This window comes from Hypanus sabinus, chromosome 1 (assembly GCF_030144855.1).
Source record: "Hypanus sabinus isolate sHypSab1 chromosome 1, sHypSab1.hap1, whole genome shotgun sequence".
Taxonomy (NCBI): Eukaryota; Metazoa; Chordata; class Chondrichthyes; order Myliobatiformes; family Dasyatidae; genus Hypanus; species Hypanus sabinus.
Window position 1 is genome coordinate 132,914,996 of NC_082706.1, and position 248,852 is coordinate 133,163,847.

A 248,852-nucleotide genomic window follows, 5' to 3' on the forward strand; every position below is an offset into this window, starting at 1 on the left:
TCTTAGTTGTTCCTGAATCTGCATGTGTGAATCCTGAGGCTTCTGGACCTTCTTCCTGATGGCAGCAGCAAAACAAGAGCATGACCTGGGAGGTTAGGGTCTGTGATGATGGATACTGCTTTCTTGTGACAATGCTACATGTAAATGTGCTAAATAGTGGGGAGGGCTTTACCTGTGATGGACTAATTGTAGGAATTTCCATTCAAGGGCATTGGCTGTGACGCAGCAGTACTCTCCACCACACAGCTATAGAAGTTTGTCAAAGTTTTACATGTCATGCCGTATCTTCGCAAAGTCCTATGGAAGTAGAGGCACTGCAGTGCTTCCTTCATAATTGCACTTACGTGCTGGGCCCAGGACAGTTCCTGAGAAATTATAACACTGAAATATGTGCCATTCATATACTTTTATGTTTAACCTTTAATGAAGTACTTAAACAAACAAGGATGCATACTGTATATCAAACAACATATTTGCTATATTGCTCAAACATTACTTAAGTATTAAATAGATACTGTAACATTTTTGCCAATGAATCCTTCACTGCCAGAATACTGGTAAAACTGCATAAATGAAACTATTATTAATTCTGAATATGCCTTATTCAGCATTCACGTTCTCTGATTTGTTGACAGTACTTATTTTCACAGCTGAAATGGGTAAATTGGTTTATTAATGTCACAGGTAATGAGATACACATTTTGCTTCCATCCATACTGATTATTTCATGACATCAGTATATCGAGGTAATGTATGGGAAAAGTGAAACATGCATGCACAATCACACTGTTGCAGTTACAGAGGAAGTGCAATGGAGGCAAGCAAAAAGGTGCAAAGCCTCTACTTTCTCAGGAGACTAAAGAAATTTTATATGCATACATTAACCCTTACCAATTTTTATCAATCCACCATAGAAAACATTCTTTCTGGCTTGGTGTGGCAACTACTTAGTACATGATTGCAAAAAACTGCAGAGCTGTGGACATTGCTCAGCACAATTTGGAAACCAGCCTCCCCTCTTTCTCATAGTCTCGATCAGCAAAATCAAAGACCCCACCCACCCTGGACATTATCTCTTCTCCCTTCTTCCATTGGACAAAAGATACAAAAGCTTGAAAGTACTTATCACTGGCTCAAGGACAGCTCCTTCCCTACTATAACAAGATTATTAAAAGGTTCGCCGATTCAATAAAATGTAAACTTGACCTCATAATCTACTTTGTTATGATCTTGCACTTTACTGTTCACCTGCTCTGCACTTTCTCTATGGCTGTTACACTTTATTCTGCATTGTTCTTGTTTTACTTTGTTCTATCTCAATACGCTGCATGGTGAATTGAACTGTATGAATGGTATGAAATGCAAATTTTTAACTGTATCTCAGTACTTGTGACAAAAATAAACCAATGCCAATAACAATGATGAGGTCTATGTGAGGTCAAGCGTCAACCTTATCGTCCAAGAGGTTCATTCTTATAACAGGGTGATAGAAACTGTCCTTTATCTTCTGCCTGTAGGAAGGAGCTTAGCTGGAGAAGAGAGGATGGGTCTTCGATAATGCTGGCTACTTTCTGAGGCAGTGAGTTATGTAGGCAGAGTCCACGGAGCGGAGACTGGTTTCCAAGATGTGCTGAACTATGGTAAAGCCAATGAAAAGTTCTTAGTTAGTTAGATTCTATTGCTGTTGCCTAGTTGTTTGATGGCACAAATATTGGTGGTTGGGTGTTGTATTCAACGATGCCAGGAAACCTGCACGGGGGAATTTTTAAAGTGGAAAAGCCATTGAACTGGGGCAGATCCACTCCCTCGACCTCAGAGGTCTGGGTCCAGTGCTACAAGTACTCATCACAACTGGGGTCTTCCTGGGTTTGCAGTAGTGGACCGTGACCTCTCCTGTGCCTCACCATACCGTTTGTTCTCCACAAAGTGGTTCAGGACTGCCTTCCTGGCTGTTGGATCTCACTGTCGGTCTCATGCACCCAGTCCACCAGAGGTGACTTTGCATTCTAGGACAGACATGTCCCTTTCTCACTGGGGTTTGAGGCCCTCCCACTATCTTCACCTGGTTTAACTCACCTGTCGAAGCGATGTATTGGTGGCTGGCCACTGTGGTGTGCAAGCAGCTGCTTGGAGCCACAGGTGAGAGCTGAGTGGGGAACAAAGGTGAATTGAGCCACCCAAAATGGACACGGCAAGCTCCTTCACTAGAGGTGCTACCCCTTCCTGGACACCCATACACCCCACCACAAATATTACCTGCTACTTATCAGCCTATGCCTGAAAGTTGTTGAAGTCTTTCTGCATGCAGACTTTGCGGCTTTGTTTGCTGATGTGTTGTAAATGGAACTGAACATTGTACAACTGTCGGCGGCCATCACCACTTCTTAGCTTATGATATAAGGAATATGATTGATTAAACAATTGTAGACAGTGGGCCAAAGAACTCCTGCCATAATATTCTGAGGACGGAATGAATGACATGCAGTGAAGAGAGCCATCTTGATTTGTGAGAAAAATGACTCCAACAAACTGTGTATCTTCCTTTTGATGCCTAGTGCCCCTTGATTTTACAATCAGTTAAATGCTGCTTTGTTGTGAGGGGCTGTCACTCTCACTTCACTTTTAGGATTCTGTTCTTTGACCAAAGTTTGGATTAAGGTTGTGTTAAAGTCTTGGGTGGAGGGATCCTGGTAGAACTCAAACTGAGCACTGATGAATAGATCATTGATGAGTAAGTACTGCTTTATCATACCCTTAATGACCCCTTTCCTCACTTTGCTGATGAATTAGAGTCAATTTATTGGGCCATGAACAGGGCATACCTGATAATTTCCCAACATGCCAAGTTGATACCACTACTGTAACAATACCAGAATAGCTTGGTTAGCGATGCAGCTGGTTCTGGAGTGCAAATCTTTAGTCCAATAGCTGGTTTGAAAGTAATCATCACATGTTTAAATATAAAAGAACAGAAACCACTGTGGTCTGCTTGACATCCCACATGCTTAATTTGTCACTGTCAGAAAAATACCCTTTTATATTTAAGCAACTTAGACAGGAGAGCTCTTGGTGATATTGATTCTGGTGCTTTTGTGATTTAGAAGTTCAGGAGTCAAGAATGACGCATAAAACTTGCTGCTTGTGGCTGTTTCATTAAGCATTACAAGAACAAAAAATGAACAAAGAAAAAGCAGAGAACAAAGAAATTGTGGTAATCTCATACAAAAATTAGCTGACTAAAAAGATAAGAACATTCCAGAGATTAAAATTAACCTACAAAATACCAAGCAACCTACAGAATATCTAAGAAGCTTCTAGAAAATTTCAGAAGCAGCTGTATTAGTGGAAAATTCACTGAATGTTTCGTATAAAGGTTAGTATATTTAAATACAAGCAAGCATAGGAAATTTAAACTACAAGAAAAATAATAATTCTATACCTAATCCAATAGTGAAAACAGTTATTCTCTCTGCAGGTTGATCCATCAAAATACTGTGTTCGGCCGGTACAGGTAGGCACCTCCCAGTTTCCACCCAGCTAACAAGAGTCACCTGCCACTCATTTCTAACTCATCACCAGGAGCAGATTTAAATTCAGCTCATATCCCCCATACTTGTTCACTCAGTTGAATCAACCAGCCTCCAGTTACTTTGTTGTGTTAATTATCTATTCTCTCTTGATTTGTGGCCCCACAAGGATTATTATTTTGCAGGTTATTATTAAAGTGGTCACTCACTCTTAAACCGTCTCTGCTGCTCTGTGTTTGTACCAAGCCTCCTCTACATATCAAGCTTTAGTCTGAACGAATATACAGGAACTGCATGCTTTTAGACTGCTTTTCATTGTTGATTTCAGGGAAAAAAATAAAATTCAATAAGTAGGAAAATATTTAAGATAGCATCCCAATTGTTTCCAAGTTACTTTACAGTTCAAAATACGCAAGTGCCATTTTTGATGTGTTGGCATCTCATACCCAGGAAACTCAGAATTCAACACTAACGAAAAATCGACATGACCATTGTGGAAGTCTGGTGCTTATTTATTCAAATAAATGTAATTATTTGATGAAAGAAGACAAAAGTACAGGCAGTACAGAGAAACTTCAGGTCATAGAAGAACATTCGCCTGTGAGATAAGCTGCACGAGGTTTAAGAAGAGCTCTTTGTCTTTCAGGACTTTTAGGTGGGCTTCAGTCATTGCAAGTACTCACTTGTGGGAGAGGTACTGCAAGTTTTAAAAGAGTTGGAGCCTTGTGAGACTTTTCAGTGGACTTCAAACATAACGATCTATTAAGCATTTGGCAAAGGCCATGAAACAGAAGCAAGGATTAAGTGGAGTGGCCATTTTGGGAGTGGCCAATGTGACAAATATTCACAAAAAGCTACCATTTATGTGTGGATGCAGTAAGAATTCTAAAACGTTGACCAAAGAGCACAAAGAACAATTGCTGGGATCACAAACAAGAAAAAATCTGTAGATGCTGGAAATCGGAGCAACACACACAAAATGCTGGAGGAATTCAACAGGCCAGGCAGCACCTATGGAAAAAAAAGTATAGTTGATGTTTTGGCCTGAAATGTTGACTGTACTTTTTTTTTCCGTAGAGGCTGTCTGGTCTGCTGAGTTCCTTCAGCATTTTGTGTGTAATTGCTGGGATCAAATATGTGGGGAAGGGTGACCAAGGTAATGTCTGTGCAGACCTGAGCATATCATGCCTGAGGCAATGGCCATGTGATGGGTCAGCCTGGAAAAAGGATTGACCCAGGTAGGAATGGAGAGAAGTGTCCAGGGTATAAATGAATGATCACACTGGTGGTGAGGGCTCCTGGATTTGGGCTCACCACAGGATGGGTCGTGACTGACACTGTGGACTGATAGGAACAGGGCACTTCAGTGAAGTGGGCTCAGGCATGCTTCCAAGAGAAGTACCACTTCTTGTAACTTTGCAATAAAGTGTATTGCGTGTAGCATTGTGTGTGCAAGGCTATTTCTGTACGATCTGTAAACAGTACTTATCTTTTGGCACAACAGTGGGCCAGTGTTAGAGTGGTCAGGCTTTGGCTCACTTAGGTGAGGAGAGATGAAGGTTATAGAGCCGGAGATTAGTAAGTTTTTTTTATTAGTACATAGCTAATGCAATGAGAAGGGATCCAGTGTTAATGGCATGTTCTTTGTGTGAGATGTGGGAACTCTAGGAGACTTCCAATCTCTCTGATAACTCCATCTGTGAGAGATGCATTGATCTGCAGTTCGTTGCAATTTGCATTCGGGAACTGGAAATGAAGCTGTATGATCTTAGGCTCATATGGGAGAATGAGGAGGTATAGTAAGAGCTACAGGGAGGAGTAACTTCTAAGGTGCAGGAGGCAGGTAGATGGGAGAGTAAAAGGGAGTAGGCGGCCAGTGTATGATGGTGTTCCCCTCAAGCTGCATTGACCATATCTGCGGCACTGAGTATGGCACTGTGACTCAGAAGAGAAGGGAGGAGAAGAGGAGCGCAGTAGTGATAGGGAATTCCATAGTTAGAGGAGCAAAAAGAAGATTCTGTGGGTGTGAAAGAGTCACCAATTGGTATATTGCCTCCCAGGCGCCAGGGTCAGGGAAGTCTTGGATCAGGTCCACTGTATTCAAAAGGGGAGGGTGAATAGATTAAAGTTGTGGTACATATTGGTATTAATGACAGAGGTAAGAAAGGGGTCTTGAAGAGAGAATATAGGGAGTTAAGTAGAAAGCTGAAAATCAAGACCTGAAAGGTAATAATTACTGGATTGCTGCCTGTGCTTGTACCTGTGTCAGTGAGGATAAGAATAGTATGAGTCAGCAGATGAAAGCATGGCTGAGGAATTCGTGCAGGAACAGGGTGCAGTGCTGGATTGACTAGTTTTTGATATATATGTATATTAATGATGAGGCCGTAGGTGGCATGATTAAAACATTTGTGGATGGCACTAAAATTTGTGGTGTGATGTACAGTGAAGAAGGTTGTGGAAGGTTTCAATAGGATTTAAATCAACTGGGATAGTGGACAAAGGAATGGAAAATAGAATTTATCTTAAACAAGTGCAAAATGTAATTCATTTTAGGAAGTTAAACCAGGCACAGACATAAGCAGGGTATCAAAGGGTCCAGGGGAGTGATGTAGAATTGAAAATCCTGGTGGTGTAAATTACATGCTTCCCTGAAAGTGGTGATATTCATGGACAAGGTGGTGAAGAAGGCTTAAGGTACACTTCCTTTCATCGGATGGGGCATTGAGTAAAAGAGTTGGGATGTCGTATTACAACTGTACAAAACATTGGTGAAGGTTGACCTGACAATAGACCATAAGATATAGAACCAGAAGTAGGCCATTTGGTCCATCGAATCTGCTCTGTCATTCAATCATGGGCTGATCCAATTCCTCCTGTCATCTCCACTCCCCTGCTTTCACCCCATACCCTTTGATGCCCTGGCTAATCAAGTACCTATTTATCTCTGCCTTAAATGCACCCAATGGCTTGGCCACAGTTGCTCATGGCAACAAATTCCACAGATTTACCACCCTCTGACTAAAGTAATTTCTCCGCGTCTCTGTTCTAAATGGAAGTCCTTCAATCCTGAAGTCATACCCTCTTGTCCTAGACTCCACTACCATGGGAAATAACTTTGCCAAATCTAATCTGTTCAGGCCTTTTATCATTCGGAATGTTTCTATGAGATCACCCCTCATTCTTCTGAACTCCAGGAAATACAGCCCAAGGGCTGCCAGACCTTTCTCATATGGTAACCCTTTCATTCCTGGAATCATTCTTGTGAATCTTCTCTGAACCCTCTCTGATGTCAGTATATCATTTCTAAAATAAGGATCCCAAAACTGCACACAATACTCCAAATGTGATCTCATGAGTGCCCTGTAGAGCCTCAACATCACATCGCTGCTCTTATAATCTATGCCTCTAGATATGAATGCCAACATTGCATTCGCCTTCTTCACCACTGACTCAACTTGGAGATTAACCTTTTTAGTATATCCTGCACAAGACTCCCAAGTCCCTTTGCATCTCTGCATTTTTAATTCTCTCCCCATCTAAATAATAGTCTGCCTGTCTATTTCTTCCACCAAAGTGCATGACCATACACTTTCATTTCATTTGCCACTTCTTTGCCCATTCCCCTAAACTATCTAATTCTTTCTGCAGGCTCTCTGTTTCCTCAACACTACCCGCTCCTCCACCTATCTTTGGACCTTTGGCAAATTTAGCCACAAATCCTTTAATTCCATAGTCCAAACCATTCACATACCTTTGTACATTGTAGAAAGCAGTGGTCCCAACACCGACCCCTGTGGAACTCCACTCATAATCGGCAGCCAGCCAGAATAGGATCCCTTTATTCCCACTCTCTGTTTTCTGCTGATCAGCCAATGCTCCACCCACACTTGTAACTCTCCTGTAATTCCATGGGCTCTTATCTTGCTAAGCCACCTTATGTGCAGCATCTTGTCAAAGGCCTTCTGAAAATCCAAGTACAGTACTTCTACTGTATCTGCTTTGTCTACCCTGCTTGAAATTTCCTCAAAAAATTGCAGTAGGTTTGTCAGGCAGGATTTCCTTTCAGGAAACCATGCTGGCTTTGGCCCTTCTTGCCACGTGCCTCCAGGCACTCCATAATCTCATCCCTAACAACTGATTCCAACAACTTCACAATCACTGATATCAGGCTATCAGGTCTATAGTTTCCTTTCTGCTGCCTCCCACCCTTCTTAAATAGCAGAGTAACATTCGCAATTTTCCAGTCATCTGGTACAATGCCAGAATCTATTGATTCTCGAAAGATCATTGTTAATGCCTCCACAGTCTCTGCACCTATTTCCTTCAGAACCTGAGGGTGCATTCCATCAGATCCAGGAGATTTATCCACACTCAGACCATTAAGCTTCCTGAGCACCTTCTCAGTCGTAATTTTTACTGCACAAACTTCACTTCCCTGACACTTGAATGTCCAGTATACTGCAGATGTCTTCTACTGTGAAGACTGATGCAGAATATACATTCAGTTCATCTGCTCTCTCTGTGTCTCTCATTACAATATTTCCAGCGTCATTTTCTATTGGTCCTATATCTAACCTCAACTCTTTTACCCTTTATATACTTTAAGAAAGCTTTTAGTGTCTTCTTTGATATTAGTCACCAGCTTCCTATCATAATTCATCTTTTCCTTCCTGATGAGCTTCTTAGTTTCCCTCTGCAAGTTTTTAAAAGCTTCCCAATCCTCTGTTTTCCAACTGGCTTTGGCTTTCTTGTATGCCTCTCTTGTGCTTTTACTTTGGCTCTGACTTCATTTGTCAGCCACGCCAGCATCAATTCCATTTGAAAATTTCTTCCTATTTGGTATATATCTGTCTTGCACATCCCTTATTTTTCGCAGAAATTCCAGCCATTGCTGCTCTGCTGTCCTTCCTGCTGGTGTCCCTTTCCAGTCAACTTTGGCCAGTTCCCCTCTCATGCCATTGTAATTTCTTTTATTCCACTGAAATACCGACACATTGGAATTTAGTTTCTCCTTCACAAATTTCAAAGTGAACTCGATCATATTGTGATCTCTGTTCCCTGGGGATTCCTTAACCATACGCTCTCTTATCACCTCTGGATCATTGCACAACACCCAATCCAGCACAGCTGATCCTCTAGTGGGCTCAACAACAAGCTGTTCTGAAAAGCCATCCCTTAGACATTCTACAAATTCTCTCTCTTGAGGCCCAGAACTGGCCTGGTTTTCCCAGTCCACTTTCACGTTAAAATCCCCAATGATTATCATGACATTGCCCTTCTGACACACCTTTGCTATCTCCTGCTGTAATTTGTAATCCACATCCCAACTGCTGTTTGGAGGCCTGAATATAACTGCCATTAGGGTCCTTTTACTCTTGCCACTTCTTAACTCAGACTATGGAGACTCTACACCTTCCAATCCTATGTCATCCCTTTCAAATGATTTAATATTATTTCTTATAAACAGGGGCACACCATCCCCTCTGCCTACTAACCTATCGTTCTGAAACATGTTCTGCTCCTAATGGCAGCCATCCTTTAGCCAAGTTTCAGAGATAGCCACAATGTCATACTTGCCAGTCTGTAGCTGAATTTCAAGATTGTCCATTTTATTTCTTATGCTGCATGCATAACACTTTTGGTCCAGTATTTGTTGCTTTCTGTTTTAACTGCACCATGCCTCCATTGCCCTGTAACTCACCCCACTGGCTGTGATTATCCCTCATCTCCTGCCTGTCACTTCTATCATCTCTGTTGCACGCTATCTCTGATTTATTTCTGTTTTCCCCTTCCTCAGCCTTATCACTCTGGTTCCCATCCCACTACTGTGTCCATTTCACGTCCCCGTACTAAAGGAAGGATGTCATTAAGCTTGAAGGTGTAGAAAACATTCATAAGGATGTTGTCATGTCTGGAGGGATTGAATTATAAGGAGAGACTGGGTAGGCTGGGAATGTTTTACCTTGAGTGAAAGGAGCTAAAGGGTGATCTTGTAGAGGTATATACAGTAAAATCATTGGGGGCATAATTAAGTTGGATGGTTACAGTCCTTTTCCCACAGGAGTCCAGAACTAGATGGGCATGTTTAAGGTGAGAGGGGGAAAAAAACTAAAGGGAGCAACTTTTAGAAACGGAATGTGGAGAGAAAATGTAACAAGCTACCAGAGGTTCAAATTGCCAAAATTGAAATGTTTAAAAGACATTTGGACAGGCTCACATATAGGAAATGTTTAAAGAGATATGAGGCAAGTGTAGGCAAATAGGACAAGCTCAGGATGGCACCTTTGATGGCATGGACAAACGGGGCAGAAGGGCCTATTTCTATGCAATATAACTCTCACTTTTAATAGTGTATAGGGTGCATAGTCAGCCAGCAGACATTTTGATAATATACTTAATTGTTTACACAGAACAAAATATTGAAAGAAATTGTGTGGGCAGTTAACAAAGTATTTCACAAAGCTGTCACATAATTGTTCAATGTGTAAAAGACCGCATTGTGAGCACTGAATACACTGCAGTAGACTGGAAGAAATGCACCTGAAAGGATTGTTTGGGTCTCTGGGTGGTGGAAAGGGAAGATGTAAAGTTGTAGTTGTTGCACTTTCTAGGGTTGCATGGGAGTGTGGCATAAGAAGTGAAGTGGCTGGTGAATGTACAAGACCAGATCAGTGAGTTGTAAAGGGAATAGTCACTTCTGAATGCTGGAAGGGAAGGGAGGCAAAGTTAAAAGAAATGTTCTGGGGGGAATCTCATCAATAACAGAAATTTTGCCACAGTTCTGACCTGCATTTCATGGTTTGAATGCATCCAATTACCTGACGTGATAAAGGGTTTTGAGCCAAAATGTTGACACCTTCTTCCCTGCCACAGATGCTGCTCAACCTTTTGAGTTCCTCAAGCAAATTGTTGCTCCAGTTTCCTGTGTTGGCATTTTCTGGTGTCACTTATATTTGTTTTCTCGCTTTCTAACTGTTCTCGTTAAAACATCGATTAAACATCTTTATCGACACTCTGGCCTCATCATGTCAGAGATTTACATTTGCCCAGTGACAGCTTGACCAAATTTATGGAATACTGGAAAATTAAAACAAAACATAAAGTTAATAGGCTTTTATTCTTGAAGGTAAAGGAGACTGAGAGGTAATCTTATAGAGATGTATCATAACATAAGGGCATAGATAGAGTGAATATTTTCAGTATTTTTCGCAGTTTCAGTATCAAAAATTAGGGAACATTGATTTAAGGTGAAACTGGAAAGTTTTGAAGAACTTGAGGAGCAACATTTTTTTTTACACAAAGGGGGTATCTATGTAGAATCAGCTGCCAGCGTAAGCGGTTGATGCAAGTATAATAACTTTTAGACAGATAGGTATGTACATGGATCGGAAAGCTATAGGTAACGTGCCAAATGCGGGCGAATGGAACCAGATTAGATGGGGCAATCTTGATCTATTTTTAAGATCCGAGGATGACGCCCCCTACGAACCTGTGACTAATTAATCCACCGTCCCAATGACTTGCACGTCACTGGTGATGGCATCGGAGCACGGGCCAGTCCCCGTATCTCATTTTGAAAGTGAGCGGCCGAGTGTAGGTTGTTCCGGGAGATCACGCTTCCGCGTCCAGCCCCGCCCACACACCCTCGCTGCTCGGGGAGGGGGCAAGGGCACGGCGCACGCGCACGCGCGGGTGTCCAATGTCCGCGGAGTCGCGTCGCTGATAGTCGAAGAGTTTCGTGACCTCAAGAGGAGTGGGGGGGGGGGAGGGGGTAAAAGAAAAGTTTCCCTGGAGTAGAAGGAAAAGAAATAAAACTCAGCACAGAGAAAGCACCGCGGAATTCCTCTCCATCAAATCTACGCCGGCTTACCGATATGGAAAAGAAATTTGCAGAGATAGACGAGGAAAGCCGCTGGCCTCAGTCTTATTTGGTAAGTTGGTGTGTGAGGGGAAAGTGAAACCGGGCCCAGGCTGTTCAACTTTCTGTCAAACGCTGCCGGCGTCGGTCAAGCCAGCAGCAGGTCCGGCTCTTTCTGCTCGTTAGACGGAACCGGGGCCTGGCTGGAGGCACGAGCGTCCCGCCGCAGTGCGCCTGCGTGTCGTTAAGCCGTTTACTCTTTATTTGCTTGCCGATGATTAATTTGGATTTAAAGGGGAGGCGAGGCCGTGACTGCCTATGGTTGTAATTTGCTTCTGGAAACTACAGACGCTGGAACATAGAACAAACTGCTCGGCCAGTCGAACAGCGTCTGGGATGGGGGAACGGAGAAGGAGTTACAACTCCAATACAGGGCTCGGAAGCGAACCGGTGACCTTCTCCCCCCATCATCCGCTGAAGCAGCCCTCGCAGATTTTTTGTTGTAGACAAGTTCGGCCGTCTGCAAGTTTCACTGTGTGTGACCTTCACTTGCGTCTTTGTATTTAAGCACTCAGAGCCAAAGCTGTCCGCAAAGGGAGCAATATTGTACCCATCTCTGTAGTTTATAGGCGATTTTTGCCTTATAAAAAAATACTAAAGTAGTAGGCCAGGCAGCATCTGTGAAGAAAAGTTAATGTCTAAGCTTCAGAGACTTAAGTTCTAACAATGGGTCCTGATATGAAACGTTACCGGTTTCTTTTGAGGGTGCTGCTCGACCAATTTGAGTATTACCATAATTTTCTGTTTTTATTTTAGATTTACAGAATCTGCAGATATGTATACACACGAATGTTTGTGTTTTTGCAGTGCAGTTAAGGTAGTTACTATTTCAGTTGATTGAGTTTATGTAATTTTGTATTTTTATGTCATAAGGTATGTTTGTGGATACTGTTCTTCTGAAGCAAATGACAATACAGGGCATTTCTGAAAGGTTGCACTTCAATCAATAGAGGGAGATTACTGCCTTAGTACATCTGCACAGACTTAATGCAATCCTTTATCTGTTTTGTCTACCAGTCCCTGGGAACCTGTGTCCTGGTTGTGACTCACCTTGCATTCCTTCACATTGTTCCAGTACTTGTGGGTGCAGACAACTTCGGGATTTTCCATCTTCATTCAGTTATCTTAAACAATGCTGCCTTTTCTTACTTCCTTAAATAAGACAAGATTAACAGTGTTATGTGTGTCTTGTGACTGACAGTGTGACAAGACAATTTTCTCATCATCTCAGAATTCTGTTGTTTGGTTTTTGTTCTATACCATTCTTGTACAATGGTGGTCTGATAAGGGCATATTAACGTAGCAGAATTTGCCCATTGAGGGTGTGCTCCCATTCTATCATGGCTGATTTATTATCCCCCTCAGCCCTCATTCTCTTGCCTTCTCCCCATGACCTTTGACACCCTTAATAATACAAGATGAAATAAGCTAGTGTCGTGGAACAGAACAAAGTGAGAAACACCTACAACAGCCTGTACATTACAACAAGGCCTTTTACACAAGGGTCTTTTTTTTAAAATTTAGTGATACTGCATTGTAACAGGCTCTTCCAAGCCAATGAACTCTCATTGACCAATTAACCTACTAACTTTTGGAATGTGGGAGTAAACTGGAGCACCGGGAGGAAACTCGCAGTCAAGGAGGGAATGCACAAACTCCTTACAGACTGGTGGGAGTTAAATCTGGTGCTGTAATATTGCCACACTAACTGCTATGCTACCACGTCTTGTTTTTGCAGGTTTTCCTTTGTTTCATCATTTTGTATGGCAGCATGATAGCTTGGGGGGAAGCACAATCCTGTCACAGCATCAGCGATCAGGGTTCAAATCCCATAAGGAGTTTGCATGTTTTCCCCACGATTATGCAGGCCTCCTCTCAGTCCAAAGATGAGCCAGTTAGGATTAGTAAGTTGTGGGCATGTTATGTTGGCGCTGTAAGCATGGTGGCACTTGTAGTCTCCCTTCACATATTCAGATGGTGTTGCTCTTTGGCATATTTCACAGTATGTTTTGATATTTTGAGGATAAAGCTAATTCTTGTGCAATTTATATTCTGTGTTGTATCACGTAGGTGAAGTTTAAGCTTTTTATTCTAGCTGTATCTTGCTGTGCTTGTGCATGTGACAATAAACTTTACTTCATAAACCTGATAAAACGAAACCTGTGTACATTCAATACTTGCTTACAGAACCGTTAGGGGAAATGGTATATCATACAACTTCCCTCAAAAAAATTTCTTTCAAGTCTTCCGTCCCAGAACAATCTGTCACGCAGGCCCAGAATACATGCATCATGTACTTGCAATCTGACAAGTAGTTTCTCCCGTGAAGGGAGTGTTCAAAGCAAGAGGCATAGTATGGATAGAGGGAGGTGTGAGATTTACAAATAATATTGAGGACAGCTTCTTCACGTAAAAGGTGGTGTGTATTTGGAATGAGGTGCCAGGAATAATGCTTTGTGGCTGTCTCATCAATATTTAAAATCCAGCTAGATATATCCATTGATAGAGGTTTGGAGGGTTATGGGCCAAATGTGTACAACTGGGACTGGCTATCTTGGCCAAACAGTCAGCATGGATGAAATGAGTCAAAAGGTCTATTTCAGTGCTGCATGACTTTGACGATGCCCAAGTACTGAATTACATCAGAGGTGGTGCGTCCATCATAAAAGACTCTTGCCAACTGGGATATGCCTTCTTAGCATTACTGCCATCGGGGAGGAGGTACAGACGCTTAAGGTCCACACTTACTGTTTTAAGAACATCTAGCATATGCGATCAGGTTTTCTGTGCTGTCAAGTTTCTGAATGGTCCATGAACAGTGCTATTCCTCTTTCACACGCCATATATATTTTTATTGTAACATAGCAGTTTTTAATGTCTTGCACTGTACTGCTGCCACAATACAAATGTAACAACAACATGTGTCAGTGATACCTGTTGAATATTGAATGGCTTGGATCGAGTGGATGTGGAGAAGGTGTTTCCTTTAGTGGGGCAGCAAAGGACTAAAGATCAGAGACCCTGGGTACAGGGCTGTCCATTTTAAACAGATAAGGGAGAATTTCTTTTGTCAGAGGTTGGTGAATCTGTGGACTTTGTTGCCTCAGGCAGCTGTGGAGGCCAGGTCATTGAGTATATGTAAAGCGGAGGTTGATAGATTCTTGATTAGAAAGGGTGTTAAAGGTTATGGGGAGAAGGCAGGAGAATTGAGTTGTGAGGGATAGTAAATCAGCAATGTGGAATGGTATAGCAGACTTGATGGGCCAAATGGTCCAATGCTTCAAGGTTTTACGATAAACATGATTGTGGGGACCACTGACCAAGGACTGGCTAGTTGTGCTGTAATATTTTCTGTCTTTGCAGATGCTGGGCATTTCTAGGCACTCTGTTTCAAGTTTCACCAACTACTTTGACCTGCCTTTCATAGTTTTAACACATTCGTTTGTTTTATCATTCTCTAACTGCCCTCATTTAAGCTGTAAACATCAGGATCATCTGAAAAATGACCTAATGTCACTTTACCAATGAAATTGCCTTATACTATCTATTCTTCCCCACCCTCTTTGCAATTTAGCTCTAAATTGTTTGCTCAAATTTCTAATCCTGGCAGAGGGTGATTGACTTGAAAGATTAAACTAATTTCTCTTTCCACGCTTCTTGCCTGACAGTGTTCTCTTGATTTCAGATATCAAGCATTTGCAATTTATCTAAACTTTCAATTCATTTCTTTTCCTGGCTGACCTGTTTTGTTCCATTTGAGATTATGACCATACCTCACACACCATTTGATTTTTATCTTGATGTCTTTCATCCTATCATAACTTTGTAAATGAAATGCACAGCTGAGCTTTATTACTTCCAGATGAGATTTCATTAGTTTTCCTAGCTGTTCACTCTTTAGTTTTCTATGAAATTCATGGAAAATTCAACCTACCTTTTCTTTACACCAGGTAAACTTCACTTGCCCATCATCCTTATTTATCTGAACTGTATTTGAATCTATACTTTAAGTCATTCATCATTTTGTACTTGTTAGGCTGTACCCTAAATTTATGTTCCTTTTAGTTTGGCCTTCTGTGTATTGGTCTCGGAGCAATGCTTTTCAAATCTTTAAGGATAATGAAAAGTTTCATTCTATCCCTGCTCATTTCCTTCCAGATAGCATCAATTTCTTTGGTTATACTTGTGAAGCAATTTAAGCTGTTTTCTACAGTAATTTGATTATCTTGCAATTATATAGATGCAGGTTAATGCCCTTACTATGGTAAATTAATTTCTAAAAGCACTTAAAAATTAATAACCAGAGGATCATAGTCTTCTCTCAAGATGATGTTACCTTTGATGCTACTATTCATCCACCATGATTGTATTTTTTCTGATCTTGCCTGTCCTCATCCATCATTTCTTTTTCTGAATTTGTTGTGTAGTATTCTTAAATGCATTTAGAGCAGGCCTTTTGTCCAGTCAAGCAATTTCATCACTCAATCAGATCATAGCTGATTTATTAACTAATTTCATCAGCCCTCTTTCCGTATCTCTTAAAATATTTGATGATTAACATTTCTATCAGTCTCCAATTTAAAATTAGGAATTGACTTTGCATGAATTGTTGCCAGTGAAAGAAACTTCCAATTAATGTAATCTGTTCATAAAAATAGTGTTTTAACAATAATTCATTGGAGGTTTTTGGTACTTGCTGTTTGGATTGATATTTTTAAAAGAATCTAGAATGACTGCAATTGTAGGCATGCCATCCAAAAGTACACTTCTGTGCAGTTGCTGATTTGACCTGCATTTGTATGTTTTGGAAAAATAATTGGCAGCTTATGAGTGTTTCTTTTGTTCATTGAGCATATTACTTGGTTATGAAATGGTAGTGGATGTTTATGTCATGGTATGTGAGGTTCATGGAGTAGTAGACTGTTCCCTATACATGCAGACATGATCTTCCCCACTCCTGGTAGTATCTACAGGAGATGCATCTTTCATCAAAGATGCCTACCATCTGGGCCTTGCCATACTTTTGTAGCTATCATCAGACAGGAGTCTGAAATCCATCCAGCAAGTTCACAAACAGCTACTGTCCTTCAATTATTTGGTTCTTGAACCAACCAGCAAAACCCTAATTGTGACTGCCTAATCCATGACCATTTTGACTATCTTGCACTAAGATGGATTTTTTCTGTTCTAATGTGTTCTTTAAAAAAAATGCATAATATTTTTGTCAGTGATTTCTTGTGAATGCTGCTTATATAATGGTATGTGCCTGTGATGCTGCTGCAGATATTTTTCATTTCACCTGTGCATACATGTACTGTGCATATGACAGTAAACTCAATATTGACATTGATTTAGCCAGGCTTGGTGAGTATTGGTAGAATTAACCAGTGCAAGACCACTGAAATACTGTAGATCCACAGCTCCTGTCAAATCAGTAAACATGCTTGATAGTCCCAGATACAGATAATTTAAGTCTTGCTTTCTGAACCTGACCATGCTTACGGTTGTTTGAATTGGATTTGGAGATGTGATGTTGCTGACTTTGCACCTTGAAGATGGGCAGTGCACCTGTATCTGAACTGCATGGGTTCTTTCCCTGAACTGCCTTTGACAGAAGGCAAAATTGGGACTGGTTATTGTCTTCTGTCAGAACAGTCACTGATTTAAAGTTTTTAAATGTATCTGACATTAAAAGTTCAAAGTTCGGAGTACATACATGTCACCACATGCAACCCTTAGATTCTTTTTCTGCAGGCGCACTTGGCAAATCTATAGAACAGTAATTGTAAACATCAGGAACTGTAAGCTGTAAACAAGCTGTGCAAATGCAGATATAACTAAATAGCAAGCATGAAATAACAATATAATAGAGTCCTTAAATGAGTATAGTTATCCTTTTTTCCAAGAGCCTGATGGTTGAAGAGGTAGTAACTGTTCTTGAACCTGCTTGTGCGCGTCCTGTGGCTCTTGTACCTTCTACCTGATGGCAGCAGTGAGAGAAGAGCATGGCCTGGGTGGTGAGGATCTTTGATGGATGTTCCTTTTCTATGGCAATGTTTCATGTACCGGTAAATGTGCTCATTGGTTGGGAGAGTTTTATCCACTACCTTTTGGAGAATCTCCAAAGGCATATTTAATGTCAGAGAAATGAATACAATATATATCTTATGCTTCTCTTCACAACCATCCATGAAAACGGAGGAATGCCCCAAAGAATGACAGTTAATGTTAGAACCCCAAAGCTCCCCCCCTCGCATGTAAGCAGCAACAAAACAATGATCCCCCAAAGCATTGCCCCCCCCCCCCAACAGAGCACTCAAGCGTGCAGCAAAGCATCAATAAAGACACAGACTTGGAGTACCACAACGAATACTTGTTCACCCGGTAATTTGACATACTACAGGTGCCCTCTCTCTCTCCCTAATAAGGGAAAAAAGAGGTCTCCATTTCACAGTGAGAGTGGAGACATAACAAACAACTTGCTGATTTACGATGTTAAAAGTCCGTTGTGTCGCTTTTTCCGAGCTCTGACTCTCTACTTAAAGTCATTGGTATTCCCATACAAGGTCATAATACAGCTAGTCATCACATCTAAAGATGCTTGCCAATGACATGCCAAATGTCCACAGATTCCGAAGGAAGTAGAGGCACTATTGTGCTTTCTTTACAATAATATTTATGAGATGGGTCCAGGATTGGTCCAGTGAGATAGTGACACCCAGAAATTTAACATCATTGACCATCTCCTCCTCTGATCCTTGAATGATTACTGGCTCATGGACTTCTGGTTTCCCTCTCCTGAATTCTACATCTGTTCCTTCAGTGAGTGAGAGCTATGCTGATTCATCATCCCCTTTGATACAGCCCACAACAGTGGTGTCGTCAGCAAACTTGTATATGATGTTTGAACTATATTTAACCGCACATTTACAGTGTAAAGCGAGTAGGATAGGGGGTTAAGTACACATCCCTGCGGTGTCCCTGTGCTGATGGAGCTTGTGGAGGAGATATTTATGCCAATCTGAACTGACTGGGGTCTACAAATGTGGAAATCCAGGATCCAGTTGCACAAGGGGGTTGAGCTGTAATCGATAAAGACATCTTGATGTATGCATCTTTGCTGTTCTGTTGCTTCAGTAGATGGATTGGAGCAGATCCAAGTCACCACTCTGACAGGAGCTGATAGGCTTCAACACTAAACTCTCAAAACACTTCATCATTGTGGATATAAGTGCCACAGGGCGTTAGTCATTTAGACAAGTTACCATGCTCTTTCTGGGCACTGGTAGGATTGAAGCATGCTTGAAGTGGATGGGTGCCAAACACTGTCAGAGCAAGAGGTTGAAAATATCCAACAATAAATCAGCCAGTTGGTTGGTACAGGTCTTCAGTACTAGGCCAGGTACTCTGGCCGGATTGGATACTTTCCTTGGATTCATTCTCTTGAAGGTAACCTGCCCATCATCTTTAGATATTGACGCCAAAGGATCATCAGGAGACATGGTTCCTCCCTGTTCTGGTGGTCAAAGCAAATATAGAACGCGTTGAGCTTATTTGGAAGTGAAGCTCTGCCATCCTCTATTTTGCAAGATTTAGCTATGTAGGAGGTTATGGCATTCAAACCCTGCCACAGCTGTCAAGCATCCCTCATTGACTTTAGTCTAGTCTGGAATCTCCACTTCACCTGAGAGATGGCTTTCCAGAGATCATATCTGCACCTCTTGTAGCATTCTTGATATTCAGTCAAGAATGCTTCTGATGTGGCTCTCGGTGGGTTATGTAGGGCAGTTTAAATGTTTGTTTAGTTACAGCAGTTTTTGCTAATTCTTTAGTTTTCATGGGAATTAAAAATTGTGCAGACTCCAGATACTCAGAAATGAAACTGAACAGTTACAGGAAACTGGAGACTGTTCTCTGGTACAAAAAAATAGAAGAGTTACGTGACAAATAACTACATGAATGAATGATGAGTATTAGGGAAGGGCTTTCAGGCAGGTTAAGAGTAGGCACAAATATTGTAGCATATGGAATAAATTAAAGATAGAGCATAGCCATTTAGAAGTGCATGTAATTAATTTAGTGCAGGTGTAGGACCAAAAGATATTGGAGCAGAATTAGGCCATTTAGCCATCAAATTTGCTCTGCCATATCATCGTGGCTGATCCAATTTTACTGTCAGTCTCAATTTACCTTCTCTTCAAATCCTTTCATGCTCTGACCAATCAAGAATGTATCATCCTCTGCTTTAAATATACATAAAAACTTAGCCTCCATTGCTGCCTGTGTCAAAGAAATCCATAGATTCACCACTTTCTGGCTAAAGAATTTCCTCCTCAAATCCATTCTAAAAGGATACCCCTCTATTCTGAGACTATCCTCTGGTCATAAACTCTCCCACCATAGGAAACATCTTTTCCATATCCACTCTATTGAGGCTACTATTCGATAGGTTTCAATGAAGTCACCCCTCATTCTTCAGAATTGTAGAGAATACAGGCCCAGAGCCATCGAACATTGATCATATGACAACCCATTCAATCCTAGAATCATTTTCGTGACCCTCCTTTACACGCTTTCCAGTTTTAGTGCATCCTTTCTTGGATAAAGGGCCCAAAACTGCTCACAATACTATGTGAAGCCTTAACAGTGCTTTATAATGTATCAACATTTTATCCTTGCTTTTATGTTCTAGTTCTTTTAAAATGAATGCTAATATTGCATTTGCTTTTCTTATCACAGACTTGACCTGCAAATGAACCTTTAGGGAATCCTGCACAAGGACTCTGAAGTCTCTTTTACCCTTCAGTTTTTTGTATATTCTCTCCATTTAGAAAATAGGCAGTCCTTTCATTTCTTTTATCAAAGAGCATGATGATACACTTCTCGAGACTGTATTCCATCTGCTTTTTCTTTGCCCATTCTCATAATTGGTCAAAGTCCTTCTGTAGCCTCCCTTCTTCCTCAACTTGCCACACCACCTATCTTCATATTGTCTGCAAGCTTTGCAACAAAACCATCGATTTCATCAGCCAAATCATTGACATGTAATGTGAAAAGAATTGGTCCCAACACTATTTGTGAAACACCGGTAGTCATCGGCAGCCAACCAGAAAAGGCTCCCTTGACTTGCACTCTTTGCATCCTGCCACTACTTTATCCATGCTAGAATCTTTCCTGTAATACCATGGACTCATAGCTTGTTAAGCAGCCATGTGTGGCACCTTGCTGAAGGCTTTCTGAAAATCCAAGTACACAACATCTGCTGATACTCCTTTGTCAATCCTGCTTGTTATTTCTTCAAAGAATTCCAACAGATTTGTCAGGCTAGTGAGCAAGGCTACTAAGATACCTGTGATAACTCTGAACGAATTACAAGCTTCTGTAACTGAGATGGGAGAGACTACATACAACAGCTTTTACCTAGGTGCTTAACCAGTCACAGCTTTATGGGAGAGTGGCAAACAAAAAGCCACTGCTGGAAAAAATGCTCACATGAAGTCTCAGTTACAGTTTGCCAGAAGGCATGTGGGAGACTAAAGTCAGCTGAAAGAAGGTTTTATAGAGGTTTTTGGTTATCAGACTAAATGCTATGTTTGGTGTAAATGAAACATTGCACATCATCAAAAACACACCATACCTACCCTGGAGCATGGTGGTGGCTGCATCATGCTGTCGGGATGCTTCACTGCAGCAGGTCCTGGAAGGCTTGTGAAGGTAGAGGGTAAAATAAATGCAGCAAACTAGAGGGAAATCCTGAAGGAAAACCTGATGCAGTCTGCAAGAGAACTGTGACTTGGGAGAGGACTTGTATTCCAGCAAGACAATGACCCCAAGTACAAAGCCAATGCTACACAGGAATGGCTTAAAAACAACAGAGTTAATGTCCTGGAGTGACCAAGTCAGAGTCCAGACCTCAATCCAAGTGAGAATTTGTGGTTGGACTTGAAGAAGGGCTGTTCACTCATGTTCCCCATGCAATCTTGAGCAGTTTAGTAAAGAAGAATGAGGAAAATATCCAGTGTCCAGGTGTGCAGAGCTGAAAGGGACCTATCTACACAGACTCAAGGCTGTAATTGTTGCCAAAGGTGCATCTCCGAAATACTGACTTGAAGTGGGTGAATACATATGCAATCAATTATTTTGTGTTTTACATTTGTAATGAATTTAGATAATTTTGTAGAGAACTTTTCATTTTGACATGAAGAATCTTTTTCTGTTGATCAGTGTCAAAAAAGCCGATTCAAATCCACTGTGATTCAGTGTTGTAAAGTAATAAAACATGAAGACTTCCAATGGGGTTGAATAGTTTTATAGGCACAACAATTTATTTCTAATTTTGAAATGTTCCTCCAACAGTAGCTAGTTTCGATTTCATTAAATGGTCTCAACTGTGAATGGCTTGTTTAATTTTGGAGTGTTGTAGAATAAAACTAATATGATCAAGGTGTTGGAAAACTATATTGTGATTCAATGCAGACTCCTCAGGTGAAATGCCAAAAGATTATACTGTAAAGTTTTGTTAATGTGGCCTTTTTTAAGACTTTGGCAGGATCAGACTATAAGATTTTCTAGACTATTATGCATTACTCCTATTAAAAATCTCACAAAATAGCATAATCTGTTTTTCCAGTGAACTTGTTAAGTTTAAAGGGAAAAGGAATACTGGTGAATTTTTAAGGCAGTGGGAGTATTTTGAGTTTCAGCTTATTGAATCAAACAGAAACAAAATCACTGTGCACTCTGGTTCCAACTAATACGTTGCATGTTCCTGACTAAGGAACCTTTTATTCAATGTCTACAAAACCAAGGAACTGATTTTTGACTTGGGAGGAGATCCATTAGCCAGTCCTCATCAGGGGATTAGAGCTGGAGTGGGTCAGCAACTTTAAATTCCTCTGTACAGTTGGCCCTGCTTATCAGCGAGGGATTGGTTCTGGGACCCCTTGTGGATACCAAAATTTGCCGATGCTCAAGTCCCTTATTCAACCTGTCTCAATGCGGTGGACCCAACGGAACCCCAGACCTTATTTAACCTGTGTCAGTGCGGTGGACATTAGGACCTGGTGGCAGAACTCTAAATCCGTAGTGTTTCTGTTCACGAAAATAATCATGATCACAGTTGAAAATAAAGTGGGAAATAATAAAGTGATCGGAAAGAGGTGAAACGTCATTGGAAAAGCTTTGGGCTACGTCGGTCAATGATCAGAACAATTTTAAAGGATAAAGTGAGAAAAGCTCTGCCCCAATGAAAGCTACAATTATTACTAAGCAACGCAGTGGTTTAATTATTGGGTTTTGGGTTTTTGATCCTCCACAACAATCTGGCATGGTGGAGAGTGCACTTGTGAATGATCTGTCACTCAGTCGAACTCGGGAACTTACGTTCACGAGCCCGGCGCTGAAACGTACGTTCTTAAGTGTTTTATATACATAGAAAGGTAAAATATATACTATATACTAAGGCAAATGCTTGACTAACTGACGATAAGTAATACTGGATGTACCTGTTCCGACTTACTTAGTAAGAGAACTTGCGATTTTTTTCAATCCCGATCCACGATAACCCACGCACATCCTCCCATATACTTTAAATCATCTCTAGATTATTTACAGTACCTAATGCTATGTAAAATAGTTGTTACACTGCATTGTTTAGGGAATAATGACAAGAAAAAAATGTCTGTACACGCTCGAAGAACAAGTGCTGGAAGAGCAATTCTAGGTTTTCTCGATTCACGGTTGGTTGAATTCGCACATGTGGAATTCTCGGATAAGGAGGGTCGAATGTATTATCATTTCAGAGGATCTGCCCTAGGTCCAGCACACAAGAGCTATAGAGTGCTTCTACTTTCTCAGAAGATTGTGAAGATTCAGCATGTCATCTAAAGCTTTGACAAACTTCTGTAGATTTGTGTGGAGAATATATTGAGTGGCTGCATCACAGTCTAGTATAGAAATACCAATGCCCTTGAACGAAAAATCCTGCAATAAGTAGTGAATATGGCCCAGTCCATCACAGGTAAAACCCTCTCACTATGGAGGAAAGCAGCACCCATCATCAGGGACTCCCACCTCCTAGGTCATGCACTCTTCTTGCTGCTGCATGTCCTGGAGAAGGTACAGGAACATCAGGACTCACACCACCAGATTCACACTCCTCTACCATTATGCTGTTGACACAGTGGGGTTAACTCCATTTGCCCCATCACTGAACTGTTCCCACAACCTATGCACTGTACTTTCTTCTCATGTTTTTGATATTTGTTGCTTATTTATTAATAATTCTTTTATTTGTATTTGCACAGTTGTCTTTGCACACTTGAAAATTCAATTAATTTTTTTTAATAGGTTACAGAAAGAAAAAAAATTATCAACCCTCCCCCCCCCCCCCCCCCAACAAACCCCTATAGGGAAAAAAAAGAAAGCAAAAAGAAAGAAAGAATGAATGCCTGGATGTCGGAAGATCCCCACATGCATCATGGAGTTCATAATAGCTTTAATATGTATATTTCTTTCTTTCCCCAGATAACCAATAATTTTATCTTCGGAGCACCTATATATTTAATCCTATTTTTTGTAAATAAGGGTGCCAAATTTTCAGAAATATTTCATATTTATCTCTTAAATTATAAGTAATTTTTTCAAGTGGAATGCAGCTAAAAATTTCATTCTTCCAACAATCTATACTTAAGTATGAATCTGATTTCCAAGTAACTGCAATAGCCTTTTTGGCTACTGCCAATGCAATTTTTATGAATTCTTTTTGATATTTATTCAATTTGGATTTCGATTTTATCCCTTCAATATTGCCTAGTAAAAATAATGTTGGATTATGTGGAAGTTGTATTCCAATAACTTGTTCCAGTAAAACTCTTAAATTTGTCCAAAAAGGTTGAATTTTAAAACAAGACCAAGTAGAGTGTAAAAAAAGTACCAATTTCTTGATTACATCGAAAACATTGATCAGTTAAATTTGAGTTTAATCTATTTATTTTTTGTGGTGTAATATATATTTGACGTAAAAAGTTATATTGTACTAATCTTCGTTGAACATTTATTGTTTTTGTCATACTGTCAAGGCATAATCTTGACCAACTTGTTTCATCAATTTTAATATTCAAATCAGTTTCCCATTTTTGTCTTGACTTATGAATTCCTTGTTTAATTGCCTGTTTTTGAATCAAATTATACATACCAGAAATAATTTTTAAAATTTTTCTTTTATGAATTAAAGTTTCTATTTCATTAGGTTTCGGCAATAACATTGTTTGACCCAGTTTATCTCTTAAATAAGCCCTTAATTGGAAATAACAAAAAAGAGTGTTATTTGATATTTTATATTTATTCTTTAAATGGTCAAATGATATTAATATACCTCCTTCAAAACAGTCTCCTATATATCTAATCCCTTTATGAAACCAGTTATATAAAAGTTGATTATCCATTGTAAAAGGGGTAAGTTTATTTTGAATTAAAAGTCTCTTTGCTAATAAAGATTTCTTTATCTCATCATCAACATCTATCTTATTCCATAAATCAATCAAATGTTTTAGTATAGGAGATTCTTTCTTTTCCCGTATCCATTTAGATTCCCATTTGTATATAAAATCTTCTGATATATTTTCTCCTATTTTGTCTTAATTCTATTCTAATCCATGCTGGTTTATCTTCATCAAAAAAAGATGCAATAAATCTAAGTTGATTTGCTTTGTAATAATTCTTAAAATTTGGTAATTGTAACCCTCCTAGGTCAAATTTCCATGTCAATTTTTCCAACGATATTCTTGACATCTTACCTTTCCAAAGGAATTTCCTCACACATTTATTTAACTCTTGAAAAAATTTCTGTGGTAATTGTATTGGTAGTGTTTGGAATAAATATTGTAATCCGGGGAATATATTCATTTTTACAACATTGACTCTACCTATTAATGTTATTGGTAACATCATCCATTTATCAAGATCCTCTTGATTTTTTTTAATAATGGCAAATAATTTAATTTATATAAATTCTTTATATCATTATCAACTCTTATACCTAAATACTTTATACCATTTATCGGCCATCTAAATTGAGTTAGTAATCGACATTGACTATAATCTCCTTTAGTAAGGGGTGGAATTTCACTTTTATCCCAATTTATTTTGTACCCTGATATTTTCCCATATTCTTCCAATCTAGAAGATAATTTACGCAATGAATGCAATGGGTTAGTTAGATAAATCAGAACATTAGCAGCAAATAAGTTAATCTTGTATTCCTCCTGATTAACTCTGAAACCCATAATATCTGAGTCAGTTCTAATTAATTCAGCTAATGAATGGTTCTATCGCCAACACAAATAAAGCAGGTGATAATGGACAATCTTGTCTAGTTGACCTTGTTAACTGAAATGATGTTGAAATTTGGCCATTTGTCACCACTTTAGCTTTGGGGTTAGTATTTAAGGTTTTAATCCATTTTATAAAAGATACTCCTAATCCATATTTTTCCAATACCTTAAATAAAAAATCCCATTCTAATCTATCAAATGCTTTTCTGCATCCAAAGCAACTGCCACACTCATTTCTTCCCTCTTTTGTGCCAAATGAATTATGCTAAGTAACTGAGTTACATTATCTGCCGATTGTCTATTTTTAATAAATCCTGTTTGGTTCATCTGTATTAATTTAGGTAAGTATTTAGATAATCTATTAGATAAAATCTTTGCTATTATTTTATAGTCCGTGTTCAACAAAGAAATAGATCTATATGATGGCTTTAAAAGATCTGTCTTTTTTTGGCAATGCTATTAAAATAGCTGTCGACAAAGATTCAGGAAGTTTATGCGTTCTTTCCGCTTGGTGTATTAGCTCCATAAAAAGAGGAATTAATAAATCTTTAAACTTTTTGTAAAATTCAGGCGGAAAACCATCTTCTCCTGGAGATTTATTACTCTGAAGTGATCCTGGAGCTTCTTCGACCTCTTTTAATGTAAAAGGCACATCTAATCCTTCCTGTTCTTCTGAATTCAATTTTGGGAGAGTTATTTGTGATTTAAAAAAAAAACCTTTATCTCAACAATATCATTTTGTGATTCTGATTGATACAGTTCAGAATAAAATTTTTTAAAAGTCATTGATTTCAAAAGGTTTGTAAGTAATTTTATTTACACATGTTCTAATTGCATTTATCGTTTTGGAAGCCTGGTCTGTTTTTAACTGCCAAGCAAGAATCTTGTGTGATCTTTCACCTAGTTCATAATATCTCTGTTTAGTTCTCATAATTACTTTTTCTGTTCAGTATGTCTGAAGTGTATTATATTGTAGCTTCTTATTAACAAGTTGTCTTTTTTTTTCTGTCATATCTTTGAGATTCTTTTTCTAATTTTGTAATCTCTTTTTCCAATTGATCTATTTATACCATATATTCCTTCTTAATTTTAGAAGTATAACTTAGTATCTGGCCTCTCAAATATGCCTTCATCGCTTCCCATAATATAAAGTTATCATCAACTGAATGTGAGTTTATATCTAAAAAAAACAATCTGTTTTTTCATAAAATCACAAAAATCTTGACGTTTTAATAATATTGAATTAAATCTCCATCTGTAAATCGATTCCTCCTTATCCATCATTATCATTGTCATTATCAAGGGGGAATAATCTGACAATATTCTTGCTTTATATTCCATATTTTTCACTCTGCTTTGAATATTCGCTGATAGTAGGAAAAAATCTATCCTTGAATAAATTTTATGTCTCTTTGAATAAAATGAATAATCTCTTTCTCGGGTTAATTCTTCTCCATATAGCAATCAAATTTAAATCTTTCATCAATGATAGTTAATTTTGCTACTTCTGGTTTTGTAACAACCTTTGTTGACCTATCTAAAACTGGGTTTAGACAAGTTAGTCTCCACCTATTAATATTTTATCATGTGCGTCAGCCAAATTAAAAAAAAGCCTCTTGTATAAATTGTACATCGTTTTCATTTGGTGTATAAACATTCATAAGAGTCCATAGTTGTGAAAAGATTTGACAGTGTATAATTACATATCTTCCCGCAGAATCAATTAATATATTTTATATTTTAATTGGTAAAGTTTTGTTGACCAAAATTGCAACTCCCCTTGCTTTTGAATTAAATGAAGCTGCTATAACATTTCTAACCCAATCTCTATTTAATTTCTGATGTTCTATCTCTGTTAAATGTGTTTCTTGTATAAAAGCTATGTCTGTTTTCATTTTCTTAATGTATGTTAAAATTCTTCTTCTTTTCACCGGTCCATTAAGCCCATTAACATTAAAACTTTAAAAATTCAGTAAATTAGTCATTATTTTTAACGGGGTTACTTCAGTCTATAATAATACATAATATTTCAACTCTCATAGTACCTTGGGGAATTATTTTAAAATTCTCCATGTAGCTATGTGTCTCCCCTCCAATCATCCAGGCAAAGAAAGAAAGATGAAAGAAAAATAGATTATAAAGAAAAAAAATCCCTGCTAATGTTGTGAATGAAAAAAAAACACAACATTACCCCCCCCCCCCCGTTGTGCGGGTCATGGCAAACACCATGATTACACACGTGAATCCCGTAGTGATTGATCCGAAGTTCCCCCAGCTCCCCCGTAACATGAAAAAAGTATATATAAGAGAAGAAAAAATAATATCACTACTCTCGATTAATATTTCTCAAATTTTTACCTTTCTCCCCAGTATCGTATAATTAAAAATATATTTATATATTCTTCTGTCCTTCATGTCCCATCAACTCACTTCAGTGTCCCCGTCTTCATCTTTAATCTGTTTCACTTTTAAATCTTTACTGTGTCTAGCAAATATTTGGGAGTTCTTGTGCAAACTCCTCTGCATCCCGGTGATCAGTAAAAAATCATCTTTTTCCGTCATCCAAAAAAATTGTCAGTGTTGCTGGGTGGCGCAATATAAATTTATAACCCTTTTCCCATAAAACTTTTTTCACTGGGTTAAATTCCTTCTTTCTCTTCAAAAGGTCATAACTCATATCAGGATAGAAAAGAACTGCTTTCCCTTCTATCATCAATGGCTCATTTCTCTTTCTGGCACATTGGGCAGCTGCCTTCAGGATCTTTTCTTTATCTTGATATCTTAAGCATTTTATCAAGATTGGTCGTGGGTTTTGATCAGGTTGAGGTTTTGGTCTGAAGGCTCTGTGGACCCTTTCGATTTCAATCAACTGGGTTCCCTCTTCCATTTCCAAATTTTCCAGGATCCGTTTTTGAAAAAATTTTATTGGATCCTCTCCCTCTATTCCTTCTTTAAGACCAACAATTTTATTATTTCATCTACTAAAATTTTCAAGTACGTCTATTTTTTCCAACAGTTTTTTTCTTTCTGATGTCCAGGCAAGAATATTATCTTCCATTTTATTCACTCTATCAATAGTGTCTCCCATTATTTCTTCCAGTTTTTTGACATGTCCATTTTCTCTTGTTTTTTTCACCATTTTATCAAACATAGACATATTTTTAATATCATCTTTTATTATTTTTAATGTTTTTAATTCATGCATTATTTGTGCCAAAGCTTCTCTTATGTCTCCAGAATATCTTCCACCTCCAACCTCTTCCTGTTGTTCTTCTTTTACCTCCTCATCTTCATCTGTATGTTCCAGAGAATCCGAATCCTCCTCGGGTTCATTTTCACTTCCACTTACAATTGTAGCTGGGATTTGTAGTTCAAATTGCTCATGTTTGCGCATGCCCTTTCCTGCGCGCACACACAGTTCCTGTTGTTCCTTCTTGGAGACTGTTGATGTTGCTGCCGATTTCTGTTCTCTATCGCCGGAGGTAAGATGCACTTGAGTCCGAGGCTTCTTCATGGTGGCCAGCCCAGCTTGTATTGTCTTCAAAGTAGAAGTTTTCTGCTTTGTCTGTTTAGGAGGCATATCTAAGGAAAATCCTGAGTAGTTCAGACGTAGTTTTTAGAAAATATTTACTTAATTTTCTTCACTTAAACATTAATTTATTAGTTTTATTATGGGAGAGCTGGATTTCTACGTCTCGATCCTACGTCATCACGTGACATCTGGTTGTCTGCCTTTAACATCTGGTTGTCCCCTTTGCACACTGGTTGTCTGCCCTCTTGGGTGCAATCTTTTCAGCGATTGAATTATGGTTATTCAATTAATTGATATGCCCACAAACAAACAAATCTCAGGATTGTATATGGTGATGTACAAGTCGTTGTCGTCGTCATCATCATCATCATCAGGTGCTGTGCCCAGTTGAGCTTTGACTGCCATAGCCCACATACTCCTCTTTTGGGTCAAGTGGATCAATTCATTGGTATTCATTTCCAGTTCTCTGGCTGCTGTCTCCATCATCATTTGTCTTTGCCTTCCTCTTGCTTTCTTCCCTTCAATCTTTCCCATAATTACCGTGCATTCTAACTCCTCTTTCCTAATCACATGTCCTGTGAAGTTACCTTGCCTTTTCATGATCTTGTACATTATTTTTCTTTTTTCTTCTGTTCATGACATCCTAATTAGATATTCATTTTGTCCATGATATTATTTGCATCCTCCTCAAGAACCACATCTCTGCTGCTTCAATTCATTTCCTCATGTTACTAGATATTGTTCAACATTCTGAGCCATATAACATCTGTATATTACTGAAACTCTCATGAATCTGTTTGTCTGTGACCTCCAATTAGCACAAATGGTGCATTACAGTGGCACTATTTTTGGCTAAGTCGACTTAAAATATGCTAATTTACAGAATGCAGGCAAAGTTCAGAGTTATATATTCATAAAAAATTGTTCAATCCCCAAAATCAACTGCTCCGTTTTCACCTGAGAGCCGATCTGCCATCATGGAAATCGGGACGCAGCACCAAGATGTATGTGCACGACCAGCCTCAGCAGCGACACCAACCGGAGCAAAGGGACAGGGTAGGGCAGCTCTATTTTGAGTGGTCACATATCACCATCTGCATGTGCAGGATTGGGACAGATCTAACTGCCACTCGTCAATAAGAGATCATTAAATCTTACTGTAATGATGTACTTCTCTTTCAATACTTTTATTAGTTTCTGCATAAAGGAATATAGAGTACAAAACGATATAAGTAAAAAAAAGTACAAAACACATTGTATTGAAAATCCAGTTACAATCACAAAACCCTATATTCATAAAAATTAAATTGTAATATTGAAATATAACTATTTTTATACAGGGAAAATAAATCTAAATCCACTACCAAAGTCAGAGCTGTTAGGAAAAGCAAGAAAAAGGGGAAAACACCCTTATCATATAATTAAAATATATTATTAGCCTCCATCTGTACTTTTACAGCAAATCAAAGGTCGCGAAAATAACTCAAAAATGGTCCCCACAATGTATAAAAGTTTTGACTAGATTCAAGAACTGAACATCGGATCATCTCTAAATTTAAGCACAACAAAACATCCTCTAACCCGTAATGACATACTTTGAGACAGCCATAAAACCCTTTGCTGCAGTCAAAAGACAACGCTGACTATAATCACATCCATTTAGGAGAGCGCCAACCACATCATCAAGAATAAGCAGCTTTGTTTGGTATTACTGCTTCATATCTTCCATCCAGCATTAGGGTAAAAAAAAATGGTCGGCCTAATTATGCCACATGGAAAGAGAGGGGGGACATTATGGTCAAGAGATACGCCAAACGTTGTCAGGAAGTGGCAAGGAGAGTGAGAGGACAAGAATCGGATGAGGCCAGGGCCTCACGACTCCAGGATCAAAGAGACAGGACAAAAAAGATGAGAGAAGAAGAGACAGAGGAGGAGAGGCATGCACGTCTCCAGAATGAAAGGAGCAGAGAAATGCACGTCTCCAAGATCAGAGACAAACAACAAACAGCTGAAGAGATAGTGCATGAAAGGACTGTGTGTCTCCAAAATGACAACAAGAAGCACAAGGGTGGCATATCAACCAGAAATGTTGCTATCAGAAGTGTCCTTCATTAAACGAGGAGGAGCTATATTTGCTTTGCTTCGCGTCTTTCTTCATCAATAAACTGGTTTCTCTTCAATTTCCAAAACAAAGCAATAACAGTAGCTTTCAGGAAAATTTAGTGTTCATTCTGGTCACACTGCACTACCTTTCTCTCAAAGGGTGTCCCAACAGGTCACCCTGTTATCTGGTAACTGGATAAACGTAAGATTTCAGTACTCTGAGGTGGGTTGTCATGCCTAGTTTAGTGTTGGTCAGTATACTCTTCATTCTCATAATGGTGTCTTTTGCCATCCCTATTCTTCTTTTGATGTCCATGTAGCACCTGCCATCTGATGTCACCCAACTTCCTATGCAGCAGAAGTTCAGTACTTGTTCTCTTCCCCATTTATTCTCAGCCTACAGATAAGATTCTCCTTCTTCCTGGATAGCACCATACATTCTGTCTTTTTGCAATTGATAGACCCATTTTTGCATTTTCTTTTCAACTACTGTATCAATTATGTTTTGTAGTTCTTCCTCCGTACTTGCAATTAGCACAGTGTCATCCGCATATATGAAATTATTGATGTTTTCATCGCCAACTTTGATTCCCAAGATGTCTTTTAGTTTTTGTAATATTGTTTCACTGTACACATTAAACAAATCAGGGGAGACAACACACCTTTGTCTAACTCCTCTCGTAAACTGACTCACTTCTCTATCTATTCTTACAGCTGCAGTTTGTTCCCAGTATAGATTTCTGATTAGGCAGCGGTCTTTTGAATCTAGACCTAGAGTTTCCTGTAATATTTCAAATAACTTATTGTGCTTCACTTTATCAAATGCTTTTGTATAGTCGATAAAACAAACAAATCTTTTTGCACTTGAATAGCTCGTTCTGATAGTATTCTTAACATCAATATTGCATTTCTTGTTCCTTTGTCTTTCACAAAACCACATTGCTCTTTACCTATTTCTGCTTGTATCTTACTTTTAGCTCTTGTCATCAAAATTCTTAGAAGTATCTTGGTGATATGACTCATTAAACTTCTGGTCCTATGTAATTCACATTCTATTGCTCCAGGTTTCTTATGAAGAGTGATAAATACTGATTTTTTCATCTCTTCTGGTATTATTCCATTCTCATAAATGTCATTGATTAAATCAGTAAGTTTTTCCAATTCCATAATCTTCAAGGATGATAATTTGTTCTAATATTAATTCATCAGGACCTGCTACCCTTCCTTCCTTCATCTTATTTATTGCATTATGAACTCCAGATTTTGAAATACTTGGACCTTCAATATTCTTAATTTTTGATTTTTCGTCTCGATCATCTTTAAACAATTCTTGAATATACTCAGTCCATCTGTTCATAATCTCATCTTTTTCCATGATAATGGTACCATCCTTTGCTTTCAAACATCCACCTGAAGAACAGACGAGCTTTTTACCAGTGATGTTCTTGATTTGTTGATACAACCTTTCTGGATCAATAATAGGGATTATTTCTACTTGCTCACATTCCTGGTTTAACCATTCTTCTTTGGCATTTTGACATAAGCTTTTAACTTTTTTTATCCAAGGACTTATATTCTATAGGATTTGCTTTCTCTGTCTTTCTTCCGTTAGATTTTTGATTTCATCTGTCATCCATTTATTCTTTGTGCCTTTTTCTTTTTTAGGAATCACCGAGTTTGCTGATTCTACCAAGGCATCCTTTAGAGAGTTAAACTTCATTTCTACATGATTGCTATCATCTTCAACAGATTCTATTTCTAGACTATGAAATCTATTCCTTACTTCAATTGTAAATTTTTGTCTTAAGTTTTCTTCTTTAATTGTGAGTAGTCAAGGGATTGTTCAGGTTTTTGCTTCTTTAGTTTTACTTTTACATGACATATTACTGGGTTATGGTGACTATTACAGTCTGCACCTGGATATGTTTTGCATTGAGTCACCGAATTTCTAAATCTTTGGTTTATAGTAATAAAGTCAATTTGATTTCTGGTATTATCACCTGGACTTTTCCAGGTCCACAAGCGTCTTGCATGGTTTTTAAAGTAGGTATTCATAATGACCTGATTATTCATCTTGCACCATTCTACCCATTTCTCACCTCTTTCATTTCTTTCCCCTAGTCCAAATTTTCCAATGGTATTTCCATCAGCACCTTTTCCTACTTTAGCATTTAGATCTCCCATGACAATAACAATATCTTGAGATTTGCATCCATTCTTTGCTTGTTCAAGCTCTTCATAGAATTTATCTGTATCCTCATTTGTTCCATCTGTTGTTGGTGCATATATCTGTATAATTGCTAAATTAATGGTTGTCCTCTGAATCTAACAAATAGCACTCTTTCTGATGTTGCCCAGTGTCCTAATAACACTTTTTGCCATGTTTTCATCCATAAGAATTCCTACTCCATTAGTATGGGATGTTCCACAAGAATAAATTAGTGTTTTATTTCTGTTTTGACATGTTGTATGATAAATGTATTGTACAACAAAAGCGCCAAGAGGATCTTCAAGACAATTCTGAAGATGATTTGCTCGATAGGGTTGATTCTGGGTTGATCCCCGACCGTCATCAAGCTACTACTCATAAAATTCAAGTAACACAGAAGAAAATTATTGCAGGAAGATTGGACATACAAGTACTTTGAAAATAAATTTATGTTGAACTTTGAGGTATTTTGAGCCCTGTCCATATACCCAGATTGCATTCTGGCACCTTCCCTTCCCCCCCCCACCCCCCCCATCACACTTTCAGTCTGGATTAATGGGGAGCTAGCTAATGAATCACTGGAATTTCAAAACAATCAGATACTGGATTATTTGAGTTTCAGTGTAATTTGTATGAATTCAGTAGAGATCTAAAAGATGCATTGTTTGTACACTGAGTTTCATCTGCCATTGTTAATAATTTTTGCTTTTGATTGTAGGAAATTCGAAATGAGTCCCAGGACTTTCCCTATAAAGTAGCTAAGTATCCAGAAAATCAGAATCGAAACAGATACAGGGATGTCAGCCCTTGTAAGTTGTTACGTAAATTTTTTCTTACTAATGTTAATAGTAATACTGCCATCTGATCGCCTGTTTGTGTTTTAGTGTATGCAAGTGAAAAAATAGTACACTTTTTAATGTGAAGTAGCAGAACTGGACTGCTGCAGGATTCAGAGATGTACCTTTCTACTATTTTAAGAACTACAATAATTTATTATCCATTTCAAATTCTGTGCAAATTTATAATGGAAATTGCAAATGTTTACTTATCCTGTTACAAACACATCATTCTGCTAGTGCTACACAGCAATGTGTTGTTCAAAGAGTTGGGTTACATGAGAAGCTTCAGTTTTAGTATGGAAATGGGAAATTAAAATGGCAAAACTTGTCAGGTAGTTGATGCAGGATGCTATGTTATTATCAATTGTTCCTCATTCTGCAAATATTCTTGAATGTTAATTAATAGGTATGTAATTGAAACTCTAGACAATGTTACACTGAGGTTTGTTCTGTCCCAGTTGGATGTAAGAGGGTTTGGCTACAATTTGAGCAAGAACAAGGAAACTCTCATCAAGTGTAATATTTATCCTTTAACTCGTTATTTATATTTTTTGTGTGGCATATTTGCATAAGTTGTTACCTACATGACAAGTAGTTTGTAATTATTTGTTTAATTAGCACTGAAGCATTTGTGATGTTGTAAGTTCATGAGAGGTAGGATATAAATACTTTCTTTCATTTGGATGTTCCTGAACATTGTTGGGGAGATCATGAGCTGTCTGTGGTTTTATAGAAGGAAATTGGTGTTGGGAAAACTTATTAGTCTTTGAGAATGTAGTTATAGTAGACAAGTGGGAACCAGTAGATGAATTTCTGGAAGGAAGAATAACATTGGAATATTGTTTTAAGTGCAGTGGTAGCTCAGAATCCTGCAGTATGGAGGTATCTGGGCAGCCTACATAAAACAAGGTTAGTATACTGGTACAGCAAATTATTCTGGAAGGCAAATAGAATATTGGGCTTCATTTCAGGGGTTTCCAGTATTAAAAAATAGAACTCTGTACAGCGTTGATGAAACTGCATCTGTAGTATGATAAAGCATTTTGGTCTCCCTAATTTAAGTATCGATATATTTTCATTAGAAGCAACTTGAAGGATGTTCATTAGGTTGATACCTGGGCTGGAGAGGCTTGCTTGTGAACAATAATAGGTCATTTTCAGCCTTTTTACATTATTCATGACATTCAGTAGAAAGGAAGGTAATAATTTAGAAGCAATTGATTTTCAGGAGGTTTCAGTGAATAAATGCTGTTTCCCAAGATCCATAATTTCAGCAGAAGGGTGTCAACTATTTAAATGAAAGGTGAAGATTTTTTTTCTTTGAGCTCATGGGCCATATGATACGTGACTGTCTTAGGTCTTTGAGAAAAGTCAAAATTTAGGGGAACCAAAAGTTCAGGGGAACAGACAGGAAAATGGAGATGGGGCAAAGCTCAGATCAGTCATCTTACAGAACCGTAGACAGGCTCAAACACCTGTACCATACTGTATTGATCCCAAAGGAAGTTACAGAGTCTCAGTAGCATTACAAGTGCACAGATATACAAATGTTAGAAGAGAAGTAAGAAAGAATTTTTTAAAAAGTTACCTCAATTTGCTTAACAGGTAGGGGTTATCACTCTCCAACTATCGGTTGACTCATTAGAGAGCCTAATGGCTGAGGGTAAGAATGATCTTGTATAGTTCTTTTTGGAGTAGTGCAGTTGTCTTAGTCTATTGCTACAAGTGCTCCTCTGTTCAGCCAAAGTGGCATGCAGAGGGTGATAAACCTCCTCCAGAATTACCATTATTTTTTAAGATCCTTTGTTCCATCACAGCCTCCAGTGCATCCAGTTTGATTCTTATAACAGAGCCAGCCTTTCTAATCAGCTTATTGAGCCTGTTGGCATCACCTGTGTTGATGCCATTGCCCCGGCACACCACCACATTATACAGGTAGAACAGACAAGTAGAACATGTGAAGGAGAGGCCTCTGTACTCCAAAGGACCTCAATCTCCTCAGGAAGTAGAGGCTACTCTGGCCCTTCTTATACACACCCTCTGTATTGTTGCTCCACTTATCTTTCATCAGGTGCACCCTGGGTACTTGAAGATCATCACCATCTCCTTTGTCTTGTTAATGTTGAGCTGCAGGTAATTCAGCTTGAACCATTTGATCAAATCCTCCCATCCTCCCTTTATATACCCAACTATTGTTGAGTCATCAGAGAATGTCTGCAGGTAACATGATTCAGTGTTGTATCTAAAGTTTGAGGTATACAGGGTAAATAGGAAGGGAGTCAATACAGTCTCTTGTGGGGTCCCAGTGCTGCTTATAACCATGTCTGACACACAGCTCTTGAACTGCACAAACTGATCTACTAGTCAGGTAATCCATTATCCAGGATACAATGGAAATATCCTGCATTGAATAGAGCTTTTTCCCCAGCAATGAGGGCTGTATTGCATGGAAGAAATAACAAAAAACTTGATACTCACATGTGGGTATTACTGACAAAACAATTGTTTATTGTCCATCTGTAACTGCCTTTTCCGGGAAGGTGCAATTAACAATTGTACACAGTTGAAATCACTTGTGGCAGATTTCATTTTCTTACAAAGTTTTGGGTGAACCAGCAAGTTTCTTAAGATGATCTGGTAGCTTTGACAATTCTTTTTAGTGATACTAAAAAGAATCTTCTTATTATAGATTTAATTCATTACTTGAACTGTAATTCTCGTGCTGCAGTGTGATTTGTGTCTCGCAACTGTTGTGGTATTAGTCTGTAGCTCAACCACAATGTTGCTGCAACAATCTGAGAATTCTTGGTCCTTTTGGGGTATGTCAGCAATACTAAGGGATGTTTACAACCCTTATGAGTATCTAACAATAGAACCCAGTAAGATTTTTCTTAAAGCTTATACTGTACATGTCTCAGAATCAGAATCAGGTTTATTAGCACTGGCATGTGACGTGAAATTTGTTAACTTAGCAGCAGTTCAATGCAATATATAATCTAGCAGAGAGAAAAAATATAAATAAAACATAATAAATATGTAAATCATTTACATATATTGAATACATTTTTAAAAAGTGCAAAAACAGAAGTACTGTATATTAAAAAAAAATAAAGTGAGGTAGTGTCTAAAGTTTCAGTGTCCATTTAGGAATCGAATGGCAGAGGGGGAAGAAGCTGTTCCTGAATCGCTGAGTGTGTCTTCAGGCTTCTGTACTTCCTACCCAATGGTAACAGTGAGAAAAGGGCTCTTGGGGTTAAATGTGTAGTTCTGTGGTTCAGAAGAATTTCATATCTACACAGACATGAAATTTTTAAGTGCCTGTTTTGTTGTTTAATTTTTGGAGCTGACTACTTCCTGGCCAAAGTGAAATGGAGTTGGGAACTGTCAGCCTCGGTCATCTCCACTCCAAAATAAAGATCACATCAGTTTTGTTCTGTATGAGAGCACTGATGTTACTGCATGCTTGGAGGCTGAGCTATAAACTATTGTCAGTTCATTCACTAATATATGTAAAAAGGACAGGCCTCACACTAGACATCTGACAGTCCATCACCAACCTAATGCTATCATAGAACACCACACCTGAACAATTGATATTTAACATGTAATCGTGATCTAAGTGGATTATTTCAATAAAGGTAGACGTCAATGTTAACCACCAGTTCCAATATGCTAACAAAATCATTAGCAGAAAAGTGATGAATCAAGATCTTCAAAGTTCAAAGTAAGTTTCTTATCTGAGTGAGTGAGTGTGTGTGTGTGTGTGACCATATACAACCCTGAGATTCATTTTCTTGCAGATATAATCAATTCTTAATAGAATCAATGAAAGACTGCAACTTGGGCATTCAGTGTGCAAAAGACAACAAACTGCAAATATAAAAGGAAATAAATAATAATAATAATAAAAATAAAAAAGAAATAAGCAATAAATATCAAGAACATGAGTTGAAGATTCCTTGAAAGTCAGTACATAGATTCTGGGAGTATTTTAATGATGGGGCAAGTGAAATTGAGTGAAGTTGAATGAAATTATCCTTCTTGGTTCAAGAGCATGATGGTTGAGAGGTAATAACTGTTCCTAAGCCTGGTGGTATTGGTTCTGAGGCTCCTGTATCACCTTCTTGTTGGTAGCAGTGAGAAGAGAGTTTGTCCTGGGTGGTCAGGATCAAATGATTCTTTCATATGAGAACACTTCATGTGGATGTGCTCAGTGTTGCGGAGGGTTTTATCCGTGATGGACTGGCATATCCATTACTTTTTGTAGGATTTTCCATTCAGCGGCTGTGATATAGGGAGTCAATATGCTCCACCACACACTTTGTCAAAGTTTTAGGTGTCACGCTGAATTTTGACAAACTGTTGGAAGTAACCGTGTTGCTGTACTTCATAATTGCACTTGCGACCTGGGCCCAGGACAGGTCCTCCAAAATGATAACACTGAGGAATTTAAAGTTGTTGACCATCTCCATTTCTGATCCTCTGATGCAGACTGGCTCATGGACCTCTGATTTCCTCTTCCTGAAGTCAATAATTGGCTCTTTGGTTTTGCTGACATTATTTAAGAGGTTGTTGTTATGGCACCAACCTTGTTGAATTTGGCATTGGAGCTGTGTTTAGCCACACAGTTACAAGTGTAAAGTGGGTAGAGCAGGGGGCTAAGCACACAGCCCTGTGCACCTGTACTAATGGAGATTGTGGAGGAGATATTGTTGCCATACTGAACTGATTGGGATCTGTAAGTGAGGAAACTGTGGATCCAGTTGCGCAAGGAGGTGTTGAGGCCAAGGTCTTGAAGCTCAGTGATTAGTTTTGAGGGGATGATGGTATTGAATGCTGAGCTGTAGTTGATAAAGAGTGTCTTGATTTGTGCATCTTTGCTGTCCAGATATTCCAGGGTTGAGTGAAGAGCCAATGCAGTGGGATTTGCTGTGGACCTGTTGTGCTGTTAGGCAAATTTGATTGGTCTAATTTGCTTCTCAGACAGGAGTTAATATGGTTCGTTGCCAACTTCTCAAAACACTGCATCATGTAAGTGCTACTGGACGATAGTCATTGAGGCAGGTTACCATGGTTTTCTTAGGCACCGGTATAAGTGAAGTCTGGTTGAAGCAGGTAGGTACCACAGACTACCTAATCAAGAGGTTAAAGATTTCAGTGAGCACTCCAGCCAGTTGAACAGCACAGATCTATAGTACTTGGCCTCATACCCTATGCTTTACAAGGGTTTACTCTCCTGAAGGTTGCTCACACGTTGGCGTCAGAGATTGAAATCCCAGGGTGCTGCTGGAGTTTGTGATAGCTCTTCAATGTTTTAACAGTTAAATCTAGCATAGAAGGTACTGAGCTCATCTGGAGTGAAATGAAACCCTGTTGTCACCTATGTTGCTTTATTTCACTTCATATAAGGTGATAGCATTTAAGCCTTGCCGCAAATCTCATGCATCCTTCATTGATTCAAGTTTGTTTGGAATTTCCACTTCACCCGTAAGATGACTTTCTGGAGATCGGACCTGGACCTTTTGTAACTTTTTTCGTCACCAGACTTGAATGCCTCTGACCTAGCCCCAAGTAGATTGTGGATCTCATGGTTCATCCAGGGCTTCTGGTTGGTGAAGACCAAATGATTTTGTGAGGACCGAGTCATCTACAAATAAAGTCCACTACGAGCACGGTTTATTCATTCATATTCACATATTGAGATTTTGAACAAGGCCTGTTCTACCAACTTAAAGCAATCCTGTCGCCCCCACTCTGGCTCCCACGACCACCTCTTTGTTGTAATCTCTGGAGCTTTGCTCTTCAGCCTCTACCTCTACAGGTAGAAGGACAGACAAGCAATCAGATTTACTGAAATGCAGTCTGGGCATTCTTTATCTTAGTATAAAAGTGGTCTAATATGTTGGGACTTCTGGTGCTACAGGTTATATGTTGATTGTAATTGGGAAGAGAGTTCTTAAAAAAAAAAGCCTGATTATGACTTTGATTTGAAATAATGCTTAGGGGTGGACTGTTTCTTGTTTGGTGATAGCACCCATGCAGTATCTTAAGCACTTGAATATAGTCGGCATCTGGTGGTATGTAAAATGCAGTCTGGATTATGGAGGTGATCTCCCTGGATAAATAGAATAGATAGTATTTCACCATTAGACGTTCCAAGTCAGGGGAACATGAGTTCATCAAAACCGCCGCATTGGAGCACCACTGAGAGTTTATAAAGAAGCACATACTTCCAGCTTTTGCCTTTTTCGAATCAGCTGTTAGGTCCATCCTGTGAATTGAGAAGTCTCTGGGTTTGGTCACTGTGTCTTGTGTGCTGGGAGTAGGCCATGTCTTGGTTACAGTTAGAGCACACCAATCTCTTATTTCCCTCTGATCAGCCATCTTACCCTCAGGTCCTCTTTGTTCTTCATTGACTGCTCATTTGCCAAGATGCTGGATAGAAGGGATCTCATTCCTCTGTATTTCAGCCTGGTTTGGAGTACTCTCGCCCCCTCCTCTCTTCCCTCCCCCCCCCCCCCAATCCCACGCCTCACTTCTGGCTACTTAAAGTTGCTGTACCTGCTTGCTTGAAAGTTAAGCTTGCCAAGGCCTTCAGAAGATTGTGAAATCTGTAGTTTATAAAGTCAGTTTAAAAGTATATTGCTTAAAAGGAAATTACATACTGAAGATTGCAGTGAGAGTAATTCAAAGAGGTATATTTAGAAGTATTGTATGTAGCCTGCAGAAGGTTGCTGTTGTTCACTGGCGCCATCTTGCACCACCAAAATCCAGCATCAAGTTTTTGGTGTATCAAATTGCCAAAATTCCTGCCCAATATCGAGTTAGAGACATGACCCTTGTAGTCGATATGACAATGCACCTGGCAAGTGCTGAAAGAATCACAGACTTGGTTCATTGGTCATTTTTTGTTTGGTTATACTGATACCTTGCTTAGTTTGCTTTATGTTCCCAGGAACGTGTTCATGGAATTAGTGCTTAAAGGGGTTGTGATAGCAACTTTTAGATGTATTACAAAACCACTGTGCTGAGAATCTGGAATAACTGCAGCCATGAATCAATCCCTGGTTCAGTATGGAAAGTGTGCCTGTTAAGGGTGGTGTTGGTCAGACAAAGGAGAACAGTGTGGCCTTGCAGAGTTGAGATGGGCATGTAGAACTATAGGGTGCACTTGGACAGCACTCATTGAGCTTGTTACTATAGAGCAGTCCTCAGACTGCGGTGCGGTGCGCAGTTCAACAGAGTGGTGGCAACAGATTTTATCATGTCCAACTGAGAATTGAGGAATTTATAAAGTGCCAGCTGAGTGTTTCATTGTGGTAATGCACATCTCAAGCAAATGTCTTTTTAAGTGTATGTACCTTGTGAATGTTCTGACACTAGGACCAATAATGCTACAAAGAATTGGGAGTCTACAGGGTAATGCTAAATAGAGCATTGATGTGTTGTTTAACATCTTATTTTGGACATAGGTTCCAGTTACTGAACTGACAAACCAGTGAACAAAATGTATTCAAACAGCATTTTGAATAATCCAGCAAGTTTAAGTAGCTCTAGCATTTATAGATGTAAAGTATTGCCTTTAAAAAAGGCTTTTTAAGTTTTTGGATAGAAGAGCATGCCATGCACAATATCTTCAGAGATTTTTCTATGCATAAATAATAGCATTGTATTTTTGCTTGTTATTTGGTTTCACAATTGGAAATGAGAGAAGAAGAATCCACTACCCAGGCCATGCTCCCTTCTCACTACTGCCACCAGGAAGAAGGTAAAGATGTCTCAGGACCCACACCCCCAGGTTCAGGAACAGTTATTATCCCTCAGCCATCAGGCTTTTGAACCAGAGGGGATAACTTCACTCAACTTCACTCGCCTTATCACTGAACTGTTCCAACAACCTTGATTCACTTTCAAGGACTCTTCATCTCACGTTCTTGATATTTATTGCTTATTTATTGTTTTTTTTTCTTCTGTATTTGCCCAGTTTGTCTTTTTCACATTGGATGCTTGTCTGTCCTGTTGGGTGAGGTCTTTCATTTATTTCTATTATGTTTTTTTGAAGTTACTTAGTATGCCTGCAAGAAAACAAATCTCAGGGTTGTATATGGTGACAAGGTGTACTTTGATAATAAATTTACTTTGCATTTTGAAGAATCTGCTGCATTGCAGTGCTGCTTAATGACTTGAGGAATATTTCTTGTTCTAACAAATCTTGTTCTTTCTGAAGGCTCATCAGTCCCATGGCTGATTTAAATATTTGCTTGTTGGAATTTTTCAAACTAGGTTTTTTTTGTTTGTTCCATTGATGCTGCCTTCAAGCCTGGTGATGGAACAGCTCTCAGAGCAGACAGGACAAACCTCATGAGGGCAAAGTCCACCTGTGCACAAACAATCAACGACACTTTTTCAATAATGATCCCCAGTGTACATGGCTGTATCAGTGATGCCTCACTCCCCAGCACTAAACAACTTTCAATTCTCCCCCTCCCCCATTCAGGTGAGCACCCACAGTCTGTAACAGCAGCACTCTGCAGAGGGTCAGCCCCCTCTGAGGCTGCTGGGCTGGAGAGCATCACGGGTGGAATATTCAGGGAGCATGCACACCTGCTTACTGATGTCTTCTAGGACATTGTTAACACTTCTCTCATTAAGGCTGATGTCTCCACATGCTTCAAATCAGCCACCATCACTATACCATCAAACTCTGCAACTTCAAAACTAAACAACTACCTCCTAGTGGCACTGATGCCAATCATCATGAAATGCTTAGAATGGCTGGTAATGTCACATATCAGAAACTCCATCCCTGCCACACTAGACATTCACTAATATGTTTACTGACAGAACTGCTCTATGACACATACCATGGCATCTGTCATGCACCAGGCCCTGACACTCCTAGAAAACCTTGACACTGGTGGTCTTATGACAATGATTCAGCTTAGAAGAGGTGAAAGACTCAGTGTGCTATCAGGTAAATAAACTCCGTCAATGCCAACAGGACAAAGGAGATGGATATTGACTTCAAGAGAACTTGCACCACTCACCCCTCTTTACATTGGAGGCACAGCAGTGGAAACTGCGAGCATTTTCAAAATCTTGGGAGTGCACATCTTTGTTGCACAACCTCTCATGGTCTCAGAACACAACCTACACAATCAAGAAAACTCACCAATGCCTCTCATTTATGAGGAAGCCAGAGAGAGCTGGACAATGCACAACAGTACTCACAACCTTCTCCAGATGCACAGTAGAGAGCATCCTAGTATCCTGCATCACTGCATGGCATGGAAGCTGGACTGTGGTGGACAGGAAGGCTTTACTATGGGTCAACAAAACTGTGCAACACATCAGTAACATGAGCCTACCTGCATGTATACAGAAAAATGCCAGAAAAAGACCATCAATATCATGAAAGATTCAGTCCACCCTGCTATTGGCATTTGTCCCAGCAAGGATGTGTAGTAGCCATGTCAGGACCAGCAGAGTCAAAAGCAAGTTACTTCCCTCAAGCAGTAAGGCTGGTCAACTCCTCTACTCACTAACCCACTCCACCACAATCCCCACCACCCCTATTTTATCATTTCTTGTCAGTCACCTTATATACAGACACTCCACTGCCTAGTGTCACTTTATGTACATGTAATCAATCTATGTATATAAGCTATCTTATGTATTGTTGTTTTTATTTTTGTGTTCTTTATCTTGTACATTTTTTATATGCTGCATCAGATCCAGAGTAAATAGTTATTTTGTTCTCTTTTACAGTGTGTGCTGGAAATGACACTGAACAATTTTGAATGTTGAATCTTGTGCTGTGGTGCACTGTTTTTTATGAACTCAAAAATGCATTTTAGTTAACATATTGTTGACATTATCAGAACAGCACAGGAACAGGTCGTTCAGCCTTTGATTCATGTTAAGCTAATGACATCACATGGTCTATATCACTCCATTTTCTGTGTATTCATCTGCCTATTTACGAGCTGTTTAAGTCCCTTTATCAAATCCGTTATGAAAAATGGCAAAAGGTAATCTAAAATGCTTTTCCATGCTGTCTGTTCATATGGCACAAGCCACTTTCTGCAAGCACCTTCTGCTATATGGGAATTTTGGTCTTGGCTGCATTATCAACTTACAACCTGTGGTAACCTGGGGAGAACCTGCAACTTGACTAACAGTGCTTTCAACTAATTACTTACCAGATCAATAATTTGCCTTCAGTTCAATGAGCTTCAATGTTTGTCTATGGTCTTGATAAAGAATTGCATCAAATAACTTCTGGAAGTTCTGAATCATACTTTGATACTCTCCTGACTACACTGCACATAGTTTGATAGCATTATGAGATTCATTTTTTGCAGCAGTCATTGGGCCAACTGTGCTTGGGAATTCTGCGAAAAGCAGAAGCTAAGGTGTAATTAGGAAACTTGTAACATCAGCCTAAACTCTTGCCAATCAAATTGTCTGAAGCCAGCAATTAACTCAGTGTAAGTGCTGAAAGAATCACAGACTTGGTTCATTGGTCATATTTTGCACTGTAATTTGAGGAGCACTGTGTAGAACATAAAACTACAGCGGAGGAATAGGCCATTTGGCCAGTGATGTCTGTGCCAAGCATGATATGATATCAAACTAATTCCTTCTGCTGCACATGATGCATATTCCTCCATTCCCTGTATATTTATGAATCTATCTTGCACTTGCATGAGAATGTAGAAATTGTTTGAAATGTAATTTGACTATCAATACATCTAGGCCATATATCCAAATCTAGATCGATACTTCATGCATCTAAGTGATCTGTCAAAATAGATGCCTTCATGTTTAAAGAATCATCTTGTAACTTGATCCACATGGTACACAAGTAAAGCCATTGATCTCAATGCACATAATTGTTAGGCTTCTGTATGAATATAAGAGAGTACGATGAAACAAAATACAAATAGCACAAGTTTGGGATGTGCATAATATTTTCCTTGAGGAATTTGAAAATTGTGCCTCTATTTTAAATTGATTGATTGAGCCAGAAGTGCCATTGATTTTGCCAGAAGAGAGAACTCTAATATAAAGGTTATTCTAAAAAAAATTCTGTCAATTGTAATTTTAAAAAATAAAGTCAAATAGTTTATCATTTGTGTTACCTCCCTGTCAGATTTCAAGTTGCAGATGTGCAACATTGTACTTAATTAAACTGAAGTCTGGTGTTATATTTTGTAACTCCAGAAACGATTGGAAGAAAAACACAGAGGCCTGGGATCTTGTCTTAATCTTTCTTTAGTAAGGCACTCACAAGCGGTTTGGTGGCATAATGATGTATACCATGCACGTACTACTTGCATATAATCCTCAATGAAATTATGTTAACAAAGAAAGAAAGCTGAATGAAACAATACATTTACAATCTTAATTGTATGGCTGAAATTTTAAATAAACTACACCCTGTGTAGCTGTGAACTCCAACTCAATATGGAATGCACGCAACTCAAATATGTAATTTATTGCTCTCTGGAACTCAGCATCTGTATAAAAGAGTACAGTTGACGTTTTGGGTCAAGACCCTTTAGCAGGACTGGAGAAAAAGGTGATAGGTGAAACCAAGGTGTGGGGGAAGAAGGGGTTGAAGTGAAGAGCTGGGAAGTTGATTGGTGAAAGAGATACAGGGCTGGAAAAGGGGGGGCATAAGAGGACAGAAGGCCATTGGGGGGACGTGTGCCAGAGGAAGGTGATGGGCAGTCAAGGAGATAAGGTGAGAGAGGGAAAAGGGGTTGAGGAGTGGTGAATGGGGGTGGGGTGGTGTCCATAACCAGAAGTTAGAGAAATCAATGTTCATGCCATTGGGTTGGAGGCTACCCAGACAGAATGTAAGGTGTTATTCCTCCAACATGAGTGTAGCCTCATCATGACAGTAGAGGAAGCCATGGATAGACACATTGAAATGGGAATGGGAAGTAGAATTAAAATGGGTGGCCACTGGGAGATCTCACTTTTTCTGGCAGATGGAGTGTAGCTGCCCAGTGAAGCAGTCTCCCAATCTATGTTGGGTCTCACCAATATACAGGAGGCCATACCGGCAGCATCGGACACAGTATATGTGGCCAAAAAGTTCTATTTTAACTTCATCAGTCCACAGGACTTGTTTCCAAAACGCATCAGGCTTGTTTAGATGTTCCTTTGCAAACTTCTGACACTGAATTTTGGCTGCAATGAGCAAAGATATGTTTGGAGAAAAAAGGGTGCAGAATTTCATGAAAAGCACCTTTCCAACTGTTAAGCATAGGGGTGGACCGATCATGCTTTGCGCTTGTGTTGCAGCCAGTGGCATGGTGAACATTTCACTGGTAGAAGGAAGAATGAATTCAATTAAATACCAGCAAATTCTGGAAGCAAGCATCACACTGTCTGTAAAAACAAAAAGCTGAAGATGAAGAGGATGGCTTGTACAACAGGATAATGATCCTAAACACACCTCAAAATCCACAATGGGCTACCTCAAGAGGCACAAGCTGAAGGTTTTGCCATGGCCCTCACAGTCCCCCAACCTGAATATCATCAAAAATCTGTGGATAGACCTCAGGAGAGCAGTGCATACAAGACGGCCCAAAGAATCTCACAGAACTAGAAGCCTCTTACAAGGAAGAATGGGTGAAAATCCTCTTTAGCTGGCTACAGAAAACATTTACAAACTGCTGATTGCCAAAGGGGATGTTACTAAGTACTGACCGTGCAGAGTGTCCAAGCTTTTGCTTGGGACCCTTTTCCTTTTTTTGTTATTTTGAAACTGTAAAAGATGGAAATGAAAACGTAATCTTACTTAAAATCTTAAAGAAATGTGGCATTTTTAACTTTATGCCTTTTGGAAATCAGGTCATCTTTTACTCGCTTAGCTATTCAGAGTAACAGAAATTTTGACCAGGGTTGCCCAAACTTTTGCGTCCGTGAGAGAGAGAGTGTGTGTGTGTGTGTGTGTAGAATGTCTGCTGTCTGTAAGTTGTATGGTTTCTTCTTGATGGCATGGGTTAACTTGGGGGTTGCTGGGTGGTGCAACTTGAAGGACCAGAAGGGCTTATTCTATGCTGTATAATTTGCATACTCCCCGTACACTATATAATAAAACTACTATATAGACATCCACAGAATAGTAAGTTTTAAATAGTCCCATTTCAGACTAAAGATTTAATAGCTATGGAGGATATATTACTCTTGTGGAATAGCATCTTTCCTGACAAAGGAGGGGTCACTCTGGCAGATGAGACTTGTGGCTATGAAACAATCTTGTGTTCTGTGGCTTGTGCCATAGGGCTTGTAGGAATTAACTCTAGGACTGCAGGAAGTGATTTTGACAGCTCTGAACTTTCTTTTCAAACAATTGACTCTGCTCTCCTGAATGTATCGTCCTGAGATGACATCACTTTTGATCTCCTCTTTAGTCCCTTGTCAGGAGTGCTTGTGAAACAATGAACTTTGTTGTTTGAGAAGCCATCAATATGTCTCAGCTGTTTCTTCTGCATACTTTTGAGATTGGGTTTGTGGAGATCCAAGCATGAGCACATGGATGACACAGGAGCAGCACAGTTGTTGGTTGTGGATTGTGTTGCATTGCGATATGCAAGGAGAAAATTGGCGAGCTTCTGATTTAGTGTCAGTGTAGTGTGTTCTGCTGACGTTGCTCCAGGGCGTTCTTTACACTCTGGGCAAACCTATCTTAATAGTACAGTGCAGATGTAAAGTGTCTTAATCCATTCTGTTTTCAGGAATGACTGAAACTGTTCCACAACAAAATGTGGTCCATTCTCACTAAGCATCTGGAACACCAGTCCTTGAGAAGAGGCTTCTTAGTGGAAGCTATTGGGAGCACTTCTGGCCAATTTGTAGCTGCATCCATTGCTACCAAAAAATTTGTATCCACGAATGGTCCGGCAAAATCCACATGAATCCTCTGCCAGGGTAATGCAGGTCATTCCTAGGGAAGGGGAGGCGCTTCTCTTAGCATCTTCTGAATGTCTTGGCATCCCAAATAGAGCTGCCGACTGTGTGATCTGGCAAGCTACTCAATCTGATGATCTATCCCAGGCCAACACACTTCAAGCCGATGTTTTTATTTTGACCACGCCTAGACATCCAGCCTTTAGGTTCTCCAATACTTTACTCTCAGCTTGGATGGTAGAATACTTCTTAATCCCTACATAAGGCGACTCCCATCAAGGGCAAGTTCATCCAGTGTTAGTAAAAGTGATGGAACTGGGATTTCTGCTGCACATTCTAGCCATTGTGAGTAGCCGTATAGACCTGAGACAGTATGGGGTCTTTTCTGGTGTCCTTTTTGATAATCTCTGCCATAATAGGGAGACTTTCGATATGCATTCGGGTGAATACATCAAAAGGACTACCCTCTTTGTTCATTTTTCAGTTATTATCTTTCCAAGGGTAAATGGAACAATTCATCAGCATTTCCATGCTTAATTGTCCTCTTGAATTTGTTCTTGTAATAGTGTCCTCCAAGAAACACAGCCCATCTCTGCTGCTGTTGTTAGTGGCTCATCCTTCATTGGATTGAAAATGGACGTGATTAGTTGGTGATCAGTTATGAAGGTTAAGTCTCTTCCATACAGATACTGGTTGAAATGTTTTACACCCCAAACCAGACTCAAGGTCTGTCTGTCAATCTGTGTGTAATTTTTCTCTGCAGTGGTGTTGGAATGTGATTCAAAGATGGGGTGTTCACTTCCTGCACTCAAAACATGACATGATTGCACCTTTTCCATAAGGCAAAGCGTAGCAGGCAAGCAGCTGATGCTATTTGATCCGCATACACTGAGCAAAGAAACTCCACAGTGATCTCCTAGAGCTTGGGCTATTTGGCAACTAAAAGCCATCCTTGTCTACCTTTTGATGAGATGTAATTCCAACTGAAGTATTTTTCTAATAATACACACAAATTTCTGAAGGAACTCTTCAAGCCTTGCAGCATCTATGGCAAAGAGCAAACAGTTGATGTTTTGGGTCAAGGCCCTTCATGAGGACTGGGGTGGGGGGGAAGAGACATCAACAGTCAGAGTAAGAAGGTGGAGGGAAGAGATGAAGTACAAGGCAGTAGATAATGGGTGAAACCAGGAGATGGGGAGGGGTGAATTAAAGAGCTGGGAAGCTGATTGGTAAAAGAGATCAAGGGCTGGAGAAGGGGAAATCTGATAGGAGAGGACAGGTAAGTATTTTCCTGTTTGCCTTGATGTAAAAGAGAGACTCCCATTTGGGAGTTGATTGATTGTGAGTTAGTGAACTATTATTTTACCATACCTTTTGTACTGGACATACTACTTTGTATATTTCAATTTGTGACTATAAAGAACAGCTTGGCTGGAGAGTAACTAATTTTGAAGTGCAGCCTTCACTTTGTTTTTTCTGGCTTTTGCTGCAACCAGTGCTTTTCATATTTTATTATCATTTGGAGTCAATTTAATTGACTCAAGACTGGCTTCTTGATTGTCTACACCACTTCTCAGTTGTACTTTGGTTCTGGTAGATTATTCTCACAGGTACCAATATACAGTGAAAGGCTTGTCTCGCATCATGTTTAGGCAGATCAAATCATTACGCAGCACATTGAGCTTTAATAAAGTAAAATAATAACAATGCAGAATAAAGTGTAAAAGCTACCAAAAGAATGCAGAGGAGGTAAAGGTAAAGTGCAAGATCATAAAGAGGTGGATTTGGAGGCCTAGTATATAATTGGCCTGTTTAAGAGTCTGATAACAGTGGGAAAGAAGCTGTCTTTGAGCTGTACATGCTTTCAGGCTTTTATATTGCTACCTGATGGGAGAGGAGAGAATATCCAAGGTGGGTGAGATCTTTGTTTATTGGAGCTAAGCATTTCTCCATTCCATTTGCTAATGTTGGCTGACCATTCCGATTGTATTCTGGCTGATATTCCATCAGGAAGTATCCATAAAAAAAAATACATAAACTTGCTACCTACTGGCCATAGTTGTGTAGCAATTAGTATAATACTTAACAGCAACAGTGCTGTATGTGGGTTTTTTTGTATGTTCTCTCTGTTCAGGTAGATGGAGCTCGTCAACCTGGGAAGGCAGTCCACCTAAGAGAGGGAAAACTCCGAATTCAAACCTCTGCTGCCTTGTGGCCATACCCATTCATGGGAAAGGCTTTGGGAGTAAACCCTGAGGACAAATCCAGCAGTCTTAGGTCCCTAAGGCAGTCTGACATTGGGCATCTCCTGCGACGACACAGTTGCCAAGCTGTATTGGCCTTTGGCCCTTCCCTAGGGCAACATCGGTGTCATGGAGAGGGGAGACTTGCAGTAAGGGCAACTGCCGGTCTTCCATACAACCTAGCCCAGGCCTGCACCCTGGAGAGGACAGTCTAGTAGACTTTTCAGGTGCAGATCCATGGTCTTGTGAGACTAACAGAAAACACCATCGCTCTGTGACCGTCTAGATTGCCTCCAGATACTCTGGTTTCCTCCCACATTCAAAGACCTACAGTTGAGGTGAATGAGTTGTAGATATGCTATGTTGGTGCTTAAAATGTTTGACACTTGTGGGCTGCCCCCCCAGCAAAATTCTCAGACTGGGTTGGTCATAAGTACAAACAACACATTTCACTGTATGTTTTGATGTGCATGTGATAAATAAAGCTAATCTTTAATCTCCTTCACTAAGAATGAGAGAGGCGTAGATGGAGTCCATAGAGGGGAGGCTGGTTCCCGTGATATGCTGAGCTATATCCACAACTTTATGCAATTTCTCGTAGTCAACCACAGAGCAATTGCTGTGCCAAGCCTTTTTGCATCCAGACAATGCTTTCTGTGATGCATTGATTAAAAATTCGTAAGTGTTGATGGGGACATGCTAAATTTCTTTAGCCTCTTAAGGAAGTAGACGCATTGATGAGTTTTGTTGGCCAAGACATCAATGTAGTTGGACCTGGGCAGGCTATTGGTGATGTTCACACCCAGATATCTGTGGCTCTCAACCCTCTCAATTTCAACCCCGTTGATGTCGACAGGAACATGTGCACCAGTGCCCTTTCTGAAGCCGTGGATCTGCTCTCTTGTTGACATTGAGGGGCTAAGCACATCTTCAGCACCATATTCAAGTTTGCTGACAGGCCAAATCACAGGTAATGACAAATCAGCATACAGAAGGGAAATTGAAAATCTGGCTGAGTGATGCCACAACAATAGCTGAATGTCAGCAAGACCAAGAAGCTGATTGTTGACTTCAGGAGGAGGAAACCAGAGGTCCATGAGTCAGTCCTCATTGGAGGATCAGAGATGGAGAGGGTCAGCAACTTTAAATTCCTTTAAGTTCCTTGGAGAACCTGTCCTGCGTCCAGCATGTAACTGCAATTACAAGGAAAACACTACAGCGCCTCTGTTTCCTTTGGAGTTTGCAAAGATTTGGCAAGACATTTAAAACTTTAATAAACTTCTATAGATGTGAAGTGAGGAGTATATTGACTGGCTGTATCACAGCCTGGTGTGGAAACACCTATGCTTTTGAATAGAAAATCCTATAAAAAGTGGATACAGCCCAGTCCATCATGGGTAAAGCCCTTCCCAAGTTTCTGCGTTGTCACAGGAAAGCAGTATCCATCATCAAGGGTCACCACCATCCAGGGCATGCTCCCTTCTCACTGCTGCGCTCAGGATGAAGGTACAGGAGCTTCTAGATTCATACGATCAAGTTCGGGAACAATTCAACTTGTGTCATCATTGAAATGTTCAATGACCAATGGACTCATTTTCAAGGATTCTTCATCTCATGTTCTAGATATCTATTGCTTATTTAATCATTATCATTTCTTGCTTTTTTGTATATGCACAAAAGCTGTCTTTTGCATACTAGGTAAACACCCAAGTTGGTGTGGTCTCTCCTTGATTCTACTATAACTATTATTCTATTATGGATTTATTGGGTTCTGTGTGGTGACATGTACTGGTTGCATTTTGATAAGTTTACTTTGAACTTTGAAGGTGGTTATCACTAAGTTCTGTATCTCTGTACTCTGTCTCATCGTTATTTGAGATCTGGCTCCTTATAGTGATATCCTCTGTAAACTTTTAGATGGAGTTAGAGCAGAACCTGGCCACAGGGAGTGTACAGGGAGTAGAATAATTGTGGTGGATGTGTTACTGACTACCCTTACTAATTAGTGTGTTGGATAATTCAGTCTTGTCTGTATCACTCAGCTACTGTGCTTTCCCTGGTGAATATTCTTGGGGCTTCCCTTTTTTGTTAGTTGCTTAAATATCCACCACCATAACTGATGTCCAATGCAAGTTAGAGCAACAGCACTTTGTATTCTGCCTGGATGCTTTATGACCCAGTGATATGAACATTTCAATTCTCCAGTTTCAGGTAGCCTTCAACCTCTGTTTTCTCTCCCTTCCTCCATTGCCACACTATTCTCTTTTTCCTTACAATCCTTCTCCATTCCACCCATTTCATCCCCCTTCTCCCAGCTACTTTCACCTACCCTATCCACATACTTGGGCTCTTTGCTTTCCCTGCCCACCACCCCCCCCCCCCCACATCTGCTCCTCCTTCCATATTGCTTTCACCTCATCCCTACAAATTTCCATTCTTTCTTAATGCAGGTGACTATGACATCTATGTACCTTGACATTATTTAAGAGTACTTTGGGGGTGGTGGTGTAGTGAAATAAAGAGTCTTGTATTTCTTTTGCTCTTGGAGATGAACCTGGAGTTATGGGTATTTAATATGATAAATAAAGCAAATATAGGCAAGTAATATGTAAATCCTGCTTCCTATGACAATTGTAATTTAAATAGTGAAACTGTTGTTATGCCAGCAGGGACTTTCCACAGTGACTCACATAGTTAAAAAGAACAGTAATGAAAGTAATGGCAATTTCACTATTAATAAAATTGAATCATGTAGTGGTAAAACATAGAAGCAGGGCCTTCAGCATGCCCTGTGCACACTGACTATGAAATGCCCATCTAACATATTTTCTGTAGCCTTTTATGCCTTCGTGATTAAAGCACACCTTTAGGTATTTAAATGTTATGGGGTTTTCGGCCTCCTCCACCACTCACACCAGTTACAAAGTCCAACCACCAATTTGAATGAAAAAGATGTAATTTGCAGACTCACTAAACAGCCCACCTACATTTCTGTCCATATTGTCACTGATCCCCGTGGAACATAACTGGTCACTGATCTCCAGTCAGTCCTACCCTCTAACTTCTATGGCTAATCATGTTTTAAATCCTATCTACAAAGTCCTTGTGATCCCATGTGTCTTAATCTTCTGGATCCACCTACCATGAGGAACCTTGTTGAATATTTTATTAAAGTTCACGTGGATCTTTACTGCCCAACCTTCATGATTCATTTCTGTCACCTTTTCAAAAGGAGAGATGTTTACATGATGTATCTCTACAAAACCATGTTGATTAAGGCTAAGATGAGGGAATTCTCAAAGGGATCAGAAGTGAGAGAGTAAGCAATTTCAAGTTCCTGGGTGTCATTTAGATATCTGATGGATAGGGGAATCAAGGGATATGGGGACAAGGCAGGGTCTGGGTATTGATAGTGAATGATCAGCCATGATCTCAGAATGGTGGTGCAGACTCGAGGGGCCGAATGGTCTACTTCTGCACCTATTGTCTATAATATCTCTGAGGACCTAATCTGGTCCCAACATATCCATGCAGCCATAACGAAGGCAAGACAGCAGCTATATTTCATTATGAGTTTGAGGAGATTTGGTATGTCAACTAAAATTTCTACAGATATACCATAGAAAATATTCTTACAGGCTGCATTGCTGTCTGGTCTGGAGGTGGGCTACTGCACAGGATCTTAACAAGCTACTGAAAATTATAAAATTAGTCAGCTCCATCATGGGTACTAGCCTCTGTAGTATCCAAGACAACTTTAAGGAAGGATGCCTCAGAAATGTGGCATCCATTATTAAGGAACCTTATCACCCAGGACATGCCCTCTTCTCATTGCTACCGTCAGGAAGGAGGTATACACTCAGTAATTCAGGAACAGCTTCTTCTCTGCCATCTGATTTATGAATGACCATTGAACCCATGAACACCACCTCACTACTTTATTTCTGCTTTTGCACTAATTTAACGATTAGATATACATTTATATTTGCTGTAATTCAGGATTTTTTTCTATATTATCATATATTGCATTGTACTGGCTGCAAAGTTAACAAATTTCATGATACACACCAAAGATATTAAATCGGATTCTGGTTACTTTATGTACTTCGACTGATAAAGCCGAGTGTCCTGCATGTTGCTTTTGTCACTATCTTCTACACTGCTACCGTGAGATTTTTTTTTAACTTATCAAGGTCCCTCAGCTTTTCAGTTCCCCTTAGGGCTGAACTATTCATTGGGTACATACTACCTTATTAACTTCCCAAATTTAACTTGACAACTTTGTTTTAATAATTCACTTCTGATTATTTCCAATTTTCCAGTGTTCTATTTTCTTGTGCCATTAAGACTACGATCGCTTTATTAGATGGACTCTTCTTTGCTCCAAAATTAAATGATTGTATTAAATACATTTTTTAAGGTTTATCATTTTTTTACGATCTAGGGAAGAAATCTGAAATGAAATGTAAATGTTTGGGTGGTGTTATGATTCTTTCAACTATAAAATGAATAAAGCTAGAAATCCAGTAAACAACTGTAGTAACTGAGATTGCTGATACTTCTGTTATGGTTACAAAGATGGGCAATAGACCAAGTATGTGGCAAGTTTTTCTTGCAACACTTAAGTTTTTGTGTTGGGAGCAGGGACTTGGGAGTACAAGAGTGTATTTTATTGAAAGCAGTGGTGAAGAAGGCATTTGGCATGCTGGGCTTCATGAGCCTGAGCACTGAGTTTAGAAGTTAAGATGTGTTGCATTTTTACAAGTTGTTGGTGAGACTACACTTGGAGTATTGCATACAGTTTTGGCCACCCTGCTTTTGGACATTATCAAGCTAGAAAGTGGGCAGAAGAGATTTGAGGATGCTGTCAGGCGAGTTACAGGAAAGGTTGGCCACGTTGGGTTGTTACTCTGTGGAGTGCAAGCGAATGAGAGGTGACTTCACAAAAGATAATAAAATCAAGTGTATGGATAAGGAAACTGATGGTCTTTTCTCCATTGTTGGGGAGTCCAAAACTAGAGGACACAGATACAAGGAAAGTAGAGAGATGTAAGAGACCTTGGAGGTAACTTCTTTACGTTGAAGGTTGTGAGTACTTGTAAAGAGCTGCTGAAGGAAGTGGTCCAGGCTGGTACAATTGCAATAATCAAGAGGCATTTGGGTCGGTACATGGAAAAGTACGGCTTGGAGGGTTGCAGGATTGCAGTGAGGATGCTGTAGTCAGTGTGACCAGTTGGACCAAAGTGTCTGTTTCTATGCTGTATTACTCTGACTCTGGTTTTCTTTTCAGCACGGAGGATGCAAAATAAATGATTTGGAGAAAAAAACAGTATTTAAATAAACTTTTGGAGAATATTATAGTGGTCTGTAGCCCCTGCGGTTAGAAAGAGGGGAAATTCATATTAGGAAACTGGGAAATGTCAGCCTAATTAAATCCATCTTTCCCTCCCCCCCCACTCTTGGCTTTCTGCAGGGATCGCTCACTACGCGACTCCCTTGTCCATTCATGCCCCCCATCCCTCCCCACCGACCTCCCTCCAGGCACTTATCCCTGCAAACGGAAGAAGTGCTACACCTGTCCCCACACTTCTTCCCTCACCACCATCCTAGGCCCCAGACAGTCCTTTCAGGTGAGGCACCACTTCACCTGCGAGTCAACTGGGGTGATATACAGTATCTGGTGCTCCCAATGTGGCCATTTATACATAAGGGAGACCCGCCTCAGACTGGGAGACCGTTTCGCCGAACACCGGCGCTCAACCCTCCAGCAGTGGCTGGATCTCCCTGTGGCCACACACTTCAATTCCACAGACCGCTCCCACTCCGATATGTCTGTCCATGGCCTCTACCGTCAAGATGAGGCCACACACAGGTTGATGGAGCAATACCTTATCTCCCGCCTAGGTAGCCTCCTACCTGCCAGCATGAACTCACAGACCTCCGTTGATACCCCCTGCCCCACCCCTTACCCCATCCCTATCTATAATTTTAGTCTGGTTCTCTTTCTCTTTTCCCCCCTCACTATAATCCGCCAGCCCTACCTTTTTTTCTCTTTTATTTCCCATAATTCTCCACCTTCCCCCTAGCCCATTTCCCTCCAGCCTATCTCTTCCCAGTTCTCTACTTCATCCCAACCCCCACTTCTTTATCCCCCCTCGACCATTCCATGTTACTTCACTCCTGATGGAGGGTTTCGGCCCGAAACGTCGTCACTACCTCCTCCCATAGATGCTGTCTGGCCTGCTGAGTTCTGCCAGCATTTTGTATTTTTATTTATTTCCAGCATCTGCAGATTCACTCGTGTTGCCTTTAAATAAAGACTGTTTTATTTTGATTCATAAAAGAAGTGGGTACAGATAACTTCACAGAAATGTTAGACTCTTTGTTCCTTAACAAAGGCAATGCACTAAAGAAAATTCACATCTGTAAGAAAATAGTACTGGAGAAATTAGTGGCAAGAGATGTGCCTGAATTTGCATTACAGGATATTAAAAAGATAGCTAGCCTTTGAAATAATGACTGCATTGCAATTTTTCTAATTCTATGGCTTATTAAAATACATCTGGCATATTGGAGGATGGCAAATGTAACCCCATCTTCTTTTGAAAATGGGAAACTGAAGACTATTTAGTCTTATCACAAACAAGAGAAAATCTGGAGATGCTGGAAATCTAAGCCACGGGCACAAAATGCTGGAGGAACTTGGCAGATCAGGTAGCATATATAGAAAAAAGTGCAGTCAACATTTTGGACTGAAACCCCTTGGCAGGACTGGAGGAAAAAAGCTGAGGAGGAGATTTAAAAGGTGGGGGGAGGGGAGAAAGAAACAGAAGGTGATAGATGAAACCTGAAAGGGGAGGAGTGAAGAACCAGGGAGTTGATTGGTGAAGGAGACAGAAGGCCATGGAAGAAAGAAGTGGGAAAGAGCATGGGACAGAGGTGATGGGCAGGCAAGAAGATAAGGTGGGAGAGGGAAAGGGGGATGAGAAATAGTAAAGGGGGGTGGGGGGCATTACGGGAAGTTTGAGAAATCGATGTTTGTGCCATCAGGTTGGAAGCTACCCAAATGGAATATAAGGTGTTGTTCCTCCAAACTAAATGTGGCTTCATCACAACAGTGGAGGAGACGCAGACCATCGAGAGACATATGAGAGTGGGACTAGGAAATGAAATTAAAATGGGTGGCCGCTGGGAGATCCTGCTTTTTCTGGCAGATGGAGCATAGATGCTTGGTGAAGTAGTCTCACTGTTACGGGAGGCCACACCGGGAGCACTGGACACAGTATATGACCCCAGCAAACTCCCGGGTACCTCACCTGGAGGGACTTTTTAGGGCCCTGAATGGTAGTGAAGAAGATGGTGTAGGGAACAGGTGTAGCACTTTTTCCGCTTGCAAGGATAAGTTCCAGGAGGGAGGTCAGTGGGGAGGGACTAATGAAGGGAGTCATGTAAGGAGCGATTCCTGTGAAAGCTGAAAGTGGGGGTAGGGAAAGATGTGCTTGGTGGTGAGATCCCTGGAGATGGAGGAAGTTTTGGAGAATTATGTGCTGGATGTGGAGGCTGGTGGGGTGGTAGGTGAAAATAAGGAACCCTTTCCCTGCTAGGGTGGCGTGAAGATGGGTTGAGAGCAGACGTGAGTGAAATGGAAGAGATGAAGTTGAGGACAGCGTTGATGGTGGAAGAACAGAAGTCCCTTCCTTTGAAAAAGGAGGACATCTCCTTTGTTCTAAAATGAAAAGCCTCATCCTGAGAACAGATGCGGTGGAGACAGAGGAATTGAGAGAAGGGGTGGCATTTTTACAAGTAACAGGGTGAGAAGAGGTATAATCTAGGTAGCTATGAGAGTCCTTGGGTTTATAATAGACATCAAGTAAAAAGCTGTTTCAAGAGATTGAGACAGTGAGATAGAGACTATTTGTCTTATTTACTAAATTGAGAAAATGAGAAGAGATCTAATGGAATTCTGTTACAGTTAGACATTTTGAATGTGAGGAAGATGTGTCGAATAAAGAATCACAGATTCATGTGAGAAGCAAGAGGTTTTAAGAGATGAAGTTCACCTGTTATGTGGTAAACATGTGGAATTCTCTATCAGGATGTCTGTTGAGACCAATTTTCTAATTACTATTAAGAAAGATAAATTTCCAGATACAAGTGGTATGTATGAAGGGTATTGAAAGGGAAAATAGGCCATGATCCTATGGAATGTTACAGTAGTATCCAAAGGCCAACTGGCCTGCTCTGTTCATATTTTCTTTGTTTTCAAAGCAGTTGCTGCAGATGATTTAAGAACTGCCTGATGGTCAGGACTATACACAGTCCTCAGTGAGAATAGCCACAGGATATGTACTTGATTTAGTGATGATTAAATGCATTAAATGTTTTGACTAACAATTTTTAAGTTATTCAAGTTCATGAATGTGTTGTCTAGCCATGAAACAGTTAAATATGTGTTCATGTGTAGGTTGCATCAGGAACTATTCATAGTTTTACATTAGTTCGTTTTTCTGAAGGAGTGATGTCATCTTTCCGAGAACACTAGAGCTTCAATTTACCAGAAAGTGTAGAACTTTTCCTGTTGACATCTGCAATGTAACCTTTGTAAACATGATTATGGAAATTTTATTGGTCTCTGTTAAAAAAAATAGGCTGAATTTATTTGGAAACTATGGATTATTTATGTCACTAGTATATTGCTGTTTCATGAATAAAAACAACCTTCTTGTTTAGTAAACAGTGCTTAATAATTTTGTATTGTGCATTTAGTTTTTTAAAATAGGAAAACTTCCCTTTAAACTCTTAGTTTTGTAAGTATGTTCAAAATAAAGTGAAAAAAAATATTACTTTTTTTTGCTGATGTGGAAGTTAGCATAAGCATTCTGTATTATGTAAATTCATTGAAAATCCCGTTTAAAAAAAAATAATTGTGAAAGAGTAGTCAGGTAATTATTCAAAATGAATTTAAGTTCAAGGAACTTGTTTACAGTGACCAATCATTTTTGACTTTGGGTAGAAAGGTTCAATCTTTCTGTTTTCAACTTCATTTTGATTTTTTTTTATTTTGCAAGGAAGTATGTAATACAAAATGTATTTTATTAGTTGCTTTTGTTAATTATAAGGTCTTCTTTTGAGCTCCTATGTGTAATTGTTAATCATTGTGCACTCCATTGGTCTATTCAAGTCTGTGTCCTAACAAATTTTGGGACTTCCGCCAAATTAATTTTTCAGTTTTTATTCTAGTGGGATTGCTGATTTTGTGTTCAGACTTGTTCTGTTTTCAAAATATTTTCAGTCAGGATTGTGTGTGTGTTTGGACAGATCCAGATGTTTGGAATAGGAAGTTAGCTTTTGGGGTTTTGGGATGTGTTTTTAAGGGTGATACAGAATTCTGATAAATATGTACTTGCTGAAGCAGGACCTGAATGCAGAAGAGTTATTGATGATGCATCCTACTTGCAAGTTCAAACTCATTTATGGACTCTATTCAAGATTTCATGATTTTCCTATTGTCTATGCTGAAACTTTAATGCAGTTATCCAGGAGTGTTGTACGTTAAAAGCTCCACTTTCCAGTTTAGTTGGATGTATTTAACTAGTGTTTATTGTTCACATTGTGATTTTGTTGGGTAGCAGTGCAATTTAAAAAAAAATAATCCCTGATAGTAAAGCATACGTTTATTGTGAAATAGCTTTTCTCCTTTGAATAACAGGAGAAAATCTTGCAGTTTGTCAATAGCATCTGCAAGTGTGAGATAACTCTTATATTCCAATTTGTAGAAACTATCAAGTTGAGTGCATTTTAGTTGGGGATATATGTTGAGGACTCCTGAATGATGGAGTGATTATGTCACTTGGCTCATTAACTGTAGCCAATCAAACATCCTTGGATTGATGTTGAATGGAATGCTTGTCTCTTAATATGTAAATTGGATCTTGTGATGTGCACAGCATATAGTTTATCATTTTAGGATTGCACCTCTGTGGTTTCTGCTGTATTAACTGACAATATCAAAAAGGATGCAGAGTAGTTTTTGTGTACAATGGACTCCGGTTAGTTGGGACATCGATTAATGGGGACAACAGCTTTTTGGGACAATGCTTAACAAAAACTAATGGTGAAAATAGCCCAGATTCGCTCAGCTTATTTGGGACACTATGCTGCTTAATTGGGACAGGAAGCTTGCCGAACAGTTTCTAACTGGTGTCAGTCATGTCCGCCTGTGTTCAAAAAGCAGTGATTGTCACTGATGGTTGGCGAGAAATAAGCAGTCAAGAAATAAGCAATAAGACATTTTGGGACTGTTTTGCTTACTATGGTTTCAAGCATTGAGGCTTGGAGATGCCAGAGACAGCTGGGAGTGAAAATGAAAATTTAAATTAGGAGCTCCAAAGAATTTGAAGGTATTGCCAATCACCTTCAATGTTACAATGAAGATGTGGAGGATTCGTTCTTTGAAAACATTGTATAAAGGCGGTCCAATATCATCTGCACTAGATGTCTGTGCTGATTTTTTTAAATTTACAGTCAACCAAAAGAACATGGCAGTGTACACTGGATGAATTCCTCCATCAATAATTACTGCGAAGTAATACACAGCTTTATAGTACTGTAGTAGTATTAGTAATGTTCTAATTTGTTCTGTATTTCATTTAATTACATAATTTGTTACTCAGTTAAACACTAGTTTATCATTTTTAAACTTTTAAAACTATTTTCATGAAACTTTGCTTAATTGAGCCTAAATGTCCTGGTCCCAATGTTCCAATTAACTGGAATTCACAGTACCTTGACATCACTGAGGCAGTGAAAGGGTGCTCACTTAAGCTGCTGGATTTCTTCAGCCAATCCAATATTGTGGCTGCCAGAGCTTACATTGGGAAGTACCTTGGGAGGTCTAATTTTGCTTATCAACCCACTGGCTTAATACTACTACCAAATGGGTCAGACTTTTGGAACAATCAAGCTAGAGTCAGGAGTGGGATTGGTAGCCATTTAGTCTGTCTGAGGAATTTTAACTTGTGATAAGTTCATGTAAATGTTTTATTTCCAATTCCTTATTGTTGAATTAATCAGAACTAAACATTTTCCTATTTTAGACAGCTTGTTTTAAGAACCCATAGATATTATCCAAAACTGGAATAGGTATATTCTGAATGAAGCCGTTGATATGAGATTGGTTTTATTTACCTCCATTTGCTGCCTGTTGAGAAAAGAATTTTTCAATTCATTAGTTGATCCAGATTCCTGATCCATCAAGTATTTCTAAGTTTTAATAATATCAACAGTAATATTCAGTAGAAAATAACATGGTCCACAATGTTAATTTTGGTTTGACATCTATTAATTTTGTTTTACTTTTTAATTGTAGTTGACCACAGCCGTGTTAAACTTCAGAAAGCAGATAATGATTATATCAATGCAAGTCTAATTAGCATGGACGAGGCCCAGAGAAACTACATTTTAACCCAGGTAGGTAGACACAGATAAGCCACAGAGTGTCTGTTGTCTGGTGTGATTGAGAATATTGAATTTTTTGCTGTTGGATTATGTGTGGGGTGGTTGAACTGTGTTCATACAAATTATGTAACCTGTACCCCAAATGAACAGGCAAAATACAACGTTACTTGTAAGATCATAATGCCAAACAAGCTTTTGCCTGTAGCAGATCTTCATGCCCTGCTTGGGCAGGATATTTAATTTGTAGTATTTATGTGTGGGGAGATTGGCTTCACTTTTCAAGTTTCAAACATTGCAAACGCGCTGTTCCTGAAATTTGGTTATTTTTCATGATCACAAATGCTTGACTGAGATCTTCGCAACCCCATCAATTTGTCTTTTCACTTCGGTTAAAGTAATTAGTTCAAATTGGAGTACTACAGGCTGTCTCTGGGTATGAATGAGTTCAATTCCTGAGTCTGTAAGTCGGATTTGCACATAAGTCGGAACAGGTACACCCAATATTATTTAGCATTAGTTAGTCAATCGTTTATATTTTACCTTTCTATGTATATAAAAACACTTAAGAAACTTATGTATTCCAATAGTTAAACCACTGCATTGCTTAGTAATAATTGTAGCTTTCATTGGGGAAGGGCCTTTCACATGCTCCATTATTCTCACTTCATCCTTCACCTGTATCCTTTAAAGTTGCTCCGATAATGACCGACTGTAGCCTAACGCTTTTCCAATGACCGATGGCGTTTCACCTCTTTCGAATCGGTTTATTATTTCCACTTTATTTTCAATCGCGATCATTTTCCGTCAATGGAACAGAAAACTGCGGATTTTATGTTCTATCACTGTGCAGCAGTGAACTGTCTGGCCTATCAGAGTTCTCTTCAGGAACTAGTTGACTTGATCAGCATTTCTGATCTGACTATTGTTCATGATAATACTTAATTTAAAAAAAATACAGCGTCAGCCGCGGGAAGTGGGTCGCTCCTGGTCCTAAACTCAGCCCGCACTGAGACAGGTTAAATGGGGCAGTGCTGACTGGAAAAGGGGGATCAGGGTGAATCTTGCTTAGAAATATTTAAGCCAAATACAAAGTTACACACTCAACACAGTGTAAACAACAACGACTTAAAATGGCAGATGGTGTCATAATCCAACTTAAAATGGCGGACGGTGTTCTCCTCCCTCCGTTTGTAAGTACGAGTTGTCCATAAGTCGGATGTTCATAACTCGGGGACTGCCTGTATTTCATTGCATTTAATAAAGGGCACTTTTCTGTTTTTCGATTTGTCTCTGTGCTTTTTATTATGTTTTTGCTGGAATGCATAATTTGGCTTTACTGCAGTTTGAAGATGGTAATTAATGCCCTTGAGGTGATGGCGATCCACCTTGAACTAATGTGTAGACAACAAAAAAAGATGAGGTAGTATTGTGAATGGTGGAGAAGAGAATGATAGATTACTGAGTACATTTAGATAGATTGAATAGATGCTGTTTATTTTGGAGAAGTGAGTGGTGATGCATTTTTAGAAAAATTGAGAAGAAGCAATATAGAATAAAGAATACTATGCTAAAATCACTGAAGGATTAGTGGTATCTGGGGTATGATTACATACACAGATTACACGGAATACACAGCCTGCTCTTTATGTCAAACCAGACCACCGAGACTATTTATGCTCCACTCAAGCCACCTTCCTTTCTTCACCAAAGTGTATCAGAACATCCAAATGTGAGTGTACTTAAAATCATTAGAAGTAGCAGGGTGGATTGAGAAAACTTAATAAGGCAGAGCTAGTAACTAAAGTTGTCAATAGAGCTGTTCATGATAAATTCAGTTTTTTATAATAAAGAAGTGAGGCATTTGAGAGTGTCCAGAAGGATGGTATATGTAATAGATTTAGGAGGTAGGGACTGTTTTCTTTGGTGATAAAATAAGTGACTTGATCAAAGTACACAAAGTAATGAGGTGACTAAGATACTGATTAAGAAGTAAGAGACACTTTTTCTTTTGGAGCAGCTGGTGACCAGAGATCATAGAAGGAAAACATTGGCCATTCCCAGGTTATGAAAGCCTGACTTATAGGCACCCTTTACATTTGAATAAGTTTCTATAATAGTAAGTTCAAAAGTTTGATGTATTTGAGCAACAGAACTAATTTCCTTTCTAATTCTGATTCTCTCTCCACTTTTAGTAATTGCTCTTTCTTATTAATCTGATTTTTCTGATGCCATATATTAAAATACTGTGGAGATGTGGTTACCATATAGTGATATTTTTGGTCCATTTTCCAATTTGAGGATAAAATTAATGGACGTCTGTAAAAACAGAAGCCATTTGTTATTGAGAAAGACCTGTTAAAGGGAAGACAATTGAGTGATTAGAGAAAAGATTCCCTCTGATTTGAGCATAGAAAGTGCTAGATGCAAATATAGTAATGGCAGGTTGCATTGCAGCTTTTGAGAGAGAATTGTATAGATGAATGATGGTAAAGAAATATAGAATTGGTTAGTTCAAGAGCTAGCACAGATATAATGGGGCCCAGTAACCACCACTTGTGCGATAACCATCCCATAATTCTGATTTATTTGTTTAGCCATTCTGTGTCATTGGTTGAAAGGATGAACGATTTGTGTAGTGAGTAGTGTGCCTTTCAGATGGAGTGCTTTATCTCTGTGTGGTGTTGAGGCGCTTGATGAACACAGCTCCAGAAACACTCAAGGCAAATAGAGTACATTTGTTTCATACTCCTGACTTTTTGATAGATATTAGAAAGGCTTTGGTCATCAAGAGGGGAATCATTCATTGCAATACACCCAATACCTGACTGACTTATCATAGAAAGTCAAATTAGAGTTGGTTAGAGGCTGTCAGGTTAGTAATTGTTTCCTTTATTCCATTATGTGGTAATTGATGCTTGGTTGTACGTGAGGTTTTGATGTATAGCTATTTCATTTGTTGATGAGTTCAAAATGGAAGTAAATGTGTGTGAAGATCCTCTACTCCTGATGTTGAAAGGAGTATCATTGAAGCAGTGAATTGGTTGGGTTTACCACACTGCCCTGAGATACTTACGAATAACTTCTCATTTCTGAAATTCAGCTCTTTGTTTCCAAGTTTAAATCAAGGTTGTGAAAATGTTTGTTGATGCAGTCCTGGCGAAACACAAGGCCATAGGAGATGGGAGCAGAATTATGCCACTTGGCCCATCGAATCTGCTCCGCCATTTCATCATGGCTGATCCATTTTTCCTCTCAGCCCCAATCTCTTGCATCCTTCCCCTCCCCCATATCCTTTTATAACATGATCAATAAAGAATATAACATATACTAAACATTAATGGATAATTTATTGGCAATTTAAAAGCTTCTTAAAAACACTTTCAATGATACCCTGCATCACTTTGTTGCTGGACTGAACAGTAATTATCTGGATTGGATTCTTTTTGACATGGTGTACCTTAAAAATTTCCCACTTGGTTGCATGGTTGCTGGTTTTCAAGTTGTACTGGATCAGTTTGGCTGGATGTGCAATTGCTTGTGGTATAGGCATGTTCAGTTTTATAGCTTGGATATTGTCTATTCCCACCACTTTTAGTGTACCAGCAATTTGGTTATTACTGACATATGGATGGAATTATATTGGCTGAAGCTAGTTTTATGTGATGATGGGGATCTGTAAAGTAAGTTGAAATAGATCATTCATTCAGAATGAAGCTGCCAATACTTCGCTGTCCACTTTAGCAATCATACAAAGTCATGCTCTTATTGAAGAGTCACTTTTCCTCTTCCTATTACCCGTGCAGTTGTCTTTCGCCATTTTTGGGAAAACTGCAGAGCTTTGTGTTCAGTTGGCTCAGGGAATACATTTCCTTGCTAGATTGGTTTTTCTTGTTTTGGTATGCCTCTCTTGCAGCTTCATGGCTGGTTCATCAGTGTAAATGTTGCCTTGAATTTTGATGGGCCTGGGTTTGAACCTCTCCTTGGTGCTGTATGTGTGAAGTTTGCACGTCCTCTCTTTGACTGCAAAGGTTTCTGGTTGCTCCAGTTTGCTTGTAGGCTTATGAGCCACTTAATGTTGATAAATAGTGTTGAAAAGCATATGGAGGAAAATTAGTCTACAGAGAAGGAGGGAGCATGGGAGGTTTCTTTTCTCAAGTTTGTTTAGCTGCCACGGATCTTCGATGCTAAAGATTCCAACAGTACAGTACTGGCAGCACATGTCCTAGTGGACATAATTTACATCAAAATCATCCTACTGGTCAACTGACTGGTGTGTTCACTGGGCTGTTTGACCTCTCGCTTCAGCACTGTGTGGTACCCACCTGCTTCAAGCAGGATTCAATTATACCAGTGCCCAAGAAGAGCTTGTTGACCTGCATCAATGACTATTGCCCAGTAATACTTACATCTACAGCGATGAAGTGTTTTGAAAGATTGATGATGAAACATATCAACTACTGCCTGAGAAATGACTTGGATATTCTCCAATATGCCTACCCCAGCAGCAGCTCTATAGCAAATGCAATTTCATTGGCTGGTCACTCAACCCTGGAACATGTGGGCAGCAAAGATGCAAACATCAGGATGCTCTTCATCAACTACAGCTCAGTATTTGATACCATCGCCACCTCAAAATTAATCAGTAAGCTTCAAGACTTTGGTCTTAATACCTCCTTGCTCAAAATTTTATCATTTTTGTTTTTGCCCCGCTGTTGGTTGCTGAACATGAACGCAACTGAGCGCTGGTCGGTCAGCAAGGTGAACCTTCTGCCAGCGAGATAGTGCCTCCAGTGCCTAATAGCTTCCCCTATGGCCTGGGCTTCTTCCTCCACCGCGGAGTGCTGAATTTCAGGGCCCTGAAGGGTACGAGAGAAGAATGCTACCGGCCTTCCTGCCTGATTGAGGGTAGCAGCCAGCGCGAAGTCGGAGGCGTCACTCTCTACTTGGAAGGGAATGGTCTCATTCACCCCATGCATCGTTGCTTTGGCAATGTCCCCTTTAATGCGGCTGAAGGCTGCGCGAGCCTCGGCAGAGAGGGGAAATGTGGTGGACTTGACCAGGGGGCGGGCCTTGTCTGCGTAATGGGGGACCCATTAGGCGTAATAGGAAAAGAAGCCCAGGCATCATTTGAGGGCTCTGAGGGTGGTGGGGAAAGGGAGTTCCAATAGGGGGCGCATACGGTCAGGGTCAGGGCCAAGACATACCCAAGGATAGCAAGTCGGGTGGTTCCGAACACACAGTTGTCCCTATTATAGGTGAGGTTAAGAGCTTTGGCCGCTTGGAAAAATCGTTGGCGGTTGATGTCGTGATCCTGCCAGTCGTGACTGTAGATGGTGATGTTATCCAAATATGGGAACGTGGCCTTCAGTTGGCACAGGTCCACCATCCGGTCCATTTCCCTCTGGAAGACAGAGACACCATTTGTGACACCAAAGTGGACGCGCAGGAAGTGATAGAGTCTGCTGCCCGCCTCGAAGACAGTGTACGGGCGGTCCTCCGGGCAGATGGGGAGCTGATGGTAAGCGGATTTCAGGTCTATGGTCGAGTACACCTTGTACTGGGCTATCTGACTCTATCTGCGATGCAGGGTAGTGGGTATGCGTCAAGCTGCGTGAACCTATTGATGGTCTGGCTATAGTCCACGACCATCCTATTTTTCTGCCCAGTCCGAACAATGACCACCTGGGCCCTCCAAAGACTTGTGCTTGGCTCAATGATCCCCTCCCTGAGCAGCCGCTGCACCTCCGACTTAATGAAGGCCCTGTCCCCTGCACTGTACCTCCTGCTTTTGGTTGCCACAGGTTTACAGTTGGGGGTCAGGTTGGGGAACAGCGGTGGGGGAGGGATCTTGAGGGTGGAGAGGCTGCAAGTGGTGTCAGTAGCGCGCCGTTGGCATGGTGTTGGGTGGGATGTGCGGGTCGGTGTGTGTGGTCAGTAACGGGGTATATAATGAAGTCCCACAAAACTGAGGATTTCAGACAGTGATTGGTGGGAGGGGCCCATCATACTCCATTGTCACACTTTTCAGGTGGCTCTGGAAGTCCAGCCGCAATAGCACAGGGGCACACAGTTGAGGCATGACCAGTAACGCAAAGTTCCGATATTCTGTGCCCTGCACCACCAATGTCGCTACACAACCCCCCACCCCCCCGGATGTCTGCAGAATGCGATCCAGAAGCCTTGGTGACCCTCAGGCTTACCGGCTGTGTCACGAGTCCGCAGCATTACAGTGTCCAGGTGAATAAAGCTCTCAGTGCTGCCCATGTCAAACGGGTAGCTAGTCCTGTGCCCCTCCGCCATGTTGTCCTTCATTGACCTTGCGAGCTGGTGTGGAGTGCTTTGGTCGAGGGTTACAGAGGCCAGCGTTGAATCGCCATCTTGGTGCCTGGTAAGCACCCGTGGGTCAGAGGCGGGGCGAGGTGGCGCTGACAAAGATGGCCGCCCCCATGCCTCGCATGAGGCGGGCAGGCAAGGATGGCGGCGACCAAGATGGCCACCCCCAAGCCTCGCACAAGGCAGGCAGGCAAGATGGCAGCGACCAAGATGGCCACCCCCATGCCTCGCACAAGGCGCTGCTCGACTCTGCTCGTGGTTTAAACTTACAGGCCTTGGCGAAGTGGCCCTTCCTTCCGCAGCTGGAGCAGGTAGCTTTTCGGGCCGGGCAGCTTTTCGAGTCCGCAGAATTAACACTGCGTGGACTTGCGACTGGCAGGAGCCGTGGTCGATTGCAGAGAGTTCACTGACTCGCGAGTAGCAGCGGCTGTGGTCAATTCGCCGGAGGGTTGTGGGGAGTTCACGGAGTCGCGATTGGCAGCAGCCGAGGTCGATTCGCCGGTGGGTGGCGGGGTCTGCAGCATCCATGGAACAGGTGGGAGATCGCACGGCTGGACAGTGTCAGCGTTGTGCAGAGCAGCCTCCAGTGTATCAGCCAGCTCAATCGCTGAACGTAAGGAAAGATCGGCGTTTTCCAGCAGCCGCTGGCGCACGTACACTGACCTGATCCCCGTAACGAAGGCGTCTTGTAGCAGGAGCACTGCATGCTGTTCCGCCATCAGTCTCCTGCAGTCGCAGGCCTGCACGAGTGTCTGTAGGGCCTGGACAAACTCAGTGCTCGACTCTCCGGCATTTGCAGACCCCAGTCAGTTAGCATTGGCAACAACATCTCCTTCACGATCTCCATTAGTACTGGTATACCACAAGGCTGTGAGCTTAGACCTCTGCGCTACCCACTTTACACTTATGACTGTGTGGCTAAACACAGCTCCAAGTTCACTGACTGTTGTAAGCCGAATCAAAGGTGGTGACAAATCAACATATTGAAAACTGGCTCAGTGATGCCACAGCAACAACCTCTTGCACAATGTCTGTAAGACCAAGGAGCTGATTATTGACTTCAGGAGGTGGAAACCAAAGGTCCTTGAGCCAGTCCTCATTGAAGGGACAGAGGTGGAGAGTGTCAGCAACTTTATTATTTTGGAGGGTTTGTTCTTGGCCTAGCACATGTGCAATTATAAAGAAAGCACAGGAGTGCCTCTACTTCCTGGTGAGCTTTTACAGATTTGGCATGACATCTAAAAATATGACAAACTTCTATGGATGTGTTGTGGAGAATATATTGACTGGCTACATCACAGCCTGATATGAAAACAACAATGCCCTTAAATGAAAGATTCTACAAGAAGTAGTGGATATGTCTCAGTCCATCATGAGTAAAGCCTTCCCAACAATTTAGCAGACCTACATGAAACACTTTTGCAGCAAAACCACATCCATCATCAGGGACACCTATCATCCAGGACATATTCTCTTCTAGCTGCTGCCATTAGAAAGAAATTACAAGAGCCTCAGGGCTTGCACCACCAGTTTCAGGAACAGTTATTATTCCTCAACCTTCAGGCTCTTGAACCAAAGGGGATAACTTCACTCAATCTCACTTGTCCCATCATTGAGATGTTCCAGCAATCAATGGACTCACTTTCAAAGACTCTCCATCTCAAGTTCTCGATATTGCTGATTTATTTATTATTATTACTACGACCTTTTGTATTTGCACAATTGTCTACAGTACTCTAGTTTGGATGGTCTTTCTTTGATTCTGTTATGGTTATTGTTCTATAGGTTTACTGAGCATGCTCGCAAGAAAATTAATCTCAGAGTTATTTATGGTGACATATATGTACTTTAATAATAAAATTTACTCTGACATACATTGTGAATTTTGTTGTTTTGTGGCAGCTGGCACAATGGCACAAGATTTTGTGGCAATGTGATTTCATGACCACTCCCAAGACTGGTTTTGTTTTAATTTCCAGCTGATTTGATTAACTGAATTCAAGTCCCACAACTGTCATAGTAGGATATAGACTTGCTTCTTGGAATATTTAATCTGGGCATCTGGGCATTCATCCAGTAATTTAACCACTGTGTCAAAACTTTAACTAATATACCTAATATAAAGCAGTTCTCTGAAGATGTATGCAGGAGATCAAATTAGTTGAAAGAAAGGAAACCCACCTGGACCAAGACCTGTTTTGAAATAGGTTGCAAGTATTTTGCAGCATTGCCTGGTTCTGTTGTTAAATGTGTGTGTCAGTGATTTGGGTTTAGGACTAGAGATGTTTGTGTTCAAATCATAAATGATCTAAAAAAATAAATATAGGCAAGATCCGAGGAAGTCGCAAGGAAATACTGTAATGTGGTCATACAGGCACGGTGATGACAAATGGAATTAGAGGTTAGTAATTCTGTAGTAATTTTACTTCATTATAAAAACAGTGCAGAATTTTACAAGGCATTTAAAAAAAATTTTAAAACATAGGATTAGTGTCAGTGGTTGGTTGATAGTTATCATGGAGCTAAAAGTCTGCTACGGTGCTATGTGAGCTGCCTTAATGACTATCACCTAGTAGCACTCACATCTACAATGATGAAATGCTTTGAGAGGTTGGTCATGACTAGACTAAACTCCTGCCTCAGCAAGGACCTGGACCCATTGCAATTTGCCTATTGCCACAATAGGTCAACAGCAGATACAATCTCAGTGGCTCTTCACAGGGCTTTAGACCATCTGGATAACACAAACACCTATGTCAGGATGCTTTTCATCGACTATAGCTCAGCATTTAATACCATCATTCCCACAGTCCTGATTGAGAAGTTACAGAACCTGGGCTTCTGTACCACCACCTCCTGTAATTGAACCTTTGACTTCTCAACTGGAAGACCACAATCTCTGCATATTGGTGATAGCATCTCCTTGGTGGCGATCAACACTGGTGTACCTTAGGGGTGTGTGTTCAGCCCACTGCTCTACTCTCTATATATGCATGACTGCGTGGGTAGGCATAACTCAAATACCATCTATAAATTTGCTGATGATGCAACCATTGTTGGTAGACTCTCAGATGGTGACGAGAGGGCGTACAGGAGTGAGATGTATCGGCTAGTAGAGTGGTGTTGCAACAACAACCTTGCACTCAACATCAGTAAGACAAAAGAGCTGATTGTGGACTTCAGGAAGGGTAAGACGGAGGAACACATACCAATCCTCATAGAGGGATCAGAAGTGGAGAGAGTGAGCAGTTTCAAGTTCCTGAGTGTCAAGATCTCTGAGGATCTAACCTGGTCCCAACATATTGATGCAGTTATAAAGAAGGCAAAACAGCGACTATACTTCATTTGGAGTTTGAAGAGATTGGTATGCCAACAGATACACTCAATAACTTCTATAGATGTACCGTGGAGAACATTCTGACAAGCTGCATCACTGTCTGTTATGGGGATGGGGTCTACTGAACGGGACTGAAAGAAGCTGCAGAGGGTTGTAAATTTAGTCGGCTCCATCTTGGAGCTTACAAAATACCTAGGGCATCTTCAAAGAGTGATCTCAGAAAGGCAGTGCCCATTATTAAGGATCTCCAGCACCCAGGGCATGCCATTTTCTCACTGTTACCATCAGGTAGGAGATAGAGAAGCCTGAAGGCACACACTGAGCAATTCAGAAACAGCAGCTTCCCCTCTGCCATCTGATTCCTAAATGGACATTGAACTCTTGAACACTACCTCACTTTTTTAATATATATTCTGATTTTTGCAGATTTTTAATCTATATATGTATACTGTAATTGATTTTTTTTTGTTCTATATTTTTTGCATTGAACTGCTGCTGCTAAGTTAACAAGTTTCACAAAACGTGCAGGTGATAATAAACCTGGTTCTGATATGTCAGTCTTTAAAGGCACTTTAGCCCTTCTTACATTTCATTTTATTTAGCCAGTTCATAGTTCAGTTCCATGCTATTTTCCTGCACTGACTCCATACCCCTTCATTTCCTGGTGTCTAAAAATCTATCAACTTTTTAAAAAAGTTTTATTTGGGGAAGAACAAGAGATCTGATACAAAAGTTGAGGTGCTATTTGATAAATTATTATTGAAGCACAGTAGTGGAGTATTGAGGCAATGTAGAAAACCTGATGTGAAGAAATATAAATGCACTAATTCTCTTCAAAGAAGTATTGAAGTTTATTTTTATGTCATGCCTTATTCATGGACCTTAAATGTGCAGAATTCTGCACAACAATAATATGTTAAGTGTGTGGCTTGCAATGGCAATGGGAGAAGACTGCATGCTTGCCACACAATAAAACTTTCATGTGTTAATTGTCCAGTATTAAAGTGAAGATTTTCTCCTTATCGGGTTACATTACCAATTAACTAAACTTTGCAATCATTTTTGAAGTTTTCTGCTTGAAGGTGGCCTTGAAACCAAATTATATTTACTTTCCATTTTTTAAATATAAATTTCCTTATGGAAAATAAATAGAAGAATTGGAATAAATGAAGCCCGAAGAAGAATTACAGATGTTAGTTTTGATTCCTCATTCTCTGGATGTGGTTTACTGAAGCATGACAATATCTTTTTTGAGCTGAAGCAATCTGAATTGTTTCTATAATGCTTTCTTCTTTAAAAAGAACTGAAGTGAGGTCCTAAGGGTGTCGATCCATTAACTTACTCCAAGGCTGTGTGTATCTGCATCTTGTGTGAAGGTCAGATTGACTTATACATACTGCCAAGCTGGTACTCTAACCAGACTGTCTTGCTGAAAATGGCAACTAGTCGTATTACACTTTGCCATTTTTGTCTGTGTGTGTGTCAGAGAGAAATGCAGACTCCCTGATGAATAACAGATGAGGGTATCAAGTTTTACAAAATAGAAGATCTGGCATTTTATTGTAGTTCTATTTGGAGTTAGTTAATTTCAACTATGAAGCCATTTAAGTTAATTTCAGCTATGAAACCATTTGAAGCATTACAGTGGACAATTACAGTGTTAGCAGGACAATGAAGGGAAAATTCAATGGAGGTTTCCATCCTCATGTTATTCTGTGACACAATCCCATTTGTGAATGTATGTTTTACAGAGATCAAGTTGACAGCGATAGTCTGTGCCTTTACATAACTGACCTTTTCATAGCCATTTGCAACAGTTAAAAGGTGAGCAGCTTTCATTGTACCGCAGTTCAATAAGACAAGACACAGAACAAAAGAAAAAAAGTGAAACAGTTACCAAATAAATTCCCATAATTATATTGGAGCTTGTTTAAATTTCAAGTTTGAAGTTGTTATAACCTTGATATCCCTGAGCACTTGATTTGAAAGTATTAAAAATGTCCATTTTCATTTCATTCCTTCTCCTATCTCTAATATTTCTTGGTTTCTTGGTAAATTTATTGAATTTTACACAGCAAGGCCAAAGTTTTGGTAGTTTGAGTGACTTCTTAGATTAATTCAGGTCTTAGTGACTGTATTGAAACTGAAGAAACCTGCCATCCACAGGATTGATCTTGTCAGGACTGGGATTTGAACTGCATTTGACAGGTTAATACTGCATCAATAAGTAACTTGAATTGACCTTCACTGTCTTTGATTTGTTGGTAACTTTAAGGACACTGTAACATTGTTACGATATAAAAGTATTACAACTTGTATTTTGAGATGCTTCCGCTCTGGTATTAACACTGACAGTTTTAATGTGGTTATCATTTTTAGCACTGCTGATTAGCTCTAGAGAGCAGAGTAGCAATTTTTTTAAATTTAAAAATGTGTTAGACAACAGGCGATTTCTTAAGTTTTCTCTGAATAGAAAGTCATATTTTGTCAGACTTTTACAATCTTCAGAAGTTCTTTGTATTATCAATTTGTTCCACTACATTAAAAAAGTTGCCTGTAGCCTGTGGTGCAGTAGGGTTGTTAAATTGGACTTGCATGTTATTTTGATTAGTATTGTGTTATATTACATGTAATGTATAATATATTAATATTTATGAGTAGCTGAACAGATTGATTACTTTAAATATAATTTGCTGCCTAAAACCAGGCTCCTCTTGAATAAATAGTTATCATACTGCTGCAAGTGCTGTTAAATAAATGTTTCTGAAGCATCAATTTCAAGGGCATTGCTGATCCAAGTTATTTGTAGTTTCAAAGTTTCTTTACAGGTATGAGTATTTTGTCAAAGAAACAAGGAGCAGTTCATTTTTCAGATTAAACTTGCATCATGTATGGGAATTAATTATGCAAATAAAATTAAATTTTTGCTGTTCCCAAGTTTTTAAGAAGGGAAGGGGGAATAATTAGCTGAGGTATACAAAACTGAGATGCACAGAGGCCCTTTTTCCCTTAGCAAAGAGGTCACTAGCTTTTAGGGCATCATTTTAAATTAATTGGTAAATTATATAGAGACTTAAGAACAAGAGGTTGTCACCTGACCTTTCAGCCTGCTCTGCTTTTCATTAAGATCATGGCTGAGCTTCTAACTTACTGCTATTATCCTGCTCTATCCTATATCCCATTATTCCTTAAAATCCTGAATTGTATTTATGTTTTGAATGGAATCTATAACAATCCTCAGAATGAATACTAAAAATTCCACACTCACTAAGTGAAGACATTTCTCCTCCGCTGTGGAAAGCGGCCAGTGAAGGAGTGGAGATTTGAGGCTTTGACTTGAGAGGCTTCGACGAGAAGAGGCAGAGGACGAGCTTGTTCCCAGTTGGTCTTTACAATGACTCCTGAGACGGTGATGTGCCTCTCCTGTGAGATGTGGCAGTCTTGGGGGAACTCCCCTCTCCCGCAGAGTCACACCTGCCAGAAGTGCTTGTGGCTGGGCGATCTGGAAGACCGTGTGAGGAATCTGGAGCAGCAGCTGGATGACCTTCGACTCAAGGGAGAATGAGGCGGTCATAGATGAGAGCTACAGGGAGGTAGTCACACCCAGGCTGCCAGAAGCAGGTTGTTGGGTGACAGTCCGAGGGGGGAAAGCGAAGGAGAGTAGACAGGTAGTGCAGAGCACCCCTGTGGCCATTCCCCTGAATAACAAGTTTACCATCCTGGATGCTGTTGGTGGGAACAACCGACCATGTGTGAGCCATGGTGGCAGGGCCTCTGGCGCTGAGTCTGACCCTGTGGTGCAGAAGGATGGGATGGAGAAGAGGAGAGCTGTCGTCATTGGAGACTCTATAGTCAGGGGAGCAGACAGGAGATCTTATGGAAGTGAGAAGGAAACCCACATGGTTTGTTGCCTCTCGGGTGCCAGGGTCCGGGATGTCTCTGACTGGGTGCATGACATCCTGGTACAAGAGGGAAAGCAACCAGAAGTCGTGATACATGTCGGGACCAACGACATAGGCAGGAAGAGGGATGAATGAGGTCCTGAAGTGTGAGTTTCGGGAACTAGGCAGAAGGCTGAAGAACAGGACCTCAAGGGTAGCGTTCTCAGGATTGTTGCCAGTACTACATGATAGCGATGGTAAGAATTGGAGGAGATGGCAGTTGAATGCGTGGCTGACGGGTTGGTGCAGGGGGCAGGGTTTTAGATTTTTGGACCATTGGGATATCATCTGGGCAAGGTGGGACCTGTACAGTTTGGATGAGTTGCACCTGAAATCAAGGGGGAGCAATATCCTTGCTGGTAGGTTTGCTAGCATGGTTCGGGAGGGTTTAAACTAATTTGCAAGGGGGATGAGACCTGGAACGATAGAGCAGTGAAAGAAGTGCATGGAGTAAAGCCAGATCTAACGTATAGATAGGCTTTGAGGAAAGAGCAGCAGAATAAAGAGTATAAAGGTAGTAAGGTAGAAGGGCTAAAGTGTGTGTACTTCAATGCAAGAAGCATCAGGAACAAAGGTGATGAACTGAGAGCTTGGATACGTGCATGGAATTATGATGTAGTAGCCATTACGGAGTCTTGGCTGGCACCAGGGCAAGAACGGATTCTCAATATTCCTGGATTTCAGTGCTTTAAAAGGGATAGAGAGGGGGGAAAAGGGGAGGAGGGGTGGCATTACTGGTCAGGGATACTATTACAGCTGCAGAAAGGGTGGGTAATGTAGCAGTATCCTCTTTTGAGTCAGTATGGGTGGAAGTCAGGAACAGGAAGGGAGCTGGGGGTATTCTGTAGGCCCCCTGTAAGCAGCAGAGATACCGAGAGGCAGATTTTGGAAAGGTGCAGAAATAACAGGGTTGTTATCATGGGTGACTTTAACTTCCCTAATATAGAATGGCACCTGTTTAGTTCCAAGGGTTTAGCTGGGGCAGAGTTTGTTAAGTGTGTCCAGGATGGTTTCCTGTCACAATATGTTGACAGACCGACTAAGGGGAAATGCCATACTAGATCTAGTATTAGGTAACAAACTGGGTCAGGTCACAGATCTGTCAGTGGGTAAGCATCTGGGAGACAGTGATCACCGCTCCCTGACCTTCAGCATTATCATGGAAAAGGATAGAATCAGAGAGGATAGGAAAATTTTTTATTGGGGAAGGGCAAATTATGAGGCTATAAGGCTAGAACTTGCAGGTGTGAATGGGGATCATGTTTTTGCAGGGAAATGTACTATGGACATGTGGTCAATGTTTAAGGATCTCTTGCAGGATGTTAGTGATAAATTTCTCCCGTTGAGGAAGATAAAGAATGGTAGGGTGAAGGAACCATGGGTGACAAGTGAAGTGGAAAATCTAGTCAGGTGGAAGAAGACAGCATAAATGAGGTTTAGGAAGCAAGGATCAGATGGGTCTATTGAGGAATATAGGGTAGCAAGAAAGGAGCTTAAGAAGAGGCTGAGAAGAGCAAGAAAGGGGCATGAGAAGGCCTTGGCGAGTAGGGTAAAGGAAAACCCTGAGGCATTCTTCCATTATGTGAAGAGCAAAAGGATGACAGGAGTGAAGGTAGGACCGATTAGAGATTAAAGTGGGAAGATGTGCCTGGGGGCTGTGGAAATGAGTGAGGTCCTCAATGAATACTTCTCTTCAGTATTCACCAATGAGAGGGAACTTGATGACGGTGAGGACAATATGAGTGAGGTTGATGCTCTGGAGCATGTTGATATTAAGAGAGAGGAGGTGTTGGAGTTGTTAAAATACATTAGGACAGTTAAGTCCCCGGGGCCTGATGGAATATTCCCCAGGCTGCTCCACAAGGCAAGGGAAGAGATTGCTGAACCTCTGGCTAGGATCCTCGTTGTCCACAGGAATGGTACCGGAGGATTGGAGGGAGGCAAATGTTGTCCCCATCTTCAAAAAAGGTAGTAGGGATAGTCTGGGTAATTATAGACCAATGAGCCTTACGTCTGTGGTGGGAAAGCTGTTGGACAAGATTCTTAGAGATAGGATCTATGGGCATTTAGAGAATCACGGTCTGATCAGGGACAGTCAGCATGGTTTTGTGAAGGGCAGATCGTGCCTAACAAGCCTGACAGAATTCTTTGAGGAGGTGACCAGGCATATAGGTGAGGGTAGTGCAGTGGACGTGATCTGCATGGATTTTAGTAAGGCATTTGACAAGGTTCCACACGGTAGGCTTATTCAGAAAGTCAGAAGGCATGGGATCCAGGGAAGTTTGGCCAGATGGATTCAGAATTGGCTTGCCTGTCGAAGGCAGAGGGTCATGGTGGAGGGAGTACATTCAGATTGGAGGGTTGTGACTAGTGGTATCCCGCAAGGATCTGTTCTGGGACTTCTACTTTTTGTGATTTTTATTAACGACCTAGATGTGGCGTTAGAAGGGTGAGTTGGCAAGTTTGCAGGTAACACAAAGGTTGGTGGTGGTGTAGATAGTATAGAGGATTTTCAAAAGATTGCAGAGAGACATTGAAAGGATGCAGAAGAGGGCTGAGAAGTAGCAGATGGAGTTCAACCCGGAGAAGTGTGAGGTGGTACACTTTGGAAGGACAAACTCCAAGGCAGAGAATAAAGTAAATGGCAGGATACTTGATAGTGTGGAGGAGCAGAGGGATCTGGGGGTACATGTCCACAGATCCCTGAAAGTTGCCTCACAGGTAGATAGGGTAGTTATGGGGTGTTAGCTTTCATAAGTCGAGGGATAGAGTTTAAGAGACGCGATGTTACGATGCAGCTCTAGTTAGGCCACATTTGGAGTACTGTGTCCGGTTCTGGTCACCTCAGTATAGGAAGGATGTGGAAGCATTGGAAAGGGTACAGAGGAGATTTACCAGGATGCTGCCTGGTTTAGAGAGTATGGATTATGATCAGAGATTAAGGGAGCTAGGGCTTTACTCTTTGGAGAGAAGGAGGATGAGAGGAGACATGATAGAGGTGTACAAGATATTAAGAGGACCGCCAGCACCTCTTCCCCAGGGCACCACTGCTCAATACAAGAGGACATGGTTTTAAGGTAAGGGGAGGGAAGTTAATGGGGGATATTAGAGGAAGGTTTTTCACTCAGAGAGTGGTTGGTGCGTGGAATGCACTGCCTGAGTCAGTGGTGGAGGCAGATACACTAGTGAAGTTTAAGAGACTACTAGACAGGTATATGGAGGAATTTAAGGTAGGGGGTTATATGGGAGGCAGGGTTTGAGGATCGGCACAACATTGTGGGCCGAAGGGCCTGTTCTGTTCTGTTCTATAATTGTAGCAGATTTGCCCTTTATTCTAAGTTTGTTATCTTCTGTTTCTCACCCCCCCCCCCCCGCCCACTGAGAGGAAGTTACGTTCCAGCATTCACATTGCAAAACAAGTTCATCTCGTTTCTTTGAAAATTGAAGGACTCACTATATGACAATCCTACTGCTAGGATTAAAATCAATGGATATTTATCAAATAGTCTTACCCTAGAAAGGGGCACGAGACAGGGTTGTGCATGGTCACCACTACTCTTCGCATTATATCTGGAACCATTAGCTCAATACATCAGACAAAATGAAGATATCAGGGGAATTACTATTAAAGGGACAGAGCATAAATTGTCTTGTTATGCGGATGACATGTTGATCTATCTAGGGCAACCAACATACTCTTTACCTAAATTGATGCAATCCTTGGAACAATATGATCAATTATCAGGATACAAGATCAACATAGATAAAACCCAATTACTTTCATATCACTATAGCCCACCAAGAGAAATTGAAAGTCGATACCCCTGGGCATGGCATACATAGTCTTTCAAATATTTGGGCATCATTATGCCAAAAGATTTGGCAAAATTATCAGAATGTAATTATCAGCCTTTATATAAAAAAATTAAGGAAGATGTGGCAAGATGGAGCCTGATTCCGTTTTTCAGTCTCAGTTCAAGGATTGAGTCTATTAAGATGAATATACTGTCCAGACTGTTATCTCTTTTTCAGACCCTACCAATAGAGATTAATCAAAGTCAATTCAATTAATGGAACAAGATGCTCTGAAGGTATATTTGGCAGTGTAAAAGGCCTAGAGTTCATCTCAAAACTTTGCAATTAGCAAAGGAAAAGGAGGGATGGGGCTTGCCTTCTCTTAGAGATTATTATTTTGCAGCACAGTTGAGAGCTGTGATATGTTGGTGCAACCCATCATATGACACTCAATGGAAAAACACTGAGGAGCGGGTACTTCCCATCCCCATACAAGCAATTTTGTCTGATAACAACCTGCAAAGGTACATAAATACTATTGATAACCCATGGGTGAAATTGACTCTTAAAATATGGAAAACTACTATAAAAGAATATAATCTAGAGGGAGATATTGCAATTCTTAAATGGTGTGCATATGACTCTGATTTTACACCAAATAAATTGGATGCTAGATTTAAGGATTGGACAGCTAAAGGAATAACAGTTCTTTGCAACATGATGAAAGAAGGAACACTGTTCAGTTTTGAAATGCTTAAAGAGAAACACTTATTAGAAAAAGAAGATTTTTAAGGTATTTACAGATGTGACAATATGTTAATAAGACTCTTAAAAATGTAAGCAAGGCAAATGCATGCTTGATAGAGCTCTTTAGAAAAGCATATAATTCAGATAATGGTAGTAGAATCATTTCAAGCATGTATAAGGGGTTGTCAAATCTTAAAACACTTTGGACTTCATACATTAAAACAAAATGGGAGAAGGAAGGAGGGATAATTATATCTGAGGAAGAATGGACAACAATATGGAGATATCAATGGAAGTGTACCAGTTCACAGAAATGGAGGGAGTTTGGATGGAAAAACTTGATAAGATATTTTATTAACCCTCTTAGAAATCCCATTATGATAGTAACTTCCCTGTTTGCTGGAGAAATTGTGGAAATCAAAATGCAAATCATTATCATATTTTTTGGGACTGCCCTGTTATCAAAGACTATTGGAGGGGGGTACACAATGCCCTACAAGACATCTTTAAATGTGAAATACCCTTAGAGAGTAAGACAATATATTATGGATATATACCTCAAGAATGGATGAACAGAGATAAATATTTAATGAATATACTGTTGGTGGCTGGTAAAAAGACTCTTACTAGGAAATGGTTATCACAGGAGAGCCCAACTTTAAATACATGGATGGAAATTACAATGGACATTTACAAAATGGAGAAGATAACAGCATCTGTTAATCATAAGCTGGAACAATTTGATTTATACTGGGAAAAATGGTTTAACTACATAATGCCTCATAGGCCTGATTTTATTCTCACAAATCAATGGATCTGTTGTAAAAAAAAAATCACTCCCTACTTGTACATAGTTCTTTCCTTTTGCTTGTTTTTTCTTTCCACTCTTCTATAAGTGAATACCTCAGATAAATACTTTGTGGAGATTTTGTGATATATATGATTATATGATATATATGTACAATGTCTGAAATACATCTTATGGAAATGTTTGTTTGATGAACTTCAATAAAAAAATAAATTACAAAAAAAAGTGAAGGACTACTGTACCGAAACCCACATTATATGGCAAACCTGCCTTCCTAAAAACTTGTCTGGTGAATATCTTCATTATCCTTTATTAAATTCACATGATGACATCTATATCTGTTTGTAGATAAGAGGGCCAAAACTTCCTATTATACTCTCAGATGCAATTTTCCCAAGCCCTAAATAATGGCAGTAAAATGTTTTTATTCCTCGACTCAAACCTTTTTGCTATAGAAAACAATATTCTTGTGCTCCTAATTTTTGCTATACTTGTATGCTGATTTCAGTGACTCATGTACAAGATCCTTTTGAATAATTCTCAGTTCCTTAATGTGTTTAAAACTACCATGTTCTCTGGCAAAGTTCATGATTTTCATTGTTCCATCTTATAGCTTACTCAATTTGGCTTCAAGACAATGTTCACAGGGAGAGCATAATTCGTTTCCTTGCATGTTTGGATTCCAGCTGGGGGGGTGGTGATTGAGAAATAACTGATACCAATTTAAAGGAACACACACGAAATGCTGGAAAAACTCGGCAGGTCAGGCAACATATATGGAAATGAATAAGCAGTTGACGTTTTGGGCTGAGGCCCTCTTTCAAGACTGGAAAGGAAGGAGGAAGACACCAGAATAAAAAGTTGGTGGGAGGGGAAGGAATTCAGCTAGAATGTGATAGGTGAAGACAGGTGGGTAGGAAAAATAAAGGGCTTGAGAGGAAGGACTAAAAGGAATATTTGAAAGAAGAATTTAAAACTAAAGAAGTATTTTAAAATCTAATGTTTGACACCAGCTTTCTCCTTGTTATTGTTTGACAGGTGGTCTTTCCTTGTTACTGTTTTTGTTGGAGTAACAGAAGAAGCAGGTTTTGCCTGTGGAAATGTGTTTTCAAATGTACTCAAAAATAAAAGAAATAAAAATGCCTGAAAGATTTTATCATTTAAAATTAAAACTTCCAAAAAGTAACTGAAAACATTTCTATTGAACTAATATAATTTATTTTTCTACCATATACTCTATTCTGTTACAGGAAGCTGAAAATGCTAGAATCTGGTGCAAATCACAAAATGCTGGAGAAACTCACCAGGTCAGGCCACATCTATGGAGGGAACTGGACAATAATGCTTTGGGTCAAGGTCCTTCATCTGTTGACTGTTCACCTGATCTGCTGAGTTCTTTCAGCAAGTTGTGTGTTGTTCTGTTACAACCTTATTACTGCAGCAATTGCCAAATTTTGTAGCCAACGTGGATAGAAGCTGAAAGCACCCTTTGTTACTGTGCTGAAACTTTCAATTTCTGTTAATTGGTGCTTCAGTAAAATTTTGAAGTATTTACTGTGACTGGAAATTGAAAACTCCACCACCAGGTAAGGACAATGCATCATACTTTTAAAAAATAATCTCAATTCCATTGTCTGTGTTCTTTTAACAGGGTCCGCTTCCCAATTCATGTGGACATTTCTGGCAAATGGCCTGGGAACAAAGAAGTAGAGCAATTGTGATGCTCAATCGTGTCATTGAAAAGGGATCAGTAAGTGAAAGATAAATTAATATTTGTAATTTAATTTAATATAACTAGCAACTTGCTGTTTCCATTTGTATGATAGTGTGAATAGGAGAATTTTAGTCTACCATCCTGCTTAGATGAACAGGTTAATTGGTGTATGAGGCTGTTCAGGTTGACTGGAAGTAGGCAGAGAGTGAGAATAAAGGGGGCCAGTTGTGGTTGGCTGCTGGTGACTAGTAATGTTCTGCAAGGTCCGGTTTTGGGACTGCTTTTCAAGTTATCTGTCAGTGGTTTGAATGACAGAAGTATGGCTCTGTGGCCAAGTTTGCAGACATAATAAAGATAGGTGGAGGGAAAGGTAATGTTGAGGAAGCAGAGATTCTGCAGGAGGACTTGGACAGAGTGGGCAAATCAGCAAAGAAGTGGCAAATTGCATGTAGTGTAGGGAAGTGTATGGCCGTGCACTTTGATAGAAGGAATAAAGACATAGGCTAGTTTCTAAATGGGGAGGAAATCTAAAAATCAGAGGTACAAAGGGACTTGCAGGTTGAGTTGGTGGTAAAGAAGGCAAATGCAATGTTAGCATTCATTTTGTGAGGACTAGAATATAAAAACAAGGATGTTATGCTGAGGCTTTATAAGGCATTGGTTAGACCACCCTTGGAGTATGGTGAGCAGTTTTGAGCCCTTTATTTAAGAAAAGATGTACTGGTATTGGAAGAAGGTCCAGGAAAAGTTCAGGAGAATGATTTCGGGAATGAAAGGGTTAAAGTATGTGGAGTGTTTGATGGTCTGCACTGTTACTCACTGGAGTTTTAAAGAGTGGTGGGGGGGGGGGGAGATCTCATTGAAATCTATCAAATGTTGAAAGCCCTAGATAGAGTGGATGTGAGAGGATAAGTAGGTGAGTCTATGGCCAGAGGGTACAGCCTCAGAATCGAGTGACATCCATTTAGAGCGGATATGAGCAGGAATTTCTTTAGCCAGAGGGTGTGAAGTTGTGTAACTCACTACCAGGAATGGCTGCAGAAGCCAGTTCATTGAGTATATTTAAAGGGCAGGTTAATAGGTTCTTGGTTCGTCAGGGTGTCAAAGGTTATGGGAAGAAGACAGAAGGGTTGAAATGCATAATAAATTAGTTATGATAGAATGGTGGAGTAGACTTGATGAGCTGAGAGGCCTAATTCTGCTCCTATGTCTTATGGTCTTATGGTGTTATACATGATAACACTTTCTTTTTCAACATTGTTTAGGAAGCTTTTATAATCTATTTATTTGTTTGCTGCAACTTTATTCTCATTGTGTACTTTTTCTCTTTTAATCTGCTTTCCTTGCTAAAACTGAACTGTTCCCAATGCTCACGTTTGTTGCTTTGTCTAGCAATCGAGTATAACTTTAGATATTATACCATCTTTAATTTTTGTTATCTATAGTTGTAATTGATTCATTTTGCCCTTCTTTTGCCCTTAACAGTCACATACTTAGAGATACTGATTGCAAGTTTCAGCTGTAAATCCTACTGTATTCCTCAGGCACAAGTTAGTCAAATGACTAGTCCCCCTCGAGACACCTCTTTACATAACCTTTCAAGTGAACAGAGCATGGGTGGGGCTTGATCCTGATTGATCACCATTTATTCTTTTGGTTTTACACCAAAACTATTGCAGTTCCTGCACTCTTTATTTACTGTCAGCCATTGACTATCTAATGCCACAATTATGAATGAAGCTCTCCAATTGCTTCAGATCCCATACAACAGAATTTTTAGTGACCATTTATTCATTGCACAATATTCGGTCTAGGAGAGTCTGTTCTCTGCTCATCTGCTGAACAAATTGATCCAAAAAGCTAAACAAAATCACGTCAGTAGTAATACTGCTCAGAAGTTCTTCAACGTTGTTTCAGACTCAACATTAATTTAAACAATTTCTTCTGCCTGTACATGATCCATATTCTTCCATATTCATGGGTCCATGTAAAATCCTTTTAAACACTACAATTGTATCTGGTTCCACTGCTACCCCTGGCAGCCAACTCCTGTCTATTCAGTTATGATTTTATAGATTATTATTATTTAGGTTGCTATCATTCAATATAACTGTTTTACCCTTTCTACATACATCTTTAATTTCTAGTGTTACCATATGTTCTCCATTATGGCTTAGGAAGTCTGTAGACAATTGTCAATATCTCTGGTCCTTTTGCACCACTGAGCTCCATCCAGACTCATTACACTTTATTTTATGAACTAATGTTTCTGACTAATCCTTTAATTAGCCATCCATTTCCTCCTTTTCCATTTTGCATGTGCTTCCTAACTATTTAATGTCCTTGGATATTCAACTCTAGCTTTGATTATCCTGCAACCATGTCTCTATAATGAAAATCATATTTTGTTTGTTGCTCTCTGTTCACCTTATTATGTTTGCTTTTTTGAGTTTTTAAAGTTTTTAAGCATTCAATCACTTCACAGGATTGTTCCATTGAAATCCATTATCTTGTTGCAGATATCAAAAAACCTACTGACAAATTTATACTTATGGACTTTGTGGGGCATTTTTGCCCTATATCAAATACAACATTGCTCCTAATAAGGGCCTCAGCCCGAAATTTTTTTATTCCTTTCCATAGTGCTGCTTGACCTGCTGAGTTCTTCCAGCAATACATGTTGTCCTCCATTAATGCACAGACTTTTTTTAAATAAAAGTTTGTCTTGAACATACATTGGGCAGAACCATAGATTGGGAATCTAGGTTTTTTGAAGTTTTATGTGACAAAGTAGTGAAGCTTCTTAATCAAAATACTAGTAGAAATGTTCCTGCTTGTCCAGATAACAGCTTTGCTTATTAAGGGAAATGCTTGTAAGGCAATCTAGACTTCAGTCAGATAAATACCAGTGAAAATGTTGCCAAATGATGGAGTAGGAGACGATAAGAGAATTATTTGTTTCCTATTTTTTTTGAAAATTTTAGCAATGCTGAAGCAAGTAATCAGCTGCTCAACATAACTTGTTTTCATAAATTGTATATTGAAAAATATTTATGTGAAAGCACATAACTACAGTTGACTTCCTACAATCACTCAGTAAATGTATTTCCTGCAATATGGTTCCACAGGGATCCACCTGAGTGTTTACCTCACTCCTTTGATCAGTTTTTATTTCTGACTCAAAATAATACATTTTTCAGCTATTCGTACTGTACCCTTAACAAAATTTCTTTCAGATGCATTAATGATTTTTAAGTATATTGTATGTTGTTATTCTAAAGTTTGGTTATGTAGAGTTTCTCCAAACTTAGAGAATTAGGGCTATCACTTAATTATTGGAAAGAGAGTGGCATGACCTTCCTGATAACTCGTCCCATGAGATAGCACTAAAACTTAAAAGTGTAGGCATTGTAATTAAATTTATCTTCTGCTATCAGTGTTAATGTGCAACAAGCAGCACACAATATTACACAGATCTGTCTCTATTTAAGATTGGATAACATTGTTAATGAATTTGATATTTTTCTTCCCTGTGGAACTGACAAGCAAAATATTGAATACAAATGGACTTCATCTAAATTCAATCTCATTAATGTAGCTGTACCATAATAACTTTGTAGCTTTTGAAATGAGTGATTTATTGGAAAGTGGAACTTAAATATAATCTTTTGCATTGCAGGTAAAATGTGAAAAGTATTGGCCAAGCACGAAAGATGAAACAATGTCATATGAAGATACTGGGTTCACTCTAAGATTGTTGTGCGACGATGTAAAATCATACTACACTGTGCGGCAGTTGGAATTGCAGAGAACCTCTGTAAGGAGATTTTTAACTGAAGTGATATTTTAAGGGTCTGATTTCATAGAATCATAAAACCTACAGCATGGAAACAAGCTATTTGACTCAATTCCTCCTCACTGACCAGTGGGCACCTTTCACTATCAATTCCTTGCCTGGTACTTGCCAAAATGCTGTCAGTGACCCAACTTCAACTACTCTGGTAGGCAATTCATTTGAGATGCTGACCACTCTCTAGATGAGCAAGTTTTTATAAATTTAAACCATAATATCCCCACTTCATTGCCCTGATTAATAAAAATTAGTGCTCTAATATGCCTCCCTAACTTGATATCGATCTCTTTTGCCACCTGCAAGGATTTGTGGATTTGTATGCCAAGGTCTCTTTGTCTCTTGGTACCCTCCAAAATCCTATCATTCATTAGTGTATTTCCTACCCTCAAGTACTCCCAAAGATGCCATTTGTCTGGCTTAACTACCATCTACCCATTTCACCAACATGTTTGTATTGCTCAGCAGCCTAAAGCCTGCTGCTGCCACCTGTAAGAAGTATCTTCTTCCCATGTATGCATGGGTTTCCTCCGGGTGCAATGGTTTCACCTCACAGTTCAAAGACATACTGGTTGGTAGGTTAATTGGTCACTGTACATTATTTTGTGATTGGGCTAGGATTAAATTGTGGGATTGCTGGGCAGTGTTGCTCAAAGAGCTGGATGGGCCTACTTTGCGCTGTATCTTAATAAATAAAAACTATTGTAGTGCTTACTCAAACAAACCAAAACCACTTGGAGACTAAGTCGGGTTGATCCTGTATCATACACTATCTAATCCAGTAACAAAGTTTCTCAGTCGAAGAATATGATCAACCTTTTATTAAGAAACTGGCAAAACAATCTTGAAACAAATTAAAAACTAATGAAACTGACATTAGCAGTGTAACAAAATAAAGTCTTAGCCTATGACTTAAGCCAAGCAATCTTGAATGTATTCAAGAATATTCAAATATAGTTAAGCAATATTAAGCATAATTAAGCAGTCAACAAAGAAGATACCACCCCTAGTTCACTCCTTAGCTCTAAACTAGACTGACCCCAAAGACATAGCATGAATACATAACTAAACTCTTGACATCTGCCATGCTGCAACCCACGTGACTAACTACCATAATGAACATAATAAACATACAACACAAAATATAATATAGATAGAAAATAGATAAATGGCTCCAACATCCTAGCCCTTAATTATTATAATAATTACAACTGCATACTGATAAATATCAGGAGACATGAAATCTTAAGTCATACATACAAATATCCTCTTTCTTCTTCCAGACAAGTCATCTTGGCTAGAGGTTATGAGCACTTAGCCCAGTACAGAGTGACCTTTACCACTACTGTCTGAGAAGACAGATTAATGAAGTTTTCAAAGCTGTAGCTCCTCAAACCTCTGCCTTCTGTAGAAGACCAATTTTGGTTAAAGGCCAATCCAAACAGCTAGTCTTGGTCATGATCCTCTTTTGTGTGGAAAGTCTAGAATGATTCTTCCCATGATCTATGAGTTTCAAGGCGCAGTACCGTTAGCAGTAAGCACAATATTTTCTGGGAGGAAATTGTGTCTTGCACTTGACCATTTCTGACATTCTTGCAGCTGTGTTAAATACCCCTTGAGCCACTGTTTCCAAAACAAGTTTGACAGATGGGCAAGTTTCCATCTATGATGAATATAAACGTCTTCCTTTTGGAACACTCTTGGTGGTAAGTATGTGAGGTCTTTAGAAGCAACAGATGGTTGCTGTTAACACTTCCAAATCATTGGGATTGGATGATGTTTTAGTACTCAGATGACCATTGATAATAGCCTGTACTTCACAAAGAACTGTGTGAAGATCCACTTCATCAAGGTTCTTCACCTTCATGGTAGAATTGAGAACCTTTCTTACTGACGTGATCAGACTCTCCAATGTTCCTCATAATGTGACCCAGCCAGGAGGCAGGGTGTTAAAGATCCACTTCATTTCTTTCTGAAGAAGTACATTTCTTGATGTGAATGATTCCACTTCTCAATGGCTTCTCTCAAATCATGCTCAACTCTAACAAAGTTTGTCGCATTATCAGAGAGTAGTTCATGAACCTGTCCTTGTCTTGCTATAAAGCATTGGAAGTGCATTAACAAAAGAATCTGTGTCCAAAGAAGATGCCACTTCAATATGAATAGGTTGTATAGCTAGACAAATAAATATAACCTCGTATCTCTTCACTGTACTCCTGCTTTTCACTTGAAAAGGTCCAAAGTAGTCTACTCCTACACGTGTGAACAACGGTTCATCTGGAGAGACCTTGTCCAGAGGTAGATCTGCCATGTGTTGATGTCCTGGAATTGAATGCAACTGTCAACAAACAACACACTTAGACAAGATTCTTCGTCTAGCTGTACTTGCACTGGGACTACAATATTTTTGGGAAAACCTTGATAACGAGTGCTGATGGTCACTATATCCCACTTATTTATGTACATTCCTCAGAGTGATGTCTGAGATATGAAGAACTTTTGCCAGTTACATCAGGATGTTTAAACTCTTCAGACATGGCCACCCTACCAAGCCATCCACCAACTCTCAAGTAGTTCAAGTACATCTTCAAGGACTGGATTGAGCTTGAAAATATGGCTGTTTCTTTTCACACCTTCTACCCTTTGCAAACTAAAGAAATCATCTGGAAATCTTTCTTTGGAAAAAACCAACAATCTCCATTTCAGCCTTTCTGAGCTCCTTCACTGAGAGACAATCTTAGCCAATCTGACCTTCCTCCACCTCTCTCCCCAAATAATACTCTTATTGTTCTTCTTCCAAGTCAGACTGAGATTGAACAATATTCAGTTGCTTCCTCTTTCAAATAAGAAATAAGAACAGGTTCTTAAATCTAAGAATCTAGGTCATTGTCTTCCTCAAGTGGGTCCAAGACAAGAAGTGATGGATTATGTGTTACCGCTTCCAACACCTCTCCAATCTGCATGACATTCATTGTTGCAATCCCTTTGACTTCTGGATCTTCTAGCAGAAATTCTCCAAAACAGTCTGGATTCACAGGTCATTTGCTTTCAGGCTAAAGGAAATATTGAGATCCTGACACCCATGCCTTATTCTTCAGAAAGACCTTCATCCTTCAACCCTCCAGAGGCCATATCTGCTCAGTTGCTTGAAGTGCTTACACACCTACTTTGAGATGCTTGTGAGAACTTAAGAGTTCCTGAAACTGTAGCAATGAAGATTTGGAACCTGGAACTTGCCTTCTTGATATACTTCAGCAAAGTAGTGGTATCAGTCCAAAAAACTGAATCACGAAGTTGCAGGTGCAACTCCTTCCTCCACAGTATGTCCAGAGGGCTTACCTTTGTAATAATAGTGAGTTTCGTACAAGAGATGGAAACTGACTTTGATGGATCTGTTATAGATTTTCCCATGACAAAAATACTGTGTACCTGAAAATACGTGTCATGCAACATTAGGTAGGTCGCTGCTCCGCAGCCATCTTCTCTTGTGTCTGTAAAGTGGTGTAACAGTGCAACAGTAACTTCTCCAAAATCCAGGAGTTTCAAACACCTATCTTGAAGTCTCCCATTTGGCAGAGTTCTTCCAGCCAGTTTGTCCACTCATGAGCAACTGATAATGTTGGTATAGCATCATCCCAGTCAAGCGCTTTCTTGTAGAATATTGTTAGCAGAAAACACCAACATTCCCAAGGTTCCCAAGGTATCATAGATGGAACTAACTGTGAAGAGGATTCCCCCTACTAGTAAGCAGTCTATCTGATCTTGGGCTTGAAAGTATCAGAGTGAATATACCATTGCACACTCAGTAGCCTCTACATCAAAGGATTATCTTGACTGTAAAGAAAAAAACTGTAGTCTTGAAGAGCCCTCATACCTTCCGATTTGGTAGATGGCCAAGAAAGAGCCTTTTGCTGGTTCAGTGTTCTGTTCATTTTCAGAACGTTCCTGTAGTAAAGGTTTGACCTTTAGATATCCTTCCTCCAAGTTAACAGGCTGGCAACTTCTGACAACCTCTGAGGCGACCTCCAGTGTACTGTTCAAGGGAGTAGAGGCAGTCACCTTATGTGTCAGTCTTGCCTTCGACACTATTCTTAAAAGCCCTCATGAATGCATAATATTGCGATGGATTGCCATCAAAGGTTTGAATCTCTTTTAGGCAGAGATGCAATGCATTGCTGTGGTACAAATAAGGTTGTTATATCATTTTGCTTCCTTATGACATCCATCGTACAATTCAGACCTCTATCGTCTGAAAAATGAGTGTTTTCATATTGTTAAGTTAATGTCCCCAAAAGCACCTTGAGTTGTTGGATATGACTTTGGATCAGAGTGCCTTCTTAGTGCCGGTTGAGAGTGTACACCCTGAACTACCTGTTGTGATCCTAACTCTTGGCTCATAAACATTTGAGGAGCAAATGTACCCATTGAGTGTGTTGGGTTTTCTCTGTGCCATATCAACCTAGGAAGACACACCATAAAGCTGTCCTACTGAAGCACCTTTAACACCCACAGCACTTGAAGCCTTTAGCACTTTAGCTTAAGATCCTTCTTCGTATCTGCTCCTTTTCTTTTCCAAAGCTGTTCTTCCATCTGCTCTTGTTCTTCCAATGCATGTATATTTGTTGCTGTGTGAATAATGCAGTTAAACCTGCCTCCATTTTAATGCATGCCAAAGAGATATCAGACACATCGGATGTTCTGCTGGCAACATAACTTGCAGTACACACATTTGAAGCGCTGTCAACTGGGTGTATATCATCCTGTGGATCCTCAACTTTATACATAGTCAAAACACGTGTTAGACTTTGAGAAGCCTTTTTGCTTGTTTCAGCAACATAACCTTCAACATCGCATATTTGTTTCAGCAATTTGCTATGACTATTAACAAGAATCTCATTATTTGCAGATCTTTCAACTTGCTTATCACTATGGAATAGAAATGAAAGAAAACCCATAATGTTGCTTAGCAACAACTTCATGGAGAATGTGCAAGTCTTTAATGTGAGACTCCACTTGAGACATTTTCTGATCCTCACATAAGACTTGTAATTTTATGGTATTAAACCTTTAATTTTGCTCACAATTTTCTTAAATTCCTTTTGAGAACTATTGATTCTGTTTGCTAAAAATTTCTCAGTAAGTTTAACTTCTCTTTTAACCCCGACTTCAAGGTCACTGATTTCAGCTCCATTCATGTTGGTTTTTCAGCTGCGCATACCAGACCAAACAAAATGCTTTCAATTCAAGTGTTGGCAACCAGAATATTTAAGCATTTCAATAGATCCATTCTTCTGCTCCATCCCTGTAGCCACATAGTCATCTAATCTGTGTCTATTCTTGTGTTTACTAGTTTATGGCACTAGAAGCAATTATCTTTCAGGTCCTGCTCTTTAAACGGCTATTTAGTTCTTTATGCTCATATTACAGGGCCTTATCCTTTCTACTAAGTGATTGATACCTCTGGCTATTCACCTTATTTAGATTGTCTTGCAGCAAGTTCACGACATCCTTAACCCTAGCACCATGGAGACAAATACAAGTGTACTTGTTATCAAGGGGGATAACTACAGAGTCTCCTGCACTGTCTGACTGGTATTCTTGATGGTCGCTCATGTCCTCTCTTTCTGTACCCCCTGGGTCAGCCATAGTACAACTGATTAGTGTCCTATCAGACCTGAACCTATTTTAGAGTGTCAAAGTAACATCATGGCCTAATAGCATAATATTTATTATTACACAGCATTGGGACCTTAGTTGGGCAGTAATTATGTTTTGTTCAGCAGCTAGAGACTTTGATATTGGTACATAGCCAAAAAGCATCCATTTCCAATTCAGATTGTACTTTTCCAGAAAACGTTCAGTTTCTCTGGTTTTAATTTTGACCCTCCTAGAGCCTTGAATCTGAATAGATTTTTGGATATGATTAATTACAGACGCTGTTCCATTCAGATTTCTGCAAATTCGTGATCTATTTGAAGCCACTCCTGTTTTTGTTTGTTGCAAGTAACTGGTCTGTTTTCAAGTAAGGTCCTGAAAATGTGTCAGTTATAGGAATTTCACTGATAATTGGCGAGAGAACACTGATAATCTGATATCTTACTCTTTGGCAAACCCTGATAGATTGACATTTGACTCATTGGGTGTTGTTTCCCCATGTTTCCTTTAAACTCACTGGTGCCCTGGTTTCTAAGCGCATTTAATCTCAGAGATTTCTTGAAAGTTATTGTTCTGTGTATTTTTACTTAAAGTATATTGTAAGTGTGTTGGGGTATTCATAGGGGAATAACGTGCAGTAGTTCTGCATGACTATACTGCTGAGCAGAGTGTTTTACTGTGCCAAGAATTATATTTTTTTTTAAAGTAGCAAAAGGAGATTTAATAAGTGAGTTGTTAATTGTTGACAAGTTGTGTTTGGTTTTGGTTTATTATTGTCAATCTACCAAGATTGAATAGCTTGCATACTGTTTATACAAATCAAATCATTACACAGTGCACGGAACTGGAATAAGGTAAAATAGTAACAATGCGGAATAAAGTCTCAAAGCTACTGATAAAGTGCAAGATCATACAAGGTAGATTGTGAGACCAAGAGTCCATCTTTATTATGTAGATGGATCATTTAATAGTCTTATAACAGTTGGTTAGAAGCTGTCCTTGAGTGTCGTCATGTGTGTTCTCATTTTTTGTATCTTCTACCCAATGGGAGAGGGGAGAAAAAGGGCATCTGGTCTGGGTGGTGTCTTTGATTATGATGGATGCTTTAGTGAGACAGCAAGGAGCATAGACAGTCCGTAGAGAGGAGTCTGGTTCCTGTGATGTGCTGAGATGTGTCCACAATTCTGCAGTGTCTTGTGGTCACATGCAGAGTACTTGCCAATTGAAGCAATGATGCATCCAGATAGGATACTTCCTATGGCGCATCGTTAAAAATTAAGGAACTTTAAGCTTCTCGATTCTCTACTTCAGCACCATTGATGTAGACAGAAGCATGTGAACCATTTCCCTTTCTGAAGTCAGTGACTAGCTCTTTTGTTCACACTGAGGGAAAGGTTGCAGTCATGACATCATGTAGCTAAGTTCACTTTTTATTTTACTGTACTCTGACTCATCATTATTTGAGATGTGGCCTACGACAGTGGTATCAGTAAACTTACCAACAGAATTAGAGCAGAGTCTAGCCAAGCAGTCATGAGTGTATGGGGGCTGAGGATGCTTAGAATAATCATGGCAGAGGTGTTGCTGACTATCCTTACTGATTGCAGTCTGTTGATCAGAAAGTCTGAATCTTTAAGTTAGAAACTTAAAGGTTGGGTAATGGGTTTCAGGATAGAAGTGCTGGCCGGTGGTGTAGTGGCATCCACACCGGACTTTGAGGCAAGTGGTCCCAGATTTGAATCCGGCTGGCTCCTTGCACATTTTCCATCTGTGCTAGGCTGACTGTCAAGCTAGCAACTCGATGACAAATGCTAAAGAAATGGCAAGGTTGCCACCTGATGTACCAGAAGGCGCATCTTTAGCATTTTGCTTCCAAGTCAATATTATAATACAATGGATTCTGGTGAATTGAGCCTCAGTTAATCCGGGCAGCCACTTATTTGTGACAACTCTTATAAAAACAAAAACTAAATGCCCAGGATTCCCTTTGTTTAATTGGCCCTTAACTGGGGCAGGAGGCTTTTGCTGAACTGTTTCTAACTAGCATCAGTTAGACACCACACCATGCTTGAAACAAACCGTTTTTAAATAGCATTAGTTGTATGTGTTTGTGTTCAAAAAGCAGTGATTTTTGTCACTGATAGTTGGTGACAAACTAGCAATAAGACAATTCATTGCTGTTTCAAGCGTTCAGGCTTGGAGATGCCAGAAATGACCAGGAGTGAAAATGAAACTATTTCACTTCCTCAACAAATTAGGAACTACAGAGAATTTGAATGTATTGACACTCATTGAGTGTTATAGTGAAATGAATGTTTGGAGGATGCAAACGTCAAAAGCATTGTATGAAGACAGTTCACTATCTGCACTAGGTGTCTGCGCTGATTTTGTTCATTTACAGTCAGCTTAAAGAACACAGCTGTGTACTCTGGATGAATTTCTTTGATAAATATTATGAACTAATACACAGTTTTATAGTACTGTAGTGATATTGGTAGTGTTCTAAATTGTTCTGTAATTAATTTAAATACATAACCTGTTAATTAGTTAAACATGAGTTTGTCTTTTTTTTAATATATCTTTTTAACTATTTCAGTGGAAGTTTGGCTAATTGGGGCAAAATGTATTGGTCCCATTGTGCCCTAGTTAACTAGAATCCTCTGTATGGGATTGGAATAAATTTTTATAAATTGATTTTTGTTTCTACGCTGTTGGTTTCAGAAGCTCATTTAATGGGATGTAGGAAGTCTTAAGTTGTATTTGTTTTCCTGGAAGTTAGAACTTTGTAAATTTATATCTTAAATTGAAACTTTTAGGTAATGGTCCTGAAGAAACTTCTATAGTTTGAGATTTTTCTTTTATTCTTGACTTCAGTTTTTATTTTGGAAGTTTAAAGGTGTTAAACCACATATTTGGAAATGTTTTATCTACATTCTATTTTTCAATGTTACTACCGATTTATCTGTGTTTCTTGTTCTTTTTGTACCACTAGACTGGAGAAACCAGAGAAATCTACCATTTCCATTACACCACTTGGCCTGACTTTGGAGTACCTGAATCCCCTGCTTCATTCCTTAATTTTTTGTTCAAAGTAAGGGAGTCTGGCTGCTTGAACTCAGATTGTGGACCTACTGTTGTTCACTGCAGTGCAGGCATTGGAAGATCTGGTACTTTCTCTTTGGTTGATACATGCCTTGTTTTGGTGAGTGGTCATAAAGTTAAATAGTTACTGAAAGTAGCACCTGGTTGCCTCACACTGAAATATCATTTTATATCCTATTATTTTTGCATGTCATGTAAAATTAAGATTGAGTAATATTCAGGCCAATTCAATAAATAGTTGAATCATAATAAAAGGTTTGGGTGTGGGGGGGGGGGCAAGTTTTTTCATTTTGACTTTATAGTCTGATAAATAGTTGATTTCATTGACAATTCATCTGCTATCATGACCTTTTTAATGCAGATTACTTACTGTACAAACATCAGTATTAATCATATAATAGTTCCTTTTAATGCTCCTTTGCTGTGTAGACAGGTTGCTTTTCCATTCCCTGTCCCTTTCCATGCAGAACCCAAGTAATGGTGGAAACTTGAATGTGGTTTGCCAAGAAAAGCAACTCTATACTCTATACTTTGTAGGTGCCTGTAATGATTATGGTTACTGTGCAGATGAACACATGCAAATTTTGTTTTTAAACCTGTCAGCTGAGGAGGATATATTTCTTGCAGATGGAAAAACGCAAAGATCCATCTTCTGTGGACATCAGAGAAGTACTGTTAGAAATGAGGAAATACCGGATGGGACTCATACAGACCCCAGATCAGTTGAGATTTTCATACATGGCAGTTATAGAGGGAGCAAAATATATCATGGGAGACTCATCAGTGCAGGTAAAAGCTGTTTATTCTCCTCCGTGATATTTCTGACTAATTGATAGACCATTTGTCATAAAGTTTGACAGTACAGAATCACACCCTATCCTATGTCACCTATCACCAAACCAGTTTTGGATGCAATTACACAGCTTGCCATGGATCTCATGTTCCTTAATCTTCTGAACCAGCCAAACTGCAGAGTCTTGTTAAATGCCTTTACTAAATCATTATCAATGGGTACCTACTCTGTCTTTTTCAATATTAGTTAGCTCCTCGAAAGAACTTGATCAAATTAGTGAAGGAGGATTTCCCCTGTACAAAGCTATGCTAACAATCCATTATCAACTTCCACTTTTCCAAAAGTACATCAATCTATCCCATAAGATTTTCTTCAATAATTTTCCTACAACTGAGAAGTTTCACTAGCCTGTAGCTGCCTGGCTTATTCCTGCTGCCCTTTAATAAAGAAACAACTTTTGCTATCATCTGGTCTTCTGACAGCTCATCTGAAGCTAAGGAAAGTGTAAAAAAATATTTGTCATAGCTCCAGCAATTTTCCTCCCCGGCTTTTCAGAGCAGCCTGAGTTAGACCACAAGACATAGAGGCTGAATTAGACTGTTTGGCCCATTGAGTCTGTTCCGTCATTTGATCATGGCTGATCCATTTCCCCCTCAACCCCAATCTCCTTCCTTCTCCCCCTATCCTTTAATGCCTGACCAATCAAGAGCATCAACTTCTGCATTAAATACACCCAATGACCTGTGCTCCATAGCCGCCTCTGTCAATGAATACCACAGAATCACTGCTCCCAGCTAAAGAAATCCCTCCTAATCTCTGTTCTAAGTGAACGTCCCTCTATTTTGTGATTATGCCTCTGATCCTAGGCTCCCCTCTATTGGAAACATCCTCTACATATCCACTCTATATAGGCCTTTAAACATTCAGTAGGTTTAAAGGTTTAAATGAGATTTCTGCACCCCCCCCCCCCCCCACCATCATTATTCTTAATTCCAGTGAATACTGGTCCAGAGTCATCAAAGTTTCCTCATGTGATAAGCTTTTCATTCTTGGAATTATTTTCATGAACCTCGTTTGAACCCTCTCCAATGTCAGCATATCCTTTCTTAGTTAAGGAGCCCAGAACTGCTCTCAGTACTCACTAGTGCTTTATAAAGCCTCAGCGTTACATCCTTGCTTTTATATTTCAGTTCTCTTGAAATTAATACTAACATTGCAGTTCTGTACCTCACCACCAACTTAACCTGCAAGTTAACCTTTAGGAAATCCTTCAAAAGGACTCATAAGTCCCTTTGCTCCACAGATTTTGAATTTTCTCTCTGTTTAAAAAATAGTCTATGCTTTTATTCCTTCTCCAAAAGTACATGACCTTGCATTTCCTGACGTGTTCCTTCTGCTACTTCTTTGCCCATTCTCCTAATCAGTCTAAGACCTCCTGCAGCCTGCCACCTTCCTCAACACTACCCGCCCCCCCCACCTATCTTCTATCATTCACAAACTTGGCCACAGAGCCATCAGTTCCAACATCCAGATCATTGACAGTGATCTCAACACAGACGACTGCAGAACACTACTAGTCACTGGCAGCCAATCAAAAAGGCTCCCTCTTCCCCACTCTTTGCCTCCTGCCAATCAGCCAGTGCGCTCTCCATGCTGGTATCTTTCTTGTAATACCATGGGCCTTTATTCTAAGCAGCCTCATCTGCAGCACCTTGTCAAAGGCCTTCTGAAAATCTAAGTACACAAAATCCACCAATTCTTCTTTGCCCGTTCTGCTTATTATTTCCTTAAAGAATTCCAATAGATTTGTCAGACAAGATTTTCCCTTAGTGGAAACCATGCCAACTTCAGCTTATTTTACCATTGCCTCCAAGTGCCCTGAAACCCTGTCTTCCGCAGTGAAGACTGACGCAAAATACTTACTATATATCATCCACCATTTCTTTGTCCTTCTTTACTACCTCTCCAGCGTCATTTTCCAGTGGTCCAATATCTACTCTTAGCTCTCTTTTACTCTTTGTATACCTGAAAAAAACTTTTTGTACAGGTGTTCCCCCGTTTTTCGAACATTTGCTTTACGACACCTCGCTGTTACAAAAGACCTACATTAGTTACCTGTTTTCATTTACAGAAGATGTTTTCACTGTTATGAAAAAAGGCAGCGCGTGCCCCAAGCAGCCAAACTCCTCCCCTGGAACTGCATTCCAGCTGGCATTGCTTAAACACTTGCCTCTGAGCATCTGTGTTTTATTCCGATTTATTTTGTGCATCCATTAGCAAGTTGAGTTCTAAGGTATCGGAAAAGCCTAAAAGAGCTCGTAAGGGTGTTACACTTAGCGTAAAACTAGACATAATTAAGCGTTTCAATCGTGGTGAACAAAGTTAGGACAAAGTAAGTTTGGCTTACTTTGACGAAGATGATGTTGAAGAGGTTTTGGCATCCCATGACCAACAACTGATAGATGAAGAGCTGACGCAATTGGAAGAGGAAAGGATAACAATTGAAATTGAAAGCAGTAGCGAACGGACCAAAAGTGAAGTTGTCCAGAAACTCAACATGAAGCAACTGCGTGAGATTTTTGCTGCAATGCTGACAATTGACAATGCTGTAATGATGGCAGAAAAGTACGACTTTAATTTTGAAAGGGTACGTAGGTTTAGGGCATATTTGCAGGATGGTTTGAGTGCTTACAAAGAACTGTATGATAGGAAAATGCGCGAGGCTAAGCAGTCAAGCATACTGTCGTTTTTCAAGCCTTCCACATCAGCCACAGCAGACGACGAACCTCAACCTTCGACATCAAGGCAGGCAGACGTAGAATACGGAAGCAGACGACAATGAGATGACACCCCAGTCTCCCACCATCCCAACCTCTGACAACTCAGCCTAACACACCATTATTAATGTGCTTGCTGTCTTTCCAATTCCAGTAAGTGATACTACACTGTACATACATTATTTCTACTTTATTATTATTTGTGTATTTTTATGTGTTATTTGGTATGACTTGGCAGCTTCATAGCTTAAAGGTTGCCGGAGAGAAGGCTTCTGCGAGAGCACTTGTGCTGAATGTTTCTGCCGAGAGCGCTTGCGCCAAATGTTTCTGACGCGAGTGCTGCCGAGAGCGCTTGTGTGAGATTTTCACTATGGTAGACAGTGCTGCAATGATTGCAGAAAAGTATTTCTGCTTTATATAGGCTGTGTATTTATCATATCATTCCTGCTTTTACTATATGTTACTGTTATTTTAGGTTTTATGTGTTACTTGGCATGATTCGGTAAGTTATTTTTTGGGTCTGCAAACGCTCACAAATTTTTCCCGTATAAATGAATGGTAATTGATTTTTCACTTTACGACATTCTGGCTTACGAACCGTTTCATAGGAACACTCTAGCTTTGGATGGTGGGGGAAACCTGTATCCTCTTGATATTATTAGCTAGTGTACCTTCAAATTTCATCTTTTCACTCCTTATGTTTTTTTTAGTTGATGAGCGTTCCCAGACCCAAAAAATAACCTACCATATCATACCAAATAACACTAACGTATGGTAAAAGCAGGAATGATACCAACTAAAAGAGACCACTTTGCTGCTAGCAGAACCAATAATAACATCGGCAGCTTTCAAAATTCATTCTCTCTGCGTGTAAATAGCACGAATGGTGAACGCAGGCAAGTTCAACGCAGGCACGATGTCTTTATTTCATTCACCATGATCAATACGTATAATTATGTCCAGTTTTCTGATAAGCGTAATACCTTTACGAGCTCTCTTAGGCTTTTCTGATACCTTAAGACACAGCTTGCTAACGGATGCACAAAATAAATGGAGATGAAGCACGGATGCACACAGGCACAGTTCAAAGCTATGGCGATTTGATGCTGAGTGTAGTTCCCAGGGAAGGAGCTTGGTGGCACCACTCTTGCTGCTTGGGGCATGCTATACAGTAACAGTTGCCTCTATTACAGTAACAGCTCACTGCAAAACAAATGCTGAACGCTATTTTCGCTTTTCGTCTTTTTTCATAAAAGCAAAAATCCTCTTCGGATTTCTTTCGGTTAGTGAAAACAGGTACTAATGTACGTCTTTCATAAAAGCAAAATGGCATAAAGAAAACTTACAAAAAGTGGGGGATACCTGTATTTTTTTGCTCTATTATATGCCCTTTTTGCTTTTATGTTGACTGCAGAATCGAAAAGGGTAACAAATACAGTACTCTATATTGTCTCAATTCACGCAGTACAAGAAATAAGTGGATGATTGTGTTGCACTATCGTAGATTGTCAGGTACGATGTTGTGGCAATCACTGAATTGTGGCTGAAGGATGGTTGTAGTTGGGAGCTGAGTGTCCAAGGTTACACGTTGTATTGGAGGGACAAGAAAGTAGGCAGAGGGAGTGGAGTGGCTCTGCTGTTAAAGAATAGCATCAATTCAGCAGAAAGGTGAGCCATAGGATCAGAAGACGATGAATCCTTGTTAGGAATTGAAAGGGTAAAAGGACCCTGATGCGGAGCACAGATTACAACAGGAAATAGAAAAGGCGTATCAAAAAGCCAATGCTATGAAAGTCATAGGAGATTTTAACATAGAAGTTAATTGAGAAAATCAGGTTGGAAATGGATCTCAAGAGAGTGAATTTGGTGAATGCTTACAAGATGGCTTTTTTGAACAGTTTGTTGTTGACCCTACTAGGGGATCACCTATGCTGGATTGGATGTTATGCAATGAATTGTAGGTGATTAGGGAGCTAAAGGTAAACGAACCCTTAGAAGGCAGTGATCAAAATAATACTAAGTTTATCTTGAAACTAGATAAAGAGAAAGTAAAGTGTTGTAGCAGTATTTCAGTGGTAGAGCATATTACAATTGTATGAGAGAGGAGTTGGCCAAAATAAATTGGTAGGAGATGCCGGCAGGGAGGACAGCAGAGCAACAATGATGTGAGTTTCTGTTAAAAAAAAAATGAGTAAGGTGCAAGATAGAGTATCCCAAGAACAAAGAAATATTCAAATGGAACGACAGTATAACTGTGGCTGACAAGGAAAGTCAAAGCTAATGTAAAAGCAAAAGACAGGGCATAAAACAAAACAAAAATTAGCAGCAAGATAGAGGATTGTGAAGCTTTTAAAAACGTACAGAAAGCAACTAAAAGAATCATTAGGAGGAAATAGATGAAATATGAAAGCAAGCTCGCAAACCATATTAAAGTGAATAGCAAAAGCTTGCAAGTATGTTTTTTTTAAAAAAGAGACGAGAGTCGATATAGGCTGTCTAGAAGATGAGGCCAGAGAAATTATAATGGGGGACCAGGAGATGGTTGATGAAATAAATGAGTATTTTGCATCAGTCTTCACTGTGGAAGACACTAGCAGTGTGCCAGATGTTGAAGGGTGTGAGGGAAGAGAAGTGAGTGCAGTTGCTATCACAAGTGCTCAAAAAGCTGAAAGACCTAAGGATACATAAGTTACCTAGACCAGATGAACTACACCCTTGGGCTCTGAAAAAGGTAGCGGTAGAGATTGCATTAGTAATGATCTTTCAAAACTCATTGAACTCTGGCATGGTGCCAGAGGACTGGAAAATTGAAAATGTCAGTCCACTCTTTAAGAAAGGAGGAAGGCAGCAGAAAGGAAATTATAGATCAGTTAGCCTGAACTCAGTGTTTGGGAAGATGTTGGAGTCAGTTGTTAAGGATGAGGTTATGGAGTACTTGGAGACACAGGACAAGATAGGACATGGTCAGTATGGTTTCCTTAAGGGAAAATCTTGCCTGATGAACCTGTTGGAATTCTTTGAGGGGATTACAAGTAGGAGAGATAAAGGGGATGTAGTGGATGTTGTATATTTGGACTTCCAGAAGGCCTTTGACAAGGTGCCACACATGAGGCTGCTTACCAAGTTAAGAACCCATGGTGTTACAGGAAAGGTACTGGCATGGTTAATGCATTGGCTGATTGGTAGGAGGCAGCGAGTGTGAATAAAAGGATTCTTTTCTGGTTGGCTGCCAGTGACTGGTGGTGTTCCACAGGGTTCGTTGTTGGGACTGCTTTTTATGCTGTGTATCAATACACGCCTTTGTTGTCAAGTTTCCAGATGATATGAAGATTGTTGAAGGGGCAGGTGGTGTTGAGGAAACAGGGAAGTGGCAAAAGGAATTAGACAGATTAGGAGAATGGGCAAGAGAGTGGCAAATGAAATACACTGTTGGAAAATGCGTGGTCATACACTTTGATTGTAGAAATAAATATGCAGGCTGTTTTCTTAATAGGAAGAAAATCCGTAAGTCGGAGGTGCAAGTGAACTTGGGGGTCCTTGTGCAGAACACCGTAAAAGTTAACTTGGTGGTAGAGTCAGTGGTGTGGAAGGCAAATGTAATGTTAGCATTCATTTCAAGTGGTCTAGAGTACAAGAGCAGAGATGTGTTGCTGAGGCTTTATAAGGCACTGTTGAGGCCTCACCTTGAGCATTGTGAACAGTTTTGGGCTCCTCATCCAAAAAAGATGTGCTGGCATTGGAGAGAGTTCAGAGGAGTTACACAAGGATGATTCTGGGAAGGAAAGGGTTATCATATGAGGAATGTTTGATGGCTCTGGGTTTATACTTGCTGGAATTTAGGGGGTGAGGGGGATCTCATTGAGACTTTTCAAATGTTGAAAGGCCTAGATAGAGTAGATGTGGAAAGGATGTTTCCCATGGTGGGGAAGACTAGAACTAGAGACGAGGGCACTACCTCAGGATAGAGGGGTGTCCATTTAAAACAGAAATATAGAGAAATTTCTTTAAGCAGAGGGTGGTGAATTTCTGGAATTTATTGCCACAGGCAGCTGTGGAGGCCAGGTTGTTGGGTGTATTTAAGGTAAAGATTGATAGGTTCTTGACTGGACATACCATTAAAGGTTACAGGGAGAAGACCAGGGGAGTGGGGCTAAGGAGGGTAAAAAGAATTAGCCACAATTGAATGGTGGAGCAGACTCGATTGGCCAAAAAGCCTAATTCTGCTCCCATGTCTTATGGTCTTTTTTGAAGTAGTGTTCATGGGTTCATGTCCATTCAGAAATCTGATGGCAGGGGGGAAGAAGCTATTCGTGAAATGTGTGTGTCTTCAGACTCTCTCACCTCATTTGGTAGCAATGAGAAGAGGCCATGTCCTGGGTGATGGGGTTACTTAATGATGGATGCAGCCTTTTGAAGGCTACAACTTCCTGCAGCTTTTTCCAGTCCTGCACAGGCCCCTCTGTACCAAACTCTCCATGGTACATCTGTAGAAATTTGTGCAAAATGTTGACACCCGGGAACTTGAAACTGCTCACCCTTTTCATTGCTGATCCCTTGATGAGTCCTGGTGTCTGTTCCCTTGACTTCCCCCTCCCTGAAGTCCGCAATCAATTCCTTGGCCTTACTAATGTTGAATGCAAGGTTGTTGTTTCGATACCAGTCAACCAGCTGAGCTGTCTCACTCCTGTACACCTCTTTCATAACCATCTGAAACTCTGTCAGTAGTTATTTCAGTTAATTCATAATGGCGTTTGAACTGTGTTTAGCTACACAGAAATGGGCTTACAGGGAGTGGAACAGTAGGCTAAGCACGCATCCTTGAGGTGCACCAGTGTTGATTGTCAGTGAGGAGGAGATGTTATTTCTACTTTGCTCTGGCAAGGTTTGCAGGCTTTTACTTTTTACAAGGCAAATTCTTAACATCATGAATGTCTGTGGTGCTTCATTCTCAGATAGCTCAACATCTTTTATCAGAATTCCAGATGGTGATGAGGAGGTGTACAGAATTGAGATCGACCATTTGGTTGAGTGCTGTCACAACAGTAACCTTCCACTCATCATAAGATCAAGGAATTGATTGTAGATTCAGGAAGAAGTCAAAGGAACATACACCAGTCCTCATTGACGGATCAGCTGTAGGAAGGGTGAACAATTTCAAGTTCCTGGGTGTCAGCCTCACTGAAGATCTATCTTGGCCCAACATATCGGTGCAATAACAAAGAAAGTACGGCAGCGACTATATTTCATTAGGAGTTTGAGGATATTTGGTATGTCACCAAAGACTTTCGCCAGTTTCTATAGATGTACCATGGAGAACGTTGTAGCTGGTTGCATCACCACCTGGTGTGGAGGGGCTATTGTTCAGGATTGAAAAAGTTGCAAACTTAGCTGAGTTCTGTCATGGGCACTAGCCTCACTATTACCAAGGACATCTTCAAAAGGTGGCATGCATCATCAAGAATCCCTATCACCCAGGACATGCCCTCTTCTCATTGCTACCATCAGGGTGAAGGTATAGGAGCCTGAAGACACACACTCAACGTTTAAGAAACAGCCTCTTCCCCAACTCCCACCATCAGACAGACAGACATACTTTATTGATCCCGAGGGAAACTTGGTTTCATTACAGCCGCGCCAACCAAGAATAGTATAGAAGTATAGCAATATAAAACCCATAAATAATTAAATAATAAGTTAATCATGCCAAGTGGAAATAAGTCCAGGACCAACCTATTGGCTCAGGGTGTCTGACACTCCGAGGGAGGAGTTGTAAAGTTTGATAAACTTTATCAAACTACAAATTTCTGAATGGACACTGAACCCATGTACATGACCTACTTTTTGTGCTTTTTTGCAGTAATTTAAATTATGTGCAAAAATGTAAGTCTTAATGTAATTTAGTTTTATTTTGCAATGTATTCCACTGTATTGTTGCCAGTGATATTAAACCTCATTCTAATTCTGAAATGCTTGCTGTTGTCTGAGTGAGGGATTGTCAAAACCTTTGTAAGATGAAAAGGTTTTTTAAGATTTGCTTTTTTACTTTGAGGCTTAGCAAGTTGTTTCTATGCTCATCTGATGGAACAAACAATGATTTTTTTTTGCCTGTGAACAGAAAAGATGGAAAGAGCTTTCCAATGAAGACCAGGATCCTATACCAGGCAATGCTTCTCCACCACCCCAGCCTCCAAAACGAGCCCTTCCACGACATAATGAGAATAGGGCGCCTCATTTGTCAGTAGATGAAGCAACTGATGCAGCAAACAACATTTCCACAGAAGAAAATTCTGTACAAGAAAAAGAGATCAAAGCAAAGTATGTGAAGTGAGTCTTTTTTTTTAAATTTTTTTTTAAAGTGTTACCCTGTTCTTTCTGTACATGTTTTGTATCTTAGGCTCTGAACTTCTGGAACTCCTTTATGGCTTGAGAGGTTTTATGTGTGGTTTTTGTGCTGACTCTTGTTTCAATTAACTGTCTTCTATGTCTTATAACTTCCCATCTTATGCAGATATAACTGACAATAACTTGAGAAATTATAATTTGGACCTGATCCTCTTTTTGTAATTCTATAGATTAATGCAAGTAATACCTAATTTCTTTTTTAGAATCCATCTTTCCTATCAAGTGTCGATTTATTTTTTTGCTTGGGAAAATGAGGTATTCTATAACATCAAAAGAGTATTTTTAATTTCCACTGTCTAATGCATGGAAAATGGAAATACTGTTTACTATGCTGGCGTGACCATTTTTATTTCATTGAATGCAGCTTTTGAAGAAATAGTGCTATAGACCTTTTGTGTTTTACTGTGCTGTTATTTGTATATTGAATCAATGTCAGCTTATTTAGGTATTAATGATATGGTATAACATTAAAACTTAGAGTAAGGGAGGCTACTGATTATGGAAATCAATTTTCACAAGTTTTTAGAAAAAGTAAGTTTGCAAGTGAATTTTAAATTCTTCCCTGAAACCACTAGAATTATGTTTGTTATTGTTTCATCAATAAGTTAAACTGTTCTGGAATGACTAATCATATCTATATGAAGAAGACCTGATAATTGATTTATTTTAAAGATTTTTTAAGGGAATATGCTTCTGAAGGGTTAATCAATTTATCAATTATGATATATTTTATGTCATTGAAACACAGCTTTGCTGCATTAGAACTTTCTTTTCTTAGTACCTGTTATGTTTCTTTCCTATCAGATGTTGTATCATCTTTGGGTTTCCTGGAACTCCACAGATATTGCTTTGAGCTGGTAACTAGGAAATGTATGATTAGCCTTGGGTATTAAGACTTTGATATGCACCATATTGCAGTTGCAGAGTAGCAGGCTGCCTTTTCAATGTTCCAACTTAACCATGATCAGGGAGTTGGTCATAAAATTGTTGCAACAAAGGAGCTCATTGAGTCATTTTGTGGAGCAGTCAAATTGGTCCTAGTCACATGCTTTTCATAGTACTGCAAATTAATGTCTCTTGTGCTTATCATGGGTGTCCATGTCACGGTAAGTCTGTGGCTGTATATTGTACCCTTTGTTTTGTGTATTAAAAAACTGCATTCAACTTTTTTCTTAAATTCTATATGTGATTGTATACCCTCACTATCACTTTCTTGTTTGCTTTCCAGTAATATTCGTAAGCGACATCGTGAGGATAGGATAGCAAGTACAGCGCAGAAAGTACAGCGAATGAAACAGAAGCTTAATGAAACCGAGGTGAAACGAAAAAGGTGGTTATATTGGAAACCTATTCTCATTAACATTGCTGCAGTTACTACTCTTGCAGTTGGAGCTATTGTTTGCTGCTCTATGTATTTTCAGTGATCAGTTTGTAACTTCATTTAATGGCACATGGTAGCATATTGCATCTGAGATTTCAGATGCTGAGGAATGATATTTCCCTGCACAAGAACTTTGTTTTTCAGGATTGACAAAGAAAAAATGCAGTAGGGTGGAGCTGTTTGGTTTTACTCAAAATTTGCAATATAGAATCTCAGGTTCTTGTACCGTCAGATATTTGAATAAACAAAACCACCAGACACAAAAATTCTGTTGTAAATAAATTATCAGATCTGTACTACAATAAACATTTGGTTAAAAGTTGTGATTCCATTAAAAGTAGTTGTTCTCCTGTTCTTGAGATGTCCAAAAGGATATTTATATTTTATTCTGTTTCGCCTGGGAGCCTGGGCATTATGAAAAGCACATTTATTTTGGTAGGAAGGTTTAAATATCCATGTCCATAAATATTAAACCAACAAGGAGTGGAAGCCAACCTCTTTGCATGGCTTGGGTTCTACTTTACTGGTTTAGCCAACTGATGTCCTGCATTTTTACATTTTTTCCCCCTTTTTTATCTTATCAGCATATTTAAAACATATTTGCTTGGATTAAAGAGGTCACTTAAAAAGTTAATTATTTTGGGTTAAATATTTTTTCCATTTTGTTGTTTATTGGCCAGTACGTAGAATTCAGTTATTCTTTTGGCAAAGAGATCTGGAAGCCTTTTCAAAATTCAGTTTTAAGCAGTCTGAGTATTGTTGATTATCATTGTGAATGTCTAAAATACTAGTTAATTCCTTAACCCATAGAGGTTTCCAAAAAAAACAGTGCCGTTCTTTATTTTCTGTTGCCAGATTTTTTATTTTCATACTCCTATGATGTATATTTCTCAAATTTTACTTTAAAATTTTCAGTTCAATTTCTTGCATAGTTTACCAGGATATCTTTAAAGATAAATCATGCCTTTAATAAACCAAAGTACTCATTCCATGTATAGAGATTGATATGTAAATAGACATCCAAAGTTGCTTCTGTGGGTTAAAGAGTTGAGAAGTGTTTCTAGTTAGTGCTGGTTAATGATGTGATTATCCTGAAATGAAATGATTATTCTTGTGTTTTGGGCAGGAAGGAGTAACCTGTTGGAAATAGCATCAGATGACACTTAAAATTTGTTACAGCTTTACATTCCAGAAAGACCAGCCGAATAAAATCTGCTTTTAATTAGTATCATTGTACATCTGTGTTGGAGATGATGCATCATACTATAAGATAAAGATTCTTGTAAGCTATGTCAGAACCTAATGATGTAAATTATGTCCAATCTACAGTGTACTGTTATATTATTGAATCACGGCCACTTGGTATGATTAGTGAGCTTTGTAAATAGATCATCAATTTAGTGATGGAAATCAGGCATATGACAATTTATTATTTATTAATGTGTCCTTGCATTTCTGAATGTTTATGCATGCCTTCAAATGAGAAAATTCTGATCCTTGATCCAGTTTTCTCTCCGAACCCAAGGCGGGGTGGGGGCAGAAAGGTGCACTAATGGTAGGGAAGAGGATCTATGCCTCAAATAATACACTGATGCTGAAAATAGCTTGGATCAAACTCATAAACAGGATATATTGCATTAAGAATATCCTGCAGTGTTCTCTGCATTGAAGCCAAGTATTTTACACCTCCATTTCGTGAATGTGACAGGAGATATATTAGTGGGCAATACTTGATTTTCATGTATTCAGTAATCAATCATTTCTTTCTTGTTCATGACTCAGGATAAAATCTCTTTAACAGAGCTTGAAGCTGATGTACTTTATATCAGACATGTGATTGCTAGTTTATTACTTAATCAGCCAGTGGCTAGAATTCTTAGAAACTTGCACCCAGCACTTACCCTGTTGGTTTGAGCCTAGAGCTCTTATCTACAATAAAAGCGAAGTTACTGGGAATAACATTAGTGACGTGTATTTGATGTGAAATGTCACAGTTCATTTCTTTTGTTAGATATGTTCCCAGTTCTTAAAGTTTGGAAGATTTGCTTCCTTAACTCGCACTTATTCTGTTTAAAAAGAAATTCGAGCCTAGTAGTTACTGGGATGATCATGAGAAGGCCAGTATTGGAAAGTTTAAATGAAAGTGTAATCTTGGGATATTTTTAACTCTGAAGATAACTGTTGGAGAAGTTCCAGGTATATATTGTAGGTTAAATAGAGCATAGTATAGGTATGTGGCCTGAAAGAAAAAGAAATGACACTGTAGCTCAAGGTTGCCCAAAGTAAATTGGGCATATTGCCTGTAAGTTCTTCCCTCGTGTAATTTATTGTCGATCTAATGAGGGTGAAGTTGATGTAACTCATTTGAATTGAAGATTTATTACTGAAAGTGTAAAATTTCTCAAAATTGAATTAAAATCTTATTTACGAAGAGAAAAATGCTATTTCAAAATACTCTAAACTTAACTCTTTAATGAGCTTGGCTGCTGTTTTTTTATGATATAATGATAAATATAGGGTTATAAGTAAATAAGAGTTCAAATAATTGACTTAATGAGATTTGGCATGAAAACATTGTGTCTGTGTCATAATGTTACATTAAATTATCTAGTTTAATAAACACTGCAGATTAATCTGAATTTTCAAAAAAATACAAAAAGACAAGTAGAAGAGTTTGCAGTTTTCAGAGTTATCACAGTTTTATCTTTTTTGTTTTCTCTCATGTATTCCTATATTTTAACTGAATGATATACCGATAGGAAGGTAGAGACTTTACATGTATATGCTTTCATTTACAAGCTCAGGACCTTCCAAAACCCCTACAGATATGAAGTAATCCATGTGTTCTTGTTTACTAAATTTTTAAAAAAAAGTTTGATCTTTGTAATGAGATTCTTTTGAGATAGTTCCTTTTTATCACTGGAATCTTGAATGTTAAAATATGCATTTTGGTTCATTGGTACATGTAATGAGGTACAGTAAAAAACTTTCTGTCCATGCTATCCATACAGATCAATTCCCTTACAACAGTGTTTTTGGGTAGTACAAGGTAAAGCAATGATGCAGAATAAAGTGTTACAGTGACAAAGTGTAGTTCAGGTAGACAAAAAGGTCCCAAGGTCATAACTAGGTGAATTTTGGAGTCAATAATCCATCTTATTGTACTTGGGGACCATTCAGGAAATATCCAACAGGAGCCTTTAATAGCTTTAAAGATGTTAAGAAATGTAATTATCAGTTATCATGAAGGGGAGAAATGGAGATTGTTTATTAGTTGATACGTCGAATTAATATATTGAATTGTTAGATTGACCAACAAAAAAAGGCATAATTTGCATGTTGAGGTAAGTTTTTCCCACTATAATTTACATACATATTTTCACCAAGGCTGCCAGTTTATATTGTTAAACATTGATTAAAATATGATCCACAATAATATGTCATACCACTGGACAAAAAGTTTGTAAAACATAATTTTAAGATGTAGACTTTAATTCCAGTTTGCAACAATATAAGATTGAATTCAAATCTGTATAGAATTATGTTTCTTCTCATAACTCCATGTAATAAAACACCACATGAAAAGCAAAATATTTCTCTTCAACTGCAAGTCCAACCTGAGGAAAGATGAAGAAAATTAAAACTTTTAAATCACATTTAAGTAAAGGGCGCACTTTTTAATTTTAAGTACGATCATGTTCCTAATATATTTTGGAATTACACTTACTAAATAATTTATGTTAACCCTTTACCTTTCAAGTTGATGAATAATTAAAAGCTTAGATTTCTTGCGCAACTGAATTAATTCATATCCCCTTTAGAAATCATTTTGCATACCTTGGACATGAGAACTTTAAAAACCTTTAATATGGTTAATGCCAGGAATGTTCTCATGCAAAAAGTAATTCTCTCATCTAATGCCTAAAGCTCATTGGGGCATTGCAGATGCATTCAACAAACCTTCGGAAACTCCGATGGACAAGACTTTTTGGAAGGATAGGCTTCATGGGCTTTTTTATCCCATCCTGTCTTTTGATTCAAGAGATCTTGTTCTGGCTTCTGTCAAGTCATTATATTGGCTTAATTAACTGACTCAGTCAATATCTGTGTTTAAGTATATCCCCTTCATGGTGTATAAGAATGGGAACTGGCAGAAAATAGATTAATGCAAATATTCTGGATTGACTTTACTGTGAAACAAAGTAATTGAATATCTTCAGGTGCACTAATTTACTGTTTCTCCCAAATTTATTATTTAAGCATAATCAATTAATAAGATGTACACTATTACAAAAGGTTATTAAAATTATTTGAAAATTGTAGTTTATCTCATTTATTAAATCATTCCTTTACATCAGGATCCTTATTTGTATTCATCTCATTGCATTGTGACCCTATGATGAAAGGGAATGCTGATTATGGTTCTGTATTTGCCAGATTTCCACAGTCTGGCTAAATCAACTGATTGCAACATAATTGAATAAAGCAGTTAGCATGAATTGAGAATAAATTTGAGCTGCTACAAATTGTGAACCATATGCTAACAATTAATACAACTGTTCTTTCAAGCTATCTGTATGTCAAGTTACATAAGCCAGCTATTTTACTCAGAGATCATCTGAAAGAATTTGAAATCAATAACTTGTTATCCAGAGACCAGGATTTTTTTTCCCATTGGTTTCTTAATTGCACTGCCTGTGAAGTACTTATTAATGTGTCGATAAAGTGGAACTGTTGCATTGAGTAAATGTTTTATGTTCTGTATTGTATGTCATAGGCTAAAGACTGTCTGACTGCTAACTCCACACAACAGATGCCACATTCTGCACCTATTTTTATCAACCGTGGAAAATAAGAAAAATACCACTCAAGAATAGTGAGGTCTGCTGTTCAGGAGACCTCACATGTAACTGTTTACAGCGTAAACTACTAGATGCAGGAGACAAAACACAAACCTGACCCCACAAGACTTCTGCAGAGGGTGGACTTCATGTATTATCACATGTTTTATAATGCTTATAGTCTGCGCCTTGCAAAAACAAAAGTTTTAAAAAAGCTTTGTACTTTAGTCATTTCACTGTGTTGTATTTTTATACCTTTTGATCTGCATTAAATGTTCTGAAAGAATAAAATAAAGGTGGCTGGTTTTTTTGGAATCTTAAGTTTGATCCATAATTAATATGATTATCTCAGGTTATCTTTTAAATCATATTAATAATGAGCGTACCTAAGTACATAAATTAGTTTTATTTTCCTGCAGTTAGTTTCCCTTATGAAGGCAATTGTATATAGAAATTTTTAAATCCTATTGGTAATTGCTTGAATTGTTATAATCTTTGTTGTCAGTGCTCCCCCAAAGATATTAGGTGGCATGGTAACACCAGCGATCTGGGTTCAGTTCCTGCTGCAGCCTGTAAGGAAATTGTGTGTGCTCTCTGTGACTGCATGGGTTTTCTCCAGCTGCTCCGGTTTCCTCCCACAGTCCAAAGACGTACTGGTTGATAGGTTAATTGTTCAATCTAAGTTGTCCTGTGATTAGGCTAGCATTAAATTGGGTAATTGCTGGTCAGTGTGGCTCAAAGGGTTTGGAAGGGCCAGTTCCACGCTGTATTTCAATAATGAAAAAATATTTGCTAGAGCAATAAAGGCTATGGGCCCACTATGAGAGTAAAGGGTGATTTGGATGTGATGAGAATGCTGAAAGTTGACAGGCTTGGAGTTGTAGTTGCTGAGTTCCCAAATGAATTCATGAATTAGGAGTTGTAAAGCAGAAAAATGGACCCTTTATTCAACTGTGACCACCAATACTAAACCTGAAACAGTGGAGGGGTAGCTGGTCCAATAGCAGAAATTAAAGCAGACTGCTCTATCCTAATGTATTTCCAGGCAATTTTTCCATCACATTCTTAGAGTGGAAATGATGGTGGGGAGGGTTTGTGATTGTGAGCCATCTGTTGTAGAATACTTTGTCTCTGTAGGTTCCTTGATTGAATTGGAGTTTGTAGGGTTTATAACCACTATAGTAGTCTGCATATCATGGCAATAAACTTCATCTTTCCTGCTCCCTATTACCATCACCTTCACAGCCATGTAATCTAGAATACAAAAAGTAATTGGAGAAACACACCAAAATTTGTGGCTACCTATTAGATACAATCAAGATCCCTCCTGATGATCATAAATGTATTATTGAAAAATACATCTCTGAACTGGTGAAGGTGCTGGAATGCTTGCAATGATTAACTTTGTTTGTCTCATACATCAAGTCATCCAGTGAAATGTCATTTTTGGAACAACGGTTAACACATCCACAAGGATGGCTGGGACAAGGGTAAGTGTCACTATGCTTCCTGTGCCAATGTAGCATGCCTACACTTTACTAACCCTAACGTGCACAGTTTGTCTTTGGAATGCAGGAGCAAACTGGAGCACCCATGTGGTCATGAGGAGAATGGATGATCTTCTTGGACAGCTAAATAGGAGTTGAGCCTGGATTACTTGTACTCCTAATTACAAACTAATTCCTAAACTCCTGCCGAGTTATCTTATATAACATTATATCTATAACCTGGATTAAGGTTTAATTGGATTTTGTACTGAATTTTGAAAGCAAGATTATTGGTGAGTCCTGTTCTTTGATGTTAAACAGAATCAATATCACTGACTTGTCACAAGATTTGTTGTAGAGCAATACATTAAAATATTATAACTTACAATAAGATGTATATAATTAAATAATTAGTGCAGAAAGACCAAAAATACTGAGGTTCATAGGTTTGTGTTTTGTCCGTTCAGAAATCTGATGGCAGAGGGGAAAAAGCTGTGCTTCATTGAGTGTATCTTCAGGCTCCTGTGTCTCCTCTCTGATGGTAGTAATAAGAAGAGAGCACGTCCTGTGGTTACTAATAATGGATGCTGCTTTTTTTTTTGAGGCAGCACCTGTTAAAGATGACCTTAATTCTGGGGAGGCTGATGCCTGTGAGAAATCTGGCTGAATTTGCAATCTGCTACAGCTTTTTTCCAGTTCTGTGCAGTGGCCCCTCCATACCACATGGTGATACAACCAATCAGAATACTTGGCACAGTGAAACAGTACGTCTGCAGAAATTTATTAAGAGTCTTTGGTAACATGTCAAATCTTCCAATGAAAAACAGCTGTTGATGTGCCTTGTTCATAATTGCATTAATATTGTTAGACCCAGGACAGATCTTCAGGGATATTGATACCCAGGAACTTGAAACTGCTCATCCTTTCTGAAATCTACAATCAATTCCTTGGTTTTCCTGATGGTGAGTGCAAGGTGGTTGTTGCATCACCACTCAACCTGCAGATCTATCTGGCACCTGTATGCTTCCTTGTCACCATCTGCCAACAACAGTTGTGTGTGCCATCAGTAAATTTATAGATAATGTTTGAGCTGTGCCTGGCCACAAGGTCATGAGTGTAGAGAAAGTAGAGCAGTGGGTTAAGCACACATCTATGAGGTGTGCTCATGTTGATTATCAGCAAGGAGGAAGTATTACAATTCTGCACTGAGTGTGGTCTTTCAATGAGGAGGTCAAGGATTCAGTTACAGGGGGAGGTTTTGAAGCTTATTTTGCAGGTTTTGAGGTTCCGAAGAGTATAAAGACCAAAAAATTACAAGGAATTTATGCAGCCTAGAAGAGCATGATGAGTTAATTTTAACTTTTTCTGAAAGTAATGAAAGAGTAAAATGGACTTCAGTGGTCAGCTGCCAACCGTAAAACCACATTTCATTGAAAGAAGATATATGAACTAACCAAACCTTGTACTATTTCTTGGGTATTCATTCAAAAGTAGCAGTCCTTCCAAATGAATGTGAATTTAATTGACAGAATATTCAGTTGGCTTTCTCTTGCAACACTGATAACAAAGTGCTGTAATTCTCTATTTAAACTGGAGAATCATCTTCAAATACTTTTGACCTAGTTGTTAAAAACAGTTGTGTAAATTTTTTTAATACTGATGATTCCCAAAAGTCAGTAGGCATATTTTGCAGGGAGGGGGAAACAGTACAAACAAAATAAACATTTTTTTAAAACAACCAAGTTTGTAGACTACCATTTTTTTTCTATACTTCCCTGGTGCAACACAGTACATCTTGGTATGTGACTGGTTTGGTTCACAGGCTCTGCAGCTGAAACATTAGATCTGGGATTGGTTAAACAAACGGGTAATGCGATGTTAACTTTTATTTCAGGAGTAGAGTATAAAAGCAAGGATGTAATGTTGAGACTTTATAAAGCCTCTCAGTGTATTGTGAGCAGTTTGGGCCCCCTTAGAAAGGATGTCCTGAAACTGGAGAGAGTTCAAAGGAGGTTCATGAAAATTATTCCAGGATTGAATGGCTTCTCATATAGAAACATAGAAAACCTACACACAATACAGGCCCTTTGGCCCACAATGTTGTGCTGAACATGTACAGTGTTTGATGGCTCTAGGCCTGTATTTACTATAATACAGAAGTGGAGTGGGGTGGGGGGTGATCTAATTGAAACCTATTGAGTGGTGAAAGATCTTGATAGAGTGGATGTGGAGAGGATGTTTCCTATGTATGAGAGTTTAAGACCAGAGGATATAGCCTCAGACTAGAGGGGCATTCAATTAGAACGGAGGTGAAGAATTTCTTTGGAGAGTGGCGAATCTGTGGAATTTGTTGCTACAGACAGCTGTGGAGGCCAAATCTTTATGTATATTTAAGGCACAGGTTGATAGCTTCTTGATTTGTTAGGGCATGAAGGGATATGGGGAGAAGGCAGGAGATGGTGGCTGAGGATAGTTGGATCAACCATAAACAAATGGCAGACCAGACTCAATGAGCCAAATGGCCTATTTCTGCTCCTATATCATATGGTCCTGTGGCAAGACAATGCAGAGATGCCAGAAATCATCTGACCTATTGCAGTATGATATTGGATAATTCACAGTATTACATATTAGATAGGGCCTTAAGTAATAACTAGCACTTTGTTACTGTTGAGATTATAATGCCATCTTGAGGAAGTTCAGAAACTTTTGCGTATTGAGGATTTTCTCGTGAAAGGTGGGATTGTACACAATGTGTATCATTGCAACTCAGCAAGCCGAACCTATTTTTATCTAATGAGTTAGTTTTTGGTAAGGATTCAACTAGCTTGACAAGAAGTGGGAATCTGAGTACTAAAGACCCATGTGGATCAACTGGCTGGAAAGTTCAAAGAAAATTTATTGTCACCATATACAACCCTGAAATTTGTTTTCTTGAGGGCATACTTGGTAAATCCAAGAAACATCATAAAATCAAAGAAATAGAGCAGACAACCAATGTGCAAAAGACAAACTGCAAATATAAAAGAAAAAATGCTTCCCATGCTGGGAGAGTCTAGGCCAAGAGGTTCACCCTCAGGATAGAGGGGTGCCCTTTCAAAACAGATGCAGAGAAATTTCTTCAGCCAAAGGGTGGTGAATTTGTGGAATTTGTTGCCACGTGCAGCTGTGGAGGTCAGGTCATTGAGTGTATTTAAGGCAGAGATTGATAGGTTCTTGATTGGACATGGCATCAAAGGTTACGGGGAGAAGGCCAGAAGCAGGTTGAGGAGGAGAAATAAAAAGGATCAGCCATTGAATGGCGCAGCAGACTCGATGGGCCAGATTGCCTAATTCTGCTCCTATGTCTTATAGTCTAAATAATAATAATAAATAAAGCAATAAATATAGATAGCAGAAAGAAGAAAGCATGAGCCAGGTGGTGAAAGTCTCTGAGGATAGATACTGCTTACTTGCAACAGCATTCAGTGTAGATGTGTTTAACGGTGGTTCACCGATATCTTAAACCTCACACTTCAGCAGTCTTAAGTAACCATATGGTTCAATTCAGCATCAATTATACCGATGACCGAGAAGAATGTGGTAACCTGCCTCAATGATTATTATCCAGTAGAAATTACATCCCCTGTGATGATGTGCTTTGAGAGGCTGGTGATGAAACGTCATCTCCTGCTTGAAAAGTGACTTGAATCCACTTCAATTTGCCTACCATCACAACAGGCCAACAGCAGATGCCACTTCATTAGTTCTTCACTCAATGCTGGAACATCTGGACAGTGAAGATGCATACATTAGGATGCTCTTCATTGACTACAGTTCAGCATTCAATACTATTATCTCCTAAAAACTAGTCTGTAAGCTTCAAGACCTTGGCCTCAATACCCTCTTGTGCAACTGCATCCTTGATTTCCTCACTCACAGACCCCAGTCAGTTCAGTTTGGCAACATCTCTTCCACAATCTCCATCAGCAGGGGTTGCACCACAAAGCTTGTGTGCTTAGCCCCTGCTTTACTCGCTTTATACTTATGACTGTCAGGCTAAGCACAGCTCCAATAACATGTTTAGGTTTGCTGGTGACATCACTGTTGTTAACCAAATCAAAGGTGGTGATAAATCAGCATATAGTGGGTAGATTGGAAATCTGGCTGAGCAGTGCCACAACAACCACCTCTCACTCAGTGTCAGCAAGGCCAAGGAACTGATTATTGGCTTCAGGAGGAGGAAACCAGAGGTCTACAAGCCGTCCTTATTGGGGTCTCAGAAGTGGAGAGGGCCAGCAGCTTTAAATTTCTTGGTGTTATCATTTCAGAGGATCTGCCTTTTGGGTTGAGCACGTAAGTGCCGTAATGAAGGAAGCACAGCAGCACCTCTACTTTCTTAGAAGTTTGCAAAGTTTCAGCATGTTATCTAAAACTTTGACAAACTTCTGTAGATGTGTGGTGGAGAGTATATTGACTGGTTACATCATGGCCTAGTATAGAAATACCAGTGCCCTTGAGCAGAAAAGTCTACAAGAAGTAGTGGATATGGCCCAGTCCATCACAGGTAAAGCTTTCCCCACCATTGAGCACATCTACATGGAGTGCTGTCACAGGAAAGCAGCATCCATCATTAATAACTACCATCATCCAGGCCATGCTTTCTTCTCACTTTTGCCATCAGGCAGAAGGTACAGGATCCTCAGGACCTACATCACCAGGTTCAGGAACAGTTATTACCTCTCAACCAGTGGGGAAAACTTCACTCAACTTTACTCACCCCATCACTGAACTTTTCCCACAACCTATGGACGCACTTGCAAGGACTCTTCATCTCATGTTCTCCATATTTATTGCTTGTTTATTTTGTATTTGCACAGTGTATTTTTTTTTTGCAAATTGGTTGTTTATCTGTTCTTTCGGGTGCAGTCTTCCATTGATTCTATTGTGTTTCTTGTATTTACTGTGATTGCCCACAAGAAAATGAATCTCAGAGTTCTACATGGTGACGTATATGTACTTAGTGTGTGTAATAAATTTACTTTTAACTTTGAATTTCAAGATGGAGAGGCAATGTTGGAGATTCTGCAGATGCATATAAAATATTGGAGGAACTCAGTAGGTCAGGAAAATAAACAGTCGCCCTTTTTGGTCGAGACCCTTCATCAGGATATGATGAGTTGCATTGTAAAGGACGTTGCATGGCAGAAGAAGCAATTGCACAATAATAAATAAGAGTTGGTAGTGTTTTGCAGTTATATTTATGTGAACAATTAATTTCTTTAATCAGGGAAATGAAGCCAATGAGCCAAGGACATGGATTGTGAAAGCAGACACAAGCTACTTTTCAACATTTTTGGTTGAACTGGAGATTGTGAACTCCCCATCCTCCTGGATGGAACCAAATTAAAACTTCCAACTTCCCCCTTCCGAAATCTTGCTCCATCTGCTTTTTTTCTGTTTTTACCTGTCTCTGCCTCCCAACTCCATCCGCAACCCCTCCCCAATCTGACCACCTGTCTGACATTCTTCATCCCTTCTCAGTACACCAATGATCTGCCAGCTTCCGTCTCACCCTCATCCCTCACTTCATCCTGGCTACCTTTCACTCTCCACTTCAGACCCTGATCCAGAACATCAACAATTTCATTGCACACACACACACACTGTCTGATCTGTTGAGTTCCTCCAGCACATTATTTATTACTCCTTGGTTATAGGGATTTCTAATTAGATAGGGATAAAAGAAGCAAAATGTGAAATATTGTTCAAATGATTGCAACTGTGAAGAGTGATGGAAAAGTCAACAACTGAGTTAACCTGAAGCACTTTCAGAGGCCTGTCTCAATGCTGGTCCCAAGTTATGAGGGAGACAGAACTAAAAATAATTCAGGTAAATTTCCAGTAAAAAATTAGTCCTTAAAATAGGGGATTTCTATTAAAAGAATGGTAGTTGCAAGTGATATCTTGGTAAAAGTATAAATGATGTAGATTTTTTGGAATACGAAAAAAGTTAATCAATACTTATCAATTTCAACAAGACAGGCAACATTTCTCAACTTTCACTGAGTGAAATAGTGGAAGCAGTAACAGCAAGAACACAATAGTGGTAATGATTATAAATTGGGTGGGTTATATAATTTTGCACAGTTTATGTTCAGTTTATGTTTTTTCTTGTGGATGTTTATTTGAGCTGTGAGCTTGTGATGCTGTTGCAAAGAAGTTTTTCATTGAACTTATGCATGCACACATTATAGTTGTGCAGATGACAATAAACTGGACTTTGACTTCAATGAAGTAATGGACAAAGACAACATTAAAACAGGAATAAAAGGTCCTAATTAGGGAAAGGCAAACCTTATGATACAGAGATACAGTTTAGCAATTATGAAGTGGAAATATGTAAATTAGTGTTAAGTGGTAGAAGGCATTTTGATGGGGACATAGGTTATAAGCACATAAGACCATAAGATATAGGAGCAGAATTAGGCCATTCAGCCCATCAAATAAACTGTTATTCAATCATGGCAGATTTCTTTCAACCCCGTTCTCCCTGTAAGCTACCCCTGCCCCCTTATAAATCAAGAAACTATCAATCCCTGCCTTAAGTACACCAAATGACGTAGACACAACAACCCTCTTTTGCAACAAATTCCACAGATTCACCTCCCTCTGGCTGAAGAAATTCTTCTATATCTCAGTTCTAAATGTGAGTCCCTTTATTCTGAGAAAAATAGTCTCCTACTGGTGAAAACATACTCTCCACGTTCATTCTATCCAGTTCTTTCAATAGCCAATAGGCTTTGGTAAGATTATCCCATCGTGCTGAACCCCTTCAAGTAGAAGCCCAGAGGCAACGAATGCTGCTCGTACCTGATACCTTACTTGTATCCAAGGATGGATGAGAAAGGAAGGTTTTGTGGAAGACACAATGCAGGGAGGCAAACCTATTTCACTTGTGCACTCAGAAATTTTGTTGGCATGAGGCATTTTAAATCCCACCCATAATAAAAAAAGTTACATAATGATTATCTTTACTGTTAAATAAAACAGTAATGTTTTTTTACGATCTGAAAGTAGTGGGATGCTTCCACAGGAAACATCTCACATCAGCCTGGCACCAGCTAGCTGGTAGCTAGAATACAAGAGGTTGTATGATACATTTTGAACTCCTCACATCCCTGGTATACATATCAGTATTTGGATAATAAGCGCTTATAATTTATAAATAGCATTTACAATGCTATTTAGAAGTGATACTGTCTTTTTAAAAAGACTAATATTAACATTTTAACAAGTTTTCTAAAATGCTTCATTTATTTCAATCTGTCTCTTATATGTTAATTAATCGTAAAACAAGGTATACAGGTAAATAAGCAACAGGTCTCATCTTTTTTTCTTCAAGTAGTCCTTAATTAATTAATTAATCAATTACAATCTCCACTAATTACTAAATAAATTATCAAAGATAATCTCCACTCAAAATTATAGGTGTGAAAGAAATTTTTGTAATATTATCACCAATATGGGGACATGTACCAAAGGGTATTACAATATTATTTTTTATGCAGTAGCATATAATGGGACTTAATGCATAGCACAGTGTACTCATGAATACATCAATGACTCAGTAGGTGAAATGGAAGGAGTGATATGTTGTGAAGGTGGACCAGATTGTGATTCTTGTGAAAAGATCCAGGATTAACTGTGCTGTATGCATCCTTCTTGCAGAGTATTTTTTTTTGGTAACAGGGGATACTGTCAAACCTGTTTCTCTTCAGGGAGCATCTGTGCTCCCACCCTATTCTCAGAAAATAGCTCATGGCCTCCTGATGCCTGTGATCAGGTTTCCTTCAGCTGCAGTCTGTTGTTTTGCTGTCATTAGCCTCTATGCGAACATTCTGATGTTGCATTTCTTCCATCGTCACAATTACCGTAATACTCTTTGTCAACATTCCCTGCATAAATGTTGCCCAGTTGCCTTCAGTGTTTTGCGTGATGCTCACACTGTTTCCCTGCTGATCAGTTTCCAGACATTATGAGCTCACATTCTGTAGCAAGAATCCTTTCATAAAAATCACCGGCACTGCTGCAGGCGAACCACTGAACACAACAGATCATTTCTCCGCATTCCCTTCACCTGAGCGATAGATTTTTGTGTGACACGCACAACACACTGGAGGAACTCAGCAGGTCAGGCAGCATCCGTGGAAATGAAAAGTCAACGTTTTGGGCCGAGACCCTTCGTCAGTCTTTGTGTGCAGAGGGGAGAGGGTACTGGAAAACAAACCAAAACCGCTCAGAGAGTAAGCACAGGGGTTGACACTCAGTGATGCACTACCCACAATAAGGAAGTTCTAAGTCGAAGAAAGTACCTTTGATCCTTTATTAATAAACCAGCAGAGACGAACAAATGATAGAAAACTAATGAAACTAAAACTAGCGATATAACAAAATAAGCGGTAGCGTCAGCGATCTTGATCTATTTAAGCGTCTTTAAGGGGTTAACAAAAATATAATTCTGGCTGCCTCTCTGGTTCTACCTAGACTAAACTGAACTTAGACAAAGCGTAAAAACGTAACTATACTCATTCACTTCTACCGTGCCCCAACCCACGTGACAAATTACTCATAATAAACATGCCACACAAAAAAACAATACAATACAGACACAAAACAAACAGGGCCCTACACTGTGTTTGGGTCATCTTTACCTCGCTCGTACTTGTAGCTTAGGTAAACCTTTGCAGAATTCTCTGTCTTTCAATAGAGTTATAGAGAACTACAGCACAGAAACAAGTCCTTTGGCGCTTCTGGTCTGAGCCAAACTTTTTCTGCCTCTTCCCATTGACCTGTACCAGAACAATAGCTCGCCACCTACTCATCCAAATTTCTCTTAAATGCTGAAATCAAACCGCATCCACCACTTCTGCTGGCAACTAGTTCCATACTTGCACCACCCTCAGAGTCAGTTCCCCCTCCAGCTCCCCTCAAATATTTCGCCTTTGACCTCTAGTTCCAGTCTCATCCAGCCTTGGTGGAAAAAGTCTGCTCACCTTCTCTCAGCTCTGACTTCACCAATAAGATCTGCAGGAAGCTTATGTCCGATATCCTGAGTTGGACACAGAGAAGGATGCAGAAGGTGCAGGGCGATATTAACAAGTAAGTTAGAAATACAGAATGCATGAGGAAAATACTGGCACCACATAAGCATACATGTAATTGCTAAGACAATAGCACACTTAAAGGCCATATCTAGGCCCACAACACAGGTTATTCCCAGCAGAATATTGTATTCATTTGGTGTAGTGTAGCTCACAGACCATTAACACAGGTACACTTCAGGCTGTGTGCTTAGCTCCCTGCTCTGTGCCCTCTACACATATAACTGTGTGGCTAAGAACGGCTACAATGCCATTTTCAAATCCCCCCAGACTCTGCTGTGTCACAGATGGTAGTGGTGAGATAGGTCTGGTTGAGTGATGCTACAAAACCAAGGTCTCACTCTACATCAGCAAAACTAAAGAGCTGGTTGTTAACTTCTGGAAGCGGAAGGTGGGCAAACATACAGCAGTCTACATAGGGGAATCAGCAATGAAAGAGTCAGCAGCTTCAAATTCCTGGGTGTTAACATATTGGATGACCTGTCCTTGACCCAGCACTAAGACACAATCATAAGGCAAGTACATTAGTGTCTTCTTTCCTTGCTTAAGACATTAAGGAGGCTTTTACCAATGCTCTAACAAACTTCTACAGATGAACTATTGAAAGAGTCCTAACTGGATGCATTACAGTTGCATTTTTCCTATAACTCAGGTTTTCAATTTCTAGCAACATCCTTGTAAAATTTCTTTGTGCTCTTTCAAGCTCCTTGCTATCTTTTCTGTAGGTACTGCATATTTTTCTCCAAATTCAGCCTCACCAACATCTTATACAACTTCAACATTACATCCCAATTCCTGTGCTCAGTGCTCTGATTTATGAAGGCAGATTTCAGAATCAGAATCAGGTTTATCATCACCGGCATGTGATGTGAAATTTGATTGTACAATGCAATGCAGTACAATGCAATGCAATACATAACATAAAAGAAAAAAAAGCAAAATAATAATAATAATAAATAACTAAATCAATTACAGTATACATATATTGAATAGATTAAAACTAGTGCAAAAAACAGAAATACTATATATTTAAAAAGTGTGTAGTGTCCAAGGGTTCAATGTCCATTTAGGAATTGGATGGCAGAAGGGAAGAAGCTGTTCCTGAATTGCTGAGTTTGTGCCTTCGGGCTTCTGTACCTCCTATCTGACTGACGCTAACAGTAAGGAAAGGGCGTGCTCTGGGTACTGGAGGTCCTTAATAATGGACGCTGCCTTTCAGAGTAACCGCTCCTTGAAGATGTCCTGGGTACCTTGTAGGCTAGAACCCAAGATGGAGCCAACTATATTTACAACCCTCTTCAGCTTCTTTCAGTCCTGTTCAGTAGCCCCCTCCCCATACCAGACAGTGGTGCAGCCTGTCAGAATGCTCTCCACGGTACATCTATAAAAGTTTTTGAGTGTATTTGTTGACATGCCAAATCTCTTCAAACTCCTTATAAAGTATAGCTGCTGTCTTGCCTTCTTTATAACTGCATCAATATGCTGGGACCAGGTTAGATCCTCAGAGATTTTGACACCCAGGAACTTGAAACTGCTCACTCTCTCCACTTCTGATCCCTCTATGAGGATTGGTATGTGTTCCTTCATCTTACCCTTCCTGAAGTCCACAATCAGCTCTTTCATCTTACTGACGTTGACTGCAAGGTTGTTGCTGTGACACCACTCCATTAGCTGGTATATCTCATTCCTGTATGCCCTCTCGTCACCATCTGAGAATCTACCAACAATGGTTGTATCATCAGCACATTTGTAGATGGTATTTGAGCTATGGCTAGCCACACAGTCATGGTATATTGAGAGTAGAGCAGTGGGCTGAACACACACCTCTGAGGTGCACCAGTGTTGATTGTCAGCAAGGAGGAGATGTCAAAAGCTCTTCATCAGGACGAAGGGTCTCGGCCCAAAACGTTGACTGCTCATTTCAATGGATGCTGCCCAACCTGCTGAGTTCATCCTGCTTGTTCGTACGTGTTGATTTGACCACAGCAACTGCAGTGTACTTTGTGGTTAGATGTCAAAAGCTGTCTTTATGACCCTATCTACCAGTGACTTATATCCTTCAGGAAAGGAAATCTGTTACCCTGACCTATATGAAACTACAAATGTACTCAATGCAGTTAACTATTAAATTCCCTCATGAGTATGACACTTTGATGTAAACAGACTGCTATATCCTTCACACGGACTGTTGCAATTCAAGAAGGAGGCTCAACAGTGCCCTTTCAAGGGCATTCAGAGTCTGGGCCTGGACAATATCACTCACAGCCCATGAGTGAATAATAAAAAGCAAGCGCTGTACCTATCTGAAATGATCTCTTTTGCACAGAGTGGGCTTGTCATATCGTTGCTTGCCCATTTTACTTCCATTTATAACAGGTGGTAATTGAAGTACTGGCTGTCATACAGAAAGCCGACTGAGCAAAGTGATCCCTAGATTATGGTGGGGTTGTGTTCCCAAAGAAAGGTCTGTGTATTGATTTTCTGCAATATAAAGCTATTTTATTTGTCAAGAAATGTGAGTGTATTTTTTTACACTAATTCCATGAGAACAACTTTAGTCTATATTTCAAATCTTTGGATTGTAAATTGTGAACTTTGTAAGAGTGAATTTCTGTAACCCAATTCTCATAACACGGGGTCACCTATAAATAACAATAGTCTGAAATAGTTTTATTCAAGGCTGAGAGATGACAGTCGTCTAATCTGACAGCTGACAGGGAGAGATGCCTTTCCTTTCCTCTCGATCCTCAGAAACATCAGCTTAAATCTAAAAAAATTTGATGAGGTCAACCTTCCCCAACTGCTCTGCCCTCTTGCTCAGAAGTCTTAGATTTTTTAGGTGAAATTACATCGGCTAGTAGCATTGAAAATTGCAAGGGAATGTGACTGCTGGGAGTCAGTGTGAACCTGGGGGCTGAGTGGCCTCATTCTGTGTCCTGCTGAAGGGTTTCGGCCCGAAACATCACCTGCTCTGCTGAGTTCCTCCAGCTTTTTGTGTGTGTTGCTTGGATTTCTCATGTTTGTCATTCTATGTTATGTTAATGAACATCTTAGTTTTAAAACTACCAAAGAGTTAAAAAAAAATGAATCCGTAATTGATGAGTTTTCTAATGTGTTTATAAACAGAATGGTTACTAGTCGTTTGCATCTGATAATTGAGATATACTATCCCTTCTTTTGCTATAGAACATGTTAGCAAATCCAACATTTAATAGAATATAAACAGCTTTTTCCCCTCTGACATAAGATTTCAAGAACTAATGAACACCGCTTCATTATTACTGTTTTTTGGAACTATTTATTTTGTAATTTTATATTTTTATACTATACTGCTGCCCTAGAACAATAAGTTGATGTTGTATCTGATAGTGATAGTGTATCTAATTTGGGTTTTTATTCAGCATTGGGTCAGGCCCTTTGGTGACCATGATGCCAAAAGACCCTTTAAGTCTTTGATGATGATCAGCTGCCTCTCTGAACCATTGTAGTGAAGGTAATCCCACTGTAGGGAGACTCAGATTTTGACTCGTCAACATTGAATCAGGATCTAAGTTCTGTACCAGATCAGAATGGTATATGATTTAGAGGTGTGTCACCAAAATGGTGGAGAGCCTTTATGCTTCCAACTTTTTGTCCTTCCAAGAGGTAATGGCTTTGGAAAGGTGAAGCTGTGGGAAGTTGTTGCAGTGATGTCAATGTCAATGATGCATGTTGGTGTTTGAATAAGGTGCCAATCAAACGGGCTGCTTTACCCTTACCTTCTTGAATGTAATTGGAGTTGTACCCATCTGGAGACATGGAGATTCATTATCTTCCTGTCTCGGGCCTTGAGGTGGTAGAGGGAGAGACAGGAGCCAAGTTCCTAGGTTGGTTATGTTTCTAGTCAGTGATGACTTCAGGGTGTAGATTGTACTCTGTTGTTGGAAATGGTCATTGCTTGGCAGTAAAATGACAGTAACATTTGCATCATACAACACCTTAGACCTGAACCTTGTTCAGGAAGCACTGCATGCAAAGAATGGTTCAGTGTAGAATTCTGTTATTAACTTGATGCAGATGAGATTCTGAGTTAAAGAGAACTGGTGCAACTTCACATAACTTCCCTTCCACGTTCAAGGGCATTGGAAAAGCCTATATGGAACACTGTTGCAGCAAAGCAGTATCCATCATCAGGGACCCCCATCACTCAGGACATGCCCTCTTTTTGTTGCTGCTGACAGGAAGAAGATTGAGGAGCCTCAGGACTCAAACCACCAGGTTCAGGAACAGTTACTACCCTTCAACCATTAGGCTCTTGAACCAAAGGGGATAACTTCACTAGCCCCATCATTGAAATATTCCCACAACCAATGGGCTCACTTTCAAGGACTCTTCATCTCATGTTCTTTTATTTAATGCTTATTTATTATTTCTTTCTTTTTGTATTTGCAGAGTTCGTTCTCTTCTGTACTTTGATTGAACACCCATGTTGGGTGGTCTTTCATTGATTTTGTTATGGTTATTATTCTATAGATTTGAGTATGCCCACAAGGAAATGAATCTTAAATATGGTGACATATATGTACTTTGATAATAAATTTACTTTGAACTTTCCTTAAAAGTTAACATGGTGGTTAGATTTTTAGAGCAGAGTTTGCATTTCAATGCATGTAGATTGTTAAAATGTGCACTTATTTACAACAGTTATCTTCAACTGAATGAGCAAATGAATAAATAGATCACACCTTCCACTAGCCACTCCAGCCATGTCAAAGACATTTTGAAAGTCTGCATATTTCTATGATGTGATGAAGATATAATGAAGACAAACCAGAATTTGAGTGTTTTGGCAACTGATTAGTGACAATAAATTTTTGCACTTCTCACAGAAATTGTTTTTGGCAGTGTTAGGATGTGTTTTTTACTACATAATGCATGTTTATTTCTATTAAAGTGGAATAGTGTTCTTTTTAAAACAATCATTGGTACAGATCAACTTAATCATTTGATTGTAAAATGAGGTGCATCAGATATGTTTGGACTGATTACAAAGACTTGAGTTTGAATAATTAACATGAAGATCATGTAATTATTTAAACTTTTAAAAAATGTCAGTTTTTGGGATCACTGGAAACTCTGTATTTATTACCCAAACCCAATGGTTAAGGAAAAGATGACAGTGAGCTGATTTTCTTGAATCATTGCCTAGTGAACATTGGCTGGGGAATTCCAGAATGTATTGACAGTAAAGAACTGACAATTCCAAACTCGCAAAGTGTGTGACTTCGATGGGAATCTGCAGATAGCGGTGTTCCCAGGTGCCTTAGTACCCTGGACCTTCTTGGTGGTAGAGTTTCTGGGTTTTGGAGGAACTGTTGGAATAACTGATTGCTGGTACAAACTGTCGTCACTTTGCACTGACATCAGAGTGAATGAATATCTCATGTTGATATTAAAAGGGCTGATTAAATGGGCAGCTTTATCCTGCTGTTGAGCTGCTTCTGAGTTGGTGAATCTGGTATTCATGTAGGCAAGGAGAAAGTATGTCATCACACTGGAGACTTGTGCCTTGCAGATGGTGGGAAGGCTTGGGGTGCGTGGTGGTGAACCATTCGCGCGAGATAGGCAGCCTTTGATCTGCTCCTCTCGCCATCATATTGATAGAGCTGGTCCAGTTGAGGTTCTGGTGAATGGTGACCCCCCCCCCCCCAATTTATTGATGGTGGGTGAGGGGACTCAGTGATAGTAAAGCCATTGAAGATTAAAGGGAGGTGATTAGATATTCCCCTACTAGAGAAAGGCATTTTCTAAAACATTTTATGATAAATGTTCCTTGCCACTTCTCAGCCTATTATTGGAAGCAATCTGGGTATTAGTGCATGTAGAGGTGGACTACATCATTTGCTTACGAGCTGTAAATGTAATTCAACATTGAGCAAGCAGTCCCATCTACAAGCTTATGATAAGAGAGTCATTAGTGAAGCAGCATCAAGATGATTAGCCCAAGGGCACTGCCCTTAGGAACTTATATAATAGCCTCAGACTAGGAAAATGGACCAGGAACAATCAAAACTTTATACCTTCTTGTGAGCTATAACCCTAATCACTGGAGACAGAGTTACGCTTATGTTCATTGCCTAATTTTTGGTAGTGTTGTAAGATCATAGTATTTAAATTCCTTAGCTATGTTTGGTCCAAAGCTCTGATGACAGATGGACAGTGATCCAAGCAAAATGCAAACTGAGATCTATGAGCAGGTTACTTTTAAGTGCCTATCAAGCATCTGCAGATGCTGAAAATCTGAAATAAAAACTTGAACTGTTAGAAACACTCAGCATGCTAGAAATAGTAATTCTGCATCTGTCCACAGATGTTGCCTGACCTGCTGAATGTTTCTGGCCTTTCATGTTTACATAACTATTTGCTGCTGGATAGCACTGATGTACTGCACTTCATATTACAAGTGTTTGCATTTTATTTAACTTGAAGGTGTCACAATACACAAAGTTTCAGCTCAAACATATGATATTCAGTGACTAAAACTCAAGTCTTGAAATAGTTAATGTAAACCATTCCTTTTATAACCACTACAAAACTCAAGAATTTTGTTCACACCACTGAATGTAGGACTATTTGTTGAACCATTTGGCAACTTCTCCACATAAGTTATTAAAAAAAGAAAAAAAACAAAAATCGCACTGCCGAAAAGTACTCGACTATTTGGAAATGGTTTCAGAAATACCATTGGCATTCTTCAATAGCAGCAGTTTTCAGAGTTTGTCACAAAATATAGAGCATTTTTACTTTACAGGAGACGATGGAAGTTCTTAGATTATTTAATACAATTAAAAGTTTTTAGTGTGTCCTCTACATTTTTATTCTTTTTTCTTCCTAAAAGAGACCATGTCTTTGGTTTCCTGGATTTTCTCAGACAGCAGTTCCTTTGTTTCTTCCATTTTTTCAGAGAATCGCTCTCTGGTTTCCTCCATTCTGTCCTGTATATAAACCCTCATCGGAGGTGGTGTCGACAAGTAACCATGAGAGCGAAGATACTTAACTGCAAGGGAGGTTCCTCCGAGGGTCACCGTGTACCTAGCTGGTGTGGCAAGCTATGAAACATAAAAGTAAAAGTAATCAGTTTGAAGAATGAAAAAATTTATAATGTAAGATATCATCGCAGCCTCTACACCCAAGGAATGCTGCTTTCACTGTCAATTGATCTACAATGTAGCAGCGTTTGTTAAGATACACATTACTCCTACTAAGCACTCTCAGGATTGCTCTCCAAGTCGAGGTTACTGTCACACGAACAAAGTCATGTATGTATAGCTGCAATTAAAAACCTACTTGCAGCAGCATCACAGAAACATACCAGATACACTACATAAACAAGAAAAACAAATTGTACACAATTTTTAAAAGAGAGAACACAATTAGAACAAATGTTGTCCATTGTAGTATACAAAGTGATCAAAATATTGCCATGCTGAGGTAGTGATTAGGAAAGGCAGGATGGGTTAGGGATCTCTAAGTCCACTGAAAACATCTTCAAAAGGTGGTGCCTCAAGAAGGTTGCACTCATCAATAAGGGCCTTCACCATCCAGGACATTACTATCATCAGGGAAAAGGTACAGGAGCCTGGAAACACACCCAACATTTTAGAAAGAGCTCCTCCACCATCAGATTTCTGAATGGTCCATGAACACTATCTCACTATTTTGCTCTCTTTTTGTACTTTTAAAAAATATATACAGTGGATTCTGGTTAATTGGGACACATCAGGATCAGTATATTTTGGACCAATTAAGCGGCTATTCATGGAAATAGTTAAAAAGGTATAAAAAGAAACTACTGGTTAACTAAGTAACTTGAGAATGAAATACTTATTATAACACTACCAATGCTACTACAGTACCATAAAACTATATTTGCACCTAATAGTTTTCCATGGAGAAATTCATCTCATGTATGCTGCCGTGTATAGTGTGGTATCATGGAGGGGGAATCACCTCCGGTGAATGGGCTTGTGCTCATTCTGGGGCAGTTCACTCACCTTTGGTCCAGCCCATCTGAGGCTCTTAGTAGCTACTTGCAGGCAACAATAACCACATACCGGTACACACTTTGATAGGCAGGCTAAATCAAGTGAGGGTAGCCGGTGAGTCTCATACGCTGGTGAGATAGAGACATGTCCTAACATGTGAAGTCAGATCAGACAGACTGGACAGATGAGATTAACAGTGAGATGCAACAGCCAAGAAGGCAGTTCTGCAATGCTTCATGGAGAGTAAAGTCACGATTAGGCACAGAAGTTATCATGGTTGTCCACTACAAACTTGGGAGACTCCAGTTGTGATGACTACTCATACTACTGGATCCAGACATCTAAAGTCAAGAGGGTGGACTGTCCCGGTGCATCAGCTCTCACCCAGTTTCACTGTCATTGTCAGATACGACAGACAACTAACATACTGTGTTCTTTTGATTGACTGCAAATGAACAAAATTAGCACAAACACTTCATGCAGATAATCAACTGGCTTTTATACAATGCTTTTGATGATTGCATCCTCCAAATCTTCATTTTCATAAACATTCAAGATAACTGTTGACACCTTCAAATTCTTCGTAGTTCCTATCTTGTTTAGGTAGTGAAATAGTTTCATTTTTATTCCTGGCCATTTCTGGCATCCCCAAGCCTGAATGCTTAAAACTGCAGTGAGCAAAACGGTTTGGCATTGTCTTAATGCTTATTTCTCGTCAACTACTAGTGACAAAAGTCACTGCTTTTTGAACACAAACACATGCAACTGTCACTATTTAAATATTGTTCACTCTAACCATATCTAACGGCCATACTTGTTCAGGTTACTGATGCTAGTTGGAAACTATTCAGTAACCTGTTCCAAGTGGCATGTTTTCCCAAATAAATGAAGGGAATCCGAGCTGCCTTCTTGACTAGTTTTTGTTCTCAAATTTGTCCCAGGTAAGTGGCTGCCCTGGTCAACTGATGGAGCAATTAACCACAATCCACTGTATTTCTTACTATGTGTAATTTTTATGTATTGCACTGTACTGATATTGCAAAACAGTATACTGTATGTCAATGAAAATGGATGATACTGATTTTGATCTTGAGAAGACATTATCAAAGGGGTGCCACAGTAGCACAGTATTTAGCGCAATGCTATCACAGCTTGAGGCATCAGAGTCTGAAGTTCAAATCCAGCACTGTTTGTAAGGAGATTGTTCTTCTTGTGAACAGGTGGGTTTCCTGAGTGGTCCAGATTCCTCCCACACTTCAAAGACATACCAGTTAGTACACTAATTAGTCATTGTAAATTTTTTTAAGATTAGGCTAAGATTAAATAGGCACATTAGCCTGGAAGGGCCTATTCCATGCTGTATCCCTAAAAAAAAGACTCCTTTTCCCTACAAAAACAATTTGGCAACAAAAATAGACAACCTTATCTGGCAAACGACAATGTACTTTAATAATCAGATTCATAACTGAAGAAGGTACCTGTACATATAAATTCAAACCTCTGGAGAATTGGTTAGCTGTTGTGTACACCCTGGGGCACTTTGGATTTAAACAGTATCTTAATGGACCTATTGCACTATGGCAGACAAGGGTCAATGAACAAGTATAGTAATGTCAACCTCAAGCTGGAAGTTGGTCTGTGATACACAAAAGAGTGGAAGGTTACAGGGAGAGGGGAATCATTGTTGGGAAAAGTGGAAGGGAGAGGGGAATGGGAAGCATTAGAGAGATATTCTGTAATGATCAATAAACCAACTGTTTGCAATCAAATGACCTTTACCTGGTGTCTCAGGGCTGGCTGGCATCCTCACCACGCCCACTCTGGCACTCCTTCTCTTCTACCTGTCCCACACACCTCCCATAGCATTCCACTCACCATTCCCAACATCCCTTGCTCCCAACGGATATACAACTTGCTTTCCACCTCACGTTGCCGAATACAGAACTGTGCAAAAGTCTTAGGCACCCTCGCTCTATACATGTGCTGAAGACTTTTGCACAGTACTGTAATTACATGGGCAAGAGAGATTTAGAGAGCTCTGGATCAAATGTAGGCAGATGGGATAACACATGGATGCTTCTATGTTGTATGACTCTGATTCTGGTCCCGGATTTGTCATAATCTGGTTGCCCTTCTCTGCACTGGATTTTGAAACTAACAACATTTCTAAGAATCTCTGATACTCTTGATGTTTTTGTACATTGGTTTCTTACAACAATACACTTGCTGCAATTATACAGTGTGCTGGTGAAACCACACCGATTTTTATCTCCTTAATTAAGAGTACACTGTCGTATAGGGAGTTCAGAACAGGTCCACCAAGTAGATTCCTGAACGGAAGGGCTTCTCCATGAGGAACAATCCACCAGGCAAATCTCTACCCATCGGAGTGAGAGATAATGTAATTGAAACCAAATTAAATTCAGAGGGTCGATTCTCCTAGAGAGATTATATTGAATTAAAAAGGGAGCTTCATTCATTTAAAACAACGATAAGGAAGAATCTCATCACAGAGGATCATGGATCTTTGACATTCTCCGCTGAAATGAACTGCCAGGAAAAGTGGTTGAGGCTGATAAAGTAAAGTTAGACAGGGACTGTGATAGGAAATATTTAGAAGGATATGGGCCAAATATAAACAATAGGGACTAGCTTAGGTGGATACCTTGATCAACATGGACGAGTTGGGCTGAGGTGCATATTTTCATGCAGCATTGCTCTAAGACTATGTAAGGTTGATATTGATAGTTTGGTTCAAAAGGGAGTCTTGGATTCTGAGGAACAAGCAAGAACTTGGGGCCAAGGTCCAGTTTAGATCAGCACAGCAGACATGAGATGATTCAGATCTTCCTGCTTCTGCTTATGTTCTTGCATGAGATGTAATATCCACCAGAGAAGGCTGAACAAATTAGGAATGGATTCATGTCTCTTAATATGAAAGATTTGAGAAAAAAATTCTTTTTTGACAAGAACTTATGGCCAGAGAAATTATATACATTACTAAATCCATGCAAGAATTCAAAATAAATTTGCTTATCCTTGATATATACAAAGGAACTGAGGTGAATAACTTGTTAGGACAAGATCAGGAGACTCAAACTCACAAAAACAATGTATCAATGTTATTTCCAATAGTCCCATGGTGGAGCTGGTACCTGTACCTGGTTACTTTGGGCTTGACTCCTAATTAAAATCACATTATAACCAATTCAACCTGAATAATATAGTGTATATCCTAACTCAATCACTTTATATTGAATTTGTACTATGGTAGCATAGTTTAGCAGAACCACTTGCACTTGTATAATAATGGAAACATTGATCAATGCAACACTTTACTCACCTTATACAATGCATAAGCAGTGAGTGCATTTCCACCTGTAGAATGGTTCAGAATTTGTATTATTCCTTTAGGTGCTCCTATATACTCAAGAAACGGGACTACGTTAACACCTCTGAAAGTAAATGAAAGTAAAATGAAAATCAGCATTTAGTGTTTTTATCAAAAGCTGTTTTACCAATGCTTTCACTAATTAGGGTTGGAAGATTCTGTATTTTACCTTTACTATAATTATGTACGAGTTAAAAAAACTTAAGGCAACTGCTTAAGTTTTTAGTTTCTACGGCAATTTACAACTAAGATACTGATGCCAATAAATAAACACCCATGCATTGCAAGTCTTGCACAGATGCCTCAGGTTGAATGTTACAGAAATTGAAGAGAAAATTTTGTCCTAGTTAGGAAAGTGGCTGAGTCTATAAACATGGATAATGGCAGGCTCACAAACTGGCTTTTAATGGCATCTCACAAGCATGTGTTTGAGGTCTTGACTATTAACTGTATTTATAACAATTCACACATTGGGGTCAAAAGTCAGGGAACTGTTTTCTGATGACACAACAGGAGAGTAGATGGAAGCACTAAATTAGGAGAGAGGACCATATCAAGTGGATAGATTAAAATGTGGCAAATGCAATACATACAACCTAGGTTAACAAGACAACCATAGTTTGTAAATGCTGAAAAACAAAGCAACTAAAGCTCTAAAGAAAACTTGTGATTCTTTCATATGGATTATTAAACCTTTGTGGACACGGAAATAACTTGCAAATCTTATTAACCCTTTTTAATACATCAAGCGAAGCAGGATATAATCAGAGTACCAGTTTTGCTACAGTAATAAAAGAAATAAATTAACCATATTGGGAACATACTTTTTAAGATACTGACCTTGAAAGGTATGCAGAAAAGATTGCCAATAAGGAGAGATTATACAAAAAAGGGTTGTATTCCCTGGAGTTTAGGGAGTCATGATTCAAGTTTACAGGACACTAGACACAGAACTTCACCTATCCCTTTGCCTCCACAGATGCTGCCACTCTTGCCGAGTTCCTCCAACAATCTGATTTTTTGCTCCAAATTCTAACATCTGCAGTCTCATGTCTAGTGAGCCTTTAAACTGATAAATCCTAAGAAACTGACCACTCACACCTGAGATTTGTAAGAGATGGCTATAAGGATAGTGAACACTGTGGTTATCATCTTTCAGATTAGAGAGGGAGCTGATGTAACTAAACTGTTTAAGGAAAGAAGAACAGAGAAAAGATGGTATTACTCTGCTTGTTCTGATAATTGTTAGATGAGCAACTTTGCACTATATAAATGAAGGATGTGATATGAAGACACTTTGAAAAGAATATGATTGAGCAGTCAATCCAGATTTATAAACTGGAAAATGCTATTGACTATTTGAAGACTGAGTCTTGGAGGATGGAATCAGGCTCTTTGGTTCAATGTTAGGCCCATACCCCTCTAAATCTCTCCCGTCTAGAAGGCTTTTCAATCAAATTCAAAGTAAAATTTATCATCACAGGTACACAATTACCATATACTACATTGAGATTCATTTTCTTGCAGGAATTTACAAGAAAATAAATACAATAAATTTTATGAAAAGCTATACAAAACAAAGACTAAACCAATGTGCAAAAGACAACAAATTGTGCAAATAAAAGTGAGTCTGTAGGTTGTAAAATTAGTTCAGAATTGTGGTGAAGTTAGTCATGTTGGTTTAATAGTCTGATAGTTGTAGGGTAATAACTGTTCCTCAAAATTGGGAGCTTTCTAGTGGTCCAATCGAATTGGCAGAGGTGGCTCCACATAAGTAAGGGTGAAAGATTTAAAATGCATCATTCATGGGCTTTTGACTTTTTCTGGCAACTCAATCAAATTTAAAAATAAGGCAGTGACAAGCAGAGCAACTATTGTTGGCGGCGACCAGTGTTAAGAGTGGAGAGGCTTTGACTCAACAGGGTTTGACAAGAACAGAGTTGGGCAAGGAAAATTTGTTTGTAAGTTTCTTCTTCATTCTTCATCTGTTAGTGCTGTGAGATTGGTTCCAGGGACTGTGTTGTGTTCTATTTGTGGAGGAGGGTTTAAACTAATCTGGTAGAGCAGATGCAGAGTGCAGTGAGACTGCCAAGAAGGACAGGCAGATGATAGGGCAAAATTGCAGTCAGTGGGACGAGCTGCAGTGTATCATGGGGACAAAATTGAAAAGGGTAAAGAATGCAGACCTGAAGGTCTTGTATTTGAACACGCACAGTATATGGAATAAGGTAGATGATCTAGTAGTGCAGTTAGATAATGGCAAGTATGACTTTGTGAGTATCACTGAGTCGAGGCTGAAAGAGATTATAATTGGATACACATTGTATTAAAAGGACAGACAGGTAAGCAGAAGGGGTGGTTTGGCTCTGTTGGTAAAAAATGAAACAAATCCTTAGAAAGAGGTGACATAGGATCAGAAGTTGTAGCATCCTTTAAAAGTTATAGAAATTGCAAGGATAAGACCCTGATGGGAGGTATATACCAGCTCTTGATCAGTAGTCAGGATGTGGGCCACAAATTACAATGGGAGATAGAAACACCATGTCAAAAGGGTAATGTTATGATAGTCATGGGCGATTGCAGTCGGTGCTAAATGCTGAATCCAAAGAGAGAATTTGTCCAAGAGATGACTTTTTAGAGCAGTTTGTGGTCAAGTCCACCTGGGGAAATTCTATTCTGGATTTAGTTTTATGTAATGAAGCAGATTTGATTAGGGAGCTTAAGGTAGCAGTCATCAAATTCACATAATCAAATTCACCCTCCAATTAGAGAGGAAGAAAATAAAGTCAATTGCAATAGTGTTACAGTGGAGTAATGGGAATTATAGAAGAATGAAAGAGGAGCCAGCCAAAGTTGATTGGAAAGGGACACAGGCAGGGATGACGGCAGAGCAGTAATGGCTGGAGTTTCTGGGAGCAATCAGAAGGTGCAGGATATCCTTAAGAAATAGTATTCTAAAGACAGGATGATGTAACCATGGCTGGCAAGAAAATTCAAAGACAACATAAAAGCAAGAGAGAGGGCATATCATACAGCAAAAGTTAGTGGGAGGTTAGAGGATTGCGAAGCTTTTAAAAACCAACAGAAACAAAAGAAAATCTACAGTTGCTGGAAATCTAAGCAACACAAAATGCTGGAGGAACTCAGCAGGTCAGGCAGCATCTAAAGAAAAGAGTACTGTCGATGTTTCAGGCCAAGACCCTTCAGCAGAGCCAACAGAAGGCAAGTAAAAATGCCCTAAGGAGGGCAAAGAGGAAATATGAAGGCAAGAGGATATCAAAGGTTTTTCATTATATAAAAGAGTCATTCAGGTACCTGCTTCCTGCAACTTGGGTGTGACTACCTGCCTGTAATTCCTGTCTCACCTCATTCTCCCGCATGAGCCAAAGGTCAGAGTTGTAACTCTAGTTCTTTATCACATTCTCTGAAGAGCTGCACCTCAGTGCACCTGGTGTAGTTATGGTTATCCAGGAGGCTGGAGGTCCCCCAGAATTCCCAAATCTCACAAACGGAATGCAACATAGCCCCTGGAACCTATGCTGTGTCAATTAAAGTTGGTGAGGGTCAAAGGGACACGCCAAATTTCTCTAGCCTCTGAAGAAGTAGAGGCGCCAGTAAGCTTTGTTTTCATGGCATCAATGTGGTTGGCAGTATTCACTCCTAGGAAATTGAAACTCTGAATTGTTTTGACCTGAGCACCATTGATGTAAACAGGACTGTGTGCACCACTCCTTTTCCTGAAGTCAATGACCAGCATTTTTGTTTTGATGACACCTCAATCATTATTTCTGGCAGCTCATTCCAAATGTGCACTATGCTTTGCATGAAGGGACTGCCTCTGATGTCTCTTGAATTTCTTGCCTCTAATCTTAACCTATGCCCTGATGAAAAGGCTATGTGTCCTTTCACCTCATGTCCCTCAACATCTTATACAACTTTATTTACTTAGTAGATTAAATAAGGAAAAAGCAAGTGGATGTGTGCATTTTACTTTTGGAAGGCTTTCGAAAAGGTGCTGCACAGGTGGGTAGTGACCAAGGTTAGAGCACATGGAGTTATGGGTAATCTACTAACGTGCCTTGAAAATTGGTTAACATGGCATGTCGCTACAGTAAGGTAGATTCTTCTCAAGTTGCCAGGCTGTTACCAATGTGCTCAGGCCCAATTATATTTATTTAAATCAATGATTTTTCCAAATTCCAAAATTAAAATGAATCTCCTTACCAATATACTTGCTATAAAAGGAACGCATTGAAGAATCACTGACTGCTATTTGGAAAGGCCGTTCTGTCATACAAGGGGAAATTAAATAGGCTGGGCCTCTTACTCTCTGGAATTTAGAATTAGAGGTAACCTCACTGAAAAATAAAAGATTCAGAGAGGGCTTGATAGGGTGGATTTTCCTCTGAGGAATCTGAAGAATCTAAAATTAGATTAAAGTTGCTTTACTGAGATTAATAAACATTTGGAATTCTGTGTCCTGGACCTCAATCAGGCTGTGTCACTAACTGCATTCAAAATTGAGATTAACAGTTTTCTGGACATCGAAGCAATATACAATTTGGGAATAGGACATAATAATGGTACTTAATAGAGAAGACTGGTCATGATCTTTGAATGGTGGAGTAGACTTGGAAGGAGAAGCGAAACCAGCCTAATCTAGCTTCCATTTTTTGTGCATCCTGTCACGAATCAACAACCAGTGGAAAATCTTTGCTTTCCATTGAAAATACTGGGAAGCAAGGTTGGGAGTGTAGGAAGTAAAGTACATGCAACTTAAGCCTTTTTTGGTACCTGGGATGGCCTTTTATTCATAGGGATCAGCATGAAAAGGTGGAACACTATTCAGAATGGCTTTGACAATCAGTGGGGCCCCATCTCTAGTTATTGATGCTGCTAAAGTGACTATAGCTTGTGCACCTCTTCAGAATCACAAACATTATGAATTTAACAAAAGAACAACTGAACCACTATGCTGTTTATATTAAGAGTATTATGTTTCTTGTTAAGTAATATTTCTCTATGGTAAACTAAAATGCTGGAAGCATGACATGCAACAGAAAATTCTATATGGTTACATCAGGATCATTGTATTCCATTTTAAACTTTATAGCAAACTGAACATCAGTAGAATTAAAACAGCTCTGTAGCTAGTAGGATAAGCAGATTATGAATTTAATGCTCAACACCAATGAAACATCTTTTGCAAATATTCAGGGTTTGCTTGGCCTTCAATTGATTGCTAAATTAAATTTGCCATTAAATCTGATAGATGCTCAGTAGAATTTGCATTATATTTGATTTTCAGAATAAATCAGTTTTGGGTTTTCAGACAGTAGTACATGTTGCAATCTAATAGCTCATCAAATTGTTTTGCACTCCTATTTTTAGTTACATGGATTTTTAATTGATGATTGATTTAGGTCAGTCACAGTACAAATAATGACTGAGACCACTACGATAACACCAGGTAGTATGTGGACAGGTCAGTCAGCTCGGAAAGCTGTATCAGCCTATGTAACTCATTTGGATTCTATTAAGTGTTCACCAGTACAGGTTAAGTGTTCATGTAGCCAGGACTTAACTCTAAAGGGAAGGCTGCAATTCAGACTGATGAGGAGCATCCCAGCTGCCTGCCCAGTGAGGTCTGAGGCAGATGATATACATCATTAAGAAGAACTACTACTGTGGGATGATAAGACTAGAAAGAAGTGAGGTAGAGCTAAGGCTTGAGTTTTGAAATGATGAAATGTTTCAGTCATAGTGTTAAGTGTTTGGAATCCTATTTCACAAACTAAAAAGGAACAGGTGGTCAAGATTTAACTTTGAATCTGAGGTAAGGATTTTTATTCTAAGACGGTAAAGGGAAGCAAGCCAAAAGTTATGTCACAGATCAGTTGTGATCTCACAAAGAGCTAAATAGTTTCATTCTCAATTCAGTGCCCCTTCATAGTTGATGCTAATTTTATTTGCTGTCAGTTACATAGTAGAACATATTACAATTCTGTCTGATACAGTGGAAAACTAAGGAGGAAGATTTCAAAATCAATTTATATCCCACTGTTAATTTTAACTTGATTTGGTAGTCTATATATGTATTTTAATGATCTTTGGCATGGAATAGGTATCCCTGCAACAAAACTAATTTATGGTCACACAAGCAAGTTTTCAAAGAATAATTACTGCTATTTTATTTTTAGTTGCCAATATTCAAAGTCACAATTGCTGGACTTGTCAAATTAATGAATTTTAAATAAAGTCAAAAATAAGGCTTTAAATTAAAGAAGCCATAATAATTGGAATCTGAGTAACATTCTTCACCTTCTTCAGTACTTACTCTTGGACTGCATCAAGTCTTAAAACTTAGGCATGTTCTGAACATATTGAATCCAATATTTAATTCAGCTAAAGCATAAAGACTTGCCCAGCACATAACCTGTACATTAATACAAGCTAAAGCGTAGCAGACATGCATTGCTTAAAATCCTCAGCAAATGAGGAGCTATGTTTTATTTACAAACAAAATCACAAATCTAAACTGGAGATTGAGTGTCATACATTACTTAGAATGACTCCTTGCTATAATCACCTTAAGTAGTGGCAGAATACGACAATTCAGAATAATTTGTTTTGACTTCATAACTCAGTAACTGTGGTATAAAAATGGGAAGCCCATATAAATTTGAAGAAGGTAGATTATCCTGAACATTACTAGAGGTAGAAAGTATAAGAGCTTGGAAGACTTGCTAAACTTTTAATAAAATACTAGTGAGACCTCAAGTGGAATTTGGTAGCCAATTCTGGCACCATATTTATAAAAGGCTCAGATTTAGTCCACAAGACACAGGAACAGAATTAGGCTATTCAGCCCATCAAGTCTGCTCCAACATTTGATCATGGCTGATCCATTTCTCTCTCAATCCCATTCTCCTGCCTTCTCCTCACAATCTTCCATGCCCTGACATCCACCTGGTCTCAGAGACATCAAAATACATCATCCTGCTAGAGGTGACAGTTGGAGGCGGGGATGGAAGACAAAGTGCATCCCTATTGAAGGCTGCTTTGGCTTCACTGGACAGTGACCTCACAGAGCCTTCAGCACACTGGGCATTGCTAGTTGAAGGAGACAGAGCACCATTGGCAACAACACTGAGGCAGTAGAGAAAGCCTCAACACAAAGTACACTGCAGATGTTGTGGTCAAATCAACACGTACAAACACGCTGGATGAACTCAGCAGGTAGGGCAGCATCCGTTGAAATGAGCAGTCAACGTTTCGGGCTGAGACCCTTCGTCAGGACATCGTCCTCAAGATGGCTCTGGATGAAGAGAGCAAGTCCATGGGGATCTGCAGCACATGCTATATGAATACAAGTTGCCTGGGTGACGGTGTCTGATGTTGAAAGACCTGAAACACCCAATGACCACAGACTACATCACTGATGATGTGTTCAGAGCATAGTGAAGTGTATTCTTCAAAACAAGAATCTATCAATCTCTGCCTTAAATATACTCATGACCTGGCCTCCACAGCTGCCTGTGGCAATGAATTCCAGGTGCACTACCCTCTGGATAAAGAAATTCCTCCTCATCTCTGTTCTAAATGGATGACCCTCTATACTGAGGTTCTACACTCTGCTCCTCTACTCCCTCACTATTGGAAACATCCTCTCCACATCCACTTTTTCCAAAATGGTTCAAAGTTTCAAAAAAAAGATTAATTTATTGTCAAAGTACACAACTCTGAAATTCTTCTTCTCCTAAAGCTTTCAACATTTGATAGGTTTTGATGAGATCACCCCACTCATTCTTTTGAATTCCAGTGAGTAGAGGCCCAGAGCCATCAAACACCCTTAACATACAAGGCCTCTGAATTCCAGAATCATTTTCATGAACCTCCTCCAATGTCAACACATCCTTTCTTATATAAGGGGCCCAAAACTGCTCACAATACTCCAAGTGAGGCCTCACAAGTGCTTTATAAATTATCAGCATTACATCCTTGTTTATATATTCTAGTTCTCTCAAAATGAACTCTGACATTGCATTTGCCTTCAACACCACCAAGTCAACCTGCAAGTTGACCTTTAGGGAATCCTGCACAATGACTCATAAGTCCTTTTGCACCTCGTATTTTGGAATTTTATCTCTGTTTAGAAAATACTCTATGCTTTTATTCCTTTAACTGAAGTGCATGACCATATACCTCCCTACACCGCATTCCATCTGCCACTTCTTTGCCCATTCTTGTAACCCAAGTCCTTCTGCAGCCTCCCTGCTTCCTCAACACTACCTGCCCCTCAACCTATCTTCAATTTACATCAATGGTACCAGGGATGAGTGGCTTCCACTGTGAAACAGGGCATGTTTTCCTTTAAATTTGAAGGACATCTTCATTCTGATAAAGGCAGTTGAAGTTATTTCTGTTAAAAGTAGATAACTACAAATCACGTATAGCACAGAAGAACAAACAAAACAGAACAGGCAAAAATGTTTTCAGGACTGAAGATGAAGAGGAGTGGGATTAGGAAGCTAATTCTTTGGAAGAGTTTGTACGGGCATCATTAGACATGCATCCTTGCTGTACCATTCACTCTATGGTTAAAATCATTATCTTACGGTGCAGATATATGTATCACTATTAATGTGATCATTTTTCTCACCTCTACCTGCTCCTCAATCGACTTCTTTACCAGGCAGCTTGGCCAAGAAAACATGCACCCCAATATCTCTTTTCAGAGATGCAGTCTTGTACAAACCTGGCTATTGCACTGAAGCCAATTTTGGAACGACTTAGGCTTCACTGAAGAGTGTTTACCATTGTGACTTTGGCCAAAGAAAATATAACTTTTTAAACAGCTTTAAAAAAAAACTCAGCAATGATGCAAAATTTTAAATTTAGATTTAGTAGCAATGTTCTACAAAGGAGGATTCAACTTAAGTTTTGTTATCTTAAGACATGTTATTGTCAGCACATGACATACTTACTTTAACGCTGCATAATAAAATGTACCAAACCATATGCTTGATGTCAACAAATGCACTGGGATCATCACCTTCCCATATTGCTTGAATGTCTTTTTGAATCGCTGATATAGACCGATTGAGTGGTCGTGGAGAGGATCCTTTTCCACATCTGCTACTTCTCGATTTGAGGTTGTCTCAGAAAAGTATGTTTCTTGAACTGAGTCTGACAAAGTGTCTTGATCAGGATCACTTCTTGGTATAGACTTAGGGTCATCTGACTTGACTTTCTCAGTGTCCTTGTGCTTTGTGGATGATGGTTCTACTTGGAAATTTGGCTTTCGCTGTTCCAAGGCAACAACTGGGCGAGATGTGTGTAGGAGCTGTCCCTGATGAGGGATAAGAAAAGGCATCTTCCCACATGTAGCTGGAAGTATGCGAGAGACACACTGTCGGACATTACAAGCTTGCTTTGAGTGCAGTTTGAGGATAGTTTGAAGGAAATAACTCTGCATGTTTAAGTTTCCAGTTTGATGATTTCTAACCTAATGACAGAAGAACTGGAAGGAAAACGAAGTGTTACAAATGCAGTTTCCAATCAGTTTAATCATTGCACATAATAGACTCATTTTGCACTTAAAATGCCAGAGGATTTTACAATTGCTAACTCTTCAATATAACCTTTAACATTGAATTTACTGCCAATGATCAATTCTGAAATGGAATCATTGTTTCATGGTTATCTGTGGCAGCCAACTTGTGCTGCTATTTTTGTGAGACTTAAGCTAAGCAATCAGTCCATCCACTGTGTTGTTCTTCCAAAGGTGAATGGGGGAGGGGGTCTTCCCAGAAAGGGACATTTTAAATTAGGTTATCGTAACTCCTGCTTGCACCTTATAATAGTTTAATATTTTGCCAGCAGGATGAAATCTGTGTGAATATTTTCTTAAGACTTAAATCACTTATACAAATTTAACCAGTGGCATTGATCAGAATGCAAGATTTTATTTTGGAAAGCTGGTACTTTTTATCTAGGTTGCTATTAATTTTTAACTTCTTTCTCTCCTTACACTTTTTTTTATCCATTTCTCAGTTTGCTGTGTTCTCATTATTTTCAGTTTCTTCTCTCCAGTCTTGCTATCTACCTGGCTTCACCATTTTATAAACAAAAAACAAAAAATCTGCAGATGCTGGAAATCCAAGCAACACACACAAAATGCTGGAGGAACTCAGCAGGCCAGACAGCATTTACAGAAAAGAGTACAGTTGATGTTTCAGGCTGAAACCTGAAATGTCGACTGTACTCTTCTCCACAGATGCTGCCTACACTGCTGAGTTCCTCCAGCATTTTGTGTGTGTTCCACCGTTTTATGAGTTTTTTCCCCACTTCACTATTAACAATGCTGATATACTCTCAATATGGGAATTGTTCTGTTAAACTGGCAGATTATGCATGTTACTCTGTTGCTTGAGAACGATGTGATAGGTAACCTAGAGAAGAAAACTGACTGGATGTCATGAAAATTTTCAGCTAAACAGACAGCAAGCATGGATTGTAAACTGTGGGTTATGCTTAAGTAGCCTGAATGAAATTTAAGGATGGATGTTTTGTAGGCAGTACTTCCAAATGTATTTGAAAATCTCTAAGCCGAAGTTTTAAAAAAATCACAGAATTAAAGGCAAATTTCTGATTTACTGAAAGTGTAGGCTAGTAACAGGAGAGTAAGATGAGAAATATGTCCAGGTATTCAAACTACATAACTACATGTAACCTGTGGCAGAGTCCAAAGAAATGTTAGGGTATTAGCTGCTCTCCTTAATTCTAAATAATTTACACAGTGGATTAGAAATCCAGATATCCAAATCTGGAAATGCCAATTGATGCATTTCCAGTTTAGCTGGAAGAGTTACATTGCCAATACACGTTAATAGATTCAAAGTACTGCTATTACACTTTAAACTCACCCTACATGGTTGCTACTTAACAGGTGAAGTAACTTTTTATTTGGAGGTATATGTTTGAGCCTGACTAAATTACTTGAGCCAAGCAAAGACAAGTTGTGTAAATAAAAATAATATTGATAGCCAGTTGCGAAGAGTCCTTGAAAGTGAGTCTGTAGGTCATATAATCAGTTCAGAGCAGTGGTGTGTAAAGTTATCCACCTCAGGACCTTGAAAAGGTTCTTCCAGCAGACTATCTGCTGCACAAGATTATAGCACCTGCGGTATCTTGTATTCCCTCTGGGGTTTATAACCTGATTGCTTCAATGGTCTCTATTACTACGACCCTTTCATTCAACTTAATTACTTTAAATTCCTCCGACTGAAGTGAATGAAGGAGGTCGGAATTTGGGCAGAAAAGCTCGGACTGCAGCCTCTTGCCACCTTAGGAGGGGACATACCACCCCTACCCCGGATCCCCTTTAAAAGCCCTTCAAAGGCCGCAGCTACAGTACCACAGACATCACATCCCTCAGGCCTTCGCCCCCTATTTGGGCGTTACCGCCTGACCACAGGCAGTTTCCCCCCTCCTCCCTTCCCCACTGCTAATTAACGCCACCTCACCTTCCACGGGGCAGTTTTTCTTGTTATTTTGTTTGCTTTCCCCCACAACCGCCTGTCTTCCACTCTGCGCTCGCCAGCAGGTTTACTGTTAGCTACCGCGCATGTGCCGCTGTGAGTTACGGAACTCTGGTTATTGTAGTCTTCTCGCCAGTGAGGCTGCCAAGATTGCTGTAAACGGACTGCAAGTTCCAGGATGCACCACGCCTGCTCTCATTAACGCGTTGCCCCTGACTGGGTGCACGTGTTTGCAGGATGGGGGATGTATCGCGGACCGTATTAGAAGGAAACTCACGGAGATAAAAGTCTAATTCTTCAGTTAAAACTAAACGAAAGCAAGGTTTAAGAGTGACTGCAGATACTGGAAATCTGGAATAAAACACAAATTCTGGAGGAACTCAGTAGTACATGTAGATCAGGCACCATCAATGGAGGAATAGTTGGGCCGAGACCTTTTATCGGGATTGGAAAGAAAGAAAATAGAAGCTAAAATAAAGGGGGCGGGGGAAGGGGGAAAGAGTAAACACAAAGTACACTGCAAATGCTGGGGTCAAAGCAACACGTACAACAAGTTGAAGGAACTCAGCAGGTCGGGCAGCATCAGCGTCCTATAAACCACCCTTGATCTTTCCTCTTACTGGTTTTTTCACCTGGCACCTACCAGCCTTCTCCTTCCCTACTTCTTTATAAGGTCCCTGCCCCCTCCCTCTTTAGTCCTGTCGAAGGGTCTCGCCCGAAACGTTGACTGCTGTTTCTACGGATGCTGTCCGACCTGCTGAGTTCCTCCAGCTCGTTGTAGGGGGGAAAGAGTTGGCAGGAGTCAGGTGAGAGGCAGATTTGGAGCTGTTTGTTAATACAGTGGTAGTTTACGCAGGTGAGTTTTGGAATAGTCAGTCATTGCAGACATTTAAATGTTTATGTGTGATACCTGTTCTAGACCTGGAATTTTGTTGTAGTTGAATTCGATCCATAAATCTGGGACCGTCCAAATGTGCATTTCCATGTACTAACTTATACCAGCACCCATACATGCTGATATGCAGTAGGTCCTAGTTCCGCCAAAATTTTGATCTTTGAATTTTCAGTCATTTTAAACTCCATCTCACCCATTCTCAGTAATCTCTTCAGCTTCACAACCTTTCATAACGTGGTTATCTACATCCCAGGGAACCTATCCTGGATCCAACATATTGATGTAATCATGAAGAAGGCCATGCCATTGGTTATACTTTGAGGAGATTTGGTACATCACTAAAGGCTAGCAAATTTCTACAGAGGTATTGTGGAGAGCATTCTGACTGGTATGGAGCCTCCAATGCACAAGATGACAAGAGGCTGCAGAGGGTTGTAGGCTCAGACAGCTACATTAAAACATCACCCTCTCGTCTGTCGAGGACATCTTCAAAAGGTGGTTCCTCGAGAAGATGGCATCCATCATTAAGGACCCTTACCATCTGAAGTATGCCCTTTTCCAATTATTACCATCAGGGAAGAAATATAGGAGCATTAAGGTGGACACTTAATATTTTAGGAACAGTTTCTTTCCTCCGCCATCATATATCTTGAATGGTCTAAACACTACCTCATTATTAATTTTTTGCAATTATTTGTTTTATTTCTTATAAATTATAATGTTTTATGCCTTGCACTGTACTGCCGCCACAAAACAAATTTCATGACATATGTCAGTGACAATGTACTTAATTCTAATGTCTATCAGTCCTTTTTATTTGCTCATCTTAAATCTCTATTCCTTCAACTGTCATAGATCTTAATAGAAATTACTATTACTTAAAAACTTGCAGATCATCTCTTCTAATTTATAAACTCCCATTTGAGCAACTGCTGTGGTTGGTGTACCATCCAATGTAAGGTTATATAATACGCTCCCTGCTAATTATAAAAATAAGTGATTTTTATAGTTTTGCATAAATAGTTTGTTATATTGGAAATTGAACAATTCAGTTTAAATTGTATGAAAAGGCTTGAATAGTAATTTGAGATTAGCTAAATTGAACTGGTGTTTCTGTCTACTTAAATTTAATTCCAGATGCCTCAACAAAACAAACTTAATTGTTAAAAGATAATTTTCAATATTTATTGAATATTAATTGCTCTGTAATTTTGTGGTACATAAACATCAAGGAAAATGGCAAGGTTAAAATTTGGTTTGAAAGTTTTAACTAGATTACTAAGTGATTTACTCAATGGTTGCTTGTGTAATTAATCTGAATTCAACTGAGGTGGTAGTAGGAACTTTATATTAGAAGTTCAATGCTTTTTGATATTTGTCTCAGGGATTCATTTTGCATTAGATTTAAGCTTCCTTACTATTGTTTGTGAACATTGGATTGAATTATTACAAGAAAAATATTTAAAGTAAAATTTTATCTGACAAATTTAGACCATTTTAATATTTATAATCTCAATGAGCTGTGAAGACTGGGATGATACAATACAACTCTAGAGAGTTTCTGGCAGGGTGTCAATGGAAGTTTTAAGATCTTAGAAGTTTTAAGATAATGGAAACTTAGAAGTTTTAAGATCTTAAAATGATAAGCTGGAATAAAATAATAGATAAACTGCAATAACATTTATATATAGTAAGATTCAGAATGATTTCATTTTCAGTGTTAATGATGTTGTTTTGGCTTAATGTATCCTTTTCCCTTTCTCCTTACCTTTATCGTTCATTAACAGAATCAGAATCAGGTTTATTATCACTGGCATGTCTCGTGAAATTTGTTATCTTACTAGCATCAGCAGTTCAATGCAATACATAATGTAGAAGAAAGAAAAAAAGATTAAATAATTAAGTAAATCAATTACAGTATACGTATATTGAATAGATTAAAAATCATGCAAATAATATATATTTAAAAAGTGAAGTAGTGTTCAATGTCTAGGAATCAGATGGTAGAGGGCAAGAAGCTGTTCCTGAATTGCTGAGTGTGTGCCTTCAGGCTTCTGTACCTCCTATCTGATGGTAACAGTGAGAAGAGGGCATGCCCTGCATGCTGGTGGTGCTTAATAATATTTCTTGTCTTCTGGCCTTTCCCTTTTGTCCTTTCTTCCCCATCCTCCAGATATCAATGGTACTCTGTGTGTGTGTGGGGGGGGGGGGGGGAAGATACTTCCCCTTAGATCTCCTTCCTGTCATCTTGTTTTCCTTTGCACATTAGTTTCTAGTCAGTTTCTGTTTTATATAGAATTTTTCATAAAGCTATTGTGTTTCTTTTCTTTCCCATAAATGCCTGCAGGTAAATGAATCCTAAGGTAGTATGTAATAACATACAAGTACTTCGATAATACTTTTACTTTGAACTTTGATGGAGTTGTTGATAGTGTAAAGGGTGGAACAAGATACAGATCAGTTACAGATATTGACAGAATGGCAGATGAAGATTTACCTGAGCAAGTATGAAGTGTTGCACGTTGACAGCCCAATTGCAGCTAATGTTACAGTCCTCATCAGCAATAAGGTACATATGATATTTGAAAGTGGCTACCCAAGGTGATAGGGTGGTAAATATGGCAAATGGCATGATTGCCTTCATTATGTTGCAGCCATAACTTTGGTGAGCCTGCATATGGAGTATAATGTGCAATTCACCCCATTACAGGAAGAATATGGAAGTTTGGGAAAAGCTGCAGAAGAGGTTTACCAGGCTGCTTCCTGGATTAGAGAATGTTAGCCATAAGGAGAGGTTGAATGAACTTGCATTGTTTTCTCTGGACTGTCAGAGGCTGATGGAAGATGCGATGGAAATTTGTAAAATTAGGTATAGATAGGATAGACTGAATCCTTTCCCATTGTATGATTGTCACACACTTAACAACATGCGTTTAAGGTGAAAAGGAGAAAGTTTTTTACATATGGAAGGGTGGGTGCCTGGAATGCACTGCTAGGAGTTGTGGTGAAGACAGATATGGTAGTGAAGTTTAATGACCTTTTAGATAGACGTGTGAACATGCAGGAATATGGATCATGTGTTGGTAAAAGAGATTTATTTTAATTTGTCGCCTTTTTTCAAAATTAAACTTTATATACAATAAAAATATATAAAGGAACAAACAATGGATTCATGGTTGTTATATTCAGTCGTGTAAACTTTAAAAAAAAAATCAAATGAACATTGCTCCCTGCCACTCATTGGTTTCCCTGAGATGACTTACCTTTTACATCGTTCATTGTTCGAGGGGATGCCCCACTCAACTCTGCCCTTCCACATACAGTGGTGGAAGGAACCTAGATGTGGTCCTTCCGCACAGAGACTTGGCAATATTCCCTTTCAGACATCTCGTTCTGCTGGAAGACTGACAAGTTTCGGGCAGACCAAACGAGTTGATAAAGGTTACAGCAGCACTTGATGTCTGTCTCAATGGTAATAGCCCATAGAACAGATGGTGCTGTGGTACACAGCTGCTGGGGATGAATTGGGACATTGGCCCTGGTGTCCGTCTCCACACCCTCTTTGTAAATCCAGTCTGCGAAGAAGTGGGTGACTTCTCTCACCACATCATGTTCAGCAGAGACATTGTGGGCTGAAGGGCCTGTTCCTGTGCAGCACTCTTCTATGTTCTCTGTTCCTTTTTGTCACTGCATCTTAGAATGTCTTCTGCATTTCTCAGTTCAGTTCAGTAACCTGAAACATCAAGTGAGCAACTCTCTCCTCATGCCTGACCTGCTGAGTATTTTTAATGTTTTCTGTTCCAGAATCAGGTTTATTATCACTGATATAGGTTATAATGTTTGTTGTTTTGCAGCAGCAGTACAATTCAATATGCAAAAAAATCACCACAAGTTACAATAGAAAAAATAAATAAGTTGTGCAAAAAGAGAGCAAAACAGTGATGTAGTGTTCATGGGTTTCTGGACTGTTCATAAATCTGATGGTGGAGGGGATGAAGCTGTTTCTAAAATGTTGAGTGTGTGTCTATAGGCTTCTGTACCTCCTGTCTGATGGTAGCAATAAGAAAAAGGCATGTCCTGGATTGTAAAGTTCCTGAATAATGGATGCCACATTTTTGAGGTATTGTCTTTTGAAGCTAGTGCCCATGAAGAAGTTGGCCAAGTCTACAACCCTTTGCAGCTCTTTTTGATCCTGTGTCAGATCTGATTACTACAGTATAAAAATGACTTGAGGCTTTGATAGAGGGAAGTGTTCAACAGGAGAAATAGATGGGTTTAATGATTTGTCATTAAGTTTTCTTGCTGAAAATGTGTAAAATCTCGTTGGCCTAGTCTTCTGAAGCAACACACTCAAAATGTTGGAGGAGCTCAGCGGGCGAGGCAGCATCATCAGCAGTTCACGATGAAGGGTCTTGGCCTGAAAAGTCGACTATTTAATCTTTTCCATTGATGCTGCCTGGCCTGCTGAGTTCCTACAGCATTTTGTGTGTGTTGCTCTGGGTTTCCAACATCTCTAGATTTTCCTTTGTTTGTGGACTAGATTTCTGATTGGCTGCTTAAGTGTGGACATACAGTTTGGCCAATTGTCACAACAGAGCTTCTGTGGTGAACTAATTTCACTGTTGCTAAGCAGGAAAATGGCTCTCTTGACACCGGCAATCATATACCTATGCTGTGAAGCCTGGAAAATAATTGGAAAGGAGACTCTTAGGAAAGTAGTATATGGGATTTTAAGCTTAAATTGTTTAAAAATAATTAGCAAGCTCCAATCTGGAATTTAGGATCCAACCAAGTACAGGCATGGGGGAGGTGAATAAGCTCAAAGCCTGTGCTCCCCTGCTATGTGGAGCATTTCACCATGTCTTCAACGTGAGCCTGAGTCTCCAGAGGGTTCCTGTGCTGTGGAAGATGTCCTGCCTCGTCCCTGTACTGATGACGCTGCGCCCCAATGGCTCCAATGACTACACACTGGTGGGATTGACCTCCCACATCATGAAGACCCTGGAGAGACTTGTTCTAGAGCAGCTCCGGCCTGTGGTTATGCCACACTTAGACCCCATCCAGTTTGCCTACCAGACCCGACTAGGAGTTGAGGATGCCATCGTCTACCTGCTGAACTGTGTCTATGCACACCTGGACAAGCCGGCGAGCACTGTGAGGGTCATGTTTTTTGACTTCTCCAGTGTGTTCAACATCAACCGCCCTGCTCTGCTGGGTGAGAAGCTGACAGTGATGCAGGTGGATGCTTCCCTGGTGTCATGGATTATTGATTACCTGACTGGCAGACCACAATACGTGCGCTTGCAACACTGTGTGTCAGACAGAGTGGTCAGCAGCACTGGGGCTCCACAGGGGACTGTCCTGTCTCCCTTTCTCTTCACCATCTATACCTCGGACTTTAACTAATACTCAGAGTCTTGCCATCTTCAGAAGTTTTCTGATGACTCTGCCATAGTTGGATGCATCAGCAAGGGAGATGAGGCTGAGTACAGGGCTACAGTGGGAAACTTTGTCACATAGTGTGAGCAGAATCATCTGCAGGTTAATGTGAAAAAGACTAAGGAGCTGGTGGTGGACATGAGGAGGGCTAAGGCACCGGTGACCCCTGTTTCCATCCAAGGGGTCAGTGTGGACATGGTGGAGGATTACAAATACCTGGGGATACGAATTGACAATAAACTGCACTGGTAAAAGAACTCAGAGGTTGTCTACAAGAAGGGGCAGAGCCATCTCTATTTCCTGAGGAGACTGAGGTCCTTTAACATCTGCTGGACGATGCTGAGAATGTTCTACGAGTCTGTGGTGGCCAGTGCTATCATGTTTGCTGTTGTGTGCTGGGGCAGCAGGCTAAGGGCAGCAGACACCAGCAGAATCAACAAACTCATTCATAAGGCCAGTGATGTTGTGGGGGTGGAACTGGACTCTCTGACAGTGGTGTCTGAAAAGAGGATGCTGTCCAAGTTGCTTGCCATCTTGGACAATGACTCCCATCTACTCCATAATGTACTGGTTAAGCACAGGGGTACATTCAACCAGAGACTCATTCCACTGAGATGCAATACTGAGTGTCATAGGAAGTCATTCCTGCCTGTGGCCATCAAACTTTACAACTCCTCCCTCGGAGTGTCAGACACCCTGAGCCAATAGGCTGATCCTGGACTTATTTCCACTTGGCATAATTAACTTATTATTATTTATGGTTTTATATTGCTATATTTCTACACTGTTCTTGGTTGGTGTGACTGTAACAAAACCCAATTTCCCGCGGGATCAATAAAGTATGTCTGTCTGTCTGTATTGGAATTGGGTGGTAAAGGAAACACAAGTATATCACCTCGGAGTATGTGGAAATGTTATGGTTAGTGAGCAATAAATCTGCCTTGCCCCTAATGCTCTCATTCCCACTGCATCCCTCTCTAAATCTCTCTCTCTCTTCGGTAACATAGGCAGCACAGTCGCGTAGCAGTTAGCATAATGCTTTACACTGCCAGCAATCCGAGTTCAAATCCCACCACTGTCAGTAAAGAGTTTGTGCGTTTTTCCGTACCTTGTAATCTTCTTTGGGTGCTCTGATATCCTTAGCACCTTCCAAAGACGTATGGGTTAGCAAGTTGTTGGCGCCATAAATGTGACAACACTTCTGGGCTGCCCTTAGAACATTTGGTTTGTGTAGGCCGTTGATGCAAATGATGCATTTCACTGTATGTTTTGATGTACATGTGACAAATAAATCTTTAATCTTTTGTCCATGTCTTTGTGTGCAGGAGGACAAGCTACACTGTCTGCATTCCTAATGCCTTACTGAACTCTGTTATAACAAGTTAAGTCAAATTTATTGTGTTATGATCCCAGCCCCCTCCTTTGTGAGAATCGCAAGAGCACCCGTCGAAGGGGGGGGGGGGTCAGTAGACCCAGTGGGAGAGAAAGAGAGAGAAATGTGCCAAATTGCACATCCCACCCGGGATGCAGAATAAGACAACAGCGACTATTGTCTCATGGAGACCACGTGAAAAGCCCTCGGGCAAGATGGGCTGGTTGAGAGAGAGATTGCATCATCCCAACCTGATTGACACCTGCGACCCCGTGAGGAAGTATAAAGGAGAGTCTCAGGGGGACAGCCCCCTCAGACGCACCAAGAAGGCACGAGCGAGTGATCTTGCAGCAGCGGGAAGCCATTCTGAAGGAAGCCACGCGCGTTAGATTCCGGGATTGGAATTTGTGGCTGGACTCACAGAAAACCGCTTTTAACTAACATCGAGGAGAGGAAACCAACGCTCCCCCAATTTCACGGAAGCTTCATCAAGACTCGGCAAGTTCTTTCTCTTCTCCCCCAATCTCTCTCTCTCGGTCGCCCCACGTGAAACCCAGCAATTTTCAAAGGGCTGAGGCCTGCAGACCTTCTGAGTGACTTTTATATTTCCAACGGACTATCTATTAACCCCTAGACAACAGCAGAGCTCACTTCTTAATGATGATTATTACTATACCAGCGCTTTAGATTGAGTGTTGACGATGTGCACTATCTGAATGTATGTATTAACCCTACTTTTGTGTCCCTTTATAAATAAAACGTTTGAAAATAGTGACATCAGACTTCAACGGACCTCTCTATCTTTGCTGGGAAGTTCTCCAGTTACGGGATTCATAACAATTGTCATATGCACAATGGGGGTGAGGAAGAGGTACAAGGAAAATCTTGTTTGCAGCAGCATGTTGATTTAGACAATGCAGAATATAAATTATACAAGACTGCAAAACCAGACATTAGTGCAAACAAAAATACAAAACTAGAGAAACATCCATTGCAGGGCAAGAGGTGGTTATGGTAGATTATGGTGGTACAGGTCAGTTCAAGAACTTGATTGCTCTAGAAAAGCAGTTGCTCTTGGACCTAGTGGTGTAGGACTTGAGGCTTCTGTACCCCCTGTCTCATCAAAGCAGTGACAAAGGGCATGACCTAGATGGTAGGATCCTTGATGACAGATGCTGCCCTCTTGAGGAAATACCTCCTGTATATCGAGACAGTTGTGTCCATGATGGGCCACAACTCTCCACAACCTCATGTCTTTGTGAATTACAATTGCTGTACCAAGCTATGATGCGACCAGTCAGGATGCTTTCAACTGTACATCTATATAAATTTGTTAGAGTATTTGGCGACAAGCCTAATCCTCTTTAACCTTTTAAGAAATTGGAAATGCTGGCCCATCTCCTTGGTAATTACAGCTATTTGTTGGTCCCAGGACAGGTAATCTAAGAAGTTAATGTTAAGGAATTTGAAGCTGATAATTCCAGGGAGACAGGTTGCTTTTAACGCCTTCTTAAAAGTATATAAGAAGACCCATTCATGGGGGTTCCTGGTTTAAGGCTTCTCAAACAGTCAAAAACTGCTTAGGAAAAGATGCATCTGGGAAGGTACAAAGCACAGTCTCTCTGTAGGGAGCACAGGCAGGCCAAGATTAAATATCAGAAGGAATTCACAGCAACTCAACCACCCCATTATAGTGTGATCACTCGAATCAAGTAAGATGTTTTGCTGAATGCTGTCTGTTGGAGAGTCCTCAGGTGACTGTAGAGGCTGATCTGGGATCCACATTTTCTGGTGTAGTGTAGACAGACGTAAGGTCGTTTGGTTTTTTGTTCGCTCCTTTCGTAGCTGCCTCTTGTTCTCTGCAGCATAGCAGAAGTCACTTTCATGTAGCGCAGCTTGCTCTTGAACAGATTTCTTTCAGGCACATCTGTAGAGTACAATGTCTTCCCAGTTTTTAGACGTAATATTGGATTTTTTTTCAGGTTGACATCGTCTTTGAAGCATTTCCGTTTCTTACCAGGGGCTAGCTCACCATCCTTCAACTGGGAGTAAAGATTCTGTTTGGGGAGATTTGAGTTCGGCATCTGTATGACATGACATATCCATCTGAGTTGGTGTTGCTTTATCATGGTGGAAATGTTATTCACATTGGCCTCCTCCAGTACACTGGTGTTAGTGTTCTCTCCTTCCAGCTGATCCTCATGATCTTTTGTAAGGTTCTTTGATGATGTTGTTCCAGGGCTTCCAGCTTTCTATTGTAGGTGGTCTATGATATAGCTTCATAAAGCAATGTAGAACAGATGACTGCTCTACGACCAAAAGTTCTGTTTGGGACCATAAGGCGTGATCTTCAAAGACTCTTTTCCTTAAGCTTGCATAGGGTCCACTAGCTCAACTCAGGTGGCGGATGATCTCTGTGTCGCTGTCTGTCTTTGCTGCCAAGATAGGGAAAGTGCTTTATCATGGTGGAAATACCATTCACATTGGCCTCCTCCAGTACACTGGTGTTAGTGTGGCTGTCCTTCCATTTGATCCTCAAAATCTTTTGTAAGATCCTTAGGATTGTTTTGTAAGATTGTTCCAGGGCTTCCATCTGTCTATCATAAAACAAGAATTTGTATGCCTTGGCAAAGTCATTCAGGATAAATTGTGGAGGGCTTCTTCAGACTGTGCTATGATGGCGTTGCAATTTTCATACTGAAGTTGCATGTTAGTGGTTGTGCTGACCTTGTTCTTTGCTTTGAACTACTTTGGGTTGAAAAGCCCATTGTCCATTCTATACACAATTGGGATTCCCTGTGGCAGGTCTTCTCAATGAGGTGAAGGATGTCAGCAATAATGCAGCCCTGTTCAACCCCTGTCTTGACAGTGAAAGGGTCTGATTCAGCATCACTGTTGCTGAGTACTGTGGCTGACATGTTATCATTCAGTAGCCTCAGTGTTCATAAGTACTTGTCCGTAAAGACCATAAGATATAGATGCAGAATTAGGCCATTTGGCCCATTGAATCTGCTCCGTCATTTCATCACGGCTGATCGAATTTTCCTCTCAGCCCCAGTTCTCCTCACATCCCTTCATGCTTGATCAATCAAGAATCTATCAACCTTTACTTTAAATGTACGCAAAGTCTTGGCCTCCACAGCTGCCTGTGGCAAAGAATTCCACATTCACCACTCTCTGGCTGAAGAAATTCCTCCTCATCTCCATTCTAAAAGGACACCCCCCTCTATTCTGAGGCTGACCCCTCTTGTCTTAGACTCTCCCACCATAGGAAACATTCTTTCCACATTCACTCTATCAAGGCCATTCACCATTTGATAGGTATCAATGAAGTCACCCCTCATTCTTCTGAATTATATTGAATAAAGGCTCAGAACCATCAAATTCTCTTCCTCTGACAAACTGTTCAATCCTGTAATCATTTTTGTGAACCTCCTTTGAATCCTCTCCAGTTTCAGCACATCCTTTCTTAGATAAGGGGCCCAAACCTGCTCACAATACTCCAAGTGAGGCCTCACCAGCGCTTTATAAAATTTCAACATTACATCCTTGCTTTTATATTCTAATCCTCTTGAAATGAATGCCAACTTTGTATTTGCCTGCCTCACCACAGATTCATACTTTTAACTTTTAGGGAATCCTGCACACACACCCCAAGTCCCTTTGCACCTCAGCTTTTTGTATTTTCTTTCTATTTAGAAAATAGTCAACCGTTCTATTTCTTCTACCAAAGTGCAGGACCATGCACTTCCCGACACTGTATTCCACCTGTCATTTCTTTGCCTATTCCCCTAATCTGTCTAGGTCCTTCTGTAGCCTCTCTACTTCCTCAAAACTACCTGCCCCTCCACCTATCTTCATATCACCTGCAAACTTCACAACAAAGCCGTCTATTCCATCATCCAAATCATTGGATTTGGACTAGATCACCAATAGTCACCGGCAGCCAGCCAGAAAAGGCTCCTTTTATTCCCACTCTTTGCCTCTTGGCAATCAGCTACTTTATCCATGCTGGAATCCTTCCTGTTATACTTTGGGCTTGTCACTTGTGTCAGGGGTCACCCTAGTTTGAAAAGGAATCCAGAATAGACCCTATGAACTGTGGTGCTATTAAGAGAGAGAGGGAGGTGTCCAGTGCAATGAGAGAGAGAGAGAGAGAGAGAGAGAAAAACTGCTCGAAAGATTAGTGTTATGGTTTCTCTGAAAGTTGTTTACCTTTCCGCAAGGACACTTGCCTGCTTGCTAAAGTTTCTGCAGAAAACAGAGGGCGGAGCAGGTTGATGGACAGCTGGTGTCCAACATGTGGAGATAAAAAGCAGATCCACTGGGACACAGACAGACACGCACACTTTCTGACACTGAGCGAGACGTGCACCCACATGAAGGTGGATTTTTGGAGGATCGATTCAGGGAAATTGATCAGTGGCTCACAGTGTGAAAAGGTGTGACCAGTGGGGAATTATTTGTGTGTCCATCCTTGCCTGGGTGATAATTCCACCACTGAAGAACGGTCGTACGTGTCATGGTCATAGTTGGTGACTACAACAGGATTTCGGAAGACAAGGGGAAGATCGATGGCATCACCTCTCACCTCTCTCTCTCTCCAATGTTACTCAACTAACTACATCAAACTGAACTGAACTCTCTTCATCGTATCGTAAGACTGTACTCATTTACCCCAGATTTGAAAGAGCCTAGTTTTGTTCCTATTTCCACACTTATGTATATATATCTCATTGCTAACCTGTTTAATATATTTGCATTTATATTACTGTATTGTTTAGTTACTAATAAACACTATTAGTTTATAGCAATACCGGACTTCAGAGTGTTTTCCATTTCTGCTGGTTTGTTAACCCGGTCACAGGGTACATGACACTTGTTAAGCAGCCTCTTATGTGGCACCTTGTGTTAGGTACCCAACATCAACTGATTCTCCTTTGTCTATCTTTTTTGTTATTTCTTCAAAGAATTTCAACAGATTTTTCAGGCAAATTTTTCCCTTTAGTAAACAGTGCTGTCTAAGGCCAATTTTACCATGTGCCTCCAAGTATCCTGAAATCTCATCCTTAACAATCAACTCCAACCACTGAAGTCAGACTGACTAACCAGCCTATAATTTCCTTTCTTCAGCCTCTCTTCCTTCTTGAAGAGTGGAGTGGCATTTGCAATTTTCTAGTCTAGCTGAACCATTCCAGAATCTAGTGATTCTTGAAAGATAATTGCTAATGCCTCCACAATCTCTTCATCTACCTCTTTCAGAACTCTGGTGTGTACACCATCTGGTCCAGGTGACTTATCTAATTTCGTACCTTTTAGTTCCCTATGAACCTTCTCTTTAGTTCTGGTAACTTTACACACTTCAAGATCCCTGACACCTGGTCACTATTACGACATCCCTGAGCTCTTAGGGCAGCTGTTCCATGTTCCTTTTCCACGACCTTCAGAAGCAAGGCATGTGTGAGGTTCAGAAATGCTAGTCCACATGTAAGGATCTCTGCTGGAATTCTGTCAGGACCAGATACTTTGTTGCTTTTTAAGCTCCTGATGGCATCATGGACCTCTTTCAGGCTTTCCTCTTCTTGGAGATGAGTTGTTCTATCTCCCTATTGTTGCCATCTAACCAATCCTGATGTTTTCTAGACTTGTCCCCAAGGATGTTTTTGCAGGTATTGTGGATGATGAATTTAAGCAGACCCAAATGTTCTTCGGTATCCTCCAGATATCCCTGTTGGAGGATCCCCCCCTCCCCCCAGCAAGGCCTGAAGGTGCTGTTGGATGGCAGGATCAAGCAGGCTTGAGTTTTAGTGATGGCCTGGACTGCTTCTGATGAATCCTCCTCTTTCATTTGAATCTGATGGATGTGGTGGAGTGGATCAGGCAATGATCTGTCCAGTAGTCATCTGTGCCCTTATGATATTCATATCACAGTGATCCCTAGCTTAGATTATGACATAGTCAATGTGATACCACTATTTAGATTGGGGGTGCCGCCAAACTTTTTCTGGCAGAAGAGAATGCTTGTAATGATAAGACTGCACTCAGCATATATAGTGAGAAACGGTCCTCCAACTGTGCTCGACAGTGTCGCATCTAGGCAAGCGTAGAAGACCACTTTTTCATCCTCAAGTGAGTCAAGAGTTGGTGCTTAAGCACTCATGATGGTTGCCATCTGGTTGTTGGCAATCACCAAACGGATGATCATGAGACATTCACTGATCCCCATGAAAGTCAACTAAGGGAGGAGAAGAGTGATTACACCTTCTTCGGGAAAGGGAAGGCAACTGACAAGCCTAGGATCCATGGTGCTGGGTTTGCAATAAAAACCACCCTATCAAGGTCAACCTGACCCACTTGTGGGTTTGGGGATCCCACAATGGACTTAGCAGTCCCATTGAACTGTGGTTGAAGCTAGTTATCCTCAACTCTTAAAAGGCTTGCATATGAAATAAGATGTGACTGAAAATACAAAGCATTTTACATAACACACCAGGCAGCATCTATTGAGGGAAAATAAGCAGTTGGTATTTCATGCTGAGCCCTTCATAGGCCCAATCAGTCCTGATGAAGGGTCTCAGCTCAAAATGTTGACTATTTATTCCTCTCCATAGATCCTGCCTGACATGCTGAGTTCCTCCAGCATTTTGTGTATGTTGTTCAAGATTTCTAACATCTACAGAATCTCTTGAGTTTACATAAGGCATTTTACTTGTCTATATTGTGCATGCAATCTACCAAATAATGCATTAAGTTTAGATAAGCAAGTGAAAGTACAGAATAAAATTAAGACAGACTTTTTCTATGTAAACCTATATGTAGCTTTAAAGATACAGAGCTGGATGTTTGCAGGCTATAATCTCTGACAGTAATTTACAGTGAATTATTTAAATGTTCCCAAGGACTGAATGCCTATCATCCCACAAATAGCAGTAGATATATTCAAGGACTCTGGTTCGATCTGAGCTAATACTGTAGGTAAACGCCCTTCCAACAAAATATATCAGAATGCAGGCAGAGAGAAGAGGGTTAAAGGGGATCTGAAAGATAAAATTTTCACATCAAGAGTAGTTGGTGTCCAGAATGAGCTGCCAGAGGATGTGGTGGAAGCAGGAACAGTAATAGCATTTAAGAAGCATCTGCACAGTTACCTGAATGACTAGGGTATGGAGGATGTGGAATTGCCTCTATGCAGACGTGTGAGCAGCACAGATAAGCTTGATGGTCAGCATAGATATGGTGGGCCGAAGGGCCTGTTTCTATGCTGTACGGTAAGAATATATTGAATATTTCAAGGTGAATCAATACACTCGAATTTGTCATCTTAGACTGTATAATGCTATCAAGTGTTAGACGAACATAATCAATTCTATTGAATGGGAGTCTCCAGTCACCACTTCGCCAATCGCAATTTTATGTGATACTCCGTTTAATTTTGTTGACTCCCTCTGGACATGCAACCGATGAGCCATGTATCCATGCAACTTACTTCCTCTTCATTTATTTCCCTGAGGACCAGCATGTTCCATTTCATCGCAAAGGGTCCATCCGGATATTTTGCCAACACAAAAATGTATAAAACAATTAAAGAACAGACTTCCCAGCTTCGATAAAAGAAAAGCAGAAATGAGGAATTAAAATGCAAATTAAAAAAGTATTTACGGTTCTGCATTGCCACCGCGAACAATTTATTGGGCTAAGATGAAATGGAAGGAGACGAGGCACTGAGGAGCTTTGCAGCACCAGTGAACACAGTTCAGTTGCAGTTCCACTGTGCTGTTAAGCAGGAGAGAGTTTCAGCTTCAGACAAGAAGGGGGTTACGGATCAAACCAGTTCATGAGCTGGGATATCATTTGGCGCGATTGCCATCAAGTGTGTATAGAAGAATGGGAAATCGAAATAGAAACGCAAAATGGTGTTCCTTGCTCCTGTGGATGATCTACTTATGGCTCTTAACTGAAGCAAAGAAGGCGGTAAAATGTCCTGCAGGATGCACTTGCTCGAAGGACAATGCTTTGTGTGAAAATAGAAAATCTATTCCCCGCAGTTTTCCCTCTGGTGTGGTCTCCTTGTGAGTATTCTGTCTATGGTATGCAATGTAACTGTTATTTAACAGTAATGGAAGCGGAAACGCCTTGAGATGCTGGTTATATAATGGTGCATTAACACTGTACGATAAGGTACGGAACCAATAAATAGACACAAGGATGTTACCCATGTTGTAGCTCTGTCACTCATTAGCTAAAAATAGACTATCGTGAACACTGATAGCCTGATTTACAAAATATTTAGGTTTTGTGGCCAAATTGGAGTGTATGCGTTTGCCAACTATGTCCGCTGATTGAAGCATTCGCAATTCTGGCATTTTAATGCATTTATTTTGTTTACAGATCATTTGTGAAGTCTGGATTCAGTGAAATCCCAGAAGGCAGCTTCTTACTCATGCCGTCTCTGCAGCTGCTGTAAGATTCCACTGTTTATTCGCGTAGGCTACCGTGTCCTTAGTGTTTTTTTAACATAATTTCCCTTCGTATTTTGCGTGGAAGCGACGAATATGTTGACCCAGAACATTTATGATTGCAGCGGTCATGGTGTATGCTAAAATTAGCAGTCAATAAGTCTGTCTTAAATCATCAGGCTATTATGACAGTGAGGAAAAATTATCGTTCTATGAAATCTCTAACGCAACGCGGGTCATTTGCCATGTTTCTGAACCAAATTATTCAGGATTTTCTCAAAACCTTGTTTATTATTCTTCGCACTGGGTTTTGTAACAACAGAGGTTTGGACATAGATGTAGATGCAGCGGAGAAATGAATCCTTTCCAATAATAGGAAGGAAATTAATCATTTAAAAAGCGCCTGCCGCATTTAAACTCGAGAAAGGAATCAGATATTTTTGGCACCTCAGCCCTACGGAAACTGCAAAGGCTTTGACTGCAGCAAAATTTCTAAAGGGGTAAAACTATAATTTATTTTAAATTTTGTTAAACTTCTTACTGGGGAAGAGGATAAAGCACATTGTATACACTCAAATTATTTTAAAGCGTTAAACCTCATCAGGCAGCTTTTAAATAGATTTGTGCATAGCAGCATTTCAAAGTTCAAAGTAAATTTATTATCAAAGTACATATATTTCACTATATACAACCCCAAGATTCGCTTTCTTGCAAGCATACACAGTAAATCCAAGAAACACTATAGAATAACTGAAAGACCACACCCAACAGGACAATGTGCAAAAGGGAACAAACTGTGCAAATACAAAAAAAACCATATAATTAAATAAATAAGTAATAAATATTGAGAATTTGAGATGAAGAGTCTTTGAAAGTGATTCCATAGGTTGAGGAAACAGTTCAGTTATGGGATGAGTGAAGTTATCCCCCCTGGGTCAAGAGCCCAATGGTTGAGGAATAGTAAATTTCCTGGCCTGGTGGGGTGGGTACTCAGGCTCCTTTACCACCCTCCTGGTGGCAGCAGCAAGAAAAGAGCAGGGCTTGGCTGGTGGGGCCCTTGATGTATGCTGCTTTCCTGCAACAGCACTCTCAATCTGTTCAATGCTTGAGAGGGCTTTATCTGTGATGGACTGGGCTGTATCCACTACTTTTTGTAGGATTTTTCGTTCAAGGGCATTGATATTTCCATACCTGGCTGTGAAGCAACCAGTCAATATACCCCCACCAAACATTAACAGAAATTTGTCAAAGTTCAAGATAAGATGCTGAATCTTTGCAGACTTCAAAGAAAGTAGAGGTACTGCAGTGCTCTTTTCATAATGGCACTTACACGCTGAGCACTGGAGAGAGCCTCTGAAATGATAACACTGAGGAATTTAAAGTTGCTGACTCTCTTCACCTCCAATCTCACAATGAGGACTGGCTTATGGACCTCCGGTTTCCTATCCTGAAGTCAATGAGCTCCTTGGTCTTACTGACATTGAATGGGAGATTGTTGTTATGGAATTGCTCAGACACATTTTCGGTTTCCCTCCAAATGCTGATTCATCACTGCCTTTGATCTGGTTAATGATAGTGGTGGTGTCAACAAACTTAAATATGGCATTGGAGCTAGCTTTGCCTCACAATCATAAGTGTAAAGTGTGTAGAGTAGGGGGTTAGGTACACAGCCCAGTGGTGTAGCTGTGCTGTTGGAGATTATTGAGGAGATGTCCTTGCCAATATGAACTAACTGGGGTCTGCCAGTGAGGAAATAGAAGATCCAGTTGCACAAGGAGGTAGTGAGGCCAAGATCTTGAAGCTTATTGATTAGTTCAGAGGAGATTATAGTATTGAATTCTGAGCTGTAGTCAATGAAGAGCATCCTTATTGTATGCATCTTCGCTTTACAGATGTTCCATGACTGAATGAGGAGCCAATGAAATGACAACTGGTGACCTGTTGTGATGGTAGGAAAATTGGAATGGACTAAAATTGCTTCTCAGGCAGGGGTTGATGTGTTTCATTATCAACCTCTCAAAGCACTTCATTACTGTGGATGGAAGTGCTACTGGCTGATAGTCACAGAGGCAGGTTACCACATTCTTCTTCAGTACAGGTATAATTGAAGCCTACTTGAGGCAGAGGTTAAACTTACCAGTGAACACTCCAGCCAGTTGATCAGTATAGGTCTTTAGTACTCAGCCAGGTGCCCTGTCTGGTCCAGATGCTTTTCATGGGTTCATTCTCCTGAAGGATGTTCTCTCATCGGCCTCAGAGACTGAAATCACAGGGTCATTGGGGGCCGTGGGAGTTTGTGAAGGTGCCTCCTTGCTTTTATGGTCAAAGTGAGCATAAAAGGCATTGAGCTCATTTGGGAGCAAAGCTTTGTTGTCACCTATGTCTCTTGGTTTCCCTTTGTGGGAGGTGATGGCATTCAAGTCCTGCCACAACTGTTGAACATCCTTCAGTTATTTAAGTTTGGGCTGAATTGCTACTTTGCATGTGAGATGGCTTTCCGGAGATCATAACTGGACCTCTTGTATTTAACTTGGTCACCAGACTACAATGCCACTGAGCTGGCCCTCAGAAGATTGTGGATCTAGTGGTTCATCCAGGGCTTCTGGTTGGGGAAGACTGAATGATTTTGTAGGGACACATTGATCTATGACTGTTTTTATAAAATCTGTGATAATCATGGTGTATTTCCTCTATGAACACGATCAGGTCTACCAACTCAAAGCAATCCTGTAGCCACTCCTCTGCACCCGCAACCACCTCTTTGATGTCCTTTTCTCTAAAGTCTTGCTCTTTAGCCTCTGCCAGTATGTAGGTCGGAGGAGGTCAGCTAAGTGATCAGATTTCTGAAACATGGTCTAGGCATAGAATGGTAGGTATTTCTAATCATGGTGTAACAGTGGTCAAGAGTGCTGCAGGTGATATGTTGATGATAATTGGCCCGAGATTTCTTCAAGCAAACCTGATGAAGTCCCTAACTATGGTTTGAAAAGCATCAGGTTAGACTGTTTCTTGTTTGCTAATCGTGGCATTCAAAACATCAAGTGCTCATTTAACATCTGCTTTTGGTGGTATGTAAAATGCGATCAGGATCATGGAGGAGAACTCCTTTGGTAAGTAGAATGGTCAGAACTTCATCATTAGATGTTCTAGGTTGCTGTGACTGAGCACCACAGAGAGTTTATCATGAAGCACACCCCACCCCCCCCCATCATCTTTTGCCTTCTCTGAATCAGCAGTCCAGGTCAGCCAGTGTATTGAGAAGCCCATGATTCTTTACCCATGCATTTGGCATGTCTGGAGTGAGCCACATTTCTGTGAAACACATAACACAGCAAATCCTCATTTCCCACCAATAGAGCAATCTTGCCCTTAGGTCCTCAGTCTTGTTCTCCAGTGACTGTACATTTGTTAACAAGATGCTGGAGTTTCATTCCTTTGCTTTTCATCCTAGTTCTGAGTCCTTCACTCCTCCCTTTCTTCCAGCCATGGCATACACCTTTGTTCACTTAAAAGGTACCATTTCTGCATGTTAGAGAGTTATATCTGCCGAGACCTTCAGAAGATCGTGAAATTGCTAGTTCATGAAGATGGCTCAAAAGTAATGTTGTTTAAAGGGAAATTACAGGCTGCAGATTGCAGGAGGAATAATTCAGAAATATATGTAGAAGTTTTGTAAGCAGCCTGTAACACATTGCAGTGATTCACCCGCGCCATCTTGGAAAGAGCCATAAGGGCGTTGACTTGAATACCAATGTGCAAAAGACAACTTGTGCAAATAAAAGTAATCATGAGAACATGAGATGTAAAGAGTCCTGGAAAGTAAATCAATTCAGAATAGTGGTGAATGAAGTTGTGGTGAATAAAGATTTTTTTGATGGTTCAGGAGTCTGACAGTTGTGGGGTAATAACTGTTACTGTTATTGGTGGTCTCCTTCTTTGCCTAACAGTTCTGTCATTCTACATGAAAGGGTTATTCAGTGAGTTTTTCCATTTATCTACTAGAACTGTTTTGACCCTGATGCTAATGGAAAGGTTCTAAATTTCTTTTGCCTTTCACAATGTCAGTATCTTCCAAAGTTCTTGTAGACAGGAGACCAGAGATAACTAGGTGGAAGATGGGACTTCAGTGTAACATGTCTGGAAAGAACCTCTAATACACCCCTAATGGGCCATATTTATTCCTTACTATTGTAAACTCCTTGGACTGATTTCTGTTGTCTTATAAGTAAAAGGGAACATCTGTAAAAATATAAATATAGAAATAATCTTACAATTGTGGTATCACTACAGCCACATAAGGGAAGTGAAGGTCCCTACTGCAGCTACAAATCCATAACACAGGAACACAAGAAAATAGGATCAGGAGTAGGCCACCCTGCCCCTCAAGCCTCCCCACCATTCCACACATCATGGCTGATCTATGCTGGCTTCAACTTTTCTTCTCTGATAGATGCCCATGGCTTCAATCCCCCAGTTTTTCAATAATGTATTTTTCTCCATTTTAAATATGTTTAAATTACAATCTTTGATTAGGGTTGCTTTGAAGTTTGCTCTCTAAAGGGAGCATGGAAGTACTTAGTTTACATTAATGCTTGCAGGGTGTTTAATGACCTGTGGTGGCCAAGTTACTTTTAAATTGAATTTGCCTGAGCTGGCAATATTAGGCAAATAACCATTCCTTCTTCCAAGTCTACTGTTTAGGGGAGAGAAAACAGAATATTCATTAACTTGGCACCAGCTAGGCAGTACCATCTTGACCCAGGAAATGGCAAGCATTCAGTAAGAATGGACAGCTAATGTTACTTTAGAGTGAAATTATGTCAAAAGATAGAGACTTTTAGGTGTCTGTTTTAAACAGAGCATATTACCTTGACTTACATGAATATTGTCGGCAACAATAATGATGTAATATACCACCTGAAAAGAAAAATGCTCTCCTTTTATTTTCCTAACAGCCTGTTCACTTCCAACTCATTTGATACTGTTGGTGATGATGCCTTCCTTGGTCTCTCTCAGCTTGAGTATTTGTAAGTAGATGACAACTGTGGACACATTCTCACTGAATAGTAATCGGGTGCTACCAAAATGATACTGAAATGCTCATCTTTCTTTTAGGTTTGTAGAAAACAATAAAATCCAGTCCATCTCCAGGTATGCTTTTAGAGGACTTAAATCTCTTATTCACCTGTAAGTATATCTCTTCTCATTCAGTACAATCTTTGCATTATATTTTGTGCCATTATTATAAATGTTTGAGAAAGTGAAGCAATCCTTGTGCATTAATAGCAGGAAATAATGCGCTGTTCAGTTAGAGTGAAATCAATGTATTACTTCCACATCTCTTTGAATAGTTAGTTTATTGCTGTAATACAGGCATAGTACAAAATAGAAATACTGTCATCCATTATCATGTAACATGCTATCTAAGTGTATTTAGAAATAAATACACAAATAGCATAATAATAGTCCATTTGGTTAAAATAATCAATTCCACTGTTTGTGCTTCATTCCATTTCACCCCACTCTGAGCTCAAGTTCCAAGTTCAAGTTTGTTGTTCTCTTCTAGTTCATCTGTTGATTATTTAAGCTGTTCATCTGGGATTTTCTCTGTGGTCAGATCAGTGGAACATGTGGTGAGATGACATCGTGGGTGAAAGACATCAGTTTCTCTGAAACTTCTGTTAGCTTGCAGTCTAACACAATATGACAGTAAACATAGAACAGTACAGTACATAAATAGGCCCTTTGGCCCACAATGTCAGTGCCAACCATGATGCCAATCTGAATTAATCCCATCTTCCTGCATACGGTCTATATCCCTTCATCTCCAGCTATAGTATCTGATTCTGTCATTTCCTGGTAAGATGTCCCAGCACCTACTACTCTCTGTGTTTAAAAAAATACTAGCCTCATATATCTCCTTTCAACCTCCCCCTCTCACATTAAACCTGTGTCCTCTAGGGGAAAAGTCTGACTGCCTACCCTATTTATGGTTTTCATAATTTTGGGCTTCTCTGTGTCCAAAGCTCCAGAGAAAACAATCCAAGTTTGTCCAAATGCTCTTTATAGCTCATACACTCCAACTCAAGTCACATTCACATGGAGACACAAGGGATTGCCGCTGCTGGAATCTGGAGGAAAAGAAAAATTCCTGGAACAAGTCAATGGTTCAACAGTATTTGTGGAAACAAAGGAATGGTTGACATTTTGGGCTAATACCTGCAACAGTGTTAGAGTGTTTTTTTTGAAGCTTTAGCTCTTTCGAGGCTTCAGTGAGAAGTTTGAGTGAGAGAAGGCAAAAAACATCAGATAGATTTTTTTTCAGTTATTTATTGTTTCCTTCTTTAGGGGGAGGGGGTTTCAGGGTTCTGATAGTTTTTATCATTCATTCTTTGAGGTAGGTAGGAAGAGGCAACACACAGAAAATGCTAGAAGAACTCAGCAGGCCAGGCAGCATCTATGGAAAAGAGTACAGTTGATGTTTCGGACTGAGACACTTCAGCAGGACCAGACCAGACCAGATTTTCAGCATCTGCAGATTTTCTCATTTGTGGTTAGGTAGGAAGAGGGACAAGATTTTGCAAAGTGAGTTCAGGGAGTTGTTCTAAGCTAAAGGACAGAACGTCCAGGGTTGTGTTCTCAGGCCACAGGCTAGTAAGGCCAGGGATAGGAAGATCATACAGTTTAATACATGGCTAAGGAGTTGATCTTGGAGGGAGGGTTTCAGAGTTTTGGATCATTGGGCTTTCTTCCAGGCAAGGTGGAATCTGTACAGATGTTGGTTTGCACTTAAACTGGAGGGGTACTAATATCCTAGCAGGAATGTTTGCTAGTGAGGTCAGCAGGAGACGCTCATGGAGTAAGCATTGTTTCAGATTCGCTCCATAACCTTTACTTTTTTTAACCTATGATCACCCTTATTTAACTTACTTTTACCTTCACCAAAAGATTCTTGCTACTTTTTTGGACTTAACTTTAAGAGTTTATTGTGAATTTTTGAAGAAATGAATACAGAAATGGCTCTTAGATCTAAAGGGCGAGAACCTGGGAAAGATTCTAACGGGAACGGGAAGAAGAAAAAGACCGACCCTAAGCGCACTGAATTGACTTATGAAATATTATTGGAGGTTTTAAATGAAAAATTTGAAGAACAATGACAGATTTTCAAACAAGATATAAAGGCTTTTCAAGATTATATGGATAAGACGGATTCAGTAGTTAACCAGCAGAAAGTTCTAATCGCAACTTTGCAAGTGGACGCTCGGAAGCGAGACTGAAAATCTGGAGCAGAAATTACTTTCGACGATTAAACAGGTGGAAACACTTAAAGCCAAGAGGGTTGACTTTGAGAATCGGTCCAGAAGACAGAACTTACGCATACTTGGTCTCCTGGAAGGTATTGAACAAGGGGACCCCTCGAAGTACTTTGCTCAACTGTTAAAGGATGCGTTCCCTTCTGTATTACCAGACAGTCCTCCGTTACTCGATCGTGCTCACAGAATTATGCGTCGATCACCAAGTACTTCAGCTAAACCATCAGTTGTAATTGTCCGATTTCATTATGTTCATGTTAAAGAGCAACTTATTCATGAGGCTCAGCGTGTAGGGATGGTCAAATTTCAAGAATTCAATTTTCGATTAGTGTGAGATTTTAGTCCAGAAGCAACGAAGGCAAGGCTTCTTTTTAAACCTCTGATGTCCGAATGTTATGAGAAAAATCTAAAACCTGCGCTCTTGTACCCTGCGAAGCTCAGAATATCGCCTCCCAATGCATCTCGGCGTGTTTTCTTTTTTACATCTTAAGTGAGAAGCTTTTTGAATGAGAACTTCCCTACTGCTGCGGATTCTCATCTCTAATAAATGAGTGATTTTGATCGTTGCAAGATGGTTTTTGTTTCCAAAACCAGATTTTGTTTCTGGCTATTGGTGTAGGTTTACTCTGTGTTTTATACTCTAGTTAAAGTTTTTTTTTTGATGTACTAATCTTTTTATTTTACTTACTTCAATCACTGTACTTTGGCTTTGATCATTTTTATTAATCCTTTGAAGGTGAATTTTTTTTACTAAGATGGCGGTTTCTTCTCAAAATATTTTTGGCTTTTTTTTTGATATTGCCTTTTTTTCCCTCTCATCTTCTTCCTATAATGCATTTCTTATCACATTTTAAAGTTTTTTTTGGTTTGTTTGGGTTTCAACCCGAAGTTACTAGTGATTATATTTTTGTTTTTTTTTACTACCAATTATATTAAGAAGTTCGGTTTTAGTATAGTGATTATTATTTCTTTAGAGTTTGGGTGGATCTTTTTTATCCTTTATATACAGAGTTGCCTTCTGCTGATATAGGGGTAGATTTAGTTTCATTTCTCCTTTTTCCCAGCCTTTTCCTGGCTGGGGAGGTCTTTTCTCCTCTTGGGTGGGGGGTGGAGGGTCTTTTTCTAAATCTTATGTTCTTTACACCAGTTTTTTAAAGTTTCTTCATTTGGGCTGATTTTAAACTACTAAAATGTCCGTGATGTCGTCACTTCCAGGTCCACCCCTTATTTTTGTTCCTCTTCTGGGTGCATGAGTTCATAATTTGGTTAGCTCTTTATATACCAAAGGGTTGATTTCAGAAATATGGCTCAGACCATTAATTTTGTCTCTTGGAATACTAATGGGTTAAACCATCCGATTAAACGGAAAAAGATTTTCAAAGTATTCCAAATACTTAATGCACATATTATTTTTGTACAAGAAACTCGTGTGAGGAAAGAGGACAATTATCACTTTTTAGGTTTTGGAGGGGTCAACAGTACCATTTGAATTTGAATACTAAAGTAAAGGGAGTTTCAATTTTTATTGACTCCTCTATTGTATTTGTCCAGCATGATATCTTTTCGGATCCGAATGGTAGATTTTTGTTAATTACTGGCTTACTTTTCAACAAAAAAATTTGCTATGGTTCATGTTTATGCTCCAAATGTGGATTATCCCGATTTTTTTAAGTCGTTATTTACTTCTCTACCTAATCTAAATGAATATAAGTTAATAATGGGTGGTGACATTAATTGTTGTTTAAATCCTTTGTTGGACAAATCTATATCTACTCAGACTTTACCTAATAAGTCGGCCACTTGTATTAACTCTTTTTTGACTGATAATGGAATTTTTGATATTTGGAGATTTCGGCATTCTAAGGACAAAGAGATTTCATTTTTCTCACATGATTATCATTCCTACTCGAGAATTGATTATTTTTTTATTGACTCTTGTTTTATTCCATCAGTAATTGGTTGTAATTATGATATTATAGCCATCTCTGACCATGCTCCGTTAAAACTTTCTATTAAATTTACTGATACAGCTTCTATTGCTAGACAATGGCAATTTGATTCTACCTTACTGCAAGATCAGGATTTTATTAAATTTATGAAGGAACAGATCGATTTCTTCTTTTCAATTAATTCCACGGATGGTATTTCTTGCGGAACACTTTGGGACAATTTTAAAGCATATATACGTGGACAGATTATCTCCTACTCCGTTGGTCTGAGAAAACGCATTAAGAAGGAAACTCTTTTATTGGTTGATAAAATTAAAGAGATTGACAAGAAATATTCGACTACTGCTAGTAAGGAGCTTTACAAACAAAGGGTTGAACTTCAAATTGAACATAGTTTATTACTTACATCTTCGATTGAAAATCAATTAGTGAAAACCAGATCTGATTTTTATATACTTAGTGATAAATCGGGTAAACTGTTAGCTAGTCAATTGAAGAATGCTTTGGTTAAATGTCAAATTACTAAGATTCGTCAGCAGAATGGGGATCTGACTGTTAACCATGATGAGATAAACAAATCATTTCAAGATTTTTATACCTCCCTGTATCATTCTGAATTCCCTCATGATTATAATACCATGTGTGATTTTCTTGGGAAATTGAATTTTCCAAAATTATCATCAGATGATCTTTCAATATTAGAAACTCCTATTATGGATGCAGAAATTAAAGAGGTTATTTCCTCTATGAATTCTGGGAAAGCAGCAGGTCCAGATGGGTATACAGTAGAATTTTTAAAATGTTTTTCTGCTACTCTTTCTCCTTGGTTATGCAGGGTTTTTGAAGAAGCAATTAGATTGGGTAATCTGCCACAATCTTTTTATAGAGCTTCCATTTCTTTAATATTGAAGAAAGATAAAGACCCTACTGACTGTGCATCCTATAGACCAATATCTTTATTGAATGTAGATTCCAAGATCTTTTCCAAGTTACTGGCATCCAGGCTGGAGAAGGTATTACCCCAAATTATTTCGGAAGATCAAACTGGTTCTATTAAAAATCGCTATTCTTTTTGCAATGTTCGGAGATTATTGAATATTGTTTATACTCCTTCACATAGCACTTCAGAATGTGTCATTTCACTAGATGCGGAGAAAGCATTTGATAGAGTTGAATGGCCATACTTATTTACTGTGCTTGAGAAGTTTAATTTTAGTCCGACATTCATTTCCTGGATTAAACTGATATATCATACTCCAGTAGCCTCGGTGCTTACTAACAATCAAAGATCTCCCTTTTTTTCGTTTATTTCGGGGTACTAGACAAGGCTGTCCTCTTAGTCCATTTTTATTTGATGTTGCTTTAGAACCCTTGGCAATTGCTATCAGAGAATCACAGAACATTTTTGGCATTAATTGTGGGACAGATATACATAAGCTATCATTATATGCAGATGATTTATTATTATTTATTTCTGATCCTGAGAAATCCATTCCTGCAGTTATATCATTGTTGGCTCAATTTAGTAATTTTTCCGGGTATAAATTAAATCTTAATAAGAGTGAATTGTTTCCTTTAAATAGACAGGTTCCAATTTATGGAAGTTTACCTTTAAATTAGTTAATGACTCTTTTATTTACTTAGGGATTAAAATCACAAAAACTATAAGGACTTATTTAGGGTTAATTTTTTACCCCTAATCGATCAGATTAAATGTTTGTTTACTAAATGGTCACCAGTATCTTTAGCTCTAATAGGTTGGATTAATGCTATTAAGATGGTTATTTTACCCAAGTTTTTATATATTTCAAGCGGTACCAATTTTTATTCCAAAATCTTTTTTTCCTAATGTTGATTCAAAAATTTCCTCATATATATGGCAGAATAAAAATCCTAGATTAGGTAAAAAATATTTACAGAAGGCAAGGAAGGAAGGTGGATTGGCATTGCCTAATTTTAGATTTTATTATTGGGCAGTTAATATCCGATATTTGATATGTTGGTTAAAGGATTGGGATTTATCTTTTAGCCCTCATTGGGTGAACCTGGAAATTAAATCTGTACAAGGATTTTCATTGGGTTCTATTTTAGGGACTTCTCTTCCCTTTGCTCTTTCTAAATTGCCGAAACGAATTGACAATCCGATAGTTAAACATACTTTACGTATATGGTTTCAATTTCGGAAATTTTTTGGGTTGACTCAGTTTGTTTTAAATAGTCCTATTGTATCCAATTGCTTTTTTTTATCCTTTTATTATAGACCAAGCTTATTCAGCTTGGAAGACTAAAGGATTACTACGGTTTTCTGATTTATTTTTGGATAATTGTTTTATGTCTTTTGAACAATTATCTAATAAATATAATTTGCCTAGATTTCATTTTTTTTAGATATTTACAGATTAGGAATTTCTTAAATACTGTACTTCCTACTTTTCCAAATTTTGTGTCTTCAGGTATTTTGGAGAATTTGCTTGAACTAAATCCTTCTCAGAAAGGGCTAATATCAAAACTTTACAATATAATTATGAAGATACATTCAGAGCCCTTCTATAAGATTAAAAATGATTGGGAAAGAGAACTTAACCTTATTATCCCTATTGAGAATTGGGATAAAATTCTTCAATTAGTTAATACATCATCTATATGTGTTAAACATTCATTCATACAGTTTAAGGTTGTGCATAGGGCTCATATGTCCAAGGATAAATTGGCACATTTTTATTCCTATATAAATCCTATTTGTGACAGATGTCATTCTGAGATAGCATCTTTAACTCATATGTTCTGGTTGTGTCCACTTTTGAAAAAATATTGGAAAGACATTTTTGATATTATTTCTACGGTATTGAACATTGATTTACAACCTTATCCTATTACTGCAATTTTTGGTTTACCAATGATGGACTCACTCCATTTATCCTCTTTTGCTTGTCGAATGATTGCATTTCTTACATTAATGGCTAGAAGATCTATTTTGTTGAATTGGAAAGAAATTAATCCTCCTACCGTATTTCATTGGTTTTCTCAAACTATGTTATGTCTAAATTTAGAAAAAATTAGAAGTGTTGTATTTGATACTTCTATTAAATTTGAAAAGATATGGAGACCATTTATTCAATATTTTCATATGATGTAATATGACCCTGTTCCAAGCCTATTTGTTTTTCCAGTTTCGATTTTATATAACTGGAGAGGATCTGAGTTGACGACACTGATGATTTTGTATTTTTGTGAGATATTATAAACACCCCTTTTTTTTCTCCATTTTTTCTTTTTCTCTTTTTTCTTTTCTCGTTTTTTTTTCCTTAATAGTTGTTAGATTATTAGATTAGTTTTTTTTGCAAATTTTTTTTCTTTTTCCTGTTTTTTTTAATATATATTACGATATACCTAGGTTTGCCTTGTTTATTTGTTACTCGTATCGTCCATGATTTGGGAATACTCATTTATACTGTAACTATTGCTTATGTATTCTTTCATGTTCAGTTGTGATGTGTATGTTTGTAATCCCATTATCTATGTATCAATTTTATTTTGATATTAATAATAATAATAAAAAGATAGAAAAAGAAAGGAATGTTTGATAGTACTGCACGGGGGGGGGGGGTGGGGAAGTGGGGAGGTGGTGTTAAACTAGATTTGTTTAGGGATGGGAACCAGAGTGCCAGAACAGGTAATGGAGTTGTTGTGGAGATAGTTGTTGTTAAGACCTCAGACAGCGTCAAGAATCAAAAGATTGAGCACGGTGGGACTAAAGTTCTGAGTTGCGTATATTTCAATGAAAGAAGTATTATAGGAAAGGCAGATGAGCTCAGGGCTTGGATCAACATATGGCGTTATAATTTTATAGCCATTAATGAGACTTGGTTGCAAGAGAGGCAGGACTGGCTGCTTAATATACGTGATAGAGTAGGAAGAGAGGCGTTACTAGTCAGGGAAAATATGATGGCAGTGCTCAGTTAGGACATACTGGAGAACTCATCTAGTGAGGTTTTATGGGTGGAACTGAGAATTAAGAAAGGTATGGCCATGTTAATGGGATTATGTTAAAGACCACCTGTGGGATTTAGAGGAAGAAATTTGTAGAGAGATTGCAGACTGTTGCAAGAAACATAAGATTGTTACAGTAGGTGATCTTAACTTTCCACATATTGACTGGGACTCCCATGGTGTAAGAGAACAAGATGGGATAGAATTTGTCAAACGCGTTCAGGAAAGATTCCATAATCATATGCAAGAGTCCCAATGAGAGATTGTGCGGTACTTGATCTGCTATTAGGGAATGAGGCTGGGTAGATGACAGAAGTTTGAGTAGGGGTACACTTTCCATTTTGTGATCATAATGCCATGAGTTTGAAGGTAATTATGGAAAAGGATAGGTCTGGTCCTTGGGTTGAAATTTTGATCTTATCAGAAAGGATATGGCAGCTGTGGATTGGGACAGGTTGTTTTCTGGCAAAGGTGTACTTGGTAAGTGGGAGGCCTTCAAAAGTGAAATTTTGAGAGTACAAAGCTTGTATGTGCCTGTCAGAGTAAAAGGTAAAGATAACAGGTTTAGATACCACTTGGTGTTCAGGAAATATTGAGGCCCTGGTTAAGAAAAAAAGAGGAGGTGCATTACAGCTATAGACAGGTAGGAACTAATGAGGTACTTGAGGAATATAAGAAATACAAGAGAACACTTAAGGATATCAGGAGGATTAAAAGAAGGCATGAGATTGCTCTACCAGACAAAATGAAGGAGAACCCTAAGGGCTTCTACAGATAAGTTAAGAGCAGAAGGATTGCAAAGGACAAAATTGGTCCTCTGGAAGACCAGAATGGTAATCTATGCATGGAGCCAAAAGAGATGGGGGAGATTTCAAAATGATTTTTTTTGCATCTGTATTTACTTGGGAGACAGACACAGAATCTATAGAAGTGAGGCAAAGCAGCAGAGAGGTCATGGACCTTATACAGAGAAGGAGGTGTTTGCTGTCTGAAGGCAAATTAGGGTGGATAAATCCCCAGGGCCTGACAAGGTGTTCCCTCAGACCCTGTGGAAGGCTAGTGCAGAAATTGCAGGAGCCCTAACAGAGATATTTTAATCATCCTTAGCCACAGGTGAGGTGCCAGAGGACTGGATTATAACTAATGTTGTTGCACTGTTTGACAAAGTCTCCAAGAATAAGCCAGAAAATTATACACAGGTAAGCCTGTCATCAGTAGTGGGAAAGTTAGTGGAAGTTCTAAGGCACTGGATATATATGTATTTGAATAGACAGGGACTAATTAGCAGTAGTCAACATGGCTTTGTGTGTGTTAAGTCATGTCTAACCAATTCATAAAGTTTTTCTTGGAAGTTACCAGGAAAGTTGACAAAGGCAGTGGATAGTGTCTACATGGACTTTATCAAGGCCTTTGACAAGGTCCTGCATGGGAGGTTGGTGAAGAAGTTTCAGTCATCTGGCATTCAAGATGAGGAGTAAATTGGATTAGACATTGGCTTTGCGGGAGAAGCCAGAGAGTAGGAGTAAATGGTTGTCTCTTTAACTGGAGGCCCGTGACTAGTGGAGTCCTGCAGGGATCAGTGCTGGGTCCTTGTGGAAGACTATCAAAGCTTGCAGTGGGATCTGGACCAGCTAGACAAATGGACTGAAAAATGCAGATGGAATTTAATGCAGTCAAGAGTGAGGTGTTGCACTTTGGGACGACTGTCCAGGGAAGGTCTTACACAGTGAGTAGTAGGGCACTGAGGAGTGTGGTCAAACAAAAGGTTCTGAGAATACAGGTCATGTTCATTGCAAGTAGTGTCACAGACAAATATGGAAATGAAGAAAGCTTTTGGCACATTGGCCTTCATAGATCAAGGTACTGAGTACAGGAGTTGGGATGCATGTTGAAGTTGTATAAGACAGTTTGTGTGCAGTTTTGGTCACCTGAAGGAAAGGTGTAAATAAGATTAAAAGAGTACAGAGAAAATTTCCAAGGGTATTGCCAGGACTTGAGGACCTGAGTTTTAAGGAAAGATTGAATAGCTTAAAACTTCATTAGAACATAGATGATAGAGGGGTGATTTGATAGAGGTATACAAAATTATGAAGGGCATAGATGGGGTATATGTAAGCAGGCTTTTTGCACTGAGGTTGGATAAGACTACAAATAGAAGTCATGGTTTAGGGTGAAAGGTGAAATGTTTAAGGGGAATGTGAGGGGAACATCGTTATTCAGAATGCAATTTCAATTTCAACATTTAAAAGAAGTTTGAATAGGTACATGGAGGTGTATGACCTGGGTGATGGTCAATGAGACTGGGCAGTTTAAATGGTTTGTGACAGACCAAATGGGCTAAAAGGACTGCTTCTGTGCTGTAGTTGTCTCTGACTACAACAGGACTAAGAATGTGAGGGGAAGAGAGCTGTATTTATAAGTATGGGGGTGAGGGGCGGGTGGTGAGCCAGAAGCTGGTAGGCGATGGGTGGAACCAAATAAAGAGGAGATGATGAGCAGATAGTACCAGATGCGGGAGGGGTTTGGCAGAAGCTGGTGGTGATAGTAGAACCATATGATGTGGAGATGATGGGGTAGAATGAGGGAAGAGTGTAGAGACAAAGGCTGATGGGTGATAGGTAGAAACAGGTAAGAAGGGACAAATAGTTAGGTAAATGGGGGGGGGAAGAAACAGAAGTTGGAAGGTGATAGGTGGAAGCAAGTAAGAGAGGAAAGATGAGCAGATGAAACCATGATGGAGGGGAGAGGATGGGAATAGTGATCCAAGGGGAAAGAACCCAGGTGGATAGGTATCTGGATGCTGGACAGATGGAGTCAGATGATACACTTATGATCGGTCTCTCTTTGTTCACTCTTCCATCCCCCCCCTCCCTGCATCATTAATCGGTCTCATCACCTGTTTACATTACCCTTCTCATGTTTATGCCAGCCTTTCATTGGAATTGCAGTAGGAAATTGGCGGCTGATCCCAAGAATCTCAGAGTCACTGCTTTATTTGAATGTGACCTTCTCAAATTTAGTGTGAGACTCTCAGCCTAATTTTAAAATGGATGTGAGTCCGTTTGCAAAGTAAGGCAACTACAGTCTGCCAGTCTTAGTCAAAAATGAGGCTGGGGCACAAAGAAAATTAAACATTGCTTAAGCCAGGGGTCGGCAACCCATGGCTCCAGAGCCGCATGCAGCTCTTTCATCTCTGTGCTGTGGCTCCCTGTGGCTTTGGAAAATAAATGATGAGTATTTAATTAAAATGTATTTTATGTTAGTTTGTTAGTTTTTGAAATGTAATTCTAAATTTGAAGATTATGGTGACCTTGTACAATCTAAATAAAATGTGTTTTTTGTCGCTATTAATATATGTCACCACTGCCAATGCCTGACACCCGCCAGTGCGTGATTTCTTTAATTTTTCGATCCAAGGTAGGCCAACTATGGAGAATTCTAAAAAAAGAAAAGTGACTGAAGAAAACAGAACATTTAATGTTACGTGGGCAGATTCATTTGCTTTCACTGCTGATGAGACTGGTTTACCGGTATGCTTAATATGCAATGAGAAACTAGCAAACAGCAAAAAGCCAAATGTCGCAAGACATTTCCAGAATAAACACGCAGCCTTTGCTCAAAAATATCCGGATGGAGATGAGAGAAAAAAAGCCGTTTCGGAACTGATGCGGAAGGTTGATCTGAGCAAAAATCATTTCAAGAAGTGGATGAAGTCTGGAAAATCAACTACATATGCTCGTTTTGTTGCCGCTCAGGAAATAGTCAGGCACGGGAAGCAGTTTACAGATGGTGAATATATAAAAGAATCTTTCATTAAGATTTCAGACCATCTATTCACGGACTTTAAAAATAAGAGTGAAATTGTGCAGAAAATCAGGGATATGCCCCTCTCTGCAAAGACTGTCAAAGAACCATAAAAATGGCAGAAGACATCACAAGACAGCAAATTAAAGACATCAATTCAGCTGTGGCCTACTCGATTGCCTGTGACGAGTCTAAAGACAAAGGTGATATTGAACAAATAGCGCTGTTCTGCTGGTATGTAAACTCTGCCGGGCCACAGGAAGAAATGATTGAGTTGATACCTCTAAAAGGCCAAACATGGGGGGAGGACATCTGTGAGGTTGTCTTGAATTGTTTAAGAGCCAAAGGAATAAAGACCACCCATCTGGTGTCAGTTGCTACTAATGGGGCACCAAGTATGACAGGAGCGCACAAGGGATTTGTGGCTTTACTGCAGAAGTCGCTGGACAGAAAGCTGCTGACTTTTCACTGCATCTTGCACCAAGAGGCACTGTGCGCTCAAACATTTCCTCCGGAATGCACAGAAGTCATGGATGTTGTCATTCAGATTGTCAATAAAATAATGGCAAAAAGTTTAAATCACCGTCAATTCCGTTTGTTACTGGATGAGCTGGAAAGCGCATATTCTGATCTCCTGCTGCACAACAAAGTCCAGTGGCTGTCCAGAGGGGAGGTGCTGAAACGCTTTGTCGCGTGTCTGGATGAAGTGAAAACTTTCCTGGGCAGCAAAGGGCTCACCTTTCAGAGTGGCTGGAAAAGCTACACTTCATGGTAGACATTGAGTATTTTACTTAAATACTTATTTTACTTAAAATACTTTTACTTAAAAGTAAAATACTTTTACTTAAAAAGTAAAAGTAAAAAGTAAAAGTAAAATTTTGTTGCATGCAGAAGTGTAATTTTGTTTTCTCTGCAGGAGTTCATCGATTTCATAAATGCAACACATTATAGTTTGTTTATACATAGCATAAAGGCAAAAAAAGTTGTATGCAGTGTTATTTCATTTTAAATGTCAAACGGGTTTTGTGGCTCCCAGTGTTTTCTTTTCTGTGGGAAATGGGTCCAAATGGCTCTTTCAGTGGTAAAGATTGCCGACCCCTGGCTTAAGCGGATGGAGTGAGGAGTGATAACCTTTATAGAAAGTCTTCTCTGCAGGAATGTGACAATTTAAAATATTAGCTTGTGGTTTTCCAAATAGAATTTTTATGACTTACATCAAAGGCTTGCCAAATGTTTCTCTAGCTGTTTTTGTTTCTATCTCATGCTTCTTCTTGCTTTTGGCTTTCTAAAACATCTGCTTGATCCTTTGGGAAAATACTTTGTTTAAGGAATGAAATTTTTAAGGTGACTTAGTTTTAAAGGAGCCAGACCTTGGAGCAGCAATGTATCACCATGCAGCAATTTTTTTTCAGTTGGGTTTCTGGTTTCTGCATTAATAGGATGTATGACAAATAATTTCTAATTTGTTACATCTTCCCTGGGGTAAATCTTCACATTTGTCATTAAGGCCAGGCATAGCTCATGATCAGCTGCCTTTTATACAGGTTTCCTGACATCTAAGCTCTGTTGATTACATGTTGACTCCAATGGTGTTTTTGCAAAAATTTTAAATCAATAATAGAAGGAAATTTATCAAGTATTAAAAAAAGAGAAAAAGGATTAAAGAGAAAATTTTAAACAGCCCTGATAAACAGTGATTTTTTTGATAGAGTGCAATGCATAACTAGATGCAAATGATTTTTAAACCACTTACTGGGTTTAAAAAAAATTGTCAAAATATAACAGAAAACTTCAAAAGATAAAATTCTTCACTTACTAAAAATGTGGACCCTTAATACTTCAAAGCCATCTCATCAAATTACAGCAATCTGTTTGTAACTAACTGACAGCATGGGCTGTAATGGAGCCTACTTACTAAACCTTATTAATATAATGTGTTATTTAACAAAACATTACAGGGAACATTTGCAGAAGGGAGAAAGGCACAGAAAGTATTTGTGGTGAGATGAGATGTAGATTCAGTGGAATTTCATGTAGAGTAAGTGGTTCAAAGTAAATACTGAGTGAGCAGTCATTAACAGTAGTGAAAGTGTGGCCCAAGCCAGCAAACCCAGCACTTTTGTCTCTTAATTGTTTTTTTGGCCCTTTATGGCCTTGTCCTAATTGATAGCTCCATTTGTAGGGAAATGAAGGCACAAATCAATACTTTCTATAGGACAAAGGATAGACAAGAAGAGTTGAAAAGATCTTTCCCTCATGGGTAACCTTTGTAATACAATCTTTAGGTCTAAATGACCATGGTTCGCACAATCAGATATTCTCTGCTTGAGACAAGGACACATCCTCTTAATGAAGAATTGTAAATTAACTGGAACGCGTTTTCTTTGTCAAATCGTCAAACGCATTACCATTTCTTTTTTATTATTTATTCAAAAAGTAACAGTATAGCCAGTGGAATTAATCATTGTGCCTTTGTGGTCACAGCAGAATAGTATGAGATAGGAAGGACTGAATGAATAGATTTAAACTTGCTCATGAGTTGTGGTGCTGATATCCCTGGGCTGTACTGAAGACATCAGGAATTGAGATTGATCTGGTCACAGACAACCCAGGAAAAAAATCATAGACACATTAAATTTAATAAATTGATTTCAATTTGTTTAACTGTTGTTATTGATTAGATTTAAAAGTGCTAAAGCTGTTTGACTAAGCAGTGCAGTTGTAATTTCTTGGAATACCTGTAATTAGAGCTGGCATTCCTGCTCTTAAATTTCAAATACATTCCATCAAACCTTACTACTTTGTAGAGCTTGTACTTAAACAGAGAAATAGGTTGTTTTCATTCATTTCTGCTATTATTTTTATTGATAGACAATAGTACTTTATGTTTTAGTATTTGCTAATGTGGTTCTTCTGAATAAATGAATAATGGTATGTAAACATTCTATGTTTTGAAGTATTGGTTTTACTTTTTCCCTCTTGAAGTTGTGCTCATGTTGTTTTCATTCACTATCGAAAGTAATCAGTAAATGTTTACATTTGTTGCACCCGATGAGATCGTCATATTATTGGACGAGTTTGTTAGGACATGGTGAAACTGACTGTCAGATTTAGAAATGGTGTCAGTCCGATGTTGCCTGAACTTCCTGCTCAACCCTCTCAGCAGGATTTGTGGATGTGGCTTATAAAAGAAGTAGGATTGTAACATTATTCAGGTTTTAAGATAATTTTACAGTGTTAACTTTGGGTGATGTTCCAGCCATGATCAAATGGCGGAGCAGATACGACGGGACAAATGGCCTAATTCTGCTTCAATGTCTTATGCTCTTGTGTCTTATATTGTGATGCTTTCTCTACTTCCTTCACCAGTTCCCAGTATCTCCTGTAACTTGTCCCAAAAATATTAAGTCACGCACCTCTGTATCCACTAAAATCATGCCAACCTTTGAGCCACATCAATTCTACATGTCAGGGTCTCTGCTGAACCCGTCAATATCATGCTAATTTCTTGCCTATACTCCCAACACCAGGTTGTTCCTTCCTGTACCCTTCAATACCAAGTGCTAGCCTCTCCCTCAATCAACACCAGTATAATGCTAGTCTGTTCACTGTGCCCCCATACTAAATTCAACCTCTACTTGTACTCCCCCAATACCAAATGCTGGTCTCTCTCCCAAACACTTCAGAGTCACGTAGTACTCTCCTCTAAACTCTCCAACACAGTGTTGATTTATCCTAAAGCGCCAACAATCTATCCTTTGCTGTTCCAACACCAAGTGCTTCACAACTTATCTTGTTTTGACCTTTTTGTTTTATTTTTTAGACGTTTGTCTACCTGCACTGCATTTTCTCTGTAACTGCTAATTTTATTCTGCACCATATTCTACTTCAATGTACTGTGTAGTGATCTGATCTGTATGAATAGAATGCAAGATAAGCTTTTCACTAAATGTTGGTACATGTGATAATAATAAAACAATGGTCAGTCCAAGCCTTGGGAAGTTTTTGTGGAATTGTTTCTTACTGGAGCTGATAGGCATGCATGAGGGAATAGGTTTTTGGAATTAAGTAGGGAAATGGGATTGATGGGATTGCTGTGAAGGCCTTCTATGTTTCTAAGCAGACAATGCAGCAAGTTGCAAGGCTGTGGAAGAAATAATGAGATGCTGCAGCCACTACAGTCGCATTTCTTTTTTTCTCAAAGCAATGTGTTGTATGTGTCTCAAAACTGGTCTCCCAGTTTCGTCAGCCAGTACCCCACATCATAGTTCAATATAATGTTCAAAATGATTAGCATTAACTGAGTTTTACAATTTTATTTTGACAGAAGCTTGGCAAATAACAACCTTCAAACACTTCCAAAGGATGTATTCAAAGGGCTGGATGCTTTGACTAACGTGTAAGAATTATCTGTAATTATGATTTTTCTTAGTGATAATGTAAGATCCTTGATCCTTTAAATGACTTAACTACAATGCCAAGTAGCAGGTTCAGTGGAGAGCTTTCTTACTGGAACTTCTTAGTTCTGATGAAAGGTCATTGCTCTGCTTTTACCTTCATTGATGCTGCCTGACCTGCTGAGAATTTCAAACATGTTTGATGCTTTTATTTCCGATTTCCAGCAACTGCAGCATTTTGCTTTTGCACAAGTTATTGGATGTATTTCATTTTTTAATAGAATGGGATTGCAACTGCTGGTAGAATAGGGGTGAGAGTGAAAGGGCAACCCACATTACACACTGCCAAGTTTCTTTTATTGTTATATTAAATGTCTATCTAGCCCTGATGAAGTGTAATTGTAGATTTTGCCAACTGTGTCTGGATCCCATTTGCTGAGACTTATCATTTTATCAAAATAATCATTTTCTGCTAATTGAAGACGTGAATAGATGATTGGATGGCCTTCAGTTACTTTTGGATCTTGGTGGTAAATTCTCCATTGATTCAGATATTGGTGATCACTGTAATTTTTTATGATATCTCTGTTCTTCTTTATATAGTTTAACTTATTAAGGTTTGTGTCCATGTTTGTGTAAGTTTGACTGTGATTGTGGTAAACAATTGATTCACATCTTTCTTGACCTACCACAGCTTTCAAAAACACTTCTTCCATGCATTTCCATGTCTTCCCACTGGCTTTACTGCCTTTCTCTTCTATTGAGTCACAACGATAGTATCTTCAATGGTGTCTCTTTCTACTATTGATCGTTCACCTCTGAATTTTATCCTTGGAGCCATCTTATTTTGCATCTATAAATTTTAAACTCTGGCAAATATCACTTCAATTGATCACTCCACTGCTGTTATTTTGCCATATCTCTTGCCTGAAATCTTATATTGGGTGACCTGAAAATTTCTGCTACTAAAGTCTCACCCTTTTTTTATCTGTGAAATATTCTCTAATCCATCAACTCTTTGAAATTTCTTCTATCTTCCTGTGCTCTTACACAATTCCTATTATAAGTACACTATCATTTGTTTCAGTCACCTCGGCCCAAAACTTTGAACCTATCATTTTCAGTCTTGATTCTCTAGAATTTGACCAAGGCCAATTGCATTTGTTTGATCGATCTCTGTTTAGTTGAGATTCTGATTCACTTGGACACTGTCTCAGATTCTAGTAGAATGCATTTAGTCATCTAAAAGTGTGAAAAGTATTTTAAGTTTAGTTAACCTGCCGATATGTGAGGATTAGCTTAGTTGACTTACAGCTACTGACTTTCGAGTGTTCCCATTTGCAAAATGAACTATGTATCCACTTCCGAGTGCAGGGATAGGGTGTTGCTTCATTAACTACAAATCTCTAAAGAAAATTTCTTATTAGGAATTATTTTTAATTGCAGAGATCTTAGAGGGAATTCTTTTCACTGTGACTGCAAACTGAAGTGGCTGGTGGAATGGTTAAGCAGCACAAATGCAACGGTTGATCAGATCTACTGTGCCAGTCCGGTGGAGTATCAGGGTCGTAAAATTAATAACCTTTCACTGAAGGAATTTGACTGCATAACAACAGGTGATTGCAACAAACCACTTTATCATACTGAAGTGGTAGAACCCTAATTGATGCATTAACTTACCCTATTGTTATCTTTCCCCTTTTGTCTTATAGAGTTTGCTGTGGATCAAATTTTACAATTTCAGTCTCTTTCGATAGAAGCCTTTACCTTCATGAATGATGCCAATGTCGTCATTGCACAGCCTGCTGTGGGAAAGTGTAGCTTTTTTGAATGGGATCACGTGGAGATGGTTTTCAGAAACTATGACAACATTATTGGTATGGACAGGAAATAGTAATCAGTGTTGTCATCTGCTGTTTGTGGCCAGACTGTCCAATTTCTCTCTGTTCCTGGACTTCAAAAATGCTCCACTTTTAACTGCTATGTTGACAGCTCCCTGTCCTTATGTCTGAAATTCCCCTGCAATTCATCTGTATCTTTGTCTTCTCATTTAAGCTGTTCCAGAGTGTTTCCTTCTTTGGCCAAGCGTTTGGTCCCATTATCTCTTTACGTGCTTCAGCATTGAGTTTTGTCTGATCAGGTTTCTTGGTTGACAGTTTATTACATTAGAGGTACTGTATAACTGTTTGTTGCTCTTTTTAATATGATATTATAGTCTTCACCTCCCTATACACTTTCTAGAAACATCATAAAATCATAAAAAAATAGTGACATAGCAGAGAATTCAGCTCATTACGTCAGTTGTTGGCTGTAACAGAGCTAGATTTACCATTGGAGTTCTGATGCAGGACCTTGGCCCTCAATGTCAACTATCCCTTTGCTTCTGCACTTAGTTTCTCTGCTAGCCTGTTGTTTGCTATTGACGCCAATTGTTTTTTCTGTATTTCACCCTATAACTTTTTGGGTCATAACTTAACCAAGTTCTTTTGAAATGCAGTAAGGGTGTCTGTCTTTGCCAGCCTTTCTTGCAGTAAGTTCCAGAGAATCCCCATGTATTGGGTAAGAAAAACTGATCTTAATTCTTCTGCCTTAAATTCTGTGCCAGTTAATTATCAGGAGTAACCCACTGCTTCATCATTCAACAAATCTTAGCCGATCTTTACTTTAATCAGAATCAGACTTTAATCACCAAGTACCTGTGCACATACAAGGAATTTACTTCCGGCAGATGTTGTCTCTCTGCTCATAACAATAATAATGATAACTATAAATGAAAATATAGATTATACATACAAGTAGTGCAATCCAAGTAATAGTTAGCCGACAGTTAACCGGCAGTTAACTGTTCAGCAAAGTGACCGCAGTAGGGAAAAAACTTCTCCAGTGCCTATTAGTCTTAGTCTGGAGGGATCTGAAGCACCTACCAGACGGAAGCAGTTCAAACAGTCCGTGCGCAGGATGGAAGGACCACTTACCTTCTCTCTCCTCATGCACCCTGACTCCTTAATAGTTCGAATGTGCTTGACATTTCTCCTTTGAATACATTCAATTACTCCACACCTACAGCTTGCTGGAGTGGAAGATCCAATTGAAGAAGCATCCTCCTCATCCTAAAGCTAGTTATTTATTAGGCCCTCCTGTTCATCCATTTAAGGCCTCCATTGGTTTTCTGTACCTTCATGAAATCTTCTGTATGCTTCCTCTGGTTCAAAGTAAACAAGTCCAGCCATACCAATCTTTACTAATAACTAAATATCTTCATTGTAGGCAGGAGTAGGATAGCACCAGTGAGCATTCGGTGTTGTTGTCTATGATGAACCCGACCTAATTTAATTCTTCTATCTTTAAATTTATGTCACTTAATAGTATTAAAATTTATGACCTGAAGTGTATGCTGTATCTCTGTCCATTTAAACAGAATTTTTATAAAATGCAAATGTAAATCTAATATAAAATATCAATATTTTATATTTGCATTAAAATATAATTGTTTATATTATATTTAAGTTAAATTTAATTTATATTTAGATTAAAATATAAAAGAGGGTCATGGTAGTGTAGCAGTTACTGTAAAGTTACATTGCCAGCGATCGGTAGATTGTTTTTCATTTCCTGCCGCTGACTGTAAGGTATTAGTACATTCTTCCCATCTCTGTGTGAGTTTCCTCTGGGCACTCTGGTTTCTCCACTCTTCTAAAAAGATGTATGGGTTAGTGTTTGTAAGTTGTGGGCATGTTATATTGGTGCTGGATGCATAGTGACACTTACGGGCTGGCCCCAGCATAATTCTTGGACTGCGTTGGTCTTTGACACAAATCACACATTTCATTGTATGTTTTGATGTATATTTGACATTTAATCTTTATCTTTGATCTTTCCTTAAGATTTAACAGCTTAAGGTATGACAGAGGTGTTAGATTATGCCTTGATTGATGACTAACATTATTTTCTTGGTGCAGGGAGCTCCACTGTGTTCTGCAAGCCACTGATTATTGATGACCAACTATTTATTATTATGGCCCAGTTATTTGGTGGCTCTCACATCTATAAGAGGGATAGTTTTGCCAACAAGTTCATCAAGATGCAAGATGTAGACAACATTAAAATCAGGAAACCGAATGACATTGAGACATTCAAAATAGAAGGAGAATGGTACTTTGTTATAGCAGACACATCAAAGGCTGGATCAACGACAGTGTATAAGTGGAATGGAAATGGATTCTACTCTCATCAAAGTCTGCATTCATGGTTCAGAGACACTGATGTGGAGTACCTTGAAATAGCTAATAAGCCACACTTAATCTTGTCAAGTAGCTCCCAGCGTCCTGTCATATTCCAGTGGAACAAAAACCAGAAGCAGTTTGTGTGGCGCACAGATATTCCAGAGATGGAGGACGTGTATGCAGTGAAACATTTTGTAGTCAAGGATGATCTCTACATTTGCCTTACCAGGTTCATAGGAGACTCCAAGCTGATGAAATGGGAAGCCTCCAGATTTGTGGAAAAGCAGACCTTTCCGTCTCGTGGTGCCATGGTTTTTCAGCCTCTCCAAATAAATGGCTGGCAGTATGCCATTCTTGGCAGTGATTACTCCTTCACCCAAGTCTACCGCTGGGAAACCAAGAAAAACAAATTTGTGAAATTCCAGGAACTTAACATACAAGCTCCACGGTCATTTACATTTGTGTTGACAGACAATCGTGAGTTCATGTTCAGTTCAAGTTTCAAAGGAAACACACTAATATATAAACATGTCACTATTGACTTAAGCACAATATGAAAAAACACAAATATATTTAAAGATTATTAAAATGACATCTTAAAGTTTGTTTTGGGTAATAATATGTACATGAACATGATGATGCATGATTTCTCATTGTTCTGCGATGAATGCCATCAGGTTCTGGTTTCCTAGGAAAGATATTTCTATTCCATGTTCACTTTCCCCATTTTGATCATATTAGACATAGTGGTTTCTGAACTCTATGATATGGTAAGCAATTAACTGCTGTATTTTGCTGACACAAGCTGTAAATATTAATCATATCTGTTCTTACAACAAATATTGAGATGTACATTCTCATTTATTTATTCTACTGAATGAACAATCTGCCAAATAAAACCTTTACATTTTTGTGCTGTTTTTAATGAAATTTATTTTCAACAATTAATTCCTTAAAGAATATTCTTTTTATACCCACAATTTAGATGAGGATTTTGACAGTTCTTGATTGTATTCAAATAAATAGTCTTATTTCCTGAGAAATATTTAAATTATTGGACTTGTCTATGAAGAACATATTTATTATTTTTTTTACAAGCCAAAAAATTCTGTTTTTGATGAAAGTAAACTTGTGATATGTTATTCTCTATACAAAATTATCTAACAATTTAGTAATTTATCATGCCAATGTTATGTAGAATTTTGTACTAGTGAAGACGTAAAATAGTATGCTGACTCTTGCAGGACCTCCTGCAATAGCTTCTCATCTTATCCCTGTACCTTGTTGCTAAGCTTGGCCCCTTTCCTATTTCTTATTTCCATATTATTTCTTGACAACATCAGTATACATCTGACAAGACATTATTTCAATATATTGGAGTACTTGGAGTTTTGGGCTCTTTATTTTAGGAAGGATATACTGACATTGGAGAAAGTCAGAGAAGATTAACGAGAATGATTCCAGGAATGCAAGGGTTACTGTATGAGGAACATCAGGCAGCTCTTGGGCTGTATTTCCTGGAGTTCAGGAGAATGAGGGAGGATCTCATGGAAACATTCCAAATGTTAAAAGGCCTGAACAGATTAGATATGGCAAAATTATTTCCCATTATATGGGAGTCCAGGACAAGAGGGTACGACTTCAGGATTGAAGGACGAACTTTCAGAACTGAGATACGGAGAAATTACTTTAGTCAGAGGATGGTAAATCTGTGGAATTTGTTGCCACGAGCGGCTGTGGAGGCTAAGTCATTCGGTTTATTTAAGGCAAAGGTAGATAGGTTCTTGATTAGCCAGGGCATCAAAGGGTATGGGGCGATGGCAGGGGAGTGGGGATGACTGGAAGAATTGGATCAGCCCATGAATGAATGGCGGAGCAGACTCGATGTACCGAATGGCCTACTTCTGCTCCAATGCCTTATGGTCTGATATTGGTTGAGACACTTGTTTCTAACTTGTCATCTCTGTTGAATCTTTGAATGCTTATAGGCTGACAACCTGCTTTTACATCACCCTGTTATACAGTACTTTTCTCACAAAGCTTTATGAAAGTATGAGGAGTATTGCACTGCCTTTTGACTAGGCAAGTTGCAGGTCTTGGAACTCGACTGTGAGCTCAACAATTTTAGGCAACTAGCCTTCCAGCTTGTGTCAGAATTGACTTGTTCTTCTGAAAAATTATCACCCTGTAACATTAACTATGCTTTTTTAAAAAAATCTCTCCACAGATGCAGTCTAACTAGCTGGGTATTTCTAGTAACACACACAAAATGCTGGAGGAACTCAGCAGGCCAGGCAGCATCTATGGGGAAAAAGTACAGTCGGCATCTTGGGCTGAGTTCCTCCAGCACTTTGTGTCTGTTGCTTTTCTGCAGATTTTCTCTTGTTTGTGATTTAAAGTTACAAGTTGATGAACTTTCAACAGAAAATTGTGCCTCACACCTTCGAGACCTTTCTCTCTTGTCTATCTTTATTCACCACCTCTTTTTAATCTACATCACCTCCAGGCAGATCATATGCAATTAACAAGCTTTCACCACCATCATGGATGTCATTCAGTCTCTAATGGACAATCTCTCTGTTCTTTGCTCCTTCTGTAACCTAAAACTTGTTTGATTCTAACTTTACCTGTGTCTGATGAAAGCTCATCCATTTACAGCGCTAACTCTGTTCCTCTTTCCACAGATAATTGCCTGGACTGCTGACCATTTCCTGCATTTTCAAAAAAAAACTTTCTTCTATCTCATAACATTGCTCTGCTTTGCTCTTGCTTTAATCAACCTATTGCTTTAATCAACCTATTGCTTTATTCTTCTCTGATTTCTAGACAATTTTCAGCCTTTCAATTAAAATTCCCAATGCAATGGTTCTTACTGACTTAGGTGATCCATCAATTCTTCAAGATTTAAAGCAACACATTAAGGAATTGGAGCAGCTCAGGGTGTCAAGCAGTATCTGTAGAGGGAAATGGATAGTTAATGTTTTGGGTTGACACCCTTCCAAATTTAATCTGCAATGGATAGAGAGTATTGCACAGGTACATCTATCAATTTACTCTGTGAGTTTTGTATGATTAAAGAGTTTCATTGCAACCTGTTGTATATTAGAATAAATAAATCAAAATATGAATCTATCAGAAGCATCTTACCATAATGGCTTTGCTACATTTCACACAGCTTGGTCTCCCTTTCTCTTTCGCAAACCAGAGAAAATCGGCAGATGCTGGAAATCCAAGCAACAAACAAAAGTGCTGGAGGAACTCAGCAGGCCAGGCAGCATCTGGAAACGGGTATAGTCAATGTTTTAGCCCAAAATGTCGACTGTACTCGTTTCCTAGATGCTGCTTGGCCTGCTGAGTTCTTCCAGCATTTTGCTTGTGTTGCTTCCCTTTCTCTTTACATGGTAGCAACATAACATAAGGCAAGACACAAAGAATCAAGAGAAAAGTGGCCTATTAAAAGTATCAATCTCATATCCCAGTATATAAACTCTCACTGTAGGAAATCACATATAGAGTACTGGTGAGCATGCGGCAGCAGCAAGGTATAAATGAAGAAACAACCTAGAAAGTGTAATCCATAAGATCATGAGAAACAGGAGCAGAATTAGCCTATTCGGTCCATCGAGCCTGCCCTGCCATTCATTCATGGCTGATTTATCATCCCTCTCAACCCCATATTTCAGCCTTCTCTCCATAACCTTTGACATCCCTACTAATCAAGAACCCATCAACCTCTGCTTTAAATATACCCAATGACTTGGCCTCAACAGCCATCTGTGGCAATGAATTCCACAGATTTACCACCCTTTGGCTAAAGAATTTCCTCCACATCACTCTTCTAAAGGGATGTCCTTGTATTCTGAAGCTGCGTCTTCTGGTCCTAGAATCTAATCTTTACAGTAGAAGTGTACATTATGAGTGGTGTATTCTAGAGGGACATTTTGTTACAGAAAAGTACTCATACTTTAGGGATTTTTAAAGTCACCTGTATAGTGTTTTACAGCACTATTGAAATTGCTGAAAATCTTTCCCAAGATTTGTTGACCTTTGACCCCAGGACTCGCAGACCTCGGGCCTCCATCGTTGGGAATCCTTGGTCTCCTACCTCGGAGCACTCTGACTTCTGTTTGTTCCCCTAACTCTTCATTTACTACCCTGACCTCTATCTTTACCCCCCTAACAATGAACTGGTCTTCAGGAAAAAAGGAAAATAGGACTAGTACAGGTAGGCAGTTTTGTCAGAACGTATGAATTGGGCTGAAGGGCCTGTTTCCGTGCTGTATGACTCTATAATCAGCATTTCAGTTCTTAATCTATATAATTTAGCTAATGGACTATTGCCACCATGTGGTGATGTAGGAATAAGAATTCTTTACTGAAGTGAAATCTATCTAGTCTTGAAGAGTGATATTTAGCCAATTTAATTGAGGAGCCTGATTAAAAAGATTAAGACATCATGGCCGAGCACAGAGGATGAACTGGTGTTCAACGCACTACTCCATGTATTACTCACTTTCCCACCCTTTGATAATGTCCTGGATGGTGGAAAAAATTGTGCCCACAATGGAGCTGTCTGAGTAACCTTTTGCAATCCTGTACATTGGAGCTTCCATACCAGGCCATGATCCAACTACTCAGAATGCTCCCCACTGTGCATCCATAGAAATTAGTAAGATTCTTTGGAGACATACAAAATCTCCTCAAAGTACTTACAAACTAGAACAGCTGGCTTGCCTTCTTCATGACTGCATCAATACGCTGGGCCCAAGATAGACCCTCCGAGACATTGACACCCAGGAACTTGAAGCAGCTCACCCTTCCCACTGCTGACCCCACAATGAACACTGGTGTGTGTCCTTCCAAGTTCCCCTTCATGAATTCCATAATAAATTCTTTGGTCTTGCCAATGCTGAGTCTAAGGTTGTTGCTGTGACACCACTCAACCAGCTGATCTATCTCTCTCCTTTATGCCTCTACGTTGCCACATGAGCTTCTATCAATATTTATAAATGGTGAGTGAGCTGTGTTTAGCCATGCATGTAGAGACAGTAGAGCAGTGGGCTAAGTACTTATTCTAGAAGAGTTGCTTGTCAGCAAGAAGAAGATATGCTCATTGATCTGCACTGACTGTAGTCTCCTGATAACAAAATAGAGGATACTTTTAATAGTAAAACAAAGTTCAAAGTATGTATATGTTACCATTTGCTATCATGAGATTCATTTTCTTGCAGGAATTCACAGTAGATAGCAAGAAACAAAATAGAATCAATGAAAAACTACAAGACAAACAACCCATGTGCTTAAAACAAATTGTGTGATTACAAAATTAAATAAATAAAAGTAATATTGAGAACGCGAGTTGTAGAGTGCTTGAAAGTGAGTCCATATGTTGTGGAATAGTTCAGTGTTATCCATGCTAGTTCAAGAGCCTGATGGTTGAAAGGTAATAACTGTTCCTGAACTTGGTGGCGTGGGACCTAGGGCTCCTGTACCACCTCCCTGATGGCAGCAGTGAGAAGAAAGTATGGCCTGGATGGTGCAGTGCCCTTGATAATGCTGCTTTCTTGTGACAGTGCTCCTTGTAGATATGCTCAATGGTGGGGAGGGCTTTCCTGCAATGGGCTTTATTCACTACTTCTTGTGGCTTTTCCATTCTTGGGCAATGGCATTTCCATCCCAGACCATGATGCTTCAGGTGAGGATAATCTCCACAATACAAGTATAGAAGTTTGTCAAAGTTTTAGATGATATGCCGAATCTGTGCAAACTTGTAAGAAAGTAGAGCCACTGCTGGGTAATGGCATTTACGTGTTGGTCTCAGGACAGATTTTCTGAAATGATGAATGCCATGGAATTTAAAATTGCTGACCCTGTCCCTGTTCATCTCTGATCACCTGATGAAGAGTGGTTCATTGTTCTCCAGTTTCCTCCTCCTGTAGTTGATAATCCAATCTTTGATTTTGCTGACTTTGAGTGAGAGATTGTTGTTGTGGCACTGTTCAGCCAGATTTTCAATCTCCCTCCTTTATTCCAATTCTACACCACCTTTGATTTGGCCGACAACAATAGTGTCATCAACAAACTTGAATACAGCATTGGAGCTGTGCTTAGCCTCACAATAAGTATAATGAGAGTAGAGCTGAAAGCTAAGCACACAGCCTTGTGGTGCATGTGTGTTGATGGTGATTGTAGAGGGGATGTTGTTACAAATCTAAACTAGCTGGGGTACGCAAGTGAGGAAATCAAGAATCTAATTGTTCAAAGTGCTATCAAGGCCTAGGCCTTGGGGCTTATTTGTTAGATTTCAGGGGATGATAATGTTGAAAGTAGAGCTGGAATCAATGAAGAGAATCTTGATGTATGCAGACACTGTCTAGATGTTCCAAGAATGAGTGAAGAGCCAATGAAATAGCATTTGCTGTCATGGTAGGCAATTTGTAGTAGATCCAAGTCAATCCTCAGGCAGGAATTGATATGTTTCATGACCATCCTCTCAAAGAACTTCATCGCAATGGATATAAGTGCTACTGGATGACCGTCATTGAGGCAGGTTATTATGTTCTTCTAGGACACTGGTATGGTTAATGCCTGCTTGAAGCAGGTGGATAACTCAGAGTGCCGAAGCAAGAGGTTAAGGATGTCAGAAAACATTCTAGATAGATGATTAGCACAGGCCTTCAAAACTCAGCGAGGTTCATCGTCTGGACCAGGTGCTTTTTCCACAGGTTCACCCTACTGAAGGATGCCCTCACGTTAGCCTTGGAGACATAGCAAGAAAAGTTTTTCGGTGTATCTCGGTACAGGTCAGAGTTGGTGATTTAAAACGTGAGTTTCACGGGCGTTAGTCCACTGGGTAGGGCTTCTCAGTGGCAGCAACTGAGCTCGACGAACTACATAAAAATACAGAAGGGATAAGCAGAGCAGCTATGTTGGGAGTAGGCCAGTGGTGAGAGTAGAAGCAACAGGCTTTTGCTCATTCAGGCTTCAGCGAGGTAAGTGGACTTCATTCTTGGTTTTTTTCTTTGCATTTTTTTGAGGAATAGAGAGCATGTCGGTAGGGTTAGTACTTTGCTCTGGGTGTCGGATGTGGGAATCCTGGGAATCTTCCAGTCTCCCAGATGATCACATCTGCACCGGTGCACTGAAATGCAGCTCCTGAGAGACCGTGTTACGGATCTGGAGCTGCGGCTTGATGACCTACAGCTTACGAGGGAGAGTGAACAGGAGATACAGAGGAGCTACAGGGAGTTAGTCACCCCAAAGCTGCGGTAGTTAGATAAGTGGGCGATGGTTGGGGAAGCGAGAGAAAGAGCTCAGATAGTAGAGAGCACCCCTGTGGCCATCGCCTTCAGTAATCGTTATCTCATTTTGGATGTGGTTGAGGGGGATCACCTGACAGAGGATGACCATGGCGATTGGGTCTCTGGCACTGAGTCTGGTTCCGTGGTGTAGAAGGGAAAGAGGAAGATGAGGAATGCAGTAGTCACAGGGAATTCCATAGTGAGGGGAGCAGGCAGGGGGTTCTGTCAGCCTGATAGAGCTACCCGCATGGTGTGTTGCCTCCCAGGTCCCAGGGTATAGGATGTCTCGGATCAGGTGCAGAGTATTCTGAAGGGAGAGGGCCAACAGCCAGAAGTCTTGGTACATGTTGGTACCAATGACATAGGTAGAAAAAGGGAGGAGGTCCTGAAGACAGATTTTGGGGAGTTGGGTAGGAAGCTAAAAGACAGGACCTCTAGGGTAGTAATCTCAGGATTGCTGCCTGTACCACATGCTAGCGAGTGCAAGAATAGCATGATCAGGCTTATTAATGTGTGGCTGAGAGACTGGTGTAGGGGGCAGGAATTCAGATTCCTGATCATTGGGGCCTCTTCTGGGGGAGGTATGACTTGTACAGAAACGACGGGATACACCTAAACCCAAAGGGGTCCAATATCCTAGCGAGCAGGTTTAATAGAGCGGTTAGGGAGGGTTTAAACTAATCTGGCGGGGGATGGGAACCGGAGTGATAGGGCTGAGGAAGGGGAAAACAGAAATAAAGATGGTGTGCAGCAGTGATTATAGAAAGAACAGGCAGGAGATGAGGCATAATCAAAGCCAGTGGCATGAGTTACAGGGCAAAAGAGGCATGGTGCAGTTAAAACAAAATGAAACAAATACTGGACTGAGAGTGTTGTATTTGAATGCATGCAGCATGAGGAATAAAATGGACGATATTGAAATTCAGCTACAGCTTGGCAAACATGACCTTGTGGCCATCTCTGAAACTTGGCTAAAGCATGGCTGCCATTGGGAGCTGAACATCCCAAGGACATACAGTATATCAGAAAGATAGGTTAGTAGGCAGAGGGGGTGTTGTGGCTCTGTGTATAAGAAATAACATTAAATCACTGGAAAGAGATGACATAGGATTGGAAGGTGTAGAGTGTCTATGGATTGAGTTAAGAAATGGCAAGGGTAAAAGGACCTTAATAGCAGTTGCATACAGGCTTCCAAACAGCAGTCAGGATGTGGATTATAAATTACAGCAGGAGATAGAAAAGGCTTGTCAGAAAGGCAATGTCATGATAATCATTGGGGATTTTAACATGAAAGTGGATTGGGAAAACCAGATCAGCACTGGACTTCAAGGGAGAGAATTTGTAGAATGTCTAAGGGATGGCTTTTTAGAACAGTTTGTTGTTGAGCCCACTAAGGGACTGGCTGTGCTGGATTGGGTGTTGTGCAATGTTAAGAGTGATAAGAGAGCTTAAAGTTAAGGAATCCTTAGGGAACAGTGATCACAATATGATCAAGTTCACATTGAAATTTGAGAGGGAAAAAATAAAATCCAATGTGTGGAATAAAGGAAATTACAATGGCATGAGATGGGAATTGGCTGAAGTTGACTGGAAAGGAACATTTGCAGGAAAGACAGAAGAGCAGCAATGGCTGGAGTTTCTGCAAAAAATGAGGGGAGTGCAAGACAGATGTATTCCAAATAAGAAGAAATTTTCAAAGGGAAGAAGGACACTACTGTGGCTGACAAGTGAAGTCATAGCCAAAGTAAATGCAAAAGAGAGGGCAACAAGGAAGCCAGAGCTAATGGGAAGATAGAGGACTAGGGAGCTTTTACAAACTTGCGGAAGAAAACTAAGAAGGTCATTCAGAAGGAAAAGATGAATTATGATAGGAAGCTAGTGACTAAAATCAAAGAAGATACTAAAAGCATTTTTAAGTATTTAAAGGTTAAAAGAGAGTTGAGGGTAGATACATGACCAATACAAAATGATGCTGGAAATATTGTATTGAGAGATACAGAGATGGCAGAGGAACTGAATGTGTATTTTGCATCAGTCTTCACAGTGGAAGACATCTGCAGTATACCGGCCATTCAAGAGTGTCAGGGAAGTGAAGTTTGTGCAGTGAACATTACGACTGAGAAGGTGCTCAGGAAGCTTAATGGTCTGAGGTTGGATAAAACTCCTGGACTTGATGGAATGCACCCTCGAGTTCTGAAGGAAGTAGCTGGATTGATTGTGGAGGCATGAACGATGATCTTTCAAGAATCAATAGATTCTGGCATTGAGATTACAGAGTACCTGGAGGCACATGACAAGATAGGCCAAAGCCAACATGGTTTCCTGAAAGAAAAATCCCACCTGACAAACCTACTGCAATTCTTAGTGGAAATTACAAGCAGGATAGACAAAGGAGATGCAGTAGATGTGGTGTACTTGGATTTTCAAAAGGCCTTTGACAAGGTGCCACACATGAGGCTGTTTAGCAAGATAAGAGCCCGTGGAATTACAGGGAAGTTACTAGTGTGGGTGTCTGTCAGTTACCAGTGAAGTTCCACAGGGGTTGGTGTTGGAACTGCTGCTTTTTATGATGTATGTCAATGATTTGGAGTATGCTATTAATGGATTGGTGGCTAAATTTGCTGATAATACAAAGATAGGTGGAGGAACGGGTAGTGTTGAGGAAACAGAGAGCCTGCAGAAAGACTCAGATAGTTTAGGGGAGCGGGCACAGAAGTGGCAAATGAAATACAATGTTGGAAAGTGTATGGTCATGCACTTTGGTGGAAGAAATAAACAGGCAGAAATTATTTAGATGGGGGGAGAATTCAAAATGCAGAGATGCCAAGGGACTTGGGAGTCCTTGTGTAGGACACCCTAAAGGTTAACCTCCAGGTTGAGTCAGTGGTAAAGAAGGCGAATGCAATGTTGGCATTCATTTCTAGAGGTATAGAATATAAGAGCAGGGATGTGATGTTGAGGCCTAAAAGGCAGTCATGAGACCACACTTGGAGTATTGTGTGTAGTTTTGGGCTCCTTATTTTAGAAAGGATATACTGACATCAGGGAGGGTTCAGAGAAGATTCACGAGAATGATTCCAGGAATGAAAGGGTTACTGTATGAGGAACGTCTGGCAGCTCTTGGGCTGTATTCCCTGGAAATCAGAAGAATGAGGGGGAATATCATAGAAATATTCCAAATGTTAAGAGGCCTGAACAGATTAGATATGGTAGGGGAGTCTAGGACAAGAGATCTAGGACTTCAGGATCGAAGGATGTCCTTTTAGAACTGAGATACGGAGAAATTACTTTAGTCAAAGGGTGGTAAATCTGTGGAATTTGTTGCCAGGAGCGGCCGTGGAGGCCAAGTCACTGGGTGTATTTAGGGCAGAGATGGATAGGTTCTTGATTAGCCAGGTCATCAAAGGGTATGGGGAGAAGGCAGGGGAATGGGGATGACTTGAAGAATTGGATCAGCCCATAATTGAATGGCACTGCAGACTCGATGGACCGAATGGCTTACTTCTGCTCCTATATTTTATGGTCTAAGTGAAAATGATAATCCAATTCCAATTTAAAGCTGCTTACTCTCTCCGCCGCCGATCCCAGTGTAGACTGGTGCACGTCCGCCCTCCTTCCCCTTTCCGCGGGGCCAAAAGCCACTGGCAAAGACTGAATGATAACATCAGGGTTCTGCCCGCAGCTCGGAGCATTCTGAAGGCATTTTGCTGTGGCCCACGGGCGTCGCTCCGGCTGATTGGTGGTCATGGCAACCGTCTGAACCGGATGGAAAAATACTTTACAGGAAGTTGGTGGGCAGGTCGGGCAAAGGTCAAAGATTACCTGTAAGCCGGACGTCTCTCCCACTCGCAAGGCGCTTGCGAATGCAGTCGGCGGCGGACGTGGGGCGGGGGATGAGTGTTTCAGGCGGGGAGCAGTGCTGCCCGGCCTCGGCGGATGGTGACAGGGAGAGGCCCAGGAAGCGCAAGCACAGCGAGGAGAGGGAAGAGAAGGAAGACGAACAAGTGGGCCGAAAGTACCAGGTGAGACGAGGGCCTGAAATTACAGCCCGGCCACTCTGACCCAAATCCCCCCTGACCGCCAGACTCCTCTCTCTACCCTTTAACGTTACCCCCCACCCCCACGCACACACACCTTGACCTAATCTTCCTACCCCTCAAACCTGGGCTCAACCCTCGCCCCACAACTCCCGGCCTCAACGCCCACCCCCCCCCCCCGCACCACTCCCGATCCCCAGCCCCTTCCCCCCACCACTCCCAACATCAGCCCCTTCCCCCCACCACTCCCAACATCAGCCCCTTCCCCCCACCACTCCCAACATCAGCCCCTTCCCCACCCAGCACTTCTTGCCCCAACCACCTCTGCATACTCCTCAATCAATTTTGGTTTACTCCACCTTGTTCCCATCCCACGACATTCACTTTCTTCTGTTCCGAACCCCCCCATCCCCCGATTAGATGAACTAGCTAAAATATTGCTTACATAATTTGGAAGCTGAAGTTGGAATTTATTATCAGGAGAACCAGATGCGTTGACAGGCATGGCATTTTACCGGTAACACTAAGCCTTTGTTGTTTTTCGTACAAACCCTTGAGGCAGCATTGAAGCTTACTGTTAAAATAAGGATTTGCATTCCTAAGTGTGAGATCATTTATGCACAATTTCGGTACACTGTGTCTCTTGGTTGTTTGTATGTTGACTGTTGTGTTTCTGCTTGTCAGCTTCCTCTATCACACTGCATTTCGTTTTGGTTTTCCCCTATGCCGATCAAGTTTCACTTTCTTCTTAAAGGTGTACACTTGGTGTTCTGCCACAGCTGTTTCTGCTGAATTATCTTATCGATGTTATATCACTGAAAACTAGAGCATGAAAAGAGGACACCAAGTCCATCAAGCTCTGTTCCCTTTCTCCAAACTGTGCCATGTTTTATTTAAATCATACAATTTCTCTTGAAAGAATTGAATATGTATCCACCGGCTTTTCAAGCAGTAGGTTCTAGATTGAATAACTTTATTCTGTGGCAAAGTCTTTCTCTCATGTTGCCACCGGTTCTTTTGCCAATTGCTTTAAATCTCCTTCCTGCTTCTTATTGACTTGGCCATTCAAAGCCATTTTCCTTTATTACCTTCTAGATCCCTTATGACTTCAAAGGTCTCAAATCAAATTGCCTCTCAACCTGCATTTCATTAGAACCTGCTTCTCCAACCAATGAACTGGTTTGTCCACCCTGTCACATTCTATCAAATCTTTTCTCCATTGTCCTTTAAATATTCATGTCCTTTCTCAACCACAGTGACCAGAACTTGGAGTAATCAGATCCAAGTTATATAGCAGTTCAATGTGATGTCTGTCATTTGTGCTCTCTTCATTTTATGTTGTCCAAGTTCATGTGCACTGTCTTAAATTTAGTTTTCAATAGGTATTAACGGCCTCAAAAGATTTGTACGTCTATGTGTCAAAGTTTTATTTCTTACAGTGCTTATAGAATTGAACCCTTTATTTTATCTTCCAGGTAAAAATGGGTCATTTTACAATTTTCTGTGTGAAGTTTTATGTTCTATGTATCTGCCCATGTCAGCATCCTGTCTATGCCCACTTTTGATATTTCATTTGGAAATCTTGTGCTCCAAGTCATTCATTATAAGTTTAGAAAGGCAAGTAGCTCTGGTGTCAGCCTTGGAACAGGCTATACCAGAAAATCAGCCATTAATCGTGATCTTGTCCCTAAGATTATTTTTGATTGATGCTGTCACTACCTCCTAAATTCCAGGGTTGCAACTTTGTTGTAGAATCTTAGAGTTATAAAGCATGCTAAGAGGCCCTTTGCCTCACCATGTCTATGCCGCCCAGTATACCACTCTGTATGAACCCCATGGTTGCAGTAATTCCCTATCTCTCTATGCTCATCTTAGTACCAGTTCATATGCCTCTTAAATGTTCTTGCCTCCAATGCCTCTTCTGACAGCTCATTCCAGATATTTTTGTGTGTGAAAAACCTATCCCTCAGGTCCCCCCTCTCACATTAAACCTATGCCTTTTTGTTTTAGAGATCCTTACAATGGGAAACAGTCATTGCCTATCTACTGTCTTTGCCTCTTATTATGTGGACAAGCATATTCCATGGCATATTTGCAAGTGTTCGTGGCACTGTTATTTTTTTAATAGCTTCTGATGTTTTGGTGCAGGAGGTTCAATGATTTAGTCCACTAGAAATGATTAATCTTTTAATTCTGTTTCTTAAATCAGAAAGTAGCTGGGGGTCACTGCAGTAAAGTGGCTGCACACTATAATGAGCTCCAAGAAAGTGGATTGGCAGTTCGCAGTCAGAGTAGAATCTTTTACTTACGCAATTTCAACAACTGGATCAAGAGCGTCCTTATTGGTAGGTTTGAAAGTTCATTTGCATTGCATGTCTATTGTAAAGAAATCAAAACACTTTGCTCTTGTGTATACTATATACCTGAGACTTCCCAAAGAAAGGAAGAAATTTACCCACTTTAATAATTTAGCAATGACTTGCCCTTTTTCTGGAGGATACAATTTTTTAATGTTATTTCAATCACAGAAGGTTTGATTTCTATGTCCTTCGAGAATTTGAACTTTCTGTTGATGTGCACATAATCAGGAGGAAGCTTAAAATGAAATGTGCACAGGTTGAATATGTTGGATTGATGCAGGAGGCATCCAAAATCATGAGCTATTCCAGGATTGGACTTTATTGGAACCTTGAAATTGGTGACGTCATTTGCATTGGATTATCTGCAATCGTTAAAGGTAGTTCAGAAGATAATTCTCAATACACAAATGAAAGTGATGTTCATTCCCATTTTCTGAATGTAGGAGTGCTTCAACATCTCTGTTGTGTATCATCATGTATCTATTTTCTATACAAATGTGGACATTTTTGTCCTTGGTACCGTTGATTATTAAAATATACATCTAAGCTTGAGTGATGTATGATCTAAGGTAGCCAGGCACTGCTATTTATTGGTTTAATATTGCCAGGTGTATTGAGATACAGTGAAAAGCTTTTGTTTTGTATGCCAACTGTACATATCAGGCCAGATGTAATTACATTGACAATATAAACAGAACGTAGAATAGAGTGTTATTGTTAGAGTAAGTGTAGGTAGACGGATAAAAAATAAAACCATGATGAAGTATTTAGGAAATCAAGAGTTCATCTTTTGGCACATGAGGAATCCATTCAGAAGTCCGATAATAGCAAGGTACAAGCTGTTCTTGAGTCTGATTTGTGTTCTCCGGAAGTTATTATCAAGTGGATTGTTCACACCATTAAACAGTAGAAATCTGACCATGTGCTATGATTTTTGATCAAAATGCAAGGATCGGAAAGCATTAACGTGTAAATAAACATACAAATTTCTAACATCCTAACATTTCTTCAGTCAAGATGGTGCCAGTAAACAACGATTCCTTGGGCAACATCTTCCAGACAGCAGATCTTTCCAATTATTTCACTTCTCCACCTTCTGCTTGTACTTCTTGTCTCATTTGTGCTATGGAGCCTGTTGGAGCCCATGATGTACAGCTTGGAACTTGTTCAAAGGATCCAGCATGAGGCTGTGTCCAGAGACCTTTCTTGTGGAGATCAGAGACAGGGTGATGGTGATGGCAGAAAAGACGGAGAGTACAAGCTGACTCATGGAAAAGATCAGAGACGAGGTGCGGGGTCATGAGCGACTCCATCTCGAAGCAGCAAGCAAGATTGAAGCATTGAGGTGAAAGCGGAGTGGGTCAGCAGCTGGATTAGTGATTTCGGACCTGGATCAGCATCATTCTGAGTTTGTGCAGCTGCTCTCTTTGTATGCAGACAAAAAGTTTCTGATCATACTGAGATTTATGTGATTATTGGACCGTACTTTTTATTGGTTTCCTTCAGTTTTTTTGGTGTTTTCTTTCTTGTGACAGATTGGCGAATGGGTGATCTGTTAGTTTTTTTTGTGTGTTGGTGTTTGATGTTACTGGCACTGTTCTTTTCTGTGAATGAAGGAGTTGGGACTGTTATTGTCGTTTTTTTTAAGTGGGTGACGGGGTTGAGGGACTGCTTTTGTCTCTGTTTATTTTGCTGGGTGTGAGGGGCGATTCTTGGGGTCTGCAAGTTTTGTTTCTTTTTCATGCCGGGGGGTGAGGAGTTGATGTCTTTTCTTCCAATACTCCCATGGTCTTACTGTATTTGATAGCTATCTTGAGTAGACAAATAATCAGAGTTGTACTGAACATGCATACATTGACAATAAATGAACCTTTTTTAAATGCTTTAATTCCAGCAAGATTAAGTTAACCCAACTTTCTGCTGTGTTTCAAAGGTTAATTTTATCATCAAAGTATATATGCAGAAGTGTTTTCTCCAGATAACCAGAAAATACAGAAAAGCCATGGAAATTGTTGAGGCCCACTTCCTGCATGAAAAAGAAACAGAATTCACAAACCCCAAGCCCCCTAACCACTCCCTCACACAGAAACTAATGGATTGCCCACCCAGACACGGCAGCTAAAACATCAAACCCCTAAACCTCCAACCCCTTCCCATGCAAAAAACAGCGATAATACCATCAAACACCAAACCCTTCCCTCACCCAAAGAAGTGACTTATCACCCACTCGCCAATCGGCAGCAAGAAAGAGAACACAATAACTGAGTAAGATCAATATAAGCTGCGGTCCACACTGATAATCACCTCAGAATTCCAAAAACATCCTCCATCAGCATTGATGGAGAGCAGCAGCTCAAACTCAATCCTTCCGTGGGGCCTTGTCCGCTGAGAAGCGGCCTCCCGTGGCCTCTCGATCCCCAGCCTGATCCATTAAGACCATGCGCCGACCTGACCTCTGCATTCGCCTCGATGTTTCAATCTTCCTTGGTGCTTTGATCTAAAGGCTTCTATCATGTTACAGCCCTCTTCACTTTGTAAATGTTAGGGAAATTATTCAAATATATAAGAACTGTTAGAGAAAGTCCTCAAATACACCACTCGGACAGCTTCAGACTTTGAAGTAAGGAGCGCTTTATCCATGATATTGTGGAGAGTGGAACTGCTAACAGTGGTTTTGAACTCCAAGTCATACTGAGAGCACAGTTCCTTTTATACAAATTGATTGCAGAAGCAGAGTCTGTCTGATGCCCTTATGAATTACAAAAGATAAGCTAGGTTCACATGCAGTTCTCTCGGGATAACCCATAACAACAGCTAAAATTTAAAAAAAATCGTGGGATTTAGTTTAGCAGCCGAGAGGTAATGTTGCAGCTATATAGGACCCTGGTCAGACCCCACTTGGAGTACTGTCGCCTCACTATAGGAAAGATGTGGAAAGCATAGAAAGGGTGCAGAGGAGATTTACAAAGGTGTTGCCTGGATTGGGGAGCATGCCTTATGAGAATCGGTTGAGTGAACTCAGCCTTTTTTCTCTTGGAACAATGGAGGATAAGAGGTGACCTGATAGAGGTACAGTCGGCCTTCCTTATCCACGAGTTCTGCATGTGCAAATCCAACCAACTGCAAAGCGAGAAAACCCAGAAGTGCTCTTCCAGCACCTGTTGTTCGAGCATGTACAGACTTTTTTTTCTTGTTATTATTCCCTAAACAATACAGTATAACAACTATTTTACATAGCATTTACATTGTATTAGGTATTCTAAGTAATCTAGAGATGATTTAAAATATATGGGAGGATGTGCGTGGGTTATCGTGGATCGAGATTAAAAAATTGGAAGTTCTCTTACTAAGTAAGTTGGAACAGGTACACCTGGCATTATTTAGCATCAGTTAGTCAAATTTTTGTCTTAGTATATAGTATGTATTTTACCTTTCTATGCATAAAAAAATGCTTAAGAACGTATGTTTCAGTGCTGGGCTCGGGAACAGAAGTTCCCGAGTTCGATCCAGTGACAAACCACTCCCGAGTGCGCTCTCCATCCGTGCCGGGTTAATGTGAAGGATCAAAAATCCAAAACCCAATAATTAAACCACTGAGTTGCTTAGTAATAATTGTAGCTTTCATCGAGGCAAAGCATTTCTCACTTTATCCTTTAAAATTGTTCCTATCATTGACCGATGTAGCCTAATGCTTTTCCAATGACCGATGGCGTTGCACCTCTTTCCGATCGCTTTATTATTTCCACTTTATTTTCAATCATCATTATTTTCGTGAACAGAAACGCTGCGGATTCAGAACTTGGCTGCCAGGTCCTAAGGTCTACAGCATTGAGACAGGTTGAATAAGGGACTTGAGCATCTGCGTTTTTTGGTATCCTTGAGGGGTCCCAGAACCAATCCCTCATGGATAAGGAGGGCCGACTGTATATAAGATGATAGGCATTGATCATGTGGTTAGTCAGAGGCTTTTTCCCAGGGCTAGAATGGCTAGCACAAGAGGGCACAGTTTTAAGGTGCTTGGAAGTAGTTACAGAGGAGATGCCAGGGCTACGTTTTTTACGCAGAGAGTGGTGAATGTGTGGAATGGGTTGCCGGCAATGGTGGTGGAGGCGGATATGATAGGGTCTTTTAGAGACTCCTGGACAGGTACATGGAGCTCAGAAAAATAGAGGGCTATGAGTAACCCCAGATAATTTCTAAAGTAAGGACGTGTATAACACAGCTTCGTGTGCAGAAGGGCCTGTGTTGTACTGTAGGTTTTCTATGCTTTCTATGTTTCTAAAATCAGTCCTGTGTATCAGTCTGTTTGTCCCATATCTTTGAAGCTAATTCTAACAAGATAAGCTACTGCAAATAGTTTTTCCAAGAATTTGTGTCTCCTGAAAGCCAAGGCCATATCTATAACTAAGTTGCAAACTGGCTTCCATACTCAACAAGCCAATATTAACCCTCTGTCTATCAAGATCTTTAACTCACAATATTTTCCTCCACATTAGATAAAAATGTGATTTTTTCTTGGGTTTTTTGAAGCAGTTATGAAGTTTAAATTCTGAAGCTTTCAACTGATTGCTGACATCTTGCCTTTTTACTTAGGAGAGTTCCTTGAATTGGTGCGACAGAAGAATAGGCATAACATCTCTGTCTTGGATTTGGGTTGTGGGAAAGGTGGTGATTTGCTGAAGTGGAAGAAAGGGCAAATTAACAAGCTGGTTTGTGTTGGTAAGTAATTTGCTGGAGAGGCAACATGGTTTTTGTTAAGGAACTGGAAGAGTTTAAGAGTTATTGATTTGTATCCATTTGCTTTTTGAATTGGTATACATTGATGTTCAAAGGATTTAATGTGTAATGAAAATATAGCTTAATGAATAAACTCTTCTCAGTCTTCCAGCCAGGTACAGGTATCAATTATAACCAATGTTTCAATGACAGACCCTGCCATCTTCATCATGGATGATGCCTGGGTAAATCTAGTCCAGTGTATTTATACCTCTGTAGTCCATCCCTCCCAATTGGTTAGTCTTCATCCAATCAGGAAGGAAGGACTACGAGGGTATAAGTACCACAGGACTAGACTTACCCAGGCATCATCCCCAAAGTAGATGGCAGAGTTTGTCTTCGGAACTTCAGTTATGATCGATACCTGTATCTGCTTGAAGCCTGAGAAGAGTTTATTCATCATATACGCCGAGAAAGTACTAGATCTTTTTTCAAAATATGGCTTGTTTGAGTAAATTCCAAGTGATATATTTACTGATCTAACCCTAATAAATTTTCAGAAAAGTAATTTGATCAGTTCTTTCCTTTTTGTGTTGAACCAAGGCAATTACACTTGAACTTTATCAGGACTGAAACCTTTTGGGAGTTGCCAAAACTAGTGGATTTAAATTAGCCCACTATTTATTTGGTTGCTGGATAATGACTTAGTATTTTCTGAAGATTCGTTACTTGGGTTCCGTTAAGCAGTTTCTTGAACTGAGTTTCAGATATTCAATATAGAGCATTTCTTCGTTCATTCATTACCCTCTTTGTTAAGGGTTTGTTTACTCTTTCTAAATATTAGTGTAACCCTTAGGCTCGGCCAGCTCATGTTCACCCTGGGGAAAACAGTCCCTGGCCCTGCCAAACTGAGAAGTCATGTTTTTGTGGATGCTCTGTAATGTACCGCATAGTTACAAACCCACAACGCAAAATATCAGACAGTACACCATATGCAATTAAATGATTGAATTTTATGAATATTAATCTGAATATAGGGTTAGTAATGAAAATAAAAAAGGGCCCAATTCAATGAAAAGTCAAAAGTGCACGTTGGAGCTCACTCATTTGCCTTTGTTCCACCATCGATCTCCTTCAGAGATGTGCAGGGTAAGATTTTTATGCAGAATGATGGGTGTATGGAACTCGATACTCTTAGTGAAAGCCTTTATGGTAATGGCTCTCTGGAGGCATTTAGACAGGCATATGATCAGACTGGAATGGAGGGATAGGGACCATATGCAAACAGACAGGATTATTGTAATTTTGCAGCATGGTTGACACAGATATCTTGGGCTGAAGAGTGTGTTTGTGTGCTGTATTGTTTTGTGAAGCATATGTTTTCGAGTCAGCATGGTGCGTGACTTAGTGGAGGACCTGTGTCTGTTGTATTCTTGGTAGATGAGTTTATGGTTTTGTTCCTTGCTGATGAAACAACCATTATAGATGGTGCAAGCCACAACTCTACTGCTTTGGGGTGGCAAGAGTAAATGGTTAGGGATGTGGCTTGTGTGTTGATCAAGGAGGTTTCTTTACCCTGGATTGTATTGAATTTGATTGCCTCATAAAGAAGAACTTCTTTGTGATTTACCATTCCTGTTGAAGATCTGCGATTGTCCGTTGCCCAAAGACTGGGATTAGGCATTGGTCGATTGTCCCTGAAAGATGGTGTCTCTGGCTCTGAATTTCTTGAGAAATTTGAAGAAAGATGAGATGTATGAGTTAATGTTCAAAATTCATTGAATGTTATGCACAAATTTGTGGATAATTGTTTGAATTATTTACATCCTTTCACCTCCAACAGATATTGCTGATGTTTCTTTGGAACAGTGCTTACAGCGCTATGGTTTCATGAAAAACAGAAACTACTCCAATGAACCTCTTTTTGCTGCAGAGTTTATAAGAGCGGACTGCACCAAGGTATGATGCTTTGGGTATTGCAATATCTGTTCATGTGGTTTAGTTTCAAAGGCTCTGGCATCTCATGGAAAGCTTTGTAACTGTAGGTCTTTCAAAGTAAGACATTTAGCTGATTTTTGTAAAACATAAAATAGTAATAATAATAGTAGCATGACCTGTGAAAGAATCGAGTTTTGTTTAGATAACAAGACTGGCAATCAATGACCTGGCCTATAATTTATACATTTGGCTTCCAAGTCACATTTCAATGCTTCAGCCAAAAATTTGAAGAAGCTAAGTTGGAGTATAGTTCTTAAAACTTTTTTATTTTTGTAAAAACTTCAAAGTGAATGGAGTAAACACTGTGCAGACCCCTGAGTGAATTGGATTCTGCATTGATTTTAAAATAAAGACAGTCCCACTGCCCTGTATTTATGTTGCTTTCCTTCTACAGAGAGCTAAAATTTGATATAAATAGACTGAATAGCCTAGTGGAATAGTATAGTACAGCGCATGTCCAGACTGTACAGCCCATGATAAGACCTAACACATCTGTGCTTCTAAAAGATTTTTGCAGTACGTGAGTTCATCAGAGTATCAATATTACTTCAACAGCTATGCAGATGTTGGCAGCCATACAGCTGTGCTGCCTTCTGCATCAAGTGCATTTAGTTTCCACTGGGCAGGCCAAATTAGTTATTTTGTTGGATTGTTTTAATCTTGTGTCAGGGACATTAGATCTTACTAACTGTGCTGAATAAACCAGAATCTATCTTTAATAGAAGAAATACAATATACGATAAAATGTAATTACATGATAGAACAGCTGGTTCTTCCTGCCTCCTTGTGACATTGTTCTCCTTTGTTCTTGTGGTCCTGCAATGTTTTCCCTTTTAAGTATTAATCTAATTTCCTATCAAATCTGCTTCCACTACAACTTCAGGTGGAGTAGTCACAATCACATGCTGTTTCCGGGCAGGAGGCGGGGTGGATGATAGTTGATCATAGTCTGATGTATTGAAATAGAAGATGAATGAATGCTGTACAGAAAAACAAAAACAAGTTAGAAACTGTGAAATGTGGAATATAGATTGCTGGAAATCAAATAAAAGAGAATGTTGGAGTGCTCAATTTCAGAATCAGGTTTAATATCACTGAGATTTGTGGAAGTTTTTGTTTTGTGGCAGCAGTACAGTGCAAGACATAAAAAAATTAAAAGTTACAATAAAAAAAATTGGTACAAAAGACAAATAATGAAGTTATGTTTATGGATCATTTGGAGATTTGGTGGCAGAGATAAAGAAGCTGTTCCTAAAACATTGAGTGTCAGTCTTTAGGCTCCTCTACGACCTTAATATGTATATTTAATATCAGAGAAATGTATACAATATGCATTCTGAAATTCCTTTTCTTCACAAACATTCACGAAAACAGGAGTGCCCCAAAGAATGAATGACAGTTAGAATGCCACCCCCCCACCCTGTGCATAAGCAGCAGCAAAGCAACGACCCCCCCACCAGCAAAATAGCATTGGTACCTTACACTGAGCATTCAAGCATGTAGCAAAGCATTGATAAAGACACAGACTTGCAGTACCCCAAAGACTACTCATTCACCTGGTAATTCGACACATCACAGGCTCTCTCTCTCTCCCTAATAAGGTGTCCCCATATCACCCCATAATAAGGAGTGGAGACATAGCAAAACAACTTGCTGATTTATGGTGTTAAAAGTCTGTTACGTTTTTTCTGAGCTCTGTGCCCAAAGAACTCAGGTCTCTGGGCACACAACCAGCAGCCAGCTCGCTGCTTTTGATCTTCCATCTCCCTTGACTCACCAGGCGGCAGCACTGGCCTCTAGTCTGCCCACCTCCAGAGCCAGGAAAATCTGGCACCCTGAAGGTGCACTAGTCTTCCAGGTCGTATCCTTGGCATATTGAAAAGTGGCCAGTTGTGAGACCCCGAGAGCAGTTCCCTTTTCCTCAAAGAAACAAATTTAATGTGCAACTCCAGGTCAAGATCTTCAAAAGAAGCCTGAAAAGGGGAAAAAAGAGATGTTAAAGATAGAAATAGAGCTGTTTCCGAAGATGCAAGCAAAGGAGTTGTCATTAGGCGCCACTGTCCTCTTATGCTCCACCCAGTCCTGGATGGTATTAATGAGAAGAGTGCGTGTTCTGGCTGTTCAGAGTCCTAATGATGGATGTTGTCTTTTTGAGGCACTGCCTTTTTGTTACTCTCATTCATTCGTCCCTATTAGTATTACTTGAGACAATAAGCTCTAATTAAGGAATGGCCATTTCCCTCTTGGACAGTATCAAAAGCAATTGCCACCTGAATCTTGGTCTCCACCATATCGCTGATATTAGCTTTGTTTTCTCCACCCTACAGAAATGCATTAAATGATTATTGGATCAGGTAGCACTGGTGGTGGAAGAGTGTAAGTGTCAGGTTGATGAGATTTCAGTAAAATTGTAAAAATCTAAAGGAAAAACAAGTATAAAAACGCAAAGAAAATGGAAGTTAGTGAAACAGATACAAAAAGTTAACAGCAAAAATTAAGATCCTGCTATTTTCTTTACCGGTTTGGATGAAAGGTAATTGACTTGAAACATTAACTCTTATTTCTCTTGCCATTGTTCCTGCCTGACCTGCTGAGCATCTCTGCCAAATGTTTCCACTTTAGAACCGTAAAACATTACAGCACAGAAACAGGCCTTCTGGTCCTTCTTGATTGTGCTGAACCATTCTTCTGCCTAGTCCCACTGACCTGCACCTGGACCATATCCCTCCACACCCCTCTCGTCCATGTACCTGTCCAAGTTTTTCTTAAATGTTAAAAGTGAGCCTGCATTCACCACTTCAACTGGCAGCTCATTCCACACTCCCACCACTCTGTCTAAGAGCAGTATTTTCTTATTTACTCTTATCAAAGCTCTAAACAATTTTGAGTTGAGTATATGAAATCTCCTGGATCTTCCCTGTGGGGAGAATATACTCTGGTTAGTCTCCATATGACTCGTCTTTCTTATTTTTCAATGAAAAATCCCATTTCAATCCTTAAGAGCTTGATAGCCTTCCCTAATGTTTTCCTTTAAACAAAATTGGCAACTGACTTTTGTTAACAGGATGAAGGTTAAGGTAGATAGATAACTGGAATATTACAGAAAGGAGGAATTTTGGGAAGAAGTAGCACTTGGATTAACAAAAACATTGCTCTTGTGTTCATAATGTGGTGTTTGGGTCCAGTTTAGCTTCATTTCAAATGCACTTTTAATGCATTTGCTGCATGTTTTCCAGGAGTTGCTGACTCAGAAATATAAGGATCCAAACGCTGTCTTTGATATTTGCAGCTGTCAGTTTGTCTACCACTATTCCTTTGAGTCACTGGAACAGGCAGACACCATGCTAAGGAATGCCTGCAATCACCTAAGGCCGGGAGGATATTTCATCGGAACCACACCAAATGCTTTTGAGCTTGTGTAAGTGAATTTGTATAAGTGCAAACCATTTTGACAATGTCAAATCTTGCTTGTGTGGGAAGGAGGAGGAGCATTAAAACTTAAGATGTATGAAACTGGTTGTGTGCTAAACTTAGTTATACTGTTGCTTCAGGTTTTCTATGCTCATCTTCCCTGTTCAAAACAAAATTGCTCTGCTACGTGTTTTCCTCAGGAGTCCACTGGTATGAGTGTTTGCTTTTTTGAATGAACTGCATTCATTGTCTTGCGTTCTCTATGGTATCCTCTGAATTGCTCAGTTCCTGATATTTCTTAAATTTCCTCCACTATTTGCTGGTGTGTAATAGAATAAGTTACTATGCATTTATAACTGCAATAATAAATTATTAACAAGAACATGTATTTACTCAAAGGAACTATTCCTTCACTATCAAATATTACTTCAGTCTAGACAATGCTACATAAGAACTTGTCAAGTTCAGCACCATTCAGAAAGACAGATGTATGGAGACACCATCCCTTTCATGTTTTCTTCCAAGGCACATATTACCCTGACTTGGATTCCTAAATTTGGATAAAAATCTTAAAATTCCACCTCAGTCTACTTAATACATACAGAAGTGAGTCAGAGGTTACTTGCATTAAGTAAGTTCAAGCAACAGTTGATGTCTCTGCTTGAAGTATCCATATTCTGAGATTGCTTCCCTTCGATGTGATTTGATTGAAAATATTTTATTTTGCATTTAATTCTTTGCCCCACCTACTTACTGCTTCTTTTAAAGTCCATTTCTTTGTAACTTAGCCTCTATCATTGACATTCCAATAGATTCTCTTCTCTCCTTCCCACATTGTATTTTAGTACTTTTTCTTCTTTTCAATCTTTTTATTAATTTTCCAGTAAAGAATATACAAATCAGAGGAGAAGTTTAGCAAACAGATAATACAAAAAACCATAAACAGTAGTAAAAAATAGAAAGTATATATTGTCAAAATATATAGGTAAAATGTTATGCTGTTATATATACAACATAATCAAAAGAAAACCACAACTCCTCTTGACAATCATAAAAGAAAAAAGATTGGAAATTTTATTTAATAAAGGAAAAAAACATTAACTAAGCAGAACAAACAAAAAAAAAAGATTGGGCAGTCCATTTGAGGATAAAATTAGGAAAAAAAAGAGAAAGCAAGAAGAAAAAAAATCTTTCCAGTCATCTCCGAACCTTCAAGGATAAGGATTTTCCCTAAAGAGAGTAAAGGTAAATAAATAAATTTATTACTTCCTTGATATTTTTTAATTTCATTCGGCTAAATCTCATCATTTTGAAACTTACTTTCTCCCACCACAGATGTTACCTAACAGGATGACAATTTCTATAATTTTGTTGTGTTAATATATACACATTATTGCTGAATTTCTCTGTTATTAATTCTGCTGTTTTTGCAAAACTGCTGTTGTTGAAGCACTTTTTTCCTCAAAAAATTGCCAAATCTTCCATTATTGACCCCAAGTGAGCCAGTCCGTAATCTTTTTCAAACCTGAAAATTTTGTGTTTATTTGCTATTGTTTGTTTAGTCAGTTTTCCATCAAATAGCATATTTTGCCTTTACTCCTTGATTCCTAGCCCTTAGTTTCTGATATGGACCACTTTTTTTCTATCAGTTGGTACAGCACAAAAACAGGTCCTTCTGCCCACAATGTTGTGCTGAACCAGCTAAAAAGTAAATCAAGAATTCCCAAAAATGAATCACTTTTATCTGCACAATGTCCATTTCCCTCCATCTTCCTCACATTCATGTGCCTATCTCTAATTTTTTTTGCCTCTACCACCATACAAGGCAGCACATTCCAGGCATCCGCCACTGAGTAAAAAACTTACCCCTCACATCCCCTTTGTATCTACCCCTTCGCAACTTCAATGCCTGCCTTTTGGATTAGAGATTTCAAACCCGGGGGAAAAAGATACTCACTGCCTACTCTGTCTATGCCTCTCATAATCTAATAAGCCTCTATCAGATCTCCCCTCGGCCTCTGCTGTTCCAATTACAGCAGCCCAAATTTGTCCAGCTTCTCAAAACTGGCACCAGCAATCTCATCTCTTGCCTCGTTCAGTAACCTGGGGTAAATCCCATTGGACTCTGGGAATGTACTCATCTCAATACTCATTAGGAGGCCCAACACTTCCTCCTCCTGGACCTCCAAATGCCCTAATATATGCACTCTGCATTCATCTCCTGGTCCTCCATGCAAAGTAATCATTAAGTACCTCACTCCCACTCTCTGCATCCAAGCAAATGTCCCCCTTTTTATCCTTGAGTGGTCCTACCCTCTCCCTAGTTATCATCTTGCTCTTCATTTATGTATAAAATGCCTTGGGATTCACCTTAATCCTACTTGCCAAGGTCTTCTCATGGCCCTTCCTGGCTTCTGTAATGTCCTCCTTTAGTACTTTTCTGGCTACTTTGTAATCCTCATGCTCTGTTTGATCCTAACCTCTGAAGATTTATATTTTCTTCCCTTTTTTTGACTAAATTCATCACCTCTCTGGAGATTCAAAGTTCTCTAATCTTTCCATCCTTGTTCTTCCTTCTAACAGGAACATACCTTTCCTGTATTCTATGCAATTGATCTTTACACACCCTCCACATATCTGATGTGGACTTGCCAGGGAAAATGTGTTTCCAATTACTTTTATTTCCTGCCTAATAGAAACATAGACCATAGAAAACCTACAGCACAATACAGGCCCTTTGGCCCACAAAGCTGTGCCGAACATGTACTTACTTTAGAAATTACCTAGGGTTACCCATAGCCCTCTATTTTTCTGAGCTCCATGTACCTATCCAGGAGTCTCTTAAGATACCTTATCATATCCGCCTCCACCACAGTCGCTGGCAACCCATTCCACGGACTCACCACTCTCTGCGTTTTTAAAAAAAATTACCCCTGACATCCCCTCTGTACCTACTTCCAAGCACCGTAAAACTGTGCCCCCCGTGTTAGCCATTTCAGCCCTGGTAATTTGCTTGATCTGTCAAATATGATTCTTGTTTTGAATGTCCCTTGTAATTGGGTTATTCTTCTAACCAAGCCACTGAGATCTTATTTAAAAAAAAATCAAATGACTTGAGGAACTCACAGGATGGAAATAGGCAGTTAATGCCTTAATCAAGACCCATTGTCTGACCCCAGGCTGAGTCTAGCTGAAGAGTGTTGACTGGACTGAGACTTCGATTCTCCGTTTTCCTTCACAGATGCTGCCTCATGTTCTGAGTTCCTTAAGATGTTTGTCTTTTTGCTTCAGATTCCAGCATTCAGTACCTTGTGTTCACTTGATCCTAAATCTAACATGTCCATCTGAGCTTTATTATATTAACATAATTCTGCAGCATTGAAAAATGTATAAACCATTTAATTTAAAGCATTGTGATTTGTTTCTATAATCTGCATGTTATTTATAAACAACAGTTTGTCATAATTTGATGTTTCTTTAACTTATTTTCTTCAGCAAGCGCCTGGAAGCCTCAGAAACAAACTCCTTTGGAAATGAATTGTACAGTGTAACTTTTCAAAAGAAGGGTGAATACCCACTCTTTGGCTGCCAGTATGATTTTAACTTGGAAGGAGTTGTTAATGTTCCTGAATTCCTTGTTTACTTTCCATTGTTTGAAGAGTAAGTTCTCTGATTGTATTATATTGTCAATAGAATAGTTCTAATTCAAGATCAGCAGTCACAAATTACTACTCTTTACTGCTTTTTAAATTTCTATAGATTTCATAGAGGTGATGTATCATCACGAAGCTGCAATCATTGGAGGTGAATGAGGGGAGGTGAACAATAAATTTGGACAAGTATTTTTTTGTGAGAAAAGTACTTTTGGGTTAAATTTCACTTTCTAACCAGAAGGTACAGGGTATTGCAATGTGATGTTATTAGGAGATGCATCCAGACAACTGTTGTTTTCAAAATGGTGTTATGCCGTGATATACTCAGAGGAGACTTATCTACTGATGAGGTTGATGCAATTAAGAGCAACTTCAACATAATGCTTATTGCAAGATAGGGAGGTGTCAGGTTACTTGTCTCATTTACTATCAACTGAAATTTACATTGAGCTCTAAAATTTTGGGGACCTTGCAGCAATTACATTTTGAGCCGTGCAACTGCAGGTTATGTTTTGACTTTTTCTACTAAAAAATAGTTCCTCTTCATAGGATCATAAAAATGGGCCCCTTCAGTCCACCTTGTCTGTGCTGACCATGAACATCTGCAGTCACCCCTCAGCCTTTTACGTTCTGTTGTAGTTTGATAGTTTGGCTCTTAAACCAGTGTTTATTTTGAGAAGCTGAACTTTTATTTGCATTAACCTTCAGTTGTTTAAAGAATGGCTAATTATTTAAATATAGTATAAAACATAATTGCAATAGATTTCTAAATGTTTTGTTAAGTTTTACCCCATGCCTTGCATGAGGTTTTCAAGTTTTGCAGAGCTGCTTTTATGAAGTAATTGAACACTACAAAATCTGAAGCAGATTGCAGTCCTCTAATATTATTGATGTGCGTGTGCATGCACACACATGCCTACAATCTAGTTTTCACCTTGCTAAAGATGACTACTTCCATGTATAAGTGAATCAGAATAAATAATGAGATAACAATCTGTAGAAATTGAGGGATTTGATCAGTGTTTAAAGTTTCTCATCTTCTGCTGCTCATTACATGTTTGCCTTTCCTAGGATGGCTAAAAGGCACAAGATGAAGCTGGTTTTAAAAAAGACTTTTGCAGATTTTTTCAAAGACAAAGTCCAGAATCCAGAGCATAAAATGCTGTTGAAGAAGATGAAGTCATTAGAGGTAATATGAAAACATATTAGTGGCATCCGTTGGTCTCGAGAGACCATGGATCTGCACCTGGAGTTTCCAGGGCACAGGCCTGGGCAGGGTTGTATGGGAGACTGGCCCAAGCTGCAGGCCTTCCCCTCTCCACGCCACCGATGTTGTCCAAGGGAAGAGCAATAGGACCCATGCAGCTTGGCACCAGTGGCGTCACAGAGCAATGTGTTGTTAAGTGCCTTGCTCAAGGACACAAACACGCTGCCTCAGCTGAGGCTCGAACCAGTGACCTTCAGGTTACTAGTCTGATGCCTTGCCCACTAGGCCACGAGCCAACATAATCTTTGTTGTTTTGGACATAATTTAGTGAAGTATAAGTTTGAATTTCCCATTCCACTTCCCCAAAAATACTTTTAGGATGTCTTGATTATATAAAAACATAAGATATAGGAGCAGCAACACACACAAAATGCTGGTAGAACACAGCAGGCTAGGCAGCATCTATAGGGAGAAGCGCTGTCGACATTTCGGGCTGAGACCCTTCGTCAGGATATAGGAGCAGAATTAGGCTGTTTGGCCCATTGAGTCTGCTACACCATTTCATCATGGCTGATCCAATTTTCCTCTGCCCCAACCTCCTGCCTTCTTCCCGCATCCCTTCATGCTTTGACCAATCAAGAATTTATCAACCTCGACTTTAAATATACATTAAGATTTGGCCTCTACAGCTGCCTGAGGCAAAGAATTCCACAGATTCGCCGCTCTCTGGCTAAAGAAGTTCCTCCTCATCTCCATTCCAAAAGGACTAGTCTCTATTCTGAGGCTGTGTCCTCTGGTCTTAGACTCTCCCACCATAGGAAACATCATCTCCACATCCACTCTATAAAGACCTTTCACTATTTGATAGTTTTCAATGAGGTCACCCCTCATTCTTCTGAATTCTGGTGAATACAGGCCCAGAGCCATCAAATGCTTTTCATATGACAAGCCTTATAGTCCTGGAATCAATTTCGTGAACCTCTTTCGAACCCTCTCCTGTTTCAGCACGCCCTTTCTAAGATGAGGGGCCCAAAACTGCTCACGATACTTCAGGTGATGCCTCACCAGTGTTTTATAAAGTCTCAACATTACATCCCTGTTTTTATATTCTAGTCTTCTTGAAATGAATGCTAACATCACATTTGTATTCCTCACCACAGACTCAGCCTGCAAATTAAACTTTAGGGAATCCCGCAAAAAGACTCTCAAGTCCCTTTGCACTTCAGTTTTTTTTGTGTTTTCTCTCCATTCAGAAAATAGTTAACACTTTCATTTCTTTGCCAAAGTGCATGATCATACTCTTCTCGGCTCTGTACTCCATCTGCCATTTCTTTGCCTGCTCTCCTCATCTAAGTCCTTCTGTAGCCTCTCTACTTCCTCAACACTATCTGCCCCTCCACCTATCTTCATATCATCTGTAAACTTTGCAACAAAGCCATCAATTCCATCATCCAAATACTGATACATAACGTAAAAAGAATTGGTCCCAGCACACACCCCTGTGGAACACCACTAGTCTTCGGCAGCCAACCAGAAAATGCTCCCTTTATTCCCTCTCTTTACCTCCTGCCAATCAGGTACTGCTTTATCCATTCTAGAATCTTAAAACCTTGTGTTGCAGCTTGTTAAGCAGCCTCATGCGTTGCCCTTGTCAAAGGCCTTCTGAAAATCCAAGTGCACAACAGCAACTGATTCTTGTTATTTCTTCAAAGAATTTCAACAGATTTGTCAGGCAAGATTTTCTCTTGAGGAAACCATGCCGACTATGGCCTGTCTTATCATGTGCCTCCAAGTACCCTGAGACCTCATCCTTAATAATTGACTCCAACATTTCTCAACCACTGAGGTCAGACCAACTGGCCTATAGTTTCCTTTTTTCTGCCCCCTCTTTTCTTGAAGAGTGGAATGACATTTGCAATTTTCCAGTCTTCCGGAACCATTCCAGGATCTAGTGATTCTTGAAAGATCATTACTAATACCTTCACAATCTCTTCAGCCACCTCTTTCAGAACTTTGGGGTGTACACTATCTGGTCCAGGTTGCTTATCTACCTTCAGACCTTCTGGTTTCCCAAGAACCTTCTCTCTGGTTGTGGTAACTTCACACACTTCATGCCCCCTAACACTTGGAACTTCCACCATATTGCTGGTGTCTTCCATAGTGAGGACTGATGCAAAATAGTTATTCAGTTCGTCTGCCATTTCCTTGTCCCCCATTACTACCACTTCAGCAGAGTTTTCTAGTGGTCCAATATCTACTCTCTCCTCCCTCATATACTTTATGTATCTGAAGAAACTTTTAGTATTCTCTTCAATATTATATTTCGTATTCCATGAAAGATGCAATGTAATTTCATATCCTTTTTTTTTTACTGTGGTGGCGGGTAGATATTTCCACGATCTTTAAAAACAACATTAGAATATAAGTAAATACTGGAGCAAGCTACCCAGACCCTCCAGCCAGCCCCTCCGTTCAATATGATAATGAATGTTTGGAATTTGTTGACAGAGAGCTCTAGAGGCCAAGTCACTGTGTATATAATGCAGAGATTGATAGCTCTTGATTGGTAAGGGAGTTCAGGGTTACAGGAAAGGCAGGAGAATGTGATTGAGAAATAAAAATCAGTCTTGAATGAATGGCAGAGAGCAGACTTGATGAGCTGAATGGCCCAATTCTACTCTTCTATAATTTGATAACTGACCTGTCTAAAGCCTCAACTCCTCTTCTGTGCCAGATCCTCATAGCCCTCAGTTCTCTGATGTCTCAGAGGATTATCCACTTTCTCTGTAGATACTATAGTGATCTCATCTCTAACTTTCTGTGGTCAGGGGCTTCCAGAGATTCACCAGAAATCTACAGGAAGTTTCCACACCTAGTATGACCATCTCCGATTGTGTAATTTTCCCCCTTTGTTCAAGACGCTATCACTGGTTGAAATGTCTCAACATCTGTCATGTCAAAACCCCTAAGGATCTTGTATCTTTTCATACAATCAAACCGCCATTATTAAAACTTCAAAGTATATAGATCAAATTTCTTTACCATCATTCTTTCCTTTTGATATTAGAGGTCTCATTCCTTTATACTGAATTTTGTCGAATCAGTTTCAAAGTGGATTTTTAAGAGAGTTGCAGAATCATTGTCGGTATGTGGAAGTATAAATGAGCCATGTCTAATTGATTTCACATATTCTTCTTGTTCCTTATGACAGGGAAGAGATCATTCAGCCTTTCAAGCCTGTGCTAGCACTCAGAGCAATCCATTTCTCCTGCTTATTTCTCTGCAATCTGTTCTCTCACACATGCCCATTACCATGCCTGTTTCATTGACCATCCACTTACAGCAAGGGCAATTTACTGTAACCAATTAGCTGAGAACCAGAACAACTTTGAGGTATGTGGAGGAAATCAGAGCTTCAAGGGGAAAGCAGGTGGTCACGGAGGGTGTGCAAACTCCATACTGCTGGCACTGGAGGTCAGAATCAAGCCTGGGTTACTGTAGCTGGGAGACAGCAGGTCTACATTCTGTGCCACTAGAATAACTGTGGATGTTATATTTTATGCTACAGTAGTTGGTTTGGAGTTTTCAATGATGTCCCATTACTCATAATGTTGACATATCACTGAGAGCACTTCCAAACACTTGTTGTCACAAGTTAGCACTTAGTGAGACTTCAAAGCTCCATATGGAATTCAGTTTTGATAGCATACGTGTTTCCTCAATTTAATCTGAAGTGAGACTCCTCTACTATTCTAAACGCGTTTAAATTGTTTATTTAAAGAGTGCTATGAGAGTGCAAAATTGCAGTGATTATTAGAAAAAATGATGACTGAATTGCCTTTAAATTTCTCTTTAATTTTTAAACATCTTTCTGTAAGTGGCCTTAATACTTGTTTCTGGTATATGTTTTGCAGCAATATCCCATCCCAGAATACAGTGGCAGTTTTGTATCTAATAAGAATGATTATGAACACGCAGAAGATTTCCTGAAGAATCCGCAAGCAAAGGCACCAATTGTAAGCTGAAACTTGGTCATTTTTAGTTTGAGTAGTTTAATAAACATCTTTTTAATGGCTTTTGATTTGGACCTTGCAAATCGTTTTGCAGCAAAAAGCAGAGATTTGTTTTGTGCTAATAAGAAGTTTAGTTGAGATTAACAGTGGCTAGTAGGTTATGTGTAAAAAAAAAAGTACAAAATGGAAAGAATGCAGGGTACTTAATTTTCTGACATTAAGGAGAATTGCAAAAGTTAGGTATTGTTTTAAATTGATACATTTGTAATACCTGCAGAAGGACAGGAGGAAAAGAATTGGGGTGGGGTCATATTATTAGTAAAGAATGAACTCGGTATGGTAGTTAGGTGTGGTCCTGATTCAGAAGATTACAATATGGGATGAATTTGGTTCAGATAAGAAATTGTACAGAATAGAATACTTGAGGGGGAATAATACTTTATGGGTCTCCTAAAGTGTAGTGACAGTGTAGGACAGTATAAATTAAAAAATGGGGGCTGCAATAATCTGTAGTAATTGTGAGCAACTTTCATCTTGTAGATGGGCTAAATCAGATCAGGAAAGATAATCTTGTGGGTGTGTTCTCAGTGTGTATTTGGGTGAAACATATTGCTTGAAATACTCAGGTGGATAGACAACACTGAAGAGGGAAATGGAGTGAAATGTGGAATCCATTGTCAAGGAAGTAGTAGTGGGACATTTAGCAAGGCAGAATTCATGGTTGTATAAAAGTGAGTTCATGTTTGACAGACTTAACTTTTTGAGGTTGTAACAAGCCAAGTTGATTGAGAGAACCAATATATGTACAATATTTGTATATTCAGAAGAAAAATCAGTTATGCAGTAGTGTGCCACATAGATTGTAGCGCATGGTAGGAGATTGTGGATTTAGGGAAATATATTAGTATGGACAAAGGATTAGCAATCAAAAAAGCATAGTAATAATCCCAAAGAGGCTAAACTATGTAGAATCATCTACACAGAGCTAATGAATCCACTGAGATTGAAAAGTTATTAACTGCAAGACATTTGTAATATTTCAGAACGCTTATATGAATGGTGGGTTTCCCCACCATCCAAGATCTATACAGTTTTTGAGGCAGCATTTCCATATAACATATAACCATATAACAATTACAGCATGGAAACAGGCCACCTCGGCCCTTTCTAGTCCGTGCCGAACGCTTAATTTCACCTAGTCCCATCGACCTGCACTCAGCCCATAACCCTCCATTCCTTACCTGTCCATTTACCTATCCAATTTTACTTTAAATGACAATACCGAACCTGCCTCTACCACTTCTACTGGAAGCTCGTTCCACACAGCTATCACTCTGAGTAAAGAAATTCCACCTCGTGTTACCTCTAAACTTTTGCCCCCTAACTCAGAGCTCATGTCCTCTGTTTGAATCTCCCCTACTCTCAATGGAAAAAGCCTATCCACGTCAACTCTATCTATCCCCCTCATAATTTTAAATACCTCTATCAAGTCCCCCCTCAACCTTCTATGTTCCAAAGAATAAAGACCTAACTTGTTCAACCTTTCTCTGTAACTTGGGTGCTGAAACCCAGGTAACATTCTAGTAAATCTTCTCTGTACTCTCTCTATTTTGTTGACATTTTTCCTATAATTTGGTGACCAGAACTGTACACAATACTCCAAATTTGGCCTTACCAATGCCTTGCACAATTTTAACATTACATCCCAACTCCTATACTCAATGCCCTGATTTATAAAGGCCAGCATACCAAAAGCTTTCTTCACCACCCTATCCAGATGAGATTCCACCTTCAGGGAACTGTGCACCATTATTCCTAGATCACTCTGTTCTACTGCATTCCTCAATGCCCTATCATTTACCATCTATGTCCTATTTTGATTATTCCTACCAAAATGTAGCACCTCATACTTAACAGCATTAAACTCCATCTGCCATCTTTCAGCCCACTCTTCTAACTGGCCTAAATCTCTCTGCAAGCTTTGAAAACCTACTTCATTATCCACACCACCACCTATCTTAGTATCATCTGCAAACTTACTAATCCACTTTACCACCCCATCATCCAGATCATTAATGTATATGACAAACAACATTGGACCCAATACAGATCCATGAGGCACACCACTAGTCACCGGCCTCCAACCTGACAAATAGTTATCCACCTCTACTCTCTGGCATCTCCCATCCAGCCACTGTTGAATCCATTTTACTACTTCAATATTAATACCTGAAGATTGAACCTTCCTAACTAACCTTACGTGTGGAACCTTGTCAAAGGCCTTACTGCAGTCCATATAGACAACATCCACTGATTTCACTAATGCTTCCCCTTGAATCCCTCCAAGTGTTGGGGTCAACCATTTATGTTGTGTCCCAGCGGTCTTTGTGATATGCAAGCCAGGGCGGTACGATATGTAAAGCAAGCTGTTACCAAATTAGCAGACACCCCCTCTCCATGCAGCTGATTAATCCGAAGGAGTAGCAAAAACTAACAGTTTGGCATCAGCAGCGATGTAGAAATTGCCAGTCAGCATTCAACTCAACATGAGTCTGTTTCAGTGACTCTAACTCCGGGTCTGTGCTCGGGATTTACTCCCATAACCTTCCACATGAGTGGGTATAGCTGCAAGGCAGCATAGGTTTGAATTCAGAGTTTTTCTTCTAGATGAGCTGCCAACCATGGTTGACCAGCTCCATCTGCCCTAAGTAACTGCTTTTAAGGTGCTTGTAACCTGCCTTTGCCCCTTCTCCTGTCAGTATGAATGACTATGCTAGGTTATGTGTGCAAACAGATTTGATGGACAGAGCTCAAGCAGTGTGCTTTAGAGCTACCCCACATCTTGAACATTTAAATGTTGGGATAGTTAATAGTTAAACTTGCCCTCTTTTAATTTGGCTGTGGGACAAAGTGGCTGCAGCAACTAGAAATGAGCAGAGTAACAAATGTGGTAGTGTGAAATGGAACAAGTAATCCCCGTGAGCTTGAGTTTGACGGGCCTGTTTGTGCTGCATTACTCTGATCCTAACATTAGAATTAGTTCTAACTTCATATTTAAATAGTTGAAATTACTCACAAAGATGCAAACCTGTGGGAGTATAAAAAACTACAAATTGGATACTATTCTGTGATGCCTGGAATATGATTATGAATTTTTCATTTGGCTTTTGTCATTACAAAAATGGTTTTGTGTTATTTATTTTACAGGGAACATTAAGCAAATCTGAATGGGAGGCTGCAAGTAAGTATAACAATTTAAAATTGGCTGATATGAAGTTGTGAAGGAAAAATCATTCATTTTTATCAGTTAAATTTGTATTGATATTCCTGGTTGTTTTCATACATCTAATTATAAAAGAGGATTGATCTTGGATTTTCACTTAACTTAATTTAGAACCTCACTATAATAGATGTGTTATCATTATTGTTTATGTCTTTGCATGTCACGACTGAAACTTTGCTATAGCGGCCACTAGATGGCACAGGTTCTGTGCACTTGCTAGAACATTACAAAATTTACTTGCCTCACAGGCCAATATTATTTTCCCTACATATATTTGGTGTAGTCTGCTTAGGACTTTGAATATTACAAAGTTAACTATTGCAGGTACTGAAAATCTGAAGTAATAACCATGCTGGAAATTATTAACACTATTAACAGTACATGGAGCAGAATCTATGTATCATCTCTTATGGCATGAAATCTGTTACAGCAGTACAGCACAGAGACATAAAAATTGCTACAAATTACTTAAATAGTGCAAAAGAAAAGGAATAATAACATATGAACCACTCAGAAACCTGATGGCAGAGGGGAGGAGCTGTTCCTAAAATGATTGAGGGTTTTCAGGTCAGTCCCAATGGGAATGAGCATGTCTTAGATGAAGACCCTTCGTGGTGGATGACGACTTCTTGAGACACCACTTTTTGAAGATAATTTTGAAAGTGACCCGGGCTGTGGCTGTGATGGAGTTGGCTGAGTCAAAACTCTCTGCTGCTTCTTGCAATCTGTGCATTGGAGCTTCCATTCCAAGCTGTGAAGGCATACCAGGCAGAGAAACAGATAAAAGTGTTTGTAACCTCCTTTCATCAGAATTACAACTTTTTCATCGCATAAAACTACTGATCAATTCAGTGTTGGTTAGAGCATGCGTAAAGGTTGTTCCTAAATTATTCCTAAAGTCCATTTCTGCGACTTGTTTGTAACCAAGACAGCACTCCCCTCCCTCTCTCCCCCCTGCACCTGATAAATCCACTCTGTAGTTCTCCAAACGTTAGTTCATGTGGAGGGGCTGAACATGTATCAGATTTCATAATCTGAGGAGAACCTGCACTCCAAACTAGCTTAGTTAAAAAGAAAATAGAATAGGCACAGAATACAGCACAGAATAGGTTGCTCAGCCCACAGTGTTGTGCTGAACCAGCTTAAGTAAATCAAAAACACCCCAACATTAATCCCTCCTACCTAGACCACGCCAATATCCCTTCAATATCCATATCAATCCTTCCTTGCATTCATGTGCTTGTCCAAGCTCCTCTAATGTATTTGCACCATACCAGGCAGCACATTCCAGACATCCACGACTTTCTAAAAACTTGCTCCTCACACCTCCTTTGAACCTACCACCTCTCAGCTTCAATGCATGCCTTCTGGTATTCGACATTTCAACCCTGGGAAACAGATGCTCTCTGTCCACTTCATCTATGCCTTTCTTAATCTTATAAACCTCAATCAGATCTTCCCTCAGCCTCTGGCGCTCCAGAGAAAATAACCCAAGTTCATCCAGCCTCTTGTGATAGCACATGCTCTCTAAACTAGACAGCATCCTGGTAAACATTTTCTGCACCCTCTCCCAGGCCTCAACATTTTCCCTATAGTGGGGTGACCAGATGTTGCCAAAAGTCCAGATGTGTCCTAACCAGAGTTTTATAAAGTTGCAACATGACCCCTTGACTTTTGGACTCAATGCCTGGACTTATAAAATCAAGCATTCCATACACCTTTACCACCTTATCGACCTGTGTAGCCACTTTCAAGGAACTATAAACTGGGATCCCAAGATCTCTCCTCAGCAACACTGTAAAGGATCTTGCCATTAACAGTGTACTCTCTCCTTGTATTTGCCCCTCCAAGGTGCAAGACCTCACATTTATCTGGGTTTAAACTCCACCTGCCATTTCTCTGTCCATATCTGCAACTGATCTACATCATGCTGTATTGTTTGCCAGTTGTGGAGAAAGAGGGAGAATGATTGCGCACTTGGTTGTTTTGATACCTTCACTGTGAAACAGGTTACTCTAGTCTTAGACAAGAAAATGACAATTGGAAGCAATGTTTGTATCTATGCTCTATTGCTCTGACTCTGATTGCATTTTATTGAACAAACTGCAGTTAAGTGGCCTCTTGGAGGGCACTCATTAAACAGTTTTGAGTAGAGATAGTTATACTCTGTATTACCTCTGCTTGTGCTGTTGTTCTTACTCCTACCCCTTCCCCCAACCACTCACTCTGATCTTCTGTGCATATATATTGTAAAGTTTGAATTGGTGTAGCATCTTTCCAAGTTCAGTGCACTCCATTGTATTGGAGATGAGGAACAGAGTCAAAGGTTTGTGGAAATACTGCCATCCACTGGCTGTGCGATCATTGTTTTATTAGAACCAGAGTAAAATCCTTATACTTTCTTCCCAGGTATATACTTGGTGTTTGCATTTGAGAAACAACCATAAGCAAATCCTTTTTTGCTGGGAACTTCGCTGGAACCTGAAGGAGATAACGATAGAAGTTGATCGTTTAGAAGACAGTATTTTAAGAATGCCAGTTATGCCTATTGGGTACAGATGCTATTTTAGATTGTGGATTCAAACTGAAGTCCCTGATGATCAGCGCACAGTTATTTGCTGCACAGGATGCAATGTCCTGATGGAATGTGTCATTTAAAAAAAAATCTTTGTACTATACTTATTGTTTTAGTTGCAAGCATATATTTTTGTTAAAAAATTTTGAATACTGAGCTTTTTACATTTTACTTTTTATGTAGGATGGTCCTTCTGGAAACATTAGAAAACTAGGTCAGTTGGTGATTTCATCATCATCATCATCATTATGTGCCGTGTCAGTTGGTGATTACAAACTCTAAAATAAAAATCTCACTGCTGTTTGAGTTTTTGAACATGCATACTGGGATAGGGTAGTGTAGATACTTCCTGTCTGCATTTTGTAGGAAAAATTATTTGTTGGCACAATTTAAATTATTTGCTTGTCATCTTGTTACTGAGATCATGAAGTAGTTTGGGCTCTATGCCCTGCCTGTTTATACTTTTATGGTGTTATCTACTTTTATTATTTCTCCCCAATCCCTTTCCTTTGTAAGAATGACCTTTTTATTTGACTCTTCCTCAAAACTTACTGTGTAGCTTTTGAAAGATTAACGTAATCTTCATGGACAGTGGTTCCAATCTTGGGCATCATAGGTCAGTGTCTGATGTAGCAATAATGGAAGCTGTTGTTTTATTGGCTCCATGCCATTAAGCATTTGATTCATTTCTTGGATGTTCTTTTTGTAGACAGTTTTATAAACTGCTGACTTTTAGGTTTTATTTCCCAATCCTGCCTTTAGAATGCTGAACAAATATGAACTTCGTGGAGCATATGCATGCTCACCAGTTTTAACTGGGTAAACTCTTCGGTGACTTCCCTGTTTCCTATAGAATATTTTATTCTCCACTGCCACGTTGCCATCTATAAACTATGGTTTCTCTAAAGTAAATTCTTGTTAAAAATATTTAAGATATAAATGTGGTATCTTTTGTTTTCCTTGTAGAACATAAAAGCAGTTAAATGTAATGCAGAAAATCAATTGTGGTAGTGTCTGAATAAATTTTGAACTCTCACTATGAATGTTCCAAAGACATTGTGCAGTTCTTTTGCTGGAACAAATCAATATTATGATGCATAGATATATTTTACAGATTTATAAGCTGTTACATTTCTTTTGTCACTTAAGTTATTTCCTCATGAATAAATTTTGTAGTTGGCATCAGATCATTGGCCTACAGTCTATAGTATCAGGCTCTTTTCAAATCATCTAGTGCTTATTGTTCTTGATCACCCTGCATTTCCTTTTATTAAAACCCAATCAATTAATGTAAAACATTTACTCTGCATGAATTATCCAGTTAAAATGAATGACCACAAGCTGTTCCTCACCACCTTGAGTCTTGCCAAGGATAACAAAGTTTACATCAGCTGATTGGGTTCCACCTTGGGGTGGTATACCATTTTACCTGTGGGGGAGATGGTCACACTGATGTAATCAGGTAATGTTAAATTGACTCTCTGCATTGGAAAGATGTGAATGCTGCATCATTCCAACTTACCTTCCTTTTGTTTCTCTGGGCTTTTTCATTATGATAACCGCACATGATTCTCAATTTCCTATCAATTTGTTCAGCTTTACAGCCATCTTAAGTTTGCTTGTTATCAAGTTATAAGTACATCAGTATCTTCTTCAAGGGGACAGTGGGAGGATCAAAACCATTGATTCTGACCATCTCATCTCCCTGTCCCTAGCTACTTATAAGTTACTTGAAAGAAGTAACATGAAACGTTGCTTCAGGGTGTCAATTTGCAATGGGTGCTGATTTACTAATCTGCAACTTCTGTATTTGCAGGTTCCCAGGGTTTCTTTACTAATGTATTCCACTGAAGCTCACATCTGTAAGCAAAGCCCCAGCCACAAAATAAGCTTTAAGTAAAACCAGAACATATGTGCTGAACATGAGAAATTCTGCAGATGTTGGAAATCCAAAGCAATACACAAAATGATGGAGGAACTCAGCAGGCCGGGCAACATCTATAGAAATGAATAAACAGTCGATGTTTTGGGCTGAGAACCTTCAGGACTGGAAAGGAAGGGGGAAGCACCAGAATGAAAAGATGGGGGAGTGGAAGGAGGATAGAAAATGATAAGTGAGCTAGGTGGATAGGAAAGGTAAAGGGCTGAGAGGAAGGAATCTGGTGGGAGATAAAAGTAGACCATAGGAAAAAGGGAAGGAGGAGGGGTCCCAGCGAGAGATGACAGGCAGCTGAGAAAAGGAAAGAAGCCAGAGTGGTGAATAGAAGATGGGGGAGGGAATTTTCTTTTACCAGGAGGAGAGATCAATATTTATGCCAACAGGTTGAAGGCTACCCAGATGGAATATAAGGTGTTGCTCCTCCACCCCGAGGATGGCCTCATCGTAGCGCAAGAGGAGGCCGTGGACCGACATGTTGGAACAAGAATGGCATTTGGGCCGGGAAGTTCCGTGTTTGCTGAGTGGAGCGGAGGTGCTCTCTGAAGCAGTCCCCAAATTTAAGACAGTTCTTATCAATGTAAAGGAGGTTGCCTTGCCTCTTGGGGTAGTCAATGGTCCCAGATGAGCCTGTCTTTTTGTTGGCTACACAGAACAGTTTCTTCGTCTGCTGTATTGACTGCATTTGTGCTGCTTCATGCACCCATGCTGAGCTTGTCAATTTCATCAGCTTTGCTTCCAACTTCTACTCTGCCCTTAAATTCACTTGGCCCATTTCTGATACCTCCCTTCCCTTCATCTCTCTGTCTCCGTCCATGGAGACAAACTGTTGACTGATATCTTTCATAAACCTAACAATTCCGACAATTATTTTGTCTATATCTTTTACTATCCTGTCTCTTGTAAAACTACTATTCCTTTTTCTCAGTTCCTTTGGCTCCGCCTCATCTGTTCTGAGGATGTGACTTTCTATTTGTGGACTTCAGAAATGTTCTTCAAAGAACAAGGTTTCCCTTCCTCACTGTTGGCGCTGTCCTCACCTGCATGTCCTCCATTACCTGAACACCGCGCTCACCCTATCTTCCTCCCTCCTGAACGGTGATAAAGATTTTCTTATCCTTACCTACCACCCCATCAGCCTCCACATCCAACACAATCCTCTGCAACATCTGCCATCTCTAAAAGGATCCAACCACCAAACATACCTTTACCACACCTCCTCTTTCTGCAGGGATCACTCCCTCTGATTCTGTTGTCCATTCATCCCTCCTCTCTAACTTCCCTCTCGGCTCGTACCCTGCTAGCGGTCAGAGTGCTGCACCTGTCCACTCACTCCTCCCTTTCCTCCATTCAGGGCCCCAAGCAACTAACAGGTGAGGCAACACTTAACATGCGAATCTGCTGGGATCGTCTATTGTGCCTGATGCTTTTGATGCAGCTCCTCTACATTGGTGAGACCTGTCATCAATTGGGGGACTGCTTTGTTGAGATCCAGCGCTCTATCTACCAAAAGTGGAATTTCCCGGTGGCCAATCATTTTAATTCTGATTCACCGTCCCGTTCGGACATACTGGTGCATGGCCTCCTCCCGTGCTATGAAGAGGCCACCCTCGGTGTGGGAGCAACACCCTATATTCAGTCTGAGTAGCCTCCAAACTAATAGCATGAATATTGATATCTTCCAAAGAGAAAAATTTCCTTCCCTTCTCTCCTCTTCTATTCCTCTGGCCTATCTCTTCTAAAATGCCTATCACCTCGCCCCGGGTCTCTGGTTCTCTTCTTCCCCCCCCCCCCCCCCCACATTCCCTTTCTCCTGTGGTTCACTCCTATCAGATTCTTCCTCTAGCCTTTTACCTTTACCACACATCTGGCTTCACCTATCACCTTCTAGCTATCACCTTTTTATTCTGGCATCTTTCCCATTCCTTTCCACTCCCGATGAAGCATCTCAGCCTGAAATATCAACTGTTTATTCATTTCCATAGATGCTGCCTGACCTGCTGAGATCCTCCAGGGTTCTGTGTGTGTTGATATAAATCGTGAAACCTAATTTGCTCTTGTATGAGTTCTAAAGTCCAATGTCAAATTATACTTATTATTTTTATTTCAGAATCTGGTTTATTGTTACTAACACATGTTTTGTGGCAGTATTTCTGTGCAAAGCATGAACAATTTCTATAGGTACAATAAAAAAGCAGTGCAAAAGAGAAATAGCGAGGTAGTGTTCATGGATTCGTGGACCATTCAGAGTTATGATGTGGAGGAGAAAAAGCTGTTCCTCTAACATTAAATGTAGGTCTTCAGGCTCCTGTACCTCCTGCCTCATGGCAGTACTGAGAAAAGAGTGGTGAGGATCCTTACTGATGGATGCTGCCTTCTTGAGGCACTGCCTTTGAATGATGTCCTTGTTGTCACAGATTAACAGAACTCTGAAAACTTGCACTCATTCCTCAATCACACTTTATTTACTTGTGCACAAAGTGAACAGTGTGACTCCTGTCACCAAACTTTTCTAATGCTTGAACAAATAAAATGAAATTTTTACACAGAAATATTCAAATTCCTTACTTGCATACTCAATTATCAATCATACTACAGTAATACAGGTATTAATAATCAATAGAAACTGTGAGCTAATAATATTTGATACCCTAGAGTTGGTAAAGTAATTGTTCTATAGTTATCATATGCATCCTTTGTTCATCTTTACCTTGTCTGGATATGCCATACGGCTTCAGCCTAATGCTGTGCAAAGGGAAGCTATGGTCTCAATGTCCTTTCTTGCCTTGGTTCACAGCATACTATCTGTAAACTATGTTTGCCTGCAGATTGGCTCACTTCCTCAAACCTTAGATACAACACTGAGTCATGTCGTCTGCAGAAACTCTGATGACTCAGCAATAGTTGGGTGTGTAAAGGGAGGACAGGAGGATGAAGACAGGGCCTTGTTGGAGGACTTTGTCAAATGCTCCATGCTAAATCATTTGAAGTTCAACAACAGTGAGACAAAGGAGATGGTGATGGACTTTATGAAGACTAAGTCTGTACTGCTCCTTGCTACTGTCGATGGTGAGGGCATAGCTGTGGTAAAGACCTACAAGTACCCGGGGGTGCACTTGCATGACAGACTTGAGTGGAGCACCAACACCAAGAAGGGCCAAAGGCACCTCTACTTCCTGAGGAGACTGAAGTCCTTTGGAGTATGCAGGCCTCTCCTTTACTTGTTCTACCAGTCTGTTGTCACCAGTATGATCTATGTGGTGGTGTGCTGGGTCAATGGCATCAACAGGGTGATGCCAACAGGCTCAATAAACTGATTAGAAAGACTGGGTCTTTTATAGGAGTCAAACTGGACACACTGAAGGCTGTGGTAGAACAAAGGACCCTACGGAAAACCCTGGCAATTCTGGACAATGTTTCTCAGCCTCAGCAGGCCACCTTGGCTGAACAGAGGAGCACTAGTAAAAAAAAAGACAACTGTGCTGCTCCAAAGAGTGCTATATGAGGTCATTCTTACCCTTGGCCATTAGGCTCTGTAATGAGTCAACCTATAGCTGGGGAAGTGATGACCCCCTCCTTTTAGACTGTTTGTGGTAACTTACTTATCGATTGGCATCTCCCTAGAGCGAGGGGTTTAGATGGTGTGGGATTTGATAGGTGTGCTCAGGAAGGCTTCTTGACACAATATGTAGATAAGCCCACAAGAGGAGAGGCTGTACTTGATCTGGTATTGGGAAATGAACCTGGTCAGGTGTCAGATCTCTCAGTGGGAGAGCATTTTGGAGATAGTGATCATAATTCTATCTCCTTTACCATAGCATTGGAGAGAGATAGGAATAGACAAGTTAGGCAAGAGTTTAATTGGAGTAAGGGGAATCATGAGGTTATCAGGCATGTAATTGGAAGCTTAAATTGGAAACAGATGATCTCAGGGAAAAGTACAGAAGAAATGTAGCAAATGTTCAGGGAATATTTGTGTGGAATTCTGCATAGGTACGTTCCAATGAGACAGGGAAGTTATGGTAGGGTACAGGAACCATGGTGTACAAAGGCTATAATCTAGTCAAGAAGAAAAGAAAAGCTTACAAAAGGTTCAGAGAGCTAGTTAATGTTGGAGATCTAGAAGATTATAAGGCTAATATGAAGAAGTTTAAGAAGGAAATTGGGAAAACCAGAAGGGCCATGAGAAGGCCTTTGCAAGCAGGATTAAGGAAAATCCCAAGGCATGCTGTAAGTATGTGAAGAGCAAGAGGATAAGACGTGAAAGAATGGGACCTATCAAGTGTGACAGTGGGAAAGTGTGTATGCAACCGGAGGAAATAGCAGAGGTACTTAATGAATACTTCAGTATTCACTATGGAAAAGGATCTTGGTGATTGTAGTGATGACTTGCAGCAGACTGAAAAGCTTGAGCATGTAGATATTAAGAAAGGATGTGCTGGAGCGTTTGAAAGCATCAAATTGGATAAGTTGCTGGGACTGGATGAGATGTACCCCAGGCTACTGTAGGAGGCAAGGGAGGAGATTGCTGAGCCTCTGGTGATGATCTTTGCATCATCAATGAGGATGGGAGAGGTTCCAGAGGATTGGAGGGTTGTGAATGTTGTTCCTTTATTCAATAAAGGGAGTAGAGATAGCCCAGGAAATTATAGACCAGTGAGTCTTATTTCAGTGGTTGGTAAGTTGATGGAGAAGATCCTAAGTCGCAGGATTTATGAACATTTGGAGAGGTATAATATGATTAGGAGTAGTCAGCATAGCTTTGTCAAGGGCCGGTCATGCTTTACGAGCCTGACTGAATTTTTTGAGGATGTGACTAAACATATTGATGGAGGAAGAGCAGTAGATATAGTGTATATGGATTTCAGCAAGGCACTTGATACCCCATGCAAGGCCTATTAAGAAAGTAAGGAGGCATGGGATCCAAGGGGACATTGCTTTGTGGATCAAGAACTGGCTTGTCCACAGAAGGCAAAGAGTGGGTGTAGATGGGTCATATTCTGCATGGAGGTCAGTCACCAGGGGTGTGCATCAGGGATCTGTTCTGGGACTCCTACTCTTCGTGATTTTTTACAAATGACCTGGATGAGGAAGTGGAAGGATGGGTTAGTAAGTTTGCTGATGACTCAAAGGTTGGAGGTGTTGTGGATATGTGGAGTGCTGTCAGAGGTTACAGTGGGACACTGATAGGATGCAAAACTGGGCTGAGATATGGCAGATGGAGTTCAGCCTAGATAAGTGTGATGTGGTTCATTTTTGTAGGTCAAATATGATGGCAGATTATAGTATTAATGGTAAGACTTGGCAGTGTGAAAGACCAGAGGGATTTTGGGGTCGAGTCCATAGGATGCTTAAAGCAGCTGCGCAGTTTGACTCTGGTTAAGAAGGCATACGGTGTATTGGCCTTCATCAATCGTGGAATTGAATTTAGGAGCCGAGAGGTAATATTGCAGCTATATAGGACCCTGGTCAGACCCCTCTTGGAGTACTGTGCACAGTTCTGGTCGCTTCACTACAGGAAGGATGTGGAAGCCACAGAAAGGGTGCAGAGGAGACTTGCAAGGATGTTGCTTGGATTGGGGAGCATGCCTTATGAGAGTAGGTTGAGTGAACTCAGCCTTTTCTCCTTGGAGCGACAGAGGATAAGAGATGACCTGAAAGAGGTGTATATGTGAGAGACATTGATCATGAGGATAGTCAGAGGCTTTTTCTCAGGGCTGGAATGGTTGCCACAAGAGGACACAGGTTTAAGGTGCTTGGGAGTAGGTACAGAGGGGATGTCAGGGGTAAGTTTTTTACTCAGAGTGGTGAGTGTGTGGAATGGGCTGCTGGCAATGGAGGAGGTGGGTACAATAGGGTCTTTTAAGAGACTTTTGGATAGGTATGTGCTTAGAAAAATAGACGGCTATAGGTAAGCATAGTAATTTCTAAGGTAGGGACATGTTTAGCACAACTTTGTGGGCCGAAGGGCCTGTATTGTGCTGTAGGTTTTCTATGTTCCTTTGTTATTTTTTTATTTCTATTTCTCTTCTAATACTTATATCTGTGCACTTGTAATGCTCCTGTGACACTGTAATTTGCTTTGGGATCAACAAAGTATTTATCTTTTATCTTTGCCCTTGCCTTGACACATCATCTGCACCCTTGATGGTAGGGTGGGTTGTGTCTGTAATGGAGCTGCCTGAGTCGAAAAACCTCTGCAGCCTCTTTCAATCCTGTGCATTGGAGCTGCAATACCCAGTGGAGATGCATCCATGTCAGAGTGCTCTCCGTGGTAGATCTGTGGAAATTTGCTTGACTTTGAGGATGTATGAAATCTTTTCAAACTCTTAATGAATTATACCTGCTTGGCATGTCTTCTTCGTGATTGCATCAATGTGTTGGGCTCAGGATAGATCCTCTGTGATAGATACTTTGATCCCAAAGGAAATCACAGTAGCATTACAAGTGCAGATATACAAGAGAAGTCAAATAATAAAAAAGTTACCTCAAACACAAAAAAATCTGCAGATGCTGGAAATCCAAGCAACAGACTCAAAATGCTGGAGGAACTCAGCAGGCCAGGCAGCATCTATGGGGAGAAAGTACAGCCGATTCCTTGGCCATGCCTACTTCCTTGGCAAGGCCCCTCCACCCCACACCGATGATGCCCTTCTCCCGTTTACAACCCTCCTCCTCTTCCTGGATGCCTCCAGACTGAGACCCCTGCTGCGCTGACTCCATCCTTGACTGTCGGCACCTCCGGGCCGGATCCATGTGCTGTCACTGGAACCCTTGTCTCTCCTTCCTCCGCTAGCACTCTGAAATCCCATGTCTCTCAAGTCCCACTGCCAACTCTTTGGTCCTCGGAAACTCCATCTTCCTGTTCCCCACCTTTCCTGAACACTCCAGCCCTCCCCTCTACCAACACTACCAAAACCCTCCCCCCGCCGATCCCAGCTCATCTCCATCCCCTCCAACCTTCCCCTTACTGAGGCAGAATGTTCTGTCATCAGTAAGAGCCTCACCTTTGTCCCCTTGTGCCCACACCTCACTGAGTTCTGTGCCCGCCATGAAGCTGAGCTCTTCTTCTGCCGCCGTCTCCAAGCCTACTTCTTTGGCAAGGACTCCCCACCCCATTCTGATGACTCCTTCTCCTGTCTTCAACCTTCCTCCTCTTCCTGGATACCCGGCTCTGGTCTTCTGCCTGCTCTGGATCTTTTTATTACCAACAGCTGACAAGAAGTCAACTGTCTCGACTTCACCACTCCTCTCTCCAATTCCAACCTTACTCCTTCTGAACACATTACTCTCCACTCTCTTTGCACCTCATCATCAAACCTGCAGATGGGGGGGGGGGGCATTGCTGTGGTAGTCTGGCAGACCTCTACCTTGCTGAGGCCCAGCAACCACTGTCAGACACCTCCTCTTATTTACCCCTCAAACAGAATCCCTCTAAGGAACACCAGGCCATTGTCTCCCATACTGACTTTATTAGCTCTGGGCACTTCCCATCCTCTGTCACCAACCTCATCGTTCCCTTACCCCACACCTTCCATTTCTACTTCCTACCCAAGATCCACAAACCTGCCTGTCCAGGTAGACCCATTGTTTCAGTTCATTCCTGCCCTGCTGAACTCTTATCTGTGTACCTCGACTGTTTTATCCCCCCCCCCCCGGTTCAGTCCCTTCCTACCTTATACATGACACTTCACACAATCCTGATCTTTTCAATGATTTCAATTTCCCTGGCCTCCATCATCTTATTTTCACAATGGATATCCAGTCCCTATTTACCTCCATACCTCTCCAGGAAGGCCTCAAAGCTCTCCTCTGTCTCGCAGAACATATCCTCACATTTAATAATTTCTCTTTTGGTTCCTCCCACTTCCTTCAAACGAGGTGTAGCCATGGGCACTCGCATGGGTTCTAATTATGTCTGCCTTTTTGTTGGCTAACGGAACAGTCTATGTTCCAAGCCTACACTGGTGTCACTCTCCCACCTTTCCTATGCTATGTTGATGACTGCATTGGTGCTGCTTTATGCACCCATGCCAAGCCTGTCAATTTCATCCACTTTGCCTCCAACTTCCACCCTGCCTTCGAATTTAACTGGTCCATTTCTGACACCTCCCTCCCCCTTTTCAATCTCTCTGTCTCTATCTCTGGAGACAGCTTATCCATCGATATTGATTACAAACCCACTAATTCTCACAGCTACCTGGTCTATAACTCTTCCCACCCTGTTACCATCCCCTTCTCTCAATTCACCCATCTCCGCCACATCTGCTCTCAGGAGGAGATATCCTCCTTCAAAGGAGGGCTTCCCTTCCTCTACCATCAACACTGCCCTCAACTGCATCTCTTCCATTTCACACATGTCTACTCTCACCCCATCCTCTCACCACCACACCAGGGATAGGGTTCCTCTTGTCCTCACCTACCACCTCACCAGCCTCTGTGTCCAGCACATAATTTGTCATAACTTCTACCATCTCCAGTGGGATCCCACCACCGAGCCTCACTTTCTGCCTTCCGTAGGGATCATTCCCTATGCAACTCCCTTGTCCCATTATCCCTGCTGGCTCTTATCCTTGCAAGTGTAACAAGTTCTACACCTGCCCCTACATCTTCTCCTTCACTACCATTCAGGGCCCCAAACAGTCCTTCTAGGTGAGGTGACACTTCACCTGTGAGTCTTTGGGGTTATACACTGTGTCCGGTGTTCCCGGTGTGGCCTCCAGTATATAGATGGGACCCAATGCAGATTGAGAGACCGCTTTGCCAAATACCCATGCTCCATCCACCAGAAAAAGTGGGATCTCCCAGTGGCCTCCTCTACAGTTGTGATGAGGTTGCACTCAGGTTGGTGGAGGAACACCTTATTCCATCTGGGTAGCCTCCAATGTGATTGCATGAACATTGATTTCTCAAACTTGTTGTAACGTTCCCCACCTCCTTTTCTCCCTTTCCCCGTATCTCCTTCCCTGCCCATCACCTCCCTCCGGTGCTCCTCCCCCTTTTTTCTTTCTTCCATGGCCTTCTGTCCTCTCCCATAAGATTCCCTCTTCTCCAGCCCTGTACCTCTTTCACCAATCAACTTCCCGGCTCTTTACTTCACCCCACCCCTTCTCCCAGTTTCATCTAGTAATTCTTCTTCCCCTCCCTTCTAACTCTGACTCATCTTTTTTTTCCCCAGTTCTGCTGAAGGGTCTTGGCCCAAAACGTTGACTGTGTACTCTTTTCCATTAGATGCTGCCTGGCCTGCTGAGTTCATCCAGCATTTTGTGTGTGTTACCTTAAACTGTCTTAACAGGAGGGGCTCATCACTTTCCCGGTTATAGGTTGACTCATTATAGACCCTAATGGCCGAGGGTAAGAATGGCCTCATACAGTGCTCTTTGGAGCAGCACAGTTGTCTTAGTCTATTACTAAAAGTGCTCCTCTGTTTAGTCAAGGTGGGTTGCAGAGGGTGAGAAACATTGTTCAGAACTGCCAGGATTTTCTGTAGGCCCCCATGTTCTACCACAGCCTTCAGTGTGACTCCTATAACAGAGCCAGCCTTTCTAATCAGTTTATTGAGCCTTTTGGCATTCTAGAATCAATAGTAAGAGTCTTTATCAATTCCTGCCTGAGAAGTATCTTGGATCTGCTCCAATTTGCCTACTGTCACAACAGGTCCACATCAGATGCCATTTCATTGGTTCTTCACTCAACCCTGGTGTATCTAGACAGCAAAGGTGGATATGTCAAGATTGTCTTTATCAACTACAGCTCGGCATTCAATGTCATTGTCCCCTCAAAACTAATCAATAAGTTTCACAACCTTGGCCTCAATATCTCTGTGGAATTGCATACTCAATTCCCTTCCTGTGAGGCTGAATGCTTTCTATGCATAATTTAACAAATTGAATGATGTGACATGGACAAAGCTCCCTCTCTTCCTGAGAAACAGGCACTTTGTCCGGCTGCGGAGAGGTGAGGAGAACTCTAGCCAGCATCTACACGCACAAAGCAGCAGGGCTTGACAACATACCTTGCCAGGTGCTGAGGGACTGTATGGCCCAGCTAACATGTCTTAATAGATATCTTTAATATCTCTGAAACAGTCCACTGTCCCTGCGGGCTTTAAGACATCCATCGTCATTCCAGTGCCCACGGGAGCAATGGTAACTGGTCTAAATGATTTCTGCTCAGTGGCACTGACTTCGACAATCATGAAGTGCTTTGAGTGGCTGATAATGGATCTTATAAAATCCAGTCTCCCAGCTACTGTACATTGGACCCTTTCCAGTTGGCCTACTACTCAAACCGGTTCATAGCAGCGTCTACACTTTCTGAGGAGATTGAGATGTGTAAGGCTCCTTGCATTGGAGCTCTCAACTGTATATATTTGTAGCATGTCTGCTCTCATTCCTACTCCCCAGGACAGAACAAAGATAGAGTTCCTGTGGAGCTCATTTTCCATCCCACTAGCCTTCACAATTAATGTATTCAACATCAACCGCCCTGCTCTGCTGGGTGAGCAGCTGACAGTGATGCAGGTGGATGCTTCTCTGGTGTCATGGATTATTGATTACCTGACTGGCAGACCACAGTATGTGTGCTTGCAACACTGTGTGTCAGACAGAGTGGTCAGCAGCACTGGGGCTCCACAGGACACTGTCCTGTCTCCCTATCTCTTCACCATCTACACCTTGGACTTCAACTACAGCACAGAGTCTTGCCATCTTCAGAAGTTTTCTGATGACTGCCATAGTTGGATGCGTCAGCAAGGGAGATGAGGCTGAGTACAGGGCTACGGTGGGAAACTTTGTCACATGGTGCGAGCAGAATCATCTGCAGCTTAATGTGAAAAAGACTAAGGAGCTGGTGGTGGACCTGAGGAGGGCTAAGGTACCGGTGACCCCTGTTTCCATCCAAGGGGTCAGTGTGGACATGGTGGAGGATTACAAATACCTGGGGATACGAATTGACAATAAACTGGACTGGTCAAAGAACACTGAGGCTGTCTACAAGAAGGGGCAGAGCCGTCTCTATTTCCTGAGGAGACTGAGGTCCTTTAACATCTGCCGGACGATGCTGAGGATGTTCTACGAGTCTGTGGTAGCCAGTGCTATCATGTTTGCTGTTGTGTGCTGGGGCAGCAGGCTGAGGGTAGGGGACACCAACAGAATCAACAAACTCATTCGTAAGGCCAGTGATGATGTGGGGGTGGAACTGGACTCTCTGACAGTGGTGTCTGAAAAGAGGATGCTGTCCAAGTTGCATGCCATCTTAGGCAATGACTCCCATCCACTCCATAATGTACTGGTTAAGCACAGGAGTACATTCAGCCAGAGACTCATTCCACCGAGATGTAACACTGAGCGGCATAGGAAGTCATTCCCACCTGTGGCCATCAAACTTTACAACTCCTCCCTTGGAGTGTCAGACACCTTGAGCTAATAGGCTGGTCCTGGACTTATTTCCACTTGGCATGATTAACTTATTATTTAATTATTTATGGTTTTATATTGCTATATTTCTTCAATATTCTTGGTGCGGTTGTAATGAAACCCAATTTCCCTCGGGATCAATAAAGTATGTCTGTTTCTCTGTTATCCTTTGTATTTTCAGCCATTTCCAAAATTAAACTCCCACTTTCCTCTCTCTTTTCCATTCCTTGTATCATAAGTCAGTGCTCACTTTGTGATTCCCTGATATACTCTTCCTACCCCATCCACCACTTCCTGACCCTCAGAGCCTGCTGCTGTAACTGGAGAAGATACAACTGCAGTTCATTGTGCTCTTCCCACCATCCAGGGACCGAAATATTCCAAGTGAAGCAGCTAGATTACTCTTGCAAAGAACTTCTATATACTCATCTCCTTCTATACCTAGAACAGAAGGCTGTTGTTAAAAGTAGAGATTGGCTAATTGGGCTTATTCACACTCGAATGTGGAAGGCTGCTGAGTGACCTTACAGAAGGTTATAAAAATATGAGACACAAATTCTAGAATCCTTACTCAGAGACTCCCAAGGCAGGGAGTCTTGAACTGCAGCAAACAAGTTTATGGTGTGAAGAAGAAATATAAGGGGTAAGTAAATTTTTCACACAATTGATGGCATGCTAGCAGCTATACTTCATTAAGTGTTTGAGGAGATTTGGTATTGCCACCAATATCTCTAACAAATATCCACCAATGAATTCTGACTAGTTGCATCACCGGTTGGTATGGAGGCTCCAACGATTGATTGATATCAATGATTGATAGAGGTTGTAGAGAGTTGTAGACTATGGAGGGCATCTTCAAAGAGTGGTGTCTCAAGAAGGATCATCCGTCACTAAGGATCCTCACCATCTTGCACATGCCCTCTTTCTCATGACCCTCACAGGGACAAGGTGCAGGATCCTGAAGAGCCAGATGCAATGTTTCAGAAACAGCTTCTGCTTCTCTGCCATCAGATTTCTGAATAGTCCATGAACCCATGAACACTACCCTGTTATACATCTTTCAAACTGTTTGTTTCTTTATTTATTAAGTTATGGTAATGTTTATATTTTGCACTGTTCTGCTACCACAAAATGACAAATTTCATGACCTATGTCAGTGGTAATTAACCTGATTCGGATTCTGATCTTGATTAATGATTGTAATGAGAGGGTGTCAGGGTAGAGATACGTCTCTACCAAAGGAGGTTTAAAGTACTTCTTCCCCACTCTAGCCTGCAGGTTACCCTTAGTCAAGGTGTAGCATCTTGATCAGGGTCATGTGAAGCCACGGGAGCAGGTGGTGCATATCACAAGTCCTGGCCAAGTGACCAATAATGCCAGGCAGACAATCTCTGAATGGCAGAGATGTGCTGTATTGTAAAGACACTGCACAGAAGACGACAATGCCAAACCACTTCTGTAGAAAAATTTGCAAAGAAAAATCATGGTCATGGAAAGATCATGATCACCCATGTCACACAACACAGCACATAATGAATGAACAATTGTAACTAGGTGCTGGAGGAGGTGGTGGAGACAGATATATTCACAATATTTAAAAGGTGCTTTAATTTAGCTAATTGGATAGTGAAGGTATAGATGGACACAGACCAAATGGAAGCAAAAGAGATTATCAGATAGCCATCATACTCAGCACAGACAAGGAGGCCTAAGATGACCTGTTTCTATGCTGTAATTTGTGTGATTTTCATAGCTCTTTTGTATTACTTTTGTGTTGGGCACCAACCATTGAATATTAGACACACAAGGAAATGCAGGTGCTGAAAATCTGCATATGATATGCTGTTGACACCAAAATTGGAGGCAGAGTGGACAGCGCGAGGAAGAATATCTATTTTGTTGCTCTTTTATCTCTATCAAATAAATTTTTTCATCAGATATCCTTTCATTCTAAAACATTAACTCAGTTCCTCTCTACCTGACCAGTTGATTCTTTCCAGTATTTTCTTATTGTTTAAAACTTTAGGGCAGACTTCATAGAAACAGGTTTCTGTTAGCTTTGTCTGTGCAGGGCAGGTTGATCAACCTAGAGAATGATTCTGCTGGATAGAGATCCCAACACTAAGGGACATTTAAAAATAGAGTTAGTTACTAACAAACTCAAAAGTGAAAACTAGATAAAGTACTTTATTCAGTTAGAATATTGAACTTGAAAGAAGCAATTGAGACAAATGATTAGTGCTTTCATATTTCCTTTGAGAAAGAGGCCATTTGGCCCATTAAGATCTAAATAAGGTTGAAGGAGTAGAGAGAAGATTTACAAGGATGTTTCTGGGACTGGAAGACCTGAGTTACAAGGAAAGATTGAGTAGGTTAGGAAGGACTTTATTCCTTGGAATGTAAAAGATTGAAGTGAGATTTGATTGAGATATACAAAATTATGAGTGTATATAGATAGGGTAAATGCAAACAGGTTTTTTCCACTGAGGCTGGGTGGGACTACAACTAGAGGTTATGGGTGAAAGGTGGAAAGTTTAAAGGGAGCATGAGGGGAAAATTCCTCACTCAGTGGGTTGTGAGAGTGTGGCATGAGCTGCCAGTGGAAGTGGTGCAGGCGAGCTCAATTTCAATGTTTTAGAAAAGATTGGATAGGAACATGGATGGCGAGGTATGGAGGGTTGTGGGCCCGATGCAGGTCGATGAGAGTAGACAGTTTAAATGGCAGTTTCCTTTTCAATATTCTGTTTATGCTGGGATCCAGAGGAATTCCTTCAGTCCTATTCCCTCACATTTCTCTGTAACCTATTCTCTTTCATATCACTATTAACATGTCCACTTCTCCTCCTTCCCAGCTAACCTACTGTAGCTGCAATAGTAAACTTACCTTAAGACCAGTGTGTCTTTGGGATGTGGGAAGATACAGGAGCACCTGGGGAAAATCTGTGCAGTCACAGAGAGAATGTGCAGATGACTTACTTGCAAAACTAGAGGTTCAAAACCAATCCCAGGTTACTGAAGCTGTGAGGCAGCTGCATTAATAGCAGTGACATTGTGGAGGAGACCATTCAGCCCTTCAAGTTTAAACTAGCTTTTGAATCTGATCCAGCAGTCTCACTTATTTCCCTGTAATGTCAATAAATTCTACCCAATTATCTTGCCCATTAGAGATAACTTGCAGTCACCAATTAACCTACCAGCATGTCTTTGGGCTGTGGAAGAAAGTGGGAGATCCAAGAGAAATTTGCAGGGAGAATGGTAAATTCCTTATAGGTAGCACCTAAGATCAGGACTGGATGATGGGACAGTGGGGCAGCAGCTGTAAACTTATACAATAATAGGGAAAACATTTGGAAAATCCCAGGAGGTTTTTTCTACTATGCTAAGACTGTCGATCAAAAGAACAATTTGAAAGATCTGATGCGGGGAGTGATTGGAAGTTTGCTTTCCTTGCTCTGGAAAGGATGGGGGTCACCATTTAGTTGCAGAACTAAGTGGAAACCTTTCTCTTCAGCAATTCAAAATCCATTGAAATATTCTAGAACTGAGCCAGGGGGAAATTTCAGCTAATAAAGTAATTGCTTGTGTATTTCAGATAGCTTTAATTCCAGTTTTCTCTGAACGTACTAGATACCACAAAATATAAGTGCTATTTTCTTTCAGGAATTGGCATTGAAGCACCACAGGGGTCGAAATGAAAGGTAGACTTGTAGTTTCAGGAAATCACGTAACTGTTGCCCTGTTACTTGGCAACCTACACTGAGTCATTGGTCTTAAGTGGCAGACAAATATTTTCAAATGAATTAAAAGAACACAATTACCAAGATGTTGCTAAGGAAGTGAAAATTGAAGTGATTCCATCAATGCTTTCATAGCTGGGAATTTACAAAAATAAGTTAGGAATTTAATTTAAAGATTAAATGTGTTATTTTAATAATATTCTTGTGAGAAAAGTATGAAATGAAACAGTTTATTATCAATGTTGAATGCAAACAGTAATTGAAAGATCGATAGATATTCTGGTTTGCTCATTTTCTTGCTGTAGCATAGAATTGTAGCTGCATTTGATATTCAATTAGGAAAGTTAATTAAATACTTATAAAATTCATTCTTTCAATAAGGATGCTACACACAAGGCAAACATTTAATTCGATTCCCTAATTGCCCTTTAGAGTGCGGAGCTGACTCACCTTCTTGAATTCCTGATATTCCTTTAGTAAAGGCTGTCACACATGTTGTTGGGGGAACCTTGACCCGGCAATGCGACTCTGGATGGGCACGTGTGCGAATCAGATTGAAACTTGTTCCATTGCCCATGATCTTTGTTCTTCTCGGAGATGAAGTTCATTGGCTGTGATGTTGTGGCAGGTAAGTGTAGTGGGTTTTGCTAATGTTGCATACTGCAATCACACAGCACAGTCTGGTATGGCTATCCGAATGTGGAGGTGAGTGGACTCTGTCCCCACCATTGAAAATACCTGCATGAGACTCAGCTTCAGGAGGGAAACTCAAGGATCTCCACCATCGTGGCCATACCATCTTTTTGCAGCTGTTATTGGGCAGGAGGTACAGAAACCCCAAGTCTAATACCACCAGGTTCAAGAACTGCTACTTCTGGTCATGAACTAACCAGCAAAACATTAATCACAACAATTCAGTGACACCATAACCACTTCAATCACTGAACGAAAATTGACTCTTTTGTTCTAATTGTGTTCTTTCTTGTAAAAATTGTGCATAATTTATGGTTTCCTTCTGACTATTGCTAATATGATGCTACATACCTGTGATCCTGCAGCAAGGAAGGTTTTCACTGCACTGTGCATACATGTGCTTGTGCACATGACAGTAAACTTGATCTTGACTTTGCTATTGCTACTACACTGTCTGGCCTGCTCTGTAATTACGGTTTGTTCTGGATCTGGTTGCGTTGGAAAGGGTCACAGAAGAGATTCACCAGGATTTTGCCTGGGTTGGAGTGTTTCAGTTACAGGGAGAGATGACAAAGGCTGGATTTGTTTCCTTTGGCGCAGAGGAGCATAAGCGGTGGGGGAGGGGGGACCAGCTAGAGGTACACAGGCTGGAACTTCTAATCTGGCATCCTTGTGTCTTCACTGGTGCCAGGTGACAGAAATTGATGTCTCCCCCCACCTCATCACTTCCCTCTGAGCTTCACACTGTTGCTTTTACTTTCTAATATTATGTAAGATTCCCAAGAACTGGCTCAACAACCCAAAGTTTCTGTAAGTTAAAAATGCTGTTGACTGAGATCAAAACAGTTGCACTGGTAGTTAATTCCATCAGGTTGTAGGTTCTCAGTTAACTGTAGATCTAAAGTTTATTGTCATGAGCACAAGTACGTTGAGGTACAGGAACAGTGCAAAACTTACTGGCAACAGCGTCACAGGCACCTGGCTACAGATTAATCTCTGCAGCAGCTTGTGTTCTTATGCACTGAAATAGCTGTACCTGGTTATGATACAAGCAGTCAGGATACTTCCAACAGTGCTTCCCTTTTGCTTACACAGTGTCTATATTTTTCCATTCTCTGCACATTCTTGTGCTTCTTAAGAGCTTCTTAAGTGCCTCTATCATATTTGTCTGCCGTACCACACCCGAGCAGTACATTCCAGGTACCCACCACTCTGTATAAGAAACTTGTCCCACGTATCTCTTTTGAACTTACTCCCTCTCATTTTAAATACGTGCCTTCTAGTAATCCCATTGACATTTCAATCCTGCAAAAAGGATACCAGCTGTCTATTCTATTCATGCTCGCATGATCTTATAAACCTCTATCGGGCCTCCACGCAGCCTTCACCGCTCCAGAGGGAAAAAGCCCATGTTTGTTCAACCTCTCCTTTTCGAACACGCGCTCTGATTCAGGCAGTATCCTGTGTTCTAGTCAAGTTGTATTTATTGTCGTGTGCATAAATTATATATAATGTTGATGGTGGCAAAAACTGTTGAATGTCAGGGATGGGTGAGTAGACTTTTTTATTGGACATGGTCATTGCCTTAGATTTATGAGGTATGTATTTTACTTGGCACTTATCTGTCCTTGCCTATGTGATGCATTTGTGTGGCTATAGTTGTGGTGATCTTCATTATCTGAAGGGTTGTGATTCATACATCACATAAATGGGTCTTTGGCCTAACACGTCCATGCTGATCATTATATTTATCTACAGTAGTTCCATTTACTTGCATTTGCAGACTTAAAAATACACCTTCCTCGCTACCATTAACCTCATGAACTCCTTCACATTCCCTTCCCAGTGGTGCTGCTGTTCTCAGACTCTTAATTCTTCCTCCATTATTAATTTTGATATTATCATTTGAGCATTTCTCTTTTTTGCACCGTCTTTGCAGCATTCTGTTGTTTTGTGCCCGTCTCAGCTCTTATTATTACCATACAGGCTGTTTACTCTCTGAGCTGCAAGTGAGCAAGTAACTTCGGTGCACCCTGGTGTTTGTGACAGTAAAATAACCTGAATCTGAGGCCTGAAGCCTTGTATTCCTTGGTGATTCACATGCCTGCCTTTACGCCTGTTACGTGTCATGAGAGTACCGGCCTACTCCACTGCTTCAGGTGGCATGTTCCAGACTGCAAGCATCTTGTGTGACAAAACACCCCTCAGATCCCTTTTTATTTTAATTCTCTGCCCTCTTGTCTTCAGGAAAAGGATCATTAGTGTTCATCCTAACTATCATAATTTTACATAACTCTCTCACGTTTTCATCTCAACAATTTCCATTCCATGTAAAATAAACACATCTTCTGCTATCGTTTCTTAGAGAGTGGGACTGGTAAATCTAATACCCCTGGATGACAAAGTTAAAAAGGGAATCTGCCAGATATTCTTATCTTAATAATCTTAAAAGCCTAGACAAATATAGAAAACAAGGGGGTGAAGTTAAAGAGACTAGGAATTCAAAGAGAGGTCATGAAAAAGATTAAAATAAAATCAAGACACCTTATAAGGACACAAGGGTATAACTAAGGAGAGGTTGCTGGCCTGCAAGTAGGACAGAGGGATGTTTTAAGAAAGACTTTTACACTAAAGGCATTTATACTTGCAGTTATTACACTGGCTGAATTGACATCAAGGACATCCAGTAATCATGCAGGTTTTGTGGTGTGCATTAGTACAGTGGTTCTTGGGGTGATGGGAGTTCCTAAGGAGGCGATGGAGGTGGGGTGGGGGGGGGAAGCTGAGGGTTTCCAGGCTTAATTTAAGAAATTAATTAGTTATTATAAGAATTGATCCTCTGCCTCATAATTGATTACAATGATTGCGCAATCACCTCATTTCTTGTTAACCAAAAAATGAGGTGATTTGCTTGAAGCACTTTGAAATGCAATGCAACACTTTTGTATTTGGCACATCATGAGACATCTGGACTGAAGAAATCGTGTTATTTCCAGGCCCAGCCTGTGCATTATTGCTGTTCACTACTGTAGTACAGTGTTAGTATGATCCCCATGGTCTAATCACATAGTGACACATATCCTGTGAAGTAGGGGATGGAGTGCAATGGGGTAAAATTCAGAATCTGCCCTTTCAAATAGTCTTGACATTTCTCTAGCCAAACAAGATATTGCTGCCCCACTTTATGTACCTTCAGGGAGAGGGTTAGGTTTTGCCTGAGCTATGATGATGTCATAACTTGTGTGAAAAAGTTTTATCAAATGAGGCAATGAAACTGCTCAGCTCCTTGAACATTTGAAGAAAATGCTCTGATAAAGCAAACAAGAATTTTTCTTATTTTCAGTCACTGTGAAAACTCAGAAACAGAAACCACTTCAAAGCATGTTTGCCAGCACTTCGCAACAAACCGGTGATGGTTTGCTGCTTCATATAACATTTCATCGTTGATTGCCAAATCTGGAAAGCCCTATACAATTGAAAAAGAACTGATTCTGCAAGCAGTGAGGGAGGCTCTAAGTACAATTTGCATAAGACTCCAGTTCAAATAATTAAAGTGATTCCACTCAGCAACAACTCTTTTCAAAGACAAATAGATGAAATGTCTGAGAACGTGGAAGACAAATTGTGCAACATACTTTAGACTACAGAATTTACTCTGCAGTAGGATGAGTCAAATTTCCATACAATGAACCTTTGCTTCTTGGTTATGTCTGTTTCATGAAAGATGAAAGCATGGTTCAAGAATTGTAATTAGCAAGGGAGTAGAAACAGGTATGAAGGAGAAGTCAATATTTTGGGTTGTTGAGCAATTTTTCAAAGAGGGCATTCTGCTCACTGACATTCTTGCTTGACATCAATACCATGGGGCTATTACTTTCTTGAAAAAAGCTGCTCCTAACATATTTACTATTCACAGTGTAATTCACATACAACATCTTGTTGCAAAAAACCTGTGTTCAGCTGCTGAAATCATTAACTGCTGTTATCACAGCAGTAAAAAAACAAGTCCCATGCTCCCAATTCCCAACTATTTCAAGAACTTTGTATTTAGAATGATGAACAGCTTGACTGTTTGCTAGTGCACACACAATGGCTCTCGAAAGGAAACAATCAGAGATGATTTAATGAGTTTTTTGAAACTGTGATAACATTTTTTGAAGACTTGAATGCTTCATTCAGTAACCTAGTCAAGAATATTAGGCATAACATTCTTTATTTGTCAGAATTATTCTCAAAGTTTAATGAAATCAATCTTCAATTGCAAGGAAATGTGAATCTTATCAAAACCAAATCAGTTGACTCTACATTTAGAGTAATGGTCACAGAAAAGTACAGTACAGTACAGAAACAGGCCATTGAAACTGCTTACTCCCATCGGCCTGCACCTGCCATACCTCTGCTATCCTTCTTCTTCTTCGGCTGTCCATCAATTTCGATGTTGACTAAGGCATGGGCAAGGTTGTATGGAAGACCAGCAGTTGCCCAAGCTGCAAGTCTCCCCTCTCCATGTCACCCATGTTGTCCAAGGGAAGGGCCTAGGCCGATACAGCTTGACACCAGTGCTGTCGCAGAGCAATGTGTGGTTAAGTGCCTTGCTCAAGGATACAACATGCTGCCTCAGCTGAGGGTCGAACTAGTGACCTTCAGATCACTAGACCAACGCCTTAGCCACTTGGCCACACGCCAACATGTACCTATCCAGACTTTCCTTAAACTTTGAAATCAAGCTCACATGCACAATTTCTGTCCAAGTTAACTATTTAAGTGTAACATTGGCTGTTGCAATCTTTTCCAGTTTCTGAGCCTTTCTTTCAAAGCAATGAGACAGACTGCAAATGACAGAACATAGGGGTCTGAGATGCCTTCTGACATTCAGCTTGATATTGAGAAGCTGATATCACTGCACCAAGCTCATCCATCTTACTGAATGGTAAAAAAACAACCAAATAGTGAATTGTTGGACTACCAATATATGCCCTAAAATTGTTGATGAAAATTACTTTCACTCTAAATAAATTATATTATTTGCAGGCTTAGTAAATTTGAAGAACTTTGCAATTATTTGTCACTGCTTTGAATTTGTAGTTTGGATATTCTTTCACTGTGCACCAAAATTCCCTATAGTTTTTATGTAATGGCTCGAAAGGGAGATGGAGAGCTAGGGATGTGGTCTGGAAGTGAGGATGTGGAAGGAGGAGGTAACCCAAGAAAACTTTAGCAGATGTGGTGCATAAGATGTAACATTTCCTCCTCTCTTAACACTAGGGTGAACTTGGGTAAAATTCGCACTGAGCATTATTAATGGCTTCTCGTTACTTAATCCCGGCGACTTCATGGACGAGAGGAGCAGCAGAATGTAGAACACTGGAGCATACAGTACAGGGATGGGTCCTTTGACCTGCAATGTCATGCCACTCAAATTAAGCAAATGACAGCTCATCTCTTCTGCATGCTCATGACCCATAATCCTCCATTTTCTGCAAATTCATGTGCCTTTCTAAGAGCCTGTATCATTCCTGCTTC

General features: G+C 39.9%; 4 protein-coding genes and 2 long non-coding RNA genes across 12 annotated transcripts; 3 read left to right on the plus strand and 3 right to left on the minus strand.

The window, feature by feature from the left end:
* Nucleotides 1-406: 406 nt before the first annotated feature.
* On the minus strand, nt 407-13,487 carry LOC132397955 (uncharacterized). Its single transcript, XR_009513493.1, has 3 exons — nt 11,401-13,487; nt 10,349-10,607; nt 407-1,635 (listed from the first exon to the last, which is right to left on the minus strand). It is a non-coding gene; the product is annotated as an uncharacterized LOC132397955 (long non-coding RNA).
* LOC132397925 (tyrosine-protein phosphatase non-receptor type 2-like) lies at nt 11,221-111,887 on the plus strand. 6 transcript variants are annotated; one of them, XM_059976764.1, is made up of 10 exons: nt 11,226-11,461; nt 34,344-34,434; nt 62,002-62,102; nt 82,703-82,801; nt 86,445-86,582; nt 95,263-95,472; nt 96,000-96,161; nt 105,058-105,257; nt 106,573-106,674; nt 111,503-111,887. In XM_059976764.1, exons 1-10 carry the CDS (start codon nt 11,405-11,407, stop codon nt 111,516-111,518), a joined length of 1,176 nt encoding a protein of 391 aa, XP_059832747.1. In that variant the 5' UTR covers nt 11,226-11,404; the 3' UTR covers nt 111,519-111,887. The 6 variants fall into 6 exon arrangements, with proteins under 6 accessions (XP_059832731.1, XP_059832722.1, XP_059832765.1 ...); XM_059976756.1 differs by having other exon boundaries at nt 11,228-11,461; nt 105,058-105,266; XM_059976748.1 differs by lacking the exon at nt 111,503-111,887 and having other exon boundaries at nt 11,221-11,461; nt 106,573-111,496.
* A 16,745-nt stretch (nt 111,888-128,632) lies between these two features.
* fam210aa (family with sequence similarity 210 member Aa) lies at nt 128,633-145,293 on the minus strand. Its single transcript, XM_059976801.1, has 4 exons — nt 145,140-145,293; nt 142,599-143,134; nt 133,564-133,675; nt 128,633-129,284 (listed from the first exon to the last, which is right to left on the minus strand). Exons 2-4 carry the CDS (start codon nt 143,087-143,089, stop codon nt 129,051-129,053), a joined length of 837 nt encoding a protein of 278 aa, XP_059832784.1. The 5' UTR covers nt 143,090-143,134; nt 145,140-145,293; the 3' UTR covers nt 128,633-129,050.
* A 15,310-nt stretch (nt 145,294-160,603) lies between these two features.
* On the plus strand, nt 160,604-187,965 carry LOC132397964 (leucine-rich glioma-inactivated protein 1-like). Of its 2 annotated transcripts, XM_059976814.1 has the most exons (8): nt 160,604-160,929; nt 161,249-161,320; nt 166,272-166,343; nt 166,432-166,503; nt 182,700-182,771; nt 184,216-184,385; nt 184,482-184,646; nt 186,729-187,965. In XM_059976814.1, exons 1-8 carry the CDS (start codon nt 160,745-160,747, stop codon nt 187,547-187,549), a joined length of 1,629 nt encoding a protein of 542 aa, XP_059832797.1. In that variant the 5' UTR covers nt 160,604-160,744; the 3' UTR covers nt 187,550-187,965. The 2 variants fall into 2 exon arrangements, with proteins under 2 accessions (XP_059832797.1, XP_059832805.1); XM_059976822.1 differs by lacking the exon at nt 161,249-161,320.
* LOC132397973 (uncharacterized) lies at nt 166,664-198,044 on the minus strand. Its single transcript, XR_009513500.1, has 3 exons — nt 197,861-198,044; nt 187,219-187,380; nt 166,664-167,447 (listed from the first exon to the last, which is right to left on the minus strand). It is a non-coding gene; the product is annotated as an uncharacterized LOC132397973 (long non-coding RNA).
* Nucleotides 198,045-198,098: 54 nt separating this feature from the next.
* On the plus strand, nt 198,099-226,733 carry rnmt (RNA (guanine-7-) methyltransferase). The gene is made up of 10 exons (XM_059976837.1): nt 198,099-198,315; nt 200,540-200,675; nt 205,284-205,409; nt 207,250-207,365; nt 210,641-210,822; nt 214,311-214,475; nt 215,540-215,657; nt 219,590-219,691; nt 222,896-222,929; nt 225,381-226,733. The coding sequence occupies exons 1-10, from the start codon at nt 198,157-198,159 to the stop codon at nt 225,416-225,418; spliced, it is 1,176 nt and encodes a 391-aa protein (XP_059832820.1). The 5' UTR covers nt 198,099-198,156; the 3' UTR covers nt 225,419-226,733.
* The last annotated feature ends 22,119 nt before the right edge of the window (nt 226,734-248,852 follow it).

Bases quoted from the DNA above. Each gene is read 5' to 3' on its own strand.
- LOC132397925 (XM_059976739.1), top strand. From the start codon at position 11,405: ATGGAAAAGAAATTTGCAGAGATAGACGAGGAAAGCCGCTGGCCTCAG. The intron at 82,802-86,444 runs GTAAGTGAAAGA...TTTGCATTGCAG, and splicing joins GTGTCATTGAAAAGGGATCA to GTAAAATGTGAAAAGTATTG. The intron at 96,162-105,057 runs GTAAAAGCTGTT...GCCTGTGAACAG, and splicing joins TGGGAGACTCATCAGTGCAG to AAAAGATGGAAAGAGCTTTC.
- fam210aa (XM_059976801.1), bottom strand. From the start codon at position 143,089: ATGCAGAGTTATTTCCTTCAAACTATCCTCAAACTGCACTCAAAGCAA. The intron at 133,676-142,598 runs GTAAGTATGTCA...ATTTACTTTCAG, and splicing joins TTTTATTATGCAGCGTTAAA to AGGTGTTAACGTAGTCCCGT. The intron at 129,285-133,563 runs GTGAGTAAAGTG...TATGTTTCATAG, and splicing joins CTGCTTATGCATTGTATAAG to CTTGCCACACCAGCTAGGTA.
- LOC132397964 (XM_059976814.1), top strand. From the start codon at position 160,745: ATGGGAAATCGAAATAGAAACGCAAAATGGTGTTCCTTGCTCCTGTGG. The intron at 160,930-161,248 runs GTGAGTATTCTG...TTTTGTTTACAG, and splicing joins CCCTCTGGTGTGGTCTCCTT to ATCATTTGTGAAGTCTGGAT. The intron at 182,772-184,215 runs GTAAGAATTATC...TTTTAATTGCAG, and splicing joins CTGGATGCTTTGACTAACGT to AGATCTTAGAGGGAATTCTT.
- rnmt (XM_059976837.1), top strand. From the start codon at position 198,157: ATGCAGTCGGCGGCGGACGTGGGGCGGGGGATGAGTGTTTCAGGCGGG. The intron at 214,476-215,539 runs GTAAGTTCTCTG...TGCCTTTCCTAG, and splicing joins TACTTTCCATTGTTTGAAGA to GATGGCTAAAAGGCACAAGA. The intron at 222,930-225,380 runs GTAAGTATAACA...CTTTCTTCCCAG, and splicing joins ATCTGAATGGGAGGCTGCAA to GTATATACTTGGTGTTTGCA.